At 41.0% G+C, this 223,075-nt stretch overlaps 5 protein-coding genes across 8 annotated transcripts; all 5 read left to right on the forward strand.

Annotated features, from left to right (window-relative positions):
- Nucleotides 1–13,052: 13,052 nt before the first annotated feature.
- angpt1 (angiopoietin 1) lies at nt 13,053–67,606 on the forward strand. Its single transcript, XM_069176724.1, has 9 exons — nt 13,053–13,961; nt 33,955–34,110; nt 35,406–35,527; nt 36,809–37,041; nt 43,525–43,652; nt 45,643–45,744; nt 48,982–49,148; nt 60,933–61,063; nt 65,629–67,606. Exons 1-9 carry the CDS (start codon nt 13,530–13,532, stop codon nt 65,790–65,792), a joined length of 1,635 nt encoding a protein of 544 aa, XP_069032825.1. The 5' UTR covers nt 13,053–13,529; the 3' UTR covers nt 65,793–67,606.
- Nucleotides 67,607–77,274: 9,668 nt separating this feature from the next.
- abrab (actin binding Rho activating protein b) lies at nt 77,275–84,043 on the forward strand. The gene is made up of 5 exons (XM_069176649.1): nt 77,275–78,253; nt 79,066–82,119; nt 82,199–82,251; nt 82,459–82,585; nt 83,257–84,043. Exons 1-2 carry the CDS (start codon nt 77,472–77,474, stop codon nt 79,547–79,549), a joined length of 1,266 nt encoding a protein of 421 aa, XP_069032750.1. The 5' UTR covers nt 77,275–77,471; the 3' UTR covers nt 79,550–82,119; nt 82,199–82,251; nt 82,459–82,585; nt 83,257–84,043.
- On the forward strand, nt 82,242–83,581 carry LOC138214694 (zymogen granule membrane protein 16-like). The gene is made up of 3 exons (XM_069176467.1): nt 82,242–82,251; nt 82,459–82,585; nt 83,257–83,581. Exons 1-3 carry the CDS (start codon nt 82,242–82,244, stop codon nt 83,579–83,581), a joined length of 462 nt encoding a protein of 153 aa, XP_069032568.1.
- Nucleotides 84,044–84,802: 759 nt separating the features above from the next.
- On the forward strand, nt 84,803–86,629 carry LOC138214828 (zymogen granule membrane protein 16-like). Its single transcript, XM_069176650.1, has 5 exons — nt 84,803–84,884; nt 85,032–85,069; nt 85,170–85,222; nt 85,399–85,525; nt 85,781–86,629. The coding sequence occupies exons 3-5, from the start codon at nt 85,171–85,173 to the stop codon at nt 86,097–86,099; spliced, it is 498 nt and encodes a 165-aa protein (XP_069032751.1). The 5' UTR covers nt 84,803–84,884; nt 85,032–85,069; nt 85,170; the 3' UTR covers nt 86,100–86,629.
- Nucleotides 86,630–89,738: 3,109 nt separating this feature from the next.
- Nucleotides 89,739–191,944, forward strand: samd12 (sterile alpha motif domain containing 12). 4 transcript variants are annotated; one of them, XR_011179625.1, is made up of 7 exons: nt 90,032–90,910; nt 110,500–110,708; nt 118,696–118,825; nt 131,357–131,497; nt 138,654–138,718; nt 187,935–190,094; nt 190,132–191,944. XR_011179625.1 is itself a non-coding variant. In XM_069175952.1 (6 exons), exons 1-5 carry the CDS (start codon nt 89,889–89,891, stop codon nt 138,698–138,700), a joined length of 540 nt encoding a protein of 179 aa, XP_069032053.1. In that variant the 5' UTR covers nt 89,739–89,888; the 3' UTR covers nt 138,701–138,718; nt 187,935–190,123. The 4 variants fall into 4 exon arrangements, 3 of the variants coding, with proteins under 3 accessions (XP_069032053.1, XP_069032051.1, XP_069032052.1); XM_069175952.1 differs by lacking the exons at nt 90,032–90,910; nt 190,132–191,944 and adding an exon at nt 89,739–89,901 and having other exon boundaries at nt 187,935–190,123; XM_069175950.1 differs by lacking the exon at nt 190,132–191,944 and having other exon boundaries at nt 187,935–190,123.
- Nucleotides 191,945–223,075: the final 31,131 nt, after the last annotated feature.

The raw sequence follows: 223,075 nt of genomic DNA on the forward strand, positions 1-223,075 counted from the left end.
ATAATGTGATTCTTTTAAGAGAGTTTTAAGTATTCAATGATGATTGTGGCAAAGTGTGGAAAGGTACAACAATCTAAAATTTGAGCAAGACAAAGGCTTATCTCACACTTTGGATGGAGCTGAACAATTTTTGTTTTTTGTTTTATTTTTGTCAAATTAAACTTTGCTATCAAATGTGAGTGAGGCTCAAACGGGATAAAGTCACCAGCTGGCTCGAAAGGTCCTCTTGACCATTTTACGATACTTTATAATTTTGGAAAGAAACTCGTGGAACCTTTGACCGTTCAGGCAGCAATTCAGCCAAACAACAAATTCCAGCTTGTTGCATCAGCAAAAAACACCATCCCAAACAGCAATGCTCCGTCAGGACTTAATCACGCCATTAAGGCAAAACACCACTCGAGAATTTACTTGAAGTATTGGAACACTGAAGAAATCTTGTTTTCCATCCAGACCCAACAGCCTGGGATGTGATGAGTGGATCTTCAAGTAAAACATCCGCAAAGCCACATTTTGATGCCCGCATACCAACTCCTCTGCGAGCCCAAACTTGGATCTCTCTACAGAAACTAACAAGCTTTACATCAGTCCATCATTCCCCAACAGTTTTGAAAAGGTATTCTGTAAAAATTATCTGAGGTCAGACTTGCATCAATAAGATATAAGTGAACCAAACTGTTTATCACAAATTCACCAAAGCCGTTATATTTATGACGACGGTATTTTAAATGAATATTTTAGATGAATATTGAATGACTATTTAAAATTCCCCTCCATCTATCTATTTGAAACCACAAAATGTTACCCTTACTCTTCTTTTTCTTTTAATTTAACAAAAAAAAGATAAAACATATTGATTGGTGACCTAACAGTAACATACCTAAACTGGCAGCTTCCCCATGTTTCCAGCCTTTGTGCTGACCTAAACTAACTGTTGGCTGGCTTTAACTTCATAGTCAGCCCACATATGAGAATGGTATTGAACTTCTCATCTGACTCTCAGCAAAAAAGTGAGTATGAAACAATTTCTTTAACCTCATCACTGAGTCATGCATTGTGAATGCATTTCAATTTCACAAACTATTTTAGCTAAATCCAAGCTTTCGAAGATCTTTAATAAGTTGGGAATTCGTTTGCTACTACGTTTTGGCCCTGTCAGTTGTCTTTACAACTTTACTGGTACTTGCGAGGGGTGGCTCTCCAGGCTCTGTCAACTGTTCACACACTAGAAGCAACAAACAGAACACGAGAGATGCAAGTTGGTCAAACCCCGGTGTCACAGAGGTCAGGTACCATGTGGTGGTGCTTTTGCTCCCCATTTGCTAAATTAGTTTCCATTTATTTTTACTTGGTAATAGCGGCTGTAGTGCGTGACAAGTTCATAGACAAATGCTCAAATAAGCGCTAAGGAGCCTCAGTGGTGTGTCCTGGAGGCGAGGCAAGAGGGCCACTCATTGATTGTGTTTAGTGTTGGCCCTCTGACCCGTACGACACTGTGACATGATGTAAACGATTGTTGCGCTTCTGGCTTTATTTGACGTGACAGACCTTTGGTAAACATATACATAGCATGGCCAAGTCTATACCATTTCTCCACCTTCCAACTAATTTCCTGACATGAAAAGGTCACATTATCACTCGACTTGAGCACAAAACACTCTGATTTAAGGGAATCAATTCATCAATCCTGACAGCTTAATGAGACATTTGTTTCTGATCAACAGCGAGGAATTCACCTCAGAGAGAGGATCTCGAGTGTTTCACCATGTAAAGTGTGAAATGGAGTCGGGGGGGGCGTGAAGATCTGGTTTGTAGCAAAGTCAGCGTTTCTGACAGATCACTGAAACACACACCCGCCCAAATCACCAGGTGAAAAACTGCCCGATTGTTGCGAGACATGTGAGACACGCTCTCTAGCTGTTTGAGTTTTAATAGGCAGCTAATAGGCCTGCTTTCTGGGAGGTAGTTCAGGTCCGTGCTACACTGTGTCACTCACTCCCCTAACCTCATTGTGTTTTTAATGGTCGAGGCAAGCGTCGCCAGACACTGACGCATTGATGCCTCACAGGCCGTTTTCCATTTTCAGAGAAGGTGTAGAAAAGCGTCTCCACTTCCCTCGATGGAATTTCAAATTTTACTTTTGGGTTACGTTTTTCTGTGTCTTTGTTTTCTCCCTTTTGTTATGATTTAAGTTTCTAAAGGTTTCCTGTTATCAGACAATCATGTCAGAAAAAGCAAGAGATGCTATCAACAATGCTGATATTTATGTATTCACATCACTTTGACATGACAGGATCACACGCATTTGCTAAATCTAGCACTGCATAAGCTCAAATTTGCGGCACGAAGCAAATATGAATCGTTTTGGCTCGGAGACATTTAACTTTATGAATGTGTACAGGGATGTTGTCATATCTGTTGGATGCTGTTTTCCATATGCTTGTCATAAAAATATGATTTTATAAGCTCAAAACATATTCTTTCCGAGTGTTATAAATCACATTTTGGCACAGTAGCAAGTTTGGCACCAGTCAGCAGAAAATCATTGCAGCGCTATCGCAGCTTAAATGTCTGCTCGCCCACTGATAATTGTGCAAAAATAAGATAGCCACCCTATGTGGTTGAAGCATGTGATATCCCAATATCAACAGTTTCATGTTTTAGTGCTGACTTTAAAATCAAGAGTTGGTAAATGTCCTTTTTAAGGCAGATCAGCGAGTGGATATCCACGTGACTTGTGCTTCTCACACTTTTTAATCCCAGTTTAAGCGATGATTCATTTGAGATATGTCAGATGTTAACGCTTTATCTATTTTTTACTTCACTTTGTCTGCAGTGAACTTGTGTCATTGTCAAAACAGTCTGGAGACAAAAGAAAAAAAAGAGATAAAAGGTAAACTTTTAAAAAAAACTTTGGGTGAAATAGAGGGGTCAATAATGTGTTGAAAGGCAATAAGAAAACAAAAGCAAAACAACCAATTCCTTCCAATCCCTCCACGAGTGCACGATTTGATGTGAAAATGAGGGAAAGGTCAGACGGCCAACAACAGCCTTTTTTCTTTTTTTTTTTAAACCAAGTTCATTTTGGCTCCAGTCTCCATTTTTTGTGCCACCATTTCTTCATTATGTGAACCCACACAAACACAGAAACATGATGAGACTTCAACACATGAAAATATAAAAAACATATATTTCATAAGAAAATATTTCGCTATTCCATTGTATTCATCAAACTCAGTGGAACCTAAGCTATGCTAATGAACGTGAGGTGACGACAGCACATTGTGCAGCATTCACCTGGCCAGGTGATGACAAACCTGTTTCACTGCAGATAAAAAAAAAAAATTAAAAAAAAAAAATCCATTTTCTTTTTGTCATTTTGAAGACACAACAAACATAATGGCAACCTGACACGGAGTGGTACAATTAGCTACCATCATCTATGAACAAGCGGCTGATTAATGTCAGAGCTGCAGAGAGAGAAAATAGAAAAAGTCACTTTGTGTTGTCATCAGGTGATTCAGATCTGTGGGATAAAATTGAAAACAGACTATTTTGTGGGTGTGTGAAAGACACTGTAAAGAGAGTGTGGGAGAAACAGTGATATCCATTTAAAGGGAGCCTTTTTTTTTAACACTAATTATTCTGTTTTTTATAAACCACCAACTTCTTCTGAGGCTGACTAAATCCTACACACTTGCAGTTAAACAAAAAAGGTTATTTATCTCAGCTTTCAAAACCACTCTGCTTTATACACAGTGAAATGGACTTAAAAAAAAATAAAAAAAAAAATACATGGGCCTCTATTTGAAATTACACGTGCCATTTTATGAATTACCCAGGTAATTTCAGAGCCATTCAAATCCAATGTTCCCTGCCTCAACACGAAGTGAGCAAAGATGAAAGGAATTTACTTTTAATTGGACATTTCTGGACTTCCAAATGGGACAGATGAGTATAGCTGCCCGGCTTCATAGGAAGGAATATCAGACTATCATCTGCATAACAGAAAAAGCAAAGAAAACGCTACATATAATGTAAGGGAAGCACATGTCAGAAAATGTGATTGGATCCAGCATTGAACAGAGAGGAATGCCACATGTTACATCTATCTGAAAAAAACAGATGATGGAAAATTATTATCTCATACAGATGTTTCTGTTTGTGTCGGAGAACATTAAAATTAGACTTACATAATTGGTCCCAAGGGTTTGGGGGCCATGTGCAGTTGATTTTTCAGTGAGTAAATATTTATGTCTTCAGCACATTGAACATGACAATCTCCAGTTTTTCTTATTTCCATGAAATGCATACCAATTAATTAAAACAACAAAAATTAGGGACGCATGAAACACATTTCAATGTTTTATGTCTCTTAATAAACTATAAAAAGCATCCATAGCAGGTGTAGTTTTCTGGTGAACCTCCATTTTTGGGACTTGCTGGCTAACATAAGTCTCTCACCCTGCATGTTTTTTTTTATGTACATTCTTTAAAACAATTGGTGATTGAATTCATCATCTTCAGCGGCATTTAATAAAACGGTTTTAAAGAACCTTAACCTACTTTTCTGGAATTTAATAAATCAAGCCAGTGTCCCCTACTGTGTTTGCAGTAAGTAAGTTGCATTAAGTTTTTTTTTTATCGCTTCATCCTTTGAAAATAACACAGGTTTGAAGATGGATGTTACATCAAGAACAGTATCGTACAGATCCATCTTCTCTCGAGAGTCTCTATATTATGGACCACCTGACACACTAAAGACTGTGTGAACATTCTTGGGCTCTCAGCAAACTAACCTTCTGTCCATTAAAGGATTACTATTGTGTCAGAATCGACAAAAACCTGCTCTGTCTCGCGTTGGCTGTATCATACTTCATAATATTCACAAACAGAGCTTGGACTAGGTGTGGGTGGCGGATAGGGCAACGCACAAACCACCCCTTGTTCACAGGAACTCTTATCAGATTCCCTTCCCTCCATCCCTCATACAGTAGGTTAGGAGTCAGCTGAGGGGAGCAGTCTCATGCCCATTCATCTCCACCTGTTAGTCTGCCCTGTATCACCTCAAATAAAGAAAGAGACAAAGACAGGACTAAACACAGGAAGTGTATGCATGGCAGACTGTGTGTGACTTTCCATTTAGACACTGTGAGTCATTGAATGTGAAAGGCAACATGCAAGTGAATAGGCTAAAGGCAGGGAGTCTAAGGTGGACGTATTTATGGTTCTCATATGTATGATCTCATACAACACACACCTACACACTAACTCAATGTGTTGTTGAGTCCACAGGCAGGTTAAGTCAAGAAAATAACCATGTGCTGAAGTCATACCCCCTCCACCCCCCTCCCCACCCCTCCACGTCAGGAGGACCGAGTGGCCCCATTACCACAGAAGAAAATACAACATGACAAATGGCAGCAAGCTGGCTGCACATTAAGATGAAGAGCAAACAGTGCTTGCCAGCAGCAAAATTAGTAAAGTAAGTAAGAAGATATAGCTCAGTTTACTGTGTCTCTTCTGATGTATGACACTGGACAATGTAGCCTATCTGAGGCCAACAAAAAGTGTCTCCATCAGTAACATTATAACTGATGTCAAACAGTGGTCCAAGTAGCCAGGTTAAATTAGTTGTTGCTAATTAAAGCTGCATTTCGGCCTCATATCGGGTTCCATTGTTTGATGGAGTTGTGACAAACACCAAAGTGAGAGGACCATAGTGTCACCAGTTCGTTGCTCACTGACAGAGAGGCATGTTTCTGTTTATGGCATATATCGGATTGTGTAACCCTACACATACTGTGAAGGGAACATGATGATATCAGCACTCATCAGCTTGCGTCAGGTGTCAGCTTGCTGTTGTCAAAAATGTTAAGCTTTACTTTATCTGATGTGGCCGAAGACAATGGGAAATGCACATAAAGAATATTAGCTAAAGGCCGAGGAATGTGATGGGTGAGGGTCCTATAGTTTCTGATTTAAGTTGGAAACAGATTATTTAAACACGAACTGTGGAACTATTTACTGCTTGTAAAACAATTTTCTGTACGCTGTCGTGGTCTTTTTGTGTCCTCCAGACCGACACTGTTCAGTGTTACTCAGCTGTCTAAAATAGAGGCAGAACGGAGAGTAGCGTATCCAGAGCCACAGAGCAGATACCCTGTGCAGCCAAACACTTCGGATCTTTGCAACAACCAAGCATTGCAGCAGCAGGTCGTCTTTTTTTCATATTGAATTTGTCAACCTTGTGATTGAGAACTGAAATCATTGTGACGCCATATAAACTTCATTGTTACAAATTTGATCACTGTGATTTCAAAAATATGCAATCATATGCAATAGAGACACAAACTAAACCAAAACATGATTTGTGGTAGTTTATGAAGAGACGGGGGACGAGGGAGAGTAGTTGGAAAACGGCACATCAGATGACATGCAGTACACAATGATATACAGGACGTCTTAAGACATAAACACACCAACTTGAACTTGAGATTGATTTTGCTACAATGATAAATTAGTGACACACAAAGGCAAAAAAAAAAAAACAGGGGATCTAAACCACAAAAGCTTTTGCAAATGGACCCAGAGCACTCATCTATCTTCTTCATGTATTTATTTTTTTTTGTCTGTTTCTATTGTTTGCTGATGTTTTCATTTATTTTATCGTTCTACCATAATACCATGACCCCAACTGTTTTTACCAACGGGAGAGTGGTTACCTTTACCATGTACGCCCTTTCTCCGCACTTCTTTTTCAGTTTCTGTTGAGAAAAAGAAGTATGTTTAAATTAAAAAAAAAAAAAAAAAAAAGAAGCAGCTTCTCAGTTAAGAGCCGTAACAAAAGATTTAGCATCATACTGACAGACAAAAACCTTCTTACTTTTCCGTTCACCTCGGCCTGAACTTTGTCTCATGCGTCAGGGATGGGAGGGATTGAGGTAGGATAGGGGATTGGGCATGGCTGCTTTGACAGGAGATAGAGGCCATGCCTGGGGTGAGCACGGATTTGATAGCCTGGGGGGGATAACGAAGAATGACAGCCACCTTGTGCTAATGGCTCCACGGTGTCACTCTTCCAGTGGTCTCACCCTGATGACATCATCGCTCCGGGCAGGCGCGTGTCAAAACGGGCCGTTTAGGAAATCCATCAAATCCTCTGCTGGTGCAGCAGAAATGAACACGGTGCGTTGTTGTCAATGCGACATAACAGCTATGTTCAGCAGTGTGTGTTTTTGTTGTATATTGTCAGTATTTTTTTATTTTTTTTTAGAGAAGAGTGGACAACAAGAATTAGAGTCGACAGCCATGTGAGTGGGGTTGCACACTTCGGTACTTTGAGCTAAATGCGAACATTCGCGTGCTATCACGTTCATCGTCAAAATGCGAACATTTTGCCATGTTCACGTTTTAGTTGAATATGTTAGCATGCTACTATTAGCTAAATATATCAAAACACAAAGGGAGTTGATGGGAATTGTTTTACAATTAGCAGACTAAATCAAAACTTCACTTAATGATGATACCAAAGTAAAGGGGAACCCCCAAAGGGATTACAATTCAGTCTGAGGGGAACACTAACGGCTGTACCAAATTTTATGGACATTCCAGGAATAGGTGTTGAGATATTTTGCCCAAAATCAGAAATATCAATCCTATACTGGTGGTAAAAATTTTAAAACAAAAACAACAAAAAAAAATGGACTGAAACACAATGAAAATCTTTGACAAATTGAATTTGTTAATATGTCAGTAAAAGCCAAATTTTTTAGCCAATCCGTCAAGTATGTGTTGAGATATTCAACAACAAAGTAAAAACTCTCCTGTTGGTGCCAGAGGAAATGTCAGGAGAACACCAGGTGATTAGGGTTCATCCTCTGGGAACCACGAATGTCTGCACCAAATTGAATGGCATTCGATTCATCCATCCCTAAAGCCATGCTGCTATCGTGTCCACAAACACTGATCCATAGACTGCTATTTCTGGGATGTCGTTAAAGTTTTTCACTGGAGATTGTTTTGTGGGGAACGAATGATTTACATATTAATTGTATTCTTCTGAGAACGTAGCAAAGCAAAACTGGTGCTCCCGTTAGGCCCCTGTTCAACTATGTACTGCGCTGAGGATCTACTTTTCTTCTTAATCCTTTTATTTTTGTCTCGGCACAGAAACCGTTGGCGGTTGAGCCTTAGTATTATTTTCCAAAAGGATTTTGGTAAGCAGACTTAAAAAACTGGAGCTTATTACTCTGTAGGCTTATTGCAAAGTAGTTGAAGAGGCTTCAGGGAGTAATCCACCGGTGTGACTCTTCACTCTCTGCATATACACATCCACTCAAACAGTCATTCACAAAACCAAAAACACTCCAAGCACACACAAACGTGTACTTCTTTAACTCCTCACCTCTCGACCATCAAGCGTGAAAGGCGAAGTCGTCACTTGGTGAAATGCTAACGAGGCTATTGTGTGTGAGATTACCGTTCCCTCGAGCAGACCGGACGGTGGATCTTTCACGAGGAACTTTGAATACGACACGTCAAACCTGAACTCAAAACAGCAGAATAATACACGAAAATTACCCGCATTAGCACTCGCATTAGTCTCTGCAGATGAGTCAATAGTCAGGATTCTGGCACTAGTTCAGCATTGCCATGACATTGTGTGTGTGTGTGTGTGTGTGTGTGTGTGCGTGTGTGCGTGTGTGTGTGCGTGTGTTTGTGCGTGTGTGTGCGTGTGTGTGTGTGTGTGTGTGTGCACTTGAACCACCATCCCTATGACGAGCGGTCGAGCTGTGGAGCAAAATAATATGATGCCATCAGTGTTTTGGCTTGGTTGTACAACCATTTCGCCAAATTCAAATGTTCTTACTTGAAAGAAACTGGTAAACACTGAAAGAGCCGAAGCTATTCAGGCAACTCGGAATGAGTTGCTGAGGTGTGTCTTTGGATTCAAATGGAACGTGTTTACCTTTTTTATCCAGTGACATTTATAACTCACAGTGTTTTTCTGTTCTCTGGCCAGGGACAAATGATCAAAGAGCCTGATGAGTTTGTATTGAGCGGGGATGTTAAACAGTGTTTAAAAGTTTATTTAAGGGTGTCGGCCTGGTTATAAATACAAGAATTATTGTATTTCAAAATCCTTCCAAGTGTCTTTTATCCACAAAGCCCAAGGTTGAATATTTTGGCCTTACAGTTATGCAGCTGTTACTGACGAAATTTAGTGATGTTTCTTCAGATGGAAATTAGAAAAAAAAAAAAGGGCTTTTCTATATTTTATATCATTTTAAATTTAACATCTCAACTAGACATTTGAAAAAGTCACTCTGGGCCGATGAATCTACATTAAATGTATGCTATGTTTGCAGTATGTGTAAATCAATATGGGGTACGTCTATATGTACTGTGTATTAATTTCATATATTTTCTTTTCTTTTATTATTTTCTTGTTTCTCTAACTTAAAAACCAAATGAAATCAATCAATTCAACATTATCAGTTATAAAAAAAATAATCATTAATCAACCCATATACTTTCCATGATAACAGTCTTTTTTAGGTAAAATAGCAAAATCATTTACTAAACACTCACTGTTATGAAGCTCACTGCTGTAAACACATGGTAGCAACAGTCACAAGGAGATCAACATTTTTATCAGCTGAGAGCTTCTCATAACAGACAGATTTAAGTCAATAAATAAAGCTTAAAGTTTAAAAGTCACGGGGACAAAAATATAACTGAAAGTGTTTAAAAAAAAAAAAATCATTTTAAAAGCACTGGTCACATCAGGACGGACTGAGAAAGATGTAAACACTCTGATCTCCATACGTTCCCTTATCATGTATTCAGTTTTGCATTACACATTACGGAAGGCACTGTCAGTCAGATTGATGTCGAGTTATACAAAACGTCCTCCCAAACTTCTCACAAGTAAAACACAAGCCAGATTCCCAGGAATACCAGCTGCCTCAAGGCCTCTCACAACTGATGTGACCCGCTCTGTGCTTGAGTGTCACCAGCAAAACGATTATTGGATTTTCCTAAAGTGGCTGTGCATTGGATGTATGTGTGGGACGGGCAGCATGGGACCCCAAGGGTTAGCATATGATTCTAGTCTTGTAGCTCTGAAAACTGGGTTTGTTTTCACAATAAGTTTACATTCCAGTAAGAATTCAGATGCGAGATTACACCACTCAAATTATGAATATAAACAGATTGACTGGTTCCTCAAGCTCAAGACAAGCTAGTGCTGGTAGCAAAATACAGCAAAATAAGACACTAGTAATTTGGAAATTGCAAAATGTAAAAAAAAAAAAAAAGACATATTTCAAAGCGCAGAATGTATACAGTTTGGTTTCAAATACTGACTTTACAGTTGTGATCATGTAGAAGTGACTATTCGCTTAGATTAGTCCAGCTTGCTGTTGGGTAAAAATATCATTTTTGTAGATTAAAATGATAACCATAACAATTAAAATAAATTTTTGCTTTTGTGTTTTTGGTTTTTAAAGGCTAAGAAAAGACAAATCCTTTGTCAATGCAGAGTAGTTATTTTTCCTACAGCCCCTCATGCACTGCTTAATAATGTGAAAATAGGCAAAGCCATAACCGGCCCACCATACCTAATTCTGGTTGCTATCGTTGTTTTTATACGTCTTTTTAAAAAAAAAAAAATCTGTAGGTGTTCATAGAAGTAACGTGTAGTTTTAATTTTACACACTTCATGTTGTCCAGTGGTGGTCATTATTTCCCACTTGGTTTCCCTTTGACACAGCAACTGGCGCCTCAATTTTAGGGACACCAGCAAAGCACGTCAACCTAAGACAAGCATCCCAAGAGCAAACATGCTTTGTGTCTTGGCCAGTCTGGGTTATTCAGAGGGTTTGTTATCTTGGTTCTCCTTCATGCACTCGTTCACACTGCCCCTCTGCTCCCACACAGAAGACCCAACTTTATGTAGCTCCCAGATATCACTGCATACACACACTATGTCAACACGCACACACTGGATTATACAGACACCCATAACATGCACTGTAAGTATGTGCAGGCAGAATAATACACATATACACAATACAAATGTGCAAAAAAAAAAAAAACGTATGCACATACATCATATACAAATAGAAGCCTGGGCGTAATCACTCAAGCATGGACACTGTAGGCTACACAGATTTGGATGTTTTGGGCCAAAGAAGAATGTTGAAATTCAGCCAGAAATCCGACAGCTGGGTCTCCCTTAATCAGAGATTTTAATAGACTGTCCATAACAAAGACTTGATCTTTGACCCCAGGCCTTTCAGCACTGTGTTTTCTCACTCTGCTCCTTCTTCTGGCTTAATGATAAAGAGACATTCCTCGTTCCCCTGCTGATTCCTGGATTTCACTTTTGTTTTCTCGAAAACAACAGTGTGTGTGTGTGTGTGTGTGTGTGTGTGTGTGTGTGTGTGTGTGTGTGTGTGTGTGTGTGTGTGTGTGTGTGTGTGTGTGTGTGTGTGTGTGTGTATGATAGAGACACACCGTAAAACGCTTGACATAGATGTAATGCATGGGTGAAAGACTGGAAGTAAATCTTACAGGCTGAAGTTTTACAGTCTTCACAGATTCTCACTCTCACATTGGTTTTGCTATTTCTGGGCCGCAGTGATGGAAAATCACTTTTGATGTCATTCAAAAATCTGCGGAAGATTTGATAAATTGCCTAAATTGATGTCACTTGAGTCCGTTTCGTTGGCGCTGAAAACTGCAATTTTGAAAATCAAACAAAACGTGGTGATGGAGTTTGACAAGTGAGTCTGTCCGTCATCTCTGCTTGACACAAGCAGTTTCAGACTACATTAGTTGCTTCTACCAGTACGAGCGGTGATCAACATTTTCAGAGACTTGTTGCACGTGAACGCAACGCAAATGATGTAACTTGGAATACTCCCTCAAGAAGATTCGTGTGTTTCTGTTCGTTTTCAGCGGGAGCAGTCTCCGAGCTCCGATTGCCCCTCATGTTCCACTCCCGAATCTCCAACCGAATGGTTGCTGGGTAATGTAGCCGCCATGTTTTTGAAAAGGAGGAACAATGCATGAAATTTACATGGTTCAGCTGAACTGATTGTAATACTTTCTGTTTTTTGTTGTGAATCCAAAAACGTGAACAAGAATGCATCGCTAAATCGATATAGTGCTGGTTTGAAATGTCAGGTTGGGGCCAGTTTGATCACCTTTGTGGTTACCGGTGGTAAGAAGTTTAAATAACACAAAAGTCCCTCCCAATCCAAATGACACATTTACTCATCACTGGGAGCAGGGAACACACTTTCAGCAGCTATTGTGTCAGTGATACAACAGATGAGCAACCTATTTTCATTGAATCTGTGACTTCATCGCGTTCTGTGAATCGAATAACATTTTAATTCAATCTAGGAATGGCAGACTATACATATTCAATATATAATTTAATATATATTTATATTTAAAACAGAATACGTTTCAGGCATATTTAATATCAAATAGTGGAGTAGGTATGATGAAAATATGTTATTAATATTAAACCTTGGCTGATACAAGACTTCTGCCAAAGAGACCATTAAAAAAAAAGCCTTTTTGAAAGGTCTTGTCTCCCTTTGTGATGGATTGCTATTGTCGGGAGGGAAATAAAAGAAGTGGAGAGTTAAATTATAAAAACATCTCGCTCTCGTAATATAGCACCTGCCATTATGTTTCAGAGCAAGGAGCGGAGAGCATCTCAGGAGCAGATAAATTAAACGCACACATTTAGACCAGTTTTTTTTTTGTGTCAGGCATAAAGTCGGGTCAACCACATGAGCCTGCCTGTAAACCGATCCTCATAGTCTAAGCACATCCTCTGTGCTGGGGTCTCTTTCTGCCAGGATTACACACACACACACACACACACACACACACACACACACACACACACACACACACACACACACACACTCATACACACACATCCGTGCGCACAGTCGCATTCCTCTGCAGGCTTTGCGAGGGGCAGGCGCAGAGTGTGCTGGAAGCTTGGAACAGTTCTTCAGAGTGAGAGTCTCTCTCTCGCTCTCTCTCACTCTCACCAGTCGTTAAGTCAGAGAGCAGAGGAGGAAGGGAAGGCAGAGAGACCAGGGGAGGTCTGACGACACCATCCCCGCTTACGCAGCACCTATTTCAAATGCATAGACTGACAAATACAAGCACAAAGCTCGGTCTGGCTTTGATTCACTGGAGGGACACCGAGATTTATAACCCAGCTGTCACTCTGCAAGAGATGTCTGCAACTTTTCTTGCCGGGACAAAAACTTAAAAGAGGTTTGGAAACGTAGCATGTGTGTTATCCAGGGCAAGAGTCTGCAGTGGCTTTCAATGCTGGAGGCCTGACTTCAGGATGGATGACGAAGTTTTTCAGGCGAAAGGTGCTCTTCACCATTTCCAGCTTTAAAGAGAACATTTAGTCAGACAGACGGAGCAGCTCAACATACAAGAACTTACTTCACCCGCAATCTGTTTCCCAGGCTGAAATAATGCTGTCGTTCCACTTTGGCGGTCAGTTGCTCTCGCTGGCGGCACTTCTGGCGATTGTGAGCTGTGGAGGAGGGGAGCAACGGAGAGGGCCGGATAGCAGCAGCACAGGTGGCAGCAGCAGCAGCAGCAGCAGTAGCAGCGGCAGCAGCAGTAGTGGAGGAAGTGGTAGTGGTAGTGGCAGTAGTAGTAGCAGTAATTACAGCAACAGACGCTTTCATAGGATCCAGCATGGCCAGTGCACCTACACGTTCATCCTACCTGAGGGAGAGGGAGCTGGCGGAGGCTCCTGCAAGGAGGCCAAAGCCAGTAGCTCGCAGTACAACGCCAACTCTCTCCAGAGGGACGCTCCACCACCTGAGCCAGAGTTTCCCAACCAGAAGATCGAGCAGCTCGAGCACATTATGGAGAATTATACCCAGTGGCTACAGAAGGTAAGGAGGGGATCAGGTGATGTGCAGTTTCAGTGCCTTTTAAAAAAATAATAAAAAAATCACAATCAATAATTTGACATGACGGATCAGGTGTTGGTGTTCTTAATGGTTTTTTTTAAAGGTAGATTGAAATGAGAATGCAGTGGAATTTTCCTCTAATTAGATCCATGTTGAAAAAGTCGATTTTAGAATCGCATTTGCCTGAGACCGGAGCCGCTTCTTTTGAAGTGGTCACACTGAAGGATATTTGTTGAGATATTTGTGTCTCCGTGGGTGTGTGGTCTCCGCAGAGTGTCTGTTTGTGGCTTCACTAGAAAACCCTTTTTTGGTTTCTGGATGAGGCTCTCAGACTCAACAACCAAGCAGTGTTTTGCTGTTTTGTCATCGTCAACACGTTATTTATCAAAGCTGCTTGTCAGTAGGAGAGTTTATGTGTTTTGGGAGTTGAACTTTTTTTTCTCTGTGTGGTGAATTTCAAAATCAAATATCAGAGAGAGGGCATTTTCACACAAAGAAAAAAAAACAGCTTAAATTCCTAAAATGCATTGGATTCTGCAGGATACTTGTTTAGCTGTCAAAAAAAAGTTCACCCACCCCTGTCTCATAAACTAATTTGTATTTCTTTGTTCCTATTAAGTTGTCAATTTAAAGAAACAAGCTTCTATCGGTGAAAAGGAATGTGTATTTTATAAGATACAAGCCAGAATGAGCTCTGAGGTGTTGTTATGTAACTCTGTACATCGAGAGAACTGAACTTTTTGTTCTGGATGTCACACAGCTGTATGATTTTTCAAGCCTCCGCTGACATTTTGTCCGGCTGCGTCTGTGTCTACCGCTTTCTACCAGCCCAGTAAACACATCTATTTTTTGCCCCTACTGTTTTTCCCATAGTAAACCCCTAAATTTCACAGATGTCCAGTTGAGTTGCACAGATCGTCGGTCATAGAGCAGAGGTAGTTATATGTCAGTCACCCCCTGTTCTCCAGTGAGCTGTCTCTTTAATGGCAGGAAGTCAGAGAGAGCCCCAAGAGAAACAAAGAGGAGGAAAAGACAGAGAAAGAGAATGATCCCTTTATTTATTCAAGTCAAGGATGTGTGAGTTTAACTTCAGAATCCGGGCTCACATCAAATTCTGATCTTTTTTTTTTTTTTAATGCATCCTCACTTTTATTAAGCTGGTGTTATTGAAAATAATTCAATTCAGTTCCTCTTAAGCAACAAAATAAATTCATAGAGCCACCGAGGTGTTTACTTTGTTCAAATATAGTGAGTTGTGAATTCTGAGGCCAGAGCTGATATGGCGTTGGCCTGCACTCTGCTTTTTCAAGCTTTGAGACTTTGTGTCTCCAAAGAGAGTGAGACTATCTCTCTAAAAATGAATACATGAATCAAACAAACAAACTTCCAAATTCGGCATAACCGGTTCTCCTGCTCCTTGGCTTTCCACAATATTTTCGTTCTCAAATAAGATTAGCAGGTCCAATCTGTGATTAATTGCTGAAAGCTAATGGTTTATTTTTGCCGACAAAACAACTTCGCGTAACACAGAGCAAATGCGTGCACAGATAGCACTGGATGGATTTGATGGATTACAGTGCCACTGGGGAATTAATCAACCTGAACTTCATCAGTACCCCGAGTCTATTCATTAGCATTCAGCGTGTCCTCCCAAAACTGTCCAAACTGCGCTGCCCTGTGTCTGCTTTTCATTTACTCTCAGAAAGTAAACTTTTCACTCCTCAGGTGGAAGGAAATAGTCATTTCTCATCAATTAACCAGGCGCTGGCTGCAGTGAGTTATAGCGAGATGTTGACTGAGTTTGTAATTATGGAGGTGGTGTTGGCGGCTACCCCACCCTCCTGTAAATACAGAAAATCTCACTAAACCACAGAGCACATAGAAATACGTGTGAATCCAACTGAAGTATAGCACAAGTGGGATTTTGAGATTACAGGACAGAATCTGTGCAGTATCAGCTTATCGTTGGACTGTACATCACTGACTTTATCTCAGTTTAGCAGAGGAATTCACTGCTGTGTGTCGAGATTTAATGGTACATGGTTTACTTTAATTTTTAGTCGCGTGTAGTTTCACCTTTTATGAGGCAGAAACAAGAATAGAAACATGCTGCAAAAGGGCTGAAAATGCTTTCACCTAATTTAAAATACACAAACGTTGCAACTTTTGCTGATGGTTTGAGTCAAATGTCTGAAAACTTGTGGGTGTTTCTATATGGCTCCCAAAAGCAACCCATGTGTCAAGAAAGGTCAGGGGTGAAATAATACCGGCTTTATCTTTGCTCAGTGGACCTCATCCGTCCGTGATAGTATAAGTTATACTATGAAAACACAACGACAGCGCTGGTAGACTGAAGGTTTGACGAACGAGAACTCTATCTATGTGTCTATCTGTTTGTCTTACGTCATTTAATTGATATTTTGAAATGTGTGCTCAACAGAATGCATCTAATAAAAATATTATACTGTAGAAAAACACAAGTAACAAGTAGGCGGATCAGCACAAGAAAGGAATTGGCGGAGGCATTTCAGAAGGGACGCTTAAACACACAGTGGTAATTCAGACTAATTACACTGCATGGGGGGGAACATCAGGATGCAGTTAACATTTTTCATTGGACAGAAGATTAAGTGTCCCAGCCAGTCTATCTATCTTAATCACACTAGCCCCTTTTACTGCTTGTCTAAAAGAAAACTCGCCCTGATGTCGCTCCAACCAGCCCTGATGAAAGAGTCGGAGAGAAGAGATACCACCACTGGGCCTGGGTGCTCAGCCCGGTGTGGGGGGTGGATAGTTAGAATGATGCAGCAAACAGCTGTTGGGGGAAGCATTTTAAGTCTGAGATCTTTACCTCGTCAACACAGGTTAAAGTATATGGACCCTGATAACATTCCTGACCAGTCAAAGGTGGTTTGTGTTTGTCCAAGGATTACTACTTTGGCCTCCCTGCTGGATGAGGAGCCACGGACAAGATTTCTTAACAGAACGTATGTGGTGCTTTACAGAGTTGTGGGTCAGAACAGGAAAACAAGTAGCAACAACAACAACAACAACAACACATCTGTGTCAAATAGAGAACAGAGAGAAATATAAAACAGCAGGCAGCTGAAGAAATCAAAAGTCAAAAATCTGACTGTGAAACTCCCACAATGCAATTGCTGCTACAACCTAACAATCTGGTACAAACCAACCATTCAGAATAAAACATGAAATCACACAGAATAGACCAGCTAGCAAAGTGTTGATTCTAAAATACCTACCCTAATCCAAATTTGAATCAAAATCTGCATTTCACATCGCCCTAAGCACCTTTCTGGAGTCCAGTAAAATTACTGCTTGGAGGTGAATTTGTATGCAACGGTCATAATGACATTTCCTGAAGCTTTTCTCTTTGGCTGGACCGCAACAGCTGGGTCAATCCTATCAATGTAAATATCTGTCTCTGCCTGGGTGACCTAGGGACCATAGTTTCACCAATGGTTGACTGAAAGCCAAGACTATCTATTTCAAATGAAAAGCTCATCTCGATGGCAATAGCAAAAGCAGAAAAGCCCAGATGTCTCTGATCCGAGCATTTTCTTCCAGCTCGTCCTGGGGGATCCCGAACTCTGCGATCTTATTCTTTCGGTCATTACCCAGAGTTCATGACCGTAAGTAAGAGTATAGGAATGTAGACCGACCGGTAAAAAGACAGCTTTGGCTCAGGGCTCCGCTCCTTCTTCACCATACAGTCCAAATATGTGTATGGATGGGGCACTTCCCCAATTTAGCATTTCACTACTGTAACGTCGTCCGTCTGGCGATGGAGAGTGTCTTTGTATTTTACATTTTCTTTTCCTTGTCTTCTTCCGGACACCTACATTACCCGCAAAATGCAAGTCAATCACTGAAAGTTTGTACGGAGATCTGGGCGTGCCAAGGGTGCAGCGACTAAAGTTGCCTCGAGCTGCTCGCCTCAAGCAGAGATGATGACTTGGTTAGAGGTCTGCTAAACAAAATTCTTTCAAACTCAACACACCCGAAAGCTTTGCTTTTAATTTTCAAACTCGATGCCCGCTGACTATGGCTTCACTTTTCACACATGCAGCTGTGCTTTCTACAATGTGTAAGCTCACCTTGATGCCGATCAGGGAAGTTTCTCTTAAGAAAAGGTTGATTGAGTTCAGAGTAGACGGGATACTTTTAGGTTGCTGAAACATGCATCTCTCAGCACATTCTGAAACTATCCTTTCTACTTCTTTACTATTTCAGACACAATGAACATTTTTGGCACAGAGAGAAGTTCAACAAGCCAAATTTCGAATCTGCTCGCTGGAGAGAGAGTAATAGATCTTCTCATTTTCCTCCTGGTGGAGACAGTAGAAAGTGGTTTAGAGCAGTGTTTCTTGAGAAAGACAACCTGCGCCAAACTAAGCTGTCGAACAAAGGGAGGGGGAAAAACTATCCGTGGAGTCTTATCCCTGTGAAATTCCCATCTTTCTGGCTCGAGACGAACACGACTGTGCTGCGTAAACAGTGGTTTAAAAGGATACGCCAACATGTGGGCAGCAGCTTGTTTCCCTTCCATACTGGGAGTTCATACGAGAAAGAGTGAATGTGTTTCTCTACTTAATGCTATCAGAGGGCCACACAGCATGCCCGGGGATCCAAGAAGAGACCTATCTATTTTGGTGGTGACTTCCTCTATGGAAGTTTATTTTCACTGATAATGTGGGCCAAAACTAACAATCGGATGATACATAAAGGCTAAGAAATGCTCAGGGGAATAAAAAGCTCTTCCTTCCTGACCCCAAAACTTGTAAAAAGGAAACCATACAAATTGTGGAAGGACACTGCAATAACAGCTTCCAGAAGACTTGTCTTGGTTGCCATAATGCATTGCCTGAAAGTGGAAGGGAGAGAGCGCGTTCTGCTCAGCATATCATGGGAATAAGGAAAAACATTGCAGCCATGGGGCAGTATTTCACATGGACGTGAAAATGGAGCCCAACACCGCTAATGTTCCTGATTGTCAAGAAAAAGGGGCATTTAGTAGTTTTGTCACATTCAATATGGCAAACCACTTTGTTTCTAGACACCCCCCCCCCCCCCTTTTTTTTTTTTTCTTTCCAGAAATCATATTTCTATCAGCTAGTGGCCCCAAACATGCTGGCAGTTTTGATACTGGGCAGGCTGCGATTGCACACCTACGTCTCTTTAAAGCTTAATGAATGAAGCTATACATTTCTTGGTAATTTCACTGGGTGTCTTGAATCTGTCTAGTTTCCCTTACTGCAGCTATAAAGCAAGCATTTGGTTCTTTTTCCATCATTCATCTTGGTGAATTACTCTCTGGTGGGTGCTTTGTAGGGGATTTATTTTGTTTTAATTACAAGGTTATACATTTGGCTAAATGCATGCAGGATTTACGATGTCCCTTCTGAAAACATTGTTGCTTGCTTGTAGCTTGGCTCCCACTGATGCATCTGTGAAATAAATTCAGAGTTAGCGCCCTTGAGGATATTCACTCCCATAATGGTGCTGATTTTTCTTCATTTGGTTGCTGGAGGTGTTATGAATATAGGTGTTCTCAGGTATGTAAGTGATCTGTTTAAACCTGGATATTTTCTAAGGCTACATGGAAGAAGAGACCAAGTGGCAAACTGATAAATATCAAGCTCGAGGACCAGGTATTGTTCAAAAATGTTCCACACCGGTGTCGGCACCAATACCTTAACTTCGATACTGGTTCCTGAACGAGGCTTTATGCAATACCAATTTTATAAATTCAAGAGACGCCTCCAGTTACGACACAGCACGCCAGTTTAAGTGATTTTACCTTTGTGGATTGAAGCGAAAAGGATGGATGGATGTAGCCTTCGTGTTAAATTTTGTCAAATCTTTAGATGGTATCGAAGCAGTTCGGTTGGTAAGAGTACCAAACTACGTTACCTTTTAGGATTTAGCTCTGATCTTCTCTTCACTAACTTGAGTGGGAAATATCTGCCTCTTCAACTGCTAAATGCTTCAGTATGTTCACCAGCTGCTTGCTAACTTTGCTGTTTGACAGGTAGCATGAAGTGTGGGAGCTTTTCAGAGCTTTTTCATTGTTTCAAACAACTGCGTGCTGAGTATGACAGCGCTGATCAGAGCGAGGGCAAAGTAAGTATTTATGTATGGAAGTTTTATTCCACTGTAACATTTAAGTATTTTCCTATAAAATTGCTGAAACAAGATGATAAGGCCTGTTTTTGCAAAAGAATGACTGTAAGTAATATTATTTTGGGCAGGCAAGTGGAAGTCTTTTGAACGAAGTAAGCTGTAGTCAGAAGAGTTGCCAAAAGCACAAGGTTCATGTCTGTATCTGTGCCACTGCTATGGTTGTGTGATTATGAGCCAAACTGGAGAAAGTAACAGCTTAGATAGGGTGAAACATTCAACATTATAGTTAATCTGAATGCACAGTTAGCGCACAAGTAATGTGTTATTGCAGCCTGCAGCAAATCACGACTGTTTGAACTTATTTCACTGGCAGGACTGGCCGTTATCTCCGTTGTATTTTTGTTTTATAATCACCCTTGATAAATAGAACAGATGATAATATTACTCACCCGTATCTGCTGCAATTTATTTTCCAGCAGACTTCAGTCCTTTTCGGTTGCGCACCGTAAATCACAGCTTGATGAAGGTCAAGGGAACTGAAATGGCATTTCAAAAAAGAAAAGTGTGTTTGGAAATTTGAGCCGCTTGCAGTGGATGCCGCAGGACGTCTTACGCAGTGTGAATTTACAATAATGTGTCAGTCACTTTCTTTTCGAGCTGCTTCACTTCCAGGAAAAAAGATATCTCTGAGAAAACATGCATGTCTTGTATTGCTGATTCTGGCAAGGAGCAGGAGAGTGAAAAATGAGAATACACTGTAAATTTTAATGCTCTCGCTGCATGCCTCATTTTATGTTCATCCAATTTGGAAGTTTACTCTATGTCGGGTTGTTTGATCCCCGTGTTCCCGATAATTATTAATCCCGAAACTACTTCTTTAAAGTCTGTAAAGCGGAGAGACAAATTCCCGAAGCTGCCCCACATGCTGCTTCTGAGGCCGACTCTCCCCGCAGCGTCTCTGGCTCTCCCCCCGACAGATGTTACGCTCTGAGTGGATGTCTTTGTCTGTCAGCGCCGGGGAGCCTTCCAGAGGTTCCAGAGGACAGCACCGTTTCACCTTGTTTGGAGTTCAACCTCGCAGATTAAGTGTTCTTGTGATTTCAAACCGAAGACAACAAAAGAATCACAGTCAGATGCTTGAATAGAAGCAGACAGGGCTGCAGGATCCATTGTGGAAAACCGTTGACAAGAAGCACATAAATGGTGAAAAGAGAAGGAGTGAGACAGAGACAGACCACAAGATAGTAGGTGAAAGATAAACAGATTTACTCCTTGGCAGTGTGGGCCAAATAGATCTCTGAATGAGTAATGGTTAGCTCCATTGTTTTTGTTGCATTCTTGTGGCAGCGGGATATGAGCCACTTGTTCTTAAGGCGTCCGAGTCACATCCAGGAACTACCTCATTTATTTATTCAATCTTTTATTGTCCTGCGGTGTGGAGAGAAGATCTGGTCCTTGAATACTGTGCGATGTATTGACTTACAATTTCAGACACACACATCTTGATAAAAGACAGTCTGGAGCTGTGCAGAACGGCAGGCTCTTTATAGCCCGTCTCTATTTTCTTTGGGTGGTTTGGACATTTGAGTGTGCTCGGTTTCGGCTTGTCGGTCGAGTGCTGTGATCGGTGTGACACCTTGTTCAGCCCGCTCAAGGACACACGTACTCAAACAGAGCGGTGTAAAGACACACATGCGCAAGCCTTTGCACCCACAAATCTGCATATGTTTTGAAAACAGAAACACACTCGTAAACCCTGTTCGGCGCTCTGTTGGCCGTGTCTGGGACCCGAGCCAGACTTCTCACGTTGCACATAATACCAGGGTTGGAGTTGGCACATTTCCTGTAGACGTGAAAGGGAGACACAGTAAAGTGGATTACCCTCTGACATTTCTTATCTCCCCTGCTGTTCAACAATACCACCCTCAGAAACACTGTACAGCACAAGTCAAACGGCCTCATAAAATCCTTCGCATTTCTGACCTTTCGGCACATTTCGCTTTCTCGGTCGGTTCAGGCATTTGCACCCTTCGGTGACACCCCAGTCGGTGACATCCGAGCAGGTGATCATAAACACCTGCTGACCGCCATTTATGTTCTAAGCTTCAGTTAAGATTCAGACGAGGGAAGCACTTATCCCTTTTTTAACTTTCCAATTTATAATTAATCCAACTCATCAAAGTGTAAAATCCTGAATATAAAAGTTGTAAGATTGAGCTTCAGGTTTCAGTTTTAACACCTCTTCATAGTTATTTTGGCTTGTGCGACGTGGTAAAAAACATTTACAGCAGTACGTGTTCATTCTGTTGTGTTTGGCCCTCTTGGCAAAACCAGTTCACCACGACCGGTGCAGGTGACTTTTAGCAAGTGATAATGTGCCGCCATGAAAAGTTTTGTCCACTGTTTAGAGATGGAATAATGAATCCAAAGTTTGGTATTTTTCTCAAGGTACTTCTTCCCAGCAGTAACAACGTATCGCAGTCGCCGACAGACTCACTCTAAAATGGGCTGCCGTACGGTGACCTAACAGGAACCACCTTATAAATCTGTCATTGATACAACAGATGGATGTTCTTTTTGCTCTGAGTTTACAAGCAAATTACAAACGGTTACAAATGGTTCTTGGATGTTTATTTAAATTGACATGTTCTGGGATGAAGAGGGTGATCCCCCAGAGGCCTGCGCTTGTGTGTGTGTGTGTGTGTGTGTGTGTGTGTGTGTGTGTGTGTGTGTGTGTGTGTGTGTGTGAGCGTACAGACGAGTGTGTCACATTCATATCCATCTCTGTGTATGCGTTTGTGCGGGACATTGTTTGATCTGCAGATGAGTCCGTGTGTGTCTGTGTTTGGACGAGATGACCTCCAGCTTAACCGACGGCCTGCGGAGAATCAAATGAGATGTTCCTTGTCTGGACTGGACTGGACTGGACAGTCTTTAGGTGAAGCTGGAAACAGAAAAGAGGCTTTCACATTTTGTCAGCGACTGTCAAACAGCAGTCCCGTTATACATGTCAATGAATACATCTTAGTGACACATGAGGTCTCTGATGTCGCGTCTAAAAAAAGGGATGAGAGTAGAATAGCTTTAACAGTTATAAAAATCATCATTCCCAGTAAGAGAGGAATTTAAGGGAGGCACTTGGAAACGGTGAGGCTAATATGAATGTTTTGCAATACACACCAATTTAGCTTTAATATGGTATTCATCCTTACGAATAAGAGCGTACAGCTGACAATCTTTTATGATCAGATAACTTTATTTAACTGACAAAACAATCCCACCTTGAGGTCCTTTGATGGATGTGGAGATTTCAGTTATATCACATGACCTACATCAGCGGATGGAGTTTGCTTGCAAGTTGTCATGGAAGGGTAGACGTTAAAATGTTCATAGTTCTGAGCAACACGAGGACGTCTTGCTCATGTTGGCTTCAAAAGCAGAGCTTCAAAGTTCGTTATTGACTTTAGAAATGACTGTTCCCAGGTAAGAAGGATCCATTTAGTCCATGACAACAGCGCGGAGGATGTTTTGATTTGCTTTGTTGTCTGAACATAATTATCTCTGTTTAGTTGCACTGGTTTTCATCTTTTTCTTCCCTTTCTTTCAACTGTGTTTATACACAGATCGTGTGCACTTTAGCTAATGAAATTTGAAAGTAAACAGAAACCTGGACATATGAAAGGGCGGATTTTCAACCTACAGTTCCCACTGTGTCCTCCATGCTTCTTTAAATCCTCCTCCTCCTCCTCTTTCCTTTGTTCTAGTTTAAAATCTTCAGCCAGCAGACATAAAATGTATTTCATCCAAAGTCGGACAAATTGTGCTGTCAGATTGATATGTTTGCTTCAAGTAATTTTAGATGCATGACTCAGATGTATTCACGTTGCCGTTTTTCCAGAAAGAGCAGTAAAAATCCCAAGCAACAGACAGTAAAGACACCCAAACATGCACATTATCAGCATTTTCATCCATCATCGGCTAAAGGTCAGACAGCGGCAAATGACTCGAATGTTGCAGCGTGGCAGTGAAACACTAGCGGCTGTGGGCTAACAGCAGCGTCTCGTTCCTTTCCAACAGCTGTGGTGAACTGCAGGTCAGACTGGAGCTGTTTCATGCGGGGATGTTAGCGGAGCGGCCGCACCTCACCTTCCTGCATCACTTTCAGGGAATTCAGACCCAAATTCTAAGCAGCCATACAGACTAAAAAGTACCAGCATCAGTATATGTATCGTGCAGACACTGACATGATATACAGTATAGCCCCGGCTGTGTAAGCAACCAGCAAAAGCAACAGTGGAAGACTGCAAAATGAGTCATAAGTAACATAATCTGGACCTGATGCGATAGCGTCAGTCCGTCTTTGGTGTTCGAAGCAAAACAAAGCGGAGGCCGTAAGAAAGAAGGAGGGCGAGCAAACGCGCGAAGATAGAGAGATATGGACGGAGGCAAAAGGAGAAAGTAAGAAAAGCTGGAAGACCGTGGTTGGCTCGAAGTGGCGCTGTGGTGATTGTAACCCTGGACAACTACGGGAACGGTTTATAAACTCTGGAGTCCTCGCTTAATGGGATGTTAGGATGAAAGACAAACACGAATCTGACGTTGAAGGAAACAGCCCCTGTCATTAAATGCCCATTCGTTTTGATTACAAGAGACACCCGGCTTGATAGATAGTGGTGCTGGCACTATGGAACGATGGAAGAATTTTCTTTTTCCCTGACGGTTTTGCCCGAGTAGGAGGTTTAAACACACAACGCTGTAATGTAGTGAGGTTTCTGTCATGGCCGAGCTTGAAACAAAACATGTCCTTTTGCATCTATTTCGACAACGTTTTGGCAGAGCCCCGTGGTGATGTGTAGAGGGTACACTGGAATGCTTTCTCAAATATTTGAATGCGAAAGCCCCCTCCATGGGATGGTGGGTCCGCGGTATCCCCGTGTGATTCAGTAAAAGGGGCAGACTGACATGGCTTGCAGCACCGACACACACACACACACACACACACACACACAAAATAAAGCCATCGTCAGCCACATTCCTGTCCAGATGTGTCCCCGAGGAAAGATTCCCATGTTGGACATCTGAGCCATAATATGTGCAGATTGCTCCTCTGTTGCTGCTCACTAAATAACTAAGCCCTTTGGATGAATGAGCAGGTCCCAGTTTGTTTGGTTGTTTGGCTTTCGTTATGCATTCCCATGTCTTGGGTGAGTGCAAGTACTTCCTCTCCCATACGGCCAGATAAGCATAATTAATTGGAGTAATTTTTTTGGGCCCCCCTTTTGACATTAGAGGGCAGGTTTGTAACTGGAGGATTTGTGAAAATATACATTCATGCATAAGCTTTACTTCACTGTATTTTTTTTTTTTTTTAATTTATGAAACAACGTAATGTCTCTGATAGCGATTGACGATGCGACGGTATCAGTAAAATATTTGATGTAATATATAAAATGCATTGTTTGAGCCAGGATTGTCTCAAAAGGGGACAAATGGGTCCGTTAGTACTTTTCGAGGGGGTCACTACTCCATTAAAGGGGACAATAAACAATTCTGTGAAATTTGAAAAAAAAAAAAAAAAAAAAAAACAGTCACTGCATCAAAGGACCAAAATTGATATTAGACATGTTACTGTGTATTAAACAATTTTGGTTCCGGAAAGCACGGATTTCATGAATTGTGACGTGTTTGCTGACGTTTTTAGATATTGCCTGGAATTTCAGTTTACATTCGATTTTGAATTGATATATTGTAATTTTATCCAGTTAAGAGTTTTTCTTTGTAATACGTGTGAGGAAAATGTTGGCCTCATTTTATTCCCGGCATTTCCTGCATTACGTTGCACGCCTGCCAGCTTCCCAAGTCGTAACCACGAGTTTCATTCGAAGCCAGCAAATGTCACTGTCGCTCCGTGGTCACATGACCCCTCTCTTTGAAAGGGGTGGTCAGGATGCAGATGGCAAAGGGCAATTTGGGCCTTCTATCTCTGCGATGCCAACAGCTTTGACAAACCAGCAGTATTACGTTTTATCAGTATTTGGACTTGAATCTAAGCTGTATCTCGAAAACCCGACCGGTTTACAAAACCTAAAATTGAAAAACTGTCTAACAGCTTTAATCCTGCTTTGGATTTTTTTTTTTTTAGGGTCAATTCAACGCATTTTGGGTCATTTTGGTTCACAGTGGTTACAATTGTACACTTTAGCTCAAACCCTTGATGAAATATTTTGATTCTTCTTTGTATATTTTTTTTATTCCATTGTTTAAAACCTTTTCAAACATACAATTCGTGACTTGAGCTATACTGTATGTACTACAATTGGAATTAAGTCTAAGAGGTGAACAAAATTATTGCTGTCAAGAGCACCACTGAAAATTAATTGACAGAATAAATCTTGGCTGATTTTGAAAACAAGCAGTGTCCTAACAACTGCAACAATATAAATAAAAGAAAAGCAAACATTTCTGTTGGATGTTCTCACACGCTCTGAAGTGCAACAGAACTCAAGTTCAAGGCAACACATTTTGTCCATCTCTGTCTTTTTTTTTTTTTTTGGTGTCAAGAGAAAGTCCATGCTTTTCATAACACAACGTCAAAACTGTAATTTGTATGTCTCGTTTGGCTTTTCGAATGAATCGGCTTTTATCTTACATATTACAGACGGATGTAAAGAAGACTTTCTTTGATTCATCTTGCTCTGGGGTTTGTACTTTATCACTGTAGGTATGTCTTGTAGACATAACACTGTCAGAGATTTTGATTTAAAAAGTGCTTTCAAGCTTGGACCATTTGCATAGCGCGGTCTAAGTGATGGTGTGTCTTCATACAAGAGAAAGCTGAACATAGATCACGTAAAAAATAAAACACATTTGTTGCTTTTACAACTTCTCAGGGTTTTTTGTTTTTTTTATTACATATTAAGGTGTTTTTTTTTTAAATGTTTTTGTATATTTGACCTCTTGAAGAAGCTTTTAAATCTAAAATCTGGCTAAAGAAGAGACATATTTGTGCCAATTTGTGTTTCAAAATCATGCAGGACATTCTTAACATTGTATTCAGAATCTAGCTTTATTTGTGGTTTTCTATTGTTATTGTTGTAACTCGGAGTAAACGAGACACATACGAAGCTCATTAGCTGTTTAAAAAAATTCCACACATGAAAACTCGCTATCACATTTTCCGCTCTGTTTTTACAACTTGTGATTTATGACAAAGTGTGGAAAATAGAAAAATCAATTTGGCCTAAAACATTTGTCCTCAGGTTAGAAGTTCTGATTTGTTTTTCCAAAGAAAAAAAATCAACCAGCCTTGAAACCTCCGCACATATCTTTACGTTCTTTTATTGGCTGCCAAGTTGACAAACCGTTTTGATAGAAAACAGTTGAAGGGTGAAAAATGGCACGTCTCTGAACAAGCCAAACCATTTCGGGATCCTCAAACCATGATTTACCTTGTGATTTATACAGAGAAATGGTTGGTTTGCTTTTACATAGTGTACACAAAGTTCATTATGTCCTTGGAAATGCACAACCGAAACGCAAGTGACATCAACACAATAGCATCTTGACAGCAAGACAAAGGGGGAAGAAATGAAGAAGTAAAGTGGAGCTGGCGGTGGCTGGGGTGTTTTTCAGATGGCACTCAGTCTCTCTGGCTTGAAGGATGCCTGAGGATTAACCGTATAAATGTTCACAGAGCAACCGGGCTGAGAAAGAGGCTGGACCACCCACCTAACCGCGCACCCTCGTTTCTGTCCTATACGGTGATATATGACCATCCACTGACCTACTCTCCCTTCACCTACCGCTGCTACGCGTGTCAATTCTTGCCCAGCCGCAAACTATCTACGACGCAAAGTGAAACCGGAACTTCCGGGTTCTGTTCTGGAAGTAAGAAAACCTCATTTGAAATCTCATCGACCTTTTACAACTCAGCTGATGACGAATAGCGCGGCCTCGTCGTCCAGAAGCTCAGACGTGTCCGTATTAACAGCAGAACAGAGAGACGTAGGAGCTGTCGAAGTTGTTGGGCGTGCGGCGATTGCTTGGGAACACGACTACCGGGTTACATAAATGACATTAGAAGAACGTCCATGGTGAGTTGGGACACGTGCAAAAGGATGTGGAAAGTGTTGGACATAGCCGCGAACGTTAACTTAAACATTTCCTGCATCCAGGACTGGTTTCCATACAATAGAATCACAGTGGACGGGCTACTTGTTAAAGTTTTTTTTGTTTTTTTTTGTGTGTGAAACTGTATCCACACCAACTACTGCCGTTGTGTCCTTCGTTTATGAAGCGCTCCTTGTTTTCCTACGTAACACTTGGTTGCTGTAGGTAAGGCTGGTTAGCGAGGCATGCTGACAACGGTTTACTCTGTTCCTTACACTTATCTTTTTGGCTTTGAAAAGAATAAAATAAGATATCACTCTCCAAACTTGTTCAAGTATTGTATTGCTCTTCGCACGCTACCATGTTGAGTAATCCGAAGCTTGCCCAGTTTGCTGCGTCTGGTCACGGGAGCGAAGCCAGGACTGCTGCTCAGGAGGGGTGTAGCTAATGGTCGAGTCTCACTTGAGCTTAGTGGACGAAATAGTCCACTCAGACGTGTTGGACGTTTGTTTGTTTCTTGCTCTCTCTCTCTGACGACACTCTGTGAGTGGAAAGAAATGTGGCAGCAACTGAGTAAACGTCTGGATGTTGGCCACCGGGGCGAAGGTCACAGAGGTCGGCCGTGAGCTCGGACTGAGTTGTTACTCACCTAATCTTGACAGAGTTTAAGACAGAGAGCTAAAACAGTTTCAAGGTGGATTTAAAAAGAAAACAATCCAGTGACTGAGTAAGACAGCTTTTTAAGATACGTATAGAAGTTTCCCCCAATGTCTATTAGACAACTCGTGAGCGTGGCAGTGCAGTAAGTCAGTGTAACACCTCCTAAAGCCCTACTAGAATGAATTATAGACCCGGGGTTCAAAGAGGGGTGTCAAATTCACCTTTCACTGTAGTGGAGCGATAAGAAGGCATAAGTGTATTTTCTGGCGTTGGTCCCAAGGTGGCTTGTGATACATCGGCGGTAGGTGCTGATTTCAGGGGGAAGGTGAAGGTGGGTAACAGCCCCCCCCATTCCCCCCCTCCTCCTCCTTCCCCCGCGTGCTCTTGTCCATTAAAGTGGTCTGTAATGGATCCAGGCCTAAGCGAAAGGGATGCGTCCCAGAAGCCAGACCTACCCGGTAACACCATCACCATCACCTCCCCTCACACACACACACACACACACACACACACACACACACACAGAGTCAGAGATAAGCAGAGATGTAACAGAGCTCTGCTGGTAAGTGTTTTATACAGTCCAGGCCCACAGATTTCTACCTCTCACAGTGTCTCTCAGCTCTGCCACTGCTGCTGTTTAGAAAAAGATCAAAACCCCTTTTTGAGTTTCAAGTTCTGCTCGATGGGAAATGTCAGAAGAGTGGTAAACATTTGCAGTCATCGGTAACACGGCTGGCAGGGAGTATCATCTTGAGGGATTATCCTGTTCTTGGCTCTCAAGCGATGGCAGTTTAGCAGCTCTACCGTGATATTGTACAGAATATGTATGTTGAGGATCTCAGGTGATGGATTTCAAGCTTTTGTGCCCGTGATGCTTTTCGTGAAAATGTGCAGTTCAATCAGTAATCCCAAACCCTTTGCTTTTAAAGTCTGTGTCCTGCTAAATGCTCATGTTGTTTACGTAAGACAGCCCGAAGCAGCTTGTTTAGTGATTAACATCCAATTGTGCCCCGCAAACTGTCCATACGGACCAGTCTGCACATGTAGTACGTCGAGGCTCTAATGGATCTTTACAGTTGGGATGTCAGGCAGCATCGCAGGCAGGTCTCATGAAACCAGACAGTGCCAAACACACCACCGTAAAACCTTTATGCCTCTGTGAAAAGTATCTCATAGGGAAACATAAACTTGTGTTTATGTGACTCTCACTTAACAAACAGTGATTTTGTGAAACCAGAAGGTACATTTAGCAGTTTCTATGAGAAGAACCGAGTGTTGTTACACCTTCTAGAATAAATCACTAAAAGACACATCTATTTTTATTTAAATGAAAACAGCGACTTCCTTTCTGCTAGTGTGATATGTTCACACACAGAGGAGAATTGTCAAATGTTACAGGTTTGTAGCTTGACGAGTTAAAACCATTAAACTCCAGACAGACAAGTTGATTTGAGAAGCAGTAAAACACCTTACTCATTCAGATAAACTGAGGGGTGTTGCAGCTACAACCGTATTTGGTCTGGTGCGACCAGTCCCTTATCGGGACTGATGTTGTGTTGCTGCGTAAGACGTTACTGAGTCAGTGTACTGATTTTATGACTCTTCTCCACTTGTGCTACTGCTACAATATGTGTATTTATCATATTTAATTCATTTTGTCATCATTTTAGCTTGTGTCCGAAGTGACTTCTACTCAGCAAATTTAAACAGCCTCGCTAAGCAACTCGTTTTTAAGGGAAAAGCATTGAAAACAGCACCGTGACTCGGAATTAATTAGTTCCAGTTTCAGGTTAACTAAAATGGTCGAGTTACAACATCCGTCACTGGCATAAGAACATCACATTTTAGCAGAAAATACATCACCACAACCTTTGCATTCTCATTATGCACTCATATTTATTTCTCCATTTCGATGCCATTCCTGACTGACACAAATGTGCATTTCAGACCTGGCAGTGGGCGCCAGTATTTGCTTTCGCTGCTGACAATAGATTTTATTGGTCGTCGCTTACTGGGAAAGTACTGTACTTAACTGGAGTCGAGGTTAGAAACCATCTAAATAACCCAACACCCACATTTTATGGCTTCCCCCCTAAGTGGCAATTTTACATGATTGGGCGTGTTTGTGTAATCTTGTTTCTCCTTGGTACTTTCCATTTATGACCCCTATCAGATCCAGCCATGAGTCAGCCACATTCCCTCCGAGACGAAACCATGAAGTGATCGCTGGGCTTAAGTTTCTGTCAGCCATCTGTCCCTTCAATACCTTTTCTCTCAAGGTGACTTACGCTGTGCACAGCCTGTCACTTCCCTTAGACAGCAGATGTATCTCCACAGAGCTGCTGGTGTAAGATGCACATTGCAGTTTTTTTAAAATTTATGTTTTTAACCCAGGCCTACAAGGATGCAAAAACAACCTTCAACATCCAAAGAGTTCAGATATTTTACATGCTGAACACCATTTTCAAACTCAGTCATATTATACGGTTCATTACCGAGCAGAGTAATCCATCATTACTTGAGCTTTTTAAATTCCAGATTTCATATTTTCTTTCCCATTCCTGAGGCCAGACCATTGGAGGTTAGATGGAAAGTGACACTTATTTCAGCCTTATGTAGTTCAGTTAGTGGGAGCTGTATTATGTCTGAAATCCGGCCTGAAAAAAAAAGAAGTCATATTTGACTTTTCTGTCATTGCCAAGAAAGGATATTACATTTAAAGGCTGATTCCACTTGGCAGACTTGCAGAAATTGCTGAGAATGAGCTCTTTCTATAGACGAGAGATCCACCTCTGATCTTTTTTTATTATCTGTCAGTCTTGGATTGATTGAAATGTTTCCGTTATTAAAATAGGAAAAAGGCTTCTTTTTTTTCTGCAAATGTATGAACATTTTATATAGAATATATATTAAGATTTTGTTGTGCCAAAAGAGACAGAAGAAAAAAAAAAAAAACACATTTTGTCAGTTTTAATAACACTGTCCAAAGCAAATATAGTGTACATATTTACTCTTTACGTTATAGCACACGATGTGTCCTTTTTTTGCTACGGCATTTTGGCAATCAGTTCATCTGCTATTATAATTAATGGATCAAATATGAATTGGAAGCACTCCAACACACACTTGTCAAGAATGGGCCAAAATAGAAAGTGCTTAAAAACTATGCTCTCACCAACTCCTCAGTGACTTAAATTCATTCCAAAGTATGGCAAACATGAAAAGCAAACTAATCTTATGTGCTACCACCAACTACTTTTAAAGTGGAAGAGTTGCTTGAGCCTCGAGATTACGGCCTGTAATGTGATTTTAAGTTGTAGTGTGGTAAGTGTAAGGCAGTCAGATGTGACGTTTGGGAACAAGAGGGAGACAATAAACCACCAGTGAGAGCCACACAGAGGACCTAAATGAGCTGAAGCCCGGAGCTGTTGTTGAGTGTTTTGGCGATAGATCTGCTCAGTTTTGGATGTGATTTTGCTTGAAGATACAATCCAGTCAAAAAAATGTGCTGAGTTTGAAAAGTATGGCAATAACTTGTCTCGTGTTTCAATTTAGATATATTGCAGAATGACTCTTAGGAAAGAGTTTGTGTCCTTTACTATTCGTGACTGTAACACTTTGACAGGACATAAAATGAAATGATCTTCTACCACTGCTTTGGCTGCTCGATAGACACTCCTGATTTTCACTTTACTATACATTGACCAGCAAAACCACATCATAACAGTGTACTGTCACCTTATACAAGTTGCAATTTAAATGGGAAGAGAAGGCTGTAATCGAAAGTGTTACTAAGATGTCTAACAACTAAGACATATTAATGGGTGCAGTGGAGCTTTCTCTGTGCATAGCACACGGCTGCAGGATGGGAATTGTTGCTAAGGACACATGTGACACTGATTTGTCTTGGCTGATGTGTTCCTAAAAGATGGCTGTCACAGCCCACTGATGAGCCAAAACAAAAGTTAGAAAACATCTTTTAAACATCAAGTGATGGAGAATCTCCCCACTTAGATCATCATCTGTGTGTTCAGACCACGAGCAACCACATGAACAAGTGAACACTTAAAACCCAATCAATTTAGGATTGTTTGTTAAACAAAAGCTTGTCTATAACTATTTACAGACAAACCCTTCTATATCTAACAACTCTACTATCAAAGCCACAAAATGATGTAATTTGATGTACGAGTCATGTCGAAGAAAGGGAACGAAGGACAAGATAGAAAGTTAGAAGTATGGGCTTGTCCTGAATAGATTTATATTGGAACCAAATTTTAATTCAATTCAAGTATCATACAGTTCATATAGTTAATTCATTAAAAGAATCTTCTCTAACCTAAACCTTTATCTTCATGTAGTCATTTGTTTGGGTTTAGAGCACTGACTGGTTTGGAGAGAGATTTTCTCTCCACACGAGCTTCAGTGAATATCTTTTCATCTCTGCCTCTTTTCTTCCCGAGCTCACCACCCTATATTGACTAAACCCATTCTTCACTTGAGTGCCACTCAAATGATGGAAAAAAGGTTTTTGTTTGTGCATTTTTTCACATGTACTGTACACAAGAATCCGTTTCCAGTATATGACCATTGGAATGTTGATTTAACACATGAACAATCTGATGTCCTTTAAATGACTTTCACCATGAATGTGAATATATGACACAAAATAACAGTTGGATACATCATGATGATGTTAGTCAGCTGCCAGATGAGAGGGTTTTTTTACTATCCTGTAATTACAGACAAACAGTTGAAATGACTTTAGTGCCAGATTTCAGATCAGCAGCTGATGTGCTTCGCTGACACTGAGTTTTATAGAAATGCAAAATGAGTAACTGCATTTAAAGGTTCCAATTATGCCATTTTTAAATTTATGTGAATGGGGGAAAACCTATAAGTCCATGCTCTGTTCTGCATGTATGACAGTGATCATGACTGTAGACATGTAATATGGCAAAAGGGAAAACTTTATATCATCAAGTTTCTGTTTCCTGTCTTCTGCACAAAATTCCCTTTTCCTGTTGAGCGTAAGTCAATATTTTTCAATCTTTCTTTGGTCCAGATTGAGAACTACATCAAAGAGAGTATGAAGACAGAGATGGCTCAGCTGCAGCAGAGTGCTGTCCACAACCACACCGCAGCCATGTTGGAAATGGGAACCAACCTCCTCTCTCAGACGGCCGAGCAAACACGCAAGCTAACTGACGTTGAGACGCAGGTAACACCTCGAAAAACATGTTAAACACGCATCTTCAGAACCGAGTGGAAATATCCTGTGCTCCATTATCCCAACTATTCCACATTCAACTTCCCCAAAAAGATTACAGAAAACTGGCCAAAGAGAGTAGAACTGATATATAAATGTGCATCCTTTGTTTGATTTATTTGGCTGAAGGTTTATACGGAGGACTTTGAGGAGGAGGTGATGGATAGTTGTAGATTGAGTGGTGGATAATTTTTGCAAAAGCACTAAAAGGATAACTGTTTGCAAAGTTTTAAAATAAGATAATCATAACAGAGATGAATATCTCCTAAGTATTACCATGTGTTGGACGAGCACTTGACAAAATGAAAACAAAGTTGAAGGTTTATATGTTGCTAATGTGCAGTGGGTGTTTTTTTTTTTTGCTGCAGTGTCATAAGAGCCTGAAATACATATTGTGCTTTTGATTCCTCTTTAGACTTTGGTGCAGATGTTAATATTATTAGCTAGGAGTATGACCTGCGACCGTAAATAACGAAGCACAGCACAGTAATGGGCATGAAGCAGGGGGAAGCAATCATTTTTGTTGGTAAGCATTACAAGTAACATTGCTTGATCGAAACCAGGACCTGTGTTCCGTGCCTTTTTGTGAGCACTGGGACGTGTGCATTTTAGATTTCACAATAGAGACCCTTGACACGCTTCAGAAAACTACAGCAATGAGCTGTGTGAGGTGTTATGAGTGCTATTTCAGGAGGGGCAGAACATCACTGTCCAAAACTGAAGAAGGCACATTAGATGAGGAACGCAACCATATGGGTTTATTTTAAATTCCCGCGGTAAGGCAGCATAAATTTGTCCCCCGGGGTCAGACTGTTAAGACTGTGTTGAGCTATGATGTTCTGAGGTATCTGCAGGAAAACATTTGGCGCACATAACTCGATCTGTGGCGCAACAGTAATTGGGTTCTCTAACATGGCGCCGTGGCCGTTCAGTGCATGGACACAATCGCTGATGTTAGTAAAAACATTGATTCAAAGTTTGATTTGCACTCATTGTTCAAGTTATGGTGAAATTGCAGATCTGCGCCAATCAGTCATCACAAAAACATGCGAGACGAAGGTGCTGGTGTTGATCAAGTGACTGATCTTGGAATGCTGACTCACAGTAGTTATGGCTTCCCTCTGCTCCGTGCTCATTAATGCGCTGCACTCCGTCTCCAAACTTTTTGATCTCACCTCCAGTAGAGCATAATATCATCTATTTTCCTTTTTGTATTCTGTATATCTGTGTGTTTCTGTTTGTGGCAGGTTCTGAATCAAACATCCAGGCTTGAGATACAGCTACTAGAAAATTCTCTTTCCACGAACAAATTGGAGAAAGAATTAATGGTCCAGACCAACGAGATCAGCAAGCTGCATGACAAGAACAGGTAAACACACATCACAGTGTAAGCACACAGGCTGGCAGCTAAAGATAAACCAGAGGAAATAATGATGATACATTTAACAGGTCAAAATCTGGCCTGGGGGGAAAAAAAACAACTAACATTTTTCACTCATAGCTGTTGTTCTCTGCCGCATTGCATAAACAAGATCACAGGCTTGCTACCAGCTTTCATTGACTGCCACGTAGTTTGTCCATTTTCCAAAACAATATATGGTTGTGTAAACAACAGCATAACAGCAGACTTGTACCCTCTTGATGTTCAGTAAATCACTCTGAAATGCATGAGGTTCTGCTTTCCATGTTAGACCACTGTGCAATTGTTGCAAAATCAAGCAATTAAAATATGGCTTTTGGATGCATGTTCATGGCTCCAAATGCTTTTCTTTGCAATGATTGGTCCCGTGGGATTGTCTTAGATGATGTAGTGTTTTAAAAGGTTTGGTTCACATTTCTCATCGCAGCATCCGCAGAGACTCTTGCAATCACTTTGAAAAAATACGAACACCATTTGAAAGCAGAGTCTCTGGTGATTCAGTCTTTTAACGTCCTCTTGAGGCTTATGAATAGAGATTTCAGAGAGCAATTTTCCTAGGCGTGGGCAATTATGACATTATACCATCTTGTATGTGTCATCTTACCTTTTTCCTTGACCACATTTATAACAGGGAAATATATGATTAGTTAATTAACTTGATGTCAGCATATATCATCTTTCAGGTATCAGATTGCGTAATGGAATAGCTCAAATGCTGTAAGGGCTTATTCATTTACTTTAGATGAGTCTGCAAAGTGCATGATGACACTTGTGTTTATGCTGTGTGAGGAACACATGGCAACTAAACCCACAGACATCAATATTTGTGTTTCAATCATATGGAAAGTTCCTGAATTTGTGCTCCCAAATCACTCCCCGGGAAATCGTCGTGAAGTGAAGGGAGTAATACTACATTTTGATGGAAATTACTCAGGATGTCCATCACGAATAAGCAGCAGGAACTAAAAGTCCGAGATGGAGGAATTTTATTGATTTTGTTTTTATCATCTGACCCCTATTCGTGATGACAAAAAGGGAAACAGATACACATTGCGTAACCAGTAAATCTTTAGAATATTATAACAAAAACTGTAAAACAATTTTCAATCCATTTAAATCCCATGAAAACAAATCTCATTCTGGAGGATTTGGATGCTTTGAAGGAAAATAATAATTACCAACTTCTCCATCTTCCACAACAAACTTTTCCTGACCCCCTCTGCCCCCCAGCCTCTTGGAGCAGAAGATGTCAAACATGGAGATGCGGCACCGTGAGGAGCTTGAGACGCTGAAGCAGGAGAAGGGAAGTCTTCAGACGCTGGTGGGGAGGCAGAGTGGAGTTATCAGGGAGCTGGAGACTCAGCTGAGCCGGGCCACGGGAAACAGCACAGCGCTGCAGAGACAGCAGCAGGAGATGATGGACACCGTCCACAACCTGCTCAACCTCTGCTCCAAAGATGGAGGTGAGCTAACTGGAATCAAAGTCACACACGTGGAAGAGTTTCAAACTTGTTTAGTAAATATTGTCCTACACAATGGCCATCACATAAGAGCATATTCTGTCAAGAAGGGAGTTGGAGATAATCACAATCTATTCAAGCTGTAAGCAAAAGAGTTCTTGATAGCCTGGCAAAGCCATTAAGAATTTGCTGAGGTCAGCAGCTCAAAGCTGAACCAATCAGTGAAATGCTAGAAATGGTTTCAGAAGACGACAGCAACAAGCAAAGGTTGTGTTTCTAGGTTACAGTGAGTGCCAAGAAATGAAATACAACATGGACATAAAGAATAACTTCCCAACTGCGTGGCCTTTTTGTCACATCAGTTCAGTGTTTGATTACTGTGGACTGTTTAGGTGTAATCGGACGTTGCCAAAATAGCGGTTATATTTTTAACCATGCTGGCAGCATGACGACAAGATGGTCTGTTGAACTGTTGGTCAAACGATCATTGGACAAATTGTCATGAAATTACCACCTGAACTCATGTGAGGGTATTTTTTTTTTTTATATATTGGATGGATTGCCAAGGAGTCCTGCATAGACATCCATGGTTCTCAGATAATTAATCATAATGATTCTGAGACTTTTTCTCTAGTGCTACCATGAGGTTGGCATTTGCGGTCTCGTTTGAAATGTCGCAACGAATATCCGATGATCGAAAACAAAATTATGTAAAAAACAAAAAAACAAAAGATTTTCAATTCAAGATGAATTTTAATATCTTTGGAATTCCTAAGGTTTTCACCGGAACTGTCCTTTTTTTTTTTTTTTTTTTACTGATAATTAGACATGATAGAGAATATGGTGAACACTTTACCTGGTAAACCTCGTTGTTGTGAGCATGTTATCAAGCTGGCGTTAGTTTTTGACTCAAAGCATTGCACGGCTGTAGACTCGTTCTCTTGTTTAACTTTCAAACCCGAAAACAAAATCAAAACCACGCAGCTTTTACCTGCTTGATCCTTCCAGAAGCAGAAAGGTTTATATTTTTGTGTCAGTGGGAGAAAACACTTGTCAGTCATCTGTTGGCTGGATATAGACTGCTCCAGTTTTTCTCTACCCCCCACGAGCAATGCCCCTGCAACTCCAGAGAATGCCTGCCGACCTTTGCCAGACCACGATGTGCAAAGCTAAGTTTGCGGATTGGCTTTGTGAGGTTTGAACTATGAGGCAGCAAGTTGTTTTGATTTACTTACTTCCTCTGGTCAAATGTTACAGCTACAACACTTTATTTTTATTTTATTTTACAGTCATATTGAAATTATGATGAAACCACTTCTATAAACCGTACCCCATGCTGCGAAACACAGGGATGCGCCGGCTATTAAACTCTGCATCATTGAGAGCAGCATGAGGAAAGAAACATGGTTCTTATTGTAACCCGATGTGCTCCTGTTAAAGGGGTTTGGTGCCTCTCATAAACCAGCATGGTGTTCTTTTCTGCAACAATTGCTTTTCACGCTTTAATTCTATAAAGTCTGTGCACACAGCTTCATTGAAATGTCCAACACGACTCTGGCTGTGAATAAATAGGCTTATTTTATTCCTCTGGGTCCCTCCTCGTTAATACGAGAACAGGGATTTCCCTTTTGGCCCCACGTTTGACCCCACAGCAATGTAACCTTTCTTGTTCGGTCAAACACAGTGAACTCATTTACCCCCTTTTTCCCAATAGATCCTAACGTTTCCCTGAAATCCCATTGGTCACAGGAGATTTGACATGAATTTCTGTGTCAGGGGGCATGGGGTGGGATTGGTTGCAACCTCATTTCCATTGGTGGATTTCCTGCAGAGACGCCTTGAGACCCCACAGTGCTACTTGAGGTTTCCCATCAGACAGGAAACAACAAGGGCATAAAAGGATGTAGGAGTCACGAGTGGATAACTGCTGCACATGATTAACACATGCTTTGTATTCATCATGCTGCTGCCTTTTGTGATTTTTAATGTTCCGTGCGATAAAGGTCATGAGTGGCCTCTGCTCCCACATTTGTTTAGTCTGGATTTGTGTATGTTGCATTTAATTACCAGCAGTCTTTTGAGACCATTTTGGCCCCGAGTGGTCCGAATGTATTATCTCCGCATTCTTCATGTTGAGATTTAAGTGTGTCTTGATGCAACACTTTTGGTGCTCTGTTTTACTTGCATGGTGATGTATCCAGTTTGATTAAACTCACTATTAATTATACGCTTTCAGCCTGTATTTTGGTACCGCGTCTGACATTTTTAGTGTCAGTAAGGTGAGAAGATTGGGGCACCCAGCCCATCCCCCGGTCCATGATTGGTGGCTGCCTTAACAAGAGGAGATAGAAATGAAACGCTGCTTTGTGGTTGGTCTTTTTCCTCTTCCATGGTGGTGTTGAAGGTTGAGGCGAGCGCACGGGTCAGAGGTCACCCCTTTCTTCACCCCGGCCCGGATAAGTCAAACTGTAATTGCTCCTGGGGGAAGCCCTGTCCAAAAGGGGTGAAGGAGTAGGTAGATCTCACTTGGTCATCTGACGCGCTGCCCCTGTTTTTCAGCAGCATATAAAGCTCAGAAGCAGCAAAGCTCTCTTCTTTTCTTTTCCATGTAGAAATGAGGGCTTTTGTTTGTTTGAGAGATGGATTAGTGTTTTCATTTGAGGACAGGGGCATTTCATGCCACCGAGTGGCGTCTGCTTGCATTAAACTTTGTTTTGAAAACTGAGCCGGAGCATTTCCTTTAAAGCGTGGACTCAAATCATTTTTGACTTTGCTTTGGGGAAGCTGCTGGTACTCAGAAAAGGGAGTTTTAACACTAGATCTCCATCAGTGCCCCCCCCCCACAAGCTGTCCATGGAGGGCTTTTCCTAAAATTAAGGTTTCCAGTGTTTGTTTCAACTGTTGTAGTGCAAAGTGAGGGTCAGGAAACTTTTTTTTGATGTGGCCACATGCTGCAGTGGAGCTCTTGTTTAGGTTGTAATCATTACCCAAACCTCATTAGAGTGCAACGAGCCACACACTCGTATGAACAGTAATTGACCTCAGTGGAAACACTGTAAAAAAAAAAAAAAAAGAAGAAGAAAAATCTCTTACGTAATATAATTTTGTTTTAGAGTTTTATACTATCCCCCTGAATGAATGACATAAATCATTTTTACAGCTGCTTTGTCAGAGTCAAAGAGTGTAATTATTTTACGGTTCCATGCAAAGCCTCAAAAAAATAGCATTTTGCTGTGTAATGCCGCAACATTACAGTGTGGTAAACCACTTCATTAGAGCTAATCTGTAAGTGCTGCACGTGATTATTTTCATGCTTCACTGACTGGTAGAATGAGTTCCACACACATCACTGTAAAGTGTGTGTGTTATTGCCAGCCACCTGGGTTATTGTTCGAAAGGTAGTGGTACCTCTCACCTCACTATTCACTGCGAGAATTAAACTATTTCATTTTTGTGTAGTATTTGAACATATGAATGTTACAAAGGTAAAATGGAGCACTGTATTCTATGCTGACATTTAGTAAACAATGGTTTCTACATTCAGTGATCTAAGTTGGTGAAGTCATGACTGCCTTCACCAAAGTCATCCACATCCCAACTCTTATTTAGTCCATGCAGACCGGCTGTAAATACATGTGAAATAAAATAAGACCAAGTAAAAAAAACAATTCAGATAGAATTATTTACATCTACGCTGTTATACATGTTATATGTTGCACATTTGTTTTGCTCAATACATTTTAGAGTAAACATTGCAAGGTTGATGTTCAATGGAAAATTCTTTTCCCAGACCATATGACTTATGTTGCAGTAACTTGGTGCAGGTTGGAGAAAGTCCATGGTTTTAATTAAAGATGGGAACAGTTGGCACATGTCCTATTAGGTTTCAAGTCAGTGTTGACTTTTCCAATGTTTTACCAAGATATTTTACTAACCTTCACCAAGTGCCTGGAAAAGCCTAAATGTAAACTATAAAAACATAAATAGCTGTTGGAGGTGAAAATGTCAGCAGATATGTGAAGAGTTCTTCAATAGAGTGATATATTGCAGTGATAAACTGTGTTTAGTTGTGACATGATTCACACAGAATGTATATCTGGATGCACGGTATTTGTATACATTGCCATTTTTAAGAGACTGCACCTGACATAAACACTGAGAAAACCAAGCAGAAATACAGTATACGACTTAAATCTCACGTTATCCACTTTTGTTTTTCCACACGATACGAGTGACCCTCCTCACATGTTACCCCTCATCCTCTGTTGAGCCTCACGGAGACCCCAGGGGGCTGTTTTACCATTCAAATAATTTGTTTTAACAGCTTGATCCTTAATGAGTTTGACAAAAAATTATGATAAATGCTTATAAAAAATTACTTTGAACTGATGCCAAAGTTCACAACAGACTCTACTTTTGTTTGAGCTGTAAAACCAACTAAATATAATAGATTTTCAAATGCAGCACGGCCCCTCTCATATTATAAATAAATCTATCTAAGGATATCTATTTTGGGGGTTTGTTCATAAGAGGTCCAATTGGGGTCTAATTGATCCTAATTATAAGTAATTAATGAGCAAGTCCAGAATGTGACAAAGGAAAGGAATATTATTTATAATACTCCCCCTTTCACTCTTCCCCCATTTCACTTAAATCAAAAGAAAAGGAAAAAAAAAATAAAAAAAAAAGGAAAGACATTCATGGAAATTTCAAGTATTGTTACTATTTTTACATCTAGACATTTTTACACATCCAGCCAGGGCAAACTTTACACATCATCGTCATAAATTTACGTTGTACTGTGGAGATAAAGTGGTATTATTTTACAGTTCTTTCCATCCTTCATACATTAGTGCACTAAATAGATGCATTGGGTCTTGTATGGAATCAGTTTCACCCTCAGCAGAGCTCGGTGGAGTGATTATGGTCACATGGGAGCAGTGATGTCCATGGCAGTCCATTTAGCTCCATTATTCAACCTCTTTAGTTCTCGTATTTGGGCTCATTTGGCAAGGGTCCTGATTTATGCAAACACCCAAGCCCTGCTGGTCTTTTCACATGAACCCCCTACTGAATACGAGTCCCCACTGAACCACAAAATATTTTTCTGTAAATAAATATTGGGACATAAATAATATTTGGAGAGCTGGGCAGCAAGCTGTTCAAGGGAACCGCGAGCACGCTGGAGCATGAAGCCCCCTCAGTAGACAGTCTTCTTCCCAATGAGAGAGATCTCAAAGGCAATTGTGAAATAATTGTCCACACTGTGACGAACAGAATAGCAGAAAGTTCCCTTCTCACAGCAATCGTCTTGGCCTCTAAAATGTGCCCCGCTGTCTGCCGGCTTGGGGTAAATTACCGCCTGACAGGGCCGTCCTTTGTTGTATTAGAGTCTGGAGAGCGAGGGTCCACTCTGTCAACCTGTCGCAGCAGGAGACTCTTGTCGCTGACACTCAATACTTTGTCAAAATGCTCAGATTGTACACCCAAATAAGCAGCCTGCTTCCACCGAAAGGTTTCGTGCTCGGGAGGAGGGGATCAAAGCGAAGGGTAAAGATCGCTGACACATTTCACTTCCCACTGACATCTTCTTTGACTCAACAATTCCAACAATAAAAACAATGGTGTGAAAACTGAGATGAGCTCCTCGTATGGGAGGAAAAAGGGAGAGGAAAAAAAAAAATAAGAACATTGGAAGGAATTTCCATCAATATAACAAGGGCTTGGAAGGTAAATATAAACCACTTGTTATAACAGGAACTTGAAATTTATAGCTTGTAGTATTTTGTCCTTAGCCCCTTGCTTGGTTTCAAAATAGTGCTGCCATAATTATCCGCAGATGGAAATGGATGCAGCTGGGCTGTCAAAGTCTGAGGCCTCCTCTCATCCAGCCAATGAACCACTTTTCTCTTGCTCATAAGTTTGTCGCTCTAATTTGATCTTGTGGTCATAGTCACAGGCTTAGACTACTTTTAAAATGTTTCCTGTGAAACCTGCAGATCTGAAATATGATAAATTGACCAGTAATGGGTTTGTTCCCAATTTGTGAAACACAATAGAACTGCGATTCCCCAACTGACAGGACTTCCCATCTGACAAGGTTGCCCGTTTTAATAGCCTAACCCTTTATTTACAGTGTTATTCTTAAGTATCTGTGTCTTTTGTAACATATCAAGTGTTTTGTGTTCCTTTATCACAAGATCCTGCAGCACGCTCACCTGAGTTTTGACATTCTCTCAAAGTCCAAATTTGCTCTTCTCATGTTTCTTACAGACAGCTGACATATGTGGCAGCAAAATGTTAAGTGGCTTGTGTAAAAATGACAATATTAGAACTTAGAACCTAACACATATATAACTTAAATATTTCTAACTCCCATTATCTACTTCAAATCAGTTTCCTGTGTTTAATTTACCTTTGTTATATGATGTTCTACAGATAAAAATAGTAAAACATTATTCCCTTTTTTTTCTCGTGTGTTCACAGTTGTTCCTAACAGTACGAAGGTCGTGGATGAAGAGAAGACGTTCCGTGACTGTGCCGACCTGTACCAGGCTGGCTTCCATAAGAACGGCATCTTCAACATCCAGATTAATTCGCAGGAGACCAAAAAGGTGAGAAGCCGCAGCATCGTACAGCCAGCAGTCCACTGAAATGTGAAAATATCTCAGTTTTCATCGCTTCTAAGAGGGACTTTTACACTTGATTTAAAGGATTTCATTTGGTTTGAGTTGGAGCGAAACTCAGCTTTCTCCATGTGAGCTAAGGAGCTTGTCCCACCACACTACACGAGCCACTGATGAGTGTGAATGATGAACACGAGCTGCTGCAGAAATATCAAAAGCTAAAAATATATCTGGCAGCTTCAAGAGCGCAGGAGTTTAGCAGGGAGGTGAAAATGTGAAACCGGACACTGACAATGGTGACAATGGTGCAAGTGTGTGTGTGTGTGTGTGTGTGTGTGTGTGTGTGTGTGTGTGTATAGATGTGTGTGTTCTTAATGTCTACACGATGATTGATGAGAGTGATGATTTGATAAGATAGGAGGTTGGCAGAAGGTTTGTGTGTGTGGATTTCTGTCTCTGACTCAAGCACATTGCTGCAGGGAGAATTGCAGAAACAGAATTGTAATAAGTCAAACTCAAATTTGAATTCTCAATTCACTTCACAAAAAGTGGGAATAGTTATAAAGTATAAAACTACTTAAACGTTATTGTGCATATTTTTCCAATTTCCATAAGAGAATGAAGAAGCTTTAAACATATTTCCTCGAAGCTCGGCATGCTGTTAACGTCTGTGGTGTAGTAACGACAGCTCTGTATAGCCTCGATAAGATGAGACTATTTGATTTGAAAGGTTTGTCATTTTAATAATAATAATAATAATATTTTATTTTTATAGCGCTTCTAAGGACACTTTACACTTTTCACTGTACAACATTTATGAGGACCCATTGCGCTTTTAAGTTTGTGTTCGACTCGAAAAGAGAACGCAAGCTCGCTAGCTAACTTTTAGTTTTAGTTTAAGTTTTGTTTTTGTTCATCTGTTGAAAAAAGGTCCGTTTCCAACAACCTGTTTTATACTAAAAGATCTGAGTGGAAATACAACAGATATATACATGCATATTTACTCTTGGCTGAAGTTTTTGGTGTTTGCGTACTTGTTCGACTATCTACGCGAGGTCTCGTTTTGTTTTTAGACCATCAAAGTGAGGACATTCTGCCAACGTGAGGACATTTCTGCCGGTCCTCACTTTCTAACAGAAGGGCTGTTTGAGGCTTAAGACTTGGTTTTAGGGTTCAGGTTAAAATTCGCTTTAGGTCAGGGTGAGGGTTAGCGGTGGTTTTAGGAACTTAGTTGTGATGGTTAAGGTCACGGTAATGGGTTGTCAATGAATGTCCTCTCAAAGACAGCCACACAAAGTCACGTGTGTGTGTGTGTGTGTGTCTACATGCTTCTTTGTGCATTCATGTATGGCATGAATGATGAGTTAGTCTTGGGGAGAAGGGTTCTGTCAGGGCTACTTCCTTAATTATACCCAGGCTGTGGTGGTGTGTGTTCAGCTGCGTGGGCCGGCTGAGGTGAGAGACCTTCTCCGCTCCACCCTGGGGTCTCCTCCTCAAAACAAAGAGCAAGACTGCTAGATAGAGCGCCCGCCCTGCGTTATCAGCTTACACACACTGAGGTCCAAGGTTAAGGGCCACGTTACACCCAGGTGTCTGCTGGTATGTGTCCAGCCCGGACCTCGACTTTGATCCCGTAGAAACAAGGCCCGCTGATGAGGAGCATCTCCAGGGAGTTGGTGAGGGATAAGGAGACGCTGATTAATTTTGAGGAGGACACAGATACGTCGCATTCCCAGAGATGATTCATCAGGAGAGCTGGGAAAAGGAGTGTCTGAAACCAAATGATTGTCCAAAATGACCCTACATTTCTTTTGTTAATGCCACTGAGACTCATATAGAATGTTGAATTCATTAGCCTGGTAGTTGAATTACATCTTCTGAATTTACAAAGACCTACGGGTGCTATCACTGTTCCATCACCTTCATACATGTGTGCTTTTTCCCACCCTTCCTTTTCGTTCTCTTTTCAATTGCGTAGGTGTATTGCAACATGGAAACAGCCGGTGGTGGGTGGACAGTCATCCAGCGCAGAGAAGACGGCAGTGTGGACTTCCAGAGGACGTGGAAGGATTACAAGATGGTGAGACGGGACAACAACGTGCACACAAACATTCACCGTCCTGACGCTCATCCATATCCATTAAAAACAAGATGATAATGTTACTTCTTTAAATACAAGACAATGAATGGAGAGCACAAACTCATCTGTATCCATTAAGCTTAAATTACACAACTGTGGGATGAGTAAAACATCCTGTTTAAAAAAAAAAAACACTTCCACAGTGGGATTATGACAAATACTGTGCAGATTTTGGCCCCGATTGAACATGTTGAAAACAAGGTCCGCTGATCCAAGACCATTTGGAACACATCAGCCAGATGTCATTCCTCCTCAGCAATAGCTCTCCTGTCATTTTTGTATTAGCAATATTGTCTAGGGTGTTTGAGACTCACACCGCTCCTCAGCCGAGGCTTCAGTGACCCGCTGTTATTTTTCCTCTTCTCCAACAGGAAATTACTACCCAAATCTGACAACAACGCATGTGTTTAGTCTCAGTAGCGCCGTGCCAGGTGTTTCATGTGTTTGTCATCAAGGAGAAATCTATGCGTACTTGCGTTAAGGGTGTTAACATTTCCAACCTACGCTGTGTTTATATGGTAAATTGGATTTACTACCGCTGGCAGTTGCATCATTGAAGTTTGCCTATGTATACCTTCCGCTAGCTGTTAGTTTATGTTCCTTCTTGCCCCTATTATCGGCTCTCTGTTCGTAGTTAGTGGTTGAGTTACCTCCCCTGTCATCACTGCTCTTCATGTACAACGTATTAGTCAATGGGAAAGGATCTCAAAGTCATTGGTGGACATTACAAGCCAAAGAATTCTAACAGTGTTACAAATGAAAGCCCATAGCTGGGACTGAAAGCTGTGATGGTCGTTAGTTACACTTGCATATTAATTGTAGAGTTCTTAAAAAAAAGATATGAAGAGATTTTGGAGAAAAATGAACACCAAACAACATATCAGCATTTAGGACCGGAGGCACTTGCTCAAACAGACCTGGTTCTGAAGTAGAGAGGAAGGTGAAAGAACAGCAATGCAAAAGGGAACAGACATGAAATACATATAAAAGACAAAAAAGGCGGTGAAGAAAAATAAAGACATCTTTAGTCCTAAAATAGTAACAGCAGTGAGACAGACGTAAACCGTCCAGCTTTGACCAGGTGTACAGATAGAGAGCTCGGAGTGCTCAGTACACTAGGGTACACTCACAGAGCTTTACAGTGCTGAAATAACAGCTTAGCATTACAGATTTTATATTAACAGTCTCCTTTAAAAGACGAGAGGTGATTGATAGTGTTTTATTGTGTTCATAATTTTCTCATTCTTGGTCTCTTGCCGCTTGTAATCACACATTTAATGGACCTGAAGGATTTGTAAATCTTTCAGTCGCCTGTGAGGCTCCGTTTCTTTGTGGGGCGACGGAGGAAATTTTGGCAACAAAGATGTAGGGCGAATTTTAAAATGTGACCTCAAGATCATGATTACATTACCAGGTGACCGCACATTATTATTTGCAACAATCATTTATCAACCTAACTGTCATGTCACATAACTGAGAGTTTTTAATGTTAGCAAGTGACCAGAGAAGTTTAAATACTTTGAAGTAATGCGTGTAGTTTAAAAAAAGCATCTTAATGCATCACAGCTGTAAGTAATGCATAAGCTGTTGAAATAAAATAGTTAACACTAATGAAAAATCTTTATAAATAGTTCCCTAAAAGTAATGAGAAAAATTATGGATAAATAGTTCAAGCTGCTGCCACTCCAAAGTAGCATTGCAACCCTGACTAAAACAACCTAAACGATCACGGAACAATGCCCATATTACATTATAACGTTGTTAAATAACATCCACTTACATGATTGGTGGTGCTGATAAAGTACTCAAGCTCATCTGATGGCTGATGGAGTATATCAGATAACAAACGTTGGGAACAACTGTTGGCCAACAGTTGCACACCTCCTGAGATTTACATTGTTGACTATTTGCATTTCGTTTTTACTAGGAAACATTACTTGATTGTTGCAAGTGTAACTGACATGCAAACCAAGCGCTGAGTCCAACAATATGACTAACCATCTTCTCATCTTTTCTGGGCTGAGTGATGTAGAGCAGGTTTGCGTGTGAAGAAATCGCAAAGCATCTGAACTATACAACAGAACATTTTCCAAAGAGCTCGACTCCAAGCCTGTTTTCCCGCCAGAGTTCTTGAGATAAACCGCGGTCACAGTAGGAGGCATTGGACCGAACTGAAAGCCAGTCAGAAGGGAACATCTCATCAGGAATGAGATCAAATATAGAGAAAGAAAGGGGGAAGAAGGGAAAGGGAGAGAAAGTGGTAATGGGCCCCAGCCCCTTTCTCTTCCACCCACTCAGCAGGACATGCCTAAGACCAGAGGAATGCCCCATATTTACTTTCCCTCCTTTCCATTCCTCACCACCACACACACTCAGCACAAACACAGAATTCTCACTAACTTTGCCTCCTTTGCGCCCCACTCCCTCCATCCCCCGGTCTTTAATAGAGCAGTCGAGACGATCCTGTCAGAGCTGTAATGTCATCATGCTCGGTGATATCCCCCCCCACCCTGTAGCAATCTTCTGACAGCTCTTGCTGCTGTCAGAAGCACTTTGCCTGTGACCGGGAGCCACTCTGATCGAATACAAACTCTCCCAGTTGTTTGAAGGAGTGTCTGTGCATGTAGTATATATTCTGGGAAAAGAAGTCTTTAAGTAATAATGAGTTAAACATGTGTGACTTCAGTGGAAGACAGAAATGGAAAAAAGGTGTCTATTTCAGCTGGTACCAATTTACACACTTCAGAAGATAGGTAGAGCAAGCCAAAAGTATGCCTAACAAACCTGCATAAGATGCATTCATATGTAATGGATGTAATGCATGTAGCTTTTCACTGAAGTCAAGATAAATACATAATTGTGCTGAAATGCTACAGTGTAAATAAAAAAAAAAAATCTATCAAAGCTGCACAGAAACATTTCTGATAGATAAACAACCACTTCATTTCTTATCAGGAAATGCTTGCTCTGATTTAATTTCTGATTGACTGAAAATAAATCAATAAATAAATGAAGAAATTTCTTCCCATCCATTCCACAATCCTCCAGTGTTGAGCTTTTTATCATTCTAGGAAAACAGAGGAAATAGCGGTGGATAATATCTAGTTTATGATTTACAAAAAGGGTTTTTTGTGATATTTTCATGTTGATTGTTTAATTTCTCTTCCTTCACTGCAGGGATTTGGGAGTGTGTCCGCGGAGCACTGGTTGGGAAATGAGTACGTTTACCAGCTGACCAGCCAGAGGCAGTACGCCCTCCGTGTGGAACTGACCGACTGGGACGGACATCAGGCCTTCTCACTGTATGACCGCTTCCAAATTGGCAGTGAGAAACAAAACTACAGGTAATACTGCTAATAATACTTCTGTAGATAAAGTGTTTGTGGGGGGGGGGATTGTTTTTTCAGGCTAAGAAAGTGACAATGAAGTTAAAGAAAAAAGTTCTACCTTCATTGCAGCTTTTAGTAGTGGCTGGTACAATAAACAATGATAGTTTGAACTGCAGTTCCATATTTGCACTCCAAGTTCAAGTGTTACAGACTTTACAAGGAAAAATGTATGGCTTTGCAAAAAATTTTACAAATAGTTTTTTTTCCCACGCTATTAGCATGGCCAGGTCAGCCAGTCAGTCAGTCCATCATATTGGTCCAGATCAAAATATCTAAACTACAAACATTCATATCCCCCTTGGATTAGTCTGACTCACCAGATGTAGAACATTGGCATAGATGTGTCAATAATTTACTCTTTCAGTTCATCCATCTGTGTGTTACTGCTTTGAAAATCCCCGTTGCAACAGGAAACTACAACAACAACCTCCGAGGTAGCAACTTATACTCTGAAAATGGCAAGTTTCGTCAAAGATTTGGATCACGCAATAAGGCAGGCCTGCTTGTTTTTTTTTTTTTTTTTTTATCTTTTACGGGGATTTGGTCAATTTAATGCTAAGGCTCACCTTCCCATTTGCAAATGTTCCACCAAAACTATTTTCCTTGGCATAATTTTGTAAGGGTACCGCTGCTGCATCCTGCGTTTAGAGCCGCCGAAGACTATTGCAATTGGTTTAAAGGAATACAAACAAACCGGAGCATTTTTTTTTCCTCTTATACCACTCTGCAGTACTGGCACAGCGCTCTAGATGTAAATCTGGTTATGCGAGACTGCCCTCAGATGAATAATTACCGATTAACTTTTAATTGAGAACCATCATCAAGCCAATTTTTGGCTAATGACCAAATACCTACCAAACTAATGCCATTCCAATTGCTCTACCTATACTTTCCGCTTAGTGCTAATTAGCAAGTACGAGCATCCTGGCACACTAAAAAACTCAACTTACCTGCCAAACATCAGTCTGGTAACATTGTTAACTCATCTTATAATCATTTCTCTCGAAGCACTGTTATGCCAGTACAGCCTCACCGAGCCACTACAGTGCGTAGCTCTCGACTCTTACCCAATGTTGACCCAACCTGCAAAGTGAAAACAGCAGAAGCTTCTCTCCAAACAGTTCTGAGTGTGGAAGTTGACTTTTGGCAGTCTTCAGAGCCCATTACAAAATCACTGTTATGCCCATAAAATGGAAGAAAACATTAGTGCGTGCAAATACGCTTCAGGTCACAGTTACACACATATAATGAGTGTGAAATGCAGACAATCGCACAGCCTGTGTAGATTAAGATAGACGTGTATTTGTTCCGTCAGACAGCCGTGAAATGAATGGCTGAAAAACGTGACTGAAACGCATCTTGTGTTGACAAACCTTTGGACTCTTTTTGACATGTTCTCGCCTGGACGATTGCATGTCTGAAAATGATTAAACTATTGTCTGCAGCGTATGTCTGAGATGAAAGAAGGAGGAAAGAAACCCTCATAGGAAATATTACTTCAATGGAAAGACAAAATGTTCAGAGGTGTTAAGATTCTTATTGGAAGTAACTGTGAGCTTTGCAGACACTTCAATCATGTCTGTCCTGTTATATAAGTCTGTGGTGGGGTTTGTCTCGTTGCGAATTCCTTCTGACCCAAATGTATCACTTGTCATCGTCCCCCCATTGCAAATTTGACTCTGATTGATGCTTTGTCCTTATGTGACGAGGTCAAAGGTTTCTGTTTTCTTTTGAGGGGGTTAATGATAACAGGACTCAAACTATGGCAGATGCTTGGCCCTCTCTGATGTGGAAAACTACTGCAAATTCCACAGACTTCCAAGCAATCGCTGGCTTCAGAGGTGAAAGTCTGACATCTCCAATTCTGCCGTTTTCACTGGATGATTGGTTGTTTCTGATAAGAGGTCCCTTCAGTTGCGAAATGTCTTTCGTTTGGCTTTGAATGACAAAATACGGAACAAGTTTCTGTGGCTTCAAAGCATTTACCTTAATCCGTCTATTCCTTGCACCAAATCTCCAGAAAGGAATACAGGTTTCAAGTGTTTCATCACAGCTCCGGGTCGGTAGACTTTTTGCCACGTCTAATTTACAGAATTGTCTTGTGTTGACAGGAGTTTCACTTTACAAGGTTTTTGTTTTGAGGAGTTTGTACCTGGAGTGGACTCCAGGTTTTCTCTAAGGGTCTGGAGAATCGATTTCAATCAAGCGGAAGAGATCGAGTTGTTTTTTTGTTTTGAATTTAACACAAAGTTGAGGTTTTGCGTGACCACAAAGTGAGAATAGAGTGAAACTTCATCTCTTGTTACCTTCAGTCTTCATCTTTGGCTTTGGTTTAAATGCACAGACTTCAATCTTGTCAACATGCCACACAGATATGTGAAGTGCAGGCCAGTGTATTTATAGGTTTGTTTATCAAACCTCAATACGTACTTTACTGTATTCAAAAGAGAGGAGCTTATCGAAATGTTAACAACTTTAGCTTTTTCAGCACCATCCTACACCTTCTGTAGCTCTTTCACACACCCACACACACACACACTTTACATAAACAATTATATTTGCTTTAATATCATCCTTTACGATGTTTCACACATATTTTTTAACATCCCACACTTGACCTTTCCAGTGATAATAATTGTTTTTGTTCCACTGAGGCAGCCAAAGGGCATCCCCGGCCATTCCAGCCTGCTTTGGATGCAGGCTCGTACTCTTTAGGAGTCCAACCGACATGCTGATTCCTATAAATAGACTTGTTCTTGAAGAATAGTTGTGGTATGATAATCACACATTGCTCCTCTGAAACACAGGCCAAAACAAACCAGTGTTGCCACATTCTCTGTTCTTTCTGCTTTGGCAACGACCTGCTTTTAAAAGTCAAACAGTCTACGATAAGTTCCCCAGATTGCATTCGTTGCTTTGAAACGTAAGAAATCGTTATAAGTGATAGGGTCTGTCTTTTAGTTAGTTTTGGAATATTTTCTGTCGTCTATGGAGGTTTACTGGAATACAGTCTGCATCAGCGCGAGTCAGACAAACATTTATATAGAGCTCATATTGTATAGTCAATCTTCACACACACACACACACGTTCTACGCACAAAAGCCAACACGGCATTGAATAGACAAGCACCACTTAGAAAGCAGGCAGAATAATAGTCGAAGTCCAACAGTGCACACGACTGACAATTTATCATAAACACTATTGAGCATTACCGGCCAGGAAATGTTTGTCTTGCTGCCAGCTCCTTGGTTTCATCTACATGTACTGTGAGCGGAAATTACTCAATTTGGGAGAGAGGGAGCAAGGGAGGAATGGAGGTGTGCAATTATTCTTTTGTGAAATATGGGGTCCTAATCCTTTATAGATGAAATCATGTTCACAGAATAAATGTCTTATTTATTGCCGTGCTGTAAAAGTTTAGACCTGCCATTTATCTTCATTAAGTCATCGAATTCTTGTTGGCTTTGCCCACCACATAAAACTGTGAACAGTAAATTATTAACAATTACATTATCTCAATTATTTGAATAATATGATATAATAATAATTTGGTTTGATAATAAACTATCTGTTGAGAAAGAATGAAAGGAAAAACCTCTGAAATGAAGATGTTTTATAGGTTATGATAGGTGTGTGTGTGCATGTGTGTGTGTGTGTGTGTGTGTGTGTGTGTGTGTGTGTGTGTGTGTGTGTGTGTGTGTGTGTGTGTGTGTGTGTTACATAAGGTCCCTGGAATCCAAGTTAAGCGTGACTAAACTGTTTTTGGAAAATCTTTATTATATTGTGAAAAGTCGTTATTCTCTCAGTGGATATTATTACACTGTTAAATTGTTTGCTTGCCTGTGTTAAGGCCATATTCAGTAATGCAGAGTTTGCACCCATGAATCACAAGTGATGCAATTATAACTGATTATAGCCTGAATGTGTGCAGTCACTAACGTAGACTGTTAAATTCAAGAATTTTGAGCTACACAGTTTTCAAAAAAATGAGATCTATAGGAAAAAAAATCATTTGTACACAACTTTATTTGTTTATTTATTTCCATCAGATTTTCTAATTTGTAAAATGTGATGTTCATTTTTCATAGTTTTTATTGGCCAACAAATAATAGAGAAAGAAATTATACTGAACACTGGAAGGAGAAGATCAATAGCGCTACATGCACGTAATAGAAGCCAAAAAAATAAGAAATCTACACAGCCTATATCTACAGAATGTAAGCTGACAAATAAATGAATGATAAATGAACACATCTTAACACTTGGAGGGGCACTTTTGAATTGAGCAGGCCAATGAAGTTTCCACTGAACCACAATCTCATAATATTGTGAAATGAGCTTTTTGTTTTTTGCCTTATTGTGAGTGGGGTCACCATAATTGCAGAGGTTACTGTCTATAAACAGCTGGAGAAAAAAAAAGTCCCTATCATCATAGCTAATTTGGTTGCTGTGTGTGGGTTGCAGAAAAGAAAATAATAAAATCCAACATAATTTGATGACCTGCAAATATTGTTGGAACTAAAGTATTCAGATCAACATATTTAGTTAATCACTCTCCTTTATCAAAATTTCTCTGCTGCAAAAATTGGGCTTTGTGTTGATTGTTAGTATCAATAGAGTGAGAAAAAAACAATAGTTGTCCTGTATGGCACAGAAACAGAAAAACAGCAAAGGGACGCGAAGAAGCTGAAGCTGATTAAAGATAATATAGATGAGAGAACAAAACAAAAAAAGTGCTGAGTCAGAGGGAGCATTGTAGTACAAAATGAAGAAAATTGCATGTTACACAAAAGACAGAGCCACAAAGTGAACTGAATGATACACAATGACCGCTTTTAGATAAACAGTTTTGAGCAGATAACGGGTCATTATTGAGAATCAATTTCAAATGACAGAGGAGTTCAAAGTTAAGGGGTGTTGTACATTTTTCCATGATGCAATTTTCCTACAGTCGTTTTTCTAAATATTACAACGCATACAGAACGCAGTGGTGAGAATTGAATCTCCAACAAGAAACCTAAAAGTGACGAATAGAGTCTAAAGGCCTAAGAGTGAACAGATCTTCCAGGGAAGTTGCAATTTCTTAATGCTAATTCATCAGAATTAACAATAAAAGAGTAATCTACTTAAAGATGTATCTGAAGTTCATAGATGATCATCATTATAAAACAGCACACCAAGCTGACAATAACTTGAATAGTCACAATAAGTGCATAAACACATACTGAACGTTGACGTGCTTCTGGTGAATTACTTCGTGTAACTGGTCTGGAGACCTACTTAAATTGCCAGGTAAGGAATATATGTGTGTCATCATGTTTTAATGGAAAACTGGTTCAAAAAGGTTTATAATAGTATTTATTGTAATTGTTCCCCTCAACAAACTTTGAGGTTGTTGAAGGGCTTTTCAGCAAGATTATTTGATAAAGGCTTTCTAAATTCATTGTTTTAGTTTTTGCCAGGTAGATAGTCATTAATTAGGCAAAAAAAAAAGAATTACGAAAAGGTATACTGATTTTTTTTTTTCTTCAATTTTAAATGAAATATATATACTTGTCGAAATTGATTCCTTTTGTTGTACAGCTGGTGCCATGTTGAACCTATTTTTCACCCAAGTGGATTTGCGTTTTATTGCATAATTCACATTATCCATTGACTCTCTTTGAAATGCACATGTAGCCTGGCTGTGTCTCAATAGTGTTTCTACGGTCTATACTTTTTTACTTCAATAATACTTCAATAAGACGTTTCATGTAATTTCTTCAACGGTCATTGAGTGCCTGTTTCATGCACCTTAAAACATTAATGCACATGTAAAGATGCAGAGAAGCACCTTGGGCACCAAAGAGAAAAATCCTTTCCAAAATTGGCTAACATAGAAACACTCACTGTAGTTGAATGTATGCATAGACACAAGTTGAGGTTTACGAGGAAGCATTTTTAGTATGCACGTTCAAAAGCCTCCCAGCTGGTAGAAAAGACTTCTATGTTTATTTTTGAACGTGCCATTACCTCTTTATTCAATATCTCTCCTTGTTCACAGCGCCAAGTTCTTAAATCCAGTGATTTCTCCATATGGTAATGGCCCGAGGTCCCTGTGGATCGTAAAGATCTCATTTAGATGTTTTTCATGCGGGGATTTATGAAAGAAATTGGCAGAGATTTGTGTTCCAAAACATGGTGACCGCTCTTTTTCCAAGACTCACACTGAGATAATCTTAGATATGTCAAGCCATGTCTTCTTGAACCCCATCCCTGCTAGCTTCGGGTTCCACAGTTTCCGATTCCCGAGTTCAAGAACAACAGGCTGCTACACTGTCCTAGCAGGACTTCTTAGAGACGAAGGTTGTGTAGTGTGTCTAAAGTTTAGCTGTCGTCAAATATCATACAACGTTGATTGCGTAGTTCTCTATCACCTCAGTTTTCATGGGCTCAAATAATGCCCTCATATCGACTGCTGAACTTACATATCAATGGATCCATCTCCATGACAACCAAACAAACTCCATCTGCTGATGAAATCCCGCAATATAGTTCAAAGTTGTGATAAAAAATTAAAAAAAAAAAAATAAGTGGACCTTGAGTTAAAATTGTTTTGTCAATCAAAAATGAAAAATACATTTCGCGTGCTTCAATGCATCGTTAGCACTAAACCAACTTGCAGATTTCCATTTTAACGTTGCAACAAGAGCCTCAGCTTTATCCTTTTCCTGAGCAGAAGACATAAAGGAGATGGCTATGCTACTGTACTGCAGAAAACCACAAGAATTAGTATATTTTCCAATTAGTTTTGACGAAGGCTAGCCTATGTGGAGCTCTACAAATGCATTGCTATATATGTGTGTCTGTGGAGCTATGACGCCCAGTGGCGAGCGATCAGCCAGCCAGACACCTCATTGGCCTTTCGGTAGGAAGCCAACCATTGGTCAGGGTGATTAACCTCTGCAATGGGCCAATCAGACTGTAGTTCAGGAGGCTAATGACTGCCAGGTGTGTAACGGCACACGCTGGCCTCTCAGCTGACTGGGTTGTCGCCTTCATGTACGGAGATGAAAGGAAACGAGCACACTAAGCTCAGAGTGTCAGTCCAAAGATGAAAAGTGGCATTTAAAGTCCAGTGACCATTTTAGTTTGAATACAATTTAGGGATTTTATGCACATTAAAGGGATCAGCAACATCATTTCTATACTTTATTTCTGTCATTTTCTTCAAAGAATCATTACATTACGTTTAGCTGACGCTTTTATCCAAAGCGACTTACAACACACCGTCGGTACACCATCGGGAGCAATTTTTTTTTTTTTTTTTCAGGGTTCAGTGTCTTGCTCCAGGACACTTAGGCATGTGGACAGGAGGAGCTGGGGATTGAGCCACCAACCTTCTGATTAGTGTGCAACCCACTCTAGCGACTGAGCCACAGCCTCCCCGATCACTTGAACTTTGTACAGACTATCATACATTACAGAAGACACATTGTTTCAGGACTTGATCCAAACCTCCCAAGAGGAATGTTTCTGTAAAGTTACTGTATGACAACAATATCCTCTGTTCAGACCAACACAGTGGATGACAAATGGAACATGTCAGCTAAAAGAAAGACTGCGAACAGGCGACATGTTTGCCGATCGAGGGCCCCGCACCAATTGCAGCTTGTTCAGCTGTAATCCAACAAATCTGTCCTCCGTGTGGGGAGAAAAGGACGCGTTCTGGTTCGGAACAGCTCCAGGCAGTCCTGTATGAACACATCTCCACTTTAAATTAGGTGCATTTCTACTAATAGAAAGGCTGATTTATGGTCGCCGAGGTTTTTAAGATACTTTCGTGGGAGAACAGCTAATGTAAGCTACATACGTTGTAGATAAGTGATGTTATACTTACATTTTAGCCCGAATTTTACAAGAAAAACAACAGCTGGTGAATCCAAAAGTTCTGACTGCAAAGTGTGAAGTCCTCACTGTACTCGCAAGAACAGTGTTAAATGTTTAATGAGGTTTGATAACAATGTTTCACGCTCCAGTCTGAAAAAATGTCAATCATTGTAACCTAGTTTTACTTGGAAGTGGTCTCAGATAAACACAATACTGTCATCTGATAGCTCACCTGACCTTGCTGCAACTCATTTCCCACATACACAGTTTGCAGCTGTAATACTCTGGAGCATAGACTCATTATGACTGAAACTGAATCTGCATCAAGGCTTTGAGGCGTCAGTTCACCTAAATTTCACTCACACGCACACAAACACACACACAAACACGCACACACATATTCTGAGTTTCCGTAAGTGGTATTTACTCGTGCAAAAAGTTGCCGAAGTTTTGATGTTTCCCCCTTGGAGGCATTTGCAGCTAGCCTTAACACAATAAGAGTGAGTTGAATTTAGAATGCGTTGCAGAACGCTCGATCGGATGATTACCTTTGAATAAAAAGGATAAGCATCAGATCTTTCTTTGTGAACAGTTTTAATTGCACAGCAATTTAAATTCACCTCACTTTTTGTGTAAAGGAAATGGCACTGCAGATATTATGTATAATTTTCAAGTTTCAAAAAGAGGATCAAATAATTGTTCACACATTGTTTTTGAGAATAGTGCGTAAACTGCGTGGATCTGGTTGGATCTTTATCGGAGCTGCAGTTAGCTGACATCTGATAGGCCTCGTTGCTATAAATGTTCTGACGATTTCCACTGTGTCACTGAGCTCATCATATCTCAGTATAGTGTTTGAATGTTGATGATCGACAGTTTTCCCTCCCACACAGTCTTAGTTAGCATTGTTTATGCAGTCTTTTCCCTCAACATTAAACATTTGCAAGAATCCCCTGTGATGTTAAGTTTGTGTTGCAGATGAAAACTTGGAACCACGGAGACTAAGCCGTGTCTTAACTGCATATTATTTTAACACCTGCTGAGTGCCACTGTCAAGCCCAGGCACAGCGAGTGTTGTGTTCATCATAAATTATACAAAGAAGGGGAATCTAGCTAGTGCTAATTGTCTTTTTGTGGTCAGTAAACTGTAAAATGTAAGGTGATTGGGTGTTGACCGTGATCAGCACCACCAATTGCTGGACTTTCTTTTGGACTTTCTAAATGCGTTGAAAGATCAGAAACAGCCCAGTAGCCCCAGTGGATATTAGAGAATTGAGATGGTTATTAAGTAAAACCAAATAATTTCCCTTGCAGCTCAATATTTTGGTTTCTAATGAGCCTTGACCAAACACATTACTTTAACAGGAACACTCAAATTAGCATATGTATCGTATGCGGACGTCTGTCCCCGCATACTTTTCTCTAACATGAATTATTAGATGCATCTCCCTATCCAGGTCTTTTTCTCTCTCTCATTCTAGACAGGCTTCAGGAAAAGCATCTCTTCCTCTTCACTTTATTATTTGGCCCATCTTCAGATTACGCCACTTATCATTCGAGTGCATAATGTACCCTGGCGGGGAAAAACTGCAGATGTCAGTGGGGTTGGGGATTGTCAGTCGGGTAAATAAGCCTCATAGCCGGTAAACACAACCACAGACTATTTAAAGCAGCCTGTCAAAGTGACACGCTGAAAATTCCTCTCGATGATTGAGATTCGTCAGTGCAACAGAGGTCGTAAGAGCGTTGGGGAACGGAGAGTAAACGTGCGGCAAAGTCTGTTCTTTATCGGAGCGGTAGCAGACCTCATCCTTGACATTGCATGTTTTATTCCTCAGAATCAGGAATTAGCTGATAGAAGTCATAATACTCTTAAGTGTTTTGGGACGTGAGTTTATTGTGAACTGGAAAATATTTCCCAAGACATCTGTTTCCCCGCAGACACCAGATAATCCTCCTGCATGGGCCACAGATGACGTACTGTTCACACACGTACAGGAACCTGCACATTTACTGTACACATGCCCTCTTGTGCTCATAAAATACTCACAGGCCCTTATCCAAACCTGCCATGTCCAGTGGTCATTTGGTGCCACTGATTAGACACATGACTCACCCTTACATCGTAGGATTATGCTTTCTGCTTTAGTGGCTTTGTGAATTCCCCGCTGTGACCTGCAGTCGTACTTTTTTACTCTGCTGCACAAATCAGCCATTTACACAGCTGTCCAAATACAGGAGTCTTTCACATTGAACGAGTTTCCTTCCTGGGAAGTCTATCAGTCTCTTTCTTTGAGCTGTTCAACCTGATGCCTCAGAGCTACATGCTGCACAGAGGCTTCGTGGTGAATACGCAGTTTTCAGCATCTCTTAAAATTGTAAAATATTAGTTTTTCTTTTGTTACTTTCTCATCGGAAAATCCAAACTGGGTGCAAAGTTCACAATACACGCCCAGGGTCCCCTGTTGTCCAGAAATGAACTCAGGAAATGACTTTGTTTGAGAATGAACTGTACTTAATAACAGACCTTATTGGCTTGGTACTGCAGTGCTGCTCTTCAATTGGAAGAGAGTGAATGTGTGATACGGCCGGATAAATCAAGCGAAGGCGTGTGCTTGCTGAGCGGTGGAGCGGAGTGGGAATTGTCAGATCTTCATGTGGTAGATCTCATTCACACCAGGAATGATTTCACAGGAGGATACACTCAGGATAGGAATCTACTTCCAAGCTGCATATTAGTTTTCAGTTTGTGTGAGAGTGAGAAGGAATTCGGCTCAGGGGTGACAGCTTATTAGTCACGTAGACATGCAGTTTGATGTCATAAACTGAATAAATTTCATTATTTTGTCACCTTTTACACTGAATGGATGATTACCAGGTGATGCTCAGTAGCTCCTGAGTAAATATGACCTGAATAATCGCTTGTGACTTCTTATTATAAATAGATTAACAGACATTATTCTACAGTTCACTGAAAATGATGCACTTTATATTTCATGCACAGCAGTTGTTGTTTTTTTTTTTTAGAGTGGAAGAACATCCAAGTAGGATAAGCAGCTTTGATCACTAAAGCTGAATAGACAAATGCAACAGCATCACCTACAGCAACTCAAACTTTATTCACAAAAAGTAATTTAAAAGTATATGAGCATTTTTTCCCCTCTGAACTAAAAAGACGAGACAATAAAAAAAACAAGAAATCCCCTCGATGCATCCCTAAGGTATCACGTTCACAAGAATCGGAGGGTTGGATCGATGGACCGACAACCTGAAAACATAAAAATGCCTCCGACCGTGGCTGACGCCGGCGCACACACATGAAACTGTAACATCATGAAAGAGTGAGTAATGAGTAAGACCAGTAGGAACTGTGTACTTAAGTCAAGACAAGGAGAAATACTGCTTACTTGGACCCCAAATATCCACTGAGAGTCGTCACCGTCTGTACATCTATGGACGGTGGATACGTTAAACAGGTTGCTTATTGCTCTTTTACTGTGTGTAGCTGTTACAGCTCTGTATTTAACGATTTTACCTGTTGCCGTGGTGTAAATTAACATCCTGCGGCCCTGCAGACAGAGATGTAATTCCCAGACATTCATCCGACTCCGTCTGTATTTCTTTCATATGCTGCGTCTTTTTCTTTCATTCTTTACTTTATATTCTCTCGACCTTGTTGTTGAGGTTCCAGGTGTTCTACATGCACTCAATCACAGCAGAAAATAAATATCTCTCAGGAGACATTTGGTGCAGCATGTTATGTCTTCTCTCCTTTTATTGCTTACACTGCTCACATCGCCGTCCTTCTCTCCCCCTTGTGTGTTTTCATGTCCCGATTCCCTCTTCTTCCTCCTCCCGATGTCTTTCAGGCTGTTCCTGAAAAGCCACAGTGGGACCGCAGGCAGACAGAGCAGTCTAGTGATCCACGGAGCAGACTTCAGCACCAAGGACATGGACAATGACAACTGTCTGTGCAAGTGCGCCCTCATGCTAACTGGTGGTAAGTGCAGCCAAACAGTCCACTGTAGTTGCAATAATCATACATTTATGGCAACATATATATTAACCCTTAGTGGCCTTTAATGTGTATTAAACACAAATTGGACCAGCTGTTAAACCAACATGTTCGTGATATTGTCAAAACCAGTGGCACCAGCAGCTGTCATCCTGTATGTACTGGGATTTAGTTTTATATTTAACATCCTATCTTAAAAACAGCAGATTCGATTTTTGGGCTTTATCCACACAGTAACATTATGATACAAAAAGGTCAATCAGAGTTTTATGACGGTGCTATAAAAATATGAATCCAGCGCCCTTTTTCTCTCTCTTGCTCGCTTACTCACTCGTTTAGTAGATATATGTGCATGCCCCGGGAGCCGAGACATTGAAGGTGTGTACCATGAAATATAATCCTGCTGGCACAACCGGTCAAAAGCACTTAATATGGAGATAAACCTGAGATGGAGCTAATTCAAATACAACACTGACATAATTTTGTCACCTCACATATTAGCAAACAGTTGGTTATTTGTACGTCTAGCAGACACAGAGCAACATGAATGTTCATGTGGAGTCGTGCCTGTGGGCACCTGGAGAATATGAGTCCAGTGTTTACTCTCTTTCATTTCCCTTTTTAGGCCCAACCAACTCCTGGGAGCAATAACTCCCTGTAGTTGCTAAGTTTTGTTCACCAAGTAGTCACTAATTTTGGCAACTTTTATTTTCTCTTTTTAAAATACGTTTGGCTAACCTGCAGGGGTTTTAAAAACATATTGGATTGTCTTTTTGTTTTTCTTGTGCCGTCTGACTGCTTTTGAGCAATGTTGCCACATTCCCAGATCTCACCATTTATTTTTGTAATGTGCTATTATGTTATTAAAACCAACAGGAAAGTGCTGAAGCTAAAGTTGTAGTAAAGTAGAACTGCCCTTTAACCATTAGTCTCCTTTATATGGCACCGGGGAGACAACACAATTGCTTTTATGAGAAAGCAATACAGAGATATAACTATTCCAAAGACAATTTTCCCTTTTATATATATATATATATATATATATATATATATATATATATATATATATATATATATATATATATATCACCCACCACAATGTTCATTGCCCAGTCATTAGTTCGGGTCATTGTGATCACAACCTGCTTTGGCAAGACATTCACTGGGCAAACGTAGCCACTTATACATCTATCTGCACTTATTAGGCCATAGTCTGCATCCCCTGCCAGTTGTAGAGCACAGTGTTTGGAAACGAGCACATTATAGAAATCCCCGGGCGCGGCACCAAGTGTCAGAGAGATTTAAAACGACTCTGCTTCTCCCGCTGTGAAAGTGGAGCTCAGTGACCCGCGATGTCACCCCATGGCAGCGCTTTTGCTGTGGAGTCTTGACCTGGTACTAATCAAGCATTTCTAAATGCAAATTTAAGATCGGCATTACCTCTTAGGTCATTCCGATTGCAGCGGGTTAAAAGGCACCTGGCATCTGATCGCTGATCAACACCCCTACTCTTGCTTGATTCATAGCCTGCATATGGCCAGCCACAATGGAGAAGCATGACAACATGTAGTCTGACTCAAGGCTGGTCCGAACCCAGACCGCGCTCGCTCTACTATATACAGTATATCTTTTGATTTATTTCCCGCATTTATAAGGGAAGGGCTCACATCAGATGATGTAAGTGTCTGGACTATGCAAGAGGAAAATACTCCTTTGCTACATTTATGAGGACAACCACTGCTTGCCATGGTCAGAATACGGAGGAGGATACAATGCGGATACATATGATGTATATATTTACCCAGCACCAACACATACGGTCGGGATAAAGCTCTGACAGCAGGAGATACGAGTTACCCCTTTATCAGGAGAACAAATTGCAGTGCTTGAGATTTTTTTGTCAAAGGAAGACATCCGTAAGGATTTTACAAGTCAGTAACAATCTGTAGCCTGGAAACAGAGAGGATACTGGTCATAAATCTTGGAGGATCACTGATGTGCACACTGAATGTTTATGTGTGTGACAGCAGTTGTGTGGTCTGCAGTTTATCAACAGGAACTGTAAGGGATGACGAATTGTTCACATATGCACTACTGAGCTTTATGGTTGAAGAGGGAAAAAGTCAATAAAATAAAACAGCAGGTTACAAAATACGAACTTCAAGACATGATATCACCGAACAGAATGTAGTGCAGAACTCTCAATTTTTAGATGATTTGTGAAGGCCAGCGTCCTTTTTTAATGATTAAGTGGTTCACTGAATTTAAATTTTCCATTTAAAGCTGCATTATTTTTTGGCCAGTTAGCTGTAAACACAATACTGACACACATTAATGCTACTTTTTAGTTGACATGGCAAAGTTAGGTTTTTATAACCGGCTGTTTGATATACTTTTTGCTCTTTTTTGTTCTCCACCAACTGCTGGGGGAAATACCTTTTTCTTTAGCTGCTAAATGCTCCGCTAATTTCCATCACTAACTGTTTTTTTGTGGTTTGGTGTGAGCAGTTAGTGTAGAGTGTTTTTTTTTTTTTTTAGAGCTTACTTGCTCTTTATTGTGAGTGGAAACTGGTCCAAGTGGTGAGACTGAAAAATAGTAAAGTTGCCGGCCTCGAAATCAAAACAATGAGCTGAAAGATGCTGAAAAAGTCCCATATACCTAACGGGAGACTGTCTTCCAAAGAATGACCTCATGACTCCTTTGTGCAAGCAGCTTATAATGCTCTCTAGCGGCCATGTAAATAACGACAATCTGGTGTACCAATGAAGTGACGCAGTTCAGATGAAGTCTCAAACCAGGTTTGCTGTTGCCATGACGATAAAAGTTGCATAACTTTGAGGAAATAGTAACTTTAACACGAAGACGGTTTTGTTCATAACACTCCTGTGGGTCGTAGGAACAAACAACATATATGGTCCTATGGGTTGGAGGACTTGTTGAGCAGAGTGGAACTGTACAGTTGGGTCATGATTTCCCTGCGCGGTAACTTTGAGTGACCCCTTTCTAATTTCACATGATAATTCATCCCATTGTTAGAAATATAGACTTTAAACTTTCACAACTTGTGAACTCAGTGAATTTCATGTAAAACATTATAGCAAAGCGATGGTAATTTCATATTAAAATCCTACTGGCGCCAGCACTTGAAATCGTACACAGTCGGGGAAATGTAACGAGGCCTCCACCAGTTTCAGTGCTGTTCTGGCCATGTGTCTTGTGATGAAGCAGCAATCAATGTGAAATTTATATCTGTGTGATCCATGCCAGCAGCAAGGGCAGAATATTGCTCCTGATTACTGACAGGTCCTGGTGAAATATCATACTGTGGTCCACTTTGGTATTCAGGTCTATCAAAGGCGAGGGGAGAAGTGCTGCCATTTGTCACTGTGAGACTAGCACATGCCATGCCTCGCATATGTTCTATATCTGACTGTGTATCAGGGAGGGTGTGTTCAATAATTCACGTCCAGTGCATGAATAATATCAGTTTACTTTACATAGAATGCCTTGAAAATATATATCATCTAAGGAAATACAGTAAATTAAAAGTTTGCCAAAAGGGTCATGTTTTGGTTCGCCTCGGCGTGAACAGTCCGCGCATGTATGACCAGGGTTGAAGGAGGTCATGTTACAGAGGTCCTGTGACTAAGTACAAAGAGTACAAGCAGGGTGGAGGTCGCGGGTTTCATGAAACACACGACTTTCATCAATACAGCTGGTGTCCGAGTCTATTAGGAAGCAAAAGTCAAAAGGTATTTCTTTTAAAAAGCTACATATCCTAACATATTTAACGTACGTAAGGTATGTTAAGTAACTAACGTGACGTGCATAACATTACTTACGTAAAAATGACTTTCTTTCACCCAAACCACACCAAATCTTCCTCTAACCCAGCTGGTTTTGGTACCTAAACTTAACCCAAATGCAACTGTGTCACATTAATCCCAAATCACGACCTTTTCTGAGACCTAACATGGTTTTTGGTGCCTAAACCTAAAACATCTTACTTTTCGCACAGAGGAAAAACATGACACCAACATGGTATCGTCTCTAGATGACTGACAAGTGCATTTTCAACACTCTGGCATGATGTCAAGTTGGATAAAACCACCCTTTCGCCAACTAACAGATATAGTCCAGGGAAATCATTAAATGTGTCACCTTGCGAGTACAATAAAGGTTTCCCATGCCTTCCATGACTCTGATGTCCCACTGAAGCTCAAACACATGCACGCTTTGCTTTAAATAGAAAGAGGTACCGAAAGTGTTCAGCAACAGGTACTGGCATGCCTATGAACCCACTGACAGTAACACATTGAGCAGATAGCAGGGAAGCAGTGTCTGAACTTATGCCAAGGCTCTGTGGGAGAGTTCATGGGAAAGTTTCAACCTTTACCAAGGACAAAACTTCTGGTTGAGGTGACTTTATCAATGCCTTGACAAAACAGGAAAACTTCATCAAAGCTGTCACTGTTTGTTCTGCTAAAAGAAGCTTTTGAAATTTCTCTGCACAATTTTGATTTTTCTCTCGTCCTCATCTTTTATTAAGGTTGGTGGTTTGATGCCTGCGGCCCGTCCAACCTTAACGGCATGTACTTCACCCAAGGACAACACGTAGGGAAGTTAAACGGTATCAAGTGGCACTACTTCAAGGGCCCCAGCTACTCGCTCCGAGCCACGGCCATGATGATCCGCCCGCTGGACTTCTCCTAGTCCTTTTGAACTTCTGAACTTTTAACTTCCAAACTGCTATGTAACACATTACAGGGACGCTTCCTATTTTACCCTCCTGTCTCATCTCATTTTGGCTGGACATGGGAGCCATCTGATAAATGAATTTATTCAGCTTGGTTTCTTCCCCAGTGCAGCTGACATGCATGCACTGCTGTTGCCTCTTAACTTTTCCCCTCATTGGACTAAAAAAACAGTCATGAGGTGGAAGAACGAAGAAGACACGATGCACCTGAACTCATTCTGTTACAAATGAGGAGGACAAATTTGAGCACATTTGACGCACAATGGATGAATGTTCAAGCAAAAAGTTACACCCCATCTTTTCAGTTTTTCCTCAGACTTGTTCAAGTTAAGGAGGACTTGAACTCTTCTGAATGAAAAGCAGCTCTAACAGAGCAGCACTGACTCTGAAACTGCAGGACAGAACTTATCTGGAACATTTTAAGAAGACAAATAGGAGATGCAGCTTTTTTTTTTTATTAAAGTGTTGCAGAGTGCAACCTATAGATTTTGCATTTGTGTTTTATATTGTGTTTTTAGTATAATTTTTGCTATCCCAACTGTACACAATATCCAAAGTGAGATGAAATTGTCTTTTGTACTGTCCATACTGAATTCCCATCTGCATTATATATACTGCAAGAAACACGCTCACTTTTAACGTGACCTTGAAGTTCAAGTGATGATATATGGTCGGTAATAATCACGAAGGTCACTTGCAGTTATTTGCTGGCAATTATACACTTGCTATTTTGACAGAGTGTGATTATTTTTAGAGTTCAACATGTGAGGTTATTATTGGATTAGATTCTGGACCGGGATCTGTTTGCTTTTGTTATTGGCCGAGAAACAACCAATACCTTCCCAAGTTCAGATCATGAGTGATCACCTTACCTCTGCCGAATATTAAAAAAAAAAAGACAACATTATACAGAGACATTAATTCAGATGCATATAAATAATGATATGTAACTATGAGAGCTGAGGGAAGAAAATTAATATCCGCATATACCTTCCATAACTGATGGGTGCAGTATTTTCAAAAGTACAGCTATCCAGTAAACATACTGTACTGTACTGTACAGTAATACCACATAGTGATCCTTCCATAATTATAAAGATGTAAATGCTTATATTAAGCTAGTGTTTCATTATATTCTAACCTCTGGCTTGAAGACAAAGAGCAGATCATTAAGACTGGTTACATCCAAAATATTTTTCACAGACATCAACATTACACAGACGCATTAATCCAGCCAGTTTCTGTTTCACATCAATGCAGTTTACAAAAAAAAAAAAAAAAAAAAAAAAAAGGAGCTCGGGTTGGATACAAAGCATGAAATTAATGATTCCACCAACTGATCCGTGTGAACACGTATTTCATAGCTTCCAGCTTACAACAACACAATCTACTGTGGACTATTTACTAAAGGTACATGTGGGGGGGAAGATAAAGTGTATCTGGAACTTGTAAGACTACAATTGACATGTTTATTAGCATACTAAAATTGTATAATTTAACGGGTGTGTATGTACAGCAGCTTTCCTGAGGAAAGCTAATCTTTTTGTTTTTCAGTTTTTACTCTTGCCAGAATTACAATGGTGTTTTGAAGTTGAGCATAAAACATAGAAGTTACAATAATAACCCTGGACAAATGTGCCTTTGATAACTCTGCTTTTTACCTCATTAAATTCTAGATTTGCAGATTTATTTAAACATCTTTTCGTAACATGTGGTCAGTGTTGTGTTGCTAGATTAAATAAAGGAGCATGTGATGCACTAATGTTTTCAATTTGCGTTTAGGCTGGACTTTGTGGGCCAAATTGATGTGATGATTGACAAGAGTTTCAAATCAAGGCTCCAAGAGTTGGCCCTTCTTAAATCTTTCTCTACGTAGGCATGCTTTAACTTCAAAAAGCCTCCTCTCGTGATAACATCTTTAACATCAGCTTAAATCTTCAGAGACAAATGCTGTACTGTATGTCCTGAAAAGCAAGCTTTCCTGGCACAGAGGGACATGAGATAAATCACGTAGATAAACTGACGTGCTCTCTTCAGGACCTTTTCAGGACCAAACCAGATGGTGCAAAGATTAAAACTCCCTCTCTGCCCAGGCAGCGGAGTGGTTATTGTCTGGAGTGGTGGCTCGCTCGCTTGTTCGCAATAAATGACAGATTGCCAAAGTGTCAAACGATGCTGTCAGGACCTGTAGTGTCTCTTCATAGTTGACATTCCTGGGCCTAATCAGAGGTTAAGCAAATTACTGCAGCCTGCGGACTCAAAGCGTGTCCTTCAGCGCCTGCACTGACCTGACACCTTCGCTGGAATGTGTTCTATAGAGAGTCTGAAGCGGTGGAGTGTAAAGAGGGTCCACACAAGCTGGCAAACACCTATGTGGGTCTTAAGAGTTGTCCTTTGTTGGTGTGAGGACAGGAGGTACTGAGGACTGCTCCTCAACCGGGAGGAAGTTTTGTCTCCAGTGGACGTTCAGGATGCAGAGCGAAACGCCGTTCCACTTGTAATCGCCACAAATGCACGAACACACACACACACACACACACACACACATCCCCAACTCTTTGCATCAAATGCAAGATCGCTCTGCAGAAAATGGACCTGGAACTGAGGGAAAAACCCGATCGTTGAAGGGGTGGGACTCCCAGAGGAAGAGGAAGATGAGGGCCTGGGCTGCATGCACACGGACGATGTTGGAACACGACCAAATCAGATATGACACAATACACTACCTGCATTATGAACACTCGGGGCCATCGAGCCCCCTAAAGAGACCACCTGCTCACATGGAAATGAATGGAATCCTTGAGGATACACAGAGAAAGGAAGTGAAAGTCAAAATACATCTCAAGCTGGCCTTTAACTTTATATCAGATTTAATAATGAAACTTCTGAGGAGTAATTGTTATTTGTAATATTGAATGTAAAAAGCACAAAACAATAATAACGTACACTGTATATAGGATCGTTTGAACTTCAGGTAAGCAGAGAACAGATTCAGAAGGCGGTGAAGGATGACGGGGGCTGAATGTCGGACATGTTAAAGAGTAACAGAACGACCTTTAACAGCTAACTATATAGATGCCTAAAGTCAATTGAACTTGACATCTAATGTAACTTTAGCATTTTATTCATTTTAGTAACCGTATGAAAAAATATGTTGTTGCATGGCAACCTTTTCAGTCCCACTTCTAAAACCAACCTCCAGGAGCAGTTGCTTTGTTGTAGCCACATCCATTATTGAAAGTGTGCACTAATTCAGGGATGTCAGCAGATTCAATTGACTAAATCGAAAGCAGCTGTTAATTCCTGGGAAAGAAAATAGGAGTAAATGGCCCTTGTGAAATATTAGCCTATGTTGTCAAAGCAAATATGCATCATGTATTATGTGTAAACTGAAATAATAATTAAAAAAAAACAACACAAAAGAATTGACTGATTTTGGACACAGTGTAAATCTGAAAGCAGTGGTGTCATGACATGTTCACCATTCGTGTCCACTAGATTTGTGATCAAGCAAATAAAATAATGAAAGGCTTCTCGCATCAACTCTGCAAATTCTCACAATGGAAGTGTTTAGCTCGCTGCTGAGCTGTTCAACTGCACACTCGGAGGAAAGGCCCATTGTTAAAAATGGTTTAAATCAAATAGCACTGGAGAATTAACTCGACCCGAAATTATTTTATTAAAATCTGAAATCATTGTGTGCAACTCCAAATTGTTCCCCTTTTTACTACAGCACACTGTGCAGTATAACCCCAGACCAGCTGTGTGGTCTTTGCAGAATTGTTAAGGTTTGACCTCAGGTTGTACACAGAAAGGATCTTCTTTAAGTGCTTCTTCAAATGGATTTTTTATCAACCATAGAAGATAACCCTGTCAAGTTAATGTATATTAGAGATTACCAAATCTACACTAAGAAATTATCTGATGTCTGAAGGCTGCCATCATCTTGACTTTCACGAGAATAGTTGCTGTTGGCAGATAATGGTTATTAGATTAAAAGCTATTCTGTCCAACTAGACAAAACAAGATTATTATACTGGCAATTATAAAGCAATTTAATGCTGGTTTTCAGTGCAAACTCCTGCGGTTTAACAAAATAAATGGAGTAGGATAAGAACGTAAATGTGTGTTGAGGTGTGGGACTCCCTCGTGTAGACAAACTCAAAAGGAGCTTGATGTGATTGACGGTCTGTGGGACTGAGAATGACAGTCGGTATACAGAGAAGGTGTGAAGCAAAGAAAGACTGCAGGCCCCGGAAGGAGCCATTGAAACTGATAATAACATGAAGGTTTCTCATTCAGATGGATTACCAAAGAGCTTTCAGCTGTAAAATTTGAGTTGCTTACAGATTTTAGGAAAAGGCCGAATGGGCCAATATGGATCCCGGAGAGACTTCCAATCATGTTAAAACATCCTGAAATATTATGACAACAGAGAATTTACTTGTTCGCTTAATTCATAGAGTGAAGTCAATTTGTTTATGTTGAAAAATCCGCAAAATAAATATGTAAACTTTGAATGTCCTAAAGTATGACATATTGAATAAAGAGTATGCAGGTCCTATTTTAGGATTTTGATTTCAGAGCTCAGTTTCCATAAAAGTTGATGTAACAAGTGAGAAGTGTGTGGTCAATTATTGCTCCAGCGGCTGCTGCGGTCAGAAGTAATGAAGTGTGAGAGCTGACTGACGCAAAGCTCGCCAAAGGCAACATGTTTTTACAAGATATCTGGTAACGAGAGCCTGTCACAAAACAAATAGCACTAACACATTTAATGTCTCTAAAATGCAGAAGAACGAGCGCGCAAATCATCAAGAATACTTCGGAAATCTGCCTCATTTGTCCTAATCTTCAAATAAATAGTTTATTACAATCTACAGCGGAGCCATTTGACATGAGCTGAAAGTCTAAGTCTTGATCTCAAAACCTTGTGATATCGCTGTTGCTTGCACGCCGCGAATTAAAAAGAGAATTGCTGATAAACTGCTACAACTGGATGACCAAAAAGCTTTACAGGTAATTAATTTTATCTTTAAAAAGACAACAATGTCTATTTTTCTTACTCAAATACTAGTTTATTTCAAAATAAACTATTTATTTTGGGAATAAAAAGTAAAGTTTTATCAATGCAAGAGGTGAGTCGCCTGTTATATTTTGAAATTACTCACTTCTTGCATGTTTTTTTTTTCCGCGCCAGTTTTTGAGCTCACCTGTGTCTCATTAGCCTATCAGCACTGTGTGCGTCCCCCCCCCCCCGCCCCCTTCGGTCGCCAGATCGTCATATCCGGTCTCGTGGTCGCGCGTTTCGTGAAACACGTGGTAGAACCGGGAGAAGTGTTGCGTTCACAAAAGCGCCATGCTCCTTTTCCAGTTCTTGATATTTTCAAAGTTTCTTCGCTGAATATCAAGAGATCAATGATGTTTTTAAAAATAAAAAAAAAGTATTTAAGTCTTTTTAACTGATAAGCATTAGCATTAGTCTAAAACTTGCTCGGTGTGATTTAAGCAGGTTTGAGTCTGACTATTAGGGCTCATGTTTACTGTTTAGAACCAGATTAAAGAGCTGGCTGCTGATAAGACAGGCCTGAAGACTATAGAAATAAAAGACATGGATCTGTAGCCTACCTTTACATATATCTGTATCATCATGTGGTTAAATATTATTTTTGGCCTACATGACTCAAGTCACGTTTTATTAAAGTAATTGTTTTACATGTTTAAGTTAGTTTTGCTTTTTTTTTTTTTTTGGAAGGCGATTGGAAAAGCCCTTATATACTATACAACATGTCACTATGAAACCAGTGATGTCTGAAGGCTGCATCACCAATGGACCCCGGAGGTTGTGCAGAAAGTCCCCTTACCTGCCGATGTGGACCGGATGAATGGAGTGTTTGAACAGCCCTCAGCACTTGCGGGTTTCCCTGAAATGCACCCTGCAAAGTCTGCCATGAATTCTGGACATTTTGGATTCAGCCGCCAAGAGCTCAACCGAACTGAGAAGTTCAGTTCAGTTCAGTTCAGTTTTGAGCAACAATGCCAACTCTATGCCGGAAAAGCGACGCGGCTACCAGCATCATCAGCCGTGGGAGGGGGAAAAAGAGCACCCAGCGAGCCGATGAACCAACTGGATGTACGGTAAGTGAAACTTCGCACGACAGACTCTCTCCGTGCCGACACGTGTCAAACTAATGATGTTCCCATTTAGCATAACACGTGCGCAGCCTCACAGACGGTGGTGGTTGAAGGAGATCTTCGACTGGAGTAAAAGCAGCAATACCACAATACAAAAAAACAACAAAAAAAAAATACTCGGTTACAATTAGAAATCCTGTATTCACTTAAATTATAAGTATCTACAGAAGTACTTTCAGAAAAATAAATCCTTAAAATAACAAAAATTAAAATATTCATGAGGCAAAATGGCCCAGTTTAGTGTTATGATAATCACATAAATAACCTCTTTGATATGTACATGTTAGAGTGTTTTAATGTTGCATCTAATCTATTGATATCAATGCATATATTGTAACTGATCATATATTTTAGGTATAAAATATTGTTCTAAAAAACTAATGAGTTACTAAAACTGTCAGATAAATGTATAGAGTACCATATTTCTCTATGAAATGCAGTGGAGTGGAAGTATAAAATGTCATCAAATGGAAATACTCTGATAAAGTATAAAAGTACCTCGAAATTGTACTTCGGTACAGTACCTGAGTAAATGTACTCCCTTTACTTCCCACCGCTGCTCACAGAGTCTCTCGCTGGGCCGCAATGTTATCTGAAGCCATTAGCAGTTATCAGTGACACACCAAAAGCATTTCTAACATGAAGCAGTACCATTTTAAAGCCTCTTTAACTGTAAACAGTTGCCAGAAGCTCCCGTTTTGTCTTTTCTCAAATGTCTTCTTCGTCTGCTTCCGTCCTCTTCACCGCGTAAAACACTGTCGTGAAACCTGCCACATAAATCCAGACCGGGGACCTTTAACTCTCCGTCAGCCTGTAATGAATTTGTCTGGCTCCAGCCGTGCGCTCCGTCATCCTGTCGGTCCCTCTGCAGGGGACGAGGTTTCCTCTCGGCCTCCTGGCCGGCCGTCGCCGACCCCTGTATTGAGCTCGCTTTAATTTACTGTCTTCCCTATCTTTATTCATTGGGGCCAAGCGGCACAGCCAAACAATAACATTCAGTCTCTTGGGAAGGAAGTATTAGTGGATTACATATTGGTTTGCTTTTCCTTGGCCGGGACAGATTTGTGCGGCTGGCTTCCTCGTTGAGGTCAGCGTTGTGGAAAGGCAGCAACTCGGTACAGTTGCAGTTCGGGGAAGTTATTTCAGACGATTTGTCAAGAGCAATATGTTTTGATACTAACAGTTGTTTTGTTGATTGGTATGGAAATTAAGAGACATTCAAATATCAAACATCCTGTTGTACAGCTGTTTCATTCAGTCGTTTTACAAGCACCGCAGACGTCCATGCACGTCTCTCACATGCTGGGATGTTGATTTGATCATTGCAACAACATCACAAAATATGTTGAAGAAGATCACCCCGAGCACAACAACAAGGAGTCGGCAACACATGTCGAGGTCAGAGCAACAGCTTGAGAGATCCTCGCAGATGCATTCCTGCTCAAATTAATGCACAATAGTACGCGGTGCCAACTAAAACAATCTCTGAACAAGCAGTGAAAGGTAAACAAAACGGTGGTAGCAGTGCAGATGTGGAGGAGCAACAGGAAACACAGGTGCAGGCTCTTCAGTTTTCAACCTCTGCTGACTTATTTTGTCCCAAATCATCAGTGTGGTCTTTGCTGGAGGAAATTTTGTGGAAAACAGCTTGCGTATCGTTTTAGAGGCTGAGACAGGGAAAAAAAGCTTTGAGAAAAAAAGTCAGCAGATGGATAAAAGCTTTTTTTATGGACGCATTTATTGCTTTTCTCACCTATTGGTCTTGTTTTATTATTATTATTTATTTATTTTTTTTCCCCAGTAGAGTCTGGTACTTTGTGCTAATTTGGAACTGAGTTTTTTTTCATTCAGTGTATCCGAAAACACATCTCTTAACCGCCAAACCTCTTTTTATGTCTGTGAGGGATCTCGGTCATCCAGGTTATTGTCAGTCTATGTTTATCCGAAGGCAACTGGACTTCTTCTAGTTTCTTGAAGAACTTCTGTCTCTCCAAAACTGAAGACGCCTTCTAAATAAGAGGTGAACCATCTTCAAAAAAAACTTTTTAAGAAGTCCAGTAGCCTTTGGCTAAAACCTAGAATCCCCCAAACCTATTTAGTTTTCACTGTACAATTTTTATTATATTACCTCTATAAACTACAGGATACTTTGGAAATTCTCAAATTCATTGTGCAGTTTGATCATCTTTCTCTTCATCAGTACAAAGGCCCTCAAAATACTGAACATAAAGAGTGAAAGAAATCTATCTGTATCGTGCTGTTCTACATACTACTGTAATGCTCCAACACTGACCTCTAGTGGTGGACAGCCAACCCTACATTTACCCCATACTTTTTTTTTTTCTTCTTCTTCTTGTGCTGTAAATCTTTTTAGTGCTTTTATTTTACTTTCTTGAGCTTTAGCTAGTGCTAGTTGGCACAAAGAGAGCTGGAGATGTTTGGTAAACGTTACTGTCAAACATCCTCCTCTTGTTGTTGTGTGAAGAAAAGATGTTGCAGATTTTGTCGTCGCACGTCCCACCGCATGTCCCATCTGTCAAAAATGCTTGGCAAAGCCAGATTTGGAAAAACAAAAAAAAAACTCCATGTCCTTCTCCAGGAAAGAGACGCATTTTTAAGGGTCGTCATGGACACGGCAGGTGGATTATGTGTCCTGAATGAGACTATTTTTTATTGTGTCTTAACAATTTAGTAGGACATTTAGAGTGTACGGCTAAAAACCAGCGTCGCTGCATTTAATAACCTCTTCCTAGTGCTGTCTTTCGTGCAGTTTAAGAACAAGGAAGTCCTGCGGCTCTGATTGCCTGTAAGTAAGATTCCATCTATGATAGTGTAACTGGAAACAGTTTTAATTGCAGCTAAAAAATAACAAAAGGAAGCTGATGGGATTTTTTTTTTTTATATATATCTGTGGCTCTCAAATGTTATGTGCTTTTTTGAGAATGTGGAAGATGTTATTGTATCTTAGATGACATCATTTGTAGGAAGAATCTATGTGGAATAAAATACTTGGATGTTACCTAGGAAAAAAAAAAGTAAGTTAGCTGCTAATGTCCACCTTAAAAATACAACTTTGCTGCATGTGCTGCAGCGTCAGTGTTTTCACCATTTAACAGCCCATTTTGTTTGCGTTTTGCACGCAACATTAATTTCACCCATTTAGTTTGATTTTCATGTCCCTGAAAGCGCAATGAGCCTTCTTGTCCTTGAGGAGGAGCGCTATCCTTCCTCTCAGACCAGAAGATGAAAACGTGTATATATCCTCCTGTGCTGATGCTCGATGTGTCACCTACACTCTGCATGACAGACTATCAACAGCTGCAGCTTCATGTCTCGAGTGCCAAATTCTATTTATAAACGGCTTCCCTCTGCAAACACGGATGACCAAAATCAACACGCATAAAACAACATCGTGCGTCTCCACATAAAACACATCTCAAAGCAGAACTGCAGTAAACGTCCTCCTGCGAAAGCAGGATGCCCTCGTCTTGTGCAGGCATCACATTATTTCCTGGTCAGAAAGTCCCTGCTTCTTTTCTCACCTCAGATTAAGTGTCTCCTTCTGTATGTTTGAATCTTCGCTGCAGGTCCTTTAAGATTAAGTTTTGCCTCAGCCCAACATTGCTGTTTTAATTTTATTTATTTTTTTCTAAATTCAAATAATATAGAATTTGCAGACAGTTGCAGTTTCTGATAGTTTAAAAACTCTGAAGGATTACTTTTTCTGGTTGATTTATGTGATAAAACTTCTGAATTTAAAGCCATATGCCAATGTCTTTCTAAATGAAGACGTTAACACACAGAACACATGTCAAATGTGATACTAGTGTAGTTTTAATTACCCAGCAGGAAGAAACTTCAAATTAAAACACAACTTAACATAACTTTTTTCCTGAACAGCCGATGAGCACAACTCACAGCAGCAAAGTAAAGTACATTTATTGCTATTTTTTTACTTAAACCTGCTTTACTTAAAACGTGTCTCCGCTTTTTGCCAGTGACATTAATTACCACAAAACTGCACGCGCTTACATCACAGGCTCAGCCATAGCCTACTCAGGTGCCACAGTTGTGGCTATAATACAGTGGAAACTGTCACATCCATATGAAACATTTGGAGCGCCACAACCCCCGCATAAAGAGTCACTGTAGTGTCAAGAGTGTGAGCCATTCAGTCCGATAACGTTAGGAAAGTCTAGAAGAGCAGCACGATTGAAATATTGTATCCTCACTAAAGTCAGCATTGGGCTAAAGTTAGCAATCGGAGGTCTGCGGTGTACATGCTCCCGCCCTTAGAGCGTGCCCAGTCTGCATTCATCCTGCCAGCGCAGGAATTGTGCCGTGTGATCTTGTTTGGAAGGGTCTTGAATGCCAGGGATGTTCATTTATATGTACTATACAAGTCCCAAATTGTAGCTTTTCAATAATTGTGCTTTGCTCACGAGTCACAGTAAGAGGAGTAAACTTTTACTGAAGCACAAGTAGGAAAGAGTCGTAAAGTGTGCAAACTGACTGAGGTATGTTGCTGACACAGCTACTCCTCTCTTAAGTATGATAACACCAACTTACAACATGCTTGTAGTTATACCAGACAAAGTGAGGCTATAGCATGGGGCTGGGTTCCCATTCACAAGGTCCCACAAGGTTTCCAATTCGATTCCGTTAGTTATATTTCAGTTAAAATACCAATTTTGCTTCGATATGAAACGTCATACAAAATCTCAGAACCGATTCTGTAAATTGTACAAGCAACCCTCTAATATAGTGCATCATTAAGAATATTAATGTTTACATTCCAAATAGGCCGCAAGCAAAACCCGTAGCAGTTAAAGAGGGCGCGTTTTGTTTTTTTATATTACAAGATAAACTTATTCGTAAGAGGAAGAATGTTTTTCTTTCCATCAAGAATCACATAGTCTACTTTTTAAGCAATGGCCCTGAATGCCACCGCTGGGAGTGACAGTCCTTGGCAGAGTGTGTGGACACAAGACGAGTTATTGCCCGTGTCATCTAAAGTTGTGGAGAGTGTTTTTGTTGAAACTAGAAAAGTGTTGTAAATCCACGTCTGTGATTGTCTTCATGTCCGTGCACTTGCTGATTGAGCTTGGCAGCTCCTGGTCCACTGCCCCGTTCACCTCCAGTTACAGGCGCCGCAATTGGTGATGAAACATGAGTGCGTAGGGGGTGACCAGTGTCAGGGAAAGACGATCGGGTCGGTAGCCTGGGATGACTCGAATACTTTCCACCGTCGTGTTGGGGTTTGCTCGGCACATTTTAGAGCCGCAGCTGCGGGCGTGAGGTTAGGAAGCTGCCCAGGGAGGGGGAAAAAACAAGTTCCAGAAAACAGCGATTTAAGCAGAAGGGATGAGTTTATTGTAGCAAATCTGACAAGCTCATTTAGCAGGTTTAATTGTGCCTGAAGAGACCCATTAATACAGATAACCATGTCAGACAAGCAGTTAGGCCAGGCTCCCCAAAGGAAACCGTCCAGCAACAAGAACATTATGAAGCTCCGCACTATCAGCATGGTGTGCAGCTTGACAAGCAGCTGGCAGCAGTGGGTGACGGAGAATGAGACGAAGCAGGCCACTGAACCCAGTGGCTGGGGTCCGTCTTCACTGGGAGGAGGAACAACAACAACAACAACAGGGGAACCCAAAAAGACGCGGGTCCCCGAGAAGCCTCCTCCCACCCGAGCCAAGCCAGCAGATTCTTCTAAAACTCGTGTAGTTGCTCAAACGTCCATTTCCGGAGCTGCCTCCGAGACTGCGGAGGTCGAGGCCTCAGAGGAGCCGCCGGCGGCGTCTCGCATCAAGACAAAGCAGGTGGTGAAGACGGTGATCAGCGGCGTCCACGAGAAAAGCGCAGGCATCGGGCTCCTGACCGAGAAGATCCAGAATGACTCGCTGCCGTCGGCCGAGGAGATGGAGAAGAGGAAAAGCTCCCCCACACGCCGCAGGAAGTGCTCCAACATTGTGTCGTCTCTGACCGACAGCCGGAAGCGGGTGGAAAAGGAGCAGAAGCCGATAAAAGATGGAGATGCACCGGGACAGGGACAAACCTGTGGAGTAGATAAAGAAGAGAGGGGGATCTCCGAGGAAGGGAAGGAGAGACCGGACGTCGTAGCGGACGCTCAAACCCGCAGTGTTTCAAAAGAAGCAGAGACGGATGAATCTGAAGGAGACACCGAGACGGCGGTGAGGATAAAAAGACCCTCGGCCCCCCCGTAAGTATCATCACTGTTTCACTTTTCATTCAGAGAAAAGAGGAGACGTTTCTGGACTAACCGGCTTGGAAATTGTTACATACCAATTTGTCTCCATCACTCAATCCATCATGTGGTATGTCTTTTAAAAGAACTGGAGACTCAACAGGAAGTAACCACAGATTGTTAGGTGTTGCGAGAAAGCTGATCAGGTTTTGACTTTTTTTGTTGTTTTTTTGTTTTTTTTGTTGAACGCAAGTAAACCCATGTTCTGTAACCAAATGGCACAGACGAAGGTTCGAGGTGCTAGAAAGTTGTAGCCTCTATTCCATAACAACCAAACACCACAAACACAAAATTTTATGAATATTTCTGAGGTTATTTTGTTTAAAAAAAAAAAAATACTTGTATGCATCATTTTGAAAACTACCAACCAATGTAGCTACTGTGTTATTAAAAAAAAAAAAAAAAATTAAATTAAATAAGCAACTTGTTAAAAACCAGTACAATTTCAGTTTATTATTAAATATGTATTCAGTACTCACTCTGGCACTTTCTGTATTTCATGCCACATTTTGATGGACAAACACCTTTTCATTTGATTAATCAAAATTATTTTATTGCACTCAAAAATGGATCAAATCAAGCAGTAACCCCTGCATGTGCTCGACTTCCTGCTGGCAACATATTGCTTCTGCATTTTGTCTACAGCTGACAGTGATGACATCAGAGGAAGAGTGTCTGATTTCACAATTTGAATTCTTTATTGCTCAACAATTTCTTTTTTTGTTCATGGTCTATGTATTTGTAGTATAATCCGACATGCCTTCCAGGTACAAAAAGGAAGCCGACCACGTCAACAGTATGAATGCCCTCTCCAGGAAATACAGCGCCGTGGGAAACCTAAAGAGCCGCTGGCAGAACTGGGCCTCGGAGCACACGGTAAACCAGAAACTGAACCCCTTCAGTGAATACTTTGACCACGACTACTCCATGTCTCTGCGCCTCCAAAAAGGCCAGGACGGCTACGGACGCCCCAAGGAGGGCACCAAGACGGCGGAGAGGGCCAAACGCGCCGAGCAGCACATCCACCGCGAGATAGGCGACATGTGCTTCGTGATCAGGACTATGGCTGACCCGGACGCGGACGGAAAGACCCGCGTCACGTTCGCAGAGCTGTTTGACAGATATGTTCGGATCTCTGACAAGGTGGTGGGGATTCTGATGAGAGCCAGGAAGCACGGGAAGGTGGCGTTTGAAGGGGAGATGCTGTGGCAAGGCCAGGATGATGGAGTGATCATTACTCTGCTGGTGTGATATTAGCACTTGGGTCAAAGTTGTTCTGGAAATCCTCTTACAGCTACTTGGCTGGCACACTGGAGCTTGTGAAATAACCTCAATCACTATCAGACAGGCCTTGGAGGAGGATTTAAAATGCAGTTTGACCTGGGACTATTCAGTGGACACTAGCAGAACATAATCAAAGGGACACAGACACTACAAAGCCTGGTGGATAAGTCAATGTGGATTATCCAGGGGATATTTTTTGTTGCTATTTTTGTAGATACTTGAAGACTCCTTCCCGTCAGTGTGGTGGTTTTTTGAGTTGGAGCTGTCATGCACAACGTTTGGAGAAATCTGCAAAGACTTTGAAGCTTAAATTCATGAGCTCTCGGGAGATAAAGTCTCAGCTTGTGGCAACATAAGTTTCCATTCTGAACAGCTTGCAGATCGTCACAAGTGTCTCTTTTGCACTTTCTTTATGGCTTATGTTAATAAGATACTTGAGCACGTGTTAATGTACTAAATAACCAGCAGCTTTGCAGTATACTGTTGCACAGTAATTCACAGATCAGGTTTCATTGCCTGAATATTTGCAGCTCAGCATTCATTACACTGTAGCAGGCACAATGCAGAGGAACAGAGCTGTGCTCTGCACTGTCAAATGTCCTAGTCTGTTAGACTGATGCTCTTCTAATTTATGTAAAGGATGTCTCTGGTGCAAAAGGAAAACTTTATTTTCCGCATCCAATTTGCGAGCGATTAGATTGAGTGAATTTATTGAGGTTTGTGTAGAGTGAGGCAGAACTAATGTTATTTTTTGCGTCAAACAAATTGGAGATGGTGTTTGATTTTGTTTTTTTTAAAACCAATTTAAGCAGAAAGCATATTGAGGCATGCTGCACATTTGAGGTACTCTTTAAATTGCAGCCAAGATCGCATGCAGCTACAGTAAATAACAGCATGCCTTTTTTTTTTTTTTTTTAAATCAAAGATTTCCACCCTCATATTTGAATGTTGTATAATCCCGACACTCTTGAAGGCATCCTTCTACGTCCTCCTTCCTCATCTGCCCATTTCTCTAATGGCAGGTCAAATTTGAAATGCCAACTGACTGAGAAAAAGTTACTCCGACACTTTGGCAAAGTATATCGTACGAGTACAGCAAAGAAGCTAATATGAAACATTGTTATGATTTATTTGCGCTTGTGATGAACACATAACCACAGCAAGTGTTGACTTTAATGTTTCCGGGGTTTCTATCTCTTTCCTTTTGCTCGTGTAGAGATTTATGTGTTATGATGAGAAAACAAAGGGTGGGTTTTCAGGAATATCTAACCTCCATCATGACATGCTGATTTAACGTTGATATGAGCAGTCTGACAAGGTTGTCCACAACACTGCATCACCAAGAGACGTTCCCACGACAACATGTACCTGATCAAAGAAACTCCTGTTCGCTCTCGTGCAATCTGAGACGGAAGTCCTGCAATAAAATCTAATATATTTCGATCGGTGTTGAGGCCAGTTTGAGAACTGTTTGCTGGTAGCGTGTAACAAAAAAAATAATACAATTACCATTGCTTAATTGCTTAATGCTGGCAATAGCCATAGGGATAATATTCTCGGGTTGTCTGGACATGCGTATATCCCAGGCTTGTGAGCGCCATATCAAGGCTTTATTCACCTCACAATTGTGAAATATATATATATATATATATATATATACAAAATATATTTCCAAAATATAACAAAACATGGCAAACATATTCAAAGGGTCCTTTAATGAAGCTATTTCAGCTAACATTTAAAAAAAAACAAAAAACACATTTCTCATTGTAAATCATTTGATTTGATTGAAGTGTGAGTTGTAAAGCTGAAAAATACAGAATACTTATAATTACAATAATTGGCAGAGGCTCTTTTCCAGACTGACTTCCCTGTAAGTCATTATCAATGGAATATTTATTTAGGCTTCTTGTATTTTTTCATGATTCTCCTAACAGTAGAAATACTTCAGCTGAATGTATGACTGATTGTTTAGTGATCAGACACAATATGACTCAACCCACCCCTAAACAAAACTGAAGAGGCAAATTCTGCATATTTAGAAGGTTTAGAAAAATTACGTTGGCACAAATTAGCACTGCTAACTAACTAACTAACAAGCCCAAAAGTTGTCTGTCTGGGAGAACAAAGCAGAAAAAAGAAGAAGAAAACTTCAGTGGATTTCAGTTTGCCGCTCATTAAACAACTGATGAGTTGGAAGTTACATGATAATTATGTGCCTTTATTGATGGTAACTTGCTGGCATGCTGATGTTGGGGGAAAAAAAAAAACAATTCCTGACATAGTCTTAACAGAAAGTCACACCCATATTTATTTTGACTGGCATGTCACTGACTGGAATTCACTGTCTCCGCTGATAGGGAGATACTATAAGAACCGGGGTATGCAATGAAGTGAATCTTGCACAGACGGAGATTCTTGAGAGCGTATAGCTACAAACCGATTCTCCGTCAACTCTGATACACCCTCGCATGTTTGCTGCTTCACCTGCTGACGGTATTTTTGGGGATTGTCGAGGAAAACGACCAATCAGACAGGTAACAATCATTTTTATTCTTCCAATTACAGCTCACACAAAATATGCAGAGTAAAATCATCTTATCTTTCTTTTCACAGGATGCTTTTCGTCACTGTTTTTGCTGTTCTTGCAGCCTTGGCTATGGCTGACGGTAAGTGTCTGTTATTGCTAATCAGTCAAATTAATGTTAAAAGGAGATACTTTAGACCTTCAGTATTTAACTAATGAGAATGAATAATAAACATATGCAAGTTTAATTAGTCACCTGCTATGTACACATTTTTTCATCCATTTGCTTTATGGCTGTTCTACTGGTGTCAGCACCCTCATGAGATACTTGCATGTTTTCCTCTTGCAGTCCAGCCTCAGTACTACTCCTTCTCACCACCAGTGGGGACTGCAGTCGGCAGCCCCTACTTTGTCATTGGAGACGGAAGGATCACGGCTATAAGAGTATGGGAGGCCTATAATAGGAACATCAAAGGGTGAATATAAAACATATCCAATGTGGTGGCAAGGCCACAGTTTTCAGTACTCCGAGTTCACCAATGATAGATAGATAGAGAGAGAGAGAGAGAGAGAGAGTGTGAGTGAGTTACTTTATTATTCCCACATAAAGCAATACAAAATAACAATAAAAAATATGAAATATAAAAATGCTCAATATAAACAATAAAATAGAATAATATTAAATTAAACTAACTAAACAATAGTGCAAGGATTTAAACAAACAAGAAAACAATCAACCAACAGTGTTAGTGTTGGGTGATGGATTTGACCAGAGGTGAGTTATTGTACAGTCTTATTGCAGCGAGCAGGAATGATCTCCTGTATCTGTCCTTGTGACAGCGGAGCTGGATGATTCTTTTGGAAAAAGTGCTCCGCTGTCCCTGCAGCAGGTGGTGGAGAGGGTGGTCAGGATTATCCAATATGGATAATAGTTTCTTCAGCGTCCTCCTCTCCACCACCTTTTCCAGACGGTCCAGATTGCAGCCAATGATGGAGCCGGCCTTCTTAACCAGTTTGTTAAGTCTGTTGGCGTCGCCGGCCCCAATGCCGCTCCCCCAGCAGACTACGGTAGCACTGGTGATCCGCTGGTGGTTATAATATATTGCAAGATCATTAATGATTTGTTTTTTTTACCTTCATTCACCAGCTTTCAGTTCCGCTACGGCTTCGTCTGGTCTCCCGTTGCTGGTTACCGTACTAGCCGTCTCCAGGAGCTCAAGCTGTTTGATGGCGAAACCATCGTGCAAATTTCTGGAAAGTATGCGTACTTCTTGCAAACGGTGGCGTTCGTTACCAACAGAGGCCGATCCCTGTTTGTGGGCCAGCCGCACGGTTATTCCTACAACATGTATCCCACCAACAACCAGGCTGAGCTGCGCTTCATCAGCGGCCGCTCGCACGGCTCCATCACCTCCATCGGAGCTCACTGGGCTCTCGTTGATCCAGTCTTCAACAACACGACTGGACACTGAGGAGGCGGGCAGAGGAGTGATACATGTCAACAGCTTGCTGTTAATCAAAGAAAATATGCTGTTCAGTTACTCAAGATAGAAGTCTGATTTAATCACAGCTATGGCACTGTATTTCTGGTAGAAGTATTTCTATAAAAAAAATCTGAAGTGATTAAGTACCAATTACAATTTCTTTTTCCTTTTTGAAAATTGTGCAGTTTATAATGATGTTTACTTATTTAGTGAATTGTACAGTTTGCTAAAAGCAGTCTTTCTTCAGAAAATGGACCTCGAGAGCTGGATTTGCTTTACTGAAAACAAAATTATTGTATTTATGGACACCCATGTCATAAATAAAATATGGCAACATATTTCTGATCTTTCTGTTATGTTAATGTAATTATCACGCCAGTATAACCTTGTGTAATGCCTTTTCTTCTACAAATGATATTATAATGAAATAAAGTAAAACCTACATTTCTATCACCGTTTCTTGATTCTTTACGTTTCCGTAAAGTAAAGGGGAGAAGAAAACAGGATTGAAGCTACATGACACCCTTTTAATGACGATGTCAGAGGTTTGTCAGTTTGGTCTAGTTATAAGCAGCTCAGGGAAGTCTTGCTAAAACAGGCGATAAGGGAATTGCAGAAATAAAGGCTGGAGGAAATGAATAATCATCTCCATCTCAGCTGCAGTCACAGCGTGCCTGGGTTTAAGCAATGTTCCCCAGCTGGTAGGAAACAATGCCAAATATGTCAAAACTCAAAGTCGGGGCCAAACAAACACAAACATTTACCCTGTTAAAACGGGTAGCTAAAAAGAACAAGGAAGTAAAAATGTACAAAAATAAATTTAAAACAGAAAACACGCAATGACAGCATCACCGTGCACCATTATCATGTAATAGATTTATAGTGATTTAAAATTAAAAAAAAAACTTTTCAGTGTGCTGTATTTTGCAGAGAATACATGTTTAGAACAGTTTTTGTTAGAAAAGAATTATTTTTATGAAACATGTCCTTTCACATAAAGGGTTAATGCATCACTTGGCCTAACACTTGCAGTCTGTCACTCTTCATTTCATCACGATGGACTGATCGCATGAGATAAATGAAATTCTTTCGTAGTGCTACCCGGACAAAAAAACGTATCGTTTCCTTGAGCTGATACCTACCAGGAAACAAATCTGCGAGAGGGGCGGGGTTTTCAAATGGGCTCAGGAATGCATCACGATGGTACAAAAGTAGATAGAAAGGGGAAGTTGACAACAGGCGAAGCACCACACACAGATGTTGAAGCCTTGGATGTATTGAAACTTGATCTGTAAGTATCTGCTTCATTTGATCCTCTTATTGAAAATAGATGATTTGTTCATTATATGAAAGAACAAATTGGTTGAAAGAAGTAACAAGGGGTTACAAACTTTAGCAAAAATCACGTTAAAATATTATACCTTCTTTGTCCGTATAGTTATCTGGTCTTCACCGTGCAAGAGATAAATCAGACAGGTAAGTCATGCTGTTTTTATTCCCAACAACCACGCCAATAATGAAAAAAAAAAAAAAATTCTGGGTTAAATAATTGTCTCATTATCATTTTGTTTTACAGAATGCATTACATTCTCGCCTTCGCTCTGCTTACGACCGCAGTCCTGGCTGGCAGTAAGTGTGCACGTAATCTATTAGCCAAATGGGTGTTAGTGTAATTATTACTGGAAATATAATTGATGATATATTTCTCAATCGTTTTGAAGCATTCTTTTTTGCGTGTATGTTTGCAATTTATTGACGGCACCGTTAACAGCTTCACTCACGTCTGTATTTCTTTGTCGTTGCAGTCCCGCCTCAGTACTACTCCTTCTCCCCGCCAGCGGGTTCAGGAAGCGGCCAGTCGTACACTATCACCGGTGAGGGCAGAATCACAGCAATCCGAATGTGGGAGGCCAACAGCAACTATATCTATGGGTAAAAATTTTATACTCTTCATGATGGACAGATCTGGATAATATCAAAGAATAAAAGTCATACATTAAAGCATGAGACCATGTTTCTTTTATTGTCAACGAATCTCAGTAAAAGCTGTATATAGTGAAATCGTGTTTAAGGGTTTGAATCATGCTTCCTCTTATTACTCCATTGGCTGTTTTGTTTGTTTGTTGCACCAAGTGTCATTTGAATACATCAAGTGTGAGTGACAAATTATCTCCTCTCTTTCCTCAGCCTACAGGTCTGCTACAACGGCATCTGGTCCCCTACTGTTGGCTACGCGTACAACGGAGCCAAAGAGCTTCAGTTGTTTGACAATGAAGTGATCGTCCAGATTTCTGGAAAGTATAGCCACTACGTTCAGTGGTTGGTGTTCGTCACCAACAGGGGCCGCTCTCTGTTCGCGGGCCAGCCCTCAGGCCAGTCCTTTAACATGTACCCCAGCCACGAGCAAGCCGAGCTGCGCTTCATCAGCGGCCGGTTACACGGAGCCCTCACCTCCATTGGAGCCCACTGGGCTGTCTTTACTTCCAACAGCACCGGTGACCATTAGGGAGCACAGCAGGGAAGACTAATTACTAACATTTTTGTGATTCAAACTGTGGTTTCCTCTTCAGTGGGACATTTCTTTATTTTTCCAACAGTTCCCCAAAAAAAAAAAAAAAAAAACTGCTAACTTTAATCTTGCTGAAAAACGCCTTTTGTCGTTAAATCTTTCATTCTTTGAGTTTGGATGTATGCACGGGCTGAGAGAACTGTTTCTATCATCTGTTGCCGGATTTTACACCAACTATTTGAGTGACATTACAAAGTAAATGGACATCATGTAATTGTTATAGCAAAGTGAAACACTGAATGATCTTATTCTCGTGTTCTTGATCTCAATGTATGTATGACAGTGTAGTATAGAAGAAACGCTTTCACGCACAGATGCACTATAAAATTGGTTTATATGCCACATATATCTTGTTTTCTTCATGTTACCTTTAAATTTGCACTAATCATGCTATTCTTCTTGTTTGAAAAAACATGGCAAGTAAACCATTGAATAAAAAAAAAAAAAACATCATCAGCACATCAAAACTGCTCGTGGTTATTTGTGCATTTATTTTTCTCTTTAGATGCATGCGGAGCATCGTCAGGCTACTTGCATATGACCTCCATGAGTTCTAACTGCTGTCGGTGGCTTTCCGTGTCGTCGACAACATATTTGCTTTTATGCTCCATGTTAAATGGAATGGTAGATACCACTCTCATGTCGTGTGAAGCTGGAGCCAAGCGATAATTAGCTTAGCTTGGCAAGAAGACAACCATCAAGGGAGCTACGTGAAGCTATTTCATCACTCTTGTAAATAATGATTTACCGACAACTATTCCTGAAATGTTCATGTCACTTGTTTACAAATTGACGCTGTCAAACAACCAGAAGGGACTCCAGAAAATCACTTACTTTTGCGAACAGACGATAAAAATATGTTGCCGTTGTATTTTGAATGGGATCAGTCCAAAACGCCTCCCAGCAATTTTAAGATTACAAAACTACCACAACAACAGCAGCAGTGTGTCTTTCGTTTGTAATTAGAGTGAATACACAGCAAAATGTTTCTTTCTTAATCTCTTACCTATTCTGTTGTCTGTAGAGGCGCATACTTTTTGAATCACTGTGCACGGCAAACTATTTTCACCAAAAGAATCCGAAGCACAAAATGCTTCTGACATTTTATTCCTTTTTTTTTTTTTTTTAGTATTATGTAGTGAAATAGAAGGTGGATATTAGTCAGCTTCAGAGGTGCTGCTAGACTGACTTATTCTCTATACCAGGGGTGTCAAACATACGGCCCGCGGGCCGGATCTGGCCCGCCAGTGGGTCCAGATCGGCCCGCCGGATGACTTTGCTAAGTGTGAAAATTACAGAAAGACATACATTGCATTTCTATGAGAATGTGGAGGTTTATGAGTACAAACGTTTTGTAATTTTTTTTTAATCGATCCAGTAATTGCTTCAAAAACAGCGTAAATGCGACGTCTGCTCCGGAGGCAGAAGCGCTCGTTGCCACAGGCAGCAGCGCTCGCTGCTCGCTTTGTGACGGGTTTGACGTCAAACGTGTCACAAAGCGAGGGAATCTGCAGAGGAGAGCCCAGGCAGATAAACAGTGGGCTGATGTCTGAGTTTTTGGTCTTTATGTTTCTAGTTTATTGTAGAAAGACCTTAAAATAGGGTTTATCAACCAAAAACCTTCACCAATGATTTAAACAGAGAAATATCGTCGTTATGTATGCTATGATTTTACTGGTCTGGCCCACTTGAGATCAAAGTGGGCAGTATGTGGCCCCTTAACTAAAATGAGTTTGACACCCCTGCTCTATACTTTGGAAAGAGCTAGGCTACCTATTTCTTCCTGCTTCTTTTATCAAATTTGTGTCTTGGCTATAGCAAATAAGCATTTTCCCTTTGATACCTAGTGGTAAGGTTTTCTTTCTTTCTGTCTTTTTTTGTTTTGCTGTGACGACTTCTTTAAGTACGTCTTTTAGTATGTCAAAACGGCAGTGTGATAATTGTTCAATATTACTTCAGGTAACAGAGCTAACAGAAAGGATTGTTTATTAAACACAATCTATACATTAGTGTTGCGTACTTCTTAACATTACCTTTAATATAAAAAAAAAAAAAAAAAATTAAATATGAAAATGTAGTGAAAATCCTTTGATAATAAGTGCTCCTCATATTGTCGAGGCCAAGACTGCAATGTTTGTTTTTCATGTTGGGCATGCCATTCGTTTTTCCAATTTTGCACATTATGTATACAGACATTCACGGAGTCCAACATTGTTACTTAGGACATATGGCAACATTTTTGCCAAAGAATATAGTTTTTGTAGGTTGTCTAACAGACTTTCTTAAATTCATTACAAACTGCCCTGTTTTTTTTTTTTTTTTTTAATTTGACACTTATTCACAAAAAAGTGTTCAGTCTTTGCTCTTCGTGTTTTATGTGTCTTCTCTGACTACTCTAGTATGCAAGAATTTATGACTCATAACATTTCCCCGTGCAAAAATTCTGTGTGACCAGCAGGAAGATGAAACACAAAAACACACACACATAATTACTGCAGGCGCTGTTTATTAACTTGGAGCAAGGCGTATGATAGAAACTCATCAGACTGGCTGAACAAACCTTAAACAACAGCAGAAACCAGGAAGAATGCAGAGGAACACTCCAGCAGCCACACCTGCTCGATTGGACGGGCGATAACCACCACATCAGAAATGTGCTGAAAATGACAGACAGACTTCCTCATGCTGTCACGTACGTCTTTTTTTTTTTTTTATCGCGCTACAATCCATAAATAACATTTGAGGTGGACCAGGAAAGACAGGCACTTGGTTTTGTTTACCTGACTGTTGCTTCCCTGAACCGACTGACATCCAAAATGACAACAAATTTTTAACCCCTCTGGTCATTCTTGTAAATGCAAAAGGGTGTCTAATAAAACTTTGACTAAATTCCTCCAAATTTGGCTCAAATGTTTACTTGAACTCAAGGATGAAATGATTCGTTTTCGCGGGGTCAAATGTCAAAGGCCGAAGGCCTTTGGGACCTTGTAAAACATATTTGCAAATATAACATAAGAGCTCTTACATTAATTATGACACCATCTGGACTGGTTGGTGCACACAACTGCAACATGGTTATTCTTTCTACTGTATTTATTATGTTCTTCTGTATATGTCTAAGTTACTTCTGATCTGTTCTCTAACAAATCCCCTGCTGGCCTGATTGAACTGTGGAACTGTGTCCACATCATTGACTGGATGTGAAAGGGTCCACAGCAAACGTAAATTGAAAACTGCTCTGTTTTCTCACGTACAGTGACTGACTGTAAGTGTGTGGTTTTGTTGGAGTTTTATTCATTGCATTTTCTGCACATGTTACTTGTTGCTGTGTTTATTCCCATCTTAAATATATATATTTGCTCAAGTGTGTTCTATAAATATAATTGTGTCTCGCCTCTATATCTAATTGAGGGATTTATTTTTCACTGTGGACTGTACACATTAACGGAGGCAGACGACGTGGCTCCTTTCAAACTGCTTCCCCCCCCCCCACAAAAAACGGATGAAACTTGCCCTTTCTTCGTCTTCCAGAAAGCGCTGAGCCTACACTTCCCAGGATCCTTTGAGGCGCGGCGGCGGCAGCAGCAGCAGCAGCAGCTGTGCGCGCCGGCTTGCCCGCAGCAAAGTGATGATAACACGCCAAACAAGGTACAATGAGAGAGCGTTGAGTTTTACATTTCGCCCGAATCCCTTCGCGAGTGATGCCCAAATCTGTGGAGTAAAACGATGGCTGTCGAAGGTAAGGCGCTTTCACGCTGCTCTGTCTGTCCGCGGCGGCGCGTCCGTGTTCGGTTTCGTTTCAGACAATAGTTCCAGTTATCGTGTTGATCGGAGCCGTCGGGTTCGCTCGGCTCAACCCAGACGCGGTCGGGGTCAACCCGGCGAGAGCCTTGTGTGATTGGGTGACGTTTGCGGCAGCCTTCTGCTCTCGCCGCGTCACGCTCCCTCGTCCTGGTCATCTTCTGCTGTTTATCGCACTGTACAATTAAGATTTTGCCGTAGAGCCGGTGTTCGCTGTGGTGACCCGTGCTCACGTTCCGTAAAGCCTCTCGTGGTAGCGCGCAGCCTCTTTTCTGTATCTATGTTGTCACTGTGTGTGTGTGTGTGTGTGTGTGTGTGTGTGTGTGTGTGTGCGCGCAGCTCTACGACTCGAGCTGGTTAACAGGTCTGCGACCGAGGAGCGTCCAGTCCTTCTGCATAACCACCCCCGGTGCACTCGGCGCTCTGTGTGTGTGTGTGTGTGTGTGTGTGTGTGTGTGTGTACGTGCGTGCGCTCTCTCTCTCTCTCTCTCTCTCTCTCTCCGGGCGATACTTCAGTCCTGCACCCGCTTGACATTCACGCGAGGGACAATTTCTTTTTGAGAACTATAGTCTTTTCGCTGATATTCACGGGGCCGTTTTTTTTTTGTGCTGTGATGCAACAGAGCGAGCGCCGTGCGTGCGCTCAGCCCGTGCCTTGAGACCAGTCTTGGTCGAGCCTGCTCATCTGGCAGCAGGTGGTGTGTGTGTGTGTGTGTGTGTGTGTGTGTGTGTGTGTGTGTGTGTGTGTGTGTGTGTGTGTGACATGTGGACCCGGGAAGTCGCCCGCTTCTCCCCGACTCATCGTCACCAGACCCGTCTACCCGAGGTGCTCGCTTTTCTGAGGTGAGGGAAAAAAGTGACAGGTGACCGTCGAGGGGAAGTCGGAATGCTCGGCCAATCTCCTCACCTTATCGGAGGCATCTTGTGGATCCAGAATCCAATGAGAGGTATGTTTGGTGGGGAGGAGAAGTCGGGCCAGCTCCGGGTTTTTCCCCCCAGTCCCGTGCTGTGTTTTTCTGCTGTGTTCACCAACTGATTGGCATGCCACTGTGGCGCTCCTGCATGGGCACCCAAGTTATTCATCTCTATGACAACCTTTACAGGACAATTCGGGCACCATACGGCCACGTGTTGTTCTGTTGGACCTGAAACCCGCCTCTCCTGTTCCTTTCCCGTTAGGGTTTTCTGGTCCAGGATTTCTGTGCACGCTCATTGATAGCGCAGATTACACGAGGGGAAGATCTTCATATGGTTTTATTGTTCTTCTGCAGGATTACTTCTCATCCTTCACACTTTAAAAATCCTGCACATTTTTTTTTCCAGGGAAACCGCGATTGACCGATTTTAGTGCAGCGTTCGTACTGATCGACACACGGCAGCTGAGGTTTCGAGGCTGCGATCACAGCAGTCACTCTCTTCTCACCAGTTTAACTCGCAGTAAAATAAAATAGTAAGAATTTTTTTTGTTTTTTTTTGTTGAAGACCATCTGAAACCCTCCGAAGCTCTGTTTTCTTCCCAGTTTGTGATCTGTAAATGTCTCGTACGAGCTGTGTCCTTCTTGCCTCTGATGTTAGTTCCTTTATGACGCTGACAGTTGACCTACAGTTGTAAAGACATTGCAACCCGTTTCAAACCTTTTGAAATATGTCTCGGATGATGTGCAATGAGCACCGCAGCAGCTACAACACTGACGACCTTCCAGCATATTTCCCCGTATATATTCATTCATGCATCTCTTGAGATTCCTCTGAGAGCTGTGAAGAAGACGGCAGGAGCTGAAGCTGCCTGCAGATGAACACTTTGTTCCAGGGCTGCGTAGTTGATCTGTCATCTAGGTTCACCTCTTTGTCATCTGGTTTTATCAACCTGGGTCAATCATTCAACTGTTTCTCTTTGATGATGGGGAACAATCCTCATTACAACCATGAAATTCCAAAAATTTGGATTCCTTTTCATCTCATTATTTTACAGTCATATTCTTACAGAATTGTCTCCTCCCAGAGATACTGTAACAACCGTACTTTGCCATTTTAGCCGTAGACTACAACGGTGAAAATTGTAGAGCACAAAGGATGAAACTTTTGGTGCATTAACGCAAACACCGAGCGTGAAATAAAGCATGACAACATAATTTGTGACTTGAGAGTTTCATGCGGCAAAAGGACAACTCGGCGAATTCAATTGTGATTCGCTGACTTGTGCCATTGAGAGAGATGAATTATGAGTCATGGCCCTATTCACTGAAGCTGCAATAACTAATTCGTCTGCCTGAATCACGGAGAAAAAGAGGAAGGGGAAGAAAAAAAAAAGCTGCCTTACTAAAATTACAAGGTCCGATCGAATTGTGGTGGAGCAGCCAACAATATCCTGCTCTGAGGCTGAAATATAATACTTTGAAATGCTTTTTCATTGAAGACGGAGAGAAAAGTGGAAGGCAGTTATATGGGAGTCACGGAAGTGCCATATTTTCCTTGAGTCTTTTCATACTTTTACATTTGAGCAGAAATGATAAAAAAAAATTTTTACATTTATCTGACAGCTGTTGTTAAAAGTTCCTTTCGGATTTTGGTTTTACAAAAAAATAACAAAAAAAACAAGCAAAGATGTTGTAAATAAAACGCACGTCAGATGGGTTGGGGTTTTTGACTCCTTAGTGCTGAACTGCTCCAGCGTGTAGTTTAGGGCTGCAAATAACAAATATTATCATTATGAATTAATCTGTTTATTTTTTCAGTTACATGTCTTTGAAACTGCGCAAGTTACAAACTAGTTCCATTTCCACCAGCTGCAACAACAAAACCCTTTTCATGCATTCATGCATCAGTATAGCAGCAACCTAATGATTCAATATTTAATAATATTTCACTCACAGGGCCATTTTTCTGTAAGATTACGTTTTACTTTACTAAGTGCATTTTGCTCTCTAATACTTCCGCTAGATTGTAAATGAAAGTATTATACTTGTAAAATGAGTATTTTTTATTTTTTTTATTACTGCAGGTTAGTAAAAGGTTTATCCCAAAACTTTACTTTGCTGTAAGTCAAGAATTTGAATACTTCCTTCACCGCAAAAGTTTTAGTTTGTTGGCAGTAAATTAATCAGTGAAAATATGGACAGTCAAATCATTTTTTGCATCCAGTAAAATCACTGAACATTTTTTGGTTACCGATTGCAAACATTTTCCATGACATTTTATTCTGATAGGATTAAATTAGATTAAAAGATTGAATGGTTTAGCTGAAATTAAAAATTGTCATATAATGAATTAGTAAATCCTATTAGTGTTGTTTCTATCTCCTTCGCTGGTTTCCATAGTGCCCACTGATGATCTAAATTTGTCACAGCTATCCAAAAAGCTCTGTTTCTTTTTTTTTTTTTAGACGGGCTCTTATTTAAACTGGTTCTGTGTATTTCTACGCGGTCGAGGCAAAGCTGTCCCCGTGGATGGGAAGAAGCTCTCTGCAGCATCGTTGCTTTTATTTTAAGATGAATCGTTTGTGGAAAAAAAAAAAAAAAAAAAAAATCACAACAACTCTGCAGTGTCACTCTTTTCGGTTCCTCTGCTCCACCAACCCCTCTAAGACGCAGAATGTAGGTCAAGGATTTAATAATTTATAACACATGAGAAGACAATAAGCTCTCGGAGAAATCAGGACTTCGGAGAGTGCCGTCCTCCCATTTGAGCTCTACTTTGGAAGGCACTTTTGCTCGGCCGTGTTCAGCATGAAAAGATAATAAGTGTCTGCAACGCTTTTTACTGATAATACTTGAAGCTGGCGAATGGTTAGATTTACACCCGAGAGCGAGACAAGTGGCAAAAGCTGCTTTTAGTTCAAATTTCACAAACTAATCTGTTTAGGGAGCGTTGCTCTCTTGTGCAATCGCATGTTCTTTTGTGAATGAGTACTCTGCGCATGTTATTTTACAGGCCAGCTTCGAAACGAAATGCTTGGCTGAGAGGAAGGTGGCGCGTCAGAGATGTGTTGCTCTTGCCGACACATCGTGGTCATCGTGACATCCCAAGCATGTTGGACAGAGTATCTGATGCCCTCCTTGACACGAGCACACTCTAAACGTACATTAGTTGCTCACGTGCATCTGTAGGCTTTATTCTCCCACACGGACACATACCGCATCTCTGATAATGAGGCTGTGCCGCTGCACCTCTTCTTATACTTGGCAAAGGCTCCTGGTGATGTAGCTTTAGATCACTTTGCCTCCGGTCTTCAGCACAGACGGAGACATGAAGTATTTTGCCTCCCGTCAGCAGACACGGACAAAGTCGAGACCTGTTGACCGATGTTAATTTTAGCCCTAACCATGCTGACTGAGGGCAGCAAAGGAGCCGGCGCGATGTGTTTACCCGACCACGACGGGTGACGAAAGGGAACGCCGAAAGGCTGAGTGAAAAGGTGGTTGTCATATTAGGATAACCCTGCAAATGTTCGGGCCGTCTCTCCTTGAAGACATTCGTGGTGGTGTATTTGATTGTACTTTACATTAAAAAAAAAAAAGAGAACTTGGGAGAGAAAAGTTGAACTCCCGTTAACCCCCGATGTTCACGCTGTTTGGAAAAGTCACAGAAACAGTTGGACGCAGCGCCCTGACTATCCAACAAGCAGTTGTCATGTAATATGCTGCGGCCTTAAGGCTGCGTTCAGAACCAAAAAATAGCAGAGCGTTAGAAATGAAACCGCCTTATTCCAACGCTGGTACAGGAGAGATGCCAATGTAGAAGAAAGAAAGTTAAAAAAAAAAAATAATCAGGGTTGTTTAGCCAGTTGGCTTAACTTTTTCCACAGCGCAGTCCAAACACAACTAGGGCAATTGAGTAAAGCACTGAAAGCGAGTAAATTAGCATTGCAGTACTGCGTTGATTCTGTTATTTGCTTGCCGAGTGTCGGCTCAGAGGAGACGCAGCTGCGATAACTCGACAGTGTGTTGGCGTTTGATTAACTTTCAGACCGTTCATATTTCATCCTGTCGCAGCTTACCCATGCTGAGGCTACGTTCAAACGGAACTCATGAGCTTGTGGTTGCGACACGGGAAGCCGTGCGCGCCGTACGCTCGGCGTCCGAGCGGTTGAGTCGTAAAAAAAAAAAAATTCAAATTCAGATGTCGTGAAAATCACGAGGGGAGAGAGAGAGAGAGAGAGACTCTGTGAATCTTTGACTGTATTTGAATGCAGGACCGCACAGCAGCAGGTTTATGATGCGGTGCTTCTTTTTTTTTTTTTTTTTTTTAAGATCATTTGGGAGTGTTTTCACCTTTTATTAGACCATAAAGTCTGGCCACTGCGGTATTACTGTATTATCAGTCTGAAAGCAGCCTCACATTTTAATGAAGGCGTCAGTTTTATAGGCTATTAAAGGCCAACCTGACAGGAGAATGCACTGTGTGGGAGACACGCCAACAACTGGACCACAGCAGTGTTTACCCCCGTGGCTGAGATTGTTCATTTCACTCCTTTTTTTTTTTCTTTCTCGCCTCCGTGCATCAAACCTCCTTGATATGTCCTGCCCCGCTCCGCCTACCTGCGCACCCATTCAGAAACCTCATCTCAAATCCGTCCCTGGGATCTAAACCCAGGAATAGAATTAGGAGAATAAACGTGTTTATTTGAGTCGGTGGAACGGGATTACGTTTTAGTCGAGTTAGTAAGGAGCTGCTGCGGTGGAGGAGCGTCTTTCCACCTTTACTCAGCAGGAGTGGGATTAAGATGGCAGCAGATGTAACAAATGTCATAGGAGAGCGGTGTTGTGTGATCATCCTCCTTTGGGTGGACCTACAGCCATCTTTGATGTACCATACTAAAGTGCTGCTGCCTGGAATTTAAAATGAGAGCTAAGCAGAAAATAGAAATTGAAAATATAAGTAGTGGTGGGCAAAAAAACCTGTGCTCCAGCCAAGTCACTGTTCATAAATGAGACTTTTTTTTTTCTTTTTTCTCATGAACGGACTTGCAGTGATTTCCGCTGCTTGTAGGATTGATGTAAAATGCACGCACCTGGATGGATCTGTCTAACAAATGTCAGGGGTTTAGGCACAATGATTCTTTTGGATCTGTCTCAAGCGGGCTCAGTTTGCTTCACTGTGTCTGACCCGTCGGCTTTAGAGGAAGAAATCCAGGAGGAGGAAAAGCCACTCGGGTCCGAGATCCGTTGCCGTGTGAAGCAAGATTTACGGTTCGCGAAGTAACTTCAGGTTTTCATGGTTACGAAGGTGTTTCATTTCTTACCGCGATACACCGCCATGGCAATTTATGCTGCACGCATAACCTGCATCGCCAATGGCATCACCAATCATAGATGATCCCGTGCGCTGATAGCTGGAGGGTCTCTGTAAAGGGCAGTGTTCAGAGACTGGCAAACCTCTTTGGCTTTCCCTGACAGTCATAATAGATTGGATTTCATTGTGCTTTTGTATGTCATCCTATAAAAGAGACTGATTGAAGCACTAAAGCTTCGTCTAAATCCTGGGTTGATGTAGCGAGTTTATGACCACCTTCGTGTGACCACTCAGCGTAATCACGTTTGTTAGGCTTTAAGCCAGATAATGGAAAGATACCACGTGGGAATCAATCTTCCACTCGCAAAAGTAAAACGCCAAAACAATTGACGCCAATCAAAACTACACAGCTAAAGAAGAAAGAATACCTCTATAAAAATGTATAATAAACCTTTTGCGGCTTTTGCTTTATAACTTTTCTTGTTAGCGCTGGTTCTTTATCAAAGAAGTCAACCTGAAACAATCGGCCCTTTTCACGTCAGACATTTTGACTAATCACAGTAGGAAACGTGACGTGAAAATGTTTCGATTAAGCAATTTCTCATTTGACATAAAATTAATAGGCAACATTTGCTGTACAGTAATCAATAATGAATAACGAAATCCTGAGGTCGTGGCAACACTTTTATGAATACGGGTGTTGACATTTTGAGAATTCTAATAACGTGTGAAGGTACCACTCGCACATCAGTCCGGTAAATATGAAAGCAAGCAGCCAGACTGGAAGCTCAAAGACTGGAAACTTGGAGAAAACTAGAATCTGTAAAACCACAGTGCTGCTTTGATTTTTGAACGGATCAAACCAACTGATGTAACCGTTTCTGGAAAATCTATAAAACCTCTTCTAATTTAAAGCAAAACTACATTCTCAAAATATTTTTTTTTTTTTTTTTTTTTTTTTTTTTTTTAGCTTACATAACCGCAGCTCAGCGGAGAAGATGAATTCAATTTAAAGGCGGCATGTGTGTCGAATTGTAGTTACTTTCATATTCATGTCACACCTGTCAGAAGACTTCTGCCTCACTGTGTCGAGGTGTCACCTGTAGCCTCGGGACACTGCGCTCCAGCTCAAATTGAATTGTAACGGATGTGCTATTTTTGGCTTTGACACTCAGTATTTGCACATACTGGTGCAGAAATACACAGATGAAAGAGGGAATAGGTGTACATTTCCCATATTTAGATCTGATGAATATGTAGATGAGATGAGGGAAGGCAAAGTGATGAGAGGAGTGTAGGTTTAGGTTGTCTTTGTGTTATGCGGATGCACTGCAGTGTCTGACCTCCATTTAGGACTTTTTTTTTTTTTTTTTTTTTTTTAATGCTCTGCATCATTAACCTGGCTGACAGGGTGGGTCCTTGTCTGTGTCACCAACCAGCACAGAACAAAATCTACTGTATACAGTAGCTTTATCGACCTTCGTGAAGTTTCCGCGTCAGGGAAATTAAACCCAAGGTTGGGGATAAATTCTGCTGGATGTCCCATTCATTCATCGCTCGTTTCACCTTTGTAAAGCACTTTCAGCCTTTTGTGTGCCTCTCTTCTATCCCCCAAATGTCAACCTTTGGACTTTTTTTTTTGTGACTATTTAGCACCTTGTTGTGTCAAGTGCAGAAAGTTGGCAGAGTGTCAGCTCCATTCACTGTTGACCATGAAGTCTTCTGCACTCCAATCTGCTGACTGATCGAAGCTGCAGATCTGAGGCAGTTTGTGTGTCGCTGATGATACAGTGGGCACAGATGGAGAGAGTCAGTGTCAGGTGAAGACTGTCATTATGTGGTTTCTTTAGCAGTGCTGCAAAGAGGGATCTTTTGACATCTCTGAAGGTGCAACTGGACTGGAACGTTGGTTCTACCAGGAAATGTGTGTATTAGAGACTGATACAAGTAGTGTAACGTTTTTATTGATGTCTATGCCCGTGTTCAGACAGCGGGCATATCAGATTTTTTTTTTTTTTTTTTTTTTTTTTTCTCAAATCAAATGTTTAGGACATACTGTCTGAACTGTTATTTGCAAGTGACCAGTTCAGCTTTGGTGTGTCCAGACATCACCAACCTATCTGTACGGGCTGCTGTTGGAACGACATACGCGCAGCGACGCTGTGACGCGGCTCTCCGGCACGGGAGTTGCAGTAGACGGTTAATTTCAGCTTCTGTCCGCAGAGGGTTGATATCGTTGTCCTCTACAGCACGAAGCTACACTTTCTGATAGCGCTCGGTTAGCTGTAGCGTAGATTTTGCTTGCTGCGTCTCTCTGAAAATGGCATTGTCACCGCGTGTTGCGTTGCGAGTGACGCAAGAAACCCGACGTGAGCAAGCGGAGCGTCCCGACTGAGACGCATCTGCAGAAATCCGATTGGAATCACATTTCGAACCCTCAAAATGTGGTTTGGATCCACATTGTATTTCTTGTGTTTTTCTTTTTGATGTTCAGACTTTTAAAAAATCAATCTGGATTCATTCTCGAGATGACAAAAATCCGATTCGGGCTGGCAGTCTGAACATAACCTACGAATTAGTGTGTAGAACAACCTGACATGAAGTGTGCAAACCGGGTAAGCTAAGTAGTTTTGTCCTCCAACAGTGCTGCACATGCTCTGGAAGTGGCTGAATGGCAGCCTGGAATTATTTTCAAGTGAAGCCAAAAAAACAGTCAAAACGTTAATTGTAATTCCTACAACAGAAGTGTTTTGAGGGGATGTGGCAGTGGAGCTAATTAGAACACTACTAATTTAATCAGGCTCTTGAAGAGCAGCAGTGTGATGGGTACAGTGGCTTCAGTGCAGTAAACATTAGGGGATGTTGCATTTTTCTGTTAACCACAGTGATGTCATGTTGGTGCTATACCATCAAAACAAGACTGTGGGCACAATGTCAATTGTCAATCTTAACAGTGTGAAATTCACAGTGGGTGTTTTTGACTTTTATATATATTTATTTATTTGTTTATAAATATATATATATATATACATACACATATACATATACATATAGTATATTATATGTGATACCGAATGCTCAACTGCGAGGAAAACGGGTGTTAAGTGTCTTACAACAGAGAGGCAGACGCAACAAAACAGGCAAAGCAAGCAGACAAAAAGTCCCCCCCCCCCCCAAAAAAAAACAGGCAAAAGATCAGAATAAATCAGGAAGGCAGGAACAAGAGGGCTGGGCAGCGAAGGCCGAGTGGCATGATGGCTGATCTGGTGGGGAAGTGAAGGAAAGGGTCACGTGTGTGTATATACGGTAATGGCAGGATTTAGAGCAGGGATGCGAGTAGGTATGGAGGTCAAGTAATGAAAGTATGTGGTAAAAGAGGTTAGAGATGCAGACAAATTTAAAAAAAAAAATGTGGCTGTGGCTTCATTTAATACTGTTAAAAATACCTCAACAATTCATCCAGGGCTGTCTCATTTCCAAATTTAAGATCTGTCTACCACACTGTCCTGGACCTCATTTAGAATCCTTCTTTTTCCAAGTGAACATGAGGTCATGCGGTGCTGTGGTGTTGCATTGCACGCATTATTGTGTTGGTCGACCGCGGCTCGAGGCAATGTAACTTAAGTAAAAGTGGACAAATTTTATTTTGTGGATAAGTTTGACAAAGAAACTGCATTTAATGGGTGTTGGTTCCATCATGGCTCAGGCCCACTCTGCTTATCGTCAGCCTCACTCCATTTATGTTAACATTTGTGCGATATTATCTGCACTGTGCCTTTCATGTCGATGCTGTACTTTTCACCATCGGAGCTCAAATTGAGATTCTTCGGTCGGATCACGACCACTGCTCTTTAAGCAATATAAATATGGTGTCTAGGCAAACTAAAAATAGAATGTGAAAAATAGCTATGTGTATTCTAGGCGCCGATATGGAGATACATGTAGAAGCTGCTGCAGGAAAAAGACGCCAAATTCAGACATGCGGAGCACTGATGAGACCCCCTGAAATCCTAAACTTTCCACTTAGTCTGCACTCGTTCCTGTTGGCCGAATAGAGGATGTTCGTATCTCTTATCAAATATTGATAGATGTTACTCAACTCTAAATTGAGACAATCTATTTTTGCCACCCTTTTACTGTCTGCCTTTGAAGCAGCGCACGTTAACAGCTTTGTGCCTAGGATACATGCTTCGCTGCGAGCCAAAGTGAACGGCGGTTAAATTTAGCTCGTGTGTGTTTGCGCTGAAAAGTGGGTCATTTCGCTCATTCTCTTTCTTTTCCAGCTCCATCACACTGACTCATTTTGCCCGTCTTTCTTATTCTCACTTTCGGTCCCATCCAACTTCCTTTTTTTTTTTTTTTTCTTTTCCCCATCGTCTTCAGCTTAATCTCTCTCTCTCTCTCTCTTTTTTCATCCTCCCTCACTCCGCACCTAAGAAGTGCTCAAAGCTGAGCACATCTGCGCCTGCTTGACACAGTACCAACCAGTCACAGCTGATCGAGCCCCGGGGTTGTAGAGGGCAGACTGTGAAGTTTGAGCGCAGTTAACTTTTGATAGGATGTCAGGGTGAATTATGAGCCCCACAGAGAGTCTAGCTGGCTAGCCACCCCGCTACATGGCTTCTCTTTGATAGTTAGTCATATCGTCAATCCTCATCGTCTTAACAGCAGACATATGAACAGAAGAAGATGAGGAATTAATAGCAATGATGCCAAAAAAAGCCCCAACGTCTTTATATCCTTTTAAGAGAACTGATGCTTGTATATTAAAGTTAATTCATGCATTTTAGTCCTTCCAGTTATTTTACAGGTTTCCCTGAGTTTCTCTTTCTAGTTGTCTAAGACTGGTGAGATTCCTGTGTGGGATTTGTATGCATTAATGACTACATTAAAGCCAGTGAGCCTAACAAGAATTCCTTCAGATGTCATGCCTTGTTAGTTATGAGTCATTACAAGTATAACACCAAGCTGAGCTTATGCAACCGGCATGATTTTAACCCATATTGCGCCCACCTGCTAAAGCTTGCAAACAGGGCAAAGCTATGAGTGAAATAAAAACACAAAATGAGCTTAATTCCAGTAATTGGCTTATTCTCTTGTAGCAGTTTGAGCCTCTATGTTAACTAATGAAGCGTGTCGTGTCAAATCCTCGGTCGCATCTTTTAAATCCAGCGATGACAACAACACAATTGACCCACTGAACGTCCTCCTCTGCGAACGTAACCCGAAATCACCTCTGATTGCAAAAGTGCCTTGTGAATTTTAATGTTGCCCGAAAAGTCCTAAACGACAGGTGCATTAATGACTCGGGGATCAGTTAGGGTAAAAGAGGGATGTCCTACTTTCTTTCTTTTTTTTTTTAGGTGTGTGAAGCAGAAAAATCTAAAACGTGCACAGCTTAAAGTGGAATACAATAAGGTTGGTTACATAACCGTGTGCTGTCATTCCTCTAAATGAAGCAGCACGCGTTCTGTAAGACACATAAAAATGCTCTAAATCAGTGTCTCTCTACTCATTCATCCTCATTACCCACATTTTTCAAAGATTCGATCCACTTCAATTTATTTCACAAATAAATAGTGCAGTAATACACAAAGTCTTCAAGCACTGTTAAAGGTTCAGTGTGTAGGATTTAGGAGGCTCTACTGGCAGAAATGGAACATAATATTCATATTTAAGTTTTTATTGGTGTATAATCACCTGAAACTAAGATTTGATCTGTTTTTATTACTTTAGATCGAGGCCTTCTACACAGCGAGCGGGGCCCCGTCCATGAAGCGCGCCATCTTGGTCCGCCTTGTTTCTACAGAAACCCAGAAGGGACAAACCAAGCATTGGTTCTAAAGAGGGCATTTTTTTGCCCACCGTAGCTTCTCTTACTGCCAGGAAGTGGAGGGTGAGGAGAGAGTTGTTCAGTAGGTTGCAATCTGCAACCAAACCACTATATGCCACTAAATCCTAAACACTGCTTCTTTAAAAAAAAAAAAGATATATATATATATATATATATATATATTAAATAAACAACAACAAAAGTGCAATTAGTGCTAAAAATCAAACGAAATAAAAAGGCAGACTTATCTAATCTTCCAGTTGGTGGTGATCAGTCTGTAGTTTTCAAAATACAAGTTTGACCTTTTGCTTTGTGACATATCCGCAACCCACTCAAACAGGTCAAATTGACCCACCAGCTAAGAACCAATTCTCTAAATAAATTACAGATTTTTGCAGCATGTTATTTAAAAACAAAAAATGGCAATGCAGTTTTGTTGCAAAGCAGAAAACACTTGCATTTTATAGCCACATTCTCTGAATATAGAATAACGTTTCTGCCCCCATGAAAGACTTCTGTTCTCCATGAGCTTTGAAAAGAATGAATAAGAAAGAAGAGATCATTTATACGTGCATATCTCCTCTGTCTCCTGCGTTTAATCTCACAGAGCAGCAGGCTCTTCCTACAGGCTGCTGTCCAAAACATCCTACACTGCAGGCCATGTGCTTCTCACCCTGTCTCTTTCTACTCCTCAAATATATTGTAATTAGTTCTTTAGCGGGCATGTAACAAGGATCTAACTGTGTCTTCTGTCCCCAGTGATGGAGATGCTCTTTCCGAGGTCCTCAGGGTAGACAGCTGAGCAGACACACACGCTCAAACACTCTTCTCACATTTTTTTTTTCTAATTTGGAGAGGAGAGGAGAGGATGGACTCATTTGGGACCCCATGTAGATTTGCAAGGTTTGCTCACTTTCTCAGAGCACACTGGGTGAGAATCAGAAATGCACACGGTGTCAGGAAGGCAGTTTTTCAGTTGGCATCTTTTGTGGATGCACACAGATTAGTGCGTGTGTGTGTGTGTGTGCCTGTGCAAGCATGAATGTGTGGGAGTTAATGGGAGAGAGATAACAGATGGAGGAAACCGATCAGCTCTGTGAAAAATATGTGCCAATCCACACGTTCGCTCCCGAACTGTTCGGTTATTTCCGAGGGCTTTTTTCTGGCCATGTGACGGAGACTGATTTCTGATTCGGCTCCAAGCCTCTGCTAACATATAAAAGGAGAAACAGCTGCGGAGATGACTAAAATGTCATTTTTCTTTTTTTGTTGCTAAGATCCGGTAAGTTTTGGTGCCAGACCACCTCTTCAAATTCCCAAGAGCGTCTGTTGGCAGTGATCATTTGGAATGACTGCACCCACGTCCTTCCTGTCCTGTTTTCATGCCCGTTAGTGGATTGGCTTCACCTTTTTGCTAAATGTTCTTGGAAGCGGGCAAAAGAACAAAGGTCTCATAACTGCAGTGCACAATCTCCAGTCATCTGGCCTCTCTGTCTCGGCTTTGTTTCTGGGTCATAACAGTTGATTCTATTCACAAACAATTAATTCTGTTCTTCTCTGGGAGTCAGCCAAAGAGAAAGAGATCACTGTGAGGCTGAGCACCCACACAGCGCACATTTCACTTTTGATTATGGACCCTGTACTGGTTTTACTTTGAACCAGCTCGTGCTGTGAAACGCTGGCTCCAGAGTTAGAAAAGTGGTGTTTGGCTTCTCCCACTGACCCAGTTGGAAACATGCTATTTCTTTCCTCCATGGGTGCAGTGTTAGAGGGGGGTAGGGAGACATGTAAGCCTCAATAACTGTATATACATCATCTCCACTCTAGTGAGTGTTCAGTTAAAGGTATTCATTTGATCATTTAGTCATCTGACTTATTGAAAATGTACAGTTTATTGCTGACATATTTCTTAGTAACAGAGCAAACATAAATGACAGGCTGCCACCAAGTTATCAAAGGAATACAGTGAGCCAAAAAACTGCATGTCTGTAAAATATCTTAAATTTTGAAATTAGACCTTAAACAACAAATGACTTCAATGTGAAAACATAATATCCAGATATTGGTCTAAGCATTTCATCTAATTCATGTTAAATTAATAAGCTCACAATCGATTCAATCAGTTTTCTATGATCAGTTTGGAAACTAGTTACTTTGCAGATTAAGATGATACATTTATGAAATAGATTATATTGTTAAAGATTGAAGTAGTTTTTATTTAACTATATAATAAATAACCCTCCATGGCTTTACTTCTCTCATGTTTCATTTAAATAACTGCTAAAAAACCAAAAAAGGTAAAATGATTATATTTCACATAAAAATTTGATTTAGAGCAAAATCCAAAAAGTAAAACCAGATATTTGTATTATTACTTGAGTATTTTCACCACCATCTGTGGTTTGGAAATTCTGACCATTTCCGTTTTGAGTTTTGTTAACGCTGATAAAATGTCAAATAATGCAAAAAAAAAAGGCAATATAATTGAGATAACATGGAATACTCTAATAATGTAGACTCTGTGGTCGTGCTTATTATCCTAAGTCTGATGTACATAATGATCCAGCTTGTAATGTCAACTCCGTGTTATCTATTCTCTGGGTGAGAGGTGATGCAGCTCAGAAAGTCTTAGCTGCTGAGTAGTTGTCCAAAGGTAAAAGACATGATCGTCTAACTGTCTGATTTAAACTAAACTGGCAGAATAAATCTGGATGGGGAAAGTAAAAGAGCAGTGCTTCCCCCTTCCTCATTACCGTCATTGACACCTTAATGATGCACCCTTGAGCAAGGCTCTTAACCCCGTACTTCTCTAGAGGAGCTACTTAGTGGGAAACATATCAGAGGTTTCACCGGGAAGCTTTCAGGTGTGAGAATAAAAAGGACTTCTTTAAAAAGAAAAAGAAAAAAGACACGGCTCACAAGGGCTGACGGAAACGAAAAATTCAAAACAGTAATCTACAGCGTTTATATATTTTGTCTTCAGTAGCACTTTTCTGGCCCTGTGTAATAATACAAGATAAAAAAAAAAAAAGAAAAATGTAGCTGTGTATTCTAATTATGTGCTTCTCCATATGCAGACAAAAACACGAGTACTCGTCAGCTGGTATTTTTACAAATTTGATTGGTAACTAATGTCTCTTTGTTGAAAGAAAAACCACATGCAGTAATTAAGATACAGAGTCACGCAAGACTAATCCAGCTCTTTCTTAATCTTCCTCTAGATAATAGAAATGTGTTCGGCCGGGCAGTGATGGCATTTTCTTTGGTGAAAGTGCTCCATTCGTTTTCTCTCCTCATTTCCCCTTGAATCTCATTGATAGAAAAAGAAAGGAGTGGGAGAATGGAGGCAGACATCCTCCCTCAGCTATCTTTTTTCCCTCGCGGTGCTTCCATGGCGCATGTCAGGGAGGAGAGAAGGAAGAATGTAACGGTGCTATTTATAGTATCTGTTGCTGTTAAAAAAAAAAAAAAAAAAAAAAAGGCTCTTTCCCCATAGCCCCCCTTTCAGCCCACCCTTCTTCCCATGTAACAATGAAGAGCAACACAACTGTCCTTCCTCTCTTTTTCTGTGTTCTTCCCTTTGCGTAACCCCCTCTCATCATCTTGTCATCAATCTATCCATTTAGTCTGCTTGTACCATTGTTCAGAAGCTCTTAGCACAGGATGTATAATTCATCTCTCCTCCGGAGTGGCTGCACACCAGTCATATGAATCGAGTCAGGGTGAGGAGGGGGGAAGGTAGAGTGAGCTGAAAGGAGAGAGGAATAAAGAGGCAGTGAGAGGGAGCAATGCTTCGTGCCACGCATCTCAAGTTGCCTTTGTTTAAAACATGGCCCATTCATGTATATTCTGTCTAATGCTTCAATAGGGCATCACAGGCTTCTTATCAGCAATTAAAATAGCTGCTCTGCAACTGTTATGTTTTTGATATTACTTAATAATCAGAAATCTACGGTCTAGCCATCCATTAGTAAACCTTGTTGGTGTAGGGTTTTTTTTTCTATTCTTTACACTTGTTTTTAAAAGAAATTTCTTTGGGATATTTAAGAGCTGCCAATTCTCTTGAAGAATTCAACCTGGTATCACAGCAAAGGGTGAAATAAAACGCCCTTCCACTACAGCAAAACGTGAGATAGCCACACTTTGGCCTCCCTAGGCGTGGCTGGTTCACGTTTCCGGGCAACCCCTTTCCGCCCTCATACAGCCGAAAACAGTCCTGCAGAATGGAGAGAAGGCCACAAATATAGTTGGTTGTTACACCATCAGGAAACAAGGAAATAGCCGCTACTGGCCTCATGACAAGATTGATTCAATCAGTCTTCCAGTCAGGTGTTAAGTACCCTCAGCCCTCTTCAGCACAATGGTCCTTCTACATTAACTCTCACTGGACTGTGAGCTGATTCCCATCAGACCACTTCTCAACTTAAGCACAGGGAATCACAGGCTTTGCCTCATTACTAAATCTACAATGTTCATTTACCTCACAGAAAGTAAAAAAGCCATGGTGAAAGGAATATTCATGTCTTTTAATAAAATAAAGTATCAAAAAGACACTGAAGTAGTTGATTACAAGTAAAAGTGCTGCTTTTTTTACATACTGAACTATTATCAGCATTTTTTTACTGTAAGTAAACGTCCTAACACTAGAAAATGGTGTCTGGGACTGATATATTATTATGTATAACATTATGTGATAGTTAATAGTGATGCATCAGAGCATGAGGGGCATTTTACTGCTGTAGCTGGTCATGGTGCAGCTACTTTTACTGCAAGTAATTCAGTCCGGTGGTTCGCACTGCCTGTGGGGACGGGTCGCACAATAAAACTGAGCGGTCGGGAGATGATTAACGAGGTAGGAAAAGAAGAAAAAAAAAAAAGTTGTGATGCAAATATTTGTATTTTTTTCATGACTTTTCTTTTCTTTTTCAAGTTTTGCTTTAATGTGAATTTTTAGAGAGTTTTTACCTTTTTAAAGTATTCAACACTGAGAAGTTTAGAGGGGAAATCACTCTTTGACATCAGAAATATGACCCGATAGAAGCTGTTTTTGTAAGGAGTCACAAGTCAAAGAGATTGGAAAATACTGGTTTAATTTTTAACAGTTTGTTATTTGTAGTCTGATATTATATATCTATACTCTATATCTTTTGTTGCTGATAATGTCTCGATGCCACCGATGGGATCAGTCCACAGGGGCTTTAGCCCGGTACCCTTTACATGAAAACAAATCATCATCATCATCACGTTCATACACAAGAGCCAGCAAATCATCGAGGTATGCATTCATTCTTACAATTTTTCAAATTTCACAATGCTTCGAAAAGCAGATGAGGCACCAAAAAAAAAGAAAAACAAGGAAAAAGCAGAACTTTCTTCCTCCGCTGTTGGATGGCACTGTATCTTCTGCCGTTGGGACATATGCGACTTGCAAAGAGTTCAGAAGCATAAATTGTCTCTCATCCGAGTCATCCAGCTGAAATTTGTGGTCTGTGACAGTCTGTATAACAAATAATCCAGCGCTGCCAGAAGAATCAGTCGGTGTCGAGAAAATTGGTGCAGAAATATCTTCATTGCAATTTTTAGATGAGGGTGTGATTCAAGGTCGGAGGAGGAAGGAGGATGTTTCTCAGACGTGTTTTTCGTTGAACAAATGTGCTGCATTTGTTCTGTGAATCATATTGTGTTCCCAGATGTGCAGCATATCGGAGGAGGAGGAGGAGGAGGAAGAGGAGGACAGGACCACCGACACTACATTTCACCGTCTTTCCTCCGTTATGTGGAGTGACAGCACAGATGTTGTTGCTGTTGTTATTGTGTTGCTTCGGTCCATTCTGAGTTGTGTCAGACTTGTTGTAATTGCTCTGTGACTGTGGTCTGAAATAAGTCTCTGATTGGCTGCTTTCCTGGGCTTGGCGCTCTGCCATGAAGCAGTGACAGTTTTGTTTGGCTGATAATATGGTTCTCATATTTTTGTTTTTTCTGTCTTGGCCAATGCTAGTTTGTCTCTTAGGCACAGTCAAATATTCATTTTTCGTAGTCATATGATTCATTGCCTCTCCTAGCTTGTGCTTCTTATGTTTTCACTTTCACTGAAAATGTTTTGTTTACACCATCGATGCTGTATTTTAATCCGCGCATGCGTTGATCATTTCTTCAGTTGCTATTTTAGACCGTTAAGTAAAACAGCATATGTAGCTTTTGAAAAACATTGCTTTGACCTTTAATCCGCAGCTGCAGCAGAAGCCGAAAGTAGCTGTCAGGTGTGTGATGAAAAGGGCTTTTGGCTCCCATTCCACACAAATGAGACGCCGGTGTTGTTCAGAACAAGTGGGCAGGTTGCACGATGACAAATGGCCTATTTCAGTGACAACGAACGACTCACTGCTGGCTGTCGCTTCTGCGTCACCGCCTGATGAGATTAAAATAGTGCTCGAGCCTGACTTCATACGGGGGAAAAAAGAAAAAAAAAAAAAACACTTCCTGGATGAAATTACAAAGTCAAGTTGACAAGTTCATACGAATTAATACAAGCCTCCTGCTGATATCTGAGTTTTGTCCTTCATCTCTTTGAAGCTCCACAGTGGACGGCCTGCACTGAAACACCATCAGTCCTACACGGATATGAAAATTGATTCAGAGCTCTTGCCTTCAATATTTTCATTTTCAAGTTGTCCGCCTGAGACCGCCGGTTGGAGTTTTACATGGATTTATAGCAATAAAAAAGGTCTATCTCTCATCAAGGCTCTGGGGTCTGCAGCACTTTTCATCGAACAAAACGCAACAAGAGTCGATTTCACTGAAAAGGCTTTTCTGTATGAAGATCAAATCTGCTGCTGTAGTGCTCAGTTGATCATTTTTAGGTTTATGGTGGTGCACAGTGCAGTGCAATTTTTTTTTTTTTTTTATCCAAATTTGAAAACGGTTTTGAATAATTAAAATAGCAAATCAAACAAATCACAAACACGTAATATGTATGCCTTTATGTGTTCTGGATTTGGATTCGCATGTTGTAAACTCAAGCTGTGTCCCACTTCCAGACTGCATGCTAATTCTGTGTTTTGAATAAATTGTGTATTTTGACTCTGGCAAGTAACAAAATACTCAAAGATGGGAGGATGCATACAGGCGCACTTGATTTTCCGGGTTTGATGTTGTTCAACACTGTTGACTCAGAGGACTGAAAAAGAAAATCTCTTCACAACTGAAAAAATGGACGGCGGTGAGAGAGCTTGAGGTTTCTGGGAAAATCGCACAGCTTTTTCTAAGTGAGAGCATTCAACTTTTGCTCCACACAAAATACGTTGGCCACATGGATGACAGGATAATGCTAAATGCTAAAATTAAGCGGAACTAGAGGACAGTCATAAAGTGACTGTGTGACTCGGTACTTGTGGCCATAACTGACCAGGAAAAGAGGATTGAATATAGCAAGGTTATTTTTATTTGACACGAGTTCAAGATTTTGTTTATAACACACGGGATGTCTAAAGCTATGGTCCTGCTTAATGTCGCAAAGTCACAGTTTAAATACATTTATCTCTGAGCACAAAACTTGTAGTTATTGATGTTAAGTGAGGATGCTTTTAATATAATTCAAATGAATTAAATCAACGTTTGGTGTGACCACCCTTTGCTTTTAAAACGGCAGTAATTTTCTTAGCTGCACGTGTGCACAGTGTTGAAGGTGTCTGGCAGGTGGGTTGTTGCCACAGTTTTCCTGTGGACTTCTGTCTTTTTATGGGATGTCACACTGACTCGCTGATGTTGAGATCAGGACTCTGTGGGGATCGTACCATCTGTTGCAGAACTTTTTTTTTTTTTTTACCAGATATGGTTCTTTAGGACTCCTGCTGTAAGTTTGGAGTTGTTGTCATGCTGAGGAATGAATTTATAATGAATCAGACGTCTCCCTGGTGATGGTGCATGATGGATAAGAATCTAAACTTTTAGCAAAAACTTTTGCACAGGACTGTTTTAACGATTATTTAATGACTGACTGCATTAAGTTGTTGTGTTATCCGCAAACCGAGACGCAGAGTCAGTGGCTCACCCACCATGTGTCACTATCTGCTGCCATCTAGTGGAGTTTTTGCAGTCTAGCCTTTAATATGGGAGGACTGAGGGGGATTCAACATTTCATTGCTCAGTTTGAAATTTTATCAGCGAAGTTAGTAACATTTAAATCATAAATACCTGAGATATATAAAAAAAAAATGTATATGTGATATTATGAAGCAATCTATATATTATTATTTTGCACAGCAAACATTTGGAAAGTATTTATGATTAAGCACATCTAAAAAGTACAACTTTACTAGGCTTCATACTGTAACCTAAAGTATTACAGCTTAATGCATTTTTTTAGTACAGTACTTTTGGGAACAGAAAACCGCACACATACTTCATACTAATTCAATCTTTCTTTCAGAAAATTTCAGAAAATACATTTGATTTATCTTTGCCTTCTGACAGCTGTTCACTGCAACCTGAGCCAGAATGGCATCGACCACCAGATGTGCCCGGAGGATCTGACGTCGCAGCTGGAGGAAGAGGAGGAGTCGGCGGAGGCGGGGACCGTGCTGCTGGACGATGACAGCCCAAGCTACCAGGACATCAGCCCGCCCATGTACCAGCGCCGCTCCCCGCCGCATCGCTCCGTCTCAGAGTCTGAGCTGAGCCGGGTAAGAGATGGTGCAAAAACACCTGCGCAGCAAAAGTGCTCTCTTAAATTTCCAGCGTACATGATACAACTTGTGAAAACTATAGATGACAAATCAGCTGTACTGGAAAAAATGTCTGTCTAAAACTTTTCAACAATAATTTTAATGGCATAATTATTATTTTCAGAAAAATGATGTAACCTTGGTGAAAATGTGTCTTCGATCATTGATCTGTCCCAGTGCCTTGCGTTGCTCTCTGCCACACTGTCTTTTATGGTGCTGCCACTCAGGGGCGCCAAAGTCTGTAACTTTCCAACTCTATACATGGTAAATGTGTGAGGAGACTGGATGAAGACATTAAGACAGCAGGTTGTTACATTTAATAGTTTGCAGCAAGTGAGCTTTTAATTTAAATTGTCAGTTGTTCATTATGCATTGCAACACTAATGATCATTTGTCACTGTTTCCACTGTAGCCTCTGTCTTCAGCTTAAATCAGGGAAATTCAACATTCAATGTTGAATATTCAACATTTATGCTTTTGAAAAATCAGCACCCCGGGGCATCAGGCAATGCAGTAATAAACACCCCCAAAAAAACTGGAGATGAGATGCATTTTTATATTACTTCCCAGTTTCAGTCTGAAATTACAGTAAAACAAATAAACAGAGGATTTCTTTAGGCATTTTAAGTTCTTGATTTTTTTTTTATTGCTCATTTGCTGGATTCTTTTTTTTTCTGCCACTTGGGGGCAGCAGAGGAGGCGTAAACAAACACTGATGTACTTTTGAGGTGATAATGAAGTTGTTATGCAGGTAAACACAACCGACATCCAGCGGGCATAAAGCAACATGGGTATTACTTTGAAGTTGTGTTTGTTACCAAAAAAAAATCACACTCTTTTAAAGTTGTGTTTCACCCTCTGCCCTGAGATAAATATCTGGCTCCTCAGTTGCCAAACGCTCCCCTATGTTTACCTGCCCTTCGCCAACTTTGTTTGGTCTTTGATGCTGGGCAGAAAAACACTAAGTCTGAACCAAAACTGTAAAAAAACAAAAAACAAAGTTTTGAGTTGAAAAACGGTAAACTGAGATCCTCAGATAAAAAAAAAAAAAAAGAAGATATTTACCAATACTTTTGGTTATGACCTGTCTGGCGTGTTACCTGCCTCTCAGCTGGGATGGGCTCCACAATAGCTAACGGTGATGTTAACTGCTTTTGTATTTGTCCAAAATAGAATATAAATATAACCTAAAATGAAGCCCCCCTTGTTTTACTGACTAAACCAGGATGCTGAAAATGGACCCCAAAAAAAAAGGAGAAACTCATGTTACGTGCCTGCTGGCGCTGTGGTACTTTGGATGCTTATAAAACACCCTTATGTAGTGCCAAATTGATTGTATTCAGGGTCAAGTTACAGTACGCGTGCAAAAACGTCCTCGTGCCCGTCACACAAAACGAATCAGCCACCCACTTAAATAAAATAATCCCAGACGTTCACCTCTACCTCTTAAGTACAAACAACAACTTTAACATGGAACAAACAAGAAGAGACACGATGTTGTTTCGAGCTGTGTTTCAAGTCTTTCTCGGTGTTCCTGATAATAGATCAAAGGACCCATCGTGAGCAGTGCAGAATAATCTCTCTCTTCCTCTCCAGAAATAGACCGCGGTCGGGACAGTGGGAGGAGATCGGAGTGATCGCTGCACACGCACACGCGCACGCACACACTCGCACTCGCACTCATATTCTCCTTTCACTGTGTAAAATCTGTGGTAATCAGCTGTCAGTCAAAGCAAGTGGAAGTACTCTGAGTCAGAAACAGTCCTCTGTGTAAACCCTGGATGAGCCTTTGAAATAGCAGACAGACAGCCAGGCCTGGGTTCAATTAGCACACACACACACACACACACACACACACACTCATACAGTACACAACACACGCACACACACCACCACCACCACCACACAGCACAGGAAGAGAGAGAGAGAGAGAGAGAGAGAGCGGAGATGCTCTTTTCTGTCTTGATTCTTCTCCAACTGCAAGGTAACGTGGTGATGCTGCACAGTGTTGTAATATTGTAACTTTATACCAGAGCATTATTTCATTTGAAGTAGCAATAAGTCTAAACAAGTGAGAGCGGGAGGAAGCTCCGTATCAGATGAAATAATTTGTGCCATGTGTCTGCGTTGGATTTAAAATCCATATTTGCAGAGAGAAATTCAATAGATCAAGTGCCTAAAGACTTCAATTATACAGAAACAACACAACCACAGGCCAGATCATATTTATTAATACTTTATTAATACAGGATCTGAGTTTAATTAAGAGTCAACATTAGACATGTTATCTTCAGTTAACGTCACAGTGACATCCAGCATCTGAAGCTTCCGTTTTGAAATACATTTTCAATCAAATTCTTGGCTATGAAGTAATTACATCTCTGTAAAATAACAACGGTCATAAAGATTAAGTTTAAACTGAGCATTTATGCTAATGTCAGTACAATACTGAGTTTGATATCTTGCTTTGAGAAGTATATACTTACTATCAATAAATACAGCTGAAAACTTGTAAATTTTTCATATAAATCAGGAGCTATTGGATCAGACCTTAAGTAAAGAAGACTATGCCTGGTGTTGGTACTTGTAAGTTTTCAATACTCAACACTACAGACTCATTTCAGTTGACACCAAAGAAATATTCAGATTCGAGACTCATCAGCTTTGCTGGTGGGAAAACTCTGGATTACTGACAGAGACAAAGATTGTTGTGAATTAGAAAAAAAAATCAAAGACATGAAAGGTCATTCATCTTCTTTTCAGGTGGAGTATAAGTACCTATTTGAATTATCCCTCAATTAGTGCAGAATAAGTGTGAAGACATTATAAATCCAGACCTTTGTGCGTATCTGTGGGAAGGCAGACGGCAGGTCATTTCAGTTCATCACATCAGCGGCATTAATTTTTCAAATATTGGATTAAAGCTGAATCATGCACCTGCCTGGGTTTGTAATTGAGTCAAGGCTTAGCCATAGATTGAACATGAAGCATAAAACAGCCATTTAGACTCAGTGGATGGCTATAACATCCATAGCAAATCACCTCATCTCATTCGTAATCAATATCAAGCCCAAGGTGAATATATCTTGTTTGGTGTTAACACACCCTGCGATGCTTTATGGACCCTGCCGAATCCCAAGGTCAGGGACTGTGAAGGGGTCTTGTGTACTTTCTTTGATGTGTCTGAGTAAAGTTGGCATTGCCTGTAAATCCAATTTCAAGCAGTGGCTCCTTATGAAGGCTTATTAATTTATCCAGCATAGCGTGTTATTCTGTCGGCCGTCCACAGCTCTCTGGACTCCTCTCTACCCTGTTCTGACACACACACACACACACACACACACACACACACACACACACACACACACACACACACACACACACACACACACACACAGACATATCACGGTCTCATCCCCATTCCTGTATGTAACAGATTAATTAATAGAGGGAATTTTCATCTCCTGCCAGCCCTGGCCGAGAGAAATAGAGCGCGGCAGAGAGAAAGGAAAGCGAGGGAGAGCATGCCAGAGCTGTTAATTAGCTGTGCAGTGTAGATAGGGCAGATGACACTGGGCTCCGTGTCTCCAACAGCCATTCACTCAGTCAACATGACATTAATGGCAGCTGCCCTCCCTGCTCCTCTTAGCGCTTTTCTGTACTCACTCCAAACGCGGTCGCAGTGCTCGGCTGTGCCACTAGAGGGTAGTGTGTAACAGTCCATCTCGCTGGTGTGGAGTTCAACATGCAGGAGGAGCTTCACTCTCTAATGCAACCTTGCAGTTTCTTTCAGTAATTGACAGAGTAAACGGGATCAGGACATAAACTTGCAGCACTTTCAATTTCCATACTGACAAGTCAGATCTAAAATGGTAAAGTCCAAGATATACTGTGGTAAGATTTAACTTTAACGCACTGTGTTTTGCTTTTATGAGCACTATTCACTCAGCTGTTAGTTTATTAGTAAGCATACTAAAACTCGAGTCCCACAATAAATAGTTTAGTTAAAACGGTTTAATAAAGGTCTTGATGCAACTCTGATGACTTTTAAGGATTTGTTTTGTTGTACTGTTAATTGTTTTCCTCGCATGTAATGTTGTTTCTGTTATAACAGTGTCGAAAAAAGATTAATAGAAGCACCCATCAGTGTAATGCAAGGCACTTACTGCTGCCTTAGAAAGGAAATGGATTTGATTTTGCATCATGTATACAGGAACTGAGCTCATCAATTATTTCTTGTCTACTTTTCAGTATTTTTCTTAACCGGATAGGACAAAGAAAGTGGAATTGTATTGTTTTGAATGCAGCTTTGTTTCATCAAACAAACCGCGCGGCTCCTAATGAAGGATACGAGACAGCTGTAATGGTTCTGAACAAAAGCAGCGGCTCTTCAGCTGTCAAAGAGCTGTTGAATATTTGTTTTGGGCCCGAACGCATTTTGCTCAATAAATGAACTCTGCCCACTTTTTTTTTTTTTTTTTTTCGTCTGGAGAAATATCCACGGCTGAGGTTCAATTTGAGTTATTTCTAGGAAGAAAACAAAAACTTATGAAATCTAGTTCCCATGATAAGCTCCTTGTGGCCGATTTAACACCGAAGTGAGTCATTTTTTGACAAAACGAGCGTCCTTATATGAGATAATTGCTGCTGTAGTTAACAGTTTTAATTGAGTGAAAAGCCATTTGACCGGCAATCAGCCTAACGATCTCGAAGCCAAAATGAAAAACGTGACACAAGGGGCCTGCAGCTCTCCTTAGAAACAATTATTGCTGTACGACACCATTGCCAAACTCGCTCTCTCAGTCGCATGGTGTTTGTCTCTGGAATGCTTTTCACTGCTTTTAATTCCCAGCTCTTTTTTGTATTCCAACACTGTCCGCACAAAGGGGCCATGTGATTGCCTCTTGATTAATTTAGCCGAGTACGTTCGTATTGGTTCTTTAAATGCTTATCAGTGTTAGCACGATTACATGCTTCATTATGTATGTAATAGTTTTCCACTGTGGTCGTTAATGTGTGGATGTTTCAAAAGTCTCTGGTTCATGTTGGGGTCGTGCGTTTCCCCCCAGAGGCTTCGTTCCTTGTCTTTTAATTTTTGAGGTTGTCTTTATTCTGTTACTAAGGTAACGTGAAGAATATTGGGAGCTGTACTCGGCTCTCGGATATAAATTAAAGCCAGGGACAGCGCACGTTGGCACAGATGGCTATTGGACAGTTTGTGTGCGCATGACTGTGTGTATATACTGTATATATATGGCATTTATGTACTTTTCTGCCAGTGCAGATGTGCTTGTGTGTTTGGGCTGCACATGTGGATATATGAAGGGGTGCGTGTGCACGTGCTCCCAGATGTATTCCACTTAGAAATAAAGCATGCTTCTCCTCTCACCCCGCCACTGTCACTCAAATCCCTAATTGGCCCGGAGTTCCTTGAATGCGGCTCTTTGAGCACGATTGCGCTCCTGTTTTCTTCTCTGTGCTGTTTTCTCCCGGCCCTTTGGCTCTGCTGGCTGCCAGGCGGGCAGAAAGGCACCGGCTCACCTATTGTACCAGCCCCGGGAACACAGCTATGGGCTAAATCAGTGCAGAATGTAAAACACAGATGGTCATTGACTCACAAATGGGTTCATGGAAAATGAGTCTCCCATGTCAAACTCTGCTGAGTCCACTACGGAGTATCAGCTTTTTTTTTTTGTATTGCTCTGCCTCATCTGTCAGTCCAGCCATCCTTTGCACTCCCAGCCTCCTCTCCTTTTACCTTCTGCTGGTTCTCTTCTCGTAAACTCTCCTCTCGCTTGCTTTCAACACACCTTTTCCTCTCCATCCCTTCTTTCTTTCTCCATCCTGGACTCCCTCTCTCTTTTGTCGCCTCAGGCTCCAAGTTGAGGTTAATTATCAATGAGTTGAGCTGTGTTTAATGGTTAATGTGGTTTCTTCCTGTGATACCACTCCCCCACCTCCTCCCTGCAGATTCAACATCCATCCATGCACTCTGCCAAGCCATCGCATTAAGAGAGGTGGCCTCGCCTACATGCCTACCTGCTTGCTTTGGCTGTCTGTCATTTTTTTCCTAGCTGCAGGGGATTCACACCATATGCCCAAACCAGCATGTGCATCTTCCCCATTTCTCTTTCTCTCAAGGAGGCTAGATATAGAGTGAGTGGGAAGGAGAGAGTGAAGTTGTACTGCTTAATAAGAAAGAGGTGAGAGAGCGGGGTGGTGGGAGAAATGAGAGCTACAATATGTGGGGAGAAGAAGTGCGAAAGACAATGTGATAGATGTGACGGGGACTGTGCGAGATGGAATACGGGGGAGAGATGAAACATGATGGAAGGAGCGAGAAGGCAAAGCAGAGGAAATGCTGCCAGTACCTGTTATTATATTTTCTCTCTGGGTGGAGGAGGAGAGGGTCTTCCATTGCTATGCCACACCACACGGCAGCCAGAAAGCAAGCCGAAGTGGAGGGGAGTGGATGTGAAATTTTAATCACCTCTCTGTGTTTGTAATTTTAGTAGCCCCTCAATCAAACTCACAAGTATTGGCAGCATTTTCAAGAGCGATCTTTTGGCTGGCTACTGGATTGTCTGCTGGTGAAGTATTCAAATGACTGGGGTATTTTCAAACACAGTACAATGCAATAGAAATATGGGCATAAACATGCGTGTTTGCATGTGCTGTGGCATGCATTTTCATATAAGCTTTATGACTTTTGTGCTGTTAAATTACAGCTTCTAACCACATGAATGCAGTTTTTGGCCACTAGTGGTGCTGTAGAGCAATATTCTGTGAGCAGCTTGCCTTTGTAGGGTTTGCACAGAGCAGTACTACTGTAGACATTTGGTGGTGTTTTATTGATTTCTGTAGGGTGCTCTATTACGTTAGCCCAGATTTACTGTACTAGTCTCAACAAGTTTTGGTTGTATTGCTATATTGGTTCATTTATGAAGCCCAGGGATTGAAAATGATTTCCTGTTGTGCCGTCACGAGTTTGACATTTGTGGTTTTGCGTGAACTGTCTCAACAACTATTGGATTTCATGAGATTCATTTAATCATTTTAATAAAATATTGCATAGCTGCAGACTCTAGTTGTGCACTAGTTGGAAGAAAAAACAAATTTGGTGGTATTAATGAGCTGAAAGAAGAAAGGAAACCTACTGATACAGGTTTGAAAACACAAAAATAAGCTAAAATGGCTCCTTTAGGGATATTTACAATGCAAATTAGGGAGAATTATTCATAAATAATGTTTTCCATTGTGCTATGATGCTACGCATATGTGTTGTGGATTTTAAGTACAAATTTGTTACTAAAGTCAGAATCTGTCCAAATTTAATTGTCCTTTTTTTTTTTTCTTTTTTTTTTTTTTTTTTTATCATTCAGAGCATAATCTTAGGTCAACACTGTTTGTCTCTTTATCACCATTTTTCGGACACGGCTACTTACAGTCAGTTTGAGCAATTGCATTGTAACCAACTAATTGAGCTGTACAACGTGAACACAAAGGAAACATGTGTTTAGGTCATGCATAACAAATGGCCATAACATGAAGTGTGTAACAAATAACATTAATACAGTCATGCAAAACAGTGTTCACCCAGCTGATTGTACAATTGACTTTTCATTGACTTTCCTGGATTTATGTCTCTTCTTCTTACTTTAAAAGCTGAATACTTCATTGATCCTTAAGGTCACACAGCAGCCACTTAATGTTACGTGATAAAATCAGGGCGAGGGTCAGGTCATGTAAAGGTGACGTGACTGCAGCATGACCAATCAATGGAGAACCATGATACTAGAACAGCGTTTTATTTGCAGTTTATAAATGACTGCGGCCAAAATGTGGCAGTACACACAATGAAATCATATTTCACTAATTCATGTAAATGGTGACACATTGCTGCAAAAAAATGGTTTCTAATTTATTTTGTCCGTCTCTCATGCAGCCAGGATATGTGAAGCTGTCCAAGCCAGTGGCCCTGTGGACCCAACAGGACGTGTGCAAGTGGCTGAAGAAGCACTGTCCCAATCAACACCAGATCTACAGCGACTCCTTCAAACAGCACGACATCACAGGTACTTTCTGGCACCAGCACAGTGGTAGTCATGGAAGTTGGTCATCATGGAAACGGCATGGGCTCTGTACTCTAGCTGTCTCTGCAGGTGTTTGGTTGATACTGACAGTTACACTTTTTTTTCTCATCAGGATTTGGTTATTTCTCATCTTTCAGATGCAGTATTTTGCAGTAATTTGCTTTGCCGAACTTTGTGTAGTCAGTTTAGTAGAATTCAAAGCGGTGGCCAGGTCAGTGTTGGATAGTCGTAGTATTTTGGTAACATCTGTAATGGATTGCAATGTCGATATGAGTAATTACATTACAGCTAATACTTCAAGTGAGGCTCTGTTACGTTGACATTTGGTGATCGGGTTGTTCACCATCACTCTCGGTTGGTATTACTCTACTGCAGGATATGGTTGAGGTGAAGGGTAGGTCGTACAAAAGAGAAGAAATGTAACTCCATGTATTTGCAGTGTTGTGTTATTCGAATGTTGTATGTTCTTGTTGGATGTTACAAATGTTAGCCGCTGGTACATGACCATTCAGGGTTCAACTCTTCTTAAAGTTTGAGGATGCGTAACCATATTTCTGAGGTCAGGACTTCTAGACAGCTGCTGTATGTGCAGTCACACAGGCAAAGCTAGCTGAAGAATAGTCTGTAAAATGTAGGGCTGCCTTGTCAAACTGCGATGCCTTGTTTTTCTTGTGTTTGAATGAGTTAAATATAAAAGATGCAACATAGATGTGCATGATTTCTGGAGTTGTTTAATTGCAACTTGGACAGCCTGGTGGTGAGTGATAAGAGGAAAGGTAGAGGGAATAGAGCACACTTTTCCTGAGTCATTAGTAAATGTAATGCAAAGACTGGCGGTGACAATCAACGCAATATATACCAGAAAATCAGAACGTTAGCTTTGCATTTCTATCGAAAACACAATGAATGACTGTAAATCAACTGTAAAACCTGAGACACCCTTTGGGCCTCGTTTCTCAAGTCTCTTCTGGATGAATCCAGATCTCATTCATAACATTCCAGGTGCATTGTTCACCCACTGTCTGCCACCTGCAGCTCCGCCACCCGGCCTACCCGTCTGTCCATCCCTCCCTTCCCACTGTCAGTGTTACCACTGACAACAGTTGCCGCGTCAATCATTCCCCTAACGAGGCTCCTCAAGGTCACACCGTCGCTAACGACACTCCAGCCCGCATAGCAACAGACGACCGCTAATTGCCATGCACTCTACCTCTCAGAGCACGACTGATCACATTAATATGTTTATTTGTTGCTGTTGAGGACCTTCTCGTCTCAGCGACTGGCTGGCACGATAAATCGCTTGGCGGTCATGATGCGTGGTGTAATGACTCACGCTCCCGTTTTACCCTTTGATGCATTCTGGCTGTTATACGCCTGCATGGAGGGATTTTTAGATTTAGTATCGTCTGTTTAATGGTCTGAAAATATGAATCTTGCTGCTTCGCACTTCAAGTTGCACATACATCTCGTCACCAGCATGGAGGTCCAAGAGATAACCCACAGTTCATTGCACGCTCGCTGTACCGCTGCAACATTTTGGATCCATCACCAAAAAGAGGAATTTTAGGATATTTTATTTTTTCATTTCTTTTCATTCAAGATACAAGCAGCGTATTGTGCATTGATGAAGCGCATGTGAAACAGAAGTCGTCATTTTCTTGACCAGTTATTGATTTTGGTGTTGCATGCAATAATAAATACATTCTGATGAAATACACAACACAAACACAAAGAGGCTACCACTGAAAACAGTCCCCTTATTGCATACAAGCAGTCATTGCATAAAAAGAGAAATCATGTCGAGTGCTAACAGCACTCGACATGATTTCTCTAGTCACTCATTTCGTTGAAATTTCTCCTGAGGTCCATATCTAAATACAGAAAATTAATCTAACTTTAAGATTAAATGCCTCAGTGTTCCTGACAAGCCAAATGCATTCAGTTAGAGTCTGTAAATAAATTATATATCCTCTTATTCGTCTTTCCTTGATAAAAAACATTCGAATTTAGCTTCCTAATGATGTGTTAACGTAACAACCTGTGTTTGTTATTAAGCTGTAATTATTTTTACAGGATCATACCAGTGAGGAAAGGGTTAACCAAACATGTATCCACACTCGTGCACATACAGTATACACAAACACACACATGCTTTTCTGCTTGCTACAATTAGGAGATAATGACATGCGCCAAACCTGCAACTAATTCAGTTTGTCTTCACATCGAGCATTAATTAACAGAACCCAATTAAAACAGGCCGAGCCACACCAATTGGGCTCACAAGGCAATTTGCATTCCAATCAATCTTTGAAATATTATGCATATTATTTTTTCTGTTCCTATGCCCTATTAGAATAAACAAGAGGGAAACAAATGATGGGATATTGTTGTGGAAAACAATCATGCGTAGACAAACAAACAGTGAGTATGAATACATTTATGAAACTATCTATTTGTTCAGTGTTCTCAGCTTCTCAGACACTAACTGTGACCCTTGAAAATCAGAAACATGTGCGAGTGTGTTTATGTATGTGTGTGTGTGTGTGTGTGTGTGTGTGTGTGTGTGTGTGTGTGTGTGTGTGTGTGTGTGTGTGTGTGTGTGTGCATGGATAGGTCTGACTTTTGGTTTCTTAGCACTGGCTCCTCAAAAACCGTAGCATTTTTTGACTATTTTCTGTCCAATTCATCCATAACAGAATACTCAACCCTCTTTTCGGCTGCCAGCGGTACTCAATCTCACTTGTCTTGGCGATGTAGTCATCCCTTCATAAAGTAACAAATCAATGAACGGTCTCTATTTCAGATCATAATTCAAAGAGGCATTTGTGTCCTCCCTCTTTAGACATAAAACAGCAGCGAGGGAAATGCATTTTACTGCATATCAGGGCTGGTGCAACATTTTAACGTTGAATGACTTCAGTATGCAGCAGCTGCCTCCCTGCTAGGCTCCTGTAACCTCTGCCAAAGAAATCAATGTTTCCCATCCTCCCTCCAGCCTCGGCTGCCAAGGAACCCTTTCCCTTTCTCAATCTTCACCTCCCACCCCCAACATAGACGCCGGCGAATTTGACTTTAACACCCAGCTGCCATTAAAAATGCATTAAAGCATATTAAGGCATAATTAGATATTAGTCCCTAATCCGTTGTAATTACAAAGACAAAGCTCTTTTGGTTGAGAGAATAGCTTGGCACGATTAATGCGTTAAACACACAGTTTCCGAAACCTTAGATGTAATCAGCATAAAAGGTGTGGTGATGCAGGTAATCAAAAGCAAGAGGGTGGAGGAGGAGAAAAGGGTCAGTCACTATTAAGTTATATTCTCTTTCGAAAAGGACCGTTGCATCACAATGTGGAAAGTTGGAGCCTCTTTATGGGCAAACAACGACTGAATTACATGCAGCTGCAGAGGCTGGCTGCACAGGCGGGTTTGCAAACTTTTGAATGGAGAGTCAAAATGCAGTTTTAAAGACGGAGCTGCATTTGTGAAATAATGTTAAAACTCATATTTAAAGTCTTGATTCATGGCATAACGTGTTTCATTATATATATATTATATATTCATTTTCAGTGAAATGAATGCCAAATAAACAGCTTTAAATATTACAATATCATATCAAGAAACAGCTGCTATTTATACAGGCATATAGCTTTGGACAGATTATGATACAGAAGGCATCCGGAAACAGACATTTTTCGTCCTCCCTCGTGAGAAAGACTGAAAGTGCTGAAAGTGACGAGTCGCGATGCAGCCACACTCTGCCGCCCCTGCCTGCCCCTCTGGCTCTGCCTTTGGCTGTCGCCACTCATCCACTTAGTTGAAAATGTTGCAGCTTTCAATCTACAATCTAGAAAAAAAAGAGTAAAACCAGGCTCACAATATCCACTGATGTACGGTGTCGTAAGGCCTCACTCTGAATAATTAATAGCCTGTAATATTCGTGGTTTAATGAAGGGTGGCTGGTATTCAGCAGCTCACACTTTACCACTCCAGTTCTTCTAAAGCCCCCAGCTTGTTGGATGCAGCGTCTCTCCACAGCAGGCTGCGTAGCTCTAGCAGCGATCTCCTCGACCACTGGAAGGTCTCACACTGGGTACAAAATGTATATTTGATGAGCCACAGAAGATGATGAAAGGTAACAAATGCTGTTTTAAAACGGGAGATTCGACACCCAGCAACAGGCCTGAACAGCACTTGAGCAATGAGGCAATGAATTCTGTAGGCATGACAGACTGCTGTCGTAAAAACGCTGCTGTGTAATACAGGAACCGGCATATAGCAAACCAGTCAAAGGGACCAACATGGCTGCACATCAACTCACGAGTCACAAAACGGCTCCACTGGTGGCCATTGTTTTGTGTAATTTCCAAGAGGGACGATTGAACAGCTCGCTGCTGATGAGCTGTTTGGGGGACACATTGATCCACAGACAGAAGGAATCATGGTTAATGATGCTATTAGCAAGGTGATTATAAAGCCGTGTGCAATATAATATTAATTACTGTTCTGCCAATTGCATGTTTTGGAAATGTCGTCCTTGCTTCTCCATATGGAGAGTTTGGAAATTAATCTTCAGGGACTGTAAATGATATGCTACAGAGCAGTTACATAAAGAAGGATGCTCATTATATATTATACGTCAATAGTGCTCATGTTAATAATGAACACCTACAAATTGTCCTTCTTTGTAATCATATAAAGGAAAAGGAAAGAGAACAAAAGAGAAAAATGGACCCCCGATATTTAAGTCATTACATCTCGTGTGCCCCGGAGGTAATGATCATTACAAAGAAAATGACAGCTTCCGTCAAAGACAACTTAACTCATTGTCACTATGTGCTCATGTGATTACAGTCTCAAGCACAGTCATCTTCTCACGGGTTTTTCGTGTGTCCGCCCAGTCTTTCACTTGTATGATTCAGCAGTGGCACTTTAGCAAAGAGAGGCTGAGCTGAGACCAGGCAGTATCTCAGTGAAGCCCTGTGGGCTGTGCGTGGTTTACTTTGGGATTTTTGCTGTTTTAACTCTGGTGCTGTTGCTGATTGTGACCACGTGGATCAACCTTGATGTATAATTCAAAACATACCAGAACAGGAAATGATTATCTACATGACAATTACCTGTTACCAAATTGCATTCAGTGCTCTTGCATACTTCTTAGTTATAATTAGGGCTGTGCAATGTGATTAGAATGAATGCAAGTCTAAGTAAATAATTAAAATTATATGGGCATTTAGCAGGTTGAGGTTGGGAGGGTCCAACAAACTATACTACTCAGTTTCATTACGGGAATTGTTGGACTTGGGGTTTTAGAGCTCGACACTTACCTAGAATAAAAGTCAAAGGGCTCTTAAGAGGTCTAAAGCGCATGCTGCAAGTGCATTTAAGGTGTGTGCAATTCACTTTAGCTGGTTTACCGACAGATAATCTGAGCGCAAAGTAAAGTGCATGGTTCAATTAGGTTGTACTTAATCTTAATCTCCTAATTAATCAGAGCTGTGTTTTTGGCGTAACATGAAATAAACTATTCAGACTGTCATCTTCCCCTTAAATGTCCGGTGCACCTTGGTGCATTGATATTAGAACAAACATATTGGAAAGAAAGAATGCTTCTTTGGGAACCAATCTGCTCCTGTGCAGATTGATGTAGACAAAAATAATCATTCACATAGCTTTTTTTTGTTGTTTTTGTTTTTGTAAAAGGCACAGTGTACACGCATTGTGCACTTCCATATGAAAGTGCATATTACTCTGCTAATGCGGTCTTAAAATAATACCGTGCCATTGACAGAACACCATGTTTTTGTTGGTCAATCACTTCCTGCTCCCTCTGGATAGTAACTTTCCGACAATGCTCCGGACCACACCTCCTTTTAAGAAACACACACACCAATGAGCACACACATGGGCACAGGCACAATTGATATTTAAACACTATGGGCACTGGCCGGGAAAATGACAACTGCGTTGGCCCTAAACTAACAAAGACACTTGCATTGCACTTGCTGCTCTTTAGCACTGGATGGAAGATACTGTATCACTTGTATTGATTTAACCATTCTTATTTCATTTGTTTAATGTTCCTTTGTTTTTAAGTAATTCTTAAATGCATGTTCCATTCTTAAAAAGGGACATTAGCAAATGTATGAAAAATGTAGGATTTTGCATCATGACAAATCCTAGTTAATTTGATATTCAACAAATGTAGTGATAGTGCAGTAAAGGAAATAAAAATGCAGTATAGAAAGCTATCAATCGAAGGCACAGGGAAAAATTTAAAATATATCCTGATAGCACTTCAATACAATTCTGCAGAAGACTGATAAAAGATAATATTGACTTATCAACAACCCTCAAGCACCAAGAGCCTCATGAATTCAAAGCTTACTATATATGAAGGTCAAGGCAGGCTGCACCTGACTCATCATAGAGTCTGTGGCCCGCAAGTGTGTCCATTAAATTGTTATAATCTCCTTCTCCTCCTGTTATATGTGCAAAATCACAACCAGTGGTCCTTCTGTAATGACCATGAAAAAAAAAAACAAAAAAACAGCTGGGTAGCTCCACAGCAACAGTGATTTCGGTAATCTCCACTGTATCCACAGCGTCGGAGTCCCAGTGAGCTGTCTGCGGGATGTTAGCTGTGGCTACCCAACAGAGATGCAGTATAATGATCAGCAAACTGAAATAGATCAGTAGCGGTGAAATCAGCGTGAGGCTACTGCTGCTGTGACAAGTGGAGGTTTGAGGCGGCTTATTATCCGTGTGTAGGTGTGTATTCGTGCGTCTCTCCTTCTCTGGCTGAACGATCCTCATAACTTCGACTCTGAACCCTGCTCTCGCTTGAATCAAAGCCGGGCTTCTTCTCCTACAGTCTGCTATTAGCATTAGCATTGGATCGCAGGTGCCCAGTGGCTGCGGTTAGCCTTTCAGCTCCAGGGTTACAAGCAACTCTACGACTGAGACAATCAGTCACCATTTACTTCAAGGACTTCAAGCTGTGCCACATCACAGTGAATACCAGTGAAGGATATGCACTGAGCTGCTGCAGTTTTGTCATTTGTTTGCTATTTGAATCCAATTCTTGTTATCCTGCTTTTATCCTTGAGGGGGATCCTATTGCATATGGAAGCGAGGGGTATACTCACTCCCCAGCGCTCAACACTTGCATCACTTGTTATGTCTGTGGTTCTGTGCTTGACAGAGTGTAGTGCAGGTTTGGAGAGCAGTTCGCCAGATGCAGCTCAGTGACATTCCTCCCCAGAGGACACGCATACGGGTGCACAGCTGAGCAGGAGATTTGAGAAATATGCGTGACTGGTGTGGAAGATGTACCTGAGGAGAAGCAGTCATAGAAGACATTCTTACACCGTATCTGCAGCCACCGGCACAGCTGCCAAAAAATGTCAGGGCTGAAGAGTACCATTATTAAGGCAGGAGGGGGAGGAGTGTTAATTTGCTGCCTTTGTACTCCTGTCCTTACACATGGCTGCCCCACACACAGCTGTAATTACCGTGGCGTTTTAGCTCCACCTGCAAAATGAAGTGGACTCCTACAGGATCGGTGTCGGTGTGCGTCTGCGTATGTATATGTGTGTTTGTGTGTGCGTACAGATGCACTTTAAGCTCCCATTCATCAAAGCTGTGGTTGACTGTGCCAGGCTAGCTGCAGATTAATCTGCAGCAGCTCAACACTGCGGCTCACCCACCACTCATTAATCTAATTCCCAGGGACAATGTGTTTGTGTGCACATCAGTGTGTTTCTGTAAAGCATGTGTGTACAACATGTGTCCCCGTATTTGTCTGGTGTGTAAAAAATACATCCAGTTCGATATAGCCGTTCATAAATTTTTTAGTATAGTTGTAATATAACTCTTGTCTAATGAAATAGGGATCCTTGGCTATAAATCAGAGAGCCTGTGGGTGCCACAGGTAACTGCCAGAATCAAAGAAATGGGTGAAGTAGGGAAATATTCAAAAACAGGGAAAGCAAAGCGGCTCATCCGCCTGCAGTTTGCATCCACTAAGCCTCTCACAGAAAGAGAGGGAGAAATTATTTACCTCATTCCAGGAGGGCAGATATGTATGGTAGTGAAGAAGCCGAATGGTGAGATAGGAGAGGAAAAAGAGGGAAGCAAGGAAGGCTTGGCAGAAGGAAGGAGGGCAAAGGAACAGTATATATTATGTTGAGGTGGAAAACAGGCCGGCATGCAGGTTGGTTTGTCTAGTAATTTCCACCCAAAATTGTTTAAAATTTCAAATTAGGCAAAAAAAAAATGGTTGGTTCATGATTTTTGAATTTTCAAATAGTCATGAAATCATTAAAAAAAAAATCAAAGTTTATTTGACTGTTGTCTTCACTTTAAAAATATATTTCCCCTTGTTTTTACTGGCACCTGGTAGTCATGTGTTACTACTGCCCGAAGGTGGCGGTAATGCACCTAAAAGCTTCTTTTCAACCCCCATTTAGGAACAAAAAGAAGACGAACACGCTACTACCAGGTACCAAGCTGAAACTTTTGCCAACATGGAAGTGCTAAAAAAAAAAACCTGCAGTTCTTTGAATGGCTACTTGAGACTGGCTTCAAAAGTGATTCATTCCCCGTAGACTCCCCATCTTAAAATACCCGACTCTGCAACAGAGATAAACCAAAACAATTTTGGTGCCTATAACTAATTTCCCTGTGTGGCCATTGTGTGGCGGGTTGACTTTTTATATAACTCACCCATTAAAATTGTATTAAGGCTTCAAGTTATGCATTATTTAGGACGGGGTTGCTTTGAGTGACAGGTGGATGCCGTCACAGTTGGCTAGATGCTTGCAGATTTTCTTTGGATGATAATCGAATAGTTCCCAGTGAATATCAAATCGAGTTTTTGCTTGAAATGCCCATCCCAAACAACAAAACATAAAACGGTTATCGAAACAAAAAACTTACAAGTATAAAATATGGATAGCATAATACACATAACTCACCCTGTTTAGTCTTAGGTTAGGTTAGGTTAGGTTAGGTAGTTACTTTATTAATCCCCGAGGGGACATTTTTTTTCTTGGTGAGCTGTTTGATTATTGTTGTAGGAAATTTGTGCTGATTTACATTTTATTTTGCCCAAATTTCAGAAATTAACACTTCTAAGCTTTTCAGTCAAAAGAGAAAATGGGACGAGAAATTAAAAGTGTAAATATTGTCAGAGATGGGACCATAGCTAAAGTAAAAAAAAAAGTATCTTTGTTGTACCTTTAAACACAGGCGAGTCATTATACACGTGTTCAGAACTGGATTTGTGCCCCCCCCCCCCCCCCCCCCCACTGTTAAACAAGATAAGGATGTCAGTGACATAGTGTGAGTGTGTAAAGATTATGTTTTGGGTCAAGAGTTAATGATTTTCTGCCGTGTCGTCTTTTTGCTATCATCTTTATTGTGTTGACATGCTAAATGAACTGAGGCAGTGCTGTTACATAGTACTGTGAGTGTGTTGACCAAGCAGTAAAACACCCGGCTGGCATAATGTTTGGTTTGTACCACTGACTGCAGGTCTTTCCTCATTGTCGGACATCTACAGCTGATTCACAATTTTTTTTCTGTCAGACATTCAACTGTTCTTAAAGCTTATCTTCCTCTTGTTTCATTTATTTTCTCTTGACCAATTTCCTCTTGTGTCCTCCTCCTCCTCCTCCTCCTCCTCCTGCTTTTCCTCTTCCTCTCCTTATGGCCATGCTACACTGCACAGCGTATTAATTGTGGTATGAATAATTCCCAACTGAGGCTTGGTGGGATCTCCGAAGCCAATGATTCAGATCTGCAGGGAATGAGAGTAAAAGCTTGGACTCCTTACAGAAGCTGTTCCACCTCGCTGATGCTGCCTCGCTGACCGGAAGGAGTGTAGCGCGTTGGCATCCACTGCCGAGAACTGGCAGTTTGTTCCGAGTAACCGCAGAGCTTCTTATATTGCAGGCATTCGCAGTATTCCACCTGCCTTACAGACTTTGTTACAGGATAACAAGCCTGATTTATTCAAATCTCAATGGTAAAGCTTCTAGTCAATTATACATTCATCCAAAATGCTTTTAATGATCAATATCAGCAAAGTTTCATAAACACTAATGTTCTGTCTTGGATCCTGGGGACTCATTGAAAGATCCATAAGCATTCTCAACATACTTTTTTATTTTGTATTTTAAAGGTTAACTGAAATTTGAATATACTGCCGCTGTGGCCGAGGCATTATGTTTCTGGATTGTCCCTCCATCCTATGCTTCTGAATACAATATCTCCGCTACGCGTCATCTTCATCTTCGACACAAATGTCCGCTTGGACTCGAGGATCAACTGATTCAATTTCAGTGGTCAAAGTTCAAGGTCACTGTGACCTCATGTCTGTCCTATTATTGTGAACATGATACCTCAGGAACACATTGAGGGGATTCACTTGGATTTTACGGATGAACTGATTCAATTTTAATGACCAAAGGTTAAAGGTCACCTCACACAATACGTTCGCAGCCTTAACTCAAGAATTCATTTGCCAATTGTGCCAAAATTTCGTACAGATGTCTAAAAGGATAAAATGATGAAGTGATGATAATGTCAAAGGTTAATTTCACTCTGACATCAAAATGTTCTGCAAAAATACTTTCACTGCCCATTATTTACTGCCCTAACTCAGAAACAGAAGGGGGGGAGGGGTATGGTGTCTTGAAAGCTAGCAAATTAAAAAAAAAGTCGTTATTGAGCTCTTCTAAATGAAAGTACGTTTTGGTATTATTTATACACTAATACCAATAAAGAAAGACCTCATACTTTATAACAGACAGATATTATGTTTATCTAAATACAGCAATGACTGAGAGGACCATCAGACTCGACAGTAAATGAATGCTGATCAGAGGCATTTTACCCCGTACTGGGTTTAAATAACCAGAAAAATATTGAAAGGGCACAGCTGAAGGAAACGCTTCTCTCATTACCAATGTGTGAATGCTTTAACAGATAATCTTAAAGAATGAAAGATTCCTCATGAGCTGTGCGCTTACACAGTGCTCTGATTTATCTCTTGCATCTGCTCTTATTTAAGACATTACTGAGGCAGAGAAAAAGTGAACCTCTGTTGCCATGCCGATCTATCTTTGGTTACAATATCAGGTGCCAAGGGATGGTTGGTCAATATTTATAAACTCATAACAGCGTGCTTTATCTTCGCCGTTTTTTTTTTTTTTTTTTTTTTGTCAATTCGTACGTCTCCCTCTTCTCCCCCAACTTTCCACCCTCCGCCCCACCTTCGGTTCACGAGTCCACTCTCCCTTTCCACCTCACTAATCTTCGTTTTTCCATCTTCCCATTTAATAAGCTCTTCTTACTTCTGAGCCTTTATGACTGTACTTAGCTCCCCACTGCTTATGTAATGTCTACTTCAGTGCCATTTTACGTGGAAGCATCTTAACTATGTTTGGCATTTTACCCCCATCTGGCTGGTTGAGGAGCTTCTTTTGTTAAGGCAGGATAAAATTGGCCCTAACGCTGTCAATATTATACCACAAACACTTAAGGGTACTTCGCTTTCCCAGCTCTGGTAGCAAAGTGGTAACATGGGGCTCTGCATGCTCTAACAATCTACAATGGATTGTCCAAACAAGTCAGGAGACATGACATTGTTGCTAAAAAAAAAAAAGGGTATTGAATATGAACATAAACACCAATTTACATATACGTTCAGTTGCAATCTGGGATGATTGGCGATTCAATAATTTTTCTTGTTGATCTGGCCACAAACCGTCAAAGCAAATATTAATAAAAGAGGAGGGGGACTGTGACAGACAAACCTTCATGAGCTCATCAGGACTGTTCTTCACCCCGACTGTCACACCAATCAGACAGTCTCTTGTCCAGGCAGCCATCAGGGCAAAGGGAGCTGCCAGAGACCAACCTAATGCCTCGTAATTAGCCTGCATTATTATCCTATCTGCTTACCATCCCACACGTTACAAAGGCACTCATAACAAGCGTTAATAATTACACTATACTCTACATGCCTTTTTATCAGCAGCCCAAATCCCCTTCATAGAAACTGATTGGATGATTAAATTATGGATTTTATACAAGGATTTGCAATTACGGAAAGAGCTGAGAGGGATTCTTGCTCAAGGGATACTACTGATATTTATGCAAAGAAGAATCTACTTCACATTGAGCTGTGCTGGGCTTAATTGGAAATTTCAAACTATCTGATGTTCACATAATAGAAAAAGACTCTTCGATCTGTTTGATTTTATGTTTTTATGGAAACAACGCTGCAATGTCGAAAAGCCTCAGGAATTTACACATGCGACGCTTGATTTGTGCAGTCGTAATCTTTGTTTGTGTGTCCCTACTGTGTTCTTCCACTGGCATAAATGCTTTATCTATACCCTTTTAGAGAGTCTTCTGCAGTGCATGCTGAATTCCCGCTGGCTTCCCTTGCTCTGTCCCTTAACATTTCAGCTTTGCTTTTTTTTTTTCTTTTTTTCTTCTTTAGGGCGGGCTCTGATGAGATTGACAGACAGAAAGCTGGAGCGAATGGGAATCATGCAGGAAGCCCAGAGGCAGCACATCTTGCAGCAGGTTCTGCAGCTTCGTGTTCGGGAGGAAGTCAGGACTCTTCAACTTCTCACACAAGGTACATGCATCAGAAGAACATACAACATATCTCACCATAGAACTCACCCACATTGTACACACTGAAATGTATTACTATCAACCTCATGCAGCATCCAAGTTTTTAGAGCACATATTGTATCTGGATCTCTTCTGGGGTAAAGATTATTCACAAAAACACCAACAGCTCACATTTTGATGAATATTCAAATAATTTACTGTGCAGCATTTATGCACATTCCATCTGTGGTCAAGACAATTACTGTATGTTTTAAAGCCCGCACCAAGGGATGAATCAGAAAGGATTATGCAACTACAGGAGTCACAAATCTCTTCTGGTACCTGTTGGTGCACAATAATCACAGACCTCTCAGACTTGTAAACAGGATGACTTGTCGATGTTAAAGTACACAGTTATGTCTCGCTACATATTTACCTGGTGGAGCCACGATTTAAGACAACACGGTTTCACAGCAACATCGATAGAAATGCCCAAATCAGCAGATGCACTTGGGCACACGAAATAAATCCGTGCGCACGCGTGTTGACGGTGGGATGAGCCGATGGATGAGTAGTTAGGGCGCATACCCCTTGGACTAAACTGCCCTTAACAGAAGAGTCCCTCGTTCGACTCCAGACCGACCGGACCTTTCCAGCAGGTCACTCCCCTGCTCCTTCTCCCCATGTTTCATGTCTCGCTCTTTATTGTGCGCTGTCAAAGGCAGAAATACCAGAAAAAAAATGAAAAAAAGATCTTCAAAGAAAAAAATAAATTGGTCCTGACAGCACTGAACTTTTAGAGGACCAAGAGCTGTAGAGTCCAAACGAGAGGAAACGAATGTAGCTTATTAGTCGCGTCGACATATTGTCTCATTAGTGACTGAGCTATACTAACAAGCTGAAGAGTTTGCTCACGAACTATAGTTATATGTAATATCTGGCCATATTTTCCTTCTTTGATAATGCTCTGTTAAATAAAGTGGTGTGCAGTGTGGACAAAGTGCTTGGGTGAAGTAAACAGAACAGGTAAGAGAAAATGGAGAAACTGTTGGAGCTAATGTGCCTGTCCACTGCTAGCCCGACCAGATGAACAATGGACATAGGCTCCGTGACGTCACCCATAGGTTTCCTGAACGGTGGTTTTGAAGCTCAGTTCTGGGTAGCTCAGGCCATCGTCCTCTTGGGAGTCTATGACTAAGTAAAATAAAAAATAAAAAAATGGGCTCGGAGGTGGTTTATTGGTAGGGCTGAGGCTGGTCAAATAAAATATGGTTGCTGAAACCTGCAGGCTGCAAGCCAACTGTCACAGCACCCACGTCACTGTAAGCAGCCTCGCCCTTAATTATGCCTAACTTTAAGCCAAAATACAATTTAAAGAGGTGCGTGTACAGTTGTAATGAAGAGGGAAATGTGCTATATAGACCAAAACGGTTTTTTTTGCAGCAGCAGCAGGCTGTAAACATGTTTAACACTGCTGTAAATATGGGCATTTTATCATGGGGGGGGTCCATTGTGATTGACTCACTTTTGGAGCCAGCCTCAAGTGGCCAGTTTAAGAACTGCAGTTTTTAACTCTATCGCGTTGGCATAATTTTTCTGGAGGTTGTTGTTTGGTTGTCACATTGTCATCGAGCTTCCAGTTAAAAGTAGGCTATGATGTGAGGTTCTGTAAACAGAGAAATTTGTATGCATGTTATCCACCGAAATGAATTCTGTGTATGTTTCAGGCGTAACGCACATGTGCACAATATATCTACAATATGAGACCCCACTTTTATAAACAGACCTCAGAGCCACCACAGGTTAAAACATTTCACAGGGAACCTTTAAAGAACCCATATTGTATAAATTCATATTTATATTTTTTTATTATTATTATTGTTATTATTATAAAGCAGGTTTAAGTGCTTTGAATACTATCCACACTGAATATGTCCACAAGACCATGTTCAGCCACTGTGCCATTTAGACTTGTGTATTTTTTAGATGTCATACATTACATCTGCCATCATCACGTCCCATTGTCCAACCTTAAAAGAAAACAATGAGCTGTCATTCTCTTGCCGAGCCAGCAAGTTACAAGACCAAAAGACCCGTGGTTAGTCTGGAGATGTGTCACTCGGATAACTCAGATTATCAGTCAGTCAATCAAGACTCCTTGCCATCAATGTGCTTTAAAGACACGGACACAAAACAGTGTGTCCTCAGTAGAGCCAGAGACCATAAAGAGGTTGTAAAGAGGAGATGTAAAAGTATACTGACATTGTTTTCAGTACCGGTACTTAAAACCACAAGGAAGTCTTTTTGTTTTTATTAATTTTTTTTATCAAGACTGCAAACAAAACACAGAATAGCTGTCGAGCCGAAAGAGTCTTCCTACTTTATGCAAGACATTCATCTCGGCAATATGTGTAGGTGCTATTTCCCTCCAATGCAGGTGCAAGGATAATCAGTGCTGGCGTGCTGACAGAAGAACAAATACCTTCACAATGTTGCAAGGGTTTTAGACTAGTAATACTCCGAAAGGGAAAGACAGTCATTTTAGTTGTAAACAGAGATTAACAGTTTACCAAGTTTGAGACGGATTATCTGTTACGGAAGAGTTCTCTGAATTTAGAATATAAACACACACGCACACGCGCACACACACACACACACACACACACACACACACACACACACACACACACACACACACACACACACACACACCGTCTGATCAGTCCCAAATTCATTCTGCAGCATAATACTCCCGGACACACAGCTAGAGCCAAAAAGAACTGTCTTCAGCTTACAAGAACAAGTCTAGCAACAGATTGTCTGGACCCCACAAACCCCTGAGCTCAACATCAGAGAGTTGGTCTGGGATTACATGAAGAGACGGAAGAAATTTAGACGGCCTAAATCCACCATCATCCTGCCTTTATCTATTCCTGTGCACACTGTGGCACCATGCAGTTTCTCACTTGATCTTCATTTATTTAGCTTTCTACATGATCCGCTTTTCACAATGGATCCTCCGCAGCATGTTTAATAATAATCGTCAGGTGCTGTTGTTTTCCGTCCTCTCCCTCGCTTTCCCATTCTCACCCTGTGATTCTCAGCTCCCCTCGTCTCTTCCTCATTTCTAACAGCCTCCCTCTGCCAGCCACCACCAGCAGCGCTATGCACCACCACTACCACTCCTTCCATCAGCACCCGTCGGCACAGACTCTCAAACAGGGCTTTAGCCGCAGGGGCTGAGAAACAAATTCTAGGGATCTTTGTCACTCCGAAAATTCTTGGAAAACATTCGGAGCTTAATAAAGCAGTCTCTTTGCATCGCCTCTGTTTTGGTCCCATAGCAGAAAATAGAAAGCAAAAGAGAGTGCAAGAGAAAGATTTAGCTGAGTGATGACACTTTGCTCAGGGCTACTCTCAGCCCCCCCCCTCCCCAACACACACACACACACACACACACACACACACACACACACACACACACACACACACACACACACACACACACACACACACACACACACATTATTCTTCTTGTCTTTCATCCCTTTCCACTCCTCTCTTTTTTTTTTTTTTTATTGATGATATAGGAAATGACAGCCCACCAGCCTCAGCAGCGCCAGCCCACTGGCTAGAGCAGGAAGCAGCCTGTGAGAGAAACCTGTCTAGGCCTCAGGGAGAACAGACACTGGGGTAGAAAAGTTTGAAATCTGGTAGATGGAGGGAACATGAGAGGAAATAGAAGATGCGGAGGAGATGAGAAAAAGGACAGAGAATTTGTTTTAAATATTTGGTGCACACATTGCTTTACATGATTTGATGTAATTACAAATAAGTGTGCGTGCGTGCGAGAGGATCTCCAAAGGTAAAATTGACAGAAATTAGCAGTTTTATACAATAAATATAAACATTCTTTATTTGATATTGGTAATGCGTCATCATGAGTGCTGTTGGTTGGGGTTCCTTGTATTCACCAGCTGTATCTCTGTCTATAATGTACTGTGTATGATGGATTGATGAGAAAGTGGGGAAAGGAGGAGAAGGAAACTGAAGTATTTTAAGTCTCCTAAGCTGTCACTTCTGGAGATGCTCTTGGCAAGGAGCAAAAAAAAATAAAAAATTGGAAGGAGAGGAGATGGTGAAGTATTTCTAGGCCCAGGGTGCAGTTCCTTGAGCTGTTGCTAAAGGGAGATACAGCTGTACCCAGTTGGAAGCTGAGCCATAGAGAGCGAGAGAGAAATGAAGTGAGAAAGTAGAGATGGGCGAGTGGTGATGAGATGATGAACAGGAAGAAAGGAGGAGGAGGAGGAATGGTGAGAATATTGGAGAGGGAGCGAGACAGTAGGTGACGAGAAGGTAGAATGACAAAGACGGTGAGAAGAAGGGGAGAGTGAGGAGTGAGAGAGAGAAGGTGAGAAAAGGAAAACCTCCTCCCTCTGAGATCTGATGGAAGACAAACGCTTCTCTATATCTGTTATATCAAGGAGATATCTATTAGATATACTAACATCTCTCTCTCTCTCTCTCTCTCTCTCTCTCTCTATATATATATATATATATATATATGTATATATACACACACACAGTATATATATTGCAAGTCCTTAAATGACTGAACTTTATTTAGTGTAGCACCTTAGAGCAAGGTCAAAAAGTGCTTCACAGGAGAGAAATAATTAAAAAGTAAGATCATATCAAAGCTGGGATTTAAATAGTGGCTAAGTATCAAATTATAGCTGAATAAAGAAAAGCCCTATAAAGCCTTGAGGGGTGAAATTACCTGTATTGTAATGGCTCACATCATAATCTGAGAGTATGTGCATGCATTGCATTAGTTTGAAAAATCAGTGTAGTTCACCAGGGCACCAGTGCTGTTCAGGTCCCAGGCATGATATCACATCTGGCCCTTTTACACTTGAACTGAAAAAGTTTAAGTGAAGTATCCAGCAGGCATAAACTCAATGGACTTCTGACCAGTGTGATAGGTATACTGTATATACCACCTTCCCACCCTCTGCACTTATGGTTTTGTGTCGGAGCCCTTTTTTTTTTTTTTTTTTGTATCATTGTTTGTTTATAATGTTTCAAAACTTCATGCTAGGTTTAAAATTCATATTATTTTGTCCCATCATTTTGACCTATTTCATTTGGTTGCGTCTCAAAAGTTGCTGTGAGGTGCGGGGCCCAAGAAAGATATTTGCACCGAGGCCAATCGCAATTATGTTGCGCTGTCGATGATAAAGTCTCTTTTCAACAGAAATATTGTCACTTTTCATTCTCTTTTTTCCCACCGGCCCTTGCTTTGACCTGAACTGCTTTTAGCTCCCTTCAGTAAAACACTTCCTGAAAATGGTTCACATGAAAAGCCTTTCCAGAAAGAAGCTCTCAGCAAGTGGAGGACTATCAGTTTGAAAATCACAAAATCACATCCTGCACAGATGTTGTGCGGGAAGTGATTTTTGTGCCATTGAATTGACAGTACTTAAACACAAATTAAAAAAAAAATTTAAAAAAGGAAAACAACAAAAGTGCAAATTAATGATCAGGAAACGGGGAGTTGTCTGAAATATGACAACAATCCACTTAAAAACAAAAAATGTGGGGAGTAAAGGCTTGTCTCTAATATAAATCTGCTTCAAATTAAGGCCTGCTTCTTTCTGCAGTGAAGATAAAGGCCCCAGGCATTGTTTTGAATGTATGCTATATAGGTCTGTGTCAGAGAGAGGAGAGGAACAGAGAGAGAGAGTCGTCCGCTATCAATATAAAGAGAGAGGGGAGACGAGAGTGCTGGAGCAAGCAAGGTACACAAAAGAGAAAAAGGCGAGAGTGCAGGGAAGAGTGAGCGAGGTGTTGTAATTACTGCAGTGTACCCAGACAGAATTAGCTCGACGGACAGTGATTAACCTTTAAGGCTTGCTGGGCCATGGGAGGGAAATAATTAGATTTCCCCTCTCGCTCTTTCTCTCTGCCACGAGGACAGCAGAGGCTCATGATCGCTTATTGCTTGCAGTCATCAGAGTCGGGCCGAGGCACTCCAAATAAAAAGCGATATCCAAACATGACCTCAGACTGTCAAGTGTACAGCCCCAGTAGAGACACTCTAAAGGAAATGCAGGGTAAGAATGGTCTAATGTGGCGCAGTATAAACGCAATGCAAGGGTGGCATACTGTATGGTTAGAGTGAAAAATGGCGAGCGGCACCGAACCTAAATGAATCTGATTAATGTTGTATAACAATAGGGCTTTCGCGTGAGCAAGATTTGTCCAGTCGCTGCAGAAATTTTATTACAAAAAGCATTTAACCCACAATTCTGATGCCTGAATGGTGAACATGCTCAATGAGCTGTGGCAGGAACAGCTCCTCCTTCAACTCAACAAACGTTGAGTTATAAGGTGTGTTTTCGGAAACAGTATGGAAGATGTCTGTATGTCACGTTAAAAGAATGAAAGCTATTTTTTGTCGGTTTGAGAACATTGGTGCGGAGGCCTCTATTTTGGCTTCAGTAGGGAGGAAATTAACAAAAGATAAAATCAACAGAAAAAAAAAGTTCTTACAAAATGTCTACACATATAAACAACAAGTCAAATGTGAAAAAGTTGGACCTTTAATAAAAGATCAATGCATGGAAGAAAACCAATAAAACAGAGTCTTATGAGGTGATTTAAAAGATGATACTCTCGTGGCTCAATAAAAACAAATGTCAGTATCTTACCTTAAGTAACTAAATTGTCAGATCTTCAACCAAAATTTGATATAATTTTGTATACCTTGAGCCATTCAAAGGTGGGCTTACTTTGATGCCTTGGATCACTGTCTCCCTTTAATATCCCAGTTTTGCTTGAGCTTCAGCTCCCAGACGGATGACCTGATGCTCTTCCTTCAGGTATTTCTGGTAGATAACAGCGGCAAGTGTCCTGTGCCCCGAAGCAGCAAGGCATACCAACAATAGTATATATTATATAAGATATATTATTGGTTCTGGAGAATTATTGGTGTGCGCCTGACATAACAGGACGACTGTCTTCCAAACAGTTCAACTTCCGGCTCATCAGTCCATTGAATATTCTGCCCAAAGAGTCATCGAGAAAATCAGACGAGCTTTGATGTTTTTCTTTAACACATACAATTATCATTTAAACACTTTTTGTGATTACTCAGTCAAATTTCTTTTTCACAGCACTGTATTGGAGTGTTTCACGCTCTCAGTCTGAGCTTGGAGGATGACGCTAACACTACTTACAGGTAAAAAAAAAAAACTGGCGGTAACAGTACCTCCGGTGTGACATGGTAAATCAGGCAGACATGGATAAATTAATTAGAATGAGTAGAACTGTGATAGATGCAGGTTTAGTTTGGCCCAACAGCTCTTGTCTACTCACTTCAGTGTATTCCTTCTTGTAATTGTCTTCATCTGATGCAGACAGGCTTGATATGCAGTTGATATTTTGCCTTTAATATGTGTTATCATAGACACAAAGGAGCGTCTTTCAGTTCCGGAGACAAATGCAGAGGGCATGGCGGAAAAACAAAAGCATCTGCCTTTGGTCCGGGAAAAATTTAAGTGAGTTATGGCTTCATATTAACCCCCTCTGACAGCTTAAAAAGTCAAACTCGTAGAAAAAGGAAAGGAGGGAATGAGAATGTTATGATTAATTAGGTTGTTTTCTTGATAATAGCATTTAACCATTGAAACAGTCGTCTGTAAAAGGCTCTAGCGACTGCATCGAATCGCTCTGAATTAACTCCAATACAAAGATTGGAAGCCGTTAAACCATCGTGTTTCTTCCCACCTCTTAAAGAAAAAAAAGAAAATCTCATTTTACTATTCTTTTGTATTCAATTTCATGCTTATAACCATTTCGGAGTTTTCAATAACAGCCCTATGCCAGTAAATATGCTATTACTGGCTTGTGAAATCATCACTCTTAAAAGAAACTTGAATTACACAGCTGACAGCGCTCTATGAAAGTGATTTTCTGAGTACATAGTGCTAATCTGTGAATGTAGACACGGGCTCACTGCTTATGCTTCATTTGCTGTAACAGAGTCTCATTTAAAACGGAGACGGAGAAAACTTTGAAGAAATTAGGCATGTGCTTCACAGTTTGACTTCACTTTCTGCATTTGTGCCCGCTGGTTGGTTGGCTGGCTGGTCTTCCTTCGCACTGTCACCCGGCTGCTCGCGGGTCGGCCAACGGGAGCTACATTGGGTTAGTTTGCACCGGCTACTTGGACCTGATTAACCAGCTGATGGATGTTTTTCCATGTTGTGAAGCTGTAGATTCCGATTCACCAAGCCTCGCCTCCAATGCTGAAAAAGGACTATAATTTATTGCAAATACTATTTTATCACTCATGGAGGGCAGAGGTAAAACTAAACATTTGACACACTAAGCAGGAGAGAGAAAGAGAAGCAGCGGGAGAATGCTATGCTATCAGACCTGAAATAGGGTTACGTATCAAATTAGCATGCAATTAAAGCAAATATGTGTGTCTGCCCTGAAAAATGAGTGACTGTGCTTAGAGATTTAGAGTTTGCGATCTACAATGAGCAAAGTACAGTCTGATGGCAACAGGAAGTGATGCAATACGGTTACTGCGACTTTAGACATGATACGCAGGATCCAGGATGAACATGTATTGCATTCAGTTGGCCAAATGCCCAGTGTTAATGAAATATAAATTAACGGATACGCCATGTGCTTGAAAATGTAAAGCCTTCTTCTTTGGCCCATGCTACATTCTTCCACAAAGTTTCATTTATATTTAGGATGGTTGTTTTTCTGTAATCCTGCTGACAAACAAACAAACCCCGCTTAAAACAGAACCTCCTCGGCAGAGGAAATAAAGCGAACATTTAAAAGTCGGTGAATAAATAAATATTTCTTCTTTGTGGACCTTTGTTTTTTTTTAGAAATAGTATAGATGTTTTTTTTGTAATTAAAATAATCTTCTAGATAGCTGCAGTCACCTTTCTTAGCCTGAGTCTCAGACACAATAGTCTACATTTCTTATTCAGGTCCCAGTGTGACAGCTTTTGTAGAGAACTGCGGCCCGAGGCAGCAAATAAAGGAAGTTTTCCTGTTGTGCTTTAGTAGACCTCGGTTCCTTTGCTCCAGGCACCTTAATGAATTATCTCTCTCCGCTTCATAGAGGAAATCTCTTCAGTCAGAGCTCTTCACTGAACAGGATGCCCCTCTCTGTCGGTTTTTCCATGGTTTTTAAGTAGTTCAGTGTGTAAACTTTGCTGATAAGAAGATCTTGAGTGACCAGAGAAACTGAGCTAAGCACAAATAAAGGCCTGAATTGCACACTCGTGAGTTCCACGTTTTTCCCCAGCTAGTAGTTTAACGCTTCATTTTAGAGTCTGATGATTGTGGGATAACGAGCAGCCAAATCAATAACTTTAATGCTTACCGGCCTGAAGAGGGAACACTGTTAGCTTGCCTCAGAAATAGCAAGACATGTTTGTTAAACGGCTCCTTTAGCTGTTTTACTTCCAAACTACACTCTTAACTGTTCTTTATTAAATTATATATAAAACAATATTTTGCAGATTTTCAACAGCCCAATGACTTTAAAGTAAAAAAGAAAAAAAGAAAAAAGATTTTCACCTGCTGTTAAGTTGCTCTTCAAAGACTTATTTTTAGCTATACTCTAAAACTTTCATGATAATACTTTAAACCGACACCTTATCCAGAAATTAATTAAATCTTGTATTTATAGGTTGGAGACCAAGTTTTGGGCGTGATGGTTTCTAACCTATTCTGTTTATTTGCACCTCCAATTGTGGCCTCATAGATCTGACAATGTATTTTATCAGACCCATTTGCCTTTAATCCTTAACTGTCTCAACCCAAAAAAAGTTTTGTTTTGTGCTTTTATCTCTCAAAGTAACTTATTAGATGTAAATGATTTACACATTTCATTAACCAGAGCCATTTCAGATTGAAGATTTAGAGATGCATAACAAATGATATAAACTTTAAAATATAAGATTGTGATTGATGTCATTGTGCCTTAAAGACACAAACACCAAACAGCCTGTTCTTGGTAGAGATCCAGAAATATGCTAAAGAAAGGACATGTGAAACAACATTGAGATGGTTTTTGATACTTAAAACCCCAAAAATATTTTCTTATTGATTTCAAGACTGCAACTATAACATTGTAATTGTCAAATATGGGACCTTTAAATAAAAGAGGTGTTGGATTTAAGCCTGACAACTTATTTTTCCAGTAAGTACAATAGATATTCTTGCTCATTGATAGTAATATACAAAAGTTGCTTCATGAGCAAAATACCAAAAAAAAAAAAGTGGACTTGATGAAGTTAAACTGTTAAAACTTTTATAATCCAAGCTGTATCTGATCCAGGCACTTAGTTGAACCAGACATTTGAATTCAGTCACTTTGACAGTGTCAACTTCACCAGGCTCATTGATGAAAGATGGCCGACTGCACCGCAGTGTGTCCTGTTGGCCAGCATGAGTGAAAAGAGTATCTTTGCTCCAAAGTCTTTAAAGAAAGCATTCACTCTAAAGACTTAAGCTCAGGGTGACTACTGTCCTTCCTTTGGGCTTTTCACTGAATCAGATGTCTTGCTCGAGCATGTGGGGAGCTGAGAGCTCTCATTATCCGAATTCTCTCCTCAGGCTCCTGCCCTCTGTGGAGGCCCTTTCGCCATAAACCTCTTTCGACTCCATCTATCCACCCTCCCCTCCATCTTCTCGCTTTCTCTTTCTCCCACTTTCTTTCTCTTAATGCAAGCGAAGGTCAAATTCATTCTTTTTCATGATTTCCTGTCAGCGAGATCCCCCCCCCCCCCCCAGAGACTCCATCTATGGCTCAGTGCCTGAAAGATGTGATTAAGGTGAAGGCAAAATTAATACCTGCCCGACAAAGTGAAAAAAAAATTGTTTCTCCTTATTCATATAGATACATGTACTGTATGGTAATATTACACTTAATAAAGTCTCCCGTAGTTTCATTTTTACTCTTTTTTTTTTTTTTTTTTTTCCCCACTATGTACATGACGTGGATGCCTAGGGTGACTCCACATTAGGAACTATTATGGGCTCATACTCACAAAGGAAATGTCATTTAGGAGTAAATGGTTTCACTGCTCGGACAATGCAGCGTGCTCTAACCTCGCTCATTAACACCGTGGGTCTCTGAGGGACTCAAATTCTAAATGTAGACATCCACAATATAGCTACACACCTCAGATGGTAATAATGTTATGAAAAACAGAGAGTAATTGCTTCCCCTGTTTAGAAAGCAAGGCTCCCTTTTATCAAGGCCTCAACGGGAACCTTTGTAATAAAGGTATAGGAGACACCCTATAGCAAGTATGGTCCAGTTGTATTTTTGAAATATAAAGGGGAAAGGAGAAAAAACTGAAGGACAGGGGGAAAAAGAAAACGAGGACAGCTAATGCTGCATATTGAAAAGAATCCCCCAATCCCCAAAAATACTTTTATAACCCTTAAGCTATAATTCTCCTTGACATGCAGTGAATTTTCCCATTGCAGGGCTCCCAATTACATACTTTCACTTCTCACCTTACTCAAAAAAGCCTCGCGCTGGACTGCCAGTCAGCCATTTTCTTTTCTTTTTTTTCTGCAGGGAAAAGAGGAGAGAGAGAGAGAGAGAGAGAGAGAGAGAGAGAGAGAGTTGAGCAGCATCAAGGTTAGGCAAAGCGCATTTCATCTAGTTTTTACCCGGAAGAAGCAAGGGAAGCATGAATACAACAAACCCACTCGTACTTCCAACTCCGGCTGTCAAGGACACCGGAGCGAGATGCAGCCGAGTATGAACAACATGTGCAGATCTGTTAATGAAGCTGAAGGAAAGAGGGCACCGCTGGAATTCAAAAAACCATGTGATGAAACGGATAGTAAATGAAAAGGAATGAAGAGAGATGATAAACAAAGATAAACGGAGAGGCAGAGGAAGAAATTGAAGAAGGGGCACAGGTGGAATAGCCTGAGGCAAAGCATTGGCACTTGTCCTGTGTGATGTGTGATGTGTGTGTGTGTGTGTGTGTGTGTGTGTGTGTGTGTGTGTGTGTGTGTATGTGGCATGCGTGGGTGCGCGCGTGTCTCAGTCTTTCGGCCTCTGACCCATGGCAGAGGAAAACAGATTGCTTTGACAGGTCCTCTGACATCACATGAGATGTTCTGCTCTTTTGCTAGAGTCTCTGGAGAGTCCTTGGCTGCCAAATGTCCAGTAGGGCTTGAAGCATTACGGGAGCTTATGCCCTATAATGTGACTGGTGTAGAGGAAAATTTGCTGAGAGCTTAACTGTCAATATGCTATTTGTATTAGATGTGATCTTGAGGCCAAGTCTCAGCAGAGGCTGGATGCCAGCAGTCACGTAAACTTAATGGAGTTCATGCATCTTGCAGAAGTGAACTCTGTAAATGTTACGTTGGTGTGAAATCGCAACCTGAGCTCGATATATAAAAATGAGCGCGCTGGTCGTCGGGCCCCTAAACACCCAATAGTTTGCTTTTTTTAATGCCTTTTTAAACCAGAAGTGGCAGATAAGGTTTCCCCTGCGTAGAGCCACGTTCATTAGTTTAGAACAAAATGAGAAGCCATTAAGAAGTCATTGTATCGGTCGCCTGGCAGCAGGGCTGGTTCCACTCAGTCTGCCGCCGTCTCCAGGCTCCCTGACCACCTCCGGACATCCAGGAGCCCAGACAACCCGGACAGATCAGACTCCTGAGCACACGCCTTCAGCTTCCCAGCATTTGCTCATGATCTTACAAACCTGGATCAATAGCCATAGGACACTTATTTTACTCCGAGACTGGCCATTACCCCATAAACATGCCCAAGCGCTGGCTCCAGACTTACTGTATGCATGTGTAATGGAAAGAAGCAAAAGAGCACTCAAGAAGTTGTTTTGCTCACTTTATATCAAGGCCACCATTATGCAGCTGCAGCTTTGAGGTAGTGTGATGGTAAGCCCATCAGTTAATGCATTATCAGGACAGACACCATAATGTGTTAATGTATTTCTGCTCCTTAGTACTTTAATTGAGATAACTTATTAATAAGATAAATCTGCAATGTTAAAAGTCCCCAGCCAGCTTGGAGCCTAGAACATAAGGCATTAGAACAATACTTGAATTAAAATTATATGGCGTGTATGGCCATGTTTGTGTTAATGGCTCCATTAGCTGCTGCTTTGGCTGAAAAGCGCTATTTAAGTGCAGTCCATTTCCATGCACACTGGTTTTACTTCTTTATACTTGTACATGAATCACTTCTAGTCTTATATTTGAAATAATATGAGTGTACAGTTCTTCTGAAAATGTTTTTAACTCTGTGAGCCTACAGGTACAGTTTACTCAGAAAGTCCTTCCTGTAATCATTAGAGGACTTACTGCTTTGCATCTCATCGCCGTCTATTTATGTGAGCATCAAGCAGACGTTGCCAGCGAAGCCAGAAGCAAGAGTGACAGACATAAAAAGAATATTTATTCGCCGAATCGTCTCTGAATGCACAGCTCCGTAGATGCATAAAGGAGAGCGAGAGAAAAGTGCAGAGTGAGAAGGGAGAGGGATACCAAGGACATTTTGAGGGAAATGAGGTGCAACGAGCAGGTACATAAAAGGAAATGATGTATCTTACGCCAGTCCACGATCACGGTTTGTGTATCGAGGATTTATGGCAGCGTACTTAGCAACAGTGCAGCACTGCACCTGATCATCCATTATTATTGTAACATCTCTCACTTTGGGGGCAGCTGTGATTGATGGGGAGCTGTTAATGACTTTGGGTTGAAATTGTTATTTCCATAAAAGTGACACGCAGTGTTTAAAAAGGTGGTGTTTGCAATTGGACATTGTCTGAAAAAAAAACAGTCATTTGTCAATTTATCAGAACTAAAAATGGTTTGAGGGAACATGAATATTAAGTGTTTCACAACTGGAACAAAAACATGGAAGCAAATAAGAAACTTTTTTTTCTTGTATGCAAATCTGAGCTTTCCTTTATTTTTTGCGTATTTTTAAATGTAAATCTTCTACTGAAATATTAATTGTAGCGTTCAGATGTGCTGCATAATTTACCTTGAGACAGTTTACAGTGCATATAGTCTTAAAACTTCTAAGTATTCTGTGCCTTGTGCTGTTTCTATTGGGGCATGCTATATGAAAAACTGCCCACTGCTGTTGCACCAATGGAGTACTTCTGTTCTAATTGTATTCTTGTACACTCTCATAGCCCTCCCCCCTTACAATCTAGGAAAAGTCATACATGACAGTAACACACTTTGAAACACAATTAAAAAAAAGAAATTAAAAATCAGAAGCCTTGTATAAGGAACACTGATCAACCCACCCCGCATCAGTTGTAATTGGTGCCATTAGTCTTTTTATGCTTGATTGCCTGCCAAAATGTCAGCCTATCTATTTCCTTCTTGTCACACTTTTCTTTATTTTTTTGAACGGTCAGTAATTAAAAGTGATTGTCTACTTGTTTCGGTACCAAGTGGGAGATTTTTCAAACAAAGAAACGGATGTTTCAAAAAAATTATAATGTTTTTTTTTTTTTTTTAAGTTCTGGGAAACAGTGCTTGTAATCGTAAAGCAGGTACTCCTTCCTGCACATTTCACAGTACCTGCTGTGCGGGTCATGATGAACACAATTAAACATGACAGAGAAATAACACTGTGCCCTGGATGACTCATGCTCAACATTTTATTGACCCGGGTGGAAAATTTGGCTCTCAGGAATGCATACGGAGCGGTCCAAAAATATAATCAGTCCGCTACATGCAAAAAATAATGGCATTCCTCGGTGTTCACTTGGTGTTCAATAATTAATCAGCAAATGTTAAAATGGTAACACACTAAATAAGGTTGTAAACATGGTCACCCATGGTCATGCAAATTTTGCTTTTTTTGGTTTTGTTTGACCATGTTTGACTGGACAAGGGATGTTGAGACTGACAAACATGACATGACATATATCCTGAACAGGAAGGAGTCTGTGACTGTTATTGTGACTCATTCGGTCAATTATGTCATTTCTAATAGCATTCTTTGTGATGTCTGTTATGACAACTTTAACCAAGTCAACATAATGTCACATAAAAGTATAACCCTAATTTGTACAGTTAGTCAAGGAAATTAGTTATGACCCTGTTATAAATAGTTAATATTAGGGTGAGTTAGTTAATTAGTTAAAAGAGGCAGTGTGCAGGATTTATTGGTATCTAGCATTGAAATAGCAGATTGCAACCAATTGAACACCCCTCGCTTACCTCACCCTCCCGTTCCAAGCATGTAAGAGAATCTAACCTTAACTTGTACCACTGTATTTGAGGTCAAGAAATTATTTACGATGCTGTTAGAAATAGTTAAGTTTAGGGTTATTTAGTTAGTTGGTTAGTTAAAGGAGTAGTGTGTAGGATTTAGTGGCACCCAGAGGTGAAATTGCAGATTGCAGCCAACATCCCTCCCCTTCCAAGCGCGTAAGAGAATCTAACTCCCAACTTTTACCGCCGTAGATGAGGTCAAGAAAATGATTCATGACACTGTTAAAAAATTGTTAGGATTATACTGTTAGTAAGTTAAAAGAAGCAGTGTGTTGGATTAATGGAAATCTAGCGGTAACATTGCAAATTGCAACCAACCAACCAAATGGACTCCCCCTCACTTCACCTCACCCTCCTGTTCCAAGCGTGCAAGAGAATCACACCTTAACTTGTGCCACTGTAGTTGAAGTTCAAGGAATTCGCTGTTAGAAATGGTTAAGGTTGGTTAGCTAAGTTACCATTAACAGACATCGACAGGTGTTGTTGTCTTGGTCAATGTCAAGATGTCATAACAAACACGGCCTAAACAATGTCAACTTTGTATCAAGCAACATAACAGACAGAATGACACTTAAAGTAACAAACATGCATGACGACTCTTTCGTGTTCCCAGATTGCTATGGTTCTGACGGTGACATGTCAGTCCCCTTGAAGTAAAATGTTAGTGTTTGTTGGATGCACACAGCGGTTTGGCTTCAGAGGTTCTCTGACTGACAGGTGCTTGGCATCTCTAACGTGGCGATAGGGGGGGAAATATTTGTTTTTCACTTCTCAGGTTGTGATTCATCTACTTTGGTCATTAGCGTGAGGTGCCCTGTAGCAGCATTAGCATTAAATTAAAGCATTCATCGAGCCCATGATAGTTCGAGAACTTTACTCCTTTAAATGTGTTTGAGACGGAGCTGCTTTAAGATTGCAGTTTTAAACAGAATTAATTGTAACTGAGATGTGCTTTTTATCAACACCACCACAGAACCTCAAGCTTCAGAAGCTGTATAACTTTTATTTTAATTACTTAATAAATATTTAGAGGCAAGGGTTGCCTGAGGGATGAAATATAAATGAGGCTCTTTTTTTTTCTTTTTTTTTTCTCTAACTGGCTCATGATGTAATTCTCTGCACATCCATTTTTCTGTCTGTGTTGATTCCACTGGTGAGTGGTGGGTGCCGTAGGTGAACAGGTGTGAAGTATATGTTCTGTTAGTACAGAATAATACCTCAATTTACACAAACCTGGACACAGTCGGCGTCTTCCCGCTCTACAGAACAGGTAGCGTTTTCTTGACGTGTTCCGTGCGTGCAACGGGAGCGAGGAGTCTTGGGGTGAACTTGCCCTCCATTAAAGATTTAGCTTGTTCACAGAGGGGAGCTATTAGAGGCAGGGGCCCCTGCTCCTCATGGAGAACTTTCAAATCAAGACCAGTTTGTTGCATTGTCAGAAGATTAAAGCCAGTTTGTTGAAAGGTCTTTTCGCTATTCCACATGATTGATCCCCCCACCCTCCCGCCCCAAACCCTCCACGCCCACCGCCCTTTCATATGACAGCTCTGAATGCCAAGCTGCTCTGCTCGTCTCTCCCTCTCCCTCTCTCTCTCTCTCTCTCTCTCTCTCCTCTTGGTTTTCTCTTCACAGTTAGTTTTGTATTTACTTGTCAGTGCCTCACATCTCTCATTGTCTCTCCACTTTTGTCCTTCTATTCCTCTCACATTGCTGTTTTTTTTTTTTCACTATTACAAGAGCAGTGCTTTTTCTCCATTAGCAGCTCAGGGGTCCGCGCTTTCTTGAAGCCGTTTTCTCTTTCATGTTTACTTTATTCCCCGTCTTCTCTTTTCCTCCTTGTCTGTCTCATTTGTTTCTATCTGTAGATCTTCCATGTTTCGTGTTTGATACTGGTCGCTGATCCTTTGGCCCTGCCAGTCGGTGTGCTTGAGGGGCATTCCTGATATAATTATAGCTTTTGATTATCCTCCAGACTGACCCCAGGATGGCCTGGCCCCGATGCAGCTCCAGTCTGCCAGCTGCTACGACTGCAGCAGCTAATGAGGGACGCCTGGTGTTTCCCACTGCTGGCTGACTCCTTGATTTATTGTTTCACTAAGTTCATACCCACGGCTGCATTCCTGTATATTAGGAAACACTAAATCACAAAGTTTACTTTACAACTGATGTACCCACGCTTTGGTCTTCTGCTGACAAGTGTGCCGATGCTAAATGGCAGCGCGTATCTAGCAGTGGTGTCGTGGAAGGTGTATAATCTCTCATGGGGAAATTGGTTTTAGCTCTGCGTCGCATTGCACTGCATAACTCTGACGTGACATTAAAGCCTGACATATCGCACATTCCGAAAATAAAAATGCAAACGTGGTTACAGTACATCAGACTTAAGCTTAATGACGAAATGCACAGATGGTAACATACACTCCAGAGAACTGTGGGAAATTGTGAGGAGCGTACGTATCCTGCATGAATTCCTCCTCTTACTGTAGAATCGAGGAGGACTGACACCAACAGGGTTTTTGGACGTACAGCATCCTCTGCATTATGTCAAGACCAACAAAAAAAAAATCAGCCGTCCCTCAGTCAGATGCAGTTATCCGCTGCTGTCAGTCAAAACATTTCCCATTTGATTGACTGAATCAGGCTTTCAAACCAGTGGACCATAAAGTTGTCTGTGCAGAAGATGTAAAGGAAAATGACTATATACAGTATAACTCCTCTTTTCCCTTGTATTTTGAATTTGTTCCACTTCTCTGGGCTCACAATGCATGCACTGCAGCTTTTACTGCATTGTGTGTGTTTGTTGGAGTGTGTTTGCTCTCTTGAACATAGGAGTTTATTTGCGGAGGCACACATGGGAAACTCTATATATGCATATATATATATATATATATATATATATATATATTTTTTTTTTTTTTTTTTAAACTTGATCAGAAAAGGTTGACCACATCCCCCGAACAGGCTTCGTTATCTCACAGGTGAAGGAGTACATTTACTATGCATTACTCTTTATATTCCCGGCAGAAAACGAATGAATACGTTTACAAGACTGTGGCTGCACAGGTTCATACGTCTATCCTCAGTGTTCAGCTTCACAATGTCACGCACTGTATCGGACGAGGTCAAACAGGAGTCCATGTGTTGAACATCAAAGCATGCGGTGTCTCGGTGAGGAGTTTTCACCTGCACAGAAACCTAGGTGAGAAGCTAAGCATCGTGGAGTGGCTTCGGCTTCCATTAGAGCCCAAACAATATATTGGCTGGTTGACAGAGATATCGGTATCGGCGTACATGCAATCCCACATGTGCCTATACAAAAAATGTTATGTGCGAAACATAATGCAAAAAAGGATACTTAGAAATTGTTGAAATTGTTCTGTTCATTTGTTTTTTCAGTAGGTATTTATAATGATTTAATTCCCTGAAAAGTTTAATGTTTTGGGATAATTAACTTCAAATAATCCTTAGAAGTATCAAGTGTTTTTGAAAATCAGTGCAAAAAACTTGTATTTATATATAGTTTGTAAGTGCAGTGTATATCTGGAAGTAATATTGGCTGATATATCAATATCAAAACTCTTTTAACTCCATATCCACAATCGGTGTGGCTCTAGTTTCCATCTGTGGAGATTACCTCCCCCCCCCCCCCACCCGCCTCCCCACTCATCTACCATCTCCGCAACCTCTTTGTAATTAAAAGAGCTCGTAGTGCGTGTGCTGATAATAGGGAATGGGGGCTCTGTTGGTGTTTATAACCATGGCAAATCAAAGGAAACCTCTGTGACCTCTGATGTTTGGTCGGATGTACAAACACACACTCCCAGATCCACACACGCACACACACGCACACACACGCACACACACACACACACACACACACACACACACACACACACACACACACATTAGACTGCTTGGTGTCCTAACCGCAATTATGCAGATGGAGAGAAAGTAAGGGCCTAGCGAGCAACACTTTAATTTGAATTCCTCCTTTCACCCTCCATGTTTCACTAATAGTTCCATTTACAGTAATTTGTTCCGCCTCGGGCAATGACTCATAACAGAGGCATTTGAATGTAAAACAAATGTACAGCACGTGTACACACACACACACACACACACACACACACACACACACACACAACCACACACCCTTTTAGCCACCTCCTTGATTCTTTATACATTTTTACCACCCCAATCGTAACGCTTTCCTCAGCTCCACGTCCTCCTCCACCTTTTCTACAGTCTCAATGTTACAGCTTTTGGCTGCAGAAAGTGTAGAATTATAGCATGTCACTGTTTTAAGTGCTGCCACTATAAAATGGGCGCAGAGAAACCATAAGACGTAGAATGAGGCAGGCAGGCCATGCTCCGCTATGCCAGCCATTTACTACCCTGGCACAGCAATATCATGATACAGTGCACACTTGGGGCACATGACACCAAATCTACCCAGCAGATATTTATGAGGGATATATTATTTTTCATTATGCACGTATTAAATCATCAGTTGAAATATTAGGCGAGCGCTCGCTCTTTCTCTTTTCTCATCAGTGTGATTCTACCCTGGAGCCTGAGAACATTTGCAGGAACTCCTGGTTTTGCTTTAGAGTTTTTTATTTTCCCCATTACCACAGTGACTTGGAAGTAGTTCACTTTTGAGTGCCTTTAACTCCAACACTCTGTTTGACTCGAACAGACACACCACAGATTGTTATTTAATCAACTCCTGGTGGAGAATGCGAGGCTCTTTTGAGGATATAATCGCTGTGTGATTTTTTTTATGGGACGTTCTGGTTCTCGTCTTTGACTATAGCTGAATGACCTGAGAGAGCAATAGGAAAAAGAGCAATATGATCGTCGTCTAAGTAGCCAAAGTCCCACTAAAGACCATCCTGAAATATATTGTGACTTTTATCCGTTCGTTTCAGCAACACAAGCGAGCTTCCTGGTTCCCGCAAGAGATGATGCCGTCGCCAGGTTTTGAGGAAATCGGCAGCACGTCGAGTGTTTCTCTGCATAAATATCTCCCGACACCAGTTTTACCCGCGCAAGTGTCGTATCGATCAGGATCCGAGATGCACTGTTTGCTAAATGTTGAACACAAACCCCACTGCTGCATCTCGTCTGTTTTTACACCAACGTCAAACTTGCTACTCGCAAGTGTAAAAACGTTGCTCCGAAGCAGCGACGCCTCTCTGTCACACATGAACCGCATAAAACGTGTCAGCGCGAAGGTAACTGACATGTGGGTGTGAGTGAGTCACTGTTTGCTCGGTTGAGCTCATTGTTGATCTGTGCATACTCATTTGGACTGTGGACCCACGGGACTATAGCGTTCAGTTTCCCAGAATAAGAATGTTGACCTTGGATCGTTGGCCTGGTTTCCTTCATCGTCGTACTCTTGCCTGTTGTGTCAAACTTCTCGGAGGGGGAGTAACAATTTACATTTTGTCTAAATTTAAATGTAATTTATAGGCCACTTAAGTAGTTTGACTAAGTAAAGCACAGCTACATGCTATAGCTGATACCCACTTTGTGTTCTTCCTAAGCCTATTTTAGCACATAAAACACATTGGCTGTGTTCCAAATGACATACTTCCCCTTAGTACACTGTGTTCTTATATAGGGACTCATTTGTGTAGTACTTTAATTTTTACAGGGTAGCGTTGTCTCAACAGCACACTGACATTCTGCACTTACATGAAATATCCGGAGCATTTGAATGAGTCCCCTGCCAACATATCTGCCAGCTTTTATTATTTTACCCAGAAAGGAGCGTGTTTTTGTGCACTCTGATACTCAATAAACACACTGATGGCTTCAGAATATTGGTACTTAGTGAGGGATAAACACTTTTGTGCGGTGTTGTGCAACAGCTGCAGCTTTGTCAGACGCCTTAAATCCAAAGTTCTTTTCCTCAGCGGTCCCTCCCCTTCTTCTACTTAGCCAAGATGGCGACCGCTTAGGGTGACAAACGTGCAACGTTTCACACTCCTTTTTTTTAAACGTTTTGAGTGCACCATCCGGATTCTCGTAGCGCACTGCATGTTTCTATACTTGACAGTGTGAATGCACTTATTCACTCAAAATAGTGAATGTTGGTATGTGACTACACCTTTTGGAACACAGCAAATGTCTGTGCTCCCTGTACAAAAGATTTGGGAAAACAGTGGTCTTACAGGATTCATAAAAATGTTTGTCTAAAAAAGATAAACCTCATTTGGATGTAAAGGTTCAGAGAAAGTTTGAATGGGTCTCCTTTCTCAAGCATTGCTAAACGGAGATTAAGATTTAAATCCGCACCATGCTTCTGGTTTGCCACCCTGATGCAGCTTTTTCTGACAAGTCCTCATAAATGTGATATTCCTGACAGTCGGCTGTAAATTTTTGTGCGTGAATACTTAGACTTAATGAGATTCCCATCTGATAAACAGGGGCCTTCCAATCCACCATGTTTTACATCACTGTTTCTTTTCTTGCACACTTCAAACGCACCATCTGAATCCTCTCTCGTGGGCTTCATTTTGTCTCTCGTGTGCGAGTGTGTGTCCTCTGGGGTGTGTGTGTCTGACAAGACGATGGAAAAGCACGGCTGGTGTAATTAAGGTGCTGGACTGAGGAGCTGGTTATGATTCTCTCACTCATAATTTGCCAAGTTATTAAAAGGTGAGACTTACAGGCAGGTTTATTGTAATTCAAAATTAAAATGTACGGTGTCAGTGCAATTGCTTATCTAATGGCAGCGGCTACATGGGATATTATCATTGGCCAGCTATACTCATCGTCGCTGGAAATACTGTCGCAGTTAAAGTAAAACACGTCTGGCAATAGAATATATATATATAAAGGCAAGAAGCACAGGAAGTAGCTCTCTGGATTAGCTGCTTTTGCTAACTGCATACTAAAAAAAATGAAAGTATTTATTTAAATATTTTTATGAGGTTTTCTTTTTCAGATATTGATATCATTATTGGCCTCGAAAGGGAGAAAAGTAATGTGGGAGAGGAGGGTGGGAGGCAGAGAAAAGTGCCTAACATAAACCCACCATCATATTGATTGTTGAAAGCACTGAAGAAGCAGGAAAAAAAACTAATTTACATCAGTGCAAGAATTAATTTCAAGTATAACGATTGCTGACAGATGAGGCTGTTACTGATACTCGTGATACTTGTGTCTTATGTAGTTTTATCTGTGCGACTGGATGGCTGGTTGCTTAACTGATGGAAACACAATTAATGGTTTTGATTGCATTTGAGCTGTCATTTTGATTATTTGTATACTTGAATGGATATTTTTAATGAAGCTCTCAGCATTTAATTACATCGCCTCTCTTTCAATTTTGACACAATCTTAACTGAAGACAAACAAAGAGAATTTTATTTTGAAGGGTATTTCTCATTATCGGTGAGTTAGACCGAACTGTTTTCGGGGCTTTTTCGCAGCAAGGGGACACGATAGTGTGACAAATGACACATCAGGAAGACACATCTTTCACACAACACCAAGAAAGATGATAGTCATCCGCTGTTATTATGTTCAGCTCTGGATGCTATCCATCCTTGTTTATAATCACATGGGAACCCTGGGCAAATGTCAGACAGATGCTTCAAAGTTCATCACACTGAACCATTTTATGACAAGAGATCGTCATTTTTATCTCCTCACGCACACACACACACACACACACGCGCTTCCCTGTTTAAAAAGACCTACAACCATCATCCACAACCTTTTGCTCTACAGATGGTGGAGAGATGCATTAGCTAGATTTGACTTTCTGGCAGTCTTTTTGTAAATTAGCCCTTTGTCAATTGAAACCTGAAGTTCATCAAAAAGTGACCTTTTCAAATATCCACCCTCTGTCAAAATTGAAGTATGCAACCGCGTAGTTTAATTCTGACTAGCAGCCAACACCGCTGACTTATTCATCACCTCCGTATTTGCAGCCCAGACAGTATACGGCAAAGGGACTTAAAGCCAATCTGTCTGACTCTCCCATCGTTGCACAACATTTTTCACCTTCTGCAAAAAGAACATGGAGATGACGTGTCAGACTCCTTCCCACACATTCCATCTCGTTTTCATAATCCCTTTTTCGGTGCTCTCTCCCTCTCACTGTCACTTGCTGTCTTATTCCTCTCCTGTACTTTTGAACTTTCTCCCCCTTAATCCTATTTCCTAAAATGGCCCTGTGTCTTTAGCCAGCTCCGTCCAGGCTGCAGCGGGAGAATTAGGGCCCAGCCTTCGCTTTCCGGCCAACTGTAAATGAACAGAGAGGATGAGAGAGAGAAGCCAGTAGAGAGAAGAAGAGAGACCAACCAGCAAACAGACGAAGAAAGTGAGATATGAAGGTGTGAGAAGGGATTGATGGAAGTGGTTACAGAGCTGTCCCTGAGACAGATCACCACTGCCTGCTTCATAACCTGCACACAGTGACTATCTCACCCTTTCTGCCTGTCTTTGTATTTTTTTTTTTTTTTTTTTGTCTTGCTGTTCCAATTTTCTACCCTTCTACTTCACAGGTTCAATCTGGCATGTCACTGCAGACCTGTAATGAATGTGACACTTGTCTGATGTGTGTAATGCAAGACTGTCCTCGTCAGACAAAAGACAGCATGGGTCATTTGTTCAGTTGTTTTTTTGACAAACAACCTCTTGTGGTCATGTGAATAATGACTGTCAGAAGCAAAGGCGACACGATTGTGACACTGTTACATCGGCACACACCTCCTGAGAGAGGGTCAGCTGGACGGTTGGGTGTCTGAACGGGAAGATAGACGACGCAACAAATTCTAACTTCAGACATTTCTATTTTTAATTTTGCTTTGCAAAAACTGAAGTAAAAAAAAAAATGCCAATTTAAGTTTTTAGATAGATAGATAGTTACTTTATTAATCCCCAAGGGGAAATTATTTCGCTTAAACACAGCTTAAACTAACAAGATAGCATGTTAAGTAGCTTTAGATGTGTTTGTAAGGTAACAGAGCCAGGCTAGCTGTTTCCCTCCGTTTCCAGTCTAAGCAAAACCTAACAAGCCGACATACTGAGTTTCAGATTTAGTGTACCAACACGAGTGTGTTTCAAGTGTGATATCATCTAACTCAAACCAATAAGCATGTTTTCCAAAATGTCCAAAAAAAAACAAGATCATTTAGATAATTTAACAGGGGGGGGGGGGGGAAGCTTTCAAACGAACCTTATGGTCGTCATCATTGGGAAAAGCTTTTGCTTTGTTGTTATGGAGAGATGGCTTAGTGTTCGTCATGTTATATTTAAAGATTTAAGTTTAAAGCCCAATTCAAAACCAAAGATTTGCAAGAGATCATTTGAAACGAACAACTGCTTCTGCAACTTTCTAAAACCTGACAGTTTACTCCAAAGCAGTCAGATAAGACAGTGTAACATCTCCATAGAAACCTCCCCCTGTATTTCTGTTTTAGCTGCCGGCTTTAGGGCTTTTTTTTGAAGCTGGAAATAATTTGTAGCATCTTAAAAAATGAATGAGGATCGTGATAGTGAGATACTTGACACTTACATTTTTCATAGTGATGAAACGGCAAAAAACATTTTTCAAAACTGTGCTTCAACAGAACACCCAGGAGGCTTATGCAAATGTATGCCGTGAACTTGAGACAGGAGTTCGCCACTGTTTTGTAAATATCTCTCGCCTTTTTCCGGATCAGTTTCATGGTTTACCAGAGTTGGTGTATCCTCTAATTAGCCGAGAAAAAAAAAACCAAACTATCATGCCTTACATTGTAAAACTTCCCACTAGCAACTTGACAAGCTGAGTCGTAGGCGACACAATCAGCTGGCTCGAGTCAAGCTGAGATGGGCCAGTTCACGCTGCTGCAACTTTTCCCTGCAACGTTTGAAAGCAGTTTCGTCACGTCGTGACGTAAATCTTTGAATGCAGCTTAAGATGTAAGGGGCTTAAAGCTAATCAAACCCTAACAATATAAGTAGGGAAGCAGAAAATGCTGCTGTGGGTCCCTTTTTCTCATCAAGAAATGACTTACTTCTGTCGTTGTGGTATGAAGGTAGTTTGGTGCCTGCCTGTTCGTCGGAGCGGTGCGTTTCCTTTGTGTGTGCATTAAACGCGGTCATTTTCTTGAGTTAGATATGCTCCAAGTGACGTGTGAGAGGTGCTGGGACTTGTTTTTCTGCCATGCTGCAATAGATGAGACCGCAAGAAAGAGACAGGAGGCGAGAGGAGGGGACAGACAGTTGTGAGAGAGGCAGACCTACAGAGACTACTTACACTGCATCAGGCTCAAGGGAAATCTAACCAGGCAATATCCAAACCAAGGCGCTCTGCTCCTGCCACCTTAGCCCCACACAATTACAATACTATCTGACAAAGATATTGAGTGCAGATCCCTTGCTATTTCTGTGGCTGCGTGTACCCAGCTCGAGCCTGAATTTATATAAAAGTACCAAAAAATGGCATTAACACTGACTTATTGGAAAGAGAGGCCTTGCAGCCGGTGCAGAGCGAGCAAACAAGAATATGTTGACTCTCCAGAGTCCAAGAGGCACAACGTAGAAGGTGACTGAGGAGCTTATCTTCTTGTCCGAGGTTGAGGGTGAATTTTTGAAAAGGTGACCTTTACCTCAACACCACCTCCAACAGCCTCACCGGTGACCTTATATGGGTGCAGTCTGAGTGGAGGGAAGAATAGCCTGCATCATGAAGGCTGGATAAGAAAAGAGAGAGCGCATATTGTCCTGTAATGGGAAACAAAAGTTCAGCAAAGGTTCAGGTTTGTTCTAACCTTTAAAGTCAGATTACCTAAATGCAGGAAGGAAAATGTTGTTGGAGAAGATGTTGTTCATTTTTACGTGAGACCAGAGACAATGTTCTTTTGTGATGACAGCGATGACTCTCATAAACAAAAGTAGTAATTGGGCAGACTAGCATTGTATTAAACACAGCGGTACCCTGTGCGATTTTTTTATTTTTTTTTATTTTATTTTTTTTATTATTATTTTCATTCTTTAACAATAATGTATTACTTGGATGAAGTGTTTTATAAACAGCAGCCTTAAAACAGATCTGGAGTAAAGTTTTTTTTATGTAAATATAAATTACATGTTTTTGTATTAATTAAGAATTCTGCTTCATGACAGTGATTTAAATTCATTATTTTGCGAATCCCTCTTTCCACCACATTATATTCTGATCCTACTTCATAATTATCTTAGTCGTTATCAACGTAATCGTGGAGGTTTTTCTACCACACATGAAGTATCGGTGGGTGGTATCACCAACTCTTTTGGGAAATTGCCAGACGTACGACTGCTTTTGTGCACCTTAAGGGTTTCACCAGAGCGGAGATAGAAGAAGCTACTGAAGAAGATGAATCAGGATCACGAAGCACTGGGGACAATAGCTGCAGAACTGAGGTGGCATCAGCATTCTCTGCGGCAGAAAGTGATAATAAAATAGTCCATATGGGTGTTCAAGTCTTTTTGAAATATCATGCCATTCATCTGAGAAGCTGCTTCTTTGTCTCTTACTGTGCAGTCTGTACTTATAAGTAAAATGCTTTTTTGTTCTGATCTTAGACATCTAGATCAGTTTTTCCATGTGGTACTGTATATGAAGCTTCTATTTTCTTTGTACGGATGAACCTTTATTTTCTTTAAGTTTGTCTCTTTGAAGGCAACCTGATACTTTGAAAACAACCTTTTCTGCCTGCGAGTCATATCAATTGCCTTGTTCTTTTGACATTGCTCTCATTTAAATGAATGTCTACCGCCCGTGTTAAATTAAAGAGTCTCTCATATTCTCCTGAGGGCTCATTGAGGATGTGCAGTCCACTTTCGCCCTTACTTTAACTCTCCTCGGTCATAGCAATCAAGCAGCAGTGGACATTAGCAGAAAGTGAATTGTTTTCATTATGATTGGTTTACTATTCTCTCGTTTACAAATGAGAATCACTCAAATTACGAAGAGCAAATATGCAAAAACTTTTCAAAAGGGCACTGGTGTAAAGACATGTTTACAACCTTAGTGCTCATCGACATACTATTGCCTAAAAACACGTTTGATTAATTTGTATATATTCAACATCTCTTTATCCCAAACTCTCTTTGTTCTCTTTTCCTTTATTTCTGTTAAATCCTCGTCTGACCCTCCTCAGTCACTGTTGTGCACATTTTACATGACAATGGAGGCAGATTTACCACATAAAGGTTTTAGTAATTTTTGAAACAGTGGGTTCTTGATTTCAAACAGAGGAAATGCAGGCTTTTCATTTCTAACCAGTGATTGTGAAATTTGCCGGCTAAAAAGACTTGCAGATTTAATCAACAGCCTCAGTTTTATGTACTGTAATTGTGGTCTGGAAACTTTGTTCTCATATTAACGTTTGCACAGCCACTCAGGAGGGTGGACCAATCAGCAACCACTGTCCGTGGTTAAGTGCGATGACGTTAAAGGATTCCCGATGGAACCCGGGCCCATATTTTCATGCCGTAACACCAGGCTCGTGTTAGTCCTATCTATGATAAGAAAAACATTTGTGATCTTGTTATTTTGAGCTAACATTACCCCAGCTTTTCAACTCTTTAGCCAACCTGGTAATATTTTCAAACGGCATGTTTTCACTTTAAATGTTACAAAAGAAAAAAGGCGTTTAGGATGAGGACTAACAGACGAGTTTGGCAAATGGAAGGTCATCTCCGGTAACACTGGCTGCGCTTAATGAAATGTAAATTGAACCAATCCAAGTAAAGGCAACTCGTAGCGGCTGGTATCACTTTACACCCTGACGGCTTTCGCGCTTTGTTTTTAAATATAAGTACACCACATGTGTAACTCCTTAAATGGCAGTTGTCTCTTTTTCTAGAGCCTCATGCAAACCAGCTTGACGTGAAAGTAAAAGCTTGACATACCTCATTGAGGTGAGAGTGTGCGGTCACAAAGAGAATAGAAGGCTAGCAGTCGTTCACTCTTTTGCTCAAGGACACTTCAGCAGAGTGAATGTTTGCAAACATGTGAGCCTGAACTTTGGTCCTGCAGTTGAAGAGTAATATTCAGGCTCACTGCACCACCTTCCCCGTCCACATTCATTGGCGTGGATTATATATTGATTTCATTCACTGCCTTTCTCTTCTCCTTCTTTCTGGAGTCCGTCCACTGCTTATATGAAAGCCAGGTGGAATTAGAAAAAATTTCAAAAATTCAATGAAATTCTCGAGCTCAATCTGTCGTTTCTTCGCTGTATTCTGTGGAAATATTTTGATTCACAGCCAGGACAATAATTATGTATGTTATATTTAAAAATGACAGAAACACTCACTTGCGATTTGTTGCTGCTATTTTGCCTTACTTTTAACAGTGCAATAAAATTTAAGCTGAGACATTTATTCAATTGGAAATTCGGGGTTTTACAGTCATACCATCATAACCACCTTGAAAAGTCAGTAAGAATCTATATTACATTTAAAAAACGAGCACATCATCTGTAAAAAAAAAAAATAATAATAATATAGTAATGTTTGGATGAAGGCATCGGTGACAGCTCTGGAACTTCATGTTCTCTGAGAGATAATATTCTCTTTGTGAACCTTGTGGTAGCAGTGCAAGCCTCAGGTCAAATATTTTCCCGCTTAATGAATTCATAATGTAAAGCTACCGCATTATCCGTAAATGGAATGTGCAAATGCAAACCTAATATATGATTTAAGGCGAGGATGTTCCATACATTCAGAATCAATAATTTATAAACGTAGACACAGCAATGAAGTGCTTTATTTAAATCTATCTTTGTTTTTAGTCTCCATGTTTCCACAGTTAATGTTTGACTCTATATTAGAGAACGTATACAATAACTGCAGTGGATATTAATTTATCCTCCTTCTCTACATGTCTTTGGCATAATGCAGATGATTAGGTGAATTATAAAACTCTTAAGCCATATGTGAATGTGTTCTGATTGTACTTCAATCAACAAGTGCTCCTATTTCATAGGAAAACAAAATCTTTGTTTGCTTGGTTCGAGTTCAGGAAAAGAACATAGTCTAGATATTTGGTTAAGGTTATGGAACAACATGGTTAAAAGATACCAATGTTGACTACTGACCCAGATTTCCTCCCTTTGCAGACTTCATGGTTATATAAAGTTGCAACATGCGGATGCTTTAAATTTTTTTGACTGGACCATATCATTAATTTACATGACTTTAATCATTTACATGACACACATTTTCTGATATTTGTGTTTTGAGATCATGTAAGCACTTTACACCACTGCATTTGCATATGGTAGTGCGTGTATCCACGTGGGTCCATGCGAGTATCTGCTTCAGAGTGTGTATATCTTCTAGTGTATAACAAACGTGTCAAACACACACTGGTAACACAATTATGGCTTACCGTGACCACATGTGCCTTTTCACCACCACTGTAATTCCACTCACCAGCGTCTTCACTCCTGCCCTCCATCCCTCTGCCCCCCCCCACCCCCCCCACCCCCTTCCGACTCCCTACCCCTCACTTCCATAACCCCATCAGAGAGCCCAGGCAGTCTCAGGTGAACAGGTCGATGGAGGAGTTTGTATCTGGAGGAGCACCTTCCTCTGGCCCCTGAGAAACTTACTGAGAGCCAGGAGCTCAGCGTGTGTTTAAGTGAGAGTTCTGTTAACCCCCATTACCCTCTGCAGCACTGTACTGGAGGATTAGCAGAATACAAATTGCCCCTTTTGCTCCCCCTGTCCTGCACACCGCATCTCCTACACCATCCACTGTAGGATCTGCTGACAATGAGAAAGGGTGAAATATGAATTGGGGCCAAGCAGGTGTTTACTGCATGCTAAACAGTGCCCTGCTGCTCATTATGCAAGTCTTAATGGTGGGAATACATTAGCAAACGGTGTGAAATTTTAAATTGGGAGAGGTTGATGGAGCACACGCTCAAATGTTACCACTGCTCGCTACCATGTGACCTTGGACGGCAGAGGCTCAGATCGTGGTGTAGAACAAGGGAAATGCCAGAGGGTTTGGAGGCTTATTAATAATTGATAATTCAATGCCTCTTTGTATTGTGTTTGGTTTTAGTGTGAAATCCAAAGGCATCACAAATCAGCGAGAGCTTGTTTTACTGTGAGCCAAAAACTGCCCACACCTCTGAAACATTTCTAGATATTTTAGATAACAGAGGATAACAAAGTAGTGCACTGTGCTTTGTCAAACAAGGGAAACATTTACCATTTATCTAAAGCCATCTTTCATCCACAATTTTGTCATGCATTCAAGGGACTCGAACCAGATTTAGGACTATTCCCTTTTGATTAATTGATTAATTTATGAGTTTAATGTCTAAATGAGGAACTAGCTCTGTGAAATGCAAAAATATTCAATTTCCAATATTATGTAAAAGAGAGGAAAGCAGCTAATCTTCAAATGTGAGAAGCTGGGATCAGAAAATGTTTGGCATTTTTGATGATTGATCAAATTTGAATACTAATATGATCAAATCCAAGATTCTGCTGACTCGTCCACTTTAGCACCTGCAAATGTACACTGTGACTTTAATGGAAACTAAAGATTTCAGGAAAACATAAACAATCAAAGTTAAACACATCTGTTATTACTCATTAAAAGCAATTAACAAGCAGAAATGCTAATTTGCTTCGCCAGGACTATGTGTGTGTCTGCAGTGTGTTTGTCTTCCTCCTCTCACCATGTTTCCTGATCATTTTGTCCAAGGCTTTCTTGACGGGGAAACAAGCACATTGCAGTCCTTTCTTTGGAGCACACGACTGAAATTCAGTGCAAGAGAAAAGAAAAAAAAAAAAAAACTCACCCTCTTCTTCTTTGGAAGTCGTCGACGCATTCTCAACGGTGCACCAAAATAACCGAGAAGACACACGAATGCAGAAAGCTCTTGTGAAGTCGAACTTTGGGAGAAAACTATGTGCCCTCAGTGTGTAACCCCGCTGCTCATTATTCTGTCATCAGCCGTTGGTTCTATGGTGTTCTGTTGCTAATAGCAACCACCACTGGCAGACTTCCACACCAGATTTCAGTGACAACGTTACAATCAGCTTTTTGTCGGATCTGCGACCAAGAAAACAGGAATTTTGATGTCGTACTCGCCGGTTGTACTTATTTTGAGCATCGTTTTTTTTTTTACTCGTCGTCAAAGCCGTTTGTTGATTGTTGATTTGGGACTTCCTTTGATTAGCGTACTGCTGAGGCATCTCAATTTGAAGTGGCGGCCTCGTATCGCTCCACTTTACCTGTCCTGTCAAACCGCGCACAAAAGGTGCACGCAATTTTTTCTGCGCTCAAAGTAAGAGCGTCAAGGTTGTCAGCTGTTGTTACTGACGTCTCTTTTACTCGGGTAAGGAGGTATTGGAAATGTATCACCGGTTACCGTACTTCACATAACCTCTGTTTGTGTGGCCCTGAATCTGGAAGAGAGGCATTGAGGAAGCGAGATGTGCAGAGGATCCCTTTATTAGATATAGTTACATGTAATCGTTACAGTTAATTCAATCAAAATTATAATGAAGTGATATTGCATACTCCAGCTTTAAGAAGCAACAACAACTGACTGTTTTTTTTTTCCTGTCTGGCTCACAGTCGGGCTGTGATTTCCTCTTGTGATCTCCACGCACAGTATTTGTTAAAAATGTGTTGCTATTTAAACCTGATGTTTTTTCACATTTGATACTGTATGTCTTGCTGGCATGAGGGACAGTGTTGCTAATTCTACAGCTAGTTTTTACCCCGTGGGTTTCTTACTGTACTAACTCATTTTTTAAATACCATCCGTGTCCGTCTTCTTCATGGTTTCTCAACGCTTTCAGATTTTTTTTGTAGTCTCTGACACTGAATTTGTGTCAAAAGCTGTTTTCAGAGTTCACAATTTCTTCCAGTTAAGACATTTAAATTCAAATAAGAACATTCGTTCTGAGCATGAAGTGGCGCATGACTGTATGGAGTAAAACTCGTGCCTAAAAATATCTAGTTTAAGCTTCTTCCTGACAGTATCCTCAGTATCCTGGGCTTTTCTTTTTCAATTACTAATACTGTGTACGAAATCATCAGGCCGTGCTTTGATTGTTAACAGTCCTCATCATCTCCTCACCTTCAGCCTTCACCCGGGTCAAACAAAGAAGTAGAGTGAACACCAACTTTTAGTTTTCTGTCCACCCACCCGCCTTCTACTCCGTTTCTCTCGTCTCTGCCTTTCAAACCTTTTTTTTTTTTTTTTTTCACACCTTTCTTTCTGCTCTCCTGTCTTATTCCCGTCACTCACTCTACTTCAATTGATCTTCCTATTTTCCATCCTCTCCTGCTCTATGCTCTCTCTACCTTTCCGTCTTTTGCAGTAGCTCAGACCAATATAGAGCTGACCAATAGGAGATTTCTGGGTTGATGGAAAGGCACAGTAACTCTTGCACTTTGTGTGTGTGTGTGTGTGTGTGTGTGGACTTACATCCTTGTCACTGTTACTGTTTGGTGTATTTATTTGTTTGGAAGACAGTAGGATTTTTTTTTTTTTTTTTTGTAAAGGTATGAGTGTGTGTGCGTGCATCTATTTTCCTGCGAGTTTGTCACAGCGCAGCTCTGCAGGGCAGTGGTTGTCAGTCTAATTCCATTTCTATGGGAGACGGAGATGCTGGAGATAACAGTGTTGTGTGAGTTATACTGTTTTGGGCCTGGCTTGTGTTTCAGTGGAGCTTCAATTAAAGTGAACTGGCTCCTGGGAGAAGAGTGGTGGCCGTCCGCGCCGTGCTGCAGACACACACTCTATTCCCTGAGACTGATCGAACGGTTCCACACTATACAACACTGCTTGACAGCACACTGCCTGATAGGAAATAGTGAAGGAGGCAGGCAGGTACCAAACACACACACAGTAATAGGCCTGCAAATAAATGCACATGCATGCACAAACACTGACTCTACTGCATACACTTATGAATTCACTCTGATTGCAGTTGTGTTTTGGAGGCAGGTCTACATGATTACTGGGACTCTTGGAATACCTATATATATATATATATATATATATACTCTTGCTGAAAATTACATTTTATAGAAAATGGATACCCCACGTTGTGCATGACTGCACCCCAGGAACCGAAATTGCTAAACTTTGTCATTGTTCGCTTCACAGCATCCATATTGTTGCCAAACTCAAGTCGCCAGTGTGCATATATTTTTAGGGTTATTAATCATAGTGGCATCTCATTTTTACCAGCTTATTCCTCAGTGTACAGAATGTCACTGTTGTGCGACATCAGCTCACCACCTCCCGGGGAATAAATGTACTTAGGCTGCAAGCATGTATGATTCTTGCATGACAGTAGCACTGCGTTGGTTTCTCTCCGGGGGTCATAAATTAAATCTAAATGTTTACAGCGGAGACGTAAGTGGAATAAGTCTCGGTGGGCTGTGTTTCGACCCAGGTTTCTCTAAAGGGAAAGTAATCATCAGCCATTGTTCGGATTTACTGAAGTAATGATGTTAATTTACATACACATTTATTCAACTGAATTTTACTGACTAGCAATGGAGAGACATGCTAACACTTATTATTCAGTTATAATGAACAACGTAAGGACACGCATTGTCACGTAATATTAAATAGGCTGCTATTCTTATTTTTTTACAATGCACCAAATGGATTTATGTGTAACAGGAAAGGAGTCACTCATAGTAATGAACTCCAGAGAATTATCACCCAGCTCTGCAGGTGCCTTCAGAGCTTTATAGCCTCCTTTAGATCACCGTTTTGAATTGTGGCCTGCAACTTTACTGTTTGGGTCCACTGTCAGCATTACATTTTGCAGCGGTTCCAGGCAGGTGTTTTCAGTCAAAAAGGCTCTAAAAATCCCCTTTACACTACCTGCACAGCACCAAATCGCGAGCAGATAAAAGTCGTCAATAAGCCCATAATGGAGCACTTAGCAGCTGAAGAGACAGATGTTTGGAGGAGACCAAAAACAGAGCTAAAAGAAAAGTTAATATTGGAATTAGAGTTGTCAGGGGCCAGAAACATGACTCCAAATGAAACAAACTTTGCCCTGTAGCTCTTGGATGTGTAAATAGGCCATTGTTTACTAATGTAATATCAATTTGAAAGGCAATACAAAATGTGCCACTGTTGAGTTCACAGTTTGCTCCCACCAGCCCAAGGGCATGAATGAAGAGAGGTGGACAGAAAAGAGACGATATGAAAGAAAATAGTTGGCAAAATAATCTCAAAGGCCATTTAATTCTTTGTAAGTCTGGATCATCACCGTCAGCTCCATTGTTGTGGAATTATAGATGTTGAAATCCATTCTTTTCCAAAAACGTATGGACTTTTCACCCATAAAAGAATTTAAAAAAAAAAAAACACGATATCTGAACATCCAAAATTCCATCGCAACTGGGAAAATATTTTCTGCTGAGAAGGATCATGGTATATGAGTGAAAGCTCCCGAACACACTTGAAGTTGAGGTTGTTAATCAAATGTTATTTCCAAGGTCAAGACATAACTTTGAAACTCCGATCAATGAAGAAAATAGTTTGCACGAGGCAAATTAATCTCTTCAGTCAGTTTTCAGTAAACCAGCACTAATTGCTATCGGTTGCAGAAGACATACGGTTTGATTGCAGTTGTAAATAAAACAGGTGCTGCTCACTGCCCAATACTACACTAGAAAAGTGTACCACGCACTGCGTTTTCAGTGCCGAGAGATATGAAAAAGCAAAGGCAAAACTTCAAAGCATTGTTCAGTCCGAGGCAGTTTAATAGCCTCATACTTTGCAACTAAGCAGAAAACATTTTTGCAGCATATCCTTGATATCTTGAGCAATGTTTTCTGTTGTGAGTTTCAGGTGATGTAGCGCTGAACATGGTAATCTGCGGTTTGTCTGGTGGACTTTTCAACACTGCTGCACAGCGAAGTCGCTAACTTGCTTCTCCCTCTTTTCTGTCTTTGCTGAGCTGTCGTGTAAAACAAGCCAAACCCCACTGCTGTTTCCTTTGCATACACTTACTGATTATCTTATTTGTTTACACATGATAACCTGCGTTGAGTATACCCAAAGAAGGGCTCCATCAGTTTCACATGAAAAGGCGACGATTACTCAAGTCAGCACTCTTTAATCTTGGCATGAGAAGAACGACTCTAATTTTCTTCTCTTCTTTTCTCCTGCAAGTGCGGCGGCATTTTGATGATGTAAACATCTTCGTTTATCGTGGCTGCTTTCGAATTACCTGAAGTGGCTGCTTCTGTAATTGCAGGTTTAGGCAAAGAGCAAGTGATCGTGCATGTTTTAAAGACTGGGCTTGTCTACACACCCAAAAAAAAAAACAGACAAATTCATGTAAGTAACTATGTTAACAGTTGATACTGCAGTGGTGTTGTGACAAGTGTGCTGTAAGTGATGTTCAAACCGTGTCGGTGCTGTTCACTCCTGGCATCAGCATGTTTCCCGTGTGATCTGATCACATTGGGACAACACAAACTAGAGTGCTAATGCACCCAAGACGGCTTAAGGATGCATTCAGATGGGATCCGCTGCATTCTTTTAGCGTAATGTAACGTAAAGGGCCCACAATCAGCCTGATGCCTGTTTTTAAATGCACGGCCTAGCTATATCCCGTCTGAAGGCTCCTGGACAGATAATCATAATAATCCTGTTTATTCACACCGTAATAGCAAGTGTGAAATACGTCACAGGTGGTCACTGGAGACGTACGATAATGTCAGGTATGAACAGGAGCCTCGACTTGTGACTCCATCACATTTACACTTTGATAAAGAGCTTTAAGTGACAGTAATTACCCGCCAGCTAAGCTTAGACACACTACAAAGAAGGAAGGGTCCCCCCCCCCCTTTATGGTGTCTGTTAAGAGTGTGTTTAAGAGGAAACAAGTAGCAACACAGAAAGGGGGGAAAGGAAATCAAATTGTATAGTTGGAATGTGGCTAAAAACAAGAGCTGCAGGCAATGTTAAAAAATTAAGTGTTTCGTGAAGGGGAAAAGGAGAAACTGCCAATAGAATTGGAGGGAAATTACGAGGGAAGGGAGGAGGAGAACTGGGAGGAAAGATGACAACTGATGACACTGAATGGAGGGTTACAAGCCAAAACGGCAGTCTCCTCTGACAAGTCATTTCTTTTTCTGTTTTAGGAGGTAGAGGACTTTTTTTTTTTTTTTTTTTTTATCTTAGAGATGTGACACTCGTTTCATTTGTGGCAGGCAAGGGCCATAAAATGTGTCAGAAGAAAATACAAAGTGTAACAAACTTCACTGGGGCAGTCTCCTATAAATACTACTTTCTATTCCATTATGTTCTCCAGCAAATCTATACTCTACATGTGTTTGGACGTCCATATCAGCTCAATGTTCACTAGCCGAAATGTAGCTGTCATAAGTGCGGGCATATATGCAAGAGTCTTGAAGCAAAAGACAAAATCTCCAGCGGCTCAGACGTAATCTTGAGCAAAAAAAGAAAGCATCTGAATGCAGATATTGGCGTTGATTACCATGGCAACAAACATTTGGGTCAGCCCTATAAGTAAGCCATATTCATTTCAAATATCAGCAGCTCTTGACGGGCTGTAAAATGGTAAAAAAATGAGTAGCTTTGCATTGGAATAATGCTGAGTGTAAACTCTATGCACTGCAGTATTTAACCAGACGTCAGTGTTCTGCTGCACCAACAAATGTCAACCTATCTTTGGTGAGGATTAACAATGGATCTTCACATCTCCGTTTTCCTCCCGTCTTCCCTCTATATCGCCCCCTTCCTTTGTTGCTGTTTTGTCAGGCATTGTACTTCCCATCTTTTCACCTCCTACAAATTAAGGCCCACATTCAGCCATCAATCACACAAGTGTAGTCCCGAACAGAACAAGTAGATAAAGGGGCGAGGGCTGCAATAGTTATGTGTCTATCAACTGCCTCCTAACCGACTGACTAACTGGCTGAATCAGTGTGTTATTCAGGTGGCTTTCTGAAGCTGCTCTGGTTATTTGGTTGTCAGAGTGAGGTGTGCGGCGCTCGGCAAGCTACCTGCTCGCCTCGCGACCACTGAGCCATGAAGACAAACTAATTTTCTCCTCCATCAGTAATGAAGAATGAAATCCTTCTGTTCAACAGCAGCCGGTTTATAGCACACAGTTGTCTTTACTTCTATTTTTTTTGCTTAGAGTAGGTCAAAAAAAAAAATCTTAAGTGCGCTTTGCTGTCTCAGTGACAGATGATTCATATAAAGAGGCATTCAAGCATACATTGTTAGCTTGCTGCCCGTCAATACACTTCCTCATTCACAAACGCACGCACTCAAGCGCTTATCAACACAAACATTAAAACTCCCACACCAAGATGCTGCACCCGGACAGCTGCATCAATGTCAAAACAAAATAAAAATTCTTAACTTTATATCCATCCCTCGATATTACCGGGGAGGCATCGGGCGGCTGTGGCTCAGAGGGTTGAGTGGGTTGCCCACTAATAGAGAGGTTGGTTGGTCAATGCTGAAGTGTCCATGGGCAAGACACTAAAACCTGAATTGGTTAGGTTAGGTTAGGTTAGGTTAGGTTAGGTTAGGTTAGGTTAGGTTAGGGCAAGGCAAGCGAGTACCTCACATGGCAGCTCTGCACCACTGGTGTGTGTGCGTGTGCGTGTGCGTGCGCGTGCGTGTGCATTCCTGGTGGCGTGCACCTTGCATGGCAGCTCCATTAGCGTGTGTATGAATGGTTTGAATGGGAAACAGTGTAAAGCACTTTGAGGCCACTAAGGTGATGTAGCGCAGTATAAATGCAGATCACTTTCAAATTCATTCTGGAGGAAAAACCTACATCTCACCGTGCCAGGCTGGGATTACGTGGAAAAAAAAAAAAAAAAAAAAAACAGAAGCAAATCCACAAAATTCTCCAAAATGCTTAGAACAACCTTCCAGGTGCCTTTAAAAACACACAAGTGCTGATCTTTTTTTAAACAGGCTGGTCAGACCAAATACTGATTTGATCTGGGGTTGTTGTTTTTTTTTTCTTGGGAGGCCGTGGTGAAGTTTTTCCCAAAAGTTACAGTTTAGTAGTGATGCATAAAACAACAAAAATGTAAAAAATTTAAAAAAAATGAGATGACAGAGGATTTGGAGCTGCCCATGGGTGCTTCACTGCTGATGCGAATAAATGCCGTGAACACGTGACAGGACATCTCCCCTGTTTTGACAATTTCTCCTGGTTTTTTTTGTTTTTTTCCAGAGCAGTTGCGTCATTTAATCACAACAAATAAAAATTGCAATAACGCTTTTTCACGGTTACCCGAGTGAGCTCAGTTTATTTTGTTGAGTGTTTATTTTTTGGGTGCCGTCATCAGTTCTGGAACGGAGCTCTCTTTCTACACACACTCACATTTCAGTCATCACGCGTGTCCGTTGTGCTGTTTCCCCACGAAGCACGCGTAGCTGCACACGCTGTATCACGCATGCCAGTGCACACTTCTACATCCTGCCACAAATTTTTCTTTCGGTTTATGACGTAAGGTTTGACAGTTGACGTAAAACAAAGCAAATGTAGCTCAGTACAGCCGATATCGATCAATTAAAAAATGTCTTGACCGGCCCCAATTCCAATCTTTGAGATCGGCTCAGGACATCCCTCGTTTTTTCTTTTCACTTTGTATAAATAAAAACGATTAAGGGAACTATTTTGAAAGTACCCTATTCTTTTTGTGCCTACAACATTTGCATATTAATATTTATGGATTGAGCCCCTGCTTCAAGTTTTCTAATTTCTAAAGGTGTAATTATATGCTGCCATGGCATTAAATCATCTTATATATAATACTCAAATTATATTTTATGTTTATGCTTTTGAATTAAATATAAATTACTCAACACATAATTTCATTTCTCAGGTTAATTTAATCTGTTCACTCACTTACCTCATCCAAATGGATTTTTTTTTTTAGAGGCATCAATTTAGTTATTTTGTACTTTACATATCCTTATTAGCATCTTCACAACTCCAAAATACCTTTACAGCAAAGAACCACTTTTATATCTTCCAATCCTTATATATACATAGAGCTTGTTTTAATCGTTTAGCTTGTTAGTTTTCATCTCACTGCGCAAAACCTTACTGCTTTGATTGAGTCTCACCTATCATCAATCAATTAGCAGGTTTTTAGCAGATGCACAGTAGACAAATTTACAATCTAGCAGCATTTAGTAGATAAAGAGTCGGATATTTCCCTCAGGATTTTCTTCAGACAAAAACAGCGCTGAAAGTTGAGTGAATATTTGACTTACATTTGGTCTGAAACGCAACTCTAGCTGAAGTCTAATGCCTGCTGCGTGTCTGCTGGGCATATAAATAAGCAACTATTTGCTAAAATGTTCCCGGTATCAACTTTATAAGCTGATTATATGTCAATGTTGTGTTAACAGCTTGCCCCTAAGTGGTAAAACAAAATTACTAAATGTGTTAAAATGTAAATTCATTAAATAGAATAACCAGTTCTCCTGTAAACTTCCTCACACACTTGTGCTCCTGGCCACTGAAATTGTGTTATCTTTTTCCTCAGGTTGGCAATTAAGCATCCTCAGGTTTTTCTCAAATCATCTCATTTCTTGTAGAGGGAGCAATTATACAGTGAGTGCTCGGGAAAAAAAAAAAAGAATTTACATTTCTGTCAGTACTTCAGTTAGCATTCCCCATCACTCGCTTTACTATGCGAGAAGCAGGAAAGCCCGGGTTGTTAACAGAAGCATATATAATAGCCCTTCATTAGAGTACTGGCTCACATCCAGCCTACCTGAATTGCATTTGATCCGATTGATATAGCTTACTCTCCTGCAAACCCGGGTCACATAGCACTTGCAAATCACACAGTGTTAGAGACAGGTGTGTTGTTGTTGTTTTTTTTTCCTGTACAGAAGCATGCACTAACTAGACACTGAAACACTTCTTTGATTCGCTTCACTTTTTGGTGTTCTCTTTGTTGTTTAATTTTACCCCAACCATCTGGCGCACACATTAGCTGAACTAATTTTCAAATGCTATACTGAGCCTGCTCTCTTGTTCTCCTGCTTCATTTGCCTCCCACTTTGCCACACTCCTTCAATACTTTGTTCCATCCATACTTTTCTTTCACTTTCCCTGCCGAAGTCCTTCCTTTCTCCTTTCCTTCCATCTGCGACACAGTTTTGTACCGTTTCCTTTGTCCTGATGTTGTTTTCCTCTCTCTTTCTTCCCCCTCCTCTGTCTACTTGGCAAACAGTTAATACAGTATTTGTGCCCACAGCAGGTGTTCTTCTGTATGGCTGAAAGGGCTTATACCTGACATTTGACGACAATGACATTCACAGCCGGGACCAGCAATACTATTCAGGGGAATGGCTGCTTATATTGTCTCTTAACTTGGTTGAAATGAAGAAGGACGGATCAGGGATTTCTCAGCAATCAACTGAGACACATCATTATTTTGTTTGCACAAAAAGGTTTCCTTCAACATCTGATGCCTCCCTTGGTGTTAAAGGGGTCAGGCCAAATCCCGCTGTACTTCCTGTGGCAGGCATTTTTTCTGCCTTCCAATTGGCTGCCATGGTTGTGGGACACAACGCTGCCATCCAGTAACATGGCAGATGTCTCTCACTGTGTGATTACTCAGTGTCAAGTAGGCAGTGAAAACAGGTGACACGTTTATTTGCGGGGCGTGTGCGAACAAGGCTTTGGCGATTAGTCATCATTTGTGCAAATGTTCCCTCGCTTCACTTTCACCAGTTCTAGTTTAAAATAAAAAACGCTTGCCACTTCAGCATAAGCAGTCAATTTTACTCCTACACCAGTAGACGCCACCATACAACTTGACTGCAGTTATCTATTTACATAAAAAATGTTCCCTGTCACTCGGAGGACAGATGAAGATACCTACCTCATGTCTGGCTCTTCAGTGCAACAGCAGCAAGAATAATGCTGAAGCGCTTCACTTCTGTCTTTTGGTAGTGTACCCGTGTAACACTTACTGCTCACTGCAGTAATCTGTTCCACTACAGTCCTGCTGTCCTCTGTGGCGGACAAAGGCAGCATGCCGTCTACTAACCCTGTTTAAAATGGAATCTATCTGCTTTTAATGGGTCAAAATGTGTTTTTTAGGGCATCGGTTCATTCACCATTTATGAATATGTGCAGCTTTTTAATGAAGCAAAACTCTCACTAAAAATACTCTTGTACTACATACATGGATAACTGTATTTCCCCTGAGCTTTATTATATACTGTGTAAATATATACTAATATATATGGTGTGTGTGTGTGTGTGTGTGTGTGTGTGTGTGTGTGTGTGTAAAAAGACATAGATTTGGTGATCAGGAAATTGTTTCAATCAGTCAGTTTTTATTTACTAAATTCTTTTCGCTGTTGGTTGTGGGCTGACTGAGAGACTGTGATGGGCATTTTTTTCACCATCTTTTGAGATTTCTGAGGATAGTCAATAATAATAATATAAACAATCTAACTCTGTTTGACAGTTAAAAAAACAGAGATAAATGTTGGGCGTAACACATAAAAGCCTGAATGTTGGACTGAATTGTCTTTTTGTTTCACTTAATTTTTTTATTCTGTATATTTGCTCTTTGTTTCACAGAGGTTGTTATTCAGTCTTAGTATAGAATGACGAATCTGTCTATCTATATGTATCAAGCAGATAGCAGTTTAATTTTTTTTCTGTAATTGGACTGAAAACAACCTTTTATAATTATTTTTCTCTTGACATTTTCTGCCCTTCTAGCACAGGAAGATGACGTCCCCGTTCTTAATGTGGCCTTCAAACCTCCAATTTGTAGGTAGTTTTTCGACCTAGGGCTACTGCTGCTAATGAGTCCAACACAAGACCTTTACAAATTGATGAGAAAATGGCCATTTGCACCTATGAAACCAGGCTAGTGTTGAAGAACCTGAGGACAAACGACCCCGAACATTTCTCTCTGACTAACCTTTCACTCCCGATGTCCTCCTCTGTGCATCTTAACATGTCTGACACCATGAAACCTGAGGCAATCCAAACAGGCCACATTCTCAAGTCTCTCAGATGTCTTAAAACTGTATCCAGATGAGTACGTGTTTGCAGCTCGTAGCGTCGCTCACCAACTGTGTCTACTGCACCTCGCAAACAACGCCGATGCTCGCCAGCAGTGAAGCAGACGCACACTATCCGCCTCACATTAACCTCCCTCTGTGTTCCCAATGTCTGTTGACCCGAGCATATTATAAAGCTGCAGGTAGGCACGGGGGAGCGTTGTTATCAAGAGATCCGTGTGTCGTGAAAAGATACACACCAGAGAGCAGCACTTGCTTGCCGCACAGTGGGGACGCCATTGTAACATGCGGTATACTGTGTGTGTGTAATTTGAACACACATGCGCGCACACACACACACACACACACACACACACACACACACACACACACAAACACATCAGAAGCTCTAACTACGGTGCTCTGACTGGAGGGCATAGCACACGTCGCCTTGTTGCAGCAGCAGATCTGGCGGTCTTGATTGGTAATGGATGTATAGAGTAGATTCCCCTTCGGTGTTACTTCACTACAATCTCTCCCCAGATCTGCTGCTCATCTGACGATTAATATTCATCATATGGCTCCTCCATCGCCTGAAGATGCCCCCCTCTGTATCCGCTGGGACCTACACACCCTGACGCCAGCATTATAATCCATTTACACACCAGCCGACTTGATGCGATGCGTACTCGACTGTGTGCCGTGCTAAGGTTAAGGTTGTCTAGCTCAAGGGCGATGCAGTGGAGCGGTGGCAGGTACGGTCCCGCCGGGAAACCGGGAGCTTCGTCATGTATTCAGACCCCCAGCTGGTAAATACACGTTTAATGCTACCGAGTCAGCAAGGGGCAGGCGGCGCGCACAGAATGCACAATCACTTCAGGTGATTTACTCTGAAGCAGTGAGCGTGTGAGGGGTCGGTGGGAACATTCACAGTGTCAGCACGTGAAGACTGCCCACCGCCCCACACTGTAAGAAAGCTAGAACACTCCCCTGTTTAGAAGTAAGCTGATTTCGCGGTAGTTTTTTTTTTTTTTTTTTTTTAAAGATGTTGCAAGAATGAAACATTAACATTTGACTGATATGCTGCCTATTTTTGTTCGTACTTTTCTACTTTTTAATAGATTTGAGTTTTTATTATTTGTTTGATTTTTATCGTCTTGCATTTTTCAGTCGGTAAGCAGTTTATTAAAAGGAACAACTGTAACTTGAAATCCATGTATATAAAAAAACAAATCATAAAATGTGCCATTGAAGTGCTCGGCAATTTAGTGTATATCTTTCTCGTGCTAAAACAAAAAACGCATCTTTAGAAAGTTGTCATGGGGATCACGTTAGCAAACAGTCTTTTTACACAGACGAGATGCCAAATTAGCATTAAATTTTGAGCTGTCCATGTCCAGTTATCATTCTTATTTCAGCCCTCAGAGAAATATCTTGTTCTTCAACTGCCAACTGTTCTGCTCATCTCACCAGGCAGTCGCTAAAATTGTCTGACATTTGGTGCTGGGAACGTAGTGTACTGTGTGCATTACACGTAATGATTTTGTTCTCATAAAAGTATTGATCAGTGCTGCTTTAAAGCAAAGAGTTTTTGTCGACTCAACATTTTTCTGCTGACGTTCCAACAATTGTGGAGGGAGGATTTCTCCCCAGAGAGCACAGACACTAATTTCCCCTCTGACACTAAAAAAACATGTCTTGTGGTGCTGCAGCCAAACATTAGTGGGGAGAAATAATGCTCCCGTTTTTGCCTGGAGATAATCACTCTATTGCAGTTACTATGATGTTGCCATCATTATCTGTATTGCACTCCTCCCACACAAATTGACTGCAACAAGTGCATACCTGTTCTCTAAGGGTTGTTCAAATACACTGTTGAAAAACTATAGACAGGCTAGAGCAGAGGTAGTTACTGTAAGTTTGAGGAAGACTGCCAAAGTGTACTTTGTACAAAATAAACAACAGAAAGCACTATATATCAGAAACAGTACAGTCAGTTTATCCAAGGTAAGAACTTTCCTAAAACCCCAAATATGTCAGATTGTTTTATGTTTCAAATGATCAAATGTATCAAGAGAAAAAAAAAAAAAAAAGCAGAATTGTCTTGCAATTTTTACATACTGGTGAATTGTTTTACTTGCAGAGCAACTCAAGAGTATCTGCCTGATGACACTGCAGATTCTTGCTTTGCACGTGTGAGTTGCTTATAAATGATGTTTAAGCAGCAGCAGGCAACGCAAGTGAATATCTGTGTTTCTGCATTACTCCTGTTTTATGTAAGGACTGTCTTTGTATGGATGAGTTGTGGAGTCGTACACTTGACAAGGACATGTTACAGTGTGTCTACTATTTCTTGGTTTTTCTAAATCCCAGCAAAGATAAAGAAAACAATAGGTCTTAAAGAAGAAAGCGATCCTTTTTGTAACACCCACACAAGAAACACCTTCAGAAATGTGCCTGAACACATACTGTATATGTGCACACATGAGCATTTACACACTCAACTATTACTAGCTCGCATGCACCGGTGGAACTAATTGTTTGTAGAATTGATTTCTTATTTAATTACCAGACTGGCAAATTAGTTTAAACTTGAAATCCCAGAGCCACTCAAGAGGAATTAAAGTGCTTCCAAAAGTTTTCAGTAGAGAGGAAAATGAAATTTTCTTTCATGATGATTGGTTATGCCGCTGAGAGGAGGGCTTTATTGCGCTTCCACTCAGATTTATCTACTGAGTACACACAGCGTTGCCCCAAAGAGAATTGTGAAAGCTTCATCACTTTTTTAATGCATCTCTTACAGTGACTAAATTGAGAAGAGAATATGTATTTTCAATAGTGCGCCTTTGGTAACTGTTTCAAAAAGCTGTTTCTTTAGGTTGTCACTGTGTGAAAGAGCATAATGATGCCATCAGTGGCAATGGTGCCTTCAGGGACAGAACGGATACATGAGTCAGATTAAATGGAAATTTGGGAAAACAAAGAATATCTCTTGCATTGTGTTTTTTTGTAGTTTGCTTACAATAATTCCATGAAAGTAATTTTATTGTTTTCTAAAAGTGACACAGTGCTTGCAACGTTAAAAATGTGCAATTACATTCAATAAACTTGATTAAACTGCAAAATACATTTTATAAAACCACAAATTTTCAATGTATTGTTCCTCAAAACGACAGTCTTTTAACACCTTACAGCAAACTACAGCCTTTAAAGATATCTGTTATATTAGTTTCACAAAGTCATTTCAGAGTTTGAACAGAAGGCAACCTGCAGTGTCACCTTCTCACCACAGAACTGCTCACAGCTGGCAGAGAAGCAGAAACCTGATAGAGAGAAATAAGATCCATTACTACACTGACAAAAGGAAATAAGAGTTGTCAGTGTTTCTGAGGCATGGTGATGTGAGGTCATCATTATTCACCAGCAGCCTTCAGAGGTTGTGTGGTGAGAGACACAGAAGGTTGAGACAGACTGAATGGAGAAAACGCTGAGTGGAACACATTGTGATCTTTTCCTTATTGTGAGCTCCACTTCCCCGCTGCCTCCGTCTACATCACGGCTGTCCTCTCCGTTGTCGAGTCATCACATTTCGGTGGAAAATGAGATTCGCTGTGCCACGAAGACTGATGATCCCCTTTAACCTCGGCTACTGAAGCACTTTTTCCCACTCCTAAATAGCAACCAAGCCTTTTTATCCGTGCCATTTGAAGGCCTCTCGTATCTTGTGTTTAAGTGCTGTTGACTTTGAACATGCCCTGTTCGAGTCCAGAAAGGCTGCCATATCAGCTGAGCAACTTGAGGGGGATCATTTCCTTCAAGTGGGTTCAAAGTACATTCAGCAGACGTTTCCCAAGGGCAATTCGGAGAGCAGCGTGGTAATAGTCTCACTTTCCTGACTTGGGCAGTATATCACTGGCTTAAGAGTTTGTTTTAGAATCAGGAGTGTTGTGGTAACACCGCTTTCACTCATGTTTGGTGGCTTTGGTTACGCTGCGTGTAGAAATTCCAAGTAACTACACGTCTAAATGTGAAACCAGATGTATAATTGTTGATTTTGCGTAAAAACAAAATCATTACCCATATAAAGAGATATTCATTAAAGAATCATGGGCACACCGCACAAGCCGAGTCAATGCTGTGAAAATTAAATGTGAGAAGGGGAGATTGTTTGGGTTATGAACTCATTTCACAGAATTGATATAATCTTGCAGCATGCATACCAAACTACTGTATAATATACCAATCAAAACTTCATTTGTGAATTTAATTAAGTTTGTTTGCTCATTAAGTTCTTTACTTTGTTTTTATTGGGGGATACATTTTTAAACCCGTCTTTAAGTTATTTTCCTTTTGTCTTTACTCATAAGTTTAACTGCCTGTATAATGTCAGGGTATCATTTACGGATCAGTTACTGCTGATAATGGCATGGTGATGAACTCATTATTATAAGTTAAAGTAGCCACAACTGGATTTGCTGGAAGTCGGTGTCATTTTTCTTTCATAAAAGTCATGTATTGCTTTTACTTTTTATGTTCATGGCCAGAGGAATTATGTTTTGGGGTTTCTGTCCTTATCCATCCCGTTTGGTGAAAGTGAAATATCTCTGAAATCTGGCACAAACGTTCACTTCTGGAGTCAGTGATGAACTGATTAGAACTGTAACGTTTGAGAATAAAGCAACCAAATTAAGTAGGTCTGAGTAATGGGGAGAAATGATATTTACTTTCACTAAAACATGCAGTTTTGAAACTTTTCAATAAAAACAAATAGTACAGAAGGGGTCACGGTGGTACATGACGCTGGACCTGCAACACGACTGTTTCACCAGACGAAAATTTCATTAACTGAACCAAGAAATGTAAATCTCAGCGCGAGAAGGAGTCTGAACGGTTCTTATACTTCAATGGATCACGTTCATCAGTCACGTATCTCAGAAATGATGACATCTTTTAAAATAGGTCACATTTTGTAGATTCTGATTGTCAGTTACTGGCCTGAATCCGACAGTGCTGGACCCACCAACTTACCCTGCACAACATTCTACCGGCCCCGGGCCATCTGTTATAACGATGAAGTGATGACATTTTCTATCCAGAAGATCAAAGGTTAGGTGACATCAGAATGCGTTGGATAACCATTTTTCTGGCCTTTGTTCAATGCCATAACTCAGGAAGAGAAAGGGAGACTGAGACCATATTTCACATTTGGCCGGGTACAGAATTGGTGACACTAATCTTGGGTGTCCACCCTAAAACCGCGCTGATAGTATAGATCTTCTGCGCTTTCGGGTTGAAGATGTGTGTGAAGCATCCACGCTTTACAATTTGTAGCTTCTTGGCAGTAATATCCATATGGGAAGTATTATCTATTGTCTTGGCTACAACTTTGTATTTTACCAGAATTAACTTTTTTGGATGTAACCTTATACAAGAAAATTGACCCTCTTTTTTTTTTTTAACATTGACTTTTGTTTTTGTCAATAAATTTACAGACAAACACAGTAGACATACAGCAGAAAAAGAGTCAAATAAATATTATACATATCCCCATATCACAAATCATGGCTGTAAACTGCAACTCGACTGGTTGGTGGAGGCATACAACAGTGAGGCGGATATTCTAGCTGTTAACTAATTCACTGCACCGAGTCGCAGGGTATCAGAGGTTCATGTAACCAACTTAGCAGCACAAATAAGATCAGAACAAAAGTCTCACCAGTTGCCATTTTTGTGCTGGTAAACACGGCCACTGTGTTTATTTGCGATTTTTTTTTTTTTTTTTTTTTTTAAAGAGACCACAAGTTTCTTCGGAAATGGGAGATAAAAAAGAATATCACGCTAAAATATATTGAGAGAATAAAAAAAGAACGACTCAGACAGGGAAAAAAACTATTCTCTGGGAACACAATGCCGGATGGTGTGCTCCAGCTAAATAAATTATCACGGGGACTATTTTTAAGCTGAAGTGTAAATGCAGTAATCCTTGGAGCAGGAGCTGTGAAAAGCTAACGCACAGAAGCCACATCAGGGAATACAGCTCTGCCTTTATCTCCCCGCCCGCCCGCCCGCCGCACTCTCTCTTCCTTCTCTCTTTTACTCTCTCTCTGTCTTTTGCAAACACACATCCTCCACTCTCCACATTTACACCCGATCCCAGCACCTCTATCATTTCTCACTTTATCCGTTTCCTTCTTCTTTTTCGTCTTTCTTTTCTCCCCTGCCTTTCATATGGTAAAAGTCTCTTTTCTGTGTCGGAGTATTTTGCTTATCACTGAGCCCTCTATGGGGACTCCACCGAGTTCTATTGTAATAAACAATAACAGACCTTTGAACAAAACAGGGAGGGGAAACATGTAAGTGGCACGCAAAGAAGCAGCAGACAGAATATTAGGCCACAGTAGGTCATCCTGCGACTTGCCAGCAAATCTTTTTTGTATATGTATATGGTGTTAAAGCCTGAATTCTTTACTCTCTGGTTTCTCTCTAGGAAGTTGTAGTGGTTTCTATGCAGTATTGTGCTGTTTTGGTATGGGAGAAGAGACCCTCCTCTGCTGCTGTCTAATGGCACATAATGGAGTATCGTTAATCACCGACGCAAGCGGAGGTTTTACAAGGTTAATGACGGCGTAGCCAGCCTCTTGAATGTGTCCCATTCCTCAGGTATTTATCAGTGTCAGCAGAAACCTGTGAGCTGAGGGAAGTTCATAACTCTCTTACTTACTGTATCCACGTCTTTAGCTTTTCCTTTTTTTTTAGTCTCTCTATTCCTGTAGAGCTCGGGCCCTTTCCCCTATACTCCTTTTCCTCTGTTAATGTCTGTTGTGAAAATCACAAGACAAAGTCAACCGGACATTGTTAGTGTAGTGTATGAGGAGGCAATATAAATAAAATCATAATATACTGTATATGTGTAATTTTAAATTGCAATATGGATCGCCGCATCTAACAATTTTTTGTTTTGGTCGATTGATGTGATGAATAAATTCTAGATGACTCCAGAAAATTGTGAAAAATGTCTATCACAGCTTTCCAGAATCTTCGGTGACATCTTCAGATTTATTGTTTTGTCTGAGTAAAAAAAAAAAATTGCACAAACTCCATCCACCAATAAGGGGCATGAGATGTGACCGAAAGTTCCAGGAAAGATTTCCTTTGTCAAACTGTGGTAGTATTTCCAAAGTCAGTAATGGACCTTCAGCATTGTGAAACAGATGACAAATAACCTGATGGAAATTTGGATAATCCAATGAATTAAACATCAGACAAATCAAGGCCCTACTTCATCACAATGATGCAGCACTCATGTAAATACAATATAATCTATACCGAAGTCCTCCTCATTGATTCGCAACACAACCTTCAATGCTCTGATACATCTACAAAGGTATAGCCTAAAAACCCGATAAATTAGCCATTTGTAAGTACAAAGAGTGATGCAGCAATCAATCTCTTAGATTTTCGCTAGTAGCCTCCATGTATTTGCTCTTTTGCTCCAACTTCTCGCAGCTCTTCAGTAAATATGAAGCTGTAGCGAGTGGCCAGTTAGCTTAGCTTATCTCACAGAGAACAGGAGGAAACGGTCAGACCCGGCTCTGGAACAAAATGCACCTCTACTTTTGCTTAAGTCTGCTCTGAAACCAAATTGTAAAAACGTCATTGATTTATAATAACGAGAAACTCCAATCTCAGCCGTGTTTTCAAACCAGTAAACACCAAAGCACTCGCTAAAGGCTTTGGTTGACCGCACTGGTAATGCCGTCATAGCAAAACAACACCATGAATCACTCAAAGGCGTACATTTTCGCATACAGCCGTGCCATGCTCGCCAACGTAGACGCGCGCGGATGTCGGCATACGTGTTCGCAAATAAATGAGCGGGCTGTTTTACTGTTCCACGTTTTGCTCCTGTGCATCGCCGTCTTAAAGCCCTGAAGGCCGTGACAGCTTTGTGTCAGGGGAGACATCCTGCATGATGGAGTAGCACCGTGAAGAAATGGTACAGAGTGCAGTCTGACAGTCCCCTACCGAGCAGCTAAAGGAAGCTGAACCATGGAGGCAAGGTCGAGGCGCGCGTGCAAACGTTTGTCAGTGTATTTGTTGGCGGGCGGTCCTGGAAACGGCGCAGGAGCAACCAAATTCGGCTTGAAACGAGTACGAATACCGAAATACTAGCACTCTGAGAACTACCGCTTCTCTCTCTTGCGCTGCATAAAATAGACTTATTTACTTAACCTCACTGGGTTATGCTGATTAGGAGCGCTGCTTTAAAGAGATAGATGGAGAGAAGGAGAGGGGAAAACTTCCCGTCAGTTGTTTATGTTGTCGAAATCAGGGCAGGAAACGAAGCAGGCGCGCTTGCTTGGAGTTGCAGAATAAGTTGACCTATTTTGAACACACGCTGGAAGACAAGACTCTCGAAAACCTTATCTGAGCACCGCAGAGGCTCAAGCCTCTCCATATACGAATACTGGTACGTGCATCTGCATGTGCATGTATCGCTGGCCCTTCCGAACTCATCTTAACTTGCTCTTTTTGTATTTGGCAGATGTGATATCGCTGGCCTCGATGACCCCTTGTTTTCAGCAGATGCACCCTCTGGAAGCCATTGGGTCAAATTGGCATTAGACTTCATGTAAATCAAAAATAAAGATCAATAAAACACATTTTTCAGCGAAAAGAAATGCACCTCACTCCTCCAGTATGACCTATTGGCCCCTGGTGTGTGAACATTCGCAATTTCACCAAGGATCTGACCAGAGAGCGAACATCAAATTTAGCGTCAGCCTCAGGAAATCAGCAACAGAGAGCCTTGACACGCTTCAAAAAAATGTGCATTAATGAAGACAGTGTGTCGGGCAAAGGGTGTCGATTGTCACCCAATTTTCAAGAGCGGCAGAACGTCACTGTCCAAAACTGAAGAAGGACCATCGGCTCAGGAGGGGAACCACGGATCCGTCCCCCAGGGTCAGACTTTCAACACTGAGTTTTACCACGACGTCCTGAGGAGTCTAAAGAAAAACATTTAGTGAGTCTCTAAAACAGTGGTCGATTTGAGCAAATAATACTCGAACAGCAGTAAACTAGACATTTTGTATTGTATTTGCCCGTAGCTTTGACTACTTGCAGCTGCAGATTCACACACATTTGTTGCATTAGTACGTTTGCATAGCAACAGACTCAAAACAGAATTGACTCAAAATAAACAACAGTGCCCACATTCGTTGTAATGAAGACGCACGTTATCCAGCGCAACAGTGGCAGTTATGTGTTTGTAATTATTTTTCGACATAAATAGAGCTCAGCAGCACAAAGAAATGAGACTCATATTTTATCAGTATTTGTATAGCGCATGTCAGCAACAATTCAGTTCAAAGTGCTTTACATAATACATAAAAGGCATCAGACAGACTACATTTAATAGTAGCATGTCAGATGTGGCATTTCATGGGATTTGAAAAAAAAACATGAAAAGACATCTTAATGTTTCCCAACAACCGGGAAACATCTCCAGGTGAAACCTGGATTCAGCCTGCAGAACAGATACTTCAAAGCTGGGTGGACAGAATCAGTGGAACTACTTTCTTGTTTATATTTTCAACGTGGGGAATATGATGCACAGCAGAGAGGCGGCAGACGTAGCTTCATGGTGAGGTGTGTTTTGATTGAAGCGCGGCAGCACTGATTACAAGTGCACGGTTGGGAGAGACGACGCCATGAGTGAAGCACGGCAGGAAGAACGGACGGAAAGAAATATGACGATCCGGACATTCGACGCTGTCTAAAAAGCTGCTCGTCTCTCAATAGCGGCAAATCATATTTATCATTCTTACTGGAGGCACGGAAGAGTGCGCTTACCGTAAAAGAAAAATATAGGGGCGTATGTGTAAGCGTGCCGGCAAGCGTTTACGTTTGAAAGAAATCCGAATTTGTGTGAATTACACTGGGGGAAAAAAAGAAAAAACCCGCACATTAATAGATCGACTCTTTGTCTGAAACGTAAACGTGATGAGTGGGCTTTGTAATTAGTTTCATAACTGGAGACAAACTGAGTGTTCTCTGATTCTCATTCACACACACACACACACACGCACTTGCGATGGCACACCACAGAAACATTGGGGAAATTGTAATTTTTCTGTCAGATGCCGGAGCACGCACACGCACGCACACGCACGCACACACACGCACACGCACACGCACGCACGCACACACACACACACACACACGCACTTGCGATGGCACACCACAGAAACATTGGGGAAATTGTAATTTTTCTGTCAGATGCCGGAGCACGCACACGCACGCACACGCACGCACACACACGCACACGCACGCACACACACACACACACACACACACACACACACGCACTTGCGATGGCACACCACAGAAACATTGGGGAAATTGTAATTTTTCTGTCAGATGCCGGAGCACGCACACGCACACACACACACACGCACGCACACACACACGCACGCACGCACACACACACACACACACACACACACACACTTGCGATGGCACACCACAGAAACATTGGGGAAATTGTAATTTTTCTGTCAGATGCCGGAGCACGCACACGCACACACACACACGCACGCACACACACACGCACACACACACACACACGTACGTCAGAGAGGCATTCACACGCTGCTCTGTTTAATTTAGGTTTTGGCAGATTATAGTAATTACGTTAAAGAAAAGATTTTCCAGAGTACTTTGCCCTTTTCTGTCCTTGAACACTGAAACAGTGCGAGCTGAAGGATGATCGGAGTCCTCTTTTTGTCTGCTGCTATTTAACAGTTCAACTAGATTGGAGAATATGTTCACATAAAGGGCGTGAGACCAGCGTGGGCTTTATTGTTTTGCAGTGTTTTATGGCAACAATAATCTCTTTGATCGTCTAGAAGCGTTTGGCTGTTGTTGTAAGCACAGTCATCACGGCAAACTATCCTTTACGTGAAGATGCAGAGCGTGTGTGTGTGTGTGTGTGTGTGTGTGTGTGTGTGTGTGTGTGTGTGTGTGTGTGTGTGTGTGTGTGTGTGTGTGTGTGTTGGTGTTGGTGTGAGTGTGTGTGTGTGTGTGTGGACGAGAGAAAGAGAGTTTGTGTCTGTGTATAGCGGCAGCCAAGAGAAGCGTAGTGATGGCAACATAAATTGGAAATACAAAGTATGTCATTGAACTGCACTACTGGGCCTGCTCTCCATTCACCACTACCTCCACGAACGATATGTCTGCACGTATGCATGCATGCATGCGTGTGTGTGTGTGTGTGTGTGTGTGTGTGTACCAGTGTGTGTGTACCAGTGTGTGTGTGTGTGTGTGTGTGTGTGTGTGTGTGTCGGGGCTGGAGGGAGTCAATGTAAACTACCCATGAAATTAAGATTCAGAGCGGTTTTCCGTGTAAATGTAGCCGTTTGATTCTGCGTGTGACAATGCAAACTATCCTTGAAATTAAGATGTAGACCAGGAGACGTGTGTGTGTGTGTGTGTGTGTGTGTGTGTGTGTGTGTGTGTGTGTGTGTGTGTGTGTGTGTGTGTGTGTGCGTGTGAGGAGACAGATAGCTGAGCTCCGAGTATTCCCACCAACCTCTGAAGACAGAGAGGGGATGGGGATTTGAAGAATCTTTCGAACATGCTGACAGCTTGTCAAGGCCCTCCTACGACTGTAATGGATTTCAGCCTTTTGTGGTGTGTGTGGTCCCGCTGCACCGATAAGCCCTGGCACTAATACAGTTAACAAGGAGTGAGTGGGGCGAGGGAGAGGGGGGGGGGGGGGGGAGTGGGAGGGGTGTTTACATGCTTTTGAACAGAAATAGCTTGATGCCTCACAAGTGTTTGTCAATAATGGAGATGATGAATTTTTTTTTATTTTATTTTATTTTTTGTGGTTGAATTTGCACGACTGTTAGTGTGAGTGTGTGATAATAGCCCAGCTGTATCAACAAAGCACCATCTTTGAATGGAAGTGATGCAGTGCATTTACTCGTCGGGATCATTTGAAGAAAAAAAAAATAATAAATGGTATGCTCAGATGCTACTCCTGCAACATTTCAGTGTATTTATTTACTCCACCTACAGTACCTGATAGCTGTACCACTGACTTTTCAGGGGGAAAAAAAAGGTTTATAAATATATTTATATGTAAACGTTGAGACGCTTTCATTTATTGTACGTAACTGATGCTAATTTTAGTAACGTATAAAAGCTAAGTATGCGGCCGAAGGTAAAAACTGTTTTCCTTGTTGGATTTTTTTTTTTCACATGCGAACGTGTGGCTGTTTCCTGGAAGCTGGGCAGAGTTAATTAAATTAAATTAAATTAAATTAAATTAAATTAAATTAAATTAAAAAATAAAAAAAAAACATATGGTTGCAGATAATTTGTAATTAGCTAGTTGTTCTTTTTTTTTTTTTTATCACTCTCAATTACTCGTTCAAACGTTCACAAAACCAAAGCACAATAATCTGTCAATGACTTGCAAGAAGTAATAAAATATTTTGATCTCTTAAGAGTCATTTCTAAAAAGCTGGCTTGCTAAGCTTACACTGAAAAAGAAAATACACTCACAGGGAAATAACAGTAACAACACTCAAATGCTGGTCACCCATAACCTTCTTGTGAAAGGCACAAAATACTGAAAGAACGACACCTCTGACTTGAATAACTTGAATATCAACTCATCTTACTCTTTTTTTTCTTCTCACTGAAGCTGGCTTGCGTAACGGTCTCTGGCGGTTTTCCTGTCGCCCTCGTTTTTTGTTTTTTTTTTCCATTTTGACCTCTGCTCAATACGGACTCTCTCTGCAGGTTGAAAACTGCAATATTTACCCTACAATTCAACTTGACTGTTTTCTGTTAAATATATGGAGGTTACACGGTTTCAAGTTCATTTAATAATTTTTTTTTTTAAAAAGACCACTTCATTCCAGTTTACTTCTGTATAATGTTTTACTTTAAAGGCCCTTTTTTTTATTATTTTTTTCAAATACACTTGAAAAGTCAACAGATCGTTTCTTACTGCACTTGGTTTTCTATATCTACAAGTTTCAAAATGCTAACAAGAATTCTCAGGTCCGTGTTGGCTCTCTGCCTTTAGTTTCAGCTCCCACTGTTGAAAAGAATAATGTATATAGTCGCAAATCTGTTGCACCAAGCTCTGCATCCACACACACACACACACACACACACACACACACACAAGCTGTTGTCAGAGACTGGCTGGCATGTATCTTTGTGCCTTGTCATCACATGCTCCGACTGAGCTCTAAATGTCACTTGTCTCTCCCCGCTTCATCTGCCTTACTCATCCTCCTTGTCTTCACTCTGCATTTGAAGTGCTTGTTTGTGTGCGTGTGTGTGTGTTTGTTGTGTGTGTGTGTGTGTGTGTGTGTGTGTGTGTGTGTGTGTGTGTGTGTGTGTGTGTGTGTGTGTGTGTGTGCGCCACACTGACATGTGCTTGTGTGTGTGTGTGTGTGTGTGTGTGTGTGTGTGTGTGTGTGTGTGTGCATGTTTGATGGACACACTGCTGCTCTCCACCTCCCTTTGTACGGAGCCTGCAAGCACAATGATGTCCACCGCATTGATTTTCTCATGCCATTTTATAATTATGTCTTCTTTTTATTCATCCTCCCCCTCTCCCTCCATCTTTCTCTCTTTTATCCTGTCTCTCTTATCTCACCCCTCTCTCTTCTATTTTTCTAATTCCATCCCCCCCCCCCGATCCATTTTTATGCCTCACTGTGCCCCTGCTTGTTATCTCTGCCTTTTCTCTTTTTTTCCCTGTTTGATCTCAACTTCTTAATTTCCTCTCTCATCTACGTCACTCCGCTCGGTTTCGTTTTGCACCCCTCCCTCCCCACTCCTCGTGTTGGTTGTCATCGTTTCTCTTTTTGCTCTTCTGTTTTCGTCTTATTTTTCTTTCTTGCCATTTCGGATTTTTCTCAACCTCTTTCTCCTTCTAACGGGATTGTGTTTTCCCTCCGTTTTACACCCTCCAACCATCTCTGTGATGTTTTCTCTTGTGAACTTTTTCCAATATTTTCCATCTTCTCTTTTTCTTTTCTCCTGCAGCCTCTCTCGAGTGCACTCCGTCTTCACCATAGCCTGATGGAGCAGGAATGCCCAGTCACTGTGGGACGTGGACATTTACCGCCTTGCCAACATCCACCCCGACTTCTTCCTGGACCAATCACAGCTCTTCTTCTCACACCGTTGGTCTCCGTCCTCGACTTCTCCAGAAGACTGATGTGGAAATAAAACATGCCTTCTTCCCAGCCACTCCTAAAAAGCTCCCGCGAGTTCTGACTCGCCGTTTCTTCGCAGTCCAAACAATTCCTCAGCTTCCTGGAATCTGATCAACAGTTTCCATTACATCGCCAGTCATTCTTGACCTTTGCAGCCAAACCCCCACCAGATCTCTCACGCTATAACTCCTACACTTCCCTAATACCCCTTCACTCCCTCTCCCTCAAGATTCACACCGAGAGCTAAGCACCCTCAAGCCTGTCTACCCAGAATTCCACAGTTCCTTTAGCTGGGGTTCCTAAAAGCATTTATGATCATTCCGGCACCATTGCCTTGTGGTTTGACAATACTTTTATGTGCGTGTGCTGATTTGCTTTTAATGATCTAATTTCAGAGCACCCCCACTACCTTTACAGTAAAGAGTGACACCTACATTATAATCCACTTTTTCCTTCTGTCACTCATACACAGTCTCTTGGTCTGTTTGTGGCATGTTAGCTCTTTCATCGTAGCACTTTAACTTGTGTTTCCTCCCATGCCTTCTCTTGTGGTGTGCTACTGAGCCCGGTGCTGCCCGACTGAGGACTTTCAGAACGGCAGCAAAAAAGGAACGTCCACAAGACCACTGCTCTACACCTTCCCCTTTACCATTTCTTCCTCCTTATCTCCAGATTATATTCCCACAACCACAAGAGGGTAACGCAAATTATACAACCATGTTTCTCATTCTGTGCATAGATCCTGTAAACGGTGTTGGACAACGCCCGGTCCATATATCCCCATGTTGTGTGTTGCTCTCTTAGAATAGCTCGTAAGCCTGAGAGAACTTCACTGTGAAAACAACCAACAGTTAGTAGAGGAAAAAAGACTGAACCTGGCATCACATTAGGTACGGTTAAGTTGGCGCCCCGAAATGAATGACACCGTTGTGAAAAGCAATCCGAAGGAGATGAAGCAGAGCCTGAAAAAAAAAACAGGGATGAACTGCAAGAAGGAAATTCCCTCGGTGTTCCTAAAAGCACGGTGCTGGAAGGTAAACTAATTTGGTAACCCGAGGGGGGGTGTCAGAAAGAAATAAGAAGGCAAAGCAAAAGGACTTCGTGAACCAAGAGATGCTTTGACTTAAAATTCCTTACTCTAATGAGGAGAGTAAAACAAGAAAAGACATCACCGAGAACAAAAGAAGAGCCTTTTTCATTTCCTCTCGTCTGTATCACCGACTCGTTATTGCTTTGTCTGCTTTCCATCTCACTGCTTGAAACTATTTTTAGATGAGATATATTGAAAAAAAAAAAAAAAAGTGTAGAAAGGAGACATGCTGTGTGCAGAAGCTCATCATGGAAATGTTGTCTGTCAGTCATAGTAGGAAGATACACTGTATCCTATTAATGTCAAATGAGAAACTCAAGTCGCTGTCAATGTGAATAATGGCCACTCACTGTTGATATTGTAGGTATTTTAACTGCACTTAAAAAGCACACGTGTCCGTAATGAAACAAAACAGCTGTTACTTGGACCATCATCATCCTCTCCACGATGTCTTTGAGTGTAAATACATTAGAAAACCTTGTAGCCAGTATAATGACCTCTCAATATCAGCCTCTGATTTCAGTGTACTCAAGTGATCTATATCAAAAAGCTCGTATTCACGCTGGTGTAGCATGAGCAGTTGTCAAGATAATAACATCTTTTCTTTCCCGGATGGGAGCTGTCAATCAGAGGAGCATAAAAGTAGCTGCTGCAGTTGGCGGAGAGGGAAAAAGTGGGGGTCAGCGTCAGTCCCTGCGAGCCATTGCGTTTTAATGGGATTCCATTTGTACACGGGCCCGTGTGTCCAGCCCTTCATTGTTTGAACAGCAGCCGTGGCCTAATGCAGCAAAGACCTGCGAGCAGATTGAATAGTATTGATCAGTTCTTCAGTACATACAGTTGTTCCTCCAGGATTTACAAAAACCTCAAGGTGTGTCTGTGTGTGTGGGGCAAGGTGTGTCTGTCTGTGTGTGTGGGGGGGGGGGGGGGGGAGCTGTCTGTCTGTCTGTGTGTGGGTATGTGTGAGCTGACAGTCTCATGGGAATGGAGTCGTTCGGGCTAAAACACAAGTGGTTATTTCACGGTTGGGTGGAGATGCCGTGTCCATGTCTGTCAGGGCCACAGGAGGAAAGGGAGCGCTGAAGCTTACCCGGAGTTCGAAATTTCTCCACGGCTTGATTTCAGATTGGAAAATGTCCATAAGTTACCTGGATGAAATGGTTTGCAGGGATAAAAGGTTGCTGAGTGTGACACCTGGTTTAATTTATGCAAAAGATGCTGGACTGGAAACGGGGGAGGGGGGATAAGGGGGGGGGGCAACTTTCCTTTCTTTGTCTAAAGAGTTGAACTCGACAAATGGGAAATTTTGGTCGATAGCTGGTTAGCTTAGCACGGCATACAGCTAACAAAATTGATCGACCAGAACCTCTAAAACTGTATAATCCATACAAAATGTAAAAAAAAAAATTACAAAACAAATAAGATATAACTTAACTAGAGTGCTTTACAGGTGCTAGAAAGTGGATTTTTGTTAGTTTCACACAGAGCCAGGCTAGCTGTTTCCCCCTTTCCAATCACTTTGCTGGACTGAGCAGATGACTGTAGATTTATATTCAACTGACATGAGAGCGGTATCTCTCACCGTACTCTCGGCAAAGAAAAAAAAGGTTCCAAGTTTTGTTCAGAAGCACTTAAAGTTTGCACATGAGAACCTGACAAAACTAATGTCCACGCATTCCCAAAAATCTGGTGGGAAAAGAGCTCGAAGCTGACTTCTTGTGATCTTACAGTAGATGAACCACTTGCATTGAATTTCATCATAATTTTGATGATAGCCTGTTAAGAAAGCACTCTGCATTTTATCTCGCTTTCAATACCGCACTCCAATGTGGCTGTAAAGGATTACTCAAAGTGTTGGTAACAAAATGTATTCCTTTTCTCTTTGAAATTAATTTTTAAGAATTTCCCAAATTTGGGGTCAAGACCTAAATTTGCTTGCAGGCGTTCCGCTGAATACTAAATGTAGCAGTGTGTTTTAGTCATCTATAACCCCGGCTGCAGCACTGGTAATAACCCAGGGTGTAGGCAGTAAAATATTGATTCTTTATCGATACGCTCCAGAGTGTGTGTTCCCGGTTTACAGGGAGGAAAGTGAAAGGGTAGATTTTCCTCTGGAGGCCTGAAGGAAACTTTCCACAGCGTTTCTGGCTCTGGTATCCAGGTATAACCAGCTCGAGAAGTAGCAGGTGTGCCAAGGTGTCCGGGGACTTGCCTGAACTGGCTGAGCCCCTAGTCTCCTAGTACCCATAAAAAGTTTGGCACACACTCAATAGACGGCGATACACAATGCACTGTTACACAAGAGACTGCCAATCCAAACCTCATATAACGTTATTGCACAAGAACGTTCACACAAGCTGGCAAGCATGTAAGATATGCAGAAACCCAGACTCTGTGTGTAAATTACAAATACACAAGCACACACACACACACACTCGGTGACACTAAAAACAGGAAATTAATAAATTGGCAGTAAACACACTCACGGCCGCTGACATGTTTCACATTAGTCCTGCATAAACATATGTAAACATGTGAGTGACACCTCAAACACAATCTGAACAGAAGAGAAGATTTGTTTCTGCCATGTTGACAGCATGTTTCAATTCTGTTCTGAGTGTTTTTGTAACAGGCATGCAGACAAAGTCTCTACTCCCAGTCTATCTACATACAGTATAAGGTGCCTAGTGATGGATAATGATATTGATATGATGATGAGTATACATAATAAACAAGATTAATCTTCATGTATTACATGTTCTCTGTTTATTCTGCCATAATTTAATCCGACTGATGTTTTTTTTGTTTTTTGTTTACGTGCGTGCGTGCGTGTGCGTGTGCGTGTGTGTGTGTGTGAGTATGTCCATCTACTTCAGCAACTGAGGCCTGGTCTGGGACCGAAGGGTCGCCACTTCAATTCCTTGGACCGGCCGTTAAAAAAAACAAATGGGGGCCAGTAAATAAACACTGTTTCCCCTCCTTTAACATCTGAATTTCCCCACTGTGGGATTAATAAAGTCTAAATCTAATCTTTAACCACGGTTTAAGTGCCCTTGAGCAAAGCATGTCACCCCTGACTGAAGCTGCAGCTGCCTGCTGCTCCAGGTGTGTGTGTGTGTGTGTGTGTGTGTGTGTGTGTGTGTGTGTGTGTGTGTGTGTGTGTGTGTGTGTGTGTGTGTTAACTAATACTTCCTATGTGTCTAACATACTGGCAAAATTAAAACAAGTCTTCTTCTTCTCATATAGTCAATATACAGTATGTAGTCCGAGTGACATGGATGTTGTGGACTGAATGACGTGATGCCGCAGGTCAGGCAAGTTTTCTCTGCTTTGCACACAGCAGCTTCCACCAGGCCTCTTCCATCAGGCATCTGGATCCTGCAGGTAAACTAAATAAAGCTAAACACTCGCACACTTTGTGTTCTCTCTTTCTTATAACAAACACATACACCAGACATGTATCCACAGTGATAACCACAACTGCATAATGAGCCCCAAAAAGGATTAAAGGTCCATTTTACGTCCTCTTAAAGGGAGCAAAAGCAGTTGTTTTTAGTTGGATTGTTTATTTATTAGTTATTATTTAAAAACTGTTAAGTTATTTGATTGAAAACACATTTTTAGGGAAGTGACTTCACTCTCTCATAAAGAATTCATATTTTTACCTCGAATAAATATTTTATACAATAATCTGGGGAAAATAATCTTTACTGAAGAGTAATATTTATTAGTAATCATTAATTTCATTTATAATTTATTTTAAACTGTCAAAATGATCCTTTAAAGTAATTTGCAAGAATTTTAATTTAAAAAAAAAATGTTAGATTATCTATCTTTAGGTTTTTAGTTGGTCTGCCTTTTGTAAGTAAGGTTATATGAATTTGTAGGCTATATATTTTATACATGTACTCAAGCATTCCTTCTATGGAGTGGCAAAGTGGGAGGGGCTGCTGGTGTTTTTGACCTACTATTTTGTCCTCTGAGTTAACTGTTTTTCCTTAAACATTATCTTTATGTTTTGACCATCTAGTCTTACATATTTAACCTTTGTTTGTCCGTTATGGGTCTATTTACTACATTACCCATGAGCCTCAGCTACCATCATCTGGCTTTGTTGTACAGTTGAGAACAAAACGTACACATAGTCGCTGAATTCATCCAAAACTGACCCAAAATATAAAAGTAAACCAAATTATTGTAGCGTGTACCGTTTTCTCAGCCCTGTAGCCTCTAGCTTCCACCTGTTGTCAGTAGCACACGTAACAGAGTTTCTACTGAAGTGACTGGATATTTCTTGTCAAAATGCACCTTGACAGTTAATGGCTGCTTTAATGTTTTATACACACAAGCTCTATATTTGACTTCTTTTTTTTTTTTTTTTTATCAATTAACCAAATATAATCGAACACATTACCTTATCTATGATATAACATCTGAGGGCAAAAGTTATTATATAGCATGCTATTAAATAGATATTGGGGGAAATCTGCTCGTCTACTTTAGGGTACAAAATTCACAGTTGCTCCAGCACCATGCAATATAATTGAAGAAGAGACAGCGTGGAACAGGTTGCATAAGAGCAATGGTTTTAATTTTGAGAAAACTAATTTCACCAAGGTGTGATTAATTTGAACTTTGAATGAGTTGAAATCGAGGGCCTGCAAATGCTCCACATGCCAAATCGTTTCTAAGCAGGGCCATGCTGCATTAGAGAGGTGGGGCAATTGAGGAGGAGGAGGAGGTGGATAACAGGCATGAGGGATGAAGAGAAAGAGAGATATGACAGAAAATCGCTAGCACTCAGTCCCCTGCTTGCCTCTCCTGAGACCTGCAACACACACCCTCGGCACTCCGGACTCTCACCGCCTGCCTGGATGAGAGCCCCATGTTTTGTTTTTTTCCCTTGTGTGTGTGTGTGTGTGTGTGTGTGTGTGTGTGTGTGTGTGTGTGTGTGTGTGTCTGGAGTTTCTCTTCACTGTTTTCTCACTTTGCCCCGTCCCTTTTTCCTCTCTTTCGGTTATGCTGCTCTAATTCTATCCATCACTCATTCTGTGTGTGCCAGCATCTGAGAAGCTATCTCAAACATGTGCTCTCTCATTTATTCATTTACCTCCCTTCTCCCTGTCTCTGGTATTTTTACAGTTTTCAGCTGCGTCTATTTCTATATCTTTTGTTTTCTTTGTCGCTAAGGCTACTCCTACATGACTTGATTTTTTTGACATTTCTTTCATCTGTTATTTCTTCTTCTTCATACATCGGCATTCTCTTTCTCGTCCTATGTTGCCCTCCTCGTCTCTACATTATCCACAGCCCGGCGGTTGCGCATGACACTCCACATTCCCATCTTCCTCCGTCACACATTCATGTCGAGCGCAAGCAGGCGGCTGTATGAATTAAACATCTTAGACAGTGCACACACTGAGCCCCTTTGGAGTGTCAGGATGAGCGCTGATTCTGAGATAGGGGGCCCTGACCACACACTGTGAGGGTTTGCCTGGTTGTATGTATGTACGTGTGTGTGTGTGTGTGTGTGTGTGTGTGTGTGTGCGTGTGTGTGTGTGTGTGTGTGCGTGTGGGTGTGTGTGTGCCTTGGTACTTTACACTGCATCACACCAAGCAGCGAGGGCTATCACATCTGTTTTCCTTCGTGTTTTATTGTTGGAGGGGAAAAGGAGTAAGAAGAAAAGTTTCGGTGCCATCCCTTTTTCTCGTGCTCTTTCTTACGCTGTCCCCGTCTCTTCCAACGTCTTATTTCTACTCTTATCTCGTTTGATTTCTCAGCTCGTGCTGGTTTCAACCAGTGGTTTGTGTCAAATTGTTGTTTTTTTTCTACTCCTTATTCTCGCTGTTTTATTCTCTTACTTTCATTTCTAAACTTGTATTCAACTTTTTTTGTTCTTTTGTTTCTGATCTCTGCTTTTCATCTTTCTCTTGTCTTTCATCCGTACCCCCACCCGCTCACTCCCCCCCCCCCCCCCCGCCCCCCATACACACACACACACACCACCTCTCTCTTTTCCCTACTTTATCCTGTTCTCACTGATCCTGTCAATATGACCGATCTGAAAACCTTTCACAGCATTTGCTGTTGCTTATTGTGGTGAGGATCAGCATGGATTTCATTGGGCTGCATGTATCATGTCCGTATGTCTGTGTATCATTATCTCTACATGTGTCAGTATCTGCACGTGTGGAAACATCAGTGTGTCCATTATGAACACGCCGTATCTTCACAAAGCTGTCTCCCATGTAAGTGGACATCACGAGAGTCTCTCCACCCGGTGAGGAGGGTACGCCTCCTTATCAACCTTCACCGTGTGTTGATTTAGCACAGCTCAAGCTGACAACCATCTGGTCGTGAACTCCCAGTCCGCGCTCTCCACCGCCTGGCAATGCTCTCGTTTTCAACGACCACTTACCACGGGGTTTTTATCTTGCCAGTTTGCTCCGACCAGTGTCAGCACTGCAGAGGATAATGCACACTTTGGTTACACTGATTTACTGTGCCAACCTTTCAAAGTTTGAGAGGGTCTTTTTCAGGTCAAACAAGAAGGCAGCAAGATTTTTTTTTCAATTGGACAACCACAGACAACACAGGAAAATAACGGGTCAGACAAATGGGAAGGTCCCATCGGAAAACCTTGAAATAAAGTTCAGCTCTGTATTAAAGGAGTGCTTGTAAAGCTACACAAATTGAGACACAAACGAAGGGTCAAGTAGTGTATTGTGAAAGCATTCGCTCATAGGTCTGTATCTTTTAGTGTCTTTCAGTTTATTGTTTTGGTTGCATGGCCTCCACCATACTTCAGCTTTCACTGTACGCTTTTTTTCTCAGAAGTTGTGGGAGACCAAAATAAAGCTAGCAGAAAAGTAGAAAAAAATATCAGGCCTCCTTTCCAAAGGTGGCCAGAAATTATGACAAAAGAATGAGAGTGTTGCTGCTTGTCTGTTGGATGTGTTAATGGCAAACTATTTGCGAACATGTTTGTTGTAACTTCATTAGGTAATCATATTTTAATGTCGGGTTTACTAGGGCGTCAAATACTGACGCTTTGTCAAAGCCATAGCCATCAGAGAGATAAGCACCAGGTGCCCTTTGCCGTTGGCAGCGTGACCACCTGGGTTGAAGAAGGAGGTCGTGTGACAGAGTAGAAATGGTGACCCATAGGGAGGAGGCTGGAGGCGGTCGGACAGAACAAACACATTACTTAAACTCGGGCGACCGGTGTTCGAGTTCATGAGAAAGCAAAAGTCAATGAGGATTTCTTTTCAGTAACATAAATTAATAAGTAACCATTTTTCTATGTATTTAAATTGCATAACGTGTAACGTAAAGTCTTTTCGTTGACCTAACAATGTGGTTTTTAGTTCGTAAACCTAAGCCACCTTACCCTTATTTGTGTGACGCCCGTGAGCTGTGACAAAACGGCAGTATTTGCAACTCTTGAATGAGCACCGGTGGCGCTTACAGTTTCCTGGGCTGCCCCCTAGATGGCCAAAAATCAATTAATGCAGATTGAAATTCATATATTTCATATTATATTTAAACAGTCATTCAATGTGTGAGTGTTTGTAGTTTTTTTCTTTGTTGTGTTTTTTGTTGTTACTGGCAGAGTCCACTTTTCATTGTTGGAATTCAGCGTTCACACACTCACAAGGGATAAACAAGCAGCAATGATTGCTTCTTGTGAAACTCTTGTACATACACTCATGTTTCATCCTGATTTTCAAATTGTGAAATTAAGAACTCGCAAACTTGTATTGGCAATTGCCACCAGGAACCACATGTCTCCAAAGCAGATGCTGCTTTTAATGTATTACCTTTTCTTTTTTTTTTCGACCCACTTTGTTTTTTGTTGTCAATCCCAAGTCTTTTATTAAAGGTTGGTTTTTTTGTTGGTTTTTTTAAGTAATTTCCTTCAAAGGTGGGCACAGTCATTTTTAACAAATATTCCTCCAACAAGTGTGAATTGTTTATTTGTTGGTGACTATTTTCAGCCTCGTATTTAGTTAATTAGTGTGTACTTAGCAGGATAGTATTTTGGATTCAAGTGCCTACAGAAAAGGCTTTATATCTATTTGTGTATTTTCTATGGTGCATAGCCAGAGATGCACTACCATGGACTTTTATTCATCTCACCAACTTTCTTTTTTTTCTCTCTGGTGAAACTATCTCAAACAACCTCTCAGCTTTGTGATTCTTCATTGCTACAACTGATATATTCAAATATGAAACAGCTCTAATTCTGCAGGAAGACTTTTTTTTTCTGGTCAGTCTCCCGTGGCGGCACCGCAGTCACACAGCTGCACAGAGGATGGCAGGGATGCTGCAAACCAGCAGATGCCTGTTGCCCGGTGACTTTTCCCAGAACCTCACGCAGCTGTGAGCTCCTGCAGCTTGACATCAAGGACAAGCCAGGGTTATTACCACTATGTTTATGTCTCAGGCAGTGTCAATTATACCTGACAGGAGGAGAGAAAAAAGAGAAAAGGGAATGTGGTAAACCTTTCTGCCCTGAGGATATGTGTGCGAGTGTGATCCTATGTGAAAACATTTCGGGTTTTTTTTTTTTTAAGCCTGTGAATGTGCCTGTGCAAATGTGCTTCATAGGTAGTGAGAACAAGTAAATCTCCACCCTCAGCCTCCCCCCCACAGCAGTGATGGAACATGCCAGAGCCCCTACTGGGGAGCCAGAACCTGGGGGCCTCCAACCAGCAGGCGCCACTGAGGATGGAGGGGTGCTGTGAGCTTGCTCGTTAAACAGCCCTGTGCCCGACCCTAATGATATCCGCCGGCACGTTTCCTCTCTCCAGCCTTCACTCCCTGCCCTCGCTCCCATCTCTCCCCTCTTTTCACTTTCACTCGCCCCCTCTAGCCTTCCTCCCACTCCTGCTTTTGCTTCTCTCTCTTTCTCCTCGCCATCTGCCTCCGTCCTCTCCTCTCTCGACTCTCCGCCTCTGTTTTGGGGGAGGAAGCCGAAACCCGTCTGGTGGTGGGGAGAGAGGCTCTGTCACTCTCGCCTTATAATGAGCAGTTGCTCTGTGTGCCACCAGCTCTGACAGGGCCAAAATGGCCGGCACATTTCACACTGCTGGGCCTTGATCTGTCGGGTTTGTGAGTGACTGGCTTGACGCTTTCACTGCGGAATGATCTCACGCAGGGGGGGAAAAAAAGAAAAACAAAAAAGAACAAAAAACACTGAACAGAAGAAATGATGTAACACCCTGCCTTTGGTGCGAAATCGTCTATTCCTGTTTTCACTGTTGCACAAAACTGGGACAGTAAAACATGTGGTGGTGCTGGTACCCTAGGGGTTTAAACTATAGGCCTGTTTGATTGCCTCCTTGCTTTCATCCACTGTCTGTATGAGTCAGTATTAATTTAAAGGCTTTTCATTCTACATTTTCTCCACCTGGACGGCAGATATTTGATGTCAGAGTACTTCCAGTGTCCCGGTGAATGATTAACATCGGTTTCCTAAATTTCTCCCTCACTGGAGCTGTTGTTGAGAGAGAAGCAGTTTGTTTGTCACAGGTCATATTTGTCCTCCAGGTTGATGATCAATAGAGATGGGGTATTTATGGTCAGCGGACCTCATCCCGAATACAACCAGTGGGAGGGGACAATTTTAATCAAGGCCTTCAGACACTCATTGTGTTTTTAGTGCCCTCCATTCAATTGCGTTCTATTCTCAGAGAAAATTGGAGCCTTTCACAATATTTTCATGCAAAATTCATGACAGCTGCAGGTAATAGATGGGTGCTTGGAGCCAACAGAAACACTCCTCCTACCTTGTTGTGAAACCTTGTATGTTGGTTTGGTTAACCATAGATCAGATTAAAAAAAATCTTCTTATTCTTAGGAAATCACTAATTTCATAGTATTAAGCCAGTCCAATTAGCCATCACAAAGTTACATCATTTTGATTTTGTTTTCAGCAGTCACTGATCTTGGACTGCATGGAATTTATGTCTAGAAAATGAGATGGTCACACTGTCAAGTCAGATGATTGTGGTGCCCGGAAATCCTGTTGCGATTTTCCCATCAAACACAGATGTTCTCCACATGATCACAGCAGGAGGGGCCTTATTGTCTTTGTGGTATTAAATACGGGCCATCCACTTTCTTTGCCAAAGAATATGGGCATGTATATCGTTAAGTACACTCGACATTGCGAGCGTGTGACTATCCCCCATCAAGCTAAGGGGAATTTAAAACCCAATTTAAAACTATACGATCCAGCTGCTGGCCTTAAATTGTAATGATAAATAACAGCAGCAACTGTGAATTTGTATTGGGAATTTATCCAAAATTACATACATTTCTAAATTACTTAGTAACATTCACTGAGCACCTCTACTGATGAGAGCTGACAGAAGTCTGATAACCAGTCTTTACTTCTGTGTTGAGCAGAAATGCATCCTACTATGCCCAACACATCAGCCACAACACTGGGTAGCTGAAGATTGGAAGATTGGAAAAACATTGCCTGTTCTGATGGATCTCCATTTCTGCTGAGGCTGCAGATGGACGGGTCAGAATTCGGCATCAACAGCACGAATCCATTGACCCAACCTGCCTTGTGTCAACAGTCCAGGCTGCTGCTGCCGGTGTAATGGTGTGGACAATGTTTTCTTGGCACACTTTGTGTCCCTTAATACCAATCAATCACTATTTAAATGCCACACCCTATCTAGAGTATTGTTGCTGACTTTGTGCGTCCCTTTATTTATCTTCTCATGGCTACTTACAGTGAGATAACTCACAAAGCACAAAGAAAAAGTCATCTAAAAGTGGTTTCATGAACAGGACTAAGCTCAGTGTCACCTGATCTGAAAGCCAGTAGAACAATTTTAGGATGTGGTAGAACGGGGGATTAGCAGCATGAACATGGAACGACAAATCCACAGAAATGATGTGATGCAATTGAAAGCAAAGGGAAGCGCTACTCGGTATTAGTATGCTATTCCTCATCAAGTTTCTACATAAAAGAAAATTCTGTCATCAGCAGATGAAGCTTTGGTCCACTTCCTCTGAAACCAGTCACCCTGAAGTTCTTAATTTTGTCCAATACTTTGGTTGATGACCGAGTACCTGAGAAACTAATTACATTCCTGTTACCTGTAGCATGCTGACGTTAGCATTTAGTACAAAGTCACAGAGTCAGTTGAGTGGCTGCATATTCTTGTGCTTGCTATAACATAATTTGCATTATAATAGGGATGCCAGATCAGAAAACACTTATATGGTTTGTTTTGTAAGGCGAAGACAAATGAGCTATTTTGTTGTTTGGGTTGGAAGGATTGTTGGACACAGCAAAAACTGTGATATTTTTGCACTGAGACGTTGTTAGCGTCATAGTCTCTCAATCAGTTATTCCCTGTGATGCACTGTGCAGAATAAAATTAGAAATAGCTGTGCCCAATGCTTATATTCCTTCCCTACAAACCACATCCGCTGGATTGGGTTATTATGAGGCCAACATCAAAGAGTACCATATACGAACAGCAAGACCCATGCTGAAGATTACATTATTATTATTATTATTAGGGTATTGCCTGTGAAGCAGGTTGTGTATAGGTAGAGCTAAAAAGTTGAATGTAGGGTACAATATTTATATTATATCAATTAAAACATGTACATACTGTATTGCATCGCTATGTTGAAGTCTTTCTTCCAGTGTAACTGTTGCTTCAAGTGATCTGATGTTGCACTCAGCATGTGAGTCATTTTGGAGCTGCAGGGACTGACTGGGTGTATTTCATATGAGCAGTCAGTGTGTGTGCTTGTATGTCTGTGTTCACTCGTCTCTCTGCCTGGGTGTGGGTGAAGTAGGAGCGTCCGTCTTTCCAACATGTGTGCATACTGCATGTGCGTGAACAGGTTGGCACAAGATGTGCACGATTGTGTGTCATTATAATCTTGAGACCACTTCCTGTCACATATTGGCAAAATCTGCCACCAGTCGAAGCCGCAAGAATGATATCCTGTCCGCACCTCTGAGGATGACCTCGCACCAAACAAGCAAATCCAGCGAGACACATTACATTTTCTCCACAATAACCCATGATGACAAGTATTCTCCCATTTCTAAGAACCAGCACGGTGGAACGTTTGCAGCTGATTGGCTTGGACGAGATTTGCATAACGTGTGGGCTGGAGTGACGCTGAACAATAACAGCTTCAATATGAATGTGTAGTTTCAGATCTATGGCAACAAAACAGTGAATAAACAACTATTCAAGGAACAAAAGTCACTCTCAGCTCTTATCCCTCAGCCGCAGCTCAATGTCTTGATTGTCTCATTGGCCTACATTCAGTCTCCAACATTACACTCACATTTATCTCCAAATAGACCTCTTAATCTCAGCTATTATGATCTTGCATTAACATAATAAATAGAGCACCAAACTTAAAGATGACATCACTTTCTGTCCCAGCAGCAATCACTTGAAAGCTCCGCCCCTCCTCTTTTTCCTGAAGACTGTGTGTTGAGCGAAGGGACTGATATATTGATTGAGGCTGTGTGTCTGTGCTGGCGAGCTCAGGGGGATGAGGCGGATTATGTAGCAGCGGTGTGATGTTGTTGACACTCCTGTCGCCTTTACAGCTCCAACATGCCAAGGCCTGGATGTGTGCCCACCCTGAGTGTGTCTAAATGTGTGTATTAAGGAGGTGGGGAAGGCAGGCAAGCTTGAGAGGTCAGTGAAGGAGTTTTTTGGGAGATAGAGTGCGGTGTGTGTGTGTGTGTGTGTGTGTGTGTGTGTGTGTGTGTGTGTGTGTGTGTGTGTGTGTGTGTGTGTGTGTGTGTGTGTGTGTGTGTGTGTGTGTGCGCGTGTGCGTATGCGTGTGTCACTGAGAGGTGGAGGGGAAAGCGTGGTGGGCCAGCTGGCAGCCTCTGGCTCCAATGTGCCCTGTGGGTATCCGGCTTGGCGCAAAGTCTCTGTACTGCGACAGCTGGGATCTGGGTGCCAACCGAGACAGAACTCACAAACACACAGCGATACACTCACGTAGGCTACACACACTTGCGCATAGGATGGGATGTAGATTCAGAAAGCTCATCACAGGATGTAGGTTGAATATTTTTGTAGTGTTAGATTAGCTGTAGTTGGGCTACACCTGAAAGGGTCAAGTCACCCAAATTACAAAATATCTCCGAGTAGATATGCAGGTGACAAAATTCCATTCACCTCCATTGTATTTTAGGGGGAGGCCTAAATCACCAGCTCCGTATCCTACACCTGTCAATTTGCCAATAAAGACATAGTGAACCCTCTATTTAGGAGTGGAGGGGAAGGATGTGGAGGTCAGGTGGTGATGAGGGTCTTGCACTTGTGATTCTAATGAGACACACTTGACAACTCTTTTTTTTTTTTTTTTTTTTTTTTTTTTTAGACATGCAATTAAAAAACCTGCATGATACCCACCCTGCACACATCAGCAGGCCCAAAAACAGTTAAAGGCCACCTGGTAAACAGAGTGGAGCATTAAGCAGCTAAACTGCTAGATACTTTTCTCAGAAGTTGGTACAGAACTCAGGGAGTGAATATTGAACTATAACAACAACCAGATGGCTAGAAACCCATTTACAAATAAAAGGTTATGTTTCTGTCACACCCATTAGGACTCACTTTGTTTTATTTTGGAATCCTCCATCTTTAGTTTCCATATTTCCTGCTATTGTTTAGTTTCCCACCAATTTCAGTACCCACCTGTGTCTTGTATTCCAATCAGGTAGCTATGTATGTATAGCACAGCCTGCTCCCAGTTGCTAAATCATAATGTTGGCTTGTGATCACAGGCGCCTAAATCTACCTGAGCTCTGTTTCTTTATCCGTCTAATTATTTCCAGTTGTACTTTTGGGCATTTGCATTTTGGGGATTCTGCTCCAGCCTGCATCTTATGTTTTCATTGGACTGCCTGATTTCTGTGAGCAAAGCTTGCTTTCCACAACTAAAATAAATTAATGTAACAATTTTGTGTTCACATATTTTTGCAGGTTCTCCCAATGGCCAAATAATCACTAATTGATGGTTTAATCATTTGCCAGGACCATGATCTTTCCCTAACCTCAACTATGCCGGAGTTACCAAGTGTAGTTATTGTAGAAAGTGAGAATCCATTCAATATCTGTGTTCTTGTGAGAAAAGGTTTGAAGTCTTTCATTTTAAAACAAATTAAAAAAAATTAACCCAAAATGTTTTGCGTGGCTAATTGTTTTTTTCAGTAATATATGAAAACTGACCTTTAGTTCAGCTCCCCTGAGATCATTAAGAGCTTTTCATTTTTATTTAAATGTGCTTCTCTTTCACAATTACCACACATCTTATTTCCATTAAAAGTTTTAATCAACTTGTAACCCTAATTTGTCATCCCAGAGTTTAGCCATCTGTTGAATTACTCTATTTCTATGTCAGTGGGTGGTGGAATAAGTACACAGATAAGAGAAGAAATTAACTGCGCAATTCACTTTGGTAAAAGAACAATTTTCCTATTATAGGGATAGAAAAAAGTGTTTAGTGTTAAATATGCTTAAAAACGAAAAGCAAGGATTGATTAATGGAATGTCTTTGTAAATCACAGCTACAAAGCTTCGCATCTCCAGCTCATTTAGCCCCAAATGAAATCTTTCTCAAACTCAAAAATTCAAAATGAACCACATCATTCTCATGTAAAATTTGGTCATTGAAGTCATAGTCATAGACTTAAAAAAAAAAAAAAAAAAAAGGAGAATGTATTTGCCTTTTTTAGGTACCAGATTCACAGGTTGATGTTCAGGCATCAGGGAGACAGAAATGAGGGCATGGATTTGGAGGATGAAGTCATGGTGGTCGAAAACAGCCGCAAGCCGCTCAGGGAAAGAGGGAGGTTAATGGGACTGAATTAGGGAACAGCAGAGGTGGAGTGTTTGAGGGTTTTTTTTTATGGTGACTGTCCGACTTGCCTCATTTGTCAGTGTGCTCTGGCTGGCGACCAAGCACTGTTTCAAAATGGATACAACCAACTCAAAATCTACTATACTCGATATGTAGTTTTCCACTCTACTACTCAGTTGTCATTTTAACACTTTTCATTAGTCATACAGTATTGGCTCTACTGTCAGTGCTTAAATGTTTTAGTTTACTGTCTAAATATTTCTTAATTTAAAGTGGAGCTTCACTGATTCTACACTTCACTGATTCTTACTCCTGCATATGTAAATGACTCAAGCCTGTTTTGTCTGGCATATTCTCTTACTACACCTACTCGTGTAGTGCAGGAATTTCGACTGGTAGTGTTGTCTCACATCACATGCTGCCGTTCTGCACTTACAGCCAATAACGTGAATGCAGCACAAACTCGCAGTTGTTCTGAGTTGCATTCTGGGTAATGTAGTCACTTGAAAAAAGAATGCATGAAATAAGAGACAAAGCCTTTGCTAAGTTTTAAACTGTCCAACTGTGTCATAGGACTGCAGTGTTACACTGGCAAAGTACTCTTTAAGTTTTGCAGTGAAGCAAAATGCTTCCCAACTTCCTTACTGTGGCAATTGAGAAGCTGTACATGATTAACACGAGGAAATGAGGGAAAACAGAAGCAATGGGAGAAAACAAAAAGTAGCCATTTGTGCTGTTTAATAGGGACAGACCTCTGTTCTTTCAGCCTTACAGTGTGAAACATATTTCCACCAACATATCCCACAACATGGAAACATTTTCCTCACCAGACAGCTGATTTCAACAATATGCATTATCACTGATATGTTTTGAAAGCTCAGTCCTTCAATATTAAACTCTACTGAATAGGGAATGCAAAGAGCTGGGGCAGCAGGTTAGAACAACATTTCAGGCCTTCCTGAGGATACAAGCTCATAGAATTTATTCATTTAAAATGGCATTTATTTTTCACACGTCCACCCACACATTTACTTTGAATACCGCTTGTGCGCTTTGACAACACTAGTGCACACGCACCATTGCATATCAAGCCTTCAAAAACGGGAAGGGGAAACAATAATACCACCAACAGCCCACACCAGAGTCAATGTGCAGGGACATGAGTACAGTATGGGTGAAATGAATTAATTTTATATGCAGAGAGCCATAGTTCCTGTTTAACATGAGGCAGGAAAGCAGGTGGTTGACAGACAAGTGTAGCAGATTGATAGAGTGGCTTGTAGATACCATATCAAGACAGACAGGCAGGAAGACAGTTTGAGATGAAGTATTATTTATGAACCTGTCTTATCTTCCCATTGAGCAGTAACGCACAAAGAGAGAAGAGAGGGCCCTCCCACCTGACACCAATCCTCAATGGGAATATGAGGCCGGCATGCATGCAACACCTATCATAATTGCTTGTGCATCCTCTCATCTAACTACCTGGAACAGCAGTACTTTGTTAGGATTCACTTTGATTAATAGCCGATACAAAGAACCGCTCTATTTACTGCATGTAGGTCATCTTGTACCTGCTTAACCATTAGGTGGCAAAACCTTGATGTTCCCGAAATATGTAAAACTTAAGTTTTAGTTTACTTACTGTGAGACAGAGCAGGGTGATGTTGCACCTGGCGTCTGACCAGGTCCAAAAATATACAGAAATGTGTTATTCTAGTTGTCGTTTTCATGTAAGGATGCAGGCCACACTGGTGCCCAGTCAGCAGGTAAAAGTTTTCACTTTTCCTGTGAAATATATCAACATCTAAAAATAGACTTGCACAAATTTTGCTCTCTGGAGTATGAATCTTTTTACTTCGAGGATCCCCTGGCTTCCCATCAAGGGTGCCAGATTCATTTCCGAAGTGGGGTGCTAAAAAGTGTGTGTCTGCAGCATAACATAATTGTGATTGGCCTCGGTGCAAATATTTTTCTTCAGCCCCTCCCCCGGAGTACGGTCTTTGCACAAATAAATTGCCATTTCCCAGCATGCCTTAAAACTTCCAAAATTCCCAACCAAATGAAATAGGTCTAAGTACCAGGTTGTAAATAATATTTATTTTTAAGATTAGCTCAACAAAGACAAAAATGATAGTCATGAAGTTGGTTGTAACTCAAATGGCCCATTCATTTCTTTTCTTTCTTTTTTTTTAAGTGAAAAGCCCATAAATATTTATCTTCTCCACAGGATAAATTCTTTGCTGATGCCCTCCTTTTCAACTGGCCATTATCAAGTCAAACTTTTAATTTCTCCAATACTGAGGTTCTTGCAGACATAATTACATCAGCCTCAGTTGTACTTTAGTGCTAAATCATCAATTGTTAGCATGCTAAATTAAGATACTGAACACTGTAAACATGGTTACTTCTGAAGATCAGCATGTTGGCATCACAGTGAGTATGTTGGCAAGCTAATGTTGGCATTTAGCACAAAGAACAACACCATCACAGAAAATTGCCAATATTTGCTTTTAAGAACATTAGACTTGCTTTTTTTTTGCCACCTACAATTACAGCTATCTTTACCGGAGTATACACCAACATTGACAGCTACTATATGAATGTTATAAGTCTTTAACATCAGGATTGCTTGGGTTGAGAAACAGCAATATCAGATATGACCTTCTATAAAAACCATGTCTGTTAAAGTTCATTATCTGCTATTTAAAAGTTTCTGGCTTTGTGACAATTCCTTATCAACTCTCGTCTGGATTTTAGGTCTCAGCTGGTGAAGTGGAATTCAGCTTTTCAGAAATAGTTGCATGATGATGTCTGCAGGCCTGCTGCCTCTGTGCCAAAACGCATGTGATTTATGTCTGATAAGGTTTGTTAATAATAATGCACACTGACCCCCATCACTGGATAATTTAAGCTCTGTTTACATTTCATTTTCCCAGTTTCACCATAATAAGCTTTTTGTTTGTTTTGCTGGGGGTGACGAGCGTAATTTAGAGTACAGGGTTGTTAAATGGCTACAAGTTGTTCTTTCCAGTGCAGCTCTGCACTTTATTAGTCCACCATCAGTCAGCTGTAATATGTTTTTGTTTGTGTTTCCTCATTTAGCGCAAGCACAGTCCCAGATTCATTTCCCCCAGTGTAATCCCCCCTCCCGCCTCAGGCTCTATGAATACTATGAACTTTTCAAACAATGATATTGGTCTTCTTTCTGTTCCTTACCTTCTACTCCTTCCTAGTTCTTCCGGTACTTGCTCTGGTCACGCAGACTTTTCTTGAGATACAGTAAACCTGATTTCTGCTCCTTCACCTGCAGATTCTTCACATTACGAACGTTTTTTTCCATTTTACTCAAAGCGGAGGTAAAATAGAATATGCACATTGCACTTGAAGGAGCAGTGAGTAGAATTTGTTCCGCATGTCATACGCCTTACAATTTCTTTTCACTGGGGATTGTGCCACAAGATGTGTAATAACCCTAATAACCTTAATTTGAATCTGTCGTATGAATTGACAAGATTTAGGTGAAAGCCATGTGTACCTTACTTTACTTCAATTCTGACAATTTGTCAGGGATTAATTAGTTTGGGAAAACCTCGAAATGGGAGTTTGCAGTTGGATGGAATGTAACAGCGATACCTGCCAAGCTGTTCAGACAGGCACAAACTCAGAGCCAGGCGAGGACGGGGTCAAGAAAATTTTGCATGCTTGTATTGGCAACTTCACTGCAGATAAAGTTACATGTCTGTTATTAAAGGTAAATGGGGGGGGGGGGGGTTGTTTCGGATATGTTTCAGTGTGAAACATATTTCCACCAACATATCCCACAACATGGAAACATTTTCCTCACCAGACAGCTGACCACAATGTACCACAATATGCGTTATCACTGATGTGTTTTGAAAGCTCAGTCCTTCAATATTAAACTCTACTGAATAGGGAATGAAAAGAGCTATTCAGTAGAGTAGCAGGTTAGAGCAACATTTCAGGCCTTCTTGAGGATACAAGCTCATGGAATTTATTCATTTAAAATGGCATTTATTTTTCACACGTCCACCCACACATTTACTTTGAATGTGCTTTGACAACACTAGTGCACACGCACCATTGCATATCAAGCCTTCAAAAACAGGAAGAGGAAACAATAATACCACCAACAGCCCACACCAGAGTCAATGTGCAGGGACATGAGTACAGTATGGGTGAAATGAATTAATTTCATATGCAGAGAGCCATAGTTCCTGTTTAACATGAGGCATGAAAAGGTTGGGACACTTCTGTTCTCAAAATGCTCAACACAGTCAGGTACTCAAACACCTTTCATACAAATGCATGATTTGCCGACAGGGACATATTTGTTTAGTTCATAGCAACACTAGCATTTCCTCCATAATCAAGGATTTCAGGGTTTGTTGTAGTGGCTTGTCTTATGCTGTTGTACAATAGGGTGACAGCATTAATGCCGATGATAGGAACAGGAATGACAAGTTTATTCAAAAGGCTGCTTCTATAACAGCTCAGACTCCTGAGTCATTTAAAGGATTCGGAGGACAGAACTTGGAATACTTCAGTTTTAAGGTCACCTCCTCTTGGTTGTGCCCAAGGTTGTGAAGCCTGTCTGGGCAACATGCAATACTTTGTCTCAGATATGAGTTGTGGTTTTTTTACACATTTTGTAAGGTTTCTTTTCTTCAGCGTTGTTTTAACACTGTGAAATCTTGGGGTTTCATTTTATGTTACCTGTTTCTATTTTCAGATTCATTACTAATGGTCGACCCTTTATTTATCAATTGATTGCCAGTGTTAAATGCATCTTTTGTTTCGGTCGTGTTTTGTCATTTAGTCGCTACAGGCTCCTTAGTAACACTTCTTCAAATATCTGCTTGTGTGTTTGTGCTACTATTGTTGGTGCAGTATCTGTCATATGGGGCCTGCTGTGACTGTCTGACTTGTGTCTTTTATCTCTAAACTAAACTGGTTTCCCAGCGACTAATAGTTATCTAATCATAAAAAAAAAAAATGTCAGGTTACAGTTAAGGATTTATAAATTATACTAATTTGTTTGCAAGGCTCACACCACCAAAAAGTTACTCTGGAGACCATGACAAGTCTGTATAACACTTACAGATAGTTCAGTGTGGACCAAAGTGGTGGACTGACGGTACCATCCTCAGAACCATGTTACTGTAGGATATAAAAAATTACAGCTCTTTTTTAGGAAAACATTTCACAAACCTCACTGTGAATAACAAACTGCATCCAGGTCAGTGTGTGACATCTGTGGTTGTAAATGCAGAGCAAACACATCCTGGGCCGCATGGTATACTGTGTAAATGAGAGTTATGCTTTCATTTGATAGAAAAACAGTTTGAAAATAGAATGACAAGATACCCAGCTCTTTTAATTAAGTTTTGTTCACTCTCCTCGTGACGTTTATTGGAGTGAGATAACCTGGTTGAGACACATGACAATTACAATAATCTCTCTCTGACCTCACCTGTGCCATCTGTTCTGTGTACACTGAAATCAGATATTCAGATGTGACTGCTGCTGCTGTGTCTTGCTCTCTCCTCTTTACTCTGTCTACTCTTTCCTCTTTCATCTTTCTTAATTATCTGCTAGGTTTTCTCTCTCCTCCCCCTCCTCTGCTTTTTTCATCTGGCATTTTGATAAAAGGCAACCCCAAAAGTTCAGGTTTTGATGAGTCCCAGTTTTACAAAGGTTTTATGGAGGGCCAAGACTAGCTGATTTACAGTGAAAAAGACCCCCTCTTTTTAGTCTGAGCAGAAGAAACAGCTGGTGGTTGAAAATCTTGGATCCGACTTCCAACTGGAGATTGTACACAAGTTTTCATCAGGAGAAGCCTCGCTATTTGTGTCTTTGTTTCTCTGGACCCTGACAAATCAAGCTAATGTTCAGATGTTTGGAGCGGGTGGGCCATCCCTCAACTTCTTGAGGATACTTTTTGTGGTGTGCCCAGCACCATTGGTTCAAATCACACCTCATCAGCGGCTGTTGATTTGGCAACAAAGACAGCAGGAGTGCCGGCTTTGACTTTCTCTGACTCCTCAGCCAAGAAAATTAGGGAATTTTACCTGTTTTGTGTAGTTTTTTTGCCAAAAGATGACAGGATAACAGTTGTCGACTTGGGCTGACTTGACCGATGATCAACATCTTTGCCAACACAGCCAATATAAAGCAAGCACAACAAAACAAAACATAGCAAGATGGCTCATATTAACTACTAGTCTGCCAGCTCATCTCTGTCATGCAGCCCCTATCTTGCCAATGACTAAAAGCCAATCCAAGTCCAGCCTCTTGTTCAGTCCCTTTTTTCTCTTCTTAGCTTCCTGTGTCAATTTCTTCTTCAATCTTTTTTTTACAATCTGCACTGAAAACACCAATCCACCGTTGGTGTTGCAGAGTAGGAATGACTTAGGCAACATTCTCTTTATTACAAGTCAGTGTACCATCACAATGTTTTTTAAGCTGTGATTTTGAGGGGAAATAATTGCATAATGTTGCTTTAAACTACATTTTTTTCACTCTTCATTGAACACACAGTTACTTTTCAAGGTCTAATCGTCACTCTTTTGAGGATCTGAGATTTGAAGACTGCCCCAACCAGTCTAACACGCTTTTAAAATGACAGTAAATGCATTTTGAATTGCTGTTCTGATCAAAAAGGGAATCTACAGATCCAAGCGGACAGCCCCATAATTTATCGTTTGAAGCGGCCTTCATTGTGCGAGTGCTTAATGATATCTCTCACTGACATGTACTCGTGGCACAAAACTCTTTTTGAATAGAAGTTGATGCAGAGCACTAATGCATTAGACTGTTTTGTTTTAACTTGGCCGATTGGGCAAACACACCACAGTTATGTAAGTACTAATGGCTTCATTGTGTGCATTTTTCTGTGATGTAGACTTTTCTTTAGTGCACTGCGTTGAATTCACTTAATTGAAAGACTTCCTGTCATTGTGCGAGTGAAGTGTTAAGTGTGAATATTTATTAGTTTGAGTCTGCCTCTCTTTGCTTTGATGTGATTTCATTGTAATGGGCAGCATAGATGCTGAGCCCATTTGGTCTTTCTTTTCTATATTTTTAAATGTTCCTTTATATCTGGTTTTATGTGAAACACTATGTACTTTTTTGTTTTTGCTGTAAAGCACTTTGAGCTGCATTTCTTGTATGAAAGGAGCTATACAAATAACAATTATTATTGTTAAGGACACACCTGTGCTTATGACGAAGGTGCTCTAAAACAGACTCGTGTCACATACAAACAAAGTTTGCAGCAAATGTGCTCTTAGAAACGTTTAGATTCTTCCTTCTCTGGGAGGTTTAAAGTTATATAGCCAAAAGAAATAAAATTAAATATAGGAAAATTCTTTCAAGCATACCTCTGAATTTGACATACAATGCAAAATAGTTTCCCCGACATCACACAGAAGACAGACTGCATCATCTTCACATGCATCAGTGCTTGTGTCTGAAACCTGAGCACTCTTTTATAGCTTCCAGACAGATTTTGTGAAACATGTGGTTTTGTCATATGTCTTACAATATGTGAACATAAAGTATCTCATCAGCTCTCTGTTTGGATTGCTGTTTGGAAAATATTGAGCTGCATAGAGTCTGTGTCCAGCTCTTTGAGGGTAAAAAGGACCCTGGACAAAATAAAATGGTATGGGATGGAGGCTGTGTTCAAGAAAATGCTTGCCAAAGACAAGTTTTAAGATTGGAACATTTGACTATATCACAAGGTCAGGAATTAACTCTGAATCCAAGTTTATAAGCCAACGAAGGTGAATGAATTATTATTAAAAGCAATTGACCTGTCATTTTAATAATGGTTTAGCAGTTAAAAAAATATATATATTATTATTTTATGGGTGGATGATGAAGGAATGTTATTTTAATATTGTTACTGCTTGTGTCATACCAGCTTCTTCATTGTTTTTTGCACAATAAGGTGTGCCCATGCTTATTCTCAGGCTGTTGTGCAAACACTCAAAGTAATTATTACATCAATGACCCCCTGTGGATGCATGCTCTTGCTCTTGCAGCTCTACCATCTTACCATCTGGCAAACATCTGGAAGTAGACTGAGGTTTTCAGAGCACAATTTGGGGGGTTTTTCAGCCGTAAACCTGCTGCAGGAAGGAGTTTTTAAACCTTCTTGTCAGACTTTAACATAAAACACATTAACCAGAACTTTTTTTTAAACTGAAAAAAACCCCACATAATTAAGTTGGTACTTTGAATGACAACCCTGTCATAATTTCCAGCTTTTTATAATTTGTACTGTGTTTAGACTGCCCCTTAGAGGTCCTGATTGTATTTGGATGGTGATGTGAGTGACCTGGGTTGAGCATATGTGTCTCTGTGAGTACCATTGAGCTTGTCCTTGCAGTTTCTCTTTGCCAAAGAAAAATAATTGCCAAATAATGTCACACTGGAAAACTGGGACTTGGACTTGCTGCATTGTGATTTTGGCACTGACTCTTCTGAACTATTTTATCAGCCCATGTTGTACAACTTAAATTACAAAGCAATGAAGGGCAAACTTTTTTTTTATTTTAAACTGACTGAATTCAAAGCCTCTTCCTCCCCCTCCAAAGTTGAGAAGAATCTATGGTGGCTGTGAAACGTGTGAAAATGTGAAAGGCCCTCTGTAGAGCCAGTGTCTAGTTTGTTCCTCCTGTGCTAATGTAAACATGGCAGTGCAATACCATATCTTAGCAAAGCGTGTAATACACACACCCGTCCACTAAAGGGAGGCGTGTCTTTGATACACATGGCGTCGTCAAGACATGAGAAGGACAAGTATGTAAGCAGAGGTAGGTCACGTGACGGAGGTCATGTGGCAAACCACTCCGTGAAGGTAAATGAGAGGAAGAAAGACGTGACACGGACACGCTTCTCTCTAGTTGCTGTGATACTGGGTTGGACATGGCGCGCCCTGTGGAAGAGGACCTGCTTCCTATGGAGATACAAAGGGCTCATTCTGGTAAATGAAAACACGATTCTTAGTTTCAGGGGATCATTAAGGAAAACATCAATATATATATATATATTCCATATCCACTATCAGATCTTACTAGATCCTACACACTGAACCTTTAAAACACTTTGTCATTTTGTCAGTCAAGACAGGTTTTTCTTGTTTTTGTGATCTAGTTGGGTAAAGATTATAGTTTCAGCTAAAATAAGGAATATAAAAATAACTGTGTTTTCAGTTCAAATGACTACTTTGTTAAGGTTAACAGGCCTTCATCATAAGAAGTTCATAACTGAAATGTAAACTTATGCCATTTTGGGACACTTGCTGAGACAAATCTTGTGGCGTAATCTGAATGCGGGATATGTTTTGGCATGTCCCTTCACATTCATTTGCAGTCTCATCTTTTAATATTGATCATATTATACAGAAATCTTTCTGTCAACAATATGAAAATCATGTGTTTTAGGATTGCCAGTTCAGCCATTCAATTTAATGAAAAATAACAAACCTGACAGCGGCCATGGGAACTTTATCACAGAGCAACTTTTTCCAAACCCTGTAAATGTTTGACGGGTGGCGTGTGGGTGCTTTGTCATCACAGTGATTGGAAAATACCGTTCTGAACACTGTTGGTTAGCCCTAAGCCATGTAGCATGTGGCATTAATGTGGATGTGTCACTGAATTCGACCGGTGAGTAATGAGGAACTCCCTAACTGTTAAACGACATGCGAACTGATTTCATCAAACTCGCTTTACAACTCTCTGGTTCTTCTTTTTTTTCCCTCCTCCCTTCCCACGCTTTCTTCCCACGCTTCTTTTCTTTTTCTCCCTCCACACCTTAGTCACTTTCATTCTCATCCCTCTCTTTCTTCTGCCATCTAAACAAATTAGGGAGCAAATGAGGAGGGAGGAGTGATATGGGTGATGAGGCATGCCAGAATGTCAACAGATGACAGGCAGTACAGATGGGGAAAATGAGGAAGGGAAAGAGAGACAGAAAATGTGATGAAAATAGAAATGTATTCCCTGAAAACCCGAACTTGAAAAGAAATGATTAATGAGGCCAGATGTTAGGCTTCTTTTAGCATGAATCATCACATTCCCCGTGACAAAGCAAAAACTCCCCCCTCAACCCCCCCATTTCCCCAAACATAGATGCAGCAGGCAAATTACCTCCCAGGCTATAGACTATGGAGACAAATCCAGTACTTTTCTGGCATGAGCAACTTTTTCCTTGCCAGGTCAGGACAGTAAAATCGACTAAATGTTTCAGGCTTTTGCTTCATGCTGACATCACTTTATTCCAATCCATATCTCTGGAAAGAAACAAGGTCTCTTAAAAAGATACACTTAGGCAGAACCATTTCAGAGTGCTTGTTTGCCTGACCAGGCTAATTATGGCATCTGGGCAATCAAATGTGTATGAATCTGCAGTGCCTCTACGATGATGTGAGAACACAACAGATCCTTCAGAGGAACATTTACCAGCCACAGAGCCTGACATCAAATCAATGCAACTTAGCTCGTGCGCCAGCAATGACAACCTTGATTGATTGAACGTGTCGTAGCAAAATTGTAGAGTGAAATGAAAGAGTACAAGAAGAAAATTACTACTTGCATATGGACTACTTGACTTAACACACGACATAGTTCGGCTCAGTATCACGCCAAAGCATGTAATGCACCGGTTAGTCCAATAGAGGATAGCGTGTCAGTGTCAAGCTCTGCCTCGCCTATGTGTGATAAACACACTCATGTATAATCAGGGTTGGAGAAGAAAGTCATGTGATAAAGTACAAAGAGCGATAAAAATCTGACTGTAGGGAGGAAGTCAGGAAGTCGGGTGGGCGTACAAGACAAACATTTTTGACTTTTGACCCAGCAACCCAAGCAAAAGTCAATCCACATTTCTTTCAAGTAACATAAGAAAGTTACTTTCATAACGTAACGTTTTTAATTTACATAACAGGCGTTAAGTAACTTTCATGATATATATAATGTTGCTTACGTAAAGTTGCCTTTTTTAACCAGAATCATGATCTTTTCCTAATCATGTCGTCTTTGCTGACTAAACCCAAGGCACCCTACTTTTCACGTCTATATACAGTAAACTAAAGGGTTGGTAAAAACTGAAAAAAATGTGTCAATAAAAGGGCTCCCATTTATCCTCCCCTCCATCTTCATGAGGCTCATTTCTCCAGCAAGTTTTAACTGTATGTACACCTTAAATAAATATGTCTACCACTAAAGCTCACTGAGACACTAGAATGATAAATCCATCATGGTGAAAACATACATGGTCAGACCACAACCTATTCTCACAGCTACATTTGGCAGCGATACCCAAAGATGCTGCACAAAAGCACTGGGCAGATGGAAAAACTGCTACTCGACACAAAACTTATCATAAAATTACAGCATATTATTACATTACTGGCTTTGCTTGGGATAAACAAATGAGATAATCTGTATCAGTAGGTCAGCTTCCAAAGTACTTTTGACAGTTTCCTCCTGCTTCCAGTCTTCATGCTATGCTAAGCCAACCTTGAGGTTGATATCAATCTTCTCATCTCAGTTTAAGAAAGAAAATGTTTCCCAAAATGTCGAACTATTACTTTTTGTACTTGAAGATATTATCATGTTATTGCTAAGGACAGAGTGAAATTGCTGTGTTTCTCCATTAGACCTTGGTTCCTCTTCTCAGTTGGGTTAGTTAAGTCGTTGAATCAGCTCCATGATCCTTAGGGGATGTATTTCACTAATAACCCGTGAGTAAAACAGGTCAGCCGTAAAACATAAGCTCAAACTGTTGTTAACTTCCCATGTCAGAAAGCTCATTTAAAATCCTAAGGGACCTCCACTAGCCCAGTGCCACCTCCTGCAGTAATAAAACATAAGAGAACCTAATGCACATGTAGCCAGGAGGCAGCCAGGCCTCAGTCGTCTCTGTGACTTAGTGTTGAGCCCTCGCCAACAGAGGAGGCCATTCATAATTAACCCTACACTGTCAAGTCAAAGCAGCAGTCATAACAAGTCCTTGCATGTCATTCTAACCTTTTTCCCTGCATCGTTTTCTCCGCCGTCAACTCATCACCGACATCTGTCGCTCCCTGCATAAGGACTGCTGTGAGAGACGGCGAGGAAAAGAGGCTTTGATCTGCTGTGTTTCTTTCACAGCGTCTCTCTCAAAGGCTTTGGACAGCATATGATACACAGAACAGAGGGAGAGAAATGTGTTTTTCATTTGCGCTCGTTGAGGTTGACTTTTGTGTGTGATTTATTTCCTGTTTAGTCAGAGGTGATTTAGCTATTCAGCTATAGGGTGATCACTGCTATCTACATGTGTTGTTCTCAGCAGAAATAACCTAAACATATTATATCATATTTTCCTTTTGTTGTCTGTTCCAGTCTCACCTCTCTAAATCTTAATCAATCTGTGTGTGAATAAAGAACAGGAAATGGGCAATTAAAACGTGTGAATCTTAGTAGAGAAAAGGTGGGAAGTACAAGGAGCACAACTGGCTTAGTCAAAGGGTCAGAGAGGTTAAGTCAGACAGAAAGAAGGAATAAGAAAAGGAGCACGGGGCAGTGATTAAAAAGTGAAAGAAGGAGATTGATTTGCCTGTCTTTCACTATAAACTGAAATGAGGGCAGAATCAAATGTGTGAGGAAAACCAAAGTGAGACATTTGTAGGAGCTTCGGAGTCCAATTAGAGCAGGGAGCCATGTGGACAAGGAGAGACAGAGAATATCATTGATATAGAGATTGATTTGCCTTAAACTGAAAACTGCAGTGAAGAGAAGCATCACATCAACCAGTCTCAATGATTTGACTCCACATCTGTGATCATTTTATTGTTGAAGTCAACAGGTATGCACCTCAATTAAAGACTTGAAAAACAAAAGAGCAAACAAGAGCTTCCTTTTTTCTTTTCTTTTTTAAGACAATAAGAATTATTCAATCCCTGAAAGGATTTTCAATTAATTAATTTGTTTGTTTTTATTGAATGTGTTTTATGGACTCCTTGACATGTCCAAAAGTTTTTACAGTTATCTAAATGTAGTGTTGTTGATGTACTTGTTATTGTAATTGAAGGGGAGAGAGGGGTAGAACATCACTGTCACAGACAGAAGAAGGTGCGTTAGGTCAGGAGGCCAACAAAGAGCGAGCTGGTTGACATTTGCGGGGTTGTGCACCGTGAATTCGTCCCTCGGGGTCAGACTGTCTGTGTTGAGTTCTACTTTGACAGCTCACAATGCATTGGAATTTCTTGCCGGCAACAAAACAATCGCTGTGCCCCACCATTGTCTACTCACCAAAAATGTGGCTCCCTGTGACTTCTTCCATTTCCCCAAAATGAGGTTCAAGCTGAAGGGTTGCCGTTTCGACACTATGGAGGAAATCCAGCGTGAATTCCATATGGTGCTTGACGAGTTTACAGAGCAGGACTTCCAGGGAGCATTCCAAGCATGGCAGGAGTGCTGGGAGCGGTCTATTGCTCCACAAGGGGACTACTTTGAAGGGGATGGGAGCCTGATTTAAATCAGGTATGGTTTTTAGTTGTTATTGGCGCAGTCTCAGAACTTTTTGGTCACACCTCGAACATTGCCAGTAACTTCTCCTAAGTACACAACAGCCAACAGCACAGACGTACGTTCGTACGGTGAAAAGCGGGTTAGAGTTCAAAGGGCTGAGAAAGAGCAGGCAACCCTCTGATCTTTGGCAGGGGAGTTAAAACATTAACATTCACCCTGTACAGCCAGGTTTTACCCTTGCATCTCCTCAAAGGCAGGGAGGAAGTTCATGCAGTATGCAGAAGGAAGATACGTGGGGTATGTGCAGAATATATATTTCTAAATATCTGTATGTACATGCTAAATTAGAGCACTCAATATGTGTGTGATGACAACATGCTGCATATATGAAGACAAATGATGGAGGGATAGAAAACAGACCATGTATACGATCTGATTTCTACGCTCACCAACTCTATCAGTGGGATTACTGGAGTCCATTTATCATTCCATATGAGTGTGGCTTGCATGGGTAATTGTAAATTAAGTGGATTACTGTGCAGTGTAGTGCCTGAGGGAATTAAAGAATCTCTGAATGGATGCAAAATCCTTTCGTACTGTAGCCTGCAGGTCCCTCAGCAGCATCAGCACTTTCTGAGGCAATGATATCAGCATGAGCTCCTTTGAATGATGCTGATTTAATATCAGCTCGGCAGATTCAATGATACTGACACTCATTATGTTTCAGCTCCCTGAAGTGTGGCCAATGTTTCAAGTGATTGGCACATTCAGCTGCAAGTGTGCTTAAGAATAGGTGTTTCATCGGATGTGCTATAAGGGGGAATACTTTTATTCCGTTCAGCCAAGATAAAGGGTTTGTCTTTAATCACAAAGTTGGAAAGTAAGTGAGGGCAAAGTGTATGTAAAGTTGTTCTTTCAGGGCTTTGCGTAAGATGAAACTACAAGACGCATTCTTTTCCTCCTGGCTTCAGTGGCCTTATACCATCCAAATCCCCCAAATCAAAATCCACCTCGAATGAATTGCAGTGGAATACAAATGAGGAAGCAGTGGCAGGGCTTTCTGTTTTAATGAGGACAAAAACCTATCACCAGATCTAACCTGAAACGCTTCATTTGCTGCTGCCTGCCAGCCGGCGCTTCCCAGAAGAATTCTGGGGTTAAAACTGTTGAGTTTCAGCGCAGTTCGCTCAGGGCCCTGGCAACAAACGATGGCCTCCCTCCCACACCCCCGAACATTTAAACTCAGCTCAGTTTGCCCAAAGCAATCTCGGCTCGGGAGTCGAAAGGTCACTTTAAATAAATAAAGAATAAGGAGATCACTAGGCATCCCACACATGGAGTGAGCAGCACTTTGAAAGGATAGCCAAGGCTACACCATTTAGCATTCAGTAGCCTGAAGCAGTCCATGAGGCTGGCAGTCTGAGAACACAAAGTCCAAGTCCACATTGACTCCCACTCACTTGCCAGAGCTACATCAGTCACATTGCTCTTTTAGCTAAACTTCTGGCTTGTTTGTCATTGCGCCGTTTGTTTTTGTCAGCGATGAGAGCAGATAACTACATGGAATTCATTTATTGCCTCGGGTGAAGCAGCCCAGCCGATGTTTTCAACAGCATTTCATTACAAAATGTTTATATTACCATCTCTCTACTTTTACCCTCCCAAAGTTTGCAAGGATAAGCACTGGGAAATAGCAACACAGGTGACAAGACAAATGATGGAATATAAATACCTGAAAACCTTTGAGTTATTTTCTGAATCCTCCAAATAAAAGCAGCATTGTTGGACTGGAAGAGCACACTCCCTGTGAGACCATGCAGGCAAGATTACACACTACATCAGCGGAACTCTATTCTCAGGTTTTAGGAGGGACTTCACAAGCCTTTAAAAGTAAACTCGTTACTCGCTCCACATCCACGCAGCAAAATCCAGTCTCAAGTGCATACACAAGCCAGGTGCATGGATCCAAACACACACCACATCCCTGAGATACAGTATTTTGGGGCATTAGTGCCTGTGCACATCTTTGTACACACACTCACACACACACACACACACACGTCCTTTGTCGTTGCAGGAGCCCAGCTTGTTACATCATCCTGAAGGGAGTTTATCAGCGACTGATCAGCAGCAGCCTGAAGACTCTCAAAGGCTGTTTTGTCTTCCTCTCGCCTGGAACTCCCTGAACCCAAAGATTACCTTCCAGCCGTGGGTATTTGTTTACCGTGACCTGAATTTGCAAGTCTTTATCATGGCTGCCTGCCGTCACTGAGACGCAGTTTATCAGTGCCAGAAGAGTCTCAGTCAGTCCGCCGGTAATCCGGGTCTTTGCTTGACCAACTTCTTCTTCTGCCTGTTTTTTCAGCCAGGACTTAAAACAAGTGAAATTATTGTTATTTGATAAGACTGCTTATGAGCTTATCATTTAATTCAACTGGCTATGCAGGTCAACAAAGCGTAGAAGTTGCCAAGCGTCATTCATCCATGTACCAAATATACAAATCAAGTGTCCCATGATGTCTAAACTAAAAGGCTTTTTTTCTAGAATTTTCTGATACCCCTCAATACAGCGCATAATGCTGAAACCACTTTATTTTTTTTAAAACCTAACAGATAAAAATACATTTTATGAACTGAATGAATATGTTTGCAAATTCAAGCAAAAATAAAGGATGGCACATGTTTGCCCTTTTTTAATTAAAAGAGGGCTCAGAAACTATTCTTCTGCCTTCACAAGCCAGGGCATTATGTTTCCATTTTTTCTGTACATACAAGCTTCCCATTTTCATGAACCCAATATCTCAAGAACGCCTTGAGTGAATTTCTTCAAATTTGGCACAAACATTCAATTGGACCCAAGAATGAACTAATTACATTTTGGTGGTCAAAGGTCACTTTTACCACATGTCAGTCCCATTCTTGTGAACGCTATGCCATAACTTAGGAACAGAAGGGGTGAGTGTGACCATATAAGACATAAAAAATAACCTATTATTGTTGCACAAAAGGTAACCACAGTTAGCGCCTTTTTTTATTACCTTCAATTTTTCATTTAAAGGGTTTGACGAATGTTTAAGGATTCTTCTCAGATGCTTGCCTTGTTAACAAATGTTATTAAAATACATGATATATGCACTGGAAAATACTTTTCAAAAATGTTTAACTTTAATATTGCAGATGCCAAAAAAAAAGTAATGTAGCATGTAATCAATAACCTGTGCACAATATGCTGATGTGTACCATTCAGCCAGTCTTTAAAAGCTTTACAAGAAATAAATGATGTAGCACTTGGGAATGTCAGCCCTTTCTCTTTGCATTAAAAAGTCACTGTCACTTCCCCCACGATTCAGTTTCCTGTTTTTGATGATGCTGACATCAGCATTTCATTTTAGCAAAAAAAGGGAATCAACAGCATAAAGATGTTATTCTCTATTCTAAAAAAAACAAATTCGGTTTGGCAGGTTAAAAAGCTCCGCTGCCTTTAAGGTTTCACACCTGGCTAGGCTTTCCTCATATCTCCGACCTAATACAGTCCTGAAAGGAAAGAGAGAGCCCAAAGAGAAGATGGGAATTTTTCTGTGGTGGGAATATTAGAAGTATACACAAGGAAGGAGCGGAGAAAGGTGAAGCTCACTGGAATGAGTCCCAGTCTTCATCGCCATCATGTCGAGACCACACAGCCACAAAATGTTCCAAAACAGTCGGGATACAGGGGATAAACTGGGGGCGTATGGTGCCTTTGATGGTGGGCAGTTAACACAGCAGTCTTTGCTCAACCTACTCAATCTCTTCGTCTCACCTGCAATTTAGAGAAACGCTAAATTATGAACACACAATGCATTTAGAGGACACACATATTTTATGAAGAGAACACTCCTCAAATTACAACATCTTTGGTTAACACAACCCTGGTTTCAAGTGTCATTTAGCAACCAGACATTATTCCCATTAGAGTTGCAAGCAATTAAGCGAAAATTCCCCCGGGCATAAACAAAGGCAAGAGAAGTAGTGCAAGGAGTTGTGTGGCTTCTTAAGTGCAGAGATTCCTGTAAGAAGAAGCTCTTGCAGGAGTCCAATATTTTCCTTTATGCGCTTAGCAAAATCTTCCTTTATGGCCTGTTTAACATTGGATTAGGCAGGACAACCACGAAGACAGGAGCCGCCCTCTGGAACAGCACCCAGGCCTCTTCATCACCAGCATATTTTGACGATGAGCGCTGGCCAACCGCAGGATCCTGGCCTGTCTCCCAGCCAGCCCTGCTAATTAGTCCCCTCTCTTCTGAGCTAATTGGCCGATAAAAAATGAGGATGGCCTCTTCACCCAGCCCAAGTGTTGTGCCACCAAATGGCAGTAGGGAGGATTATGCGGGCTTATGAGGCATGGTGACACTCAGCGAGAGCCATTCCTCTGCTATTAATTTCCTTGTCAAGCGGGTCGCCTCTGCTGTGTCACTTTGGTTTGTTAGTGGACGCAAGAAAACTTTAGCCTTAAGTTGACTTCCGACAACTTATTGTCATTAAAAGTCTTGGTACACGCTAACAATGAGATCATTCATTTGGGCTGATGTTGAGTCCTGGGTGATATCAGTGTTGCGACATGTTACAAGCAAATCACACAGGGCTTATTTTACTTCAGTGGCTTTTGCTTTTCTTTGCACTGTCGAGACTGAGGGTTAGCCATCTTCTGTTTCTGTTAAAACTCTTCAGACAACAGACCAATGTGTCAAATTAGTAGAGCCAGTGTTTATGAAAATAAATAAATTAACTTGAATGTGGTGTCCTGGTGGTTGAAACAGAACACTATGTGACTGCAACATCCCTGGTTTGTTTTCAGCTGTAGACCTTTGTCATATACACACACACACACACAACACACACACACACACACACACACACACACACACACACACACACACACACACACATAAAACACACACCACACATAAAACACACACACACACACACACACACACACACACACACACACACACACACACACACACACACACACACACACACACACACACACACATAAAACACACACCACACATAAAACACACACACACACACACACACACACACACACACACACACACACACACACACCACACATAAAACACACACCACACCACGCCACACACCATACCACACCACACAACACACATCACACACACACACACACACGCACCACATACAAAACACAAACCACACGCGCGCACACACGCACACACCTCACTCGCCTTGTTTCCGTCAGACTCTACAGACGTTCAATAAAGGAAATAAATTACCACAAATATGAAAGAAAAAAAAAGTCATACTGTATGGTGCAACCTGTGAGCCTATATGAACATATTTTTTACTGGGCTTTTAATGGGTTGATAAAATAATGGAAAATACAAAGAACATATAATTTGAAATTTAAATGAGAGAGAGAGAAAGAAAGAAAGAAAGAA

The sequence above is a fragment of the Embiotoca jacksoni genome, unplaced genomic scaffold (genome assembly GCF_022577435.1).
Source record: "Embiotoca jacksoni isolate LCO1_2020_lvr unplaced genomic scaffold, fEmbJac1.0.p SCAF_7, whole genome shotgun sequence".
NCBI classification, from domain to species: Eukaryota; Metazoa; Chordata; class Actinopteri; family Embiotocidae; genus Embiotoca; species Embiotoca jacksoni.

Excerpts from the sequence above, each read along its gene's own strand:
- samd12 (XM_069175950.1), top strand. The coding sequence starts at position 90,850 with ATGCTCGGCCAATCTCCTCACCTTATCGGAGGCATCTTGTGGATCCAG. Across the intron at positions 110,709-118,695 it reads CAGAGTCTGAGCTGAGCCGG|CCAGGATATGTGAAGCTGTC; the intron begins GTAAGAGATGGT and ends TCTCTCATGCAG. Across the intron at positions 131,498-138,653 it reads TCTTCAACTTCTCACACAAG|CACTGTATTGGAGTGTTTCA; the intron begins GTACATGCATCA and ends TCTTTTTCACAG.
- LOC138214694 (XM_069176467.1), top strand. Across the intron at positions 82,586-83,256 it reads TATAATAGGAACATCAAAGG|CTTTCAGTTCCGCTACGGCT; the intron begins GTGAATATAAAA and ends TTCATTCACCAG.
- angpt1 (XM_069176724.1), top strand. The coding sequence starts at position 13,530 with ATGCTGTCGTTCCACTTTGGCGGTCAGTTGCTCTCGCTGGCGGCACTT. Across the intron at positions 43,653-45,642 it reads ATTCGCAGGAGACCAAAAAG|GTGTATTGCAACATGGAAAC; the intron begins GTGAGAAGCCGC and ends TCAATTGCGTAG. Across the intron at positions 45,745-48,981 it reads CGTGGAAGGATTACAAGATG|GGATTTGGGAGTGTGTCCGC; the intron begins GTGAGACGGGAC and ends CCTTCACTGCAG.
- abrab (XM_069176649.1), top strand. The coding sequence starts at position 77,472 with ATGTCAGACAAGCAGTTAGGCCAGGCTCCCCAAAGGAAACCGTCCAGC. Across the intron at positions 78,254-79,065 it reads AAAAGACCCTCGGCCCCCCC|GTACAAAAAGGAAGCCGACC; the intron begins GTAAGTATCATC and ends CATGCCTTCCAG.
- LOC138214828 (XM_069176650.1), top strand. The coding sequence starts at position 85,171 with ATGCATTACATTCTCGCCTTCGCTCTGCTTACGACCGCAGTCCTGGCT. Across the intron at positions 85,223-85,398 it reads GACCGCAGTCCTGGCTGGCA|TCCCGCCTCAGTACTACTCC; the intron begins GTAAGTGTGCAC and ends TTGTCGTTGCAG. Across the intron at positions 85,526-85,780 it reads AACAGCAACTATATCTATGG|CCTACAGGTCTGCTACAACG; the intron begins GTAAAAATTTTA and ends CTCTTTCCTCAG.